The sequence below is a fragment of the Panthera pardus genome, unplaced genomic scaffold (genome assembly GCF_024362965.1).
Source record: "Panthera pardus isolate Hobbes unplaced genomic scaffold, ASM2436296v1 HiC_scaffold_2, whole genome shotgun sequence".
Lineage (NCBI taxonomy): Eukaryota > Metazoa > Chordata > Mammalia > Carnivora > Felidae > Panthera > Panthera pardus.
Genome location: NW_026526765.1, coordinates 42,047,102 through 42,249,970, shown reverse-complemented (window position 1 = coordinate 42,249,970; position 202,869 = coordinate 42,047,102). Strand labels below are relative to the sequence as shown.

General features: G+C 45.4%; 2 protein-coding genes across 10 annotated transcripts; one reads left to right on the top strand and one right to left on the bottom strand.

The window, feature by feature from the left end:
* Positions 1-1,526: 1,526 nt before the first annotated feature.
* On the bottom strand, positions 1,527-105,491 carry ARHGEF37 (Rho guanine nucleotide exchange factor 37). Of its 4 annotated transcripts, none has more exons than XM_053907027.1 (13): positions 105,200-105,491; positions 88,438-88,634; positions 86,798-86,921; positions 78,117-78,264; positions 68,322-68,521; positions 66,878-67,008; positions 66,071-66,175; positions 63,996-64,106; positions 62,873-63,202; positions 60,633-60,761; positions 58,122-58,317; positions 56,449-56,606; positions 1,527-2,417 (listed from the first exon to the last, which is right to left on the bottom strand). In XM_053907027.1, exons 2-13 carry the CDS (start codon positions 88,621-88,623, stop codon positions 2,139-2,141), a joined length of 2,097 nt encoding a protein of 698 aa, XP_053763002.1. In that variant the 5' UTR covers positions 88,624-88,634; positions 105,200-105,491; the 3' UTR covers positions 1,527-2,138. The 4 variants fall into 4 exon arrangements, with proteins under 4 accessions (XP_053763002.1, XP_053763003.1, XP_019319937.2 ...); XM_053907028.1 differs by lacking the exon at positions 105,200-105,491 and adding an exon at positions 104,999-105,019; XM_019464392.2 differs by lacking the exon at positions 1,527-2,417 and adding an exon at positions 39,766-40,632 and having other exon boundaries at positions 105,200-105,484.
* A 21,797-nt stretch (positions 105,492-127,288) lies between these two features.
* CSNK1A1 (casein kinase 1 alpha 1) lies at positions 127,289-175,620 on the top strand. Of its 6 annotated transcripts, XR_002084449.2 has the most exons (12): positions 127,289-127,958; positions 128,575-128,681; positions 147,239-147,365; positions 151,832-151,930; positions 154,333-154,416; positions 158,693-158,832; positions 160,168-160,246; positions 161,242-161,316; positions 164,642-164,748; positions 165,730-165,842; positions 167,626-169,891; positions 170,672-171,131. XR_002084449.2 is itself a non-coding variant. In XM_019464386.2 (11 exons), the coding sequence occupies exons 1-11, from the start codon at positions 127,836-127,838 to the stop codon at positions 173,087-173,089; spliced, it is 1,062 nt and encodes a 353-aa protein (XP_019319931.1). In that variant the 5' UTR covers positions 127,293-127,835; the 3' UTR covers positions 173,090-175,620. The 6 variants fall into 6 exon arrangements, 4 of the variants coding, with proteins under 4 accessions (XP_019319929.1, XP_019319931.1, XP_019319927.1 ...); XM_019464386.2 differs by lacking the exons at positions 167,626-169,891; positions 170,672-171,131 and adding an exon at positions 173,082-175,620 and having other exon boundaries at positions 127,293-127,958; XM_019464382.2 differs by lacking the exons at positions 167,626-169,891; positions 170,672-171,131 and adding an exon at positions 173,082-175,620 and having other exon boundaries at positions 127,294-127,958; positions 165,730-165,878.
* The last annotated feature ends 27,249 nt before the right edge of the window (positions 175,621-202,869 follow it).

Below are 202,869 nucleotides of genomic sequence, written 5' to 3'. Positions count from 1 at the left end.
GAAACTCAAAAGTGGCCAAGCAAATCAAAGGTCTTTTATGACCAGGAGGACAAAAGTCCACTCCAGCCATTAGCCATTGATTATTCCTCACCACGCCTTGGGCAAGATCCTTGCCCCTGTCTCACAAAGAGTACAACTGAGAGTTACTCTACCAGGTCCCTGCATGATGCCGAGATGTCTTATCAGACTTGGAGGCAGGCTTGGGGCTTGTTCAGAGAGAGAAGGCTTCTTGTTTGTTTGTTTTTTAATGTTTTATTTTTGAGAGAGCGCAAACAGGGGGAGGAGTAGAGAGGGGTGGGGCAGAGGATCTGAAACCAGCTCTATGATGACAGCAGGAAGCCCCATGTGGGTCTTGAACTCATGAAGCATGAGATCATGACCTAAGCCCAAGTCCGACACTCAACTGACTGAGCCACCCAGGTGCCCCAGAGAGAGAAGGCTTCTAAAATCACACCCAGGGGCGCCTGGGTGGCGCAGTCAGTTAAGCGTCCGACTTCAGCCAGGTCACGATCTCGCGGTCCGTGAGTTCGAGCCCCGCGTCAGGCTTTGGGCTGATGGCTCGGAGCCTGGAGCCTGTTTCCGATTCTGTGTCTCCCTCTCTCTCTGCCCCTCCCCCGTTCATGCTCTGTCTCTCTCTGTCCCAAAAATAAATAAAAAACATTGAAAAAAAAATTAAAAAAAATAAAATAAAATAAATAAAATCACACCCACTAAAGTTGGGGGTGCTGGGGTAGGGGAAGGGAGCCCCGTGTCCTGTCCTGCAGAGGACAGATTCATATCTAAAACCAGGATTCTTCACAACGACAAAACGGTAATTATGTGAGGTAAAGGATGTGCTAACTAACCTTACTGTGGAAAATATTCTGTAATCTATACGTTATCAAATCATGACATTGTACACCTTAAGCTTACACAATGTTATATGTCAACTGTATTTCAAGAAAGCTGGAAATAAATACATAAGTAAACAAACAAGTAAATAAATGGTAAATCAAGTCAGGATTTTTTTCGTTCCTGGTAGGAGTGGCAGTAACGATCTGTATCAGGAACTTTAGAAAAGTCTTAACCCTTTGGTCCAGCAATTCCATTTCCAGGAATCGCTCCTAGGGAATAAATCCTCAATATGGACAAGACTCCACACAGACAGGTGTTCATCGTAGTATTATTCATGACAGCAGAAAAATGAAATCAACCATGCTTAGCAATGGATGAATGGCTAACATTTAATTGCATTTCACTGTTGGCGAAGCATTTTCCCTGCATTGTCTCACTGAATCCTTGCAGGAACCCTGGAAGGTAAATACTGGTATTATCCCCATTTTGCAGGTAAGGAAACTGGGGCACAGAGAGATTAAAGAAGATGCCCAAGATAAAATCATTAATAACACAGCAGAGCCAGGATTTCCAGCAACAACAACAAAAATGCTTCTGTTGAAATGGTTTTTATTAAAAAGGATCAAAATTCATATATGGAATGATCACAATTATATAAAGCAATGATAATAATAATAATGATGACTCAGAGATTTATTTATTTATTTTGAAGTTTATTTATTTATTTTGAGAGGGAGAGAGCAAACAGGGAGGGGCAGAGAGAAAGAGAATCCCAAGCAGGCTCCACACTGTCAGTAGGGAGCCTGATGTAGGGCTGGAACTCACGAACTGTGAGATTGTGATTTGAGCTAAAAGCAAGAGTCAGACACTTGGCCGACTGAGCCACCCAGGTGCTCCTCAGAGATTTATTTTTAAAGACCTCAAAAAAATATTATAGTATTTCTATACTATAATATCTATAGTATCCTCTTTAGGTACTCACTCGGTGTGTGAATATTTTGTGACTTTTGGTGGGGAAGAGTCCACCTTTCCCTATTTTACACAATTACATATTTTTGTAATTCAGGGGAGACATGAACTTTTGTTTGTTCTTAAATAGGAATTTAGAATTAATACTGCAAAAGGATGGTTCTCAAATGGAAGTATTTTAAGCAACAGAGGAATTATCCGGGGTAAAAGGACCTTGCCAGAGTAGCCACTAGAGAACCCGGGAAGTTTCTGACTGGCCCTCTTTGGTCTGACCTAGCATTACCTCAAGAGTATGCAAAGGACAGCAGAGCAGAGAAGCCAAGTAGGGGTGAGGCTCAGAAAACACATCCCGGGAGAAAACTTCCAAATGTTGGTCCCAGACCATGGGGGAGAGCCCAGGAAGGTTTTTCAATGACACGCCTGGGCACAAGGAAGCTGGAGGCATCTAGGCTTACCTCTGTCTTCTGCACAGCAGGCAGACAGCAAGCTCTCCCCGCTGTGGCCACACCAAGGGGGCCAGGGAAGATGGCCCCAGGGCAGGCCCATTTCTCTCCATCAGTTTTCTCCCAACACATGCACACCCACTTTTTAAGAATGGATAATTCTTGCTCAACCTAATGTAAAAGAGGAATAAAAATTTATTTTGAAAACTTTGTCTATAACATACCATCAAGGTGGAAATACTGCGTTTGTTGGACAAATACCTTTCGAAACAGCCCCCACGCCGCTCCTAGAGAGGAATCCAGAAGCCCCTGCCCTCTGCCAAGCACCGGTTCCACCAGGGAGTCGTGAGGGCTAAGGAGGCTTCCGATGGGGACAGAATGAACGCCTTGGCAGGCAGGGCAGGCCATCTGAGGGCAGCTGGAGAGACAGGGCCCAGGGTTTGGGCCAAGGAGGCTACAGTGCACAGGGCCGAAGGGAACGGTCAGGGGCTGCTCAGAGGTCAAGGTCAGACCAGCACATGCTTTACCAGCCGCCTAAAGCCAGTGCCTTTATGTTTAAGAACTTGGTTAATTACAGACTTTTTCCAAAATAAAATAATAGATATCATTATAGAAAATGCAGAAAAAAAGAGAAGTAAAAAAAAAATGACCATTTTTCTGATACATTTCTTTTATTTTCAAATGCATTTTATTATTAAATATACTTTCCCTTTGAAAGTAAGTGAGGAGTGTTCTGTGTTTCCTTTAAACTTTCCTGTGTTGTTTCAATGTTTGAGGAACACCTACTTTATTGATGTTAAGTAATGTCTACTGTTACTTTGGTAAACACAAAATAGGGCAGAAACAGTATATTTTTTTACCTGAATATCTTTCATCTAATGTTTGGGAAACTTTGTTTTTTAGGATGCAAAGCAAATACTCAAGAAAAAAGTATATGTCTTTGAAAATGATATAACTCAAAAGGTCCAGAGTGAAAATCAGCTCCCTTCCTTCCCTCTCCCGCCTCCTAGCCACCCAGTTCCCCTCTTTGGGGAAAACGGGTTTTTACTGTTTTTTATTCATGTTGGCAGAGAGTATCTTTGCATTTGCAATTGTATGTGTTTACATTTTTTAGTGATGTGTGTGTGTGTGTGTGTGTGTGTGTGTGTTTACAGTAATCGAAGTACTGTGTTCTACACCTTGCCTTTTACACAGTACAGTTTGAGGATCTTTCTACAGCACATGTAAAGAGTCGGTTGGCTGTGACCTCGCCCCTATTGACCTAAAGGGTCCTTCTTGGTGTCTAACCAGAAACCCTGACAACTCTCAGCCCCTCTACTCAGGCCTGCAGCCCCAAGCAGATGAGAGAGACAGGGAGTGGGGTGGTTCAGAGCTCCCTTGACTCCCTCCCTCCCTGCCTTCCTTCCCTCCTTCCCTCTCCTGCTTCCCTCCCCTCTCTCCCTCCCTCCCTTCCTTCCTTCCTTCTTTCCTTCCTCCCCCTCCACTGCCCCCCCTTCTTTCTTTCCTTTTCTTCCTGCTTTCTAAAATGAAAACAGCTCATCGTGGCTTTTATCTACTCTGATTATTAATGTAAAACATGCTTAATTGTAAAATGATCAGAAAGTACCAAAAAAGAAAAAAAAAAAGTCAATCCTACCACTATCCAGAAATAATCACCGTGAACATTTTAGTGTCTCTCTTTCCAGTTATTTTTTTAGGAATGTATGTATTTTTTTCACCATTTTCACCATTTTCGAGTGTACAATTCAGTGACACTACATTCACAGTGTTGTTCAACCACGACCACTACCTAGTTCCAGAACATTTTCATTGCTCCAAAAGGACACCCTGTACCCATCAAGGGGTCATCCCTTTTCCCCTCTCCCAGCCCCGAGGAACCCTTCATCTGCTTTCTGTCTCTACGGATTTGCCTACTCTAGATATTTCCTATGAAACGGAATCATGTAATATGTGGTCTTTTGTGTGTCGCTTCTTTCACTGAGCATAATGTCCTCAAGGTCCATCCGTGTTGTGACCTTGATCAGCAACTTCATTCCCTTTTATAGCCAAATAATATTCCATTGAAGGGTATATCATACTTTGTTTATCTATTCATCAGTGGAGGGACCTTTGGGTTATTTCTTCCTTTTGGCTGCTGTGAACACACACACATAAGATTTTGTTTGAACACTTGTTTTCAATTCTTTGGGGTGTATCCTTTTTTTTTTTTTTTAAGTAGGCTTCACATCCAGTGCTGAGCCCAACACGGGGCTTGAGCTCACGACCCTGAGATCAAAACCTGAGCTGAGATCAAGAGTCGGACACTTAACTGAATGGGCCACCCAGGCGCCCCAGTTTGGGTATATACTTAAAAGCAGACTTGCTGGGTCGAATGGTCAGTCTATGTTTAACTTAGAAAATACCAGACTATTTTCTGCAGTAGCTGCATCATTTTACATTCCTACCAGCAATGTAGGAAAATTCCAATTTCTCCACATCTTTCCCAACACTTGTTATTTTCCACTTGTTTGTTTGTGTTACAGCCATCCTCATGGATGTGAAGTGGCATCTCGTTGCCATTTTGATTTACATTTCCTTAATGACTAATGACATTGAGTGTCTCTTCATGTATTTGTTGGTCATTTGCATGTATTCTTTGGAGAAATATCCAAGTCCTGCGCCCAGGTAAAAAGTTGGGCTGTTGGGGGGCGCCTGGGTGGCTTAATCGGTTGAGCATCTGACTTCGGCTCAGGTCACGATCTCGCGGTCCGTGAGTTCGAGCCCCGCGTCGGGCTCTGTGCTGACAGCTCAGAGCCTGGAGCCTGTTTCGGATTCTGTGTCTCCCTCTCTCTGACCCTCCCCCGTTCATGCTCTGTCTCTCCCTGTCTGGAAAATAAATAAAACGTTTAAAAAAAAAAAATTAAAAAAAAAAAAAGTTGGGCTGTTGGGTCTTTTCGTGGTTTACTTATACAACTTCTTTATATATTCTGAATACAGACCCTCAACAGATATATGATTTGCAACTGTTTTCTTCCATTCTGTGGGTTTCCTTTCACTTTCTTGGTTGTATCCCTTGATGCATAAAGGATTTTTATTTTTATGAATTCCAGTTTATCTGGTTTTTTTTTTTCTTTCCTCACTTGTGCTCCAGGTCATAAAGACTCGCTCCTATGTTTTCTTCTTATACTTTTAGATCCTCATATCCCGGACTTTTATACATTTGAGTTTATTTTTCATAGGGTATGAGCTAAAGGTCCGACTTTATTCTTTGCATGTCAGATACCCAGTTGTCCCAGCACCCTTTGTTAACGAGATGATTCTTTTCCTCTTGAATGGGTTTAGCATCCTTGTTGAAAACCAGTTGTCAAAGATGTGTAGAATTATTTCTGGACTCTCGATTCTATTCCACTGACCTATATGTAAGACTGTTCTCATGCAATACCACGCTATTTTGATTACTGTAGCTGCAGAGCATGCTTTGAACTCAGGAAGTGTGAGTGTTCACACTTAGTTTCCTTTTTCAAGATTGTTTTGGCTCTTTGGGATTTCTTGCAATTCCCGATGAATTGCAAAATTGGCTTAAAATTTACCGCCTTAACCATTTTTTAACTATGATAACCATTTTTAAGTGTACATTTCGGTGGCATTAAAAACTCCAGAACTGGGGCGCCTGGGTGGCGCAGTCGGTTAAGCGTCCGACATCAGCCAGGTCACGATCTCACGGTCCGTGAGTTCGAGCCCCGCGTCGGGCTCTGGGCTGATGGCTCAGAGCCTGGAGCCTGTTTCCGATTCTGTGTCTCCCTCTCTCTCTGCCCCTCCCCCGTTCATGCTCTGTCTCTCTCTGTCCCAAAAATAAAATAAACGTTGAAAAAAAATAAAAATAAAATAAAAAAAAAAAAAAAAAAAAAAAAACTCCAGAACTCTTTTCACCTTGTTAAACCGAAGCTCTAGGCCTATTAGACGGTAACTCCCCATTGTCCCCTTCCCACAGCCCCTGGCGACGGCCATGCTACTCTCTATCTGTATGACTGGACTACACTGAGTGACTTATGTAAGTGGAATCACACAGTATTTTTCTTTTAGTGACTGGCTTATTTCATTTAGTGTAATGTCCTCAAGGTTTATCCATGTTGTACCGCACGTCAGAATTTTCTTCCTTTTTGAGGTCAGATAATGTTCCATTGGAGAGACGCACACCACATTTGCTTCTCCACTTACCTGCCAACGGACACGTGTTGTTTCCGTGTTTCGTCTGCTATCAACTCGGATATACAATGGTCTCTTCAGGAACTTGTCGACAATTCTTTGGGGGTATATACGTAGAAGTGAGATTGCTAGATCCCCTGATAATTCTATTTTTAATTCTTTAGGGATCTGCCACACTGTCTTCCACAGGGGCTATACCATTTTATATTCCCACCAACGGTGCACAGGGGTCTAATTTCTCTGCCTACAACTTTTTTTTTTTTAACGTTTTATTTATTTTTGAGACAGAGAGAGACAGAGCATGAACGGGGGAGGGGCAGAGAGAGAGGGAGACACAGAATTGGAAGCAGGCTCCAGGCTCTGAGCCATCAGCCCAGAGCCTGACGAGGGGCTCAAAATCACGGACCGCGAGATCGTGACCTGAGCTGAAGTCGGCCACTTAACCGACTGAGCCACCCAGGCGCCCCAACCTACAACTTTTTTTTAACTTCACATATGGCCATCTTTCCGTTTCTGTGGTATCGAGGACCGCCTAATCATTTTACCACATTTTACAGCTATACTGCAATTTGTTGCAATGATCTCTCAATGTCGTCTCTCATAGTTATTTCGAATTTTTAACTATCATAAATAAGAATGCCGTGAGCTTCATTATAATGTACATCTTTGTGCACTTATCCAATTATTTCCTTTGGATAAGTTCCCAGAAGTGGACTTCTTAGGTCGGAGGAGAGGCATACTTCTAAAGCTTTGATGACTGTTGCCAAATTGTCCTCCAAAAGTATCAGACCAACACCCACTCTGAAGAGCAGTGGAAAGGGTTTCTGCCTCAAACATGGTCCACATGATTTTCCGCCAGCGTAACTTCCAGAGGGAGAGTGTAAGGGCCCCTGGCATGCTCCTTCACTGGGCAGAAACCTTGAAGAAAATAGGAACAGTCTCATTCGTTCAATAGAGAGATCCTCCTCTTAGATGCAGAAGGGGCCCACTGAAGCGGCCGCCGAACTGTCATTATAAAGATACTTTGTTTGGGTTTCATTGATGCTGGCTTGTCTGTTGTCTGTTTCTTCCTCTAGGCTAGAAGCTACATGCAGCCAGGGACAGTGTCTGTCTTGTTCACGTGAATGCCAATGTCTTGTAAAGCACCCGGGACAGGGAAGATCTCAGAAAATGTTAGTTCTCAGTAGGATGGGGGACAAGACAATTGACCACAAGCTGGAACTCTGTGAGAGTAGGGATGGCTTCTGTCACCACCTCTGTGTCGCCAATGCTCGCACACTCTCTGGCACATAGTGACTGGTCTGTATTTGTTGACTGAATAAATGAAAGTGCCCGGCTCTAGAGTGTCTTTGGCAGTTAGCAGATCTGAAGACTCCTAGTTCGGTGCTCTTTCTTCTGCCTGCTGTACTCTCTTACTTAAATTATTCAAATGTCTGCACTGAGTTACCGTCTTTATGGTCCCTTGGTCTCTGTGCCCAAGATCTCTGTGCCCATAACAGCCACACTGCTGCAGCCAAATAGACAAGCATGGGACATCACCTGTCGGCAGCTCTGAAGTTCCATCCGACACTCTCAAACAATTTTCCAGTGGTGAGGACCAGGAAGGGAATTTCCCCGTGCGTGCCCAGCTCTGGTCCATCTGTGTCCCCTTCGCTTGGATGCTGTTCTGTAGGCTGGAGTCAGCATGAGAGCTATTTTTGACTAAGTGGCTACCTAATCTTACATAACCCTCAGCGATTCAGGCCAAGGTCATTCGGCTTAGTGCATGAAAGGCACTTCAGAGACAACGACCCCCCTTCCCCAGAGCCCCTCTGGGAGACCCAAAGCTTGGAGAGTAGTGCCATGATGGTGACTCCAGGCCCCTAATACAATGCCCAGCGAGGACCTTCTGAACACAGCTCAACCTCTGTAACATTTCCTGGGAGAATTCCCCTAATACCGCGTTCTGATATCCCTGGCACTTGGATGGGATTACAAAGCCAGGAAGCAGGGTACTGGGAAGCCCTCACCACCACCCCATACACACACCCGGGCCCGCCCTTAATGTGCAGTTGCAGAAGCTGAAGATACTTAAGAGGACCCACGGATAGATAGGCGAGATCTTTGTCCCTCCTGGTGGGGAAGTGATAAGCCCACATTTTAATTTCAGCTTTGTTTTATTGGAAAAGAGATAGAATGGCATTCAGGATCCTCTGGAATTGAATCCCAAATGCTTTTCTTATCTCATCGGCAAGCCCATAGCCAAAAGCCCGACACGTGATAGATACGCACTCAGTGCTTAGTGAATGGAGTTCACTGCCTGCCCCCTCAGACTTCCTGCCACACCCAGCTGCCTGCCAGTTGCTGGTGAACCCTGTACCTTTGCATATGCCCCAAGACCTCAAGTGCCTCAAACCACCTCTCAAGATCCCCATAAACAGGAGGTGCTGTTCTTAGGTCTATATTTTCCTGGCACGCTGCTTACACTTCTGTGCTGAGCTTCCTAAGGCATAACTGATATGCACTCTTTTGTTTCTGCTGGAGCTCCTGGAGGACAGGCCAGGCCCTTCCTCGGCACTGCATTTCCAGCACGTGTTGTGGCCTGGCACTTACTGGACCCCTATTGATGCCGATGAGTTGGATGGATGGGTGACTGGAGACACAAATGAGGTCGGCAGTTCACAGAATCATTTGTGTTTCAAATCCAGCGCGGGCTAGCTGAAGGGGAGAGGCAGGGAGAGGCAGGGAAGGTTGAGTTGATGAGTCAACATGCTGAACACTCGGGGAGTCCGTTTAACTCTTCTCTCTTAAAATTATTTTAATCTCACAAAGAATTGGTGTTCATTGTAGAAAACACAGCCCGGCTGCAAGAAAAGCACTTTTTTAATTTAAAAAAAATTTTTTTAATGTTTACTTATTTTTGAGAGAGAGAGAGAAAATCAGAGCGCGAGCAGGGGACGGGCAGAGAGAGAGGGAGACACAGAATCCGAAGCGGGCTCCAGGCTCTGAGCTGTCAGCACAGAGCCCGAAGCGGGGCTCGAACCCACAAGCCGCGAGATCATGACCTGAGGCAAAGTCGGACGCGTAACCAACGGAGCCACCTAGGTGCTGTGAGAAAATCACTTTTAACACTTCAGAATACCTTGCTGGACTTCTTTCTCCTGTTGACCAACCCCCTGCCCCATCATTTTTACAGAAATGGAACATCACTCGGCTTCCTGTTTTGTTATCTATTTCCTTTAATGCTAAGTAGAGGATAACTGAGATTATCGGCCGGTTCCCTTCTTCCCTGTTTAATTCTGGAACTCTCATGTTAGGTTAAGGACACCCCTCCCTTGGTCTTAGTTGACTGGTTCAGTGGCAGGTCTTGACCCCAACTGGGTCAACCACAGTGCCAACCTGCCCTGCCCACAACTGACTGGTTCTGGTTTGGGTCCTTGACCACAGGTGGCCAATATATTCCTTGCTTAAAAGTTTTTGGATTTGGGTGCAGTCTTTCCTGTGCCTAAACCTTGTTTCCTCACTATCTGGTCTGCAGTGAGAAAGGGAGTCTGGACACGGGGAGAGGCAAAGATAGCAGATAGAGAGGAAATCTTGGAGCTGTCTGAATCCCACATTCCAGTCGTCTTTAAGGTCTGGCCACACCATGGCCCTTCCTGAACCTTGGTTGTCCAAGTCTCCTTTAGATTCCATAAGCCAATAAGTCCTCCCTTTGCTTTTTCCATTTTGAAATGGATCTCTGTCTCTTGCCACCCATTGGCCCTTAACACACACACACGTCATGGACATAATTCCTCGTAAGTAACGTCCACATACAACATCATTTGTAATGGTGGCAGACAGCTGTCGGAATTGTTACTTTTAACCAATCTCCTGTTGTTGGCCATCTAGATTATTCCCATGTTTTTCACCGTGATGAGCAACACTGTAGTGGACATCCTCATGATTTCGTCTCTGTTCCATGCACTATTTCATTACAAAGCACTCCTAGAGGTGAGATCGCTACAGTAAAGGGAATTCGAATTCTTAAGGCTTTGTGACCCAGCTTTTTACTGCCTTCATGCTCGGTGACCATTGCCTCTTCCAGCGTCACCATCTACACTGCTGTTGGACGCCTTCATGGTTTTCATGGTTTCAGACTGCGTTGGCCCCAGTGAATTTGACCTTCAACGGTTTTGGCAAGGGGACGGGTCCAGGTTTGGGCTCCAATCCGCTTATAAACTGTGTCCAAGATTTCTATTGAAAACAGTAGATGTGGGGTCAGTCATGGTCACGAGCACTTTCAGAGGATTTTATAAACACAAAGACAACACGGGGGACACTGGGCCTCATTGGGCCTAGGGGTATAAATGAAGGATGCCCAGCTTCATGGTCACTGGCTGGGTCTTGAGGTTTATCCCAGAAGGCAAGGGAAGAACATAGCTGTGAGAACGTGTCTGACATCTCCTGCCAGGGAGCAGGTCACGCGGTCTTTGATCTGGGAGGTTGGGGGACAAATCAGCCAACCGCCCCCATGCTGAGCACTGAGCCTAGTTCCCAGGTACAGGGGACAAGGCACAGTCCCCACCACCCTGGAGCTCACAGTCCGGTGGCAACAGCAGGACACTGAATGAGACCTACCATGAAGGGCAGTGCGGGTCACATCCGGCCGTACTGGATGCCTTGGGTGAACAGGTCGGGGGTTCATCCTGTTCAGACAATGGAGAAGCCTTCCTGACAAAAATGGATGAAGCTGAGACTCGAAGGCTATGCAGTGCTAAGCCCAATGAAGGGTGAACGAGAGTGACCAAGTTCCCAGGCAGAGGAAACAGATGGCACCAAGGCCTGGAACAGGAAAGAACGGAGAGCATTCAGCAGAAGGGAAGAAAGTCCCTTGTGTCTGGAACATGGGAGAATCCGGTAAAAAGAGTGAAAGTTGAGGCTGCAGGAATGAGAGGCCTCTTGCTGGCTAGCCCTAGTGGCCCACGCCAAGAGCTCCATCCCGAGGGCAACGGGAAGCTTTGGAAGTTCCGGGAAGGGAAGGGTGTGACCCCTGTTCTTCAGGGAGGCAGGGAGAGACTGAATCAAAAGGGTAACAAGGCCCATGTTTCTGCACCTGTGGCAGGGGGCCCGGGGCTCTCTGTCCCAGCGGCCCGGGGCTCTCTGAAAGTTCCTCTCTCCATGACACTTGGGTCTTAGACCTCTGAACTCAGTCCCCCTGGAGGTCAGCCCAGGTTCCTATCCCAGGGCTTGCCCTTATAACAGATAAATATGGCGCGTTCATGTAACAAAACACACATGAATATAACTCTACTTTCTACATAAAGAAACATCCCCCCCACCCAACCCCACCTCGCCTCCCATACAGATAAGACTTTGAGGGGAATAAAAGGCACAGAATTGGGAACATAGTGATATTGTAACAGCGTTGCACGGTGACAGATGGTAGCTGTGCTTGTGGTGAGCGTGGGGAGCGTAGCATAACATATAGAGAAGTTAAATTACTACGTTGTACATCGGAAACTAATGTAACGTTACGTGTCAACTCTACTCAAATAAAAAAAAAAAATGAAAGGATTTTTGTCAGGAAGCGGAATGAGAGAAGGAAACTGAACGTGCTTTGTACAAGGGCCTTCTCCAAAGCAGCAGAAGTCTTTTCTTTTTCCAAATGAAATCTCAACCGCACATCCGTATATCCATCTGTTCCTGTGATGTCGCCTTTGGGAAGCATCTCAAATCTCACATGTCCAGAACCAAGCCCCGGAGCCTGCCGTTCTCTTCACACCTGCTCCTTCCCCACCTTCTCCACCTTTAGTCTGATGCCTCCTGCCACCCAGGTGCTCGTGCTAGAAGCTGGAGGGTCAGCCTTGCTGCCCCCGCACACGTGCTCCCAGGTCACCACTCCCCCACTATCACCGGGCCCGTGGCCTCTTCTCCAGGGTGGGTGTCCGCCCGGATCTCAGGCCTCCAGCGCCCCTGCCGCCCCTCCAGACCAACCATCACTCACCTGGATCCTGCTGCGATAGCCCTACCTCATCTCCCGCAGACCATACCTGCCCCTTTCCAAGTTCAATGCTCACATACTGGCCAGGGTGGAACATACTTGCAGGGTCACGCGCAAATCCTAAGTGTTAGGCTTGATGAACCGAACCCACCTGTGTAACCAGCACCTGGCTCAAAAAGCAGGGCATCACTGGCGTCCTAGAAGCCCCTGGATGCCCCCTCCCTATCACCCACATTGCTCCTCTGGGATAACCACTCTACTGACTTCTAGCACCCTGGATTAGCTTTGCCTGCTTTGGAAGTTGATATACATGGGTTAATACCATAGGTACCATTTTATATCTGCCTTAATTCACCCGTCACTGCTTTTGTCAGACGCATCCATATCATTACCTATCATTCTAATGTGTTCATTTTCATTGCTGTATAGTATTCCGTTGTCTGGCTATATCAATATTTATTCAGCCAAGTACTGAGAGGCATTTCAGTGGTTTACAATTTGCAGCTATTCCAAAGAATGTGCCTGTCAATATTTTTGTCTTTGGCATCTTTTTGTCTCAGCATGCATTTCTGTGGGTACCTACCTAGGAGTAGAATTACTTCGTCACAGAGTATGCATAGGTCTACAGGGCGATATTCTCAAAGCACGGTCATATGTAGCCTTTCCTTGCTTCGACCTTCCATGGCTTCTTAATGCCTTTCGAGTTATATCCAAACTTTTCATCTCAACCCATGTAGGCCTTGCATGTTCTGGCATCCCCTGACCTCTCCCCCTCTACCTCAAACCCTGCACAAACCTTCCATTCCATTCTTGGAGCCCGCCAAAGAGCCAACCCAGTTGATATGGTGCAGTTTCCTACTGGCCAGCTGTTACTCGCTCTTTATGTCTCGGGGCAAGTAGAATTTTCTCAGGAAGTCCTCTCCTGATCCTTCAGTTAAAAAGAGCAATTACCATATTGTCTCTCCCTGCAAAACTCATAATTTCAGGGACCCATAATTTGAAGTCGTCTAGTTCATGACCACCTCACCCAGTAGACTGTCAGCAAGAGACTGACACTGTCATGTTCACTGCTGGATTCCCCAGTGCCTACCACTAGGCAGGAACAGAGTAGATGCTCAATTCAATATCGATGTGGTATAGAGAGGGGATAAGAGGAGAAGCAGGACCTTGAAGTCGCAGAGAAACCAGGGAGCAAATCTTGGCTCCATTACTCACTATCCTTGTGCCTTTAGGCAAGTTACCTAAGTTCTCAGGGCCTCAGTTTCCTCCTCTGCGAGACAGGGATAATCCTGCGGGCCTCTCAGACAGCTTCGAAGGACAGGGTAACAATACACATACACACATTGCCTAATGCATTGTCAGGTACATGGCAATTGCTCATTAAGCAGTGGCTTTCCACGGATCAGCTCACTGAGTCTCAGCATAACCCCAGAGGCAGGCACTGTTCTAAATCCTCAGGATATTAAACTCAGGCCTAGGGAGGTTGAATATTTTGCCCAATAATTCTGGCTCCAGATCCTAGGCCCTCTGCCACAGCAGTATCAGGGTAGCGTGTGAAAAATCAGTGACAAGAGAGGAAGGAGCAGGGGCGCGAGCCCCCAGCAGCGCAAGCCGGCTCGGTCCCACCCCTGACGTCCATTCATCCCCTCGAAATCCGAAGGTCAGGAGTGCAGTACAAAAACCACTGGGTTATGGAAACATCTGTGGTTATTAATAACTATGAAGGAAAAAAAAATAGAAAGATCTGATTACAGGAAAAATGTTAACTTCTGTAGAACAAAAGACATCACAAATGAGGTCAAAATGTGGGAGAAAATATTTAAACTTCGTAAAGCAAAGGCTTACCATCCCCGGCGTGAACATGTTTCTGCAGATGAACTGGAAAAATACAAACGACCCAGTGGGAATATGGGCAAAGACTGTAAATACTGTACAGAAGAAGAAATTAAAATGGGCAGCATACATATGTATAAGCAGGGAAGTGAAAATTAGATAATGAACCCCCACATATCTCCTCATATTGGCAAACATGAAAAATATTGATAACATTCACGCTTCTGAAGGCATCAGAGAACCAACACTGCTACACCCGGCTGTAAAAAATTACAGTCTTTTAGGAAAAACTCTCAAAAATGGTATCACAAAAAAAAAAAAAAAAATGCGTGGGATGCCTGGCTGGCCCCGTGGGTGGGGCATGCAACTCTTGATCTCAAGGTCATGAGTTCAAGCCCAACGTTGGGCGTGGAGCCTACTTAAAAAAAAAAAAAAAAAAGTGGGACCATCTTCAGAAATGAAAACAATAACACAGAGTATAGACACAAGAATATGCATCACAACATTTTTGTAACAACAAGAATTTAGAAACGCCCTGATTGTATCAATACAGTTGCATAGTATGTGGCTCTTAAAACAAATGAGGTAGATTTCTGTGTGCCAACTTAAAATTCTCTCTAAAATGTATGAAGCAGGTGATGGTAAAGAATAATGTCTAATTTCATGGAAAGCAGAAGAAACATATCCAAATCACCCCGAACACAGGGTTAAGCAAAGAAAAAGTAGGAAAATCAAATTTCTAATTACAGTGTGTCAAAGGAGCGGGACCGGAGGGCGTTAGCTTTGCTTCAGATACGTCTTTAAGTTTGCATTGTTGCAATGAACATGCATTTTATTAAAAATTAATTAATAAGCCCTGCTCATTAATAATGACTCAATACATGTTGCCTGCCTGCCTACTCTCATAAAACCTTTTCTGCATTAACACTTACCTTGCTTCAGTTCCTACAAATAAGCTGCTGGTTGGAGAAAGGTGTTAATTGCCTTTGGAGCAGCTTCCTCTGATTAACCTCTTGACTAGCTCTGCTCCTCAGCCTTTCCCAGGAAGAAATCTGATGTGATTCTAAAATGAAATATATGTTCTGAATACGCAATACATGCACATGATAAAAAAAAAATCAAAACGAACGAAAGAGTGTATTAGTGAAAGGTGACCCTCATTCTGTCTCCAGTATCCTGATTACCCAGCTTTACACCAGTTTCCTGTGTATCCTTCCAGAGATATTCTAGGCATATACTAGCATATGCACGTATAAATTCTATTTGTTAAAGCAAATGCTCCATATCGTGTCTATATACACAAACAAGTATGTTCATAAGGAAGATGCCTTTCGATTTCTTCTAGTCGGAACCTGATTAGTTCCAAGGGTGCATTTCTCTCCTTCTTGAAAAACCAAATTTTCCCAACTGAGGCAGTCCATCCATCCACCCCACTTACATTGTCTAACAAGTATTTTGTCTGCACTCACTCTGTGCCAGGTGCTAGGCTAGAAGCTGGAGAGAAAGCAGAGGAAAGGCAAGGTCCTTGCTCTCACCCAGCTGACCCTCTGGTGGGGAAGAAACAAATTAGGTAGAAGAAAACAAATAATTAAAGAAAACTAACAAAGTTCAGATAATGGAACGTGCCTTGAAGACACTCATTCTCAGGAGAGGGGACGAGGGAGGAGAGGTGGAAAGAAGCGGGGACATGGGGAGGGAGCCTATGTTAGATGGAGTGGCCAACGAAGCTGTCCCTCAGGAGGTGACATTTAAGCTAAGAACCGAATGACAAGTAGGAGCAAATGTTACTGGTTTCCTTGCTCTGATGATGTTCCAACGAGAGATTCCACAGGCAGAGTTTTAACCTGATCCAAGTGGTGAAAAGGGCGGGCTCTGAAGTCCTGGAGACATACGTTTGAATCCCAGCTCTGCTGAGCGAACCTTGGGCAAATCGTTTAAGCTCTATGCTGCCTCAGTTTGTTCCCCCTGTAATAGGTAGGAGGAATTTTATGAGGTTGTATAAAAATAGTGCCAGCCTCTTTCCCCTTGCCCCTCTTCCCTGCTCGTGCTCTGTCTCTCTCTCTTTCAGGAGAAGGAGGAGGAGGAGGAGGAGGAGGAGGAGGAGGAGGAGGAGAAGAAGAAGAAGAAAAGAAAGAAAGAGGAACATACACTCTATACAGGAAAATACTGATAAAAATTTTCCTCAAAATTAGAAAGGAAATTAAGAGGTACAAACTTCTAGTTATAAAATAAATAACCCACAAGGGTGAAAAGTACAGCATAGGGAATATAGTCAGTAATATTGTAATATTGTTGTATGTTGACAGGTGGTGAATATCGAATTGTCAAATTGTCAAATCACTCTGTTGCACACCTAAAACTAATATAGCACTGTATCTCAACTCTCCTTCAATCACAATTTTTTATTTTATTTTTTCAATGTCTATTTATTTATTTTGAGAGAGAGAGAGAGAGAGAGAGAGAGAGAATCCCAAGCAGGCCCTACACTGCCAGTGCAGAGCCTGACACAGGGCTCGATCTCACATAACTCGAGAGCGTGACCCAAGCCTAAATCAAGAGTCGTCGCTCAAACAACAGAGCCACACAGTTGCCCCCACCCCATATTTTTGTTGGCGTTTTTTTCGTTAGAGAGAGGTTTGCTCTGTGAAAGACACTGTTAAGAGAATGAACAGCCATTCTGGGGGCAATATTTGCAAATCACGTATCCGACAACAGCCCTATATTCAGGATGGACAGAGAACTTCCAAAACTCAGCAGCAAGAAAACAACCCGATTAAGAAATGGACCAAAGACTTGACCAGATACTTCGCCAAAGAGAATGCATGGTGGCAGACAAGCACATGAAAAGATATGCAACAACATTAGCTATTAGAGAAATATGAAATAAAAGCACGCTGAGACACGCTCATTAGGATGGTTCCCAAAACCGTGGCAATCCCAAGTGCTACCAAGATGGGAGAAAGCAGTCCTCACACACTGCTGGCCAGAGTGCAGTGTGGTGCGGGCCCTCTGGAACACAGTGTGGCATCTTCTTACAGAGTTAAGCCTACACTTCATATCTGACTTCACCCCATTCCTAGGTGGTTTCCCTAGAGGAATGAAAGCTGATGGTCGTACGAAACCTGTACGCAAATGTGCGTAGCAGCTCTGTTCACGATCGCTAAAAACCAGGAGCTACCAAACGTCCTTCAAGGGGTGAAGAGATAAACAAACTGTGGCAGGTCCATTCAATTAGAAAGCTGCATAGGGGCGCCTGGGTGGCTCGGTCGATTAAGCATCTGGCTTCGGCTCAGGTCACGATCTCAAGGTCCGTGAGTTCGAGCCCCGCGTCAGGCTCTGGGCTGACAGCTCAGAGCCTGGAGCCTGCTTCCGATTCTGTGTCTCCCTCTCTCTCTGCCCCTCCCCTACCCTCTCTCTCTCTCTCTCTCTCTGTCAAAAATAAACAAATACTAAAAAAAAAAAAAAAAGAGGAGGCACCTTCCACCCCCTAAATATTTGAAGGCATCCTTAGTAACCTTGGTTTGTTGCTCTGCACACAAAGATAACACATTTCTGTTGGAAAGTAGGGAAGGGAGGGAGGAAGAATTCAATCATTAAAGAAATGTGTGTAGACGTGAAAGTCCTCAGGAATCCCACCTTCCAGAATTAAACACGGAGAGAAGCTTCCACCAGAACCATTTCAGAGCAATTTTGTACAGTTGTTTCCTCACAAGGTTCAGAACCCATATGGTGGGATTTACTCTGATTGATTGTTCAAGGAAACGAGGAGGGCCCTGGGGAAAATGACCTTGAAAGGTTAACATCCGGGATGCCAGCCCAGCCTCCCACCACGTCAAAGCATTTCACAGCCTTAGACCAAACCTTAGAGTGGCCTGGTTCGTCAAAGGTCATCCAGGCCCTTCCTGTCCCTCTCTGACACCCGGCCCGCCCGGCAAGGCTTTGGGTCCCCCGGAAGCCGCTTCCCACTCGGCTGGTTCCATTAGCAACCCCTGTTTGGACCACCTTAGTCGACACTCAGCAAATCATTCACGCGTCTGTTCCCTGCTTCCTCACTCGTATGTGCCAGGCACTGCGCTAAGTCGCAGAAATACCTTGGTGAGCGAGATCCGCAGAGTTCCTGCCCTCCCGGCCCTTCCATTCGATCTAGAGATAGCCACGAACCGCAAAATGATTCTACCGCGCATTTAATTCACAGCATCTGTGCTGAAGCCTGGACAACATAAGCCCCGGGGGTGGTGGGAACAAAGCTGGCCAGGCCAGCTTCCCCGAGGAAAGGGATGAAGCTGAGATCCGCAACGTGAGCAGGAGCCGGCAGGGTTCAGAGGAGAGGGAAGCCCATTCCAGGCAGAGGGAACGGCATCCGCGAGGGCCTGGGGGGCTCACACGCATGGTGGGGACTGGCGGGTCCTGGGGTCACAGCGGTGCACAGGACACGATGAGAGCTCTCCGAGGAAATGTCTTGGGGACTTTCACCACGTTGTGGCTCCTTTCCCCTCTCCCTTCGAGCCCTGTATATCCTCCCTTCGAGTCCGAACACTCCCTGGAAGGCTCAGGGTATCGGATCTGAAGTCAGACTGATGCAAACGCACCAGACCTGGGCTCCTATGAGCTCCCTATGGGTGCGAAAATGGGCAACAGCCTAATCTCTCTGGGCCATTTTTCCCGCCTATTGGATGGATATGAAACGATAACGCATTCGCTTTAATGAGATCATCCTCACGGTGCATGGGACTTCAGCAGCACTTGGTTCCTGGTAGCTTGGGTTGTTATTAGTATTATTAGAGGCACCAGGGTGCCTGGTCCCGGAAGCGCAGCCTCTCTACAGTTAAATACGGAGCTCACACGGAGCCAGGGAGGCTCTTCCCAGCCTCTGGATTCTTGTCCACAAAAATCCGGGCAATGACACCGTTGGAATGACATTCCTTGAATGCATCCTTCAACACATCAAGTATGTTTTGGGAGTAGACTTGCATTTGTCCCACAGGCTGGAGGGTAGAGGACAGCTAAGACCCATGAAGGTTCCTTAGATGACAGATTGGTGCTGCTGGTTGACATCAGCCCACTCCCACCCCTGCCTCCCAGCCCAAAGCTGGACTCCCGTCCAAAGGATTCCGACTATGCTGTCAGTAATGAGAACCCCACGAAGTCCTCTCCGGGCTGAGGAGTCACGGGTTTTGCCTTCCCAGAAAAGCACCTTTGCTTCAGTGGGAGTGTGCCTTTGGACTGATAAAGACTCACCCTGTCCAGTTATGGGTAGGAATATTGCAAGGGGGTGAAGCTATTTTTTGCCACATGTTCTATCTCTCCGGCAGGCACAGTGACATTGCTTGGGATCAAATAGCCCCAGCCATAGAAGGTCACGGAGCTGAAGGCTAGAAGGCCTGGCTCTCAAGGGGCCAAGCTGGGGGGGCCCAGGGGATTACTTGCATCACCAGATGGGGGGCTCAGGACCTTCAGCTGCCCTCCCTTCCACCCTCTGGCCCAGCCCCAACCCGCTGTCCACAGGATCCCCGTTGAACCTATTCCCTGGGCCCAGAGTCTGGTGGCAGCTGTTTATTTTTAGCCCATGATTCCCCAAGAATGCGGGTGGGCCCCTCGGAACAAGGGAAGGGAGGAGGGAGGAGGAAGAGGAACCTCGGGGCCTGGAAGGCCAGGGAGGACACAGCCCGGCACAGGTCCTGAGCTCAGCCCTGTGACAACCTCCTGTAGGGACAAGGCCAAGTCCCTCTCCCTTCTTGGGCCAGGCCATCTCAGGACCATCCTGGCCCCATGTCCCCGTGTTCCCCTTTTCTTCTGTTCTGAAGACCCTAGGGACCCATGGCCTTTCTGCTTTTCTGGCCACTCCTGCACTCTGCGAACTCAACCACAGCAAGTGCAGAACAGGACCCCTCAACACCACCGCTTCTTCCTGCCTCTGAAGAGATGTCCCAGGCCCATCCCCTGGGCCTGCCTGGCACCAGAGTAGGCGCTTACTAAACACGCACGGACCGAGGATGGATTTCACTGCTCTTCCCCATGGGCAAAAACCCTGAAAAATATAAGAACTAGTAAGAGGAAGTCATCGTGGTTTAGAAACTTACAAAACCCTTAGGTCATTGTCCCTGGTTGCTAGTTCCCGTCTCTTTTCTGAGAAGTTGCCTGGAGCCCCTCGGCCTCAACTTTGCCTCTGTGATCCAGGAGGAAATGCACGTACCCGTTCTTTGTCGATTCTACCTTCGCACTTCCCTTGACCCTTCGTTCCTGGATGCCCAGGCGCTGCCCCACAGAGAGTCTGGCAAGAGGGAAACCATCTGGCTGAGCTGGCTCCACCTCCTACTAGGCTGTGACCCAGGGCAAGATGCCCTGTCTGCCCCTGCAAGAGAGTGTATGGCTCTCAGTGGGGTCATTGGGATGACGAGCCAGCCTTCGAGCAAAACGGCTGCCACATAGTAGGTGCTTAATACTTGGTAGTTGTTCTATTATCACGAAAGAAGTGGGGCCGAAAACCACGCCTTCTTTTCTCACATCTTCTCTCATGCCATACCTGATCAGTCTTATATTTATAGGATGCTTTAATATTTTATAAAGCACTTTCACATCCATTAGCTCATCTGATTCCCCACACAGTCTCCTTGGAAAGGGCCAAGTCATGATTACATGATCATTATTCCCATTATACAGATGAAGATCCTCAAGTCCCAGAAAAGCACAATGGGTCTTGCTCACCATTGTGCTGCCGCCCATGGAGCAGGGGCTCAAGACAAAACAAAGCAAAACCCTTTTAAAGGAATGGCCTATACAGTGCAATCCTCTACGGGAGGCCACTTAACCCTTTCCTCACCAGCAGAGTGGGGATTGATGTTGTACGACACACGCAGGACATCCAAATTCTAGAATTCATTTTGCACAGTAAGGCTTGTTCTTGCGAACGGGCAGAAAGGGAGGGAGGTATGTGTACCAAGTTCTCTCCCCCTCCTCCGAGAGGGGAGCCCAGCTGGTCGTTGCAGGAGAAAAACTAGGAAGTGCCTCTGCCGGGGAGAGAGTTAAAGCTCATTCCTAGAAGATCCCCAGACCAGAGCCTCAATGTCCGCACATCCTGGGACCTTGGTTTCTCCTGGTTTCTGCAGCTGGAAGCTGAATTTTAGAGAGGAGACGGGCCCATGTGGGGGTAGCCGTGGGAAACAAATCCCAAAGGGAGTGGAACGTCTTCTAGTGTAGAAGTTGAAATTTCCTCTGATACTGACGCCGCGGGGAAAGCATTCTGCCGCGTTTGGAAGAGATGGGGTGGGATGGATGAAAATGAAAGGGGGACAGCAAAACACCTACCACCCCTTTTTAGGTCAAAAGTCATTTCGTTAATTTAGGGACATAAAAAAATATGTCATGTATAAACTGATTTCACCGCAAGCAATCACAATCAGCATATTACATGTCAAGGAATAATCCCTGTTGTCAGGCAGTAATTCTAAATCTGTGATTTACTTTTAATTCATTGAATTTTTATTTATTTATTTATTTTTTTTTTTAAATTTTTTTTTTTCAACGTTTTTTATTTATTTTTGGGACAGAGAGAGACAGAGCATGAACGGGGGAGGGGCAGAGAGAGAGGGAGACACAGAATCGGAAACAGGCTCCAGGCTCCGAGCCATCAGCCCAGAGCCTGACGCGGGGCTCGAACTCACGGACCGCAAGATCGTGACCTGGCTGAAGTCGGACGCTTAACCGACTGCGCCACCCAGGCGCCCCTCATTGAATTTTTAAAAAACGGAGGTGTCGCTGCTAAATTTCCGGAATCTCTTCAGCTTGCCTGTTGAGGAGACGCAGAGAACTCGCACCGGACTCCAACAAAGCCTCTAATGTGTGGGAGCTCAGGGTTTCTAAAGAGACACTGCACATCTTTTAAGAAATTTGCCAAGACTGTGTAGGAGGAAAAACTCCAACTCACCGATGACAACATTTGACCTCGGAAACTTATCTCATCACTGTAAGTGTATGTTTTATTTTCTAGCGAATGTAAATCATGAGGGTTTTTTTCCCCCTCAGAGTAATTTACAGTGCTTTTAGGTGCTTGGAATTGGGCTCCCTAGATCACAGAAAGGGAAAACTGGAGAAATGATTATTAAAGCTGACATTCATTGGAGCGCCCGGGTGGCTCAGTCGGTTAAGCCTCCGACTCTTGGTTTCAGCTCAGGTCATGATTTCATAGCTCGTGAGTTTGAGCCCCGAGTTGGGGAATTCTCTCCCTCTGCCCCTCGCCACTCGCTCTCTCTGTCTCTTTTTCTCTCAAAATAGTAATAATAATAATACACTTTAGGGGGAAAAAAAAGGCTGACATTTATTGAGCACCTACTATGTGGTAGCTAGTCACTTCTCTAATGGCTTCACACTCATTTATTCATTTAATCCCAATAACAGCCCCATAACATAGGCACTATTATTATCCCCATTTTACAGATGAGAAAACCTAAGTTTAAGGAAGCATAATGACTCGCCTAAGATCCCCTGGCCACTAAAGTGGCAGAATCAGGATTTGAACGCAGGTTGAGAGCAAAACAGTGGGTGGTTTGGTATGAAAATTAGGCTCCGGTCAGCCTGCCCTTAGTTACGTTCCCTCCTCTAAGTAAAACAGAGCAAACTCCCCTTCTCGAGCCCCATCGTCCCATCGCGCCACACAGCACCCTCTTCTTCCCAGATCCCACCACAACGGGGACACTTTTGTGACTTGGGTTGATAAAAGCTCACCAACGCTCCTAAAATACAGCTTTAGATTTTGAGCTCAGAGCACTTGTACACTCCTCAGATTTTCAGTTTACTTTATTTTGTTAAGTCTGTTTATGTTGTTTCTATTTTTTCTAATCTCTACACCCACTGTGGGGCTCGAACTCACAACCCGAAACCAAGAGTCGCGTGCTCTTCCAACTGAAGCAGCCAGGCGCTCCTGAAATTTCATTTTAAAGGAATTCTTTCTTTAATCCCTTTTATAGATGACGGGGTCCCTGGGACAAGAAAAGGCCAGGTCCTAATCCCCTCCCAGCCCTGTATTTCTCAGGATGCTCCAACTGGTCTGCGTGGGACCTTGTCAGGGAGCAGATCATGTTTCCGGCCCTTCCCATTTGCCGTGACACTTACTAATGCAGTGCTAGACCCTGAAAGTCGCTGGGAACTCAGGCAAGAGAGAGAGAGAGAGAGAGAGAGAGAGAGAGAGAGAGAGAGCAAGGCTCCGTCCTCCTTGGGCTTACCCCCCAGGGGGTGATGACAGTAAACCGGGAAACAGAGAGAAGAATTAAATCATGGGGACTGTACCAGTGTTCAGAAGGAAATCCCATTTTGCAGCCTGGCAATGCCAGTGCCCAGTACAGCTCCTGGCCATCAGGGCTTGGGGGGTGGGCAGGGACACACCCACCTCCCTGAAACTGAAAGTTTAGAAGAGGAAGGCCCCAAGCCAGGGGGCACAGAGTGTTCAGTCTTGCAACAAAGGCAATTCCCCAGCCACAGAGGAACCGCTTCCCCTGCTGACCCACGCACAGGTCACCCTGCCCTCGGTGCCTGGGAACTGTACTGAGTTGACACCAGCAAGAGCTTTACGTTCAAAACCTCCGTGTGGCTTGATTTTTGACATGACTTCGGGAGAGCAAAGTCTACCTGGTAGTGTTTGGACAACTTATCTTAAATATTTTATCTCCAGGGAGATTTGGTTTTCAGGGGCAAAACGTCTTCAAGGAGCCAAAGAAGTCCCCGGAATAAAAATGACACTAGTCTCCACCTCCCAGGCCTCTAATCCCACCTGCACCTGCCCGACCACCACCTGGCAGGAGGAACGGGGCCAAGGACGGCAGCCTCTTTCTGTGAGCCTGACTCAGGGACTGTCCCACGAGCCGTCCGTCACTGGCTGCACCTCAGAGTCCCGAAGCTGGTTTCCCGTCCACAATACCAACCAGGCCTCATGACGGCCGGGAAGAGGCCAGAGATCGTCACCCCTGTTTTGAGAAGCAGGGCTGGGCGTTTACTGTGCAGCTGCTTGACTCCAAACCCAGTGCTCCCATTGCTGTCACAGGGTCTCCCAACCTCCCATCCTTCAAGTCCTCCACCTGACTTTCGCCGGGTCCCTATGCCACCCGTCACCGTTCATTAGAAGTATTCTTTTAAAGGTGGCCCATCTTGTTTCCTTAGCTTAGAGGCCTTTGCTTCAAAACGAAACTTGATTTCACTGCCCTACTTGGAAATCTGGTGTCACTTACCATAAATGGAAGGCAGCCGTAAAAATAAAGGCAAGGAAATGTTATCACATCCCAGTTAGACACTGTTGCCCGCTCATGGCTCTGAGCCTGAGGCCTGATCTGTCTTTGTAAAAAGGGAGGGTAGCGAGTGTCAGAGGTGTTAAAGACCTCCCAGTGGAGGCTTGCTCCTTGAGGGACTGAGGCAGGATTGAGAACTTGAACTTCCTCCCTGTGACAGCGCCATGCCCCTCCTCTCTCATAGGCAGCAGCCCCCCAGTAGGGTGTATCTGGCTCTCGGGAAGACCTGGGCGCAGACCAGAGGCCTCACCCTTGCTGACCCCCAGGCTTGTTCCCCCGAGCACCACCCCTACAGTCACCCCCGGCTGTCTCAGAGGCTATCCTTTGCAGGTCCTCTGGTCTCTGCCTCCTCACGTGAGGTCGCAGGCTCCATCACTGCCCGCTCACACCCCAGCACGAGACCCCTCTTCTAACCCACCCGCTGCCTTAGCCAGGCACCCCCCAGAGCTCCGCCATATTGCCACAGCCCCTCCTAAGTGCTCCCTCTGCTTCCGATTCGGCCCCCCTCAATCTATCCTCCACACCCAGGTGCCTTCTAAAGCCACGTCACTGCCGAAAACCTCTCCATGTCCCCCACAGCCCTCGGGATCCTGTCCCTCCTCCCTCGAGGTCCCACGAGGCCCTGCCTGCCCACACATCTCCCAGCCTCATTCCTCACCGCTTCCAGCTCCAGCCGTAGGAGCTCGCCATCTTGGGCTTCTTCATTTCCTTACCAGGCCCCCCCCTTGACTTTGCGATTTCATTACCAGCGTTCCCTCTGCTTACCCACACATTCGACCTGTCTCCGTGCAAATGTCACTCTCTCTGGGCGGCCTCCCCTAGTCTCCCTTGAGGCAGTCCCCCCACCCTGACCCCGGGCCTCGGTGGCCCTGTGTTTCTCCCGTCCCTCACGCTCCGTAGGAACTGCCTACGTCTGCCTGCCGCTGTGGTGCAATGCCTGGCACAGGATCAGAACTGTGCGCGGAGTCACGGAACCACTCGTGGATCGAATGGAGGGTTCCTGATCCCCTGCACATATCAATCTCCGCTTCCACTTTCCCCCCGTTCTCCCCTCTGTCTTCATCTGACTAAATCCTGCCTCTCCCAGCCTTGATATTCTAGGTCAGTTCCTGCCTCTTCCATGAAGTCATCCCTGATCACTCTAGCCCAGACAGAATTCTCTTCCGTTGAACCCCCACAACATCTGTGTAGTTGTTGCACGAATGAATGGACGGATGAATGAGACATCTTATAAATGGAACGGCGCGAGAAAACAACGTCACTTAAAATTCAAGCTCGCTGCCATGACTTCTGTTTTCTAAGAGGGAGAGTATAATTCCTATCGGTGGAAAAAGAAATCCTGAAACTATTTACTTCTTTGGAGAGGCTGGTGGAGAGGGGAGACAACAGGCTGAAATCACACGGCATTTTTGGTTTCGGTTGGTGGTGCTGTATTTTCTCTGCAAGAAAGGTGAAGGCCTGAGAAGAAGGCCTCTTTCGGAAAGGTACTTGGTTTGGGGGAATAAATCACGGCTACACATGGTATGAGATCCAAAAGCGGATGGTTTCTCCTTAGCACACCACATTAATGAGTCTTTGAGTGTGCAAGGAGGTAGGGATCCGTGAGTGTGGACAATCCTTGGCTCCACATGATACAGTAAGGAAAACTGCATGCCTGGGGGAGCCCCCGGGGGTAGAAAAGTAGACGCTGAGAGCAAAGGAGCCAAGCCCTCGAATGGAGTTCCAAGGTCCATAAAGGCGGTGTCCAGAGAGGAGGTCTTAGGGCCGGGTGGCCTGAGGGCCTCCGGGCCCAGAGCTGGCCAGGATCGACATTACTATTATCGGCCTTACTGGCTACACCAAGGTTTCAGTAGAGTTGGCTGCACTCAAAGCCCTGGAGGGAGAGATTTGGGGTCAAACGAGGAAAGATAGCTTGAATTGCCTGGAATCCAAACAGCCTCAGAAAGAACAGGAACCCAGGGCCTGGGGACATGGGGGTGACGGAGGCCCCTGGGAATTTGTGGAAACGTTGAGAGGGCATCACACTCTTCACAGAGGAGGGGTAGGACTCCAGCTAATTTTATTTCATTTCAGAGGACATATGACCTCAGCTAACATTAGAATGATGAGGAAACTTGCTTTATAGTATCTTTTTTGTTTGCTAACACTCTGCATTCCTGACTAGACTGTAGACACTGGGTCTCACATTTTCTGTTTCACACCCCACTTCCCCGCCAATAACAGTGAGCTGAGCACTGAATCCATTTTGGGGGCAGCTCATGACATCATCACTGAGGGACGATGGTGACTGAGTAATTCATATCTACCCCCCTCCCACCACACCCCCCACTTGGAAACAGCCCCGGGGAGGGCGCAAGCCATATCTGGGCCCTGGGCCTTAGCCTGGCCCCCACTACCAATGTGTTTGGAACAACCTTGGGGAAAAGCCCTTGACTAACTAAGTCAGCTTTTAACTAACACACCCTTCAATCAACAACTCGAAGAACCGAGAAGCAATCTTTATGGCTGTCATTCTAGCTGGACTGCAGAAAGTATAAATAAGGCCGTTTCTAAAGAATTCCCAAATTGCTGAGATATGAAGGTTGTAATGGGCAGCGACTGGCATCGGTGGGGCAGGCGGGCAAAGCAAGGTTGCCAGCAGACTCTGTGACTGTGTTTCTGCGGCTATAGGTCTGGAACCAGCTCCAAGTCAAATATATGTACAAAGAGGAGGCTCGAACCCCACCTCACTGGGCAGGGCTGGCCGTCTCTCTGCCTCCACTGGAGAGATAAGGAAGCAAAGACGGAGAGGTTAATATAGTCATGTGAACATCAGTGGGTTAGTCAAGAATTAACCCCATTAGGCCAATAGCGAATCCCTGACTTCTTCAGCTCTCCAAGTTACTGAATTTCTGCCAAACTGAGGTTTTCACCACCTTCCGGAGGGCTTGCAATCAGACCAGGTAGTCATCAGCTCGGTATTCTGGATTCTTGACAGTGTTCAGTTTAAATTTTTGGTTTTAATTACTGCGTGAACCAGAACGCTCATGGCAAGTACGGATTTTGCTCGAGCCCAAATTTCTGTCGCAGCCCTGGGAAGCTGGTGTACCGGAAATATTAACAGCCAGTAAGTAAGCCCAGCCTGCGGCCCAGTGGCTACATTTCAGCATTGCTTTGTTGTTGTCACTTGTCACATCTCCTGAAATTCCCAGGAGGTAGCGTTAAAACAACAACAACAACAACAACAACAACAACAACAACAAGAAAAACAACAACCCAAAACAAAAAAGCAACCAAAAAAGAGATCTTTGACTTTCTATAAAATACGGTTCCTTGAAAAATAAGCCAACCTGTGTTGGTGATAGAACGGAAGAATAAGAGAAGTGTAAGTTCATGTTGGTCCCTACGCCAGAAAAGAGAAGTTCTGGATAAATTGCAGAGTGGAAAGTTGGACCCAGTGGGGGCTCAGATCCTAAAAGTGACCAAATTCACCTTCTCTAAGTGGTAACTTTGTGGGGTTTTTTCTTTGTTTATTTTGAGAGAGCACAAGCGGAGGAGGGGCAGAGAGAAGGAGAGACAGAATCAGAGAAGGAGAGACAGAATCCCAAGCAGGTTTCACACCATCAGCAGAGGCTGAGGTGGGTGAGATCATGACCTGAGCTGAGATCAAGAGTCAGACACTTAACCAGCTGAGCCACCCAGGCGCCCCTCTACATGGTAGCTTTAAAAAACAATTTACAAAACTATTTCAAGAAATCACCAGCCACAACAATGACAACACTAACAAAACAACTCTTTGGTAAGCAAGAGGAGACACTGCAGAGAATTGGAAAAAGCATTTGACCTGTAGATGGAAACCCTGATGGAAATGGGGAGTCATGCAAATACCTGAGCAAAGACCGCCACACATACAAATGCAGGGCTTGCAAAAGTCTCCAGCTGTTAGTCTGCAGGAGACTGGATGCCCCCTGGGAAGTCTGGCCTCCCCCCATCAACTTGCTCATCCTTCAATTTCACCCCCACTCCCTTCCCAGCGCAATTGAGATGTCATGGTGGCATGCCATCTAGTGGTCAAAATGATTACTGCAAGTAATTGCGGTGAGCTTTCTGGTTTGGGGTGTTTTTTTTTTTTTCAATTTTTCTTTTTTTTTTTTTTTTTTTTTTTTTGCTTAAGTTTATTGATTTATTTTGAGAGCGCACGAGAGAGGGAGGGGCAGAGAGTGAGGGAGAGAGACAACCAGTGCAGAGCCCGAAGTGGGGGATCCATCCCATGGAACCGTGAGATCATGCATGACCTGAGCCGAAATCAAGTCTGACACTTAACCGACTGAGCCACCCAGGCGCCCTTGAGCTTTCTGTTTTGATTTCATTACGTCTTCATTCATTTACTTATTCATTTAATGCATTGTTACCGTGTGCCGGATGGTGAGAATATAATAGGGAACAGTATGGATACAGTGTTTCCTTCAGGAACCCGCGCATAGTCTAGTGAGAGGACACATAAAATCCGAGGGTAAGATCATGACCTCCTATAGGGAGCTAACAGAGCACTGTCAAGGGGGGGCACCTGAGCTAGATTTGGTGGTCAGAGAAGACCTCCCAGAGGAAATGCAACCAAATTTGGGACCTGTAGGATGAGTAGAGACTTGGTAAGCAGAGAGGAAGGGAAGCGATAGCCTTCCAGATAGAAGGGGCAGCGAGCCTGAAAGCCGGATGTCAAGAGAGTGCAACCAGCTCGCGCTGGGCTTTAAGCTTTGTTTGAATTTTGAATCGCACCGCTAAGAGCAGGGAGGGCCATTTCTTTTCAGGGGGAAAAATTAAGAAACCCCCTCGAATTTTAATTTCCCCCAGGCCCTGGCTTACACCTTTCCCTCTTAAAGTCCATAGCCTGGCACCAACCTCCTGTGCCGCACACGCCCTGTGCTTTAATTTTTTGTTTTCCTCCCAGGCACGAGTTGTTCATCCCGCATGCCCTCGGTCTCTTGTTTCCTTCCGTCAGCAGAGAAGTTTGTCTTGCCCCGTAATCATTCCTAAGCTAGGGCAGAGCTTTAGCCCTGGCAAGAATAGGCCTGGAAATGCCAAATTGCTTTCTAGGGCCAAAGCCCTGGAGGGGAAGACAGTGGCTACTCTCAGGGTGAGGTCCTGGGTACCTTTGGCATCGGTATCCCCTGGCGCGTTTGTTAAAGAGGTAGATCCCCAGATCCCATGTCAGGCCTGCGCTCTCCTCATTCAGAGCAGGGTGGCCCTGGAATGGGCACCAGGGTCCCAGGGGACCCCGCTGCTCACTCAGGTTAGAAGTACAGGTGCAGTGGGGGCGCCTGGGTGGCTCAGTGGGTGAAGCGTCCGAGTTCGGCCCAGGTCACGATCTCACAGTTCGTGACTTTGAGCCCCACATTGGGTGTAGAGATTACAAAAATAGACTTTAAATAAGTAGACTTTATTTATAGGTAAATAGACTTTAAGAAAGGAGGATAAATGATCATAAAGCCTGCCTGTTAGGGTTGGTGAGAGAAGTAGTCACGATTACGCAGGCAAGGTACTTGGCACAGAGTCTGGCATACGGGGAATGCTCAGTAAAGTTTAAAGAACAAAAACAGTCACGTCCTGGACCCCATTTGACTCATAAATGGGCATAGGGGCTAACGGCAACAGGCCTGGATAATCAAGGGCTGGGGTCTAGCATTGAACACACCCAGAGATCGGGGCGCCTGGGTGGCTCAGTCGGTTAAGCAAACGACCTCGGCTCAGGTCATGATCTCATGATTCGAGCCCCACATCAGGCTCTGGGCTAATAGCTGGGACCCCGGAGCCCAATTCAGATTCTGTGTCTCTCCCCCGCCCCCCCCCTCCCCCGCCCCTGCCCTGCTCACACTCTGTCTCTCTCAAAAAATAAATAAATTGTTGACATTTAAAAAATCAATCCAGGGGCGCCTGGGTGGCTCAGTCAGTTAAGCGGCCGACTTCGGCTCAGGTCATGATCTTGCGGTCCTTGGTTCGAGCCCCGCGTCGGGCTCTGTGCTGACAGCTCAGAGCCTGGAGCCTGTTTCAGATTCTGTGTCTCCCTCTCTCTGACCCTCCCCCGTTCATGCTCTGTCTCTCTCTGTCTCAAAAATAAGTAAACGTTAAAAAAAAATTAAAAAAAAAAAGTCAATCCAAAAGAGTACACAGTGAAGAGTACACGTTAAAACACACACACATACACACACACACACACACACACACACACACCCAGAGGAGGGGGCTGGTGCTGAGGGAAAGATCTCAGCCCAAAGGGGTGGAAATGAAATGTCCATCAAATGTTTGGAGAATGTGATGGGGATCTTGGCTCCGCCAACTTCGGGTAGCAGTCATGATTCTTGCCATTCCAAACTGGCGTCAACACAAAAAAGGATTTGTTTTTAACTTTGTTTATTTGAGAGAGAGACAGCACCAGGGAAGGGCAGAGAGGAAGAGAGAGGATCCCAAGTAGGCTCCCTCGCTGCCCGCACGGAACCTGACGCAAGACTTGGACTCACAAACCGGGAGATCGTGACCTGAGCCGAAACCAAGAGGAGGTCGCCCAACCCACTGAGCCACCCAGGTGCCCCGCCCCCGCCAGAAAGGGAATTTTTGATTCACGGAACTGAAAAGGGTGGAAGGTAGATGGATCCAGTTTACATAATGTCATCAACCAGTCTCCAGTTCCCGGCTTGACTTCCTTCTGTCTTGGCTTTGTTCTCAGACAGGCTTGCTCTTGTTGTGGAGAAAAGGCAACCAGCCGCTGCAAGCATAGCTGTGCATGGGGCAACCCCAGCAGAGAGGCGGCATCTCTTCTGTGGCAGCTCCCGCCCTGGCAAAAATCCTGAGGCTTGGCTTGGATCACACGCCCATCAGTGAACCAATCAGTGTGGCCAGGAAAATGGAACGTTCCGATTGGCCAGACCTGTGTCATGTGTGCAGTCTGGTATCCAAACTCCCTGGGCTGAACATAAGGAGTCCCTTGGATAAAATAGGGGCCTTGTTTCTGGAAGAAGGGACGGGACCCAGTACGAGAGATGTCCTCAGTTTGTCCGTGTGAGACATCCCTGTGGCCCAGTTGTCCCTGGGGCCAAGTTCCTGGGCACCTGACCATCCATGTAGGTGTGCCACAGCCGTCACAGGCTTGGTCCCTGGGCAAGGGGATTCTGGCGGCTCTGGGCGGCAGGTGGGAGGAGTCTCTCCCCTCCGGGTGGTTACACAACAGATGGTGCTCGCTGAAAGGGCATCTCTAGGAGGCAGCAGGCACAGCTGGTCTGCCCAAGCCCCCCAGCTGTATTTTCCTAGTGTCCTTCAAGAGAGGTTGGAAACGACAAAGATTGGGGGATGTTATCGGAGGAGGGGAGGGGAGAGATGCTAGAATGCCCCCAGCTGTCTCCGGAAGGCCAGGACCCCTCAACCAGGTTGCCCAAAGACCGTGGGAAGCTGCAGCCTCGGGCTGGAGTGGCATCGGGGATGATGTCCCTGCTCAGCCATCCTTACCTGTCCCCTCCTTTCTTCTCAGACCACCCTCCACCCCCACCCCAGCACCCTCTGAACTATGCGTTCCTCCTTTGAATGTATTCCTCCGCCCCAGATACACATTTCTTGGGCGCTTGTATTCATTCATTCAATAGCGAGATTAGCATCTACAATGGTCCCCACCCTGTGCCAGGAGCCACAGTGAATCCCCAGGCAGGCATCGCCCACAAGCTCACAGAATGTGCAGATCTAGAAAGTGTGCCTTCTTTGTTTTTAATTGCACAAGTTAGGCACGAACTGGTTCTCTTTGGAAGGTAGTCCAACAATATATTTACTACCGTGGCCACTTGATTTTCCCCAGCCAGGTCCTCCCTCAAAGCTACCTCCATTATTCATTTGATGTACAGCTGGCGAAATATTTTCTGCATATGTGCATCCCAATATGTTCACGTGCAGACACGTACAGCTTTTGCTTTGTTGACATTTAAAAAATAAATCCAAAAGAGGACGCAATGAAGACGCCCTCTGACTCCGTCCCCCAGCTTCTCGGTGCCTTCCCAGAACAGCCTCTGGGGTTCACCAACTTCCAGTGCTTTCTTCCAGATAAGCTGGGACAGAAGTCAACAAACCTTGTCTATAAAGGGCCAGATCACAAATACTTTAGGCTCTGTGGGCTTGTGGTCTCTGTCACAACTCGTCAACCCTGCTATTGTACTGAGAATGCAGCCATAGACCACACATAAATGAATGAGCGTGGCTGTGTGCCAATAAAACTTTATTTAAGGACGTGGCATTGTGAACTTTACATCATTTTCACATGCAATGAAATATTATTTTCTTTGGATTGCTTTTCAACTAATTTAAAAATCTAGACACCAATCTCAGCTTGCTGGCTACACCAAGACAGGCAGCTGGCTGGATTTGGCCCTTGGGCCGTAGTTTGCCAACCCTGGCCTACACACGTAAAGAACGAATATGGCTTCCCCTTTTTCTTGCATGAGGAGAGCATACTATATACATTGTTCTATACCTTACTTTTCTCATTTTGCAATATGTCTTAGAGATATTTCATACGGAATGTCTTCATTTTTGCCTTTGTCATAATATTATATTTTATTCCATGATCATACATTCTTTTTTTAAAAAAAAAAGCTTATTTATCGGGACGCCTGGGTGACTTGGTCAGTTGAGCGTCAGACTTCAGCTCAGGTCACGATCTCGCGGTCCGTGAGTTCGAGCCCCGCGTCGGGCTCTGGGCTGAGAGCTCAGAGCCTGGAGTCTGCTTCGGATTCCGTGTCTCCCTCTCTCTCTGCCCCTCCCCCACTCACACTCTGTCTGTCTCTCTCTCTCGTGTCAAAAATAAATAAAACCTTTTTTAAAAATCTTATTTATTTATTTTTGAGACAGAGAGAGAGAGCACGAGCAGGGGAGGGACAGAGAGAGGGAGAGAGAGAATCCAAAGGAGGCTCCGACAGAGCCCAGTGCAGGGCTCTTCCTCACGAACCGTGAGATCATGACCTGAGCTGAAACCACGAGTCGGATACTTAACCAACTGAGCCACCCAGATGCCCCAGCCCGTGAACATACATTTATCACAATTTCCTTAGCCAATCACTTATTTGTGTGTATGTGTTGTGAGCTTTCTTGGGATATAATGCACATGTCATACAATTTATCCATTCTAGGTGTCCCATTAAAGGGCTTTTCGTATATCCACAGAGCTGTGACACAGCAGCATAATTTTAGAGCATTGTCGTTGCCTCAAAATAAACCCCTCACACTTAGCTATCATCCCCATCCCTCATCACTCCCCTGGGCCGTGGGCAACTACTCACCTATTTTCTGTCTCCCTTGCCTATTTTGGATATGTATATAGAATCATAAGATATTTCGTCTTTGTGGCCGGCTTTTTTTCACTTAGCGTGAGGTTTTCAGGGTTAATCCAGGCCACAGTGTGGGTCAGCCCTTCACTCCTTTTTACTGCAGAGTGATGTTCTCCTGTACGGCGATACCACATTTTATGTATCCATTCAGCAGCTCAGGGGACATTTGGATTGTTTCCACTTTGGGGCTAGCAGGAATGCTGCTGTGAACATTCATACACAAGTTGTTGTGTGAACATATGGTTCCTTTCCTCTTGTTTATGTATCTAGGAGTGGAAGCACTGGGTCACGTGGTAACTCTACGTTTAACCATTTGAGGAACTGTCCGTATGTTTTCCAAAGTGGCCGCACCATTTCATTTTCCCAGCAGCGATGCATGAGGGTTCTATTTTCTCCACAGCCTCGCCAACCTTTGCCATTATCTGGTGGGGTTTTTGTTTGTTTGTTTGTTTGTTTGTTTGTTTTCATTATAGCCATCCCGGTGGGTAGAAGTGGGGCATGTGTGTTTTTAACCAAATGTACTGTTCTGAGGTTTTAAGAATTCATTTCTAGGGGCGCCTGGGTGTCTCAGTCAGTTGAGCGACTGACTTCAGCTCAGGTCATGATCTCAGGGTTTGTGGGTTCAAGCCCCACATCACGCTCTGTGCTGACGGCTCAGAGCCTGGAGCCTGCTTCGGATTCTGTGTGTCCCTCTTTGTCTGCCCCTCCCCCACTCGTACTCTGTCTCTCTCAGAAATAAACATTAAAAAATTTTAAAACCAAGAAAAATAAATAAACAAATCAACAAACAAAAATGTGGAATCTGAGATTCCTCTCAAAACCCTGCCCCAAGCTCCTATTCTCCTAACTGGATACCACGGCTTTCCCCAGAAGGCAGCATAGAGAGCAGGGGTTAGAGCCCTGGCTTTCAAACCAGACTGTTCTGGATTCCAATCCCAGCTCAGCCCTCTGAGGCCTACTTACTTTACCCTTTGACCCTAAGGGTCTTTTTCTCTGACAGTTAATCTTCCCTACCTCATAGGGTGATGGTCCCATTTAGTCTGACGTACCCACCTCACAGGCTTATATCAGATTGAAATGAGCCAAACACATTGCCTGGCATGTAGTGAGCACCCAGTAAGTAAACTGTGCCTATTATTTCTTCCCCTCCAGTTAGTTCTCCCCATCTTGGGTGACTCGGTGGTGGGTGGGTGGGTGGTAAAGATTCATTTATCACGGGCAGGGGATTCCTGGTTCAGAATCCACGCACTTGGTTGGGTCACGTGTCGCCTCCATGTTGTCATTCCACGTGGCTCGGCTTGACTTGCCCCCTGCTGAGTCCCACTTCAATAAACTGTCGAGGGACAGGCCACACACCCTCGTTGATCACCACTGCGTAAGGTAGAAGGAGCTGAGAACAAGAGTTCCATTGAGCTCAAAGTTTTCCCAGCCTTGGCTGCCACGAGAATGACTTGGGGGAACATTTCAAAAAATGCCAAGGGCTGGACCCCATGCCCTCCCTGACCCTGATCACATTGGTTGGGAGTGGGGTCAGCAGCTTAAAAACTCCCCAGGGGATTCTAACTGAAGTCAGACGTGAGATCCACTGGTGTATGTGAGTGGTGTTCAAACTTCACTGTGTGTCCATATCTCCCGGAGGGTCAGGCCCCGCCCAGCCCATAGGCCTGGGAACTTGTGTTTCTAACAAGTTTCCATGTGACGTCCATGCTGCCCATCTGGAGGATACACTCTGATACCAGCTGATCTAGATGAACCCGAGTGGGCTTTTCCCACCCGAGTGGGGAGGGCCTTTCCTTCCCGGCATCCTTTCCCCTCTAGTAATAGCTCCTGACTTGTCTTTCGTCAACCACCCTACCCCTCTTCACCTCTTAGGCCACAGGTGTGAGTGGTCCTTACCTTGCTTGTCAATCTTAGGAGCAGGAACATGACCAAATCTAGCCAATCCACAGAATCTATACCCTGGCTCCGTGAGTGGTTCAGCGACGGGCATGTCACCTAATAGAGCCCAGTGACAGTCAGCCCTATGACTTTTGCCAGAATGCTTGGGAAGAGGCTCTAGGCTGGGAAGGTGTAAGCCTGGGGCTGCTACATCGTGCCTTTGCAGGGGCAGAGCCTGTCTGATGGCGAAGCAGGCAACAGACAGCAGAAGAGACCAATAGAGACCAGGTCCCGTGACGCCTTCTTACACCCTAGATCTAGCCACACCTGACTCCCGACCTAAATGTTTCAGCTAGATAAGCCAACCAATTCTTTTTCGCTTGAGTTAATGGAGGTGGGTGTTTGCCGTGTGGAACTCAAAGGGTCTGAAACACAGCACACCTCAAGAGCCTTTCTGCCCAGAGTAGGATTCCAGCTTCTCTCCCGGCTGCTGCTTCCATCTGGCAATGCCCTTCCAAAAGGCCCCGGAACTGAACAGCAGAACGGGTCATTTAGTCCCATCCTCTCCTTGTTCATGTGGGGTGACCTGGGGACCAAGAAGGGCGAGGACTGGTCCTGAGTCATGCGTACAACAAAGCCAATGGGATGTCAGCCCTTGACTCTGTTAATAAATTCACCCATAGCAGTGGGATGATAACAGTCGCCAGTGCTGAGCCCCCGCTCAAGGACACCCATGCAGGGACGGGGCTCACTCCTTCAGCACGAAAAAGGGCTTCATTGCCCTTTGCTCAGTGTCTTGGTTGCAATCCAACAAGCATACGCGTGTGCATCATTGTTATGATAAAGATCATAAATAGAGTGTATGGACATAGGGAACGATTTTTCAGGAGACAAAGATGTACTAGAAGGGGAAAATGAAGCCCTCCGGGTATCTCACCACCCTGCACGAATAGTGACAACATTCGGGAAGCATATTCTTTTGCATTTTTTGCTTTTTCTGCGAGGATTCATATGAAGCAAGGTGGGGATCTGTCCTGGGGAATGTAAACTATCCTCTGAGGAAGGAATCGGGCGAGTCCTGGAAGTAAGAGAGGGAAAAAGATACTCCACCCTTGGGGGGTGTATCACACAGGGTGATTGGTACAAGCTCCAGAATATAGAGAACAGGGGTTTGGGGGGGAAGGCCAATGGAAGCTTCCACAACTGATGAAAGACTAGAAGAGGAGGCTTGGGTCAGCAGGAATTAAGGAAATTCTGAGGGCCAAGAAGCAGGAAGCAGGAAAAGCAACCATTGCCTTTAACTAGATGCTGTCAATGACCCTACCACTGCCACTGCCCTTGCCAGAGCCAAAGTCCAGAGAAAGAACATTTTAGAAAGCATGTTCCCCCGCTGATTTACCCAGGTGAATGACCTCTTTGACTTTAATTGGAGGAGGCCAGCATAGGAGGATGGAACCAAAAATGACCCCATCCCTGCCCAAGACGGTCAGGGGGAGGCAACTTCCTTAATGAAACCGGGGAGGGAAATGGTTTCCCAGTTTCCAGGTTCAGCTATAAACCCAGAGCTACCCTCTAGTGAGCCTAGAGAGGGCAAGAGCTTGGGGCTTCTTCTTTTTCTTTTTTTTTTTTTCTCTTTACTGTTTATTCATTTTTGAGAGACAGACACAGAGCATGAGCGGGAGAAGGCTAGAGAGAGGGAGACACAGAATCTGACGCAGGCTCCAGGCTCCAAGCTGTCAGCACGGAGCCCGATGTGTGGGCTCGAACCCACGAACCGTGAGATCATGACCTGAGCCAAAGTCGGACGCCTAACCGACTGAACCACCCAGGCGCCCCTGGGGCTGCTGCTGCTTCTAGGGACAGTTTGTAGCGGAGCCTGAAAACCGGTTCCAACCCAGCCACCCCCTAGCACACTGTCAGTATACCTGGGGAAATAAATCGATTGTGTTTGAGTATCCATGTATCGATAAAAGAGCTCTAACACCCATGTCCAGGCCTACCTGTCATGGAGCGGCCACAGCTGTGTGAGAGCTGTCTTTTTCCTTCCCCGAATCCTCCCGAAAAACACCTGAAGGACCAGCCGAATGGAATATGCCTTGATCAAGAAAGTGGTTTCTTTAGGGAGTAGGCACTGCCTCAGGGGCTGGGCCATGGTGTTTCCAGGCTCTTGCAGATGGTAGTAGAGACCTCCCACCTCACCAGGAGGGCCAGATTTTTGATTCGCGGAGTCTTGAAAAGGAGTTGAGGGTAGAGGCAGTTCTCCTCAGTGGGGAGACAGTTTGGAGGACTTGGGGCCACTGGGGGGGGGGGGGATATAACATAGTAGCAGCAGCTGATGTCCATTTAAATGCAAAGCCTAATGTGCTGTCCCCAAAGTGTGTGCCATCTCCGGCTGCATTAATAGAAGCAGGTCTGTGGAAGGAGGGAGGAGATGTCCTTGCCCCTACTCTGGCCCGCCCACTGTCCCATTCCAGGCGACTTAACAGGGATGTGGACACAATTGGTGGCATCCCCAGACCTTCTCATCAGCTGCACTGGGTTTCTCCTCACCATCACCATCCCTGCCCCCCCGCCCCCCACTGCCCCCACCTCCCGGAGCAGTTGATCATGGTCACAGCTCCTTTCTTCCAAGCATTGTCAACTTTGCAGGACTCTCCCAACTGTCCCCTGGAGAAAGCATGCCTGGAGGTTGAGTCCTGTTGCAGGTCAAGAATCCTACCTTATCAGCAGCTGCAAAAACATTTAGCCGGATCCCGAGGGCAAAGCTTAGCCTGCCTGGCAACTCCTGGGACCTCCCCACCTGGCCTCCGGAGATCCTGCACGACCCCCCCCCCCACCCCAGGGGGCTCAGAGACAGAGGGGTGGGGCTGGGGGTGGGGGGCGCTGTCTCAAAGTCCTCAAGGCCCTGTGCCACGTGTCTCCAGCCAAGTTTCCCAATGTGATCTCCCGTTGTTCCCCTTTACACACATACGACTCAGCCAAAGGCGAGCACAGTTCAGCTTTTCCAAAACACATGCTATATTAGTTGTTTTTTGATTACAAGGGGCAGAGTGCCCAGTGAGACTAGGTTGACCAAGAAAGGAAAGTGAGATGTGCCGCCGTGTCTAGCGCCAGGCCCGATTGGGTCCCGCAGCCGAGGGTCTCTGGGTCTCGGTCTCTTGGCTTCGTGTTAGCTTCGCCCTCAGACCGGCTTTCCCCGGGAAGTTGCAAAAACGGTCGCTGAAAGCCTGTAGCGCAACAAGCCTGGTGGAAATAAAATTTGTCTCCTCCCAGGAGTTTGAGCCCAAGGCCCAGGAACTGACTTTCACGGAGCAGACTGGGGTTATCGTCCATCCTAAACCACGTCCTGTGGCAAGAGGCACCGAAGGCAGTGATTGGATCGGCCTAAGTCTCATGCCCCAGGATGCAGGGGAAGAGGCCTCGTAGGGGTTGGGCTTGGCACGAGGGTCATTGTCGCTTATGACACATGGCTTGAGAGTGGGAGGGGGTGGGTCCCTAAGGAACAACGTGCATTCTGCAGTTAGAAGCAGGGGAAACGGGATACACCGCATGCCCGCCGCCCCACGTGCCGATCAGTCCTCCCAGCAACCCAGCCCACTGGTATGAGTCCAACAGACAGTGAGGGAACTAAAGCCAGGTAGAGCAGCTCTGGATATTGGAGGGAAAGTCCTGTGTTTCTTTGGAACGTCTTAGTGGCTATGGGAGAGGACTGGAGAAATGGTTGAGGAAGCCACGTGAAGGATTTTGAACTTTGAAAATGGACCGTCCCGCAAGGATCGTGCCTAATGAAAAGAGAGACGCTTCTGGAGCATTCTAGAGTATTCTGGGCCAGGAGAGGAACTGCGTTGGCAGACACGATCCAACACCCTTTGTCCCCTTCCTTCTTTCCTTCTTGAAGAGCCCTGCGCTGCTCACGTGTCCACTCAGCCCAGCCTCAGGGTGAATCGTGAGTGGTCCACACCCATCGTGAGGTTCCGACCCGTCTTGCCAACCACTGGACTAGGAATACACACGTGATGCAATTCTGACCAGTGACGCGAGGCTCTTTGGGGAACCATGTTTTCACCGATGAGAGGACACACGCCGGAAGAAACAGACCGCCTCCCCTTCGCTGGACGTCGTCATGTCTCGAAATCCAGCAGTTACCTCGTGACCAAGAAGAAAGCCAGCGTGAAGGACAGTTGACACCCAAAGAGGACGGAGCCGAAAAATGCAAGGAACCTGAGCTCTTGATTGTGACAACCGAGCCTCCGAGTTAACCAACGCTGGAGGCCTCCTACTTTGGGGCATCTTAGAAGGTAATATAATACATGTCCCTTTTTGTTTCCGTCAGCTGCATTGGAGCCCTCCCTTCCGGTAGCCGCAGCACACGAAGCGACTCAGACAGGCTTGGCTTGTTGAGAGTCTCTGAAGACAGAGGACATTTTCCACACCAGCTGTTGAGGCTGTAGGCAAGCCGAGGGACTATTCTGGGAAGTGCAGAATCCTGGAAAGTGGATGAGCTTCATTCAGAGACTCACACTCCCAGATCCCTTACTTACTCGCTGTGTGCCCTTGAACACTCGCACGCACCTCTCTCGGCCTCAGCGTTTTCCTCTGTCAAATGGGAAGAACAACGCGTTCTTCACTGAGGCGTGGTGAGGAGTGAGATCCCGAATAGCGTGCCGACAGACGATTATGCTGGCTATTTATGGAAGGATCACTTTTATCTGTGCATCGCTGGACCGGGATCTCGGTGATGTCCACACAAGGACTTTACGAGGTGCTGACACTTGAGCAGAATGTCTTCAGAAGCTTTTTGAAAACTCTAGATTCCTGGACTCCATCCACAGACACCACGATTCAGGAGATCTGAGACAGGGGTCTATGTAGTAGTCAGGACTCTCGCGTCCAAGTAGCAGAAACCCCAAATCAAACTGGCCAAAGCCAAAAAAAAAAAAAAAAAAGGCAATTTATCGGCTCGTGTATCTGAACAGTCCAGGGGGATAAACCTCAGACATGGCTGGGTCCAGGTGCTCTTGACATGTCGCGAGGAATGTCCGTTTGCCTCTCTCTCTCTCTGATCCCTTGTCGTGGTCGGCCTCTGTGTCGGCTTCATTCTTAGCTAGCAGTTCCAAGCTGACAGCTACAGCCTAGGGCCTCCGAGAAAAGAGAACATCTCTTCCCCTAAAGCTCTGCCAAAATCCTGGGGCTGCCACTGCAGTGAGCTTTGACCCTGGGCTGACCATGCCTGTGATTGGCCGGGCCTGGGGAACATGTTCACTCCTAGAGACCCGGGGGCAGGTCTCCACCCGAACCACACTGGGTCGTATGTGGGGAGGGGCATAGCTTTGTAACCTAACATAGGGGCTCTCCTGGAGGGGGGCGGGGAGAGAAAATGGGGGCTGAGTGGGCAAACACACTACAAGGCTCAGAATCTGTATTTCTGACCAAGTCACCCATTGATTCGGATTCACAGGCAGGTTTGGGAATGACTGCTGGTTTTAGGACTTATTACAGCCATGGAATCCCTTTCTTCCTAGGAACTCTCTTAAACAGGAGCCAGTAAACAAGACTGATGCAAAAATGGTCCTGTCCTAGTGGAAGGAGGGGCGCAGAAGCCTCCAGCTATCCCCCGAGCAGCCCTAAAGGCACCCCAGGGGTTCCCCTGAGCTCCCCAATTTCATTGCTCTCTGAGGTCCCTTTGGCTCTGATTCTCCAGCCCTGCATTTGGTGCAACGGTGGCGGGGGGAGGGTCGGGGGAGAGTCTCAAAGAGCTCCCCTAACGCGGTGCCCCCCCCTCCAGCCCCCGCACCTGCGTTAGAAGCCAGTGCCAGAGGAGCAAATCAGGACAGGAGAGGCCAGGGGCTGGCTTAGGAGGTGCGTCAGACGCGCCACATCGGATGCTTCTGGCTTTGAAAGCCCATCCTGGCCCAAGGCCAAATGGCCTCATGGGCTCTGCAGAGCCCTGTGCCATGGGCTGCGTGGGCGTCATGACCCGCCTGTCTGCCGGGGACAGAGAGGCTGGAGACAGTGCTGCATCCGTGGTAGCAGAGGGAGACGCTACAGGGACACGCTGGCTGGGGAGATGTGGTGGAGGATGAAGCCAATTTCACACCTTATTAGTCTGTTTGGGGCCAATTAAGGCCATCCGGAAACTGGGCTGAGGCCCTTTCCCTCCCCCCTCCCTTTGCCAAGAAGAAAGGCCTCTATGGCCTGAAACTCTTCTTGTGGAAGGAGCACTATTTTTTTTTTTTCCTACTCAAAACCCCACAGTATCCAAACCGGGAGTCGAGATGCCTTTTCTTTTGCAAGAGACTGCAAAGCGCAGAGGTGAACGCATCCAGCGTGTGTCTGGCGGGGGAGGGGTTGAGCCATGTTGTTTATTCATTTATTCATCCACCGTCCATTCAACAGATGTGTCCTGGGAGCCTACTGTGTGCCAGGAAACTGAACCTTGGTGCTTAGTTTAGTAAAACATAATGTCCTCAGAGAATCCTCATTCCTTCCCCAGCTTTTCCACTGAACATCAACCATGTCGGACACCCTGCCAGGCTCGGGGGTGCAGTGCAAACAGACACAGCCCCCGCCCTCGTGGAGCTAACTCCATGGAGAGACCCTCGAGTAAAAAGGCAATTTCAAAGAGGGAGAAGGACCCCAAGTAGAGGTATACATAGGAAAAGGACCTGAGTAGAGGTATACATAGGAAAAGGACCTGAACTAAGCAAGGAAGGCTTCCTGGAGGAAGTGATGTATCACTGAGACTTGAAGGATGATTTAGCAGGGGGAGGAGGTTGCGGGAGGGTGTACCTACCACCCAGATGAAAGAGAGAGTGCAAAGGAGGCCAGAGAGAGCATTGCAGTGTGCAGAGGTCAAGGAAGGGAAGGAATAAACAGGGTCCACACCACAAAGCCACGGTCAGGAACCCCGGAAGGTCCTGCCAAAGCCTGGATTCAGATTTGTGTCTCTGAAAGCTCTCCCTGGCAGTGACCTTGTGAAAAACAGAGGAAAGGCGGGAGGAACACAGTTGGAGACACAGCTGGAGGCTGTTGTAAGATGACAGGTGATGGGGCACCCGGGTGGCTCAGTTGGTTAAGTGTCTAACTTAAGCTCATGATCTCACGGTTCATGAGTTCAAGCCCCAAGTTGGGCTCTGTGCTGACAGCTGGGAGCCCAGAGCTTGCTTCGGATTCTGTGTCTCCCTCTCTCTCTGCCCCTCCCCCGCTCACACTCTGTCTCTGTCTCTCAAAAGTGAATAAGGTTAAAGAAAAAAAAAATTAAAAAAAAAAGATGGCAGGTGAGCGCTTGGGGAACCCCAAGCTGCAAGTTCACTGGCAGTGGGGATGAAGAGGAGTGGGTGACTTTGGAGGACCTGAGAGATGTCCTGCTCTGTGGGAATTCTCTGTAGGTCAGCGGGTGAGTACAGGGGACAAGAGACTGGACCGGGCATCAGACGAAGCTAGGTGTAGAACCTGTTCTATCTAATCTGCTTAACATCTATGTGGCCCTCGGCAAATCCCTATACATTTCCTCTCTTCCCTTCCTGTGCCAGCTTCATTCTCACGGGACCAGGTTCCCAAGATGTGGACCCATGGAGCTTAAGTAGGGTTACCAGCGAAAATACAGGGCACCTAGTTAAATCTGATTTGAGTATAAACCATAAATAATTTTTTACTATAAGGATATCTCATTTGGGGACATACTAACACATATTTTAATTTAGGACTGAATAAGATGGATAAAATCTCTACCTTTGAGGATCCTACTGTCTTCTTTTTTTAAGATTTTTTTAAATAAAAAAAATTTTTTTTTAATGTTTATTATTGAGAGACAGAGAGAGAGACAGAGCATGAGCATGGGAGGGGCAGACACAGAATCCGAAGCAGGCTCCAGGCTCTGAGTTGTTAGTACAGAGCCTGACGTGAGGCTCAAACTCACAAACTACGAGATCATGAGCCAAAGTTGGACGCTTAACCGACTGAGCCACCCAGGCGCTCCAAGATTTTTAAAAATTTTTAAGTAATCTCTACACCCAATGTGGGGCTCGAACTTATAACCCCAAGATCAAGAGTTGTATGCTCTACAGACTAAGCCAGCGAGGCGCCCCAAGGAACTTACTTTCTAAAGGGAGAATCAGACAACAAACTAACTAATAAGAAAATAAGAGGAAATGATATAGTCTGCAATGACAGTAAGGGTGATGTAATAGTGAGTGACTGGGGTCGGGGTGGGGAGGGTTGGAGGCTACCCAGGTGGAGTGGTCAGCAAAGGTATCACTGAGGAGCTGACCTTCCTGGCAAGAAGCTAAGCCATGGGCAGATCTGGGGGTAGAGCGGCCAGAGAAGGGAAGGGCCAGTGCAGAGACCCGAAGTCAGGAACAAGCTTCGAGTCACGAGGAATAGAAAGAGAGAAAGCCAGTGTGGCCTCATATGGTGATCAAAGGTCAGGAAGGTCTGTGATGTGGTGGGAAGGAGGCACGGTCTTTTAGGTTAGAGTGAGGAGTTGGGGTTTTGTTCAGTGTCGAGCAGGGGCAGGACATTCTCTGCGTGTTTGGAGAGTCACTCTGACCGCTTTGTGGCCAGTGGGCTGCGGGTGACGGACGAGGGTGGGAACAGAGTGACCGTCAGGAGGCAGTGGAGGCAGGGAGTGGGGTGACAGCAGGAAGGTTGACTGGCCTCGCTGAGGGGTTGAATGTGAGGGGCTGAGAGGGAGAGAGGAAGCAGGCCGAATGCCAGGTTGGGGGCTTGAATGACTGAAGGGACGGTTGGCGCCATTTACGGAGAGGAGAAGGCTGGGGGCTTTGGGGTGGCGGTTGCCGAGTAGGTATTGGTTGCTGCCGTACCTTGTGAGGAGGCACAGAAGTGTGACCGTCCCTTGGGGAGCAAGTGACACAATTCTAATTCCATATTCAATTTTGTTAAACATAACGTGGTACCTGCATATTGTAATACATGAACAAAAACACAGTATCACTCCAGTAGGACTACAGAAAGGAACGCTGCGCCCAGAGTTTCCAGCTGGTGGCTGTGATTCTCCAGGTGGGGGTGGGGACACATGACTCCTAAGGGACGTGCCATAGCTTAGAGTCTCTGGCCTGGGAGGTGGCCAGGGGTGTGATATAAAGGAGAAGAAAATGGATGTTGAGATTTTTTCAATTGGGTATGTGTGTGGGGGGGGTTGGGGGGGTGGGGGTGTGCACTGGGGATGCGTGTTTGTGCGGCTACGGGTGTGTGTGGGTAGGTGCGGGGGTTACGTGAGGGGTATGTGTGGGTGTGGGTGGCGAGGTGGCGGTGGGGGGGAGCGATCCTTGTGCTTGTGTTTTTATTTTATGCATGCTCTTCCGTCCCATGGATTTTGGGGGTGTGGGGGGGGTATGAAAAATAATTTGAGGTAGAAACATTTGGGAATTTGAAAAAGTCAGGGGAAGGCACACTCGAACGCTGGCCGTATCAGCCAGGCCATCTGCCACCGGGCCCACGGCTGCTGGGGAGGCCTCTCCGGAGAGTGAAGTAATTCAAGATGGCCAACTCCAATCTCCAGAGAGTCTTCGAGGACGTGGTCGCAGTTACATTCCCAGGGGAACAACCTTTGGCCTCTGAAGATATCTACTTGTCTTCAGTTTCGAAAAGAGGCCCTGTAGTGAGGGGGTATTTTTTCAGAGTCTGAGGTGGTCGAGGGTCAGGAACACAGACGTTGGAGGAACGGTGAAGACGCAGGCAGTGTTAGCCCAGAGGCAAGAAAACTCGGGTGCAGGGTCACTGCCTGCAACGTTTGGAAGGGATCCCGTGGAGGGGGTGGCTTACGTGCTCAAGGATCAATCATTTATTAAGCACTCGATACAGTGCATCACCAGATACAGCAGGCGCTTCCCTACCTTATCCCCTTTCGACATCCCGACAGCCCTTTGAGGCAGGACCATTTCCTGATTTGCCCACAGAGAGGAAAGTGAGGTTTTAGAGAGATGGACCAACTTGCTCGCTGAGGTCACACAGTGGGTAAGTGTTGAGCCGGGGTTTGAACTCGAGCATTTTGCAACACGAAGCCTGGGCTCCTGACTACCACCACCTCTGTATCTTTGATCCGGTCCACGGTACCCACCAGGTTCAACTCTGCCCTCGTACGGGGTGGGAGTGGGTGGGTTCCAAGCAGCTCTAGGTCCCAGGGCTCATGGGTCCCTTGTGCTGGATGAAGTCCCTTGTGCTGGAACCTCCTAACCTGGTGCCCAGCTCTCAATTCTGCCTCCTGCCAGGATCTCTGTGTCCTTATTGAGCCTGATCCCCGGGTCCTCAGGGCCTGGGACTTGAACTTCAACCCAAAGACTGGGCCCCTACTGCTCACTCTGTGACCTGGCCTCGATCTCTTCCTTCCTGGACACTAGGAGAGAGCTGTCCTCAAGTGCCCCACGGGGGCTCTGACCCCCTGCTGGACACCTGCCACCTCCCCCACGTCCCTAGGGAGTGTGCCCTCCCAAGCTCACAACTCTTTCACCTGACCCAACCCCCTTCCTTGCCCTGGCCGCTGGATCTGTGCTCCCAGCCTTGGCTGTGTCCCAGGGGAGAGGCCTGGGGCTCAATCCTAACTAGGACATCGGCATGGCTCGTGAAATGCTTGCAGAATGAGTTCCACGGTGCTGGGCTGCTGGTGAGATTTGTGTTTGTGTTTGTATTTGTTTGTTTGTTTGTTTGTTTTTTAGCCTGCAGCTCTTGAGAGCTTGCTATGTGCCAGGTACTGAATTAATCATGTCAAGTGGATTCCCTCATGTCACCCTCAAGCAGCCCCGTGAGCTGTGACAAGACGCTGTGGTGATCACTGTTAATGCACTGGTCCTTCCCCAGGTCAGAGGCTCTGCTGATACACCCAGAAACCCTGAGACCCCAGAATCAAGACAAGCAGGCTCCGCCTTGGCCAAAAGCCCCACCTCCACTCCCTATCTCCCTGACCTGGGGCTCACTGCCCCTCCTGAGCTAGGACCAGACTCCAGGCACTATGGCTGGAAGGAGGTGACCCTGTCTCCTGCCCACAGCCTGGCTTTGTTCTCATACAGCTGCCTTTGGGCCTCTGCCTGCTTAGAGCCCTGCAGGCACAGCCTCAGCTGGCCAAGACTAGGGACCGCTCAGATTCTCACAGCCACTGACCCTGGGGTGTGACCCACTCAGCTGCTATCTGCTGCTGAAGACACTTCCAAGAGCTCCAGATGGGAGGGCTGGACAGTCCCCTGCCCCAGGGAAGGTGCAGCAGACCTGGCGATGGTCCCAATCTTCCCTGAGGGTTGGGCAGCCTCACGCAGGGGCACCTGGGAGCCCCATATTTCCACTGCCCGGTCCCTCCCTGCACCCCTAGCTACTGAGCAACCTATCAGTCACTGTCTGGTCGGAAAGAGAACCACCCGATGCATTTTGAACAGAAAAACTTAATATAGGGAGGAGGTTACGCAGAGGATAGAAGATCCAAGGAGCACCCCAGAGGTTAACAACAGCAAAAAAGACACTCCAGTCCTTTGGCTGGAGGGACGCAGGGAAGAGGCAGTGTTATTAGTGTCCGGTGTTGGAAGCTACTGACAGAAACAGGGAAGCATAGCCAGGTCTGTTCAACGAGACTTGAGGCCACGGGGAGAGAGGGGCTGTCCCGTAGGGGCTGGAACCATGGAGAAGACCAGCCACAAGGAGCGATGGAGAGAGAGAGAGGGAGAAATACCTTGGGTTCTCCCCACCTCGCCCCTGCCAGGAAAGCAGAGGGCGGGAGGCCTGGGAAATGTAGTTCCCCGCAGCACAGAGCAGAGCAGGGCCGAGGATGAAGGCGAGGGCGAGCAAGCCAACAGCCAACCTCTGGAGGTGCGAGCTGCCCAGAGGGGATGGCTGCGGCCCCATCACTCGCTCCGGCTTAAACTTCCCGCGGCCCAGGGCTGTTCCGAATCTGGGGCTACTGTTTAGAGCCCCCTTTCCACTCACAGGCTCCAAGGATGCCCCGTCCCCTGAGGACAGGCGGATGGGCCCAAGACGGGGAACCCAGAACCACCTGAGATGTGCTAGAAGCACAGGGGCCGCCTGGGGCCTCGGTAGGGACCAGACAGCAGCAGCCGGTGCTCCTGAGCCCAGCCGGAAGTCAGAGCCCGGGAGGACAAAACTTTGCTCCCTAATCTGCTACGGGAGCCCCAGCAAGCTCTGGTTTCAGGGAATAGGCCGAGAAGACGCCCCTGGGTGCAGAAGGCCCCAAGCCTGTGACCGGAGTTGCTGCTCCGGCAGAATCAGGATGCTGATTGCTGCCTGGGTGCCTGTCCCACTTGTCCGGGCGCAGGACAGCAGAAAGGATACCGTTGGAGAGAAGCAGCAGAATCCGGGCCACTGGTGCCCTCGAGCGTGGCCCTGGACGGGAAACCTGCCCACCCTGGCCACACCACAGAGGGCAGAAGAGGGAAGATTCCAGGGATGCCTTTGGGGCGTGACGGCAGCCTCTGAGGGAGGGGCTGTGTCCAACTACAGCCACGCTCTCAGGAGCCAGGATCAGCGACTTCCTCCCCGTAGGGAAGTAGCAGGCCTCATCACTCTCCCACGTACAAGGGAGAAAGACAGGCCCTACGGACCTGTCCCCCCATGTCATGCCGTCTCTGCTGAGGTCCCCATAATGATGATAACTGTGTTTGTTGAGCACTAATGTGCTGGGTGCCGGGCTAAGTGGTGTTATAGCAGTATCTCATTTAATCCTTAAAAGAATTTTGCAGGAGGGGTGCCTGGCCAGCTCAGTCGGTTAAGCATCTGACTCTCGGTTTTCACTCAGGTCATGATCTCACGGTTTCGTGATTCCAAGCCCCGAGCTGGGCTCTGTGCTGGCAGCGTGGGGCCTGCTGGGGGTTCTCGGTCTCCCTCTCTCTCTCTCTCTCTGCCCCTCTCCCAGTGGCACTGTCTTTCTCTCTCTTCCTCAAATAAATAAACTTAAAAGAAATCTGTGGGATAGGTACCGTGGAGATCCTCATGGGTGGGTCAGAAAATATGGGACACCATCCAGTAAGTTTGAAGATGGCAATAGTAACAGGAGTATGAAAGGAATCCGCGCTCCCAGAGATCCAAGGAAGGGGGATTAATGTCTGGGTAAAGTGGGGACACATGAAGGCACTTCAGAGGAACTATAAAGAAATGACACTCATTCTCCAGAAGAGACTCTCCACCCACACTCAGGCAGAAGATGCAAAGCGGGGCTTGTTGTGGCCCATACAATCTCCACACGGATTTCACAAACAAAAAATAAAAACAGACACAACCCTGGTTTCTGGCTTCTCTTGAAGAATCAGAACGTCTGGCATTGCTGGGCCCTCATTCTGTGGAACACTGGTTGCAGCCGAGAAGCTGCCAGCAAATCTGGACCGTGGGGGAGTGCTCTGGTCCAACACAGTCCCCACCACTCCCTAAGCTCTCACCGGGTCCTTCCTCTCAACTGCGCCATCTACCCAGCCCGAGGGCATTTCGGGAGGACCCGCAGCGGACGGGTAGAGCCCTGCTGCCACCTGGTGGCCAGAGCTCACCATTTCCTTCAGGGCACAGCAGTGAGGCTCCTGGATGTGTGACCCATGAGCTGTCACACTGACTGTTCCATTTACTACTCCCACCCACCACCCTGTGAGACCAGGAGTTGGGCCCATTTTACAGATGAGAAGGCAGAAAAGACAAGTTCAGAAATTACGATAAGAACACATGAGGGGCGCCTGGCCGGCTTAGTCGGTTGAGCGTCCAACTTCCGCTCAGGTCATGATCTCACGGTTTGTGGGTTCAAGTCCCATGTCAGGCTTTGCGTTGACAGCATGGAGCCCGCTTCGGATTCTGTCTCCTCTGCGCCTCCCCCACTCTCTCTGTCTCTCTCTCTCTCAAAAATAAATGTTTAAAAATTAAAAAACAAACAAAAACAGACAAGCAAGGTGAGATGAATGGACTGTTCGGGTTACCTGCTCTTCCTGATTGATGTTGCCAAAGTGGAATCCAATTTTTTCCATAACCCCCGTCCAGGGTACTTTAGGCTCTGCCCTGTCATGACAGGCCCTACAGTGACCTCCATGCTGGAAGCTAGGTCCCGGTGGAGGGAGCCAGGGACTCCTTGGGATAAACCAGGACTCAACAATGAGTACTTTTGGGGCTGAGTGGAGAGGACAGGGCAGGCTGGGGGGCCTCACCAAATTTCTTCACATGCAGAAACCATGATTAAGTGCACTTGCTACTTGCCTGTGGTCAAGGAGACCTTGAACTCAGGAGTCCTGAGGCCGAGCAAAAGGGAAAGAGAGGCCTTCTCAGGCCCAGGAGCTTTTCACACCACCACGCTAGTTCCCCAGGCCTGAGAGGGCCTCTCTTTCCCTTTCGCGTCCCCCAATCCCACTTATCCCACAGAGCCCGGCCCCTGCCCTGCATCCTCCAGGAAGCCTCCCTGGGCACCTCAGCCCCCCACTCCCCCAGATCTCCCTCCTATCTGAGCACCTGCAAGCCTGGTCCATAGGACCCCTCTGACGGCATCCTGCCCTGTGGTACCAGGTAACAGCCTGATGCCTGTACGTCCTGCTTCTCCAGCTGGCCGGGAGATCGAGTCCCTGGAGGCAGGGCCTCCCAGCCCCTCTGGGATGTTTATGTAAGCAGTACGCATGGAAAATCTATTACTTGAGCAGTGTGACAGGACCTTGGGGAAATTCCAGAATGCACTAGAGCTTGTATCCTTAAATACAACCCTGGGTATGTCACTCCTCTACTTCAATCCCTTCGGTGGCTCCCCATTGCCTTCAGAACACAGCCCAGAGCTCCTTCTCACGCTGCCCTCTCTCAGCCGTCTCCCACGACACCTACCACGCCTCCACACACGCTGTGTCCTAGCTCTACAGCCTTTCAGGTCCCCGATGAAACGTGCTCATGCTTGCCCCTGGGCCTTGGCATGTGCCCTCCCTCCCACCATCACCCAAGTTACCCATCAAGCCTCAGCTCGGACAGCGCCTCTTTCAGGAAGCCTTCCTGAGCTGCCAAGTCTCGGGGGTGACCCCTCCGCTGGCACTTGCTACTGCCCCACCTGAACACTTACACTGCACGGTAACTGACTACTGATTTGTCTGTCTCCCTCCCCAGACCGTGGGCTTCGGGAGGACAGGGCCCCCATCCGTCTGACTTCTCGCCGGATCCCAGCAGCTGAGGCCAACTCCTGGAGGCACCAAGGGGTGGGTGTTAGACACTCATTAAACGAACCCAGGAGCAGATGAGGCGCCATTTTTATGAACAGCAGGTATCCAGTGAGCACAGGTCACACTGTGGCATCCGACTATCCAATGGGTAGAGTCCCACAAACCCCAGAGACATTTTCATCGGTGAAGTCCTTTATTCTCAGCAGGTCACATCACTGATTCACCAAGCCAGACCTCCATATCGTACGCGAGAATTCATTCATCTTCCCTTGACATTGTAATCTTATCCTCATGTTCAAAACTGGGTTTGGGCCCAAAAGGTTAAGGAGGATCCACTCTGTCGCAGGGAGCAAGGGCTACCCTCGTGAATCAGTCTTGTTTGGTTCACAGGCAAGTAACCTTAGCAAGTTTAATAGGTGAGAGCCCACCATGAAATAAATAAGACACAGTGTAATGGATCTAGGCATTTGGGGGGGGAAAGGCACATTACCCAGAGTCCCCTGGAGAAAGCTCAGGCCGTTCTCTCTCTCTCTCGACATGCAATTTCTTACCTGTCAGTGACTTTTAATCTCATCCTCTTATCTACAAGACACCACAACCCATGTGCTACTGAACACATTTTCATTTTCCCCTCGCGAGATAGATTTGGTTCCAAGTGTATTTCAGGTTTCTCCCTTACGCCTCCAAGAACATCCACTTTTGTTCAGGTCCCTGTTAATGGCACTTAATAAATATACATTCTGGGACCCGACAGAACAGGCTGTCCTATTTCAAGCCACCTCTACAGCCGCCCATTCCAAACATCTGAGCTAGGACAAAGCTCCGATGGGGTACATCCTAGCTTATAGCCTGTGGCCACTTCTGACAGCACACCCCTCTCGTCCACCCCTGAGTGTCTCGTCCAGCCCCGATGGCACACCAGAAGCACCTCGGGAGCTTTCTGAGTTCCTGAGGCCCTGGCCACACCCCAGATGAATTCCATTAGAATCTCTGGGTGGGATCCTGGCATCAGTCACAGCTGAAAGTTGCCCAGGGACCACAGCAAGTAGCCAAGTTGAGAAGCCCTGAGCTAGGATTCCAGCCCATGGCAGATTCTCGGTAGTGAGGAACACACAAATGCATTTTCTATTTTATTATCTGCTCCCCTAGGCTTCCTGTTGGTACTAGAAACCTGAGCAGGAAAGAGAAAGGAAAATGAGCCGAGAGCATCTTACAGAGTGGATTTCGTGCTGGGAAAGGGCCAGCGGGGACTGAGTTTCTCTTGCATTATGCATCTTCTGCTTTCACAAGCTGAGGGGTGAGGTGCAGACTCTCACACAGGCATGCATATTTCTCAAATGCCCTCCCCAAACCAGAGCTAACGGCGTTAGGCCCTACAGTTATAATAACATGGAGATGTTCTTGGAAATAAGCCAAAACTGCCACCAGTTTTTACACACATTCTAACTTGGGTTCGTTCCAAAATTGATCATTTGCATTAAAGATCACGCTGGACCATCTCCTTCTTTGGACCTTGAGATTTATCTTAGCCAAAGTGACAACCCAGAGATGATGATTCAACAGTGGCTGCACCCCAAATTGCCCCAGTGGGCCAGTCTTCCTTGAACAGGAACTGTTTTTCAATTTCCAGGTTCAAGAAAGGGTTGACAATGGGTTTGATCTCACCAAGTTCAAGAGACTGACTGGCTGCCTAGAATGCAGTGTTGAGAAGGATCCTGAAGTAGACCCTGGGTTTATGGAAAAGGCCGCCACACTGATTGACAATGTCTGGCCCGGGCCCAGGGAATGGGGAGCGGAACGCTCCTAGCTGCAGCTGGGTCAGGTGATGCTGGGCACATCCTGCTACCAAAGGCAATTTACATTTATACCACACTTCGCAATTTACAAGCAGCTTCCCAACCTTAGCCTCAGCTCATTCTCACCACAACCCTGTGAGTTGGATCTTCGTGGCGGGGAGGGAAAAACAGGTTGTGTCCTGTGTCTAAGGCTCCACGGCCAACTGACTTCACATTCACTGCTGCCTCCAGGCCCTGAAACCACCAGGGATTCCCCCTGGCTCCCAACTTCCAGAAACTGGAAACCAAGCCATGCCTAAGCTCCCCCACCCACCAGGCTTTTGACCACTTGCTACATAGAGTTGCCTCTGCCATTTGCATAGCCTTTTGCTCCCTAATCCAGCGAACACAAGGCAGTGTGCAACAGTCTCACAGGCCCCACCTAACACGCTTTCAAAGTCCCTCCCTTCCCCGGAACAGCCTCTCAATTTGCCTAAACACATTCCAGAACTGTGACGTGGCCACGCCCATTCCCAGGCCAGGCCAACGGTCTCCTGAGAACCTTCCCACGGGCCCCACACGGCCTGGCTTCCCTGCTCGAGAGGGCTCCCAGGGGTTCGATGCCCAGGATAGCTCAGCTCCCAGCGTGGAGAAATAAAAGACGACCGGTCAGCTGTGGTGTCTCCTGATGCCACATGAAGGAAGCGAACCGTCAGGGCAGGTCATCCTGGACCTCTCCAGTGTGTCCCCGTAACCCCATCGCACGCAGATACCCTTCACCTGGGTGACCCACTCCCATGGGCAGGGCTGGATGAAAGCACAGGTAAGATTGGCCATAAGCTACAGCAAGTCCTTATCAATCTGACCTGCCATCCAGGCTGTTGTGACTTCAGATGGGAACCACCTTCTTTGCAGGCATAACAGTGGTTCTGCCTGGAGCCTTCCAAGCTCACCCAAGCCAAGCCGGGTACTCTGCAAGGTCCACCCACCTCTCTGGCTGCCCTTCACCCAACCTTGGCCTGATCCCCCCCTTCCAGCCCCGCCTTCTCTTGGCTTCTGTTCCTTCGCAGGATCACGGCATCTAAGCCTCCCCATCCCTTGGCAACACGGGCTCCAAGGAGGGCACCCTAAGAGGGCAGACTCCAGCCCCACAGAGCTGGGCTTGGGGCCCTGGCCAGGAAGCTGGAAGGCACATATCCTCTCTGCCCGTTCACTTCCACGAGGCTCCATTCTGGGTTCCCCTTCTTATCCTGGGCCTCCAGAACAGTCACCAGCTGGCCTGCCTGCAGACTCACTTCATGGCTGCTTCTGGCCACGAAGGGGTACGCTGCCACCACCTGAAACACATGGAAAGTGACACAGAAATGGTCGGGGGGTGGGGGGAGGGGAGGAGACAGACAGACTCCACCCAGAGAGGCTGTTCGTCCTGCTCCCTCCCACCCGACTCAGTCCCCACTGCTGGGCTGTCACCACCTCCCAAGGACATCCTGTGTGCTACAGATGAAGGCTACCTCTGCTACTTCCGCCACCAATACCCACTATGTGGCAGGTTCCGTCCCAGCACTTTACCTCGTGTTGATGCTCACAATTATATAATCCCAGTTGGCCCATTTTTCAGATACGGAAGTTGAGACTCCGAGGGGTCAAACAACTTATTCAGAAATCACATGGCAATGAAGCCAGGCCTGTCTGGCCTCAGCCCACTGCTGCCATCTCACGGACTAGAGGGCATGGCCTTCTCTGCCTCATCACCTCCCCCCCACCCCACCCTGTCTAAAGGTGTCATCTGCTCAGGCCCATTTCCCAGCTTGGAGTACAGAAAAGAGGTTGGGTGACTTGGTCATGTTTTCGGGAAAAGCACTGAGCTGGAGGAAAAACTGGAGGGAAGGGCATTTATCAGGCAAATATTTCACCTCCCTGGCCTCAGTTTCATCATCTGCAAAATGGACGTGATATTATCCTCCCCGCCTGGTGGCTGTGGGAATTTAATGAATGATGAAGGCCCGTGCCTGGTACACAGTAAGGGCTCAGTAAATGCAGGCTGCTCTGATTATTTTTACCGTTCCTACTGTTACTGTGGCCAAGCCTCAGAACAATCAGGAGCAAGGGAAGACTGGGAGGACCCCACATGTGTGGACCCATGAACAGGGAGGCAGCTGATGTGTCTGGGAAGATGGACCCAGAGACACTGCCCACCCTGGGTGGAGCAGGGACTCAACTGGGGGGCCAGGCCCTCTCGTGAGATCCTCGTGGGTCCTTTGCTGATAGGTGGGAACGTCCTGCAGGAGGCAGGCTTGATGCACTAATTCTGGCTGGTGCTCCAGGCACTGGCCCTTGGAGCCTTCCCAGGGACGCGCCACAAGCCGCAAACGTCAGATTCCACAGGCTTCCGTGCAGCCCCCACACGGCCCACTTCAGGCTCGTCTCTGGTCCGAGACACCCCCTGGCTATTCACTGCAAGCCTCTGGGTCCCCACCCCTTGTCCCCCCAGGCCCTTTCTGCTGCTCAGCTGTCACCTGTGAAGCTCCTCCTTTCTAACTGGGAGCATGGCCTCCCTTTACTGAGGTTCACATATGCCCTCCCGGCTTTCCTATCCCATCCAGCCCTCACGGCGACCCCACTGAGCTGCTCTCCCTCCAGAACTCTGTCCCAGCAAAGTCAAACCCTTCCATGGCTTCCCATCACTGTCTTGTGTTTTGAGATATAAGTCAAATACCGTGACAGTCATCTTTCTAAAGCGTACAATGCAATCGTTCTTAATATGTTCAGAGGCTGAGCAACCCTCACTACTGATTCCAGAACATTTTCATCACCTCAAAAAGAAACCCCGTACCAGACAGCAGCACGTCCCATCCCCCAACCGCAGCCCCTGCCAGCCGCTGATCCACTTAGTGTCTCTGCATTTGCCGGTTCTGGACTTTTCATATAAGCGGAATCACACAGCATGTGGCCTCTCGTATCACACTGAATGTGGTGGCAGGTATTGGCACCTCCTTTTTTATGGCTGAGTAATAATTAACTGGACGGATATGCCATATTGTGTTTACCCATTCATCTACTGGTGGACATTTCACTTGTTTCTAATTTTTGGCAGTTATGGATAGTGCTGCAGTGAACGTGCATGTACGTTTCCCATTGCTTTTAAGTAAAGGCTGACACCCTCACCGAGACCACCAGGCCCTGCTGGCCTGGCCCTGCCCACCTCGCTAGCAGCGCCTCACCCCTGCCCTCCTCTTTCCGGACCACACCTGCTTTAGTCAGTTCCTCACGAGCCCCTGTCTGGGCCTCTGCATTCCCGGAGCACGCTTTCTGGGGAGCTCTTCCCCTCCACATCCCAGCACACCCCCTTCAGCCAATCAGTCCCCGCTCACCCTTCAAGTCTGAAAAAAAGCATCATTTTTCTGAGAAAAGCCTTTCCTGAACCTCTCCCACACCTGGGGCCCTGGCATGTATCACTGCTCTAACTTTACAATTATCCACATGATTATTTTATTAACTTGCTCAGATTATAAATCTGAGGAAGGCAAGGACCAGGATTTACTTGTGCTCATTATTAGGTCTCTCCTCTAGCACACTGCCTGGCAAATACTGAATGAATGAATGAACGAACGCATGAATGAATCCCACTTGTCCTGCTGATAGGGAGCAAGGGGTTGCTGATGTGGCAGGGATGGGGGTTTCCTTCTTCCAGGTCCACTCCTGACCAGGACACCGGTGTGGCCACTGACCAAGGCCCTGGCCTCATGGGACGGTAGCCTCTTGGAACAGGAGGAAAATGAAAGCCCCATTCCAGGTGGCCATGCAGAGACAGATCCCACCCCTCTCCCAGACTCACCTGGGTCACTGTTGGGACGGAGGGGACTGGGGCTGGGCTGGGCTCTGGTGTAAGATGATGGGAGTCCTTGGGAGGCTGCACCTGCTCTTTGACCTCCTCCTGACCGGGGATGACACGGTACAGCTCCAGCTTCCCAGCTGGCACGTACCCTCGATGCCCTACAGGACATGCAGAACGTTATCAGGCTGCGGACCGCCCTCCCCACCCTTCAGGGGTAGAGGAAGTTACCACAATTTCACGGAAGTGAATACCTCCGACACAGCTCTCCAGCCCTAAAGAGGACCTGAAAAGGTCATGGCAGGAACCTCACAAAGCCATCCCCAACCCACTCCCACTCACTGTTTCCAGCCTCTACTTGCACACCCTCACTGACAGGGAGCTCATTCCCTACTGAGGCAGCCTACTCTGTTTTGAACAGCTTTGACAGAGATTAAAAAGTTCTTCCTGGGGCTGGTATGAAAACTGCTTTTCCGGCGCTGGGCCCACGGGTCCCCTCCACCTCTAGCAGAGGCCCAGAGCAGGGCTGCTTCCTCACCCCAGGACGGCCTTTTCCAGGAGGCAGAAACTGCCTTTCCCTTCTCCAAGTGCCCCCAGTTCCTGCTCAGGAACAACTACTCCAGTGCCATTCCGGCTGCTATGGCTGTGCATGGTCAGCACTTCCCAAGGGCCCACGGGGTGCCAGAACTGGCATTCGATTGTCTAGCTTTCACATCCACCCTCCGGGTCAGTACTCTTGTCTCCATCTGATGGCTGAGCCAACACAGCTTAAGAGGCTCCGTAACTTCTCTGGGGTCACGCAGTTAGTAGAGTGGCAGGCTTGGGATCCCGGCTCCGTCCTCTTGACCCCAGGGGCCAGCTTGAACACCCAGGCGGCTGGGTCATGAAGAGTGCCCTTTCACGATTTCCGCTCGATTGTATCGTTTTCTTAAGTTTTTGATAGGCTCACTTTTTAAACCTTAGACCTGTTCTATCAATAATTTGAAGAAAATATCGGCTTCTGTACTGGTTCTAGTTTTTCTCAAACGCAGAAAAACATTTCAGTAACAATTACAATAAACAGTCTGAAGGGGAAAAACTGTCTGTGGATCCCCACCGGGTCCTGTGTAACCCTCACCTTGTGGGTCACATGCCCCTTTTTGGAAGACATTGCAGGCCATCCTGTCCTGGGTTCAAAGTGCCCCTCGCCTCCTGCCCAGTTACACTGGGGCGCCCAGACCTGAGCAGCACATCCGAGGGCGGGACCAGTGTGCAGGAGACAGGACAACATCTCCCTCATTCTGGATGTCAGATGTCTCCCATGTGGCTGGGATCCAAGCGTCCCCTCTCTGCGAATCTACATCTTTCAGAGCGAGGTTGGAGTTCTCTCCATACATCTCTGTCTACCCCGGTGTCTGTGAAGCCTCCAGGCAGGGTCCTTATCTTCTCTGCACAGTGCTCAGCACACAGTAGGTGCTTGATAACGGACACAGAAACATGAGACTGCCTTCCTCTTGTTGGCATGTCACCTACCATACCAGCTGGCTGTGCCCCAAGCCCTGCATTTTCCCATGCCAATCCCCATCCTAGGTTTGCACAACCAGGCTCTGGCCCACACTAGTGCCCGGATCTCCCCGCTGGTTCCTGTTGGGTGGTTTTCCCAGAGGAAGGGGAAGAGCCCACGAAGTCCCACGTACCCCCAGTGTCCACCAGCCAGCGGCTGCTGTTGCCTTTGGTGTCCTTGTTTTGAAGGAGAGCCACAATCTGGCCCCGCAGCAGCGTCAGGTCCAGAGTCCCAGCCCCACTGATGTTGCTTGTCACCTGGTACAGCTTCTCCGGGCCATATCTGCTTAGCAGCGCCTGCACCTGGCGTTCAGCCCCTGGAAGGAGCGGCTGGGGGGAGGGAGGGAGGGACAGACAGAGACACGGGGGCCTGAGTTGGCGTGTCAAAGCTGGTGCGGTGTTTGCCCACGTGCCAACGGCCAGGGGACCTGGGCTGATCCAACCTCTGCTGCCAACAGGCATCCCAGCCGGGCAACAGTCTCCTCGCCAACAGATGGCTGGACCACAGGAAGAACACACACTCTTAGCAGCCGAAGGGATCTCAGAAAAAAACAAAACAAAACAAAACAAAAAAACCCCTCTAATTTAACCCCTAAAACCCCTCTAGGTCTACACTTCTGGGATTTTCTAAAATCCTAATTCGGGTTCTGAAATTTCTCAGTTACAGCACTCTAGGACTGGGCCCTACACTCTGGCCCCAGCCTCAAGCTGAATCATCCCACAGGAAAAAAGCCCGGCAGGGCTCTTAGCAGGGCTGTGAGCTTCCCACGGCCACCTGGCCTTCCTCGTGTGGCTGCTGTGACAGCCAGCACAGGGTGACATGCACAGACCCTCCCTCACGTGCGAAGGAAGGGAGTGCTATCTTTTATTCCACAAGTGTTCATTGAGCACCTACTGTTTCCAAGGCCCAGGAAGCCTTGTGAATGGGGTAGTGGGAACACAGAAGACAGCTCTGCCCTGATGCGAACTGCCACCCAGCTGGGAAGAATGACTCAGTGGCACTGTCCGCCCATCCAACGGCCTCCTGGCATTGCCTTTGTTTTCTTGCTCATGGTTTCCAGAAGTATCAGCAAGAAGGGACTCGGGGACGACTGTCCCCTTTTTGAAAAACAAAGGAGAAGTTTAAGGTGTTCAATATAGGTCTACCATATACTCTCTATGTATTATATTCTATATGGTTATTTCTGGGAGAGGAGGTGTTGGTGTAGGGAAAACACGCAGAGGTGCCCTTCAGGGGCATTTGGGCACAGACTCTGCCATTAGCCCTACTCCAGAGGGTTCGCTAGTCAGGATCGAGAACCAGGAGGACCTGGTGTTTCTAAATAGGCCCTTAAATGGAAGTGGAGACAGGGTGGCTTTCCCCGCCGCGCCCCCCCCCCCACCCCCGCCCCAGAATGCTGGTGTTAACCCGACTATAAAAGCCAGTGGTGTAGAAACATTTGCCTCCTTTCTCAAGTCTGAGAGAGGCCCTAGGAAGAGAACAGCAGTATTCCCTGGAGGAGCCGAGGGGAGCCAGGGAAAAATATCACCAGGAGTGATGGGACAGAAGCACTCCTGGGTGACCACCTTGCTTCTGTGGGTTCTGCACCCTCAGGCAGAGAAGTCTGGAATGCATTGGGGCAGTGTGGGCGGTGGGGCAGAAACAAAGGTGGAAAAGAAGGGGCTTCCCTTCTCTTCTACTGACTTGCAACACATACTGGGGTTATGATGTTCCCATTCGTTTTCTCTTTTTTGTTTCTCTGTGTCTTCTTTCTACAATCAGCTTGGGATGCTTTTCCGATAACAACGTTATTGTGTCTTAAGTAGAAAGAGAGAGGAGGCTCCCACGCCCCGGGACCCATACGAGTGCCTGCTCTGTGATTTTCTGCACCTTCCTCTCCCCGAATAGCAGGGCCCTTGCCACACCCCCCTTGAGACCTCTGCTGGGGCAGTGTCAGCGTAGGGGAGGAAGTGGGGACGGCTGTGGCCCAATCAGGAGTCAGCACCCCTCGGAACGGCCATGCATCTCTGATGGTCTTTAACCTTCTCTGCACTCCAGCCACGTGCCCAGGCCACCTGTATGGGTGTGCTCTGCTGGGCTCCTTTACTTGTCCCTCTGTGTCCCCTTCTCCCTTCTGGGGAATCCTGGTACTGTCTCCTGACCCTTAATTTCGCAATTCCACGTACGACTGAGCACTCAGTTTCAATTTCCTCAAATCCAGGCCCGTCCTCCTCTGGGGACTCTTTCTCCTTTAGCTACTTCAGCTCTGTTTACAAAACAGACTACCTAGGGGCACCTGGATGGCTTAGTCGGTTAAGCATCTGACTTCGGCTCAGGTCATGATCTCATGGTTTGTGAGTCCGAGCCCCTCGTCGGGCTCTGTGCTGATAGCTCAGAGCAAGGAGCCTGCTTCCGATTCTGTCTCTGTCTCTCTGCCCCTCCCCTACTCGTTCTCTGTCTCTCTCTCTCTCTCTCAAGTATAAAACATAAAAAAAAATTTTTTTTTAAACAAAATAGATTATCTGTGTATCTCCTTCAAGTGGACTGGAAGGTACCCTTTCCTTATATTTTAGAGAAAAATATTTTACAAAAAAAAAAAAAAAAAGCTGCACCCCACTGGCAGGTGAAGGACCGAATGGTCTACGGGACAAGGAGGGACACTTACCTGTATGGTGGGAGGTGGCAGCACTTTCTCAAAGTTCTCTTGAAAGGAGCGAAGCTGGTGACCAGTCTGGCCCAGCACATCCTCCACCAGCTTCCTGAAGGCTGGCTCGGAGAGGTGGTGGTGAGGCAGCTGGGTGGGGCAGACACTGTCATCAGAGCACGCTCTGGAGAAAGGGGACAGAAGGACTCTGGCAGCCTACACTCCAGCCCCGATGTGTTACGATGGGTCTTTCTATCTTTGTCGGCTGCCATTTTTGCCTGCCTTCAAGAAAGCATCCCTCTGGGAGGGTCTCGAGGGATTGCCCACCGTGGTACTGCAGCCACACGGCTGGCAGGCACGGCCACCCTTCTCCCATCCACCGTGATCAGCCCACGGACTGGACAAGCAGCCCGCGCAAGGCTCAGAGGAGTCCTCCCGCAGATTTAGTATGTGAAGGCTGAGAACGACAGAATAACGTTTCCCCTAGCTTCTGAGATGTGAAGCTGTCTCTCCCACCGTGCAGAAAAAGGGTCTGCCTGAGAATGAAGCCAACCCGGAGAGGGACACAGAGCCAGGAGGGGGAGCGAGAGTCAGAGCCCCGACAACACTATCTGTACTGAATGCAGCCTGCCCGGGGCTCATCCCCTCCGGCACCTCCCAGTTATGCAAGTCACGACGCTGTTCTTTAGGCCTAAACTGGGTTGGAGCCCAAGGAGTTCTGAGTAATGCTCCACGCTGAGCCCCTGGCCCTGCTAGCCATCTCCAGCATTCTCACCACACGACCTAGGAATGAGTTAGACCCCACAGCTAACAGAGACATGTCCTCTCTCTGCTTGTCACCAAACTCACTGCTCTTGGCTCTGACTTAGAGCCCTTCCCCTGCCCCCCAGGATGCGGACAGACTGAGGCTCCACCGTGCAGGCCTTTCTTGGGCTCCACAGGACCGGTCCAGGGGGAGGGGCCATGGGCCACAGACAGGAAGCAGGCACCAATCACTGACAGGCCCAACCAGGAAATGTCCCCTTTCAGCTTTTATAAAGCTGACCTTCCCGCTCTTGGCACCCTGTAATACTCCCCAGCCCCACACATCCCGGTCTGAACACCAGGGGCCTGGCAGCCTTGGAGGGAAAACTAGAGGGCGGGAAGAGAGTGACAAGATCATCTAATCAGATTTACCCTCTGCCTTCAGGAAAGAGAAATGCTTCTTTTTGCAGATGGTTCAGGCTTAATTAAATTCAAAAAGAGTGTCTGATAGAACTCTGTATTAAATGCTTGGAAGGCCAAAAAGAATAAAGCCTACAGTCCCAGCCCTCCTCAATAAGGGGAAATAGCTTCATCCAGCAGCCCAGCAGAAGGCAGGCTCTGCTAAGTGCTTCACAGGGCACATCCGAAGGGCTGGTGGAGGGCAGAGGACGGTGAGATGGGCTCTCCCAGCCGGGAGAGGGGATTCGGAGGGCTTCATGGAGAGACTTGTTCATCCTTCACATGTTTGGGGAGTTCCCGCCATACGCCAGGCACTGTGGAAGGCATGGGGGACGATGGGGTAGGGGTGTTCCAGGCCAAGGAAGGAGTCGGTGCAAAGGGCCGTGGTCACACTCAGAAGAGGTGTGCTGGAAGGGGCTGCGAGGGTGCAGTGAGGCACAGAGCCTCCACAGAGGTGGAGCATGTGTGATTTAGAGGAAATTTCATGCAACAAAATGCATGGGGGTTTGCATCCTGCTATCAGCGGGGTGGCCTTGGGCAAGCCATTTAACCCCTCCGTGCCCGGGGCTTCCTTTTGGAATGAGGACAATAACACCACCTACTCTACAGGGCCACTGTGAGGATTAGGTGAGACAATACACGGAAGGTACTCACTAAGTGCTCACAAGGAGGCGGCTGCTAGAAGAATAGTAGCAGCAGAACGAGGCTTGGGACATTCACTCTTGATTGTGTAGAAGGGTCCTGGCCTCTTTCACCAAAGTCTAATACACCCCAAGGCCTGGCCCCAAGGTCTGCTATTTTCCCAGCAGAGCCTCTTCCGCTTCTGAATCCCAGAGCCCAGGAATGGCCTGAAGTCCCAGTTCTACCCTTGTTTACATGATCTGATTCCATTAATGGAAGGAGAACCGGCATCAGAGAGATCCAGAAGGTCCCCGTGGGCTCCTCCCAAGCACCTGATGGCCTGTTTGGAAGGCCCCATCTCATTCCATCCCAGCCCCCGCAAACAGCTGACTGAAGGGGCCAAGAGGCCTTGCCTGGCTATCCTACAGAGGCCTTACCTGGGCCAAGCTGCCCTCTGCCCTCTGCAGCACTTGCTTTGCAAGGTCCCTCTGGAGGTCCACGAACGTGTGCAAGATCTGGCCCAGCCACCGCATGGCCAGCTGGTTAAGCTGGGGGAGTTCAGCCACCAACAGGGAGTTGAGGGCCTGGTACGTGTGCCGGGCCTCCTGCTCCTCGTACGTCACGCTGCCCACCTCCAACAGCTTCTCTTCCACCCTCTCGAAGTCCAGTAGTTTGTCCAGACGCTTCTTGACCAGGTTCTGAGGGCCACTCAAGGCTTTAGCGAGGCTGCACAATGGCTGCCATACCAGGCCTTCCAGCCGCTGCTTCTGTGGGGAGAGGTGAGCTGGGGGCTGGGCAAGGAAGTGGCAGAGGACAGGCACCTGGGAGAAGGGGTTTTGGAGGCAGGTAGGACTGGGCTCTAGTCCCGCCCCCACAGACTAGCCATGACCTCTTGCGTGTTATGTAACTTTCCTGGGCCTCCACGTGCCCATCTGAAAAACGGGGACGGTGCACATACGAGCTTAGCAGAGTGCCGGGCGCTTCCCAGCATCTGTGCACAGGTCTGAAAAGATCTTGTATAGAGTGGTGATCCCAAACACAATCTTTGGGGGCTCATATCCCAACTTGCCATTGACCATCTGAGTCACTTCGGGAAGTCACTTTCTCTGAGCCTCCAGCTCTCATCTGCAGAATGGGGCTCTTAATAGCATCGACCCCGTGAGCCACGTTGTGAAGATTAAATGCGATGAAGACTGTAAAGGGCTCAGCAGCTTATGTGCCTGGCAGACAGCAAGGCACAACAAACATTAGCGGGGGCTATTTTTATCAGTAAAATGCATTAATAATAATCCCTGCCCTGCTGACAACTCTGGGCGGTTGCGGATGTGACAATCGTGTAAAGGTCCTGACTTCTAAATATTCTTCTTTTTCTTCTTCTTCTTCTTTTTTTTTTTTTTTTTTAAGTAATCTCTACACCCAACGTGGAGCTCGAACTCCCAACCGCGAGATCAAGAGCTGCATGTTCTACCGATGGAGCCTGCGAGGCGCCCCCTAAATATCGTTCCTAATAGGCTCTGCCGCCTGCCTGAAAAGCAAGGGGAAAGGAGAGGCTGCACTCACAAAGTCTGGGAAGGCCTGGAGCTGGAGGTCTCCCATCAGGCTGCAGTACTGCACCACCGGCCCCCCAGGGATGTCCAGCTCGGATTCCTGCGGCCTGAAGCGGAGGAAAGCCTGGACCCCGAGCAAAGGAGAGACAGTCAGTCATGGCCCATCACAGCCATCTCACGCCTGTATCCCCACCCCCCAACTCTACCCTCAAAGAGACTGTCCAGGCTCTCTGCACACCCACCGTGACAGGGAAGCACACAGCCTAGTCAATCCTTGCACAACTTGGGTGATTAGAAAGTTCTTCCTTGGACTGAACCAACATCTCTCTCCCTATTCCAGCGCTTTCCAAACTTCATGCCTTTGCCGATCACCTTTGTGGTTTTACTGCCATGTGCATGTTCCACGCATTCTATTAACACTTGAAATCAACTAACCATGCCTATTTGTATCAAAGTATTTAAAAAAAAAACAACCCACTGATGACACTACCATAAGAGGAAAACCAGCCATCACTGCCATAAATAGGCATGTAAGAGTAATTGCAATAAAAACAACGTCGTTAAGTTCTGTCTGGACATCGTTGCCTACAGAAGGCTCCCAGCCTGAGATTTGCCCTGCCCATCTTTGTTTGTTTTTTTTAATGTTTATTTCTGAGAGAGACAGAGACAGAGCTTGAGCCGGGAAGGGGCAGAGAGAGAGGGAGACACAGAATCGGAAGCAGGCTCCAGGCTCCGAGCTTTCAGCACAGAGCCCGACGCAGGGCTCGAACTCACAGACTGTAAGATCATGACCTGAGCCGAAGTCGGACGCCCAACCGACTGAGCCACCCAGGCGCCCCTCGCTCTGCCTGTGTTAAAGACACACAGGCAAAAGAAGGTTCTCCTGGACTGGGGATTACAAGAGGGAGTTGCGTGCTTGTTATGGGATTGCATGTCAACGCTGTGTCTGTCACATAAGCCTGAGTCTGGGGAAATGCAGCCGAATGCTTCCAAGTATCTGTCCTACCTGCAGAGCCACATGTGTCTCTCATATGCCTCTCGTTTCTCTCTCATGGCCTCTCCATCCTTTTTCTTGAGAGCCTTCCGCGCCCAGCTCATTGTACTGTGACAGGATCCTGCTGCCGGATCCTTCCGCCGGGGGGCCCGGGATGGAGCAGGAATGAGCAGGGGGATCTGCCCCACGCAGAGGGAACTGTGGCCTCCCTCATTTTACACACTTCCCGTAAGGCCACCCCAAACCCCACTGTACGAAGAGCCTGTGATCATCTGACCAGACTGCTTTGCACCAGTGGACATGACTGAGAGCGAAACCACAGGAAAGGGACCGAGTGGATGGAATGAGTCAGCATCGATAACAAAAGTGAAGGATGCTTTGGGCACGAGGCAAATGACGTGTCGGAAGGCATGCAAACTGGGGTTCCTGCAGGCTGAATTCAGCCTCTAGAAATATTTTTTCTTGGGCCTGTACAGCATTTAAATTTTCATTTGTTGTTCACATGGACACATCAGGAGATTTCGTCTAAAAGTCTGAATTTTCAGTTGTTGTCTTTTTTTCCCCCTTAAAATCAGAACTGGCTACTCTGGGTCCACACTCCCAAACAGCAACAGCTTCCCCGAGCCAAGTAACAGCTACCCCTTTAGCTTGGAACCATCCGCCCATCCAGTCAGTCAGTCAAATTCTAAATATTATTATGTATTTAACGCTCCTGAAAAGTCTCATAAATAGCCTGTTAGATATTAAGCCTTGAACACCTGCACATTTCACTCGGTAATATTACCTGCCTGACTCCTTCAGGCACCTGAGTCTGTCACCTGCTCTAGGTGCCAGAATGGCAGGGTCCCTCTAGAGGGCTCGGACGCCAGTGAATTTTAACCAAGCTCATTCCCTAGCCGCTCAATGGGCTTGGAAGCTAAGGGTTGGGGAGTGCTTGCCCAGGGCCTTCTTCTGACCTACAGCCAGTGACTAGGTGACCTCTTCCGTTTGGTTCCCGCAGCTGCCGCCTCTGCCAGCTTGTCAGATTAGCCCTGCGTGCCTCCTGCCTGGGGGGCCCAGCCCAGCCCACCCGTCATTAACTGCAAGATCCTCACCTCCAGATTAGCCAGGTAAACAGCCACGTTGTTCTTCGTCTCGGTCACACACAGCGACACCCAGTGCAACCTCTCTTCTAAGTAATCGAATTCCTTGTCTTCTGTCTGAGAGGAGAGTTTGTGAGAGCTGAGAACATCCCTGGGGGAGGCAGTGAGGCAGTGTAGACCCACACCCGCATCCCAAATCCTCACGGGGGACCACCTCGCCCAGCCCTGCCCCTCAGAGCCACTTCCTACAGCCCCAAAGTGGAGTGGGACAGTTAGAGGCAGTGAGTGCAGCCTAATGGATTTGTACTCAGACCATGAACTCCAATACACGAGCGAGCGTATGAGTCCTGGTTCACTTGCTTCCTAGCTGTGGGACCTTGGGCAAGTGTTTTACCCTCTCTGAGCCTGTTCTGTCATCTGCAAATGGGGTAATCAAAACACCTACTTCACTGGGTGGATCAAACCATGCCTGGTTCAGAGGAGGTATTCGATCAGCCTGAGCTGCTGATAGTTATTCACAGCTGGTTCCTTGCCCAAACCCAGAGATCAGCTCTCCTGTCTGCATACAAAAAAATACTCAGAGAAAGAGTAGCACAGGAGGCAGAGGAGAAAGCCCTACCCTGGCTCTTCAGAATCACGTGAGGGGACCACCTTTGCCTCCTCCTGGCTATGCCGTGTTGGGCACTCCCTTCACCCGCTTAGCCTCAGCTTCCTCATCTCCGAAAGGGGTCTAAGCCTGCCCCACCCACTGCATAGTCCTGCTCCTTGGGATGGCTGGGATGCAACCCTTCCTCCGTCGCCCCCGCCCTGGGAGCTCACCCTGGGCACAAGCCCAGCTTCCTGCTTCAGCAGCTGGCTCAGCCGGGTGGTCTTCTTGGATAGGGTGTGCGTGTTGATCCGGGCCAGCCTCTCCCGGAGCGTCAGCTGCCCCACTTTGGTATACTTGGAGGCTGCACCAACAGAGGACAGAGAAGGCATGGGAACCAAAGCGGACCCAGGAAAGCAGGCATCCCTGACACACCTGGTCAGGCATCCCTGACGCACCCACCCAGAGCCCTCTTCTCAGACATCAGCGTCACGTCCATTAGGATGGCAGGTTGCCGAGGAAGAGCACAGGGCTCGGCGCCCCTCGCTCCAAGGTGTGAGCCCCGGCTCAGGAGCTGTGGGACTTTGGCAAGTCGCCACTTCTTGGGCCCATTTCTTCATTTGCACACGAGACCAGCCCCCTCGTGTGATTGCTGGGAGGGTCACATAGAATAGTGGGTCTGAAGGCACTTTCTAAAGAAGAGGGAGGTGATTTGCCTGGGGCCCCGTGGCCAGTGCTAGCCTGGCCAGGCTGGGGCGCACACATCCCCAGTCCTGGTGTAGCACCGGTCTGCCACCCAGCCCCGGGGCCTGAGTTTGACACCCAGCTCTGCCTCTTCCCAGCTCTGTCCGCTCTCATTTTACCTGGAGTGTAGATTGTAAGGCTCAGCCCAGATAATGAATGAAAGACGTGTCGCGGTCAGCCCTGGGAAACGTGAGCTGGCTAAACTAGCACCTCTGTACCATCTAGGTCGTGCGGTTGCGTTTTCTCCCTGCTTGGGACACTGCTTCCTTTTCCAAGTCTTTCCGTTCCAACGACCTGAGAGATAGAGTTCCCCACCCACTAGCTGCTCTTCCCAAGGTATATATACACGGCTCCTGGCCTCCCCCTATTCATGTCTCCTCCACAGTAGAGCAGCCTCCTGGTTCGGATGGGACTGATCTCACTTTAGTTCAAGGGGTGGGGGCTCACGGGCATAAGCCAGTTCATGTAATCCCAAACCCCTGGCCACAGTGATTGGTCTCAAGAATGAAACATAAACCAGGCCCAAGCCAATCAGCTCATGGCATTCTCCTAAGCGTGGTGATTGGTTCAGGGGGAGCACATGACCCAAGTGGATCCTATCAGCATGAAGCTCCAATTTAATTTTATGACTAAGGGGAGAAAGGCCCCGTCTTCTCCTAGAGGCTTTGCTGTGCAGATGTGAGTCTTGGAACTACTATCATGAGGGAGGCCAGCCTGAAGATGACGCTGACACACAGTAAAGACCGGAGATAAGAGAATTATGGGAAATGGAGCCAGCCCCCTGATTAAACCCTACCAAAAGCCCATATTATCTCTGGACTTGTGGTTACGTGAGCTGCTACATTCCCTTTATTAATGAAGACAGTCTGAGATGAGGTTTGGATCTGGAAGCATTCTCATTGATAACAGCCCCTAAATCTCCCCAGTCCTTACCCACTTCCTTGCGCCTCTTGTACTCATTGATGTTGGTGTTCACGTCTTGGAGGGCAGAGGCAGCCCTCTGAAGTACAGGGTAGGCACTGGCATCAGGATCTGTGTTCTCCAGGATTTTCTGCAGCAGCAATGGGTACTTGGTAATCCTCTGCAGAGGGATTACCAGTAAGAAACTGAGGCCTGAGGGCCCAGCTTGTGGCCTGGGGGAGAAGGCTGGCGTTAGGTAGGTAAAGCCCACCCTTTCGGGCACCAGGAGGACTGGGCTCTGGTCCCAGAGCTGCCGTTTAACTCGCCGTGGGCTCTCAGGTAAGTCACCCTCCTTCCATGGCCCTCGGTTTCCTCATCTGTAACGCGTGAGGTCTAGATGTTAGATAGGCAGTGCTACTTCTCTCTGTACCTCTTTCTGGGCCCTGAGTCCCCATCTGTATTAAATGCAACGGTTAGTTCTTTGTCCTCAGCTTCCTTGGCCTCTCAGCAGCAGACACAGCTCACTGCTCCCTGCTCTTAATTTTTTAAATGTTTATTAATTTTTGAAGGAGAGAGAGACAGAGCGTGAGCGGGGGAGGGGCAGAGAGAGAGAGGGAGACACAGAATCAGAAATGGGCTCCAGGCTCCGAGCTGTCAGCACAGAGCCCAACGAGGGGCTCTAACTCACGAACCGTGAGATCATGACCTGAGCCGAAGTCGGTCGCTTAACCGACTGAGCCACCCAGGCACCCCTGCTCCTTGCTCTTAAAACAGTTTCTTCTTTTGGCCCCATAGATGCCCATTGTCCTGCTTCTCCTTCTCCATGGGCCATTTTCTTGGCCTGTGGCTTTAAGCACATCCCAAACCCAGATCTCCATTTCCAGCTTCTGTCCAGAGCTCCAGACTCACACAGTCAACTGCCTGCTTGACACGTCCACTTGGCAATGTCTCAAGCACAACTCCGTATGCGGGACATCCATTTTATATTTCATTCATTAAAATGGTTCTGTTGCTTTAAAAATCAAAAGTTTTCTGTGTCTCCCTCTCTCTCTGCCCCTCCCCCACCAGTACTCTGTCTCTCTCTCTCTCTCTCTCAAAAATAAATAAAACATTTAAAACAATTTTTAAATCAAAAGTTGTAGGGGCGCCTGGGGGGCTCATTCGGTTAGGCATCTGACTCTTGATTTCGGCTCAACTCATGATCTCACAGTTTGTGAACCTGAGCCCTTGTCGAGCTCCACGCTGACAGTGGGGAGACTGCTTGGGACTCTCTCTCTTTCTGCCCCAACCCTGCTTGTGCACATGCACACACTCTCTCTCAAAATGAATAAATGAAAATTCAAAAAAAATAAAACTTGGGGAAAATGGGTGATGGGCATTGAGGAGGGCAGTTCTTGGGATGAGCACCGGGTGTTGTATGTAAGCTATGAATCACGGGAATCGATCTCTGAAGTCAAGAGCACACTGTATACACTGTATGTTAGCTAACTTGGCAATAAACTATATTTAAAAAAATCAAATCAAATCAATCAATCAAGAAATAAATACTTTTTAAAAATGAACTGCTAAAAAGACTCGCTTGCCCAAACTCTAGACCTCAGCCTCAAGATTTCTTCCAAGGACAAATACAAATCTCAAAAACCTTCTTCACAAATACTAATAACAACAAAATCTCCGGATCTGTCTGTATATTTATATACGTTGCATCTATTTTGAATATATGGCACTTTCTACCTCTAAGGTTTGCTAAAATTACTTGGTAAAACAATTCTCTTTAACCAGCTTAAAGAAAATTAAGTACTTACATAATCCTAGTATTCATAAAAATTCTCAAAAATGGGGGTGCCTGGCTGGCTCAGTTGGTAAGCAAGCAACTGTTGATCTTGGGGTTATGAGTTCCAGCTCCATGTTAGGTGTAGAGATTACTTAAGTAAAACTTCTTTAAAATTTCTCAAAAATAGAATAAAAACAACCAAAGGGAATTTCAGGTTTATGTGATCTGGGACAAGATTTGGTAATAAAGCTAGTTTATCAGTTTAGTTAAAACAGGCTTGTCTTGGGGCACCTGGGTGGCTCATTCAGTTAAGCATCTGACTTCAGCTCAGGTCATGATCTCACAGTTTGTGAGTTCAAGCCCCACGTCGGGCTCTGTGCAGACACTTCAGAGCCTGGAGCCTGCTTTAGATTCTGTGTCTCCCTCTCTGTCTGCCCCTCCCTCCCTCTCTCTCTCAAAAATAAATAAACATTTTTTAAAAAGACCTATCTCTACAGTCATCAACATTAAATATGAAATATTTATTCTACCCAGGTTTACTAAAATAAGCTCATGTTATCGCTGTTACAAAATTTGTCAATAAAAACTTGGTAAATAAAACTTAAAAAAATAAAAAATCAAAGTCAAAAGATTTAAAAAAAATCACAGGCACTTTATGTTTAGGATGCATTTAAAGTATTTAAGGGTAAAAAGTCATAATGTCTACATTTGTCTTTAAATAGTTTAGTATAAAGATAGATGAAACAAAATGTTAACACTGGTTAATTTTAGGAAGTGGCATACGTTTATTACATTCTTCCATTTTTCTACAGGTGTGAAAATTTTCACTAAAAAGCTAAAAAATAAAACAAAACACATGAACAACTGGCGTCAAGACCCCTTCCAGATGCACTATTTGATGAATGGATGACCATTTCTAGTCCCTTCCTTGATGATGTCTGGCATTTGCAGAAAGAATGCTCAAGTCAGTGGCATCTGGGAAGAGGTTCCAACAGTCTTCCCTTGATCGTGACCAGCAGCCTTTAGACCTGCCTTTCAAGAAGCTCGCGAGGATTTCAAGCCTCAGTGTCTACGCATGCCTCCTCCAAGAAGACTCACAGACGCTGCTCACAGCCATTCTTTGCCCCCCTCTCCATGGTACCTGTGCCTCTTGCTCTTCCTCCAAAGGAAATATTTCCAGACCAAATGTCCAGCAAAGATCAGTCATGAGGCTAAGAATAGGCAGAGCAGGTGGGTGCCCCTTCATTAGCTGCAGGGGGTTGGGGGGGGGTGGGTAGGGGTAGAATTACCTGTCAGGACATGCCTACGCTAACCATCTGCTCTCGCCACGGGTTTCCTAGCACTTGGCTGACCACGAGCAGGGGAGATGGAGAAAGTCACCAGATATTTGCAATACTCTATCCTCTGAGCTTACTTTCCATGGGAAAGGGCCAACTGCCTCCTGGGGACAGCTGTCACTCCACAAATAAGGGGATGGGGGGGTCTTCAAAGAAATGATCACAGCTCTTCTCCAGAATTATCAAGCAGTCATGACAGAATCACAGCAGCCTTTTATGTTTATGGCTTTTCTAAGGTAATCTGGAGAAAATGTTTAAGTAGCCTTTCAGACAGGCAACAAAAACTGGAAGATAATCCAAAGGGAGGGAGGGAGGGAGGGAGGGAGGGAGGGAGGAAGGAAGGAAGGGAGGAAGGAAGGAAGGAAGGAAGGAAGGAAGGAAAAGAAAATGGGTGTGGGAAGGGGAGACAGGCCCGCTTACATTCTCTTGGTGGTAGCAGCATTTGTAAGATTATTTTGAAGAACAGTTTGGCAATTTGTGAAATGTACAAATATTTGTTCCATCGATCCTACTCCAGATACCTGCCCACAGAAATGTCAACTCAAGCGAGCAAAGATAAAGGTGGGAGCTACCAACAACTCTATTTATCGCAGTAAAAAATTGGAAACAAGCCAGATATCCATCAGTAGGGGCTTGGTTAAATAAACCACAGTCTGAGCTGCCCTGGAAAGGAACTCTGTGGGGCCATTAACAAGAACATGCTAGAAGTATTCCTAGTGTTGTGAAAAGATATTCATGACCGTGGTTAAGTGAAAAAGTAAGTTCTAGAAAAGCAGGTAAGTCAGAGCCCCTTTAAATTTCTCCTTCCTTCATTACTTTTCTTTCCATCCATCCATCCATCCATCCATCCATCCATCCAACACTTAGACTTCTGCGTGTAAAGTCTGTCTGCCTGTCTTTAAATGAACAGAAGAAAACCTGGATAGAAAAGGTTAACTACGAGGTGGAGAGATGGGGAAATGTGAGACCAACGGAGAATGGACTTTTACCTTTTACTTTATATATCTGTGTATTGTTTAAATATTCCTTTTTTTTTTTAGTAAGCATACATTGCTTTTATATTTATTTATTTGTTAAAGTTTATTTATTTACAGGGAGAAAGAGAGAGCATGAGTGCATGCACCTGTGCCCACAAGCAAGGGAGGGGCAGAGAGAGAGAGAGAGAGACAGAGACAGAGAGACAGAGAGAGAGAGAGAATGAGTAGGGGAGGGGCAGAGAGAGAGAGAGAGAGAGAAAATGAGTAGGGGAGGGGCAGAGAGAGAAGGGGACAGAAAATCTGAAGTGGGCTCCCTGCTGTCAGCAGAGAGCCCGGGGCTTGAACTCACAAACTGTGGGATCATGACCTGAGTCGAAGTTGGGCACTTCACTGACTGAGCCATCTGTCAGCTCAGGTCATGATTTCACAGTCATGGGATTGAGCCCTGCATCAGGCTCTGCTCTGAGTGTGGAGCCTGCTTAAGATTCTCTCTTTCCCTCTGCCCCTCCCCAGCTCACATGCTCTCTCTCTGTCTAAAATAAAAATAAAAATAAAAATAGACAAATAAATAAAAATAAAACAAACCAAGATTGCCAATAAAGGAAAACAAAGAAGGTTTATCTGCCTTCTGCAAACTGCCTCCGCCATCATTCTGAGTGCTTCGTGCCTCTGCAAGGCAGCCTCCCCCGGCTGACAGCTGTACAGTCAGAGGCAGAACTTCCTGCATACTGCAAGGGCGAGCCTTTGATCCCCTTGGCCCTCAAGGTGGGAGCTGCATTAAGAGACAGGATAAACTGAACACCTCACCCACTCACCCACCCAAATAAAGGGCGGGAGACAGCATGCATTTTGGAATCACAAAGAATCTGATCAGATGGTCCATCCTATCCGGACGAGAAAGAACCACTTATGGTCGGTGTGGGGATTCTGGTTGGCTAAGCTCTGGAAAGAGTCTCATGATCATAAGCACAAGAAAGCCAAGAGCAGGTATAGCTCATTGGTAGAGCATTTGACTGCAGAAGCACAAGATAGCCAGGATTATTGTTTCAAGAGAGAGGAGACAGCAATGCTGACAGGAAGAACGGCATCCCTGGTGCAATACTGGACCAGAGGCTCTCCCCGAGGGGCACTGTGGAAACCTTCGAGCACCAGACAGCTACAGGCACTTAGTGGGCAGGGACCAGGGAAGCGGGACATCTGCCAACGACAGTCCCACACTGTGCAGAATAGTGCTATGTCTCCTACGTCCCTCTGAACATTCAGAGACTGAATGAATGCCTCAAAATGTGCTGTGATTTCAAGAACTGAGATCTGAACTCCATCTAGTCACTTACCAGAACACTGGAAATTATTACGATGCTACCCTTCATAAACAAGACCCAGATCATCTGCAAGAACATCATTACTTCCTCACTTCCACTGCCCCCCCCACCCCCTCCCAGATCTGATGTTATCCCTACATCACCTATGTCGTTTCCTTCTTTTTCATATCATACACAGGGAAGTTAAATTTGCTATCGTTGCTACTTGTCATTCTAGGGGACGCACATTCTCTGCTCTCTCCTTTTCCCATACTTCTTTCTTATACAGAATGGCTTCTGACTTTCCTTTCCTTGAATCCAAACTTATTTTAAGTAGGTGCCAGCATCTGATTGCTTCATTAGATTTTCTAGGGTAGTGGTGCCCAAGTATTTGCACACTGAAATACATTTAACTTTATTAGACATTATTTTCCTTTTACTTCTCCTTTTTATTTTGAGCCATTATATTGATTTTTTTTAAGTTCTGTATATAGGTAGCATATATATGTAGATTTCAAGAATATATTTCAGGATATTAATGGGGGGGAGGGGCAAAGGGAGAGGGAGAATCTTAAGCAGGCTCCACGCTCAGTGTGGAACCCAACATGGGGCTCGATCCCACGACCCTGGGATCATGACCTGAGCTGACATCAAGAGTCGGATGCTCAACGTACTGAGCCACCCGGGCACCCCTCAGGATAATAATTTAATGTCTGTTATAAAAAAGGAGCATTGGAACCATTAGATCTGAGAGCCATGATGTGGTTTCAAGGGACAAGGATAGCCAAGACAAGGATGAGAGCTGGGGTTCATAGAGCGTCACTTGGGTACAATGAGTCCGAGTCCCCATGAGGTGTAGTTATTACTCCCCCATTAAGTAAGGAAACTAGGTTCTGATTCATGAAATGGCTTCACCAAGGTGAGTTAGGAGCAGAGCCAGGTCCGCTACTGGGCAGTGTGGCACTGGAGCCCATGAGAAAAGTCTGGACTGGCCTGGCTGGGAAAGACCAGAGTGTGGAAGGCACGACAAACAGCAGCCTCTGTACCAACCACGGCCCCCCAACAGTGCTTCTAACATGTCAGAGCTAGATGCCAGCATTTGGTGCCTGGGAGACGTTATATCAAAGTTTCTGACTTCTCTGGAAAAATCAAAGGATCTCATTCCTACATGGCATTTGAGGCTGACGGTTTGTAAAATAGGGCTGTAATCATTCTACTCTCTGTGTTTCCACCCTTTGTTGTGGTGGTGGTGGTTGTATCCACACCCTCTGAATATGACCTTGAAGCTCCTCTATTCTATTTTTCCACCCCTTGGGTCTGTCGCAGCATGCCAACGCCCAGCCAAGACCTCTAAAGGCCTTAGCCTGCCCTGCCCTCTCACCGTCCTTCTCCCTCCCTCCTGCTCTCTCCCTCTCTCTATCCTGTGACCACCGTGTGAACGAGCCTGGGCCACCTGCCAGATGATGAGAGGCTGTACCGCCAGAGCTGAGTCAGCTCACGTGTCTCAGATGCACGACAGAGCCCCGCCAAGATCAGCAAAGCTGAGCTTCAGTCGATCACAGGCACGTGAAGGTGCTCGGCCAGGGCTGGCAGAACAGTTTACTGAGCCCGGCTACATTGCTAACAGGCAGCAACGTGAGCCAAACAAATGTTTGTCTTAAGCCATTCCATTCTGGGATGGTCTGCTACATAGCAAAAACTACTTGATAGAGCAACAATCAGTGGAAGGTGGGCTGCAACCACTCTCTCCACAGGGTCTGTTGGCTCTGGTTGGCCTCAGTCTCCGCTGCTCCCTTTTGCCTCGCACCAGGCACCTTGCTTCCCTCATTTCTGTTATCTGCCTCTCTCCTACTGAAATGTATTTAGTGACCGTTGCAAAAGCCTAAATTTGTTAAGACCCGTGGAAGGATGGATCAAAGGAGGGAGTGAATGTAGGTTTTGAGGGGCAGGGAGGGGCTAGGACATGGGTACTTGAAAAGAAGGCTTCAGGGGGGTTGAGGGCATAAGGTAAGAGAGAGGAGGAGGGGAGGTAGCAGGAGGTTCCATATGAGATACCATCATCTTCAAAGACCTAAATCGAGGCGCCTGGGTGGCTCAGTCGGATAAGCGTCCGACTCCAGACTCTGGCTCAGATCATGATCTCATGGTCCGTGAGTTCGAGGGCTGCGTTGGGCTCTGCGCTGACCATGTGGAGACTGCTTGGGATTCTCTCTCTCCCTCTCTCTCTACCCATCCCTATTGCTTGCTCTCTATCTCTCAAAAAAAAAAAAAAAGAGAGAGAGAGAGATCTAAATCTATATACTGTGTTTCTCTTGGGTGTAAAGGGAATATCTAAGCAAGATGAAATGGTAATAACCTTTGTTCCTCCTGCACTATTCTGATTTCCAGAAAATAACCTTCATCTCTCTCCATTTGGTGAGCTTGTCCTGGGGAAGACATAAGCCTTTGTAAAACCGAAAAGAAGCAGGACAATCCCAGGCAAGGAAATATACAAAGGGATGACCAACTTTAATCACAAGAAGCAGATGCAACATGAAACTACACTGAGACACCATTTGTCACCTGTCTCAGAGGCAAATATTCTAAAGTTTAATAACATAGTCTGGTGAGGCTATGAGGAAACAGACACCCCTACCTTGGTCACGGGAATGCAACTTGGTGTAGCCTCTACAGAAGGAAATTTTGCAATAGTATCAAAATTATCCATACATAATTTCTTTGACCTAGCAACCCATGTCTGGAATTTACCTCACAGAAATACCTGTACCTGAGTAAAATGACATATGCTCATAAATAATTACTCAACACTACCTGTAACATCAAAAGAAAAGAAGTGAACCAATGTCCGTTAATAAGAGACCAGTTAGGGGCGCCTGGGTGGCTCAGTCAGTTAAATGTCTGAATCTTTATTTCAGCTCAGGTCATGATCTCACAGTTTGTGAGATCAAGCCCAGTGTCGGGCTCTGTGCTGACAGAGCAAAGCCTGCCTGGGATTCATTCTCTCTCTTTCTCTCTCTCTCTCTGTCTTTCCCCCTCTCAGAGCTCTCTCACTCCATCTCTCTCTCTCACTCAACATAAATAAACATAAAAAAAAACAAAACAAAACAGAGACCAGTTAAATAAACTGGGAAACAGCCATGTGGTGAAGGATATGCCATTCACAGGATCACACGTGTATGTATTGAAATGGAAAGATATTGGGGCACCTGGGTGGCCCGCTTGGTTAAGCATCCGACTTTGGCTCAGGTCATGATCTCACAGTTCGTGAGTTCGAGCCCCGCGTCTGGCTCTGTGCTGACAGCTCAGAGCCTGGAGCCTGCTTCGGATTCTGTGTCTCCCTCTCGCTCTCTGCTGCTCTCCCACTTGCACTCTGTCTCTCTCTGTCTTTCAAAAATAAATAAACATTAAAAAAAAATTAAACAAATAAATGGAAAGCTATCCAAGATACAGTGTAAGTGAAAAAAAATACAAACGTTCTTTAAAAAGGCAGTAAAATGATAGTATATATTTGTATTTGCTTGTGTTCGCACATAGGAACTTTGCAAAGATCCATAAGCAATTTCAAAGTGGCTACCTTAACGCTGGGGCTGGGAGTAGGACTTGGGTAGAGGAAGGGACAGGGTTGGGAAGAATTTTTGGCTGCCTAAATGTGGATGCTTTTAAGTTTCTGAACCATAACTGCTATCCATCCAAAATTTTAATTAAAAAAAAAAATACTTGTTCTCTACATATTTCCTTCTAGAGCTTCCACCCGCTGGGGCCAGCTCTGGGCAGTGAAGCCACCCAGGGCAGTTCTGATCCTGTTTCGTGGGACAGTCTTCAGCTATCTGGAGAGAGGCCCTCCCGGGTGATACAAACCAGCTTCATGCCACTGCCATCCTGTCCCACAGCCCGTAATTCCGACCGTCTCACTGCCCTTCCTACGGTAGACACAAGTGCTGTTCGCCACGTTTCTGTTCTTCCACCTCTGGACACATGGCAGGGTAGAAGCCCTGGCCTCCTGGTGGTCGGATGAAGCCACGTGATTAGTTCTGGCCCACGGATCACGAGAGCTGATAGAGACCATTTCTGGTCGGGAGCATTTAATTACCAGCATTAGACCCTTCAGAGCTCTTTTCCCTTTGTCACAGTTACTGGCAATAATCCAGAGAGTGGCTCCCATCAAGCTTGGGCCCCAGTGTGAGGATGACACAAACAAGGGCCTCAAGTCAACCGCAGTGGCGCATAAGGAAGGCAGAAACCTTTGCTGTTTGAAGCCGCCAAGAGCGGGGGTGGGGGGTGGGGGGTGGGGGGGTGGGAGTGTTTGTCTCTGCAGCCTCGCCTGACTGAGACACTCCTGAAGCAGCGTGAGCGGCACCAAGGAGGGGTGAGACCTTAACGGCTCCTGACCTTGGAGTCAATGGCAGCGGAAGCGAGTGCTCACTGGTCATGCTACTTACACCACTGCCTCAATGATGCCCTGGATCTCTCGCTGCAGCTCTGGCTCCTTCCGGTAGGTCTCCACCAGCAGCAAGGCCTGGTCGTAGCTGGCGCAGTAGACCTTATAGACTCGCTCCAGCTCCTCTTGGAATTCCAGGAATAAGTTGCCTGGTGATGAAAGAGCGACAAGAAACCCTCAGAGGCATGTCTGTCTGCACCCTTGCTTGGGACACGGAGGTGTTGAGAGAGACAGCTAAGCCCTCGGCTCGGGAGTGAGGCTGCCAGGCCTAACCAGCTTTGTCACTTTGGGCACGTTCACGCTTCTTCCTGAGCTTCCGTTTTTTCATCTCACGTTCAAAAGGCTGCTAGAAGGATTAAGTGACAGGGTGATACAGGGCTCAGGCTGGTGCACTGTGAGTCTTAATAAATGGTAGGTATAATTATGGCAACGATATTAATAATTCCCCTATCTGTACAGTGCTTTACAGTTCATAAAACACACTCGTGTTACAGCTTTACAATTGTATCTTGACAATTACTGTGTGTGGCAAGTACAACTTCAAACCCCCAGTTTACAAAGACACACTATAGCAAGCAGAGCATACACATGGACTCTGGAGTCAGAGAGAACGAGGGCCAGATCTCCGGTCAACCCTTCCCCAAGGGCATACCCTAGGGCAAGTACTTGACCTCCTGGACCCTCCATTTTTTCACCGATAGATTGGAATAAAAATAGCATTCACTTCCAATTGTCTTTTTATGAGGATTAAATCAAATAACACATGTAAAAACACCTGACACAAACTTTACTCACCAAATATTTACCGACTGCTTATTTATGGACTATATGCCAGGCACTCTTCTAAGCTCTGTGAACAAAACAAAGCCCCTGCCTCATGGAGCTTATATTCTAGTGGGGAAGAGAGACAGTAAATAAATATATTATATTCGTCACATTGAATATATGACGTTATACTGATTCTTGTTACCAAGAATCAAAACAAAACATTAGAAAGTAGTAGGAGAGCTATTTAAGGAAGGCCTCCATGAAGATGTGCATGCTTATCAGAGACCAGAAGCACATGGCCCTGGGAGTGTGTGGTGGGAACAGCAATCCAGGTTTAGGGGGAAAAAATCCAAAGGGCTTCAGGCAGGAGAGCACTTGGCATAAGGGCAAGAGCAAGAGGGGGAAGAATAGCCAGAGCAGAGTGAACGAGAGCAGAAAGCAGAGAAAATAAACAGAAAACACAAGTCAGATCCCAGAGGGCCTCAAAGTAAGTAGGTAAGGTGGGATAAGGGGTTTGGATTTTATTCTAATTCTAATGGTGGTAAGAAGCAACCAGAGGGGTCTGAACAGGGGCGATCTGCTTTCTGTTTTAAATAGATTACTATAGTGCTCAATTTCAGCAGGACATATACCAAAGTTGGAATAATATGGAGAAGGTTAATGCACAAGAATAAAAGGCAAGTCTGTGAAGCATTCCAAATTTTTAAATCAGAAATTTATGAGGTTGGTTACTGCAGCAGGTGGATGGAATGGGGTGGAAAGAATGAGGGAACAGGATAGGATAGTAGGGATGAGAGGGAACATGGACTGGATGGACTGGAATTGTAGGTATCGGTACGAACTCATGGTCTTAAATATATAAAGATAGATAGATAGATAGAAAGAAAGAAAAGATAGAGATAGAAAGAAATGTAGATAAGTGCATATGCACACATTAGTATACACACTTATATTTCCCAGCTCTATCAGTTGAGAGGGTAATGACACCCCAGGGGCAATGAGCATACCTAGAGCCTAGAACTTGGTGTCTAAATACCATTCCGCCAAAATGGGAACCAGGGCTCCTAGGAGAAATGGCTGATTCCAAGGATGGGACAGGGAAGTACAAGATGAACCTGGAACGTCTTATGGTGTCCGAAAGTAAGGGTGTACTCAAAAATTGTTGGAGGCATACAGAAAGGACACAGGAGCCAATGTGAAGGAGCTCTCAATGGCCAGCACTGGTATAATCTGAGCAAGAAAATCATGATGGTGCTGGATTCTGACTCGTGGAATAAAGTAAATGTCCCAGAGCCCATACTGATATAAATAACTGAATAAATGAGTGGGCAAGAAAGGACAGTTTGTACTTATAGAAAAATTGCCATTAATAAATGTAGAAGGAATAAGGGAAATAGAAAATTACCACAAGAACACCAGTAGTAATTACTGCAGGGCAGAACCACTGATGGATGCTAAAATTAATGCTTACTTAAAATTAAGTTTGAAATGAAATAGAACATTTGTATAATATAAAAGTTTTTCTCCATATTTACTAATTGTAAGGGAAAACTAGTAACTTTGTAGAGGAAAAACACAGAAGACACTATCTTCTATCAATCATGTGATCAAAATTAACAATATTTTAAGTAATAACATATAGAAACATCATGTGCCCCTGTTCTGAGCCACTAAGAAGGACAGGACGTTAACCATGATCTTATTGCCAAAAATGTCCAACCTCAATTTAAGAATGAAATATAAAGTGTTTATAAAATATTTATAATTTATAAAATATAAATGATACATATATAAAATTTTACAAAATCTATAAAATCTTTTCAATTTTAACAACTGAAAACCTCAAATTGAGGGATATACTATAAATCTGGCTTGGACTTTCCAAAGTGTTATGGTCCCAAAAGACAGACAGACTAAAGAAGTCTAAGGCAACATCACAATAAAATGAAATGTGGTACCCTAGGTTAGATCCCGGGCCAGAAAAAGGACGTTTATAGGTATGCTGTCAAAATGTGAGTGAGGTTAGGAGAGTCAATAGTGTTACAATGCTGTTAATTTCCTGGTTTCAACATCTGTACTGTAACTGTCTGAGATGTTAAAATTAGGGGACGCTGTATCGAGGGTTATTTAGGACCTCTGCATTATTTTTGCCACTTTTCTGTAAGTCTAAGCTGATTTTAAGATTCATTTTTTAAGATTTAAAAAGTTTAAAAAGAATTTTGAAGACATTATGCTGAAGGCCAAACACGATAGGACAAATTATTGTAGGATCCCCCTTTTGTGAGTTACCTAGAGTAGTCAAATTCACAGAGACAGAAAGTAAACTAGAAGTGACCAGGGGCTGGTTATTATTTGATGGGTACAGAGTTTCAGTTCAGGGTGAGGAAGTAGTTCCAGAGAAGGGCAGTACTTATGGTGGCACAACAATGTGAAGGTACTTAACGCCATTGGACTCAAATATGCGTAAAATGGTACATTTCATGCTGTGTGTATTTTACCACTATAGAAAAAAGTTTAAAAGTGAGTTTTAAAATGGGGCACCTGGGTGGCTCAGTTGGTTGAGTGTCCAACTTCGGCTCAGGTCATGATCTCCCGGTCCGTGAGTTCAAGCCCCGCGTCGGGCTCTGTGCTGACAGCTCGGAGCCTGGAGCCTGTTTCAGATTCTGTGTCTCCCTCTCTCTCTGCCCCTTCCCTGTTCATGCTCTGTCTCTCTCTCTGTCTCTCAAAAATGAATAAACGTTAAAAAAAATTTTTTTTAATAAAAAATAAAAAAGTGATTTTTAAAAAACCCTGCACAGAAAGGTTTATAACGGTTTTATTTATAACTGCCTAGACTTGGAAGTTACTAAAAATGTACTTCAGGAAGTAAATGCATAAACTGTGCTATGTCCATACAATGGAATATCATTCAGTGATTAAAAAAAGAAAAAGGAAAGAAATGAGCTATCTAAACAGGAAAAGGAGAAAGCTTAAATGCACATTGCTAAGTGAAAGGAGCCACTCTGTGAAGGCTGTGTACTGCACGACTCCAGCCATAGGACACTCTGGAAAAGGCAAAACTATGGAGACAGTAAAAAGATCAGTGTTTTTCCCAGGGGGGAGGGGAGGGAGAGGGATGAATAGGAAGATTTTTAGAGCAGGGAAACTACAAAATTCTGGGGCTGGGGGAATGGGACTATATGAGAATTCTCTGTACGTTCCACTTAATTTTTCTGCAAACCTGAAAGTACTCTAAAAAGTAAAGTCTATTCATTAAAAAAAAGATCTATACTAGCTGTAGTATGTTGAGACTAAACTAGGAGTTAAAAGCGGTGATAGGAATGGCTGTGAGAACGCTAGCTACCTCAAGTACCCACAAGAGCCTTTGGTTGTCCATCTAGGGGGAAGTGGCGAGGACGAAGACAAATGTATTAGCCACGAAAGTGGGTGGGGAGCCGTGGACCACAGGAAGCCCAGCTGACCCTACTGTCTGCTGAAGGTACAGGTTGGGCCCCTGACCTCGACCAAGCCCGCCACGGGGTCACATGGGGACACACGGGCTGGTGCCTAGCCCAGCGTGGTCCAGCCCTCGGCAAAGACGCCCACAGTGAGACTGCCACCCAGGACCGGTCCTCCTCTCCAATGCTGGTCCAGCCAATCTCCAGAGAGAACTCCCTCAGGAGAACCCCCAGAAGGAGGGGGAACAGGGGAAAGAGTACACAAAGCTGCAGCCAGGGAGAATCTGCATGCCGGGAGATCAGCCAACTGCAGAGATCATCCCTGCAAAGAGACAGCCTGGGCGTAGCCTTAAAATCTAGGGCGGTTCCCACATTCTCCTGAACCTGGGTGCGTCGGCAGGCATGTGACTGAGAGCAAAGAAACCGTATCAGAGCCAGTGTGACCAGGACAGGGGCATTCCAGTAACTGAATGGCAGAGGAAGGCAAACTCCCAGAAAGCAGAGCTAGCCAAAGGAGCAGCAATGCCAGGAATAGGAAAGTAAAGACTTAACTTCTTTCCCTCTTGTCCTGTGGTCACAGATTGCAAAGAAGTCACAGTAGTGAAAAAGTTCCTCCCAGTATCAAAAGAATACTCTGCCGAGACCTAGGATCAGTCAGAAAGGAAAAAAAAAAAAAGGGAGGCAGGATGGTCAAGAGTTAGGACTCTTGTTCTGCCTTGACAAGCCCTGTCACTTGGGTCTCAGGTTCTTCTTTAGTAAGATGGGGACAGTAAAAATAGTCATCAGCAAGTAACAACAATGTGAAATGAAAGAGCTCGTACGTGTTAGGTAATCAGAGTCTCGGCTGGCACATTTCAAAGAGGCAAAAACTGAGGCTCAGAGACATGAAGGGACTTGTGGGTGACACAGCTTTGCCAGTCAAGACTCCAAACCGTTAGACCTGCACTGCCCAGATACAGCAGTCACCATCCACATGTGGCTTTTGGGCACTTGAAATTTCAGGATCCCAAGTGAGATGTGCTGTCAACATAAAAGACACCGATTTCAAAGGCTTAGGACCAAAAAAAAAAAAAAGTAAAATATGTCATGAATAATTTTTATATTGATTGTATGTTGAAATGTTAGTCTGCGGACATACTGGGATAAAATCAAATATATCGTTAAAAGTAACTGCACCTGCTTCTTCAAGTTTTTTCAAATGTAGCTTCTCAAAAGTTTTGAAATAAATGTGTGTCTGGAATGACATTTCTATTGGACTGCACTGAGCTACAGCATGGTGTCCTGTCGTGAGACCACCCTGGGAGGGCCCCCTGGGAACGTCAGAGTTGCGTTGGAATCGTTCGTAATGACAGGGGACCTAAGTCATCTGCGAGGAAAAAAGCCTGTTAAAGACAGTCAAGCTTGAGGCCCAAACTCTCTTAAAATGCTGTGGCTACAGGATTGTGAGAAAGGCGATCCTAGCATAGCAAGGCGTGGGGGCTGGACTGGGAATAAAGAGTTGGCAGGAGCCAGGGCAGTCTTGACCCTGCACATAATGCACCAAAGAGAAGAAAAGCCACATGGATTCTTTGTGCCTCTTTTTTTGCTAACCACAACGGGCAGCGGACGAGGAGGCTATTCTGTGTAGACTCTACAGTCAGGAAATAGGACTGCCAAATTAGAGGGGGAAAAATATAGGACTACATTTCAGTGGAATTTAAATTTCGGGTAAACAATGAATAAATTTTTGGTATAAGTATATCCCGAAGGTTGCATGGGACATCCTGATACTAAAAAAAATTACTCACTGGTTATCTGAAGTTCAAATGTAATTGGGTACCTGTAGGGGTGCCGGGTGAGTGCCCAACTCTTGATTTCGGCTCAGGTGGTCGTCTCACGGTTCATGGGTTCGAGCCCTGCGTCAGGCTCTGTGCTGGCAGCATGGAGCCTGCATGGGATTCTCTCTCTCCCTCCCTCTCTGCCCCTCCCCTTGCTTGAGTGTGCTCTCTTTCTCTCTCTCCCTCTTTCTCAAATATATAAATATGTAAGTATAAAAAAAAGATATGTTAATTGGGCACATGTATTTTATCTGGCGACTCTACTAGGAAGGCAGGGAATGGAGTTGTCACCAGGTGTGGTCGGGAAACAAAGTGACATCCTGACTCTGACTCTTTGCTGCCAGTCAAGCAGGAAGGCAGAGACTGGCAGGCAAGGACCCTTAAACAAGGCACCACATCAAACCTCAAGCCCATAGCAACAGAAGAACCTAACCTCAGAGTCTGCAGCCCCTTAAGAGTGTCTTTGGCCTGAGGCTATACTGATTCCCACTCAAGCAGGTGGTGATTAGTAACAGAAACAAGGACAAAATGATAAAAGTTGAGAATAGCTTCCCAGGTACTTTAAAAAAAAAAAAATCTTGTTCTTTAATTTTGTATTCATCCTTCTTTTTTAGGAAATAGTAACTCATTCACTTTGCTGTTTTAATAAGGAACTCTATTTTCTTTTTTTTTACTTTCTTTTTTTTTTTAATTTTTTTTTTAATGTTTATTTATTTTTGAGACAGAGAGAGACAGAGCATGAACGGGGAGGGTCAGAGAGAGAGAGACACAGAATCCAAAGCAGGCTCCAGGCTCCGAGCTGTCAGCACAGAGCCCGACGCAGGGCTCGAACTCACGGGCTCGAACTCACAGACCGTGAGATCATGACCCGAGCCGAAGTTGGACGCTTCACCGACTGAGCCACCCAGGCGCCCCAGGAACTCTATTTTCAAGGGAAGAATAAACACGCGACACACAGGCTTTAATCCCATATCTGCTACATTGAAGCTATTAGGGGCAGTAGTTGGGAGCGCTGGCTCTGGAGACCAACTGCCCGAATTCAAATCGCGGCTCCGTCATTAGCCAAATGACCTTGAGCAGGTTAGTTCCTCTCTCTGTGCCTCTGTTTCCTCAACTGCACAATGAGATGACAGCAGCTACCTTTTGGGGTGGTTGTGAAGATTAAATGAGTTAATACATGTACATCAGGACAATGCTAAGCATTTAGTAAACACTCAGAAAGTAGGATTTCTACAAAATTTGTATATTTGTGGGGCGCCTGGGTGGCTCAGTCAGCTAAGCATCTGACTCTTGGTTTCGGCTCAGGTCATGATCTCGCGGTTTGTGAGTTCGGGCCCCGTACTGGGCTCTCCGTGCTTCGGATCCTCAGTCCCCACCACCCTCTCTCTGCCCCTCCCCCCTCACACTCTCTCTCTAAAATAAACATTTACAAAAATAATTATAAACACATTTTTAAAAAATTGGATGTTTGTTATTTTTAAGCCCCATCATGTCTAGGAAAGGGTAGAAGATTGGGGATGTAAAAGGCCACTAGGGTGGTCACGGTGCTGGGTGTCCCCCCCCTCCTCCTCTCCTCTGCCTTCCCCCAACTCCACTCAAAAACCCCTGACCTACAAGTTTTGTCAAGTGACCCCAGGGCAGCAGATGAGAAGAGAATGAGGGACACGGGTGTGAGGTTTATACCCCCTTGTCCCTCCTTCTTCATGCCCTACAGTCATCCTAACCGTTCCAGAATGAGTACACTCCCACCATCTCTCAGCTGGGCGACAGGAAGGCTCCCGCTGGTCTCATGGTTCCACTGTCGCCACCCCCTCACAACCCACTGTCCACAAGGGCCAAAGAGGTCTTTGAAAAGCATGAATCGGACCATATCACCTTCTCGCTCAAAACTGGCCAATGGTTTCTCATCACACTCGGAGTAAAATCCAAACTCCTTACCATGGCCTAGAAGGCCCTACGTGATTTGGTCCTTCTCTGCCTCTTCCACCTTATCCCCTAACACACACTCCTCACTAATTTCCCTGGAGCCACGCCGGCCTTCTTTCCGTCCGTCCTCCAAACATTCTAGGCTCGTCCCTGTCTCAGGGCCTTTGCACAGCCACTCTCTCTGCTCTCCCTCCAGATCTCAGAGCTGTCTCCTTCCCAATAGTCAGGTCTCAGCTCAAATGTCCCCTTCTCAGGAGGACTGCTCTCATGCCCCAAAGTTACTACAACTGTTTCTTTTCTTCAAATTACAAATTGTTACCTAAAATTCTCTTATTTATCTGTTTATCTTCTGTCACTTTAACTTGCCAGACCTTTCAGAGTGGGAACGTGGACTCGCTTGTTGATACTGTGATGCCAGCACACAGCACAGGAATCGGCAGGTGCTCAGTAAATAACTGCGTCTAGTAAATAATGAAAAGCTCAGCCAGGCCACTGACCCATTAGTTCCTCCCTGTCTCTGGGCCCCGGTCTTCTCTTCTGTAAAGTGATGGGACTGGGCTGGATATTATCTGAGAGTCCTACCAGCTCTGACACGCTGTGTTTCAGGAATCCCCAAAAGAAGCTCCCATTGATCTGCATTTCCCTGGAATTCTGGAGGCAGTTCAGCAATGCCCACATGCTGAGGACAATTCCGTGGGAATCTGAGGCTGACAGCTGCCTTGTCTTTTGCTTACCAATTGAGTGCACTTGTTCGTCTTCCCTGGATGCTGTCTCTTGGAGATCGTGAAGAAATCTGCTGTTCACTTCAATGACATCATCGATGTTTGAGAACAGGACATCCAGGTCTCCCTGGGGCAGCTAGAAGAAACAAAGGAGCCATAGGAGTCTCTGGGATTTGGGTTGAGTGGCTCTATTCACGGGCTTTGGAGAGCAGTCCAGAACATTCACACCATTAGGGGCCTATGACTCTTGGGGAGACCGCCCCAGTGGAATGTCTGCAAGGCTTAGAAAAATTTTATAAATTAGGTATAAATTAGGTCCTCTTATCACTCTGGGAAAACAGGAAGGGATGGAGTGCTCAGCATGGAATGAAAGCTGAACTGGGTTTTTTCCCCCTAGATTTGCTGGCGGTTATCATTTTTCTGCTCTCAGTTTCCCCATCTGTCATATAAGGGTGGGAAGCTGGACTTCCTTCCAGCTCTGATATACTTGGCCCCCACCACCGTTACCTTGAGATGTATTCTGAACTCCAGCCACTATTAACTGGTGGTACCACCGTGAGACAGAATGCAGAACATCTATATATGTGCACTGGCACATACAGGACATTGTGTGTGTGTGTGTGTGTGTGTGTGTGTGTGTGTGTGTGTGTGTCTATCCTGAATGCAAAATCAAGTAGGAAAAGCTAACTGTAGAAAAATATCTAGAGTAGGCTCTTATTTTTGTTAGAGTAAGTAACAATCTATATTTTTTGTTTAATGCCTACAGAGAAAAACCCTCATTTCTGGAGGGTAAAATATGAGAGGCCTTTCACCTTCCACATTTCCTACTTGAGTATTTCATTCATTCAAGAAAAAATGAACTGAAGCCTAATATTTATGTGTCCAGAACTGGGGGATATATTGAACTAAACAGGCATTGCCCTAACTCAGCTTACATGCTAAGGGATTCTTAAAATCTTATAAAGAGAGCCTGTATTATTTCTGAAATCAGGAGAAAAAAAGATGTAAAAACCCATCATAGTGAAAACTTCTCCAGGTTACCATCTCCTAAATGAGACAATTAGAATATAGGTCAGTTTTGGGAGCGCCTGGTGGGGCTCGGTCAGATAACCATCCAACTCTTGATTTCAGCTCAGGTCATGATCTCACAGTTCATGAGTTCGAGCCCGTTGTCAGGCTCTGCACTGACAGCAAGGAGCCTGTTTGGGATTCTCTCTGCCACTCCACCTTCCCCCCCACCCCCACCCCACCCCCTCTCTCTGCCCTCTCCCCTCTGCTCACATGCACACACACTCTCTCTCAAAAATAAACACATAAACAGTTTTTTAAAAATAGTATAGGTCACTTTAAGCAATCTGTTCTAAATCTGATAAAGGGCTATTTTATCCATTAGCTCACTTAATTCTCTGAGGTGATTACTCCTCTCCATTCAGCAGATGAATACACGGAGGCTTCAATGTGTTAAAGGCTTTGCTGGAGGTAGCATGGCCTCCAGCATAAAGGGAAGTACCGGGGCTCACATCCAGGTGACTTCACGCCCGCCACGCCTTCCCCTCCATCAAGCCTGCCCCAGGAAGAGACGTGCGGTCTCAGAAGCCAGGACCCACGTTTGCCCCTGTAAAGGGAGGCTGTGTGCAGCCCCACCCAGGTACCTGCTGCAGGCGGCTCCTGATGTCTGAGGCACAGAGCTGGAGCATGTGCAGGTAGGAGGCCTCGGTGTCAATGAGCTCTCTGACAGCCAGCCTCTGATGCAGCAACAATCTGTCCCCAGAGTCCCGACCTTCTCCGTCGGGACTCCCTGTACTGGAGGACGGCTCATCAGTCCCATGTTCAGCCATGTCAGCAGGTTCTAGGAAAGGCAAACATATCCCAACTCACTTCCGGGAGCTCTGCTGGAACATGCTGTCTCTAATCCAAAGACAACTATTCATCAAGTGGCCTAAAAACATCTCTAGCTTACATACTGCAAGATGAACTATGTGTTAGCATTTGTGGGCAGTATCTGAATAATCTTAAAAGGCAGAACGCAGCTCAGATCATTGTTGACATTTTCCAGGATCCAGATAATGTGCTTGCCTAGCTTTTCTTCTATTCCACCCCCCTCCACCCCCAGCTCTTGACCCAGATTTATTTATCTGGTTCAGCCAAGTCTATCGCACCCTCTATCCCAGGGATTGCCTCCTTTCTACCCCCACTACCTCATTCAGGCCTCACAACCCATCCCCTGGGCTATCTCCACAGCCTCTAGGAGTACCTTTCCAAGTCCAAACCCCTCTCCCTCCTGCTGCTCCCCACACCCATTCATCCTGGATGTGCTTCCAGTTTAAACTTCCTGAATCGAAGCTTGTGATCACGGCGTTCCATGCTGTGAGGCTTTAGCAGCTCCCTGCTGCTCTGGGGTCCGGCTCCAACCTCATTTTTCCCTTTCACAGACATTCTCAGCAAAAGAGAGCTACGTGCTTTCCTCCATGTGTGCACACTCACTTCCTGCCTCTGTGCTTTTGCACCTGCTGTGCCCCCCTCCCAGGACACTATCCTTGGACATTCATCCTCCCTAAGGTCTTTCCTGATCCTCCCAGCCAGATGGAATTTCCCTCATTGAAACTCCCATGACCCCTTTATCTCTAGGTTTAAAAGTACAAATGGCAATAGTGTGGACAACACGGCCTGAAAACCCCCTACTACAAAACACGCAGAAATGCTGGATCAGGTATAACCAACTTCCTTTTCATGGCCTGGTGGGGCTTGCAAGAGAATAAAGGGAATAGCAGGACCCCCAAATAGAGGGAACTAGAAACCAGAGCAGGAGCAGCTGGGGCCCAAAGTGGAGAGGTGGGCAGGGAAGAGGGCATAGCCAAACTCGGTGAACCAGGGACTTAGGTGCTGGTGTTCAGGCCGGAGCAGGAGACAAGCTTCTTCACAGAACTGGGACACCAAAAGACTCCAATGAAATGGTGCATCAAAAAAAAAAAAAAAAAAAAAAAAAAAAAAAAAAAAGTCTCCCACTCACACAGAAGATGAGGTCATCTTGGTCTGGGTCCAACAGAAGACCAAAAAAAATCCCCTCTGAAAATTCGTAAAAGTAGCCCTGCCTTCACTGGGCTTTAGGTTCAAAGTGATATTACACATGTGGTCCAAGTAACCCAAAGCTGTGAAATTAACAGAAACAGTTGTAGACCAATGCTATTCTGAGTGCCCATGGAAAGTTAATGTCTCCATGGGAATGCAAACTGGTGCAGCCACTCTGGAAAACAGTATGGAGGTTCCTCAAAAAATTAAAAATAGAACTACCCTACGACCCAGCAATTGCACTACTAGGCATTTATCCACGGGACACAGGTGTGCTGTTTCGAAGGGACACGTGCACCCCCATGTTTATAGCAGTACTATCAACAATAGCCAAAGTATGGAAAGAGCCCAAATGTCCATCGATGGATGAATGGATAAAGAAGATATTCTGGTGATCAAATGTGAGAGCAGCCAAGGAAATCCGCAGACAGGTGAAGGAAAATCTTAGGATTGACTGTTGGCTACAGGCAGATGGCAAACAGTTCAAATTAGACTATTTTAGAAAGTAATAGAATATCTTTAGAATAGATGTATTGAATTGGTAGAGAGTATGGTGTTTCTTTAGGGGATAATCACATAGATCATACATACAAAACTAAGAGGCAAACCGAAGAACAAATACAACACAGTTGTTAAAAAAAAAAACTGTGCAGAAAAAATGAAAGTAATTGTATGTTACCGCCTGATTCACTTATAAATACAATTTACACACATTATGATACAAGTGATGTAATTAATATTATGTATAACTATACTGGGAGAATACGATAATGGGAGGGGTATACATGTGTAATGGCAGGGGAGTAAAAACAAAAACCAAAAACCTAAATCCTCATCTTCCATAGCAGAAAGTCAAAGAACAATACCTAAATCAAAAGCTCAAGAATTAACAGTACATACATGCTATTTAAAAACAAGGAAGTAAAAAGACAAAACAAAACAAAACAAAAAAACAAGGAAATAAAGTTTTAAATAATCAGTGAAAAATGATAGAAGGAATTGCCTGGTCATGCCTGGGTCAGGAAGGAAATAGAATAAGCTGTTTTTCATAATAAACATTGGAGAATCATCTGTTTCTGTTTCTCATAACAAATATACAACCACCCATCTCTTTAGATTATATGCTTTCATCGCTTTAATATGAACTAAAAACTAAATGTAAGAAAAAGTGAGAGTTCCTCAATTTTGCTGGATATTAATATTCAAAAATAAAGCATATTACTGTATATACCAACAATATATTTTAAATGCAATTTAAAGATAAAAAGGTTTGATAATATAATAAAGACAAATATTATTTATTCCTTCTGAAATATCTTAATTTAACAAAAGACATATAAGATCTTCATGAAAAAAATTATAAAACTTTATTGAACTTACTGAATTGAAGAAACAATTGTAAGTAGGGATACACTATGTTCATAGATAGGAAGACTCAATATCATAAAGAAAAGAAAAAAATTTTCCCCAACCAGATTCAATTCCAGTTCCAATGAAACTCCCAACAGAGTTTCACTTTTTGCTTTTTTGCTAAAACACAAGAAGATAATTCTAAAACATATATGGAAGAGTAAAAGGCTAAGACTGGCTAAGGCAATCCTGAAGAACAAGGTGGGGGACCTGTCCTATGAGCTATCTAGAACTACTTGAAAGCCAATAGTAATTAAAAACGATGGTGTTGATACAGGGCAAACACATTAGTAGGACAGATTAGACAGCCCAGAAATAGACCACAATAAAAATGGAAACGTTTTATATGACGTAAGTATAAGTCACTGAGAAAAGGATGGTCATAGGATAAGCGGCCTCCCATATAGAAAAATAAACAAATGTAATCCCATATCACACTCAAATAAACTCCAGATGGTTAAAGACCTAAAGGTCAAATATGAAACTCTAAAATTCTTAGAAGAAAACATAGAAAAAATATTTTTATATTTTTGTTTATTTATTTTGAGAGAGGGAGAGAGTACATGTGTGCCCCGCGGGGAGGGACACAGAGAAAGGGAGAGAGAGAATCCCAAGCAGGCTCCACCTCAGCTTAGAGCCCAGTGCGGGGCTGGATCCCACAACTCTGGGACCATGACCTGAGTTGAAATCAAGAGTCAGACACTTAACAGACTGAGCCACCTAGGCGCGCCCATAGGAAAATATTTTTATGCTCTCTGAGGATTTCTTTGACAAGACATAAAAGAAACCCCAAAAGAAAAGATTGGACAAGACTGATAAATCTGATGACAGTAATATTGAAATATTCTGTTCATCAAACAATTCTACAATCAAAAGGAAAAGAGATGCCTCCAACCAGAAGATATTTGTGATGAATGTAACCTGCAAAAAGTTGAATTATCTACACTACATAAAGAACCTTCTATGAATCACTAAAGCCAGGCAATTTAAAAGAAAAGCAAAGCATACTGTTGCACATACAATATATTGGTTCATTCAATGTCAATGTTAACCTCCTCCTATTAAGTCATCCTGTAATACTGAAATTGGACAGCTAAACCCCAGCTTCCTTGCAGCTAACATTCCAACACGCGTTTTCAGCCCCACCAATCAGATGGTCTCACGTGAGCACTGAGTTTAGAACTGAGCTAAGTAGGAAGAGAGGTGATGCTTGAGATATCCATTTAATGGGGCAGGTACTGCACGGTTTAAAGTCATCAATTCTGGCAAAAGATTGTGGCTAAAGTCATGGAATTCTGAAGCCAGCAGTAGGGCCAGCAGCATCCCAATTCTCTAATTTCCTGATTGTTGCAGAGGGTAGCAATGCCTCTGGAGGGGCGTTCCTGTAGCATGGCCTTGGGATTCATTCCTAGTGGCCTATTTCTGTGGTCTGCTTGTCCAGCCGCTCTGCTGCTATGGTAAGCACCTAATACACTCTTTTAAATACCCGACTGGTTAAAACAGAATGACTTGTGTTCTCTCCAACTAAACTGCGGGTGACAGAGGTGTGAATAGGTATTGACATTGACAAAAGAAGAAATTAAAATGCCTAATACACGGGGCAACTGGGTCACTCAGTCGTTTAGCATCCGACTGTGGCTCAGGTCATGATCTCACAGTTCATGAGTTTGAGCCCCACATCAGGCTCTGTATTGACAGCTCAGAGCCCGAAGCCTGCTTCGGATTCTGTGTCTCCCTCTCTCTCTGCCCCTCCCAACTCAGGCTCTGTCTGTCTCTCTCCCTTTCTCTCTCTCTCTCTCAAGAAAAAACATTAAAAAAACATTTTTTTAATGCCTAACACACGAATGAAAAGACTCACTTGTGGGGCGCCTGAGTGGCTCAGTCAGTTAAGCATCCAACTCTTGATTTCAGCTCAGGTCAGGGTCTCACAGTCCTGAGATCAATCCCCGAGTCGGGCTCTGTGCTGAGAGTGGAGCCTGCTTGGGAATCTCTTTCTCTCTCTCAAAATAAATAAATAAACATTTTAAAAAGAAGAAAAGATTCCCTAGTAACTAGGCAAATATGAATAATTAAAACTGCCATGAGATACCATTTCATGCTCATCAGATTGGCAAAATATAAAAATGGTGAGACTGTAGGTGAATGGGGAAGTCTCACGTACTGATACGGTAATGTAAATTATTACAACCACTGCAAAGAGCAATTTGGCAACGACTAGAAAAGTTAAAAATGCTCACAGTGTCAGGCCAATCAGTTCTACTCCTAGATATATCCTGTCTTCAAGAAACTTCTTCACATATACACAAGAAATGGACACAAGAATGTTCACTCTAGCACTGCTGATAATGACTGGAAATTAGAAACTATCTCAATGTCCATCAACAGGAGAGTGGGTAAATAACTTGTAATATATACATATCATGGAATTCTGAACAACAGTGAAAATGAACAAACTATAAATTCATGTATCAACATGGATAGCCTCACAAACACTGTAAAGAAACGGAAAAAAAAGAAAGTTCTAGAAGGGGGGTGGGGTTGAAAGAAAGTTCCAGAAGGGCACATAGATTATACTATTTTCTAAAATTTAAAATACGTAAAACAATGCTAGATAGTGTTTAGAGATATATACATATGGAACACCACTATTAAAAATTTTGTGGAAGTGGGGCACCGGCATGTCTCAGTCGGTTAAGCATCCGACTTCCGATCAGGTCATGATCTCACAGTTCGTGGGTTCACAGTGGGCTCTCTGTGAACAGAGCCCACTTCAGCTCCTCTGTCTCCCTCTCTCACTGCCCCTCCTCGGCTCACATTCTCTCTCATTTCTCAAAAATAAATAAACATTTAAAAAATTTTTTAAATTTTTGTGGAAGTGATTAGCAATAAATTCAAATGGTAGTAACCTCTGGAAAGGGAAGCAGAGAAACAGAATTTAAGACAGTATCCAAAATGACTTAATGGTATCTGAGGATTTGGGGTTTTTTAAGTTAAGCTTTTAATTTTGAGATAGAGATTCACATGCAGTTATAATAAGTAATACATTGGTTCCATGTACCCTTTACCCAGTTTCCTCCATGGTAACATTTTGCAACACAATCTCATAGCCAGGATACTGGCATTGATACAAGGGTCCCTTTTCACCCAACCCCATCCCATCCTTAACCCCTGGCCCCCAAGAAATCAGTTCTCTTGGGGCGCCTGGGTGGCTCAGTCGGTTAAGCGTCCAACTTTGGCTCAGGTCATGATCTTACGGTTCTTGAGTTCGAGCCCCACGTCGGGCACTGTGCTGACAGCTCAGAGCCTGGAGCCTGCTTTGGATTCTGTGTCTCCCTCTCTCTCTGCCCCTCCGCCGCTCATGCTCTGCCTCTCTCTCTCTCTGTCAAAAATAAACATCAAAAAAAAAAAAAAAATTAAAAGAAATCAGTTCTCCATTTCTATAATCCTGTCATTTTAAGAATGTATGTAAACAAAATCATTATAGCGTGTAAGCTTTTTAGGACTGACTATTCAATCAGCACAATTCCCTGGAGATTCCTGTAAACCGTTGAATGTATCAACAGTTCCTTCCTTTTTATTGCTGAGGACCTGAGAGGTTCTAGTTGCTTAAAAATAATGAAGCACATATGGCAAAAATGTTAAAATTAAACATAGATAGATGGTAAGAACATGGTATTTGTTGCACTGTTCTTTGTTTTTTTTTTCTGGATGGTTAAAATATTTCCTAATATTTAAAATGGCACACATCCCATTTAAACTTGCACTTGGTTATTTAGGGTCATTTAGGACCAGGCCTCATCTTCCTGGCTAGACACTAAGCACTTAGAGACAAGATAAACACCCATTCACCTCGTGTCCCCCCCGTGCCTCACAATACTGAAGACACTTGCGGATGTCAGTGGTCCTTTGGGAGGCATGAGTAGCAGCAGAAATTTCTGTCCTGGGCCATCAGATATTATGTAAACTGACTGCAGAGAGCAATGGGCCTAGAAAGTTCTCGGAATGCATCTGTCTGGTGCACAGTTCTGTTCCAGCTTCTGAACACTGCCTGTGGCCTGCTGACCTGTCCCTGGCCTGATCCGCTGACACTCACTACCCAGAGCATAGGTTCTCTAGAAAGATCCCAATAGGATTTCAGGAGAACTACTCAGGTTCCACTACTCAGAACTCTTGCTAAATAAACAAAAAGCACAAATAATACTTTATAGAGAACTGCTAACTATTTAAAATGGCATTAATTTGCACTTAGGTTAATTGAAATCTAGACCTCCAAGCAGGCCTGGCAAAACCTCTCTGGAACAGCATTTTGTTATCTCTTATAGTCTGTGTAATGGAAAGGAACACACTTTTATTTCTTTAAAAATATATTACTTGGCAATGAAAAGGAAGGAAGTACTCCTGATACGTGCTCCAACATGGATGAATCTTGAAAACATTATGCTAGAAGTCAGTCAAAGAAATCAGTCATAAAGGACCACCTATTTTATGATTTGGTTTATGTGAAATGTCCAGAACAGGCGAATCTGTAGAAACAGAAAGCAGATGATTGATTTCCTAGGCTGAAGGGATAGGGATGTTGGTGGCTATGGGGTACAGGGTTTCTTTTAGGGATGATGAAAATGTTCTAAATTTATCGTGGTGATGGTTGCACAACTCAGTGAATATACTAAAAACCATTGATTTGTGCATCCTCGATGGGCGAATTATATGATACATATTATATCTCAATAAAGCTGTCACCAAAATAACATTAACTATTGGCAAGGATGTGGGCAAACTGGGTCTCTCATATATTACTGGCAGGAATATAAAGGGGTACAGCCACTCTGGAAAATAGTTTGTCAGTTTCTTTAAACACGAAACATACACAGGGGCACCTGGGTGGCTCAGCTGAGCGTCCAACTTCGGCTCAGGTCATGATCTCACGGTTCACGGGTTCAAGCCCCGCATCAGGCTCTATGCTGACAGCTCAGAGCCTGGAGCCTGCTTCGGATTCTGTGTCTCCTTCTCTCTCTTCCCCTCCCCCACTTGTGCTCTGTCTCTCTCTGTCTCTCAAAAATAAATAAATGTTAAAAAAAAAAAAAAAAAGAAAAGAAAAGAAAAAGAAACACTTAGCAGCAATCATACCTCAGGGCATCTATTCCAGAGAAAGAAAACTTAAGTCCATACAAAAACCTGTCCACAAATGCTCGTAGAAGTTTGATTTGTAATAGCCAAACTGGAAACAATCAAAATGTTGTTTTAATAGGTGAATGCTTTAAAACAACAACAACTGTGGCAGATCCAATATCACTGATCACCCAGAAGGAACCGGGAATAAAATACTGATACATTGCAATAACTTGGATGGCTCTTGAAGGTATTATACTGTGTCTCAAAATGTCACACACTGTGTGATTCCACTTATGAAACAAACGAAATTATAAAGACAGAGGCCAGATAGGGGTCACCTGGTTAGGGACAAGGGGGAAGGGCATGGGGGTGTTACTGTAAAGAAAGAACACGAGGAAGAACTGTGTGTCTTAATCGAAGTGATAGTTACACAAATTTGCCATGTGATATAAGAACATAAAACAAGCATTCACAAATAGTGTGCCGATGCCAATTTCCTGGTTTTGATAGTGTGCTATATTTCAATAAGAGAGAACCACTGGAGGAACTTGGCCAAGGACATACAGAAACCCTGGTACTGTCCTTGCAACTTGCCGTTAAACAAGCCTGTACGCCTTATTCCTGCCTGGATGTATTTCAAAATAAAAAGTTAAAAACAAACAAAATATTATATAGCTTACGTTTTCCACTATCATTGCAACTCTCTCTGGACAAGTGGAACTCAAAAGCCTGGGAGAGCAGGCTGGGTGTCCCTGTTCCATTTCCTGGTCTGGCCTGATAAGAACTCTGGTCTCAGAGAACATGCTCAGAAAACATGGCTTTTCTTACAGTCCAGTCATGCTCACTCCTGAGATCTCTTTCATGCCCTGTAAAAGCCAATTAAGAACTAACATCAGTTTAGCATACAGGCGGTGCTAAAAAAAAAAAAAAAAAAAAAAAAAAAAAAAAGTCTGTTCATGGGGCACTTGGGTGGCTCAGTTGGTTAAGCGTCCAACTCTTGATTTTGGCTCAGGTCATGATCTCACAGTCTGTGAGATCGAGCCCCACATTGGGCTCTGTGCTGACAGCGTGGAGCCCGCTTGGGATTCTCTCTCTCCCTCTCTCTGTGCCCCTCCCCCACTCAGGCTCGCTTTCTCTCTCTCTCAAAATAAATAAATAAACTAAAAAAACAAACTTTTTTTTAAATGCCTGTTGAATGTTCTGCAGCCACAGCTTCAGACTCCAGGATGGTGTAAAACAGCTCTTTCTGCAGCACACGTTCATTCAATAAATATTTGGAGCAGCTACCTTATGCCAAGCACTTTCCTAGATTCTGAGGATATAAAGATCAAGAAAAGAAACAGCTCTACAATAAGGACAAGGTATTTAAAACATCTGGTTATTGGGGCGCCTGGGTGGCTCAGGCAGTTGAGCTTCCGACTTCAGCTCAGGTCATGATCTCACGGTCTGTGAGTTCGAGCCCCGCATCGGGCTCTGTGCTGACGGCTCAGAGCCTGGAGCCTGTTTCAGATTCTGTGTCTCCCTCTCTCTGACCCTCCCCCACTCATGCTCTGTCTCTCTCTGTCTCAAAAATAAATAAACATTAAAAAAAAATTTAAATGTTCAGACTCAAAAAAATTGATTAAAAAAAATAATTAAAAAAATAAAACATCTGGTCATTTGCCCCAAGTTTCTTTCCACTAAAAGCAGAAGGACTAACTAGGTAAATGTTATGGACATCCTGATTATTTCATCCCTTTCAAGACAGAAGAAGTGACAAGGGGAAATGATGCATCAAATCTAATTCTAACCAGGGACCCCTGGCTGGCTCGGTCGGTGGAGCATATGACTCTTGATACCAGGGCTGTGAGTTCGAGCCCCACGTTTAGAGATCATTTAAAAAATAATTTAAAGAATATGTAAGTCAGACCAGTCCAAAGAACTGAACAGAAGAAGTAGATCCCTGGGGAAAGGGAAACTGTCACCTTAAAGTTCTTTCAGAAGGTAAAATGTCACAGAAGAGAAAGTCCAACATCCATGCGCCTCCCACCCCAGGTTTTAGACAGAGATCAATTTCAATACTTAAGATTAAAAAAAAAAAGTAAGACGTGTGCATCTGGTCTGAGACTGTAAAGATAAGGGTTCATGGAAGATTGTCAAAGATGCAGTTCGAGCATCATGATAGCAAAAGACTTTGTTGAAAAACAAAGGAAGGAAACACCTATAGAACCAAGAGTAGCCATGCTAGGATCCTGCCTAACCTGGTGCCTGGTTTATAAAAACATACACACACACACACACACACACACACACACACACACACTAAAAATTTAAAAAGGGGGGGGGCACCTGGGTGGCTCAGTCAGTTAAGCGCCCGACTTCGGCTCAGGTCATGATCTCACAGTTCATGAGTTCGAGCCCTGCGTCAGGCTCTGTGCTGATAATCCTGGAGCCTGCTTCAGATTCTATGTCTCCCTCTCTCTCTGTCCCCCCACTCACGTGCTCTCTCTCTCTCTCTCTCTCTCTAAAATAAATAAACATTAAAAAAAAAAACTTAAAAAAAATTACAAAGACATACACGACAGTCAGAGAGGAAGGTCCTCTACAAAGAGCTTCCAAAACTCTAAACACCCAGAAGGAGCTGGGATTGATAAAATTATAAGAATAACTTCCAAAGCTCTGCCCCTACTATGACTGCCACGTATATTTTAAGATGCATGTTCAGAAAAAGTAAGAAATAGGGGCGCCTGGATGGCTCAGTCAGTTAAGCATCCGACTTCAGCTCAGGTCACAATCTCACGTTCCCTGAGTTCGAGCCCCGCGTTGGGCTCTGGGCTGATGGCTCAGAGCCTGGAGCCTGCTTCCGGTTCTGTGTCTCCCTCTCTCTCTGCCCCTCCCCCGTGCATGCCCTGTCTCTCTCTGTCTCAAAATAAATAAACATTAAAAAAAAAAAATTAAAAAAAAAAAAAAAGAAAAAGAAAGAAATAGGCACACTATTTGATGGCTTTGCTTTCCTCTTCTTAGCCCTAAAGAGGGACTTAGGAGGCAGTCAGTGTGAAAGCTTGGTGCCCAGACCCTGGAGCGGGGAAACCTGATTTCAAATTCTGATTCTGCAATCAACTGGCTGGCTTTTCTGGGATAATGATATAACCTTCTTTGTAGGGTGATTATAAGGTTTCATAAGATCATCCATGTAAAGCGTCTCAACAGAGTGCCTGGTATAAGGTAAGTTATCAGTAATTGTAGCAGTTGCTTTTGTTACTCTTAATGTCAAACTGTAAAGGATAGCATCACCATGGATCCAGTGGATCAAGAAATGTCTAAGGACACTCGGCTGCTCACATTCAAGCAGACGGCAAGAACAGCTGATTATGATGACAATACTAAGTAATAGGAACGATACACCAGAGCCTGACTCAGGATGCAGCTAACACCAAAGAAATGGAGCTGAGAATGGAGGGATCGTGAGACTGAGCCTTGATGACATTACTCAGTCCAGCCGTGATGGACACTGATTGACTTTGGATTTTTTTTTGAGCTAGTACATTTTCTTTCCCCATGCCTCTTCAGACTTGGCCACTCTGAGCTGGGCTTCTGCCACTTGAGTAAAACAGATGGCCTGCCAGCCATTAGAAAGGGAAACCGAGATCACTGGGAGCCAGCATAGGTTAAGAAAAAACAAAAACAGAATAACAGGTCATACCAGACTATCCTCATTCTCTTACTGAAAGGCAACTAGGCCAGTGGATCAAAGGAATGCTGTAAGCTAGGGTAACTGGCCCCACAAGGTGATGACGTCTTTCTAGAGAGTGTCTGTCTGTCTATCTCTCTCTCTCTCTTTTTTAAAGATTTATATATTTTTTAAGTTTATTTATTTATTTTGAGAGAGACAGAGAGAGAGAGAGAGAGAGAACACGAGCAGGGGAGAGGCAGTGAGAGAATCCCAAGCAGGCTCCGCACTGTCAGCAACTCAGGGCTTGAACTCACGAACTGTGCAGTCATGACCTGAGCTGAAACCAAGAGTCAGATGCTTCCCTAACTGAGCTGCCCAGGTGCCCCTTTTAAGGAGTCTCTCTAGGGAGTAAGACAAGGGTAATGGAGGCTGGGACTGAGGGTGGGGGGAATCATAGGACAATAATATGAACTAAAAACTGATAAAACTACACAATTCAAAAATGTTGATCAGTGTCAACCTCTGGGATCTGCTCAGTTTGCTTAAGGCCAGCTGTCAGTCCTTCCAGTGCTTTCCATCTCCAAGACCACCTGAGTCTAAACCTCTACCACCTTTCTCCTGGACGACTGCTAAGTCTCCTGACTGGATGCACAGCACCAGAGTGGAGCGTCTTTCAAAAACATGCAACTGACTGCCTGGAACCCAGACAAGCTTTCCCTTGATTCCCATCCTCCTTCCAAAAAACTACTCCTTTCCCCCCCAGTAATTATTTTTCTTATTCTATTTGTTTTACAGGTTCATTCAATAAAGTGTAAGCCCCGCCAGGGGGAGGATCACATCTGTTTTCCAACACATCACCTAGTGCCGACTCCAGATCTAGCATATGGTAAGTGCTCAATTAACTGAATGAATGAATGATGCGGATGAACCAGCAGAATAATGATCAAATTGCCAATGGCACTGTAACAAGTGGAGTCAGACTAGCATAATCATATACAACTCTCAGGGGCCACCAAAAAGCTCAAGGTCAGGTGAGAGATAGCAACTCCCCTCGAATTTTATATCAGTGGAATTATAGACTATGTGCTCTGTTTGGTCTGGCCTTTTTCTTCTCTTTTCAGCAAAATTCTTTTGAGATCTATCCATGTTGTGGCATGTATCAAGAGTTCATTACTTTTTAAATGCTGAGTGGTATTCGACTGCATGGATACAGCACAATGGTTGTTTTCTATTTATCACACTGGATAAACAATTGGTTGTTTTCCATTTATTACAACAGAGCTAGATGGAGAGATGTACTGTCTGGCTTACATGACTTACCTTTCAATGTTTTAATGTTTATTATTTATTTTTGAGAGAGAGAGAGAGAGAGAGAGTGTGTGCACATGAGTGCGGGGGGCAGGAGGGGGGGGGGGGAGCAGAGAGAGAGGGAGACACAGAATTGAGGCAGGCTCCAGGCTCTGAGCTGTCAGCACAGAGTCTGATGCGGGGCTCGAACTCGTGAACTGTGAGATCAGGACCTGAGCGAAGCTGGATGCTTCACTGACTGAGCCACCCAGGCGCCCCTTTAACTTTTTAAGAAAATGTCAAACTTTTCAAAAGTGGTGGTACCGCTTTACATTTCCACCGACAGTGTATGTGACTTCTAGTTCCTCCACATCCTCATCAGTTATCCTCTAGTCAGTCTTTTTTAGCCATCCCAATAGGTAGCAAGTGATATCTCATTATGGTTTTGACATGCATTTCCCTAATGATGAATTATCTGCGGCATCTTTTCAAGTGCTTACTTGCCACCCATATGTCCTCCTTGGACATTACGCTTTGTTCAAATTACAAAAGAGCCTCTCACTCCTTACATAATTTAGACAAACGATGTGGAATGTTATAAAGAATATGTAGTCCCCCATTACCAATCCCCACCTCCAACACACACACTGATAACCAAAGGTGCACAAGAACCAACAGGAGCACTGGTCAGGCAGGCAAATTCTTGCCCCCATTCTTGAAGATTTTTTTTTTTAAGTTTATTATGTATGTACGTATTTAATGTTCATTCGAGAAAGAGCAGGAGCAGGGGCGGGGGTGGGGGTGAGGCAGAGAGAGAGGAGAGAGACAAAGAATGCCAAGCAGGCTCTGTGCCATGAGATCATGACCTGCGCCGAAACCAAGGGCCCAACTGACTGAGCCACCCTGGTGCCCTGTCCCCACTCTTGAAGATTCTGATTCAGGAGGTCAGGGATGGCTCATTTCAGCAAGTCCCTAAGTGATTCTGATGCAAGTAGTCTGTAGATCCTTTCTTGAGAAATTCTGCTTTTCCTACTAAAGAACTGTTTAAAGAATGAAGACAGCCAGTCTGGAAAGGCCTGCGTGGGCTGTGTTCAAATAAGGAAGAACCTTGGCCTGAGGGAGTGAGCACATTTGCCTGATGTCGTCCTATGCGGCACCAAATGTTTGGAACCTAAAGGTCAAATTAGAAAAAACTCTAGGGGCACCTGGGTGGTTCAGTCGGTTGAGCATCCGACTTCGGCTCAGGTCATGATCTCGCGGTCCGTGAGTTCCAGCCCCGCATCGGGCTCTGTGCTGACAGCTCAGAGCCTGGAGCCTGCTTCAGATTCTGTGTCTCCCTCTCTCTGCCCTGCCCCTGCTCACTGTCTCTCTCTCTCGAAAAATAAACAAACATTAAAAAAATTTTTTTTAGAGAAAAAACTTTGTAGGAGCGCCTGGCTAGTTCAGTTGGTAGAACAGGTGACTCTTGATCTTGGGGTTGTGAGTTCAAGCCTCGCCATGGGTGTACCACTTACTTTAAGAGAAAAAACAACTTTGTAACAGAGTTACTGTGAAACAAAATCAGGCCATGGAGCCGGGAAGGGAAGGAACTTGCCAAAGTCCCCGAGCTTGCAAAAAAAAAAAAGGTTGAGAAATGACTGGCTGAAGGTGAGACAGAGAGGAGGCAAGAGGCATCCCAGACGCACACATACACATTCTCTGTTTCCGAGGAAAAACTCTCCTTTATAAATACCCAGAGAGGAATGTAAGCCACCAGACAGGTAGTGTGTGTCTTAATCCAAATTAAATAGCAGCTATTTGCCCTAAGCCATATTTCCCTGACTCTATTTGCAAGGTCTAAAATGGTAGAGAAAGGAGACCACACAGCCTTTTGTAAGAGCAGTTCTTTTTATAGGTAAGTAGGCCTGCCCAGGCCCTGTCCTCACAATTTTGGATCCACAGACTTTAAAACTCCTAATGAACAACCAATAGGCTTTGGACAATCAAGCTCAACAAACGCCATTTTGCTTCGGTTACAGCGCTCAAACACCCGCCTCGGGAGTTAAATAAAAAGCCATTTATTTGATCTAGAATAGACTCAACGGAAGCACTGTTTACCATGGCAAGCTGCTGATCGAAGAGGGATGAGAGCCAGCTGCCAGCAACTCCTGTCCCCTGGCAGGGACTCAGCTGAGCCCCCATCACCTAGTAAGACTGTGTGTTGCCCAGGCCCTCATGTATGCCCTCCTCTATCCTCTCATGGAAAACCAAGCTATACAGGTGTTGGCTCCATCCGAAAAAGGCAAGCGAGGCCCAATAAACCGTCCTTGTTAGAATGTCTGGTAGCTTCAGGGGACCCCAGGGGCTCAGTGGGTTGAGAGTCCAACTCTTGATTTAGCCTCAGGTCATCATCCCTGAGGGTTGATGGGATCAAGCCCTGAGTTGGGCTCCACACTGTGTGTGGAGCCTGCTTGGGGCTCTCTCTCTCTCTCTCTCTCTCTCAGAGGCACCTGGGTGGCTCAGTTGGTTGAGCATCGGACTTCAGCTCAGGTCACGATCTCACGGTCCGTGAGTTTGAGCCCCGCGTCCGGCTCTGGGCTGATGGCTCAGAGCCTGGAGCCTGCTTCGGATTCTGTGTCTCCCTCTCTCTCTGCCCCTCCCCTGCTCATGCTGTCTCTCTCTCTCTCTCAAAAATAAATAAACACTAAAAAATTAAAAATTAAAAAAAAAAAAGAATGTCTGGTAGCTTCTACTCTCAGCATTTCACCTTGGGCCAAATACTGATGCCAGGCATTGCTGTGGTTTTATTTAGGCTATCGTCATTACAACATGTGCGGCTGCTTCTAAGTCATAACAGGGTTCACTTTAGAGTTTCATGTTTATAGTTTTTTTTAATTATTTCAGACACAGCCCAATTTCTCCCAGAGCATCACCTTTCCTAACTGGCACAGCAGCGGGCCACTGGATTCTGTGCACCAGCACAGAAGGGCTCAGCCTTCATTCTTAAGTCTGAATACAACTTGAAGGATGAAGCAGACAATCTTATCCCTATTTCACAGGTAAAACTGGGCCCTGGAGAGGTTAAACTACTGGTCCAAGATCACACAGCTAGCAGGGTCAGGACACTGGACTGACTGTCCAATTGGACTCACTTCTTTCCCAGCTGCCTCCCTTTAAAGGAGCAAAAGAATGCTCTGAACAGCACAGCCTGAATGTCAGCCTTCAGTCACTTCTTACAGCAGAATGCTTCATTCAGACCTGAAACCGTGTGCAAGGTTATGTGTGAACCTTGGGGCGGGGAGAGACTCAGATTTCTAAGGGGTCGGGGATCCCCAGAAGGTTAAGCATGTGGGCAGGCTGCTGTCAAGTTTCTCTACTCCCCTCCAAGTTTTGAGCGCTCACTGTGCACGGAGCACTGTAGGGGGAGCGGGACAGCCCCGGGGCTCTCTCGGTCCCAGCTTTGGCACAACCTTCTGGGGCTCCTTGGCCAAGGCGGCTCACCGCAGGGAGGCAAATTTCCTTTCCCTTTTCCCCTGGCCTGGACTGACTAGTCACAATTATATTTTCCTTCTCAAAGATTCTTTAATATTGTTTGCATTTTCCATTGTTTTAACCTATGGGTTCTTATTAAAAGTCACCCCAAATCCTACACTGAAGCAGGCAGGGGTTAAGTTTGTTTGTTTTTTTTTTTTAGGCCACCTTACCTCTCTGGGCCTTAGTTTTCCACCTGTAAAAGGTCACATGGATCAGGTTGCCAGCATGCCCGTAAGACCCGTGACGCAAACAAAGCTCACCGCGCCACCTGGGACCGGGCGTCGCGGCTTCCGCGCTCCCCACCTCCCCACTTGAATCCGAGCGCCCCCCCTCTCCGCGCCCACCCCGCCCCAATAGCCGGCAGCCCTCACCTCGCGGATCTCTGCCTCCGGCGACGCAGCGGCGGGGGCGCCAGGGGCGCCCGGCTCCCCTGCCCCGCGCCGCGTCTGGGCCTCGGCGCCGCGGGTCCCACGGAGGGCGCGGGCGGGCGCGGCTCTGCCCACGCTGCGCGCGTGCGTGCGCCGCGGAAGGGCGGCCCGCTCTCGCGCCTTTGTCAATTGTCTGCGGCCAGGTTGTTTTCCACTCGCTGCGCCCGGGACCCGGCCGGGCCGGACCGGGGTGGCCCTGGCCTTGGCCCGCCGCCAGCGCGGAGAGCTGCTGAGCGCCTAGCGCGCCCGGGGGCCCGCCCACCCTGCCTTCTAGTTCAGCCGTCTTCTCGCCAGGGGCACGGCACCCCCAACACCCGGGCCAGCGCTTAGGCCACCCGGTGGGAATGTTGACCCCTGGATCACTGAATATCTGTATTATCTGTGCCCCGGCCCGAAGCACTGGACATTAGGGCTGGACCTCGATTTCATTCCGAGAGTTCGCTGCCTAGGACCTCTGGGTTCTTACCCAGGCCTCCCGTGAAGTCAGTGTTAGACAAATCTGCCAGTCTCCCTGCCCCCCGAGTCTCCTTTTCTGTGATCTGAAGGTGTTCTCCATTCTCTCCCTGCTGTGAAATGGGACGCTGTTCTAGGCACTAAGTATTCAGCAGTCCACGGAGCAGAAAAGGTCCCCGTCCTCTTAGGGGGGTGGTGGGTGAAGGTGGTCAGTGAACATTGAAATGATAATTGCAAGAAAAAAAAAATGTAATAATTGCTTTGAAAAAGGTTCCCGTCAGGACAACCAAACCTTGTTTGTGGGGTTAGGAATCGACTAGATTAACTTTCTTAAATCTTCTCGGTCCTAATCCTTATTCTTATTCTCGTTATTAGGGCTTATTATTTTTTATTATTATTAATGACAGCAGTAGTAGTATTGCTTACTAAGTGCCAAGCACTATACTAAACATTTTACTTGTATTTTTTTCATTAACCTCATTCACAACTTCTCTATGCAATAGGCATACTTCTCATTGTTGTTAATATTATCCTCCTTTGAGAGAAACTGAGGCCAGAAATGAAAAGTAACTTGTCCACTATGGCATAGCTACAAAGCAACAGAACCAGTATTCAAATTCAGACTCTCTGAGGCCTCAGGGTGCTTCCTCTCTACTCTACACCCATAAAAATATGAAGACCAAAATGAGGTTGTCTTCAGTGTGATGGATGAGAAAAACGGAAGGGGAGAGGGTGGTTTATTCTGTAGACAAGAAAAGCAAAGGAAGGTGAGAGCTTTCTGAAAGCGCTGTCCATGGATTAGACTTGGTGCGTATGACCTGAGAGGTCACTAGCATGGGGAAATCTATGAAGGACAGACACATTGCAACACATAAGGCAGAATTTCTCCAACAGAACATTTCACAAGTGGTATCAGTGCCTGGAGAAAGTGCCTTATATATATAAATAAGGGTCAGCCTTCAAAATATAACATTGTAGGGCACCTGGCTGGCTCAGTTGGAAGAACATGTGACTCTTGATCTCAGGGTTGTGAGTTTGAGCCCCACGTTGGGTGTAGAGATTATTAAAAATAAATACATGAACTTTAAAACAACAACAAAAAAATATAAAATTGCATGTCAACTATATTTCAGTAATAAAAAGAATGTTTTAAAATAGTCAACATTCAAGCAGAGAGGCTTATCAGGAATGCTTCAAAGAAGAGTCCTGTAAAAGTTAAAGACTGGGTTAGGAATCTCTAAGTTTTCTTCCCATTCTGAAGGAATTCTGGAGGGAAATGGAATCCTAGAGTGCTTAAGTGACATACCCAAAGCCCCCCAGGAGTGAAGACCTGACCCCAAAGCAAGGCTGACTTCTAAATCAGACTTTCTGGGGCGCCTGGGTGGCTCAGTCGGTTGAGCGTCCGACTTCAGCTCAGGTCATGCTCTTGCAGTCTGTGAGTTCGAGTCCCATGTCGGGCTCTGTGCTGACACCTCGGAGCCTGGAGCCTGCTTCCGATTCTGTGTCTCCCTCTCTCTCTGCCCCTTCCCCACTCATGCTCTGTCTCTCTCTGTCTCAAAAATAAATTTAAAAAAAAAATTTTTAAAAATAAAAAATAAATCAGACTTTCTGTTTGTGGGGAAAGTCTTGCATGTTCAACACCTCAGTTCTGCTCCTGTAAAGTGTGTGTGTGTGTGTGTGTGTGTGTGTGTGTGTGACCAGTCTTTTCTTGGGAGTATGGAATCAGCTGCTCTCTCTGTTCCGCTTTATATTATTAATGTGCACCTTTCCTCCTTGCTTGTGTTGAATATTCTGTGATTTCACACACAAGTGTCAACACTCCCCAAGCAACTGCTGTATCACTGGGGTCTCAGGTGTAGCGGGGTCCCAATTCCACAAGAAGGACTTATTTGGTAATTTAAGGAAAAAGGAGACAAGCTGGATAGTATTTTCATTTGAAACTGATGTTTCTTAGATTCTGTTTGAGGACTCTGGATTTATCTTGAGTTAAATTCCTAAGGTACTAACACTAATATCCCATTTCTTATCCTAGGTCACAAATACTTTGATGCGCAGCAATCTAGAACTGCCAACTTCGGAGGAGGCATTCTTTTCTCGGTGCTCTAGACAGCTACTTGTTTGTTTTCAAACTGGAAACCTCGAATGGAGGATTGGGACTGGTTTCTAGAAAATACACAAATGAATGGACATCACCTTGCCCCCAGTGACACTACTTCAAAGATTAAAAGTTCCTCTTCTCTTCTATCCTCAGCAGTGATCAATTTTCAAATTTCTTTTTTGAAAAGAAAATGTATTTACCTAGCTCAAAATTCAAAAGTATACCGTTAGGGCTACAGCTTATTGATCTTTGGGTGCCTCTCAGTGCCCGCCGTGTTGCCTTGCATACAGTAGGTGCTGAATAAGTGTTGATCGACTGGGTGGATGAGTGTGATGAAGAAGTTGTGGGAGACAGAGGAAGAAGTGGTTTAGTTAGGATGGGGCAGCAAACATTTTGCCTGAGATGCGTGGGCTTCAAAGGAGCCAGTTGCAACAACTCCCAGACCAGTTGCAAATTTGACCACGACTTTATCTAGAGATCTGTATTAAAAGCGGTGGCCTCAGGGGCGCCTGGCTGGCTTAGTTCGATGAGCATGTGACTCTTGGTCTTGGGGTGATGAATTGAACCCCCACGTTGAGTGCAGAGATTACTTAAATAATCTTTAAAAAATCTTTAAATAATCTTGAAAAAATATTATTTACTACTAAAATGAATAATCTTTAAAAAAAAAAAAAAAAGCAGCGGCATTAGACCCTTTTGGATGGTGCACGATCTAAAGATTACGTACCAGCCAGAGTCTTTTTGCTGCAATCGATACTCAACTGCTTCTGGTTAACTGAAGCATCAAAGGAATTTATTGAATAGTACTGAGCTCAAAGAATCAAAGGACAGGCTGGAGAACCAGATGGGCGTGAAGGGAGGCTGGGGGGCCAGACCCGCAGAGGAAACCACACGACAGGAAAAACGCTGCTTCTGGACATCGGCAATGTACTGAGGATGGGTGCTACAACTGACCCAGCTGTCACTGCTGCCACCAGATATCGCGTGCCACCACTACCGGAATAAGTTTTGTACATTGCCTGCTTCTCTTGGCTCCTACCTCTAGAATCGTGATCCAGGTGGGATTGGCTGATCGGTCATTCCTGAGTCCCAAACAGTCAGCGATCAGGGAACGCTTTTGGCTTCCTTGAGTGAGATGCAGGGCCCTGCTCTCCAAACTTACAAAGGCAGTTTGGAGGCTGGGCAATCAGGAAAATGATAAATGTCCACCATGTAGTTATGTTCTGGTAATTCGTAGGCCCCAAAGGGAAAGACTTAAAGAGTATAATCTGTATAAAGGGCTGCATAATACAGCATCTGAGCTGAACTCGCAAAACCAGACAAGGTGGCTATTACAGTCATTACCGAACCTTCTATCTTTTTTAAATTTTATAAAAGTAAGCTCTATGCCCAATGTGTAGTTTGAACTCATGACCCCGTGATCGAGTCACATGCTCTACCGACCGAGCCAGCCAGGTGCCCATTTCCCAACCTTTTAAAATTTCATCCATCTAAGAACTTCTTTATAGCACTAGTATTTTCTTCCCAAGCCTTTCCTTCTCTTTCTCTGTGGAATCACTCATAATTGCACGGCTGAGCAAAGAAAGGTTGAGAAGAGGTAAATTATGCCAAATGTGTACTTAGCAGCACAACACAGGCAGTGCCATGAGCCTAATGAATCGGATTTGTTTTTCTGACCAGTTTGTGTTTTCGTTCAAACTGCTTCCCTCTTTTTAGAGTCTCGGTCTTGAGACCATAGCGATTTTTTCGTTCACCTTCGTTAAATCCACCACTCTAATTTCTACACCGATACTACAAATAGGTGCAGGACACCTCGGTGGCTCAGTCAGTTAAGCATCCACTTCCGGCCCAGGTCGTGATCTCGTGGTTCGCGGGTTTGAGCCCCGAGTCAGGCTCTGTGCTGACAGCTCAGAGGCTGGAGCCTGCTTTGGATTCTGTGTGTGTGTGTCTCTCTCTCTCTGCCCCTCCCCCGCTAGCACTCTGTCTCTCTCTCTCAAAGATAAACATTAAAAAAAATAATTTAGAAAATAGGTGCAAAAAAATAGGTGCTATTTACTGAATGCCTGATACATGTCAGAAATTTCTCATGGATGATCTTTAATCCTGACCACCACCCTATATGATTTGCATTTTATAATTGTGGAAATGGAGGCTCAGGAAGATTAACCCATCCAAGGTTACATGGCTCATAGGTGACATCTGTAGCCAGGTCTATCCAGTACACAATTCTGTGTCTCAGATGGCTGCTTTCTCCAAAGATTCTCATCGCCATTTAAAAAAAAAAAAAAAAAAAATCATACTAAAGGAGCACCTGGGTGGCTCAGTCGGTTAAGCATCTGACTTCGCCTCAGGTCATGATCTTACAGTTCATAGGTTCGAGCCCTGCGTCAGGCTCTGCGCTGACAGTTCAGAGCCCGGATCCTGCTTCAGATTCTGTGTCTCCCTCTCTCTCTGCCCCTCCTTCATTCATGTTCTCTCTCTCAAAAATAAATAAATGTTAAAAAAATTTTTTTTTTAAATTCTACTAAGTCTGAATGTAATGATTTCCTCTGTCTTCGGAGATCTTAAATCGTCAGAAAGACAAGTCAAGAAATTATCGGTTGCGTGCCCTTAGCAGAATTAAGCTTTTATCACATTAACAGGCTAGTTTAATAACCTCATTACTAATGTATAAAAATTTTTATAACAAGAGTGTCTGCTTTATTCAGCCCAAATTACAAGCCAGTTACTATGCTAGTTAGCCCTAAAAGATGAGTTTAACCATGTTCTTTTTTATTAATGAGAAACCTGAGATTTTCAGCGACAGAAACTCGCCAGGGGCCTCGCTGCTCCAAAGGGGCAAACCTAGGACCGCAGCCGCAGCAGCCGGGACTCTGAAGCCTCCTTTGGTCCGCGATGTCACACTCTTTCTGGGCCACTTCTATAATTTGTGCTGAGAAACACCACCTAGCATCTCTTCTGTTTCTTTCTCCTCCTGGTTTCCAGTGGCTTCCATCTGTGTTCCCAACTTGTCGTGGGTATAATCACCATATAAAGACAGAGCTCTTCCCTGTTCCCTTCCAAGTTTCCCAGCTCCCTCTTCCCATAGTCAAGGGCACAACCTTCTCCTTCTCCTTCTCCTTCTTAATGTTTATTTCTTTATTTTTGAGAGAGAGAGAGAGAGTGAGAGCATGTGGGGGAGGGGCGGGGGGGTTGGGGGAGAGGGAGAGAGAATCCCAAGCAGGATCCATGCTCAGCACAGGAGCCCAGTGGGATGGGGGTGGGGTGGCGCTTCATCCTATAACCGTGAAATCATGACCTGAGCAGAGATCAAGAGTCCAACGCTTTACCCACTGAGCCACCCAGGCGCCCCAAGGGCACAACCTTCTCACACAGACTCAGCCCTGAGCTCTGTCATAGTCCTGTTCTTAATGTGCAGAAAGATGTGAAAACTTAGTTTTGAAGTTTAGGAGATACCCTCTAAATCTACTTTGCTGGAATCCCATCCCTGAATAAGTGCCTCAGTTCTAGAAATTGACTTTAACACATTACAATCATGATTTTTTAGCCCAGGTTTGGGAAACTTGCGTTTACCCTACCTTACTCCTCGTATTAGTCAGTACTCCTTTGGTCCCAGTGCCAGAAATCCAACTCATCTAGAAATCATAATGTCCATTAGAGACATCTCTAGAGAAAAGACCATCTCTGCCTATGTGTCTCTTCAAGAGAACAAGCCCTCCTGGGGCACCTGGGTGGCTCAGTCAGGTAAGTGCCCGACTCGTGATTTTGGCTCAGGTCATGATCTCACAGTTGCTGAGATCGAAAGCCCCATGTTGGGTTCCTTACTGGCACTGGGCTCTGTGCTGACAGGGCGGAGACTGCTTGGGATTCTCTACCCCACTCACTCCATCTCTCTCTCTCTCTCTCTCTCTCTCTCTCTCTCTCTATCAAAATAAATAATTAAACGTTGAAAAGAGAGAGAGAAAGAGAACAAGCCCCCCTAAAAGTTCTACAGCAGACTTTTCCTCCCATCTCATTGAGTACAATAACATGTCCATACCAAACCATACCTAAACCAATTGTTGACTGGCTTAGATGGGTGAAGACCCAACACCGGGCCAGCCGCCTCTAAACCATTAGTTATGTAGACTTAACACAATTGGAGTCTTTTGGGGAGGAGGAAGGACAAGGGGGAATGCCCTTGGGTAGGCATCCAACAGTGTCTGCTGCAGGAGGGAGTGGGCAATTCTACAAGGAAGATGAGAGCCAAAGATAAGGTGACCCTTCCTGCTGAGTCCTTAAAGAGAGAGTTCTTGCCAACTAGATAGGCATGGAAAGTTATGCCAGGTAGAAAAGCTGCATACATATCACTATGCAACTTCCTAGGGGTGCCTGGGTGGCTCAGTCGGTTAAGGGTCCGACTTCAGCTCAGGTCATGATCTCGCAGTTGTGGGTTTGAGCCCCATGCCCGCATAGGGCTCTGTGCTGACAACTCAGAGCCTAGAGCCTGCTTTGGATTCTGTGTCTCCCTCTCTCTCTGCCCTTCCCCCACTCACGCTCTGTCTCTCTCCCTCTCACAAAAATAAATGAACATTAAAAAAATATGCAACTAGCTTGTGTTTTCAGGAAATGCAATCACTTCATTATAGCTAGATTGAATGTTATACATCGGAGTGTGCAGTGACAGCTGTAGGCAGGCACCGTGTTCTGGAAAGCACATATGTCCTGCTAAGGAATTTAAACTATGTCTGTAGGCAATGGGGGAGTCGTCGGAGAATGGAGACAGCATCATATTATTTGAATTTTAAAAACATCACCTAGTGAAAAATGGATCCCGGAAAAATATAAAGCTGAAGGCTGGGAGACTAGTTTGAAAGTTGTGGTGTTCAGCCTGGGGTGAGATAATAAGGCCTCAGGTTAAGGCTGCAGTAATAGTGAAGTAGAGAATGAAAGGATAAGAGGAAAATGTTGAGGGAATATCTGATGACCTACAGGATGTGAGGGGATGGAGGGCCTAGGCCTACTCTGAGATTTTTGTCTTGGGCAGCTAGGTGCATGGTGGGAAACTTCGCTGAAGAAAGGGCATCCTAGAGAAGGAACAGGTTTGGGGCAAAGGTTGGGGGTGGGAGAAGTAGTGAGATCACTTTTAAACCAGCTGACACCCTGAGCATGTCCAAGTGAAGACGTCCAGTGGGAAGATGGAGGTAAGGTTCTGGAAGAGGGAAATTGATAATCCAGCTTTGGAAGTCACTGGCAAACTGTTGTACATGAACCTATAAGAGTGAACGAGATTAGCCTGGGAAAACGGGAAGGACATGAAGAAAATAAGACCAAGGACAAAGACCTGTGAGCACAAGCAAGGGACAGACGGAGAAGCTGGCTAAAAAGCTAGGCTAGGGGAAGTCAGACAGAGTGGGGAGGTGAGCCAGCCTTTTATAAAACTTCCTTAGGGACAATTTCTTTCAACTGTTGTGCTTCAGTCTGGTCCCACACCACCAAGACAAACTACGGTTAAAATTCTTGGCCAGTATTGTTTGAATTATTTTAGTATCTGATTTTTATTTATTGGTTTCTAGTTGAAAGTCCGCTTGATCAATGCAATGCTTTGCTGGAAACTGCAGGAGAAAAAAAAGGTCTGGTGAGGAAGGGAAACTTCCTCAATGCAATATGCATTCCCTGTCCTGGAATACAGCCGGCAAGGTCTTGTTGCTACACATTTAAGGATCTGCAATAATGTGGCCAAGGGTGTAAATAATTTGTAAGACTGGAAGTTGATACAACCTTTGTGACTCAGCAATTTCACATCTGTTTCCTATAGAAATCCACACAGTGCACAAAGACACATGGGGAAGGTTGTTTATTGTGACTTAAGAAAAAAAATCAAAGTAGGGGCACCTGGGTGGCTTAGTCAGTTGAGCATCCACCTCTTGGTTTCTGCTCAGGTCATGATCCTGGGGTTGTGGGATCAAGCTCCTTAGGGCTCCATGCTGAATGTGGAGGCTGCTTAAGATATTCTCTCTCTCTCTCTCTCTCTCTCTCTCTCTCTCTTTGCCCTTCCCCTGCTTGCACTCTTTCTCCCTCTAAAAAATTTAAAAAAAAATTTTTTTAAGTAAAAAAAAATCAAAATAAAGAGCTAGAAATAGCCCAAATAACTGTCAGCAGGAGATAGTTAAATAAATTCCAGAGTGTCTACACCAGGTACTGCTATGCAGCCAATACAAAAAGAATAAAGTTTTATTTATAGGCATGGACCTGTAAAGATGTCCGTGTTATAAATATTGTTATAGATGTTGTTATATTAACTGAGAAAAAAACAGGTTTCAGAGCCATATGCTTAACATGTCCATAGGTAAATCTATATAATGCATATATATAATCCATTAGTCATTCAATAAATGCTATTGAGTGAGGCACTGTTCTGGGGATACATTAGTGAACAAGACAGAAAAAAATCCTGACTCAATGAGCAAACGTTCTAGGGAAGGAGGTTAAGTCAAAAAGAGTAAAAGCATAAATATATAAATTTAGATACTAATAAGTGCCATGAAAGAAAATAAAGTAGAATAAAAACCTGATGAGTAGCTAGGTATGGTGAGGGGATGTGGGTAAATGGTTATTTTAAATAATTTGGTCAGGAAACGTGTTGCTCGGGAGAGAACCTCTCAGCCGTGATCTGAACGAAGTATGTGTGTAGATAAAGAGATTTATTTTAAGGAATTGATTTATGTGATTGTGGAAGCTCAGTAAATCCAAATTCTGCAGTGGAGGTGGCAGGCTGGGGACCCAGGGACGAGTTGCAGTTTGAGACCAAAGGCTGTCTGCTGGCAGAATTCCTTCTTGCTTGGGGGAGGTCGGTCTTTGTTCTATGAAGGCCTTCAGTTCATTGGATGAAGCCCACCCGCATTGTGGAAGATATTCTGTGTTAGGCAAAGTTCACCTATTTAAATGCTAATCTTATGCCAAAAACATCTTCACAGAAACGTTCAGAATGATGTTTGAGCAAATATCTGGGCACCAAGGCCCAGCCAGCTGAGTTGACACACACAACGAACCATCTCTGGGGCGCCCGGGTGGCTCAGTCAATTAAGTGTTGGGCTATTGACTTAGGCTCAGGTCATGATCTCACAGTTTGGGAGTTCCAGCCCCGAAGTCAGGCTCTGTGCGGCTCGTGCAGAGCCTGCTTGGGATTCTCTCTCCCTCTCTCTCTCTGTCCCTCCCCCTGCCCCAAAATAAATAAATGAACTTTAAAAAATTAAGCATCACAAGTCCATCCCTTGTCAACTTGGCACCCAAATACATCTCCTTAAGCCACACTTAGTCTCTGAATAGACAGTCACAAGGTCACACTTCCATCTCACATGATACAACTATCTCGTGTACAACTGAAAACGAAAACACACTCTTTTCTCCAGAAGACAATACAGAGTCCTTGGGTAATGTTGACACGTCTCCTTAATTACTGCTGTCTGCCATGTGACAATACAAGAAGACTGCAACCCAGAAGAAGGTTCTCACCAGAACTTGACCATGTTGACATCCTCATCTCAGACTCTCAGCTCCCAGAACTGTGAGAAAATCAATTTCTGTTTTTTAAGCCACCCAGTCTATAGTCTTTTTCTATTTATTATTTGGTATTTGTTACTATGGTATATTTGTTTCCTTCCCTTTCTTATCCCCTTATCATGTAACATAAGATCCATTGACTTAGGGGCGCCTGGGTGGCCCAGTTGGTTCAGCGGCTGCCTTCAGCTCAGGTCATGATCTCACAGTTCGTGGGTTCAAGCCCCAGATTGGGCTCTGCGCTCGCAGCTCAGCTCAGAGCTTGGAGCCTGCTTCGGATTCTGTGTCTGCCTCTCCCCGGCTCTGTCTCTCTCTCAAAAATAAATAAAAACATTAAAGAAAAGATACATTGACTTTATATTGTCATATTCAAGTTTTGTTAATCAAAATGCAGTGTTCGATCTTGTTTAGAAAGCACCATAGGTTTGCTCAAACTCCTGGCAATACTTAGATCCTCAAGTGTTCTTCTAAGTTCCCTGACTCCAGCTCTTTTCTGGGCATTTAACATTTGACTGTTCAGATCCTGCCAGGTAATTCTGGTCAGGCATTATGCTAGGCTACAGAAGTCGGCTAAAGTAACAGAAAATAGCTAAATCCACAAGGTGGCAGTATTGTATAACTATTGAAAACCATGATGCAGCGTGGGCTCTTGAACATACCCTTCTGTGGCATATTATGTGATCTATTAAATGAATGTCTGTTTTTGTAACTTCACTTATTCTTGAAATAAATGAGCAGGGTGTTTTAAACCTTCCTAGGGTGTTTTATAGTTCTTAGATGTTTAGACTGGAGAAAAAAAAAAAGCAGGATTCTTGGAATCAGAAAAGTCTGAGTTCAAGTACAAGATACACCCCTGGCTTACTTCGTGAACTTAGGCAAGTTAACTGAGATTTCTGTGCTTCAGCTGCTCTATCTAAAAATTTTAAATGGGGTGTGTGGGTGGTTCCGTTGGTTAACCTTCCAATTCTCGATTTCAGCTTAGGTCATGATCTCATGGGTTTGTGAGTTCAAGCCCCATGGCAGGCTACACACCATGCAGAGACTGCTTAGGATCCTCTCTCTCTCCCCTTCTGTCTGCCCCTCAGCTGCTCGTGCTCTTTCTCTCTCAAAATAAACAAATAAACTTAAGAAAGTACATAAAAATAAAAATTTAAAACATGGGGGCACCTGGCTGGTTCAGTTGGTAAAGCATGTGACTCTTGATCTCAGGGTCCTTAGTTCAGGCCCCATGTTGGGCATAGAGCTTATTTTTAAAAAATTAAAATTTAGGGGCACCTGCTCAGTCGGTTGAGCATCTGACTCTTGGTTTCAGCTCAGGGCATGATCTCATGGTTTGTGAGTTTGAGCCCCTTGTCAGGCTCTGTGCTGCCAGTGGGGAGCCTGCTTGGGATTCTCTCTCTCTCTCTCTCTCTCTCTCTCTCTCCCCCTCCCCCTTTCTCACATGTGCACACAAGCACTCTCTGTCTCTCAAAAGAAATAAACCTTTATTTTATTTATTTATTTTTTAATGTTTATTTTTGAGACAGAGTGGGAGAGAGACAGAGACAGAGCGTGAGTGGGGGAGGGGCAGAGAGCAAGGGAGACAGAATCTGAAGCAAGTTCCAGCTCTGAGCACAATGCGGGGCTCAAACCCACGAACCGTGAGATCATGACCTGGGCTAAAGTCGGACGCTTAACCGACTGAGCCACCCAGGCGCCCCTAAATAAACCTTTAAAAAAAAAAAAACCCTCATGCAAAATGTTTAAAATTAAAAAATAAAAATTTAAAACAATGAAATTACTTTCCCCGTGAAATCTTTTTTACGACGTGAGATAATACAGGTAAGAATACTACTGTATAACATTTCTTATAAATGTTAAAAATAATTATTATCTTAGCATTGGAAAATCAATCAGGGTAGATGTCATCTGAAAGCTCAGTATCTTCAAGTTGATTAGAAGAAAGGTTCTGAGGCTTTCAGAATAGCCTAGAGTATCTGATTTCTGTTTCCTGTGACACATCTTAGCTTATGGTGACCTTGTCAGAAGGAATCATCTACATAAAGAGATCAGTTGTGGTACTGTCACAGTTATTACACTTTTCTTATTTTTGGCTTTGGACTATAACTGTGAAGTCCCTATTTCAGCTGACAGCCTATCTCCTTCCACCAGGAAGGTTAGAAAAAGTCACCTCTGGCTTGAATTACCTAATAATAACAGCAGCAGGGTATATTTGTATGAGGTTTATGGCTTAAACAAAGTGCTTTTACGTATCCTATTTCAACTAGGGCAGAAGCTATGGCAATCAATGATACAGTGTGAGACAAGAAAATATAAGCTAGGAAGGTCAATAGGATTTGAAATTCTTTTTTTTTTTAAGTTTATTTAATTATTTTGAGAGTGGGTGGGGGAGGGGCAGAAAGAGAGGGAAAGAGAGAGAGAGAGAGAGAGAGAGAGAGAGAGAGGGAGAGAATCCCAAGTAGGCTCCACGCTCAGCAAGGAGATAGTCTCAAGACTGTGAGATCATGACCGGAGCTGAAATAGAGAGTCAGACGCTTAACCAACTGACCCACCCAGGTGCCCCAGGATTTGAAATTCTAAGCAGTGAAAGAAAATATAAAATATTTGAGTCTGAGTTGGAAGAGCGTACGGCGATTGATCTCGGGGGTGTGAGTTGGAGCCCCACGTCAGGTGTAGAAATTATTTAAACAAATCTATATATATATATGTATATACGTATGTGTGTGTATATACATATACACACACATATGTATATACACACACGTATATATACATATATATATGTGTGTATATATATGTGTATATGTGTATGTGTATATGTATAAATGTGTACGCATACATGTATATACATATATTGTATGTATGTCGTACATATATACACATGTATTATGTGTGCACATATACATATATACATATGCATGCATATATACATACATGTATGTGTACATGCATATATATACATATATACACATACGTATACATATATACATATACATATATATGCATATATACATATATATAAGTCTCATGTGGGTTAGAAGGAGGCAGAAGGTGAGTAGAAAGGGTCTTATATCTATCACTATCCCAGCATAGAGAACACTGAAAAGAAACAGTCATAGGAGTTCAGATCAGGTTCAGGGTCCAACAGGAAGTAAGGAGGGGCTGGAAAGTCTGGTAGATAGCTAAGATTTAAATAGGTTTGTTGGCTTGAGAATCTGAAAGGGAAAGAGGCAGAAGAAATTAACACTGGCTAGGCAGGAATAAACAGTGTTGTCTAAGAGGAATCGCTGGTGGGGACAGGAGGATAGAGGTAAATAACTGAGGTCAGGTAGCTAGGACCAAGGAATCAGCTAGAGAGCCAGGGACTACTAAGCATGGAGGAGATGAGTGTAGTCCTCAAAAGTGTGGGAGTTCGGGCTCAGCTGGAAGTCAGAACCCAGACCCAAGCTACAGAACTTCAGCGCGAGATCAGTTGAGCTGCAGATGGCCCGGGGCCGGCCAGCTGCAGGGGGATGATTTAAGTCAAACTTAGATCTACTGAGGTAGTGACTGCTAACTGCTCCCCATTTAGATGTAGAGCAGGCTCCAAGGTCTGGACAGGACATGCTAACTGTGAGAGTGAACAGTTACATCCCAGAACGGTGGTTTTGATTGTGAGGAGTTCTCAAAGGCTGGTGGTGTTGGATAAGTCGCCATACCTCTCCAGATGAATATAACAATAGATGCCCTAATACAGGTTATGAAAAGCACGAGTTAATGCATCACCAAATACTTGATGAACTGTAAAGGGCTATATAAAGATATTTTGACTTGTTTTGCTTTGTGGATTAGGGCCCTACAATCCGGAGTTCTTTTTTTCACCCATCAGGCCCCTGACTCCGCTCACTGCAAGAAGACTTTTCCTGGCAGCATTGAGCTTGGCCAGGATCAAATGGCACAGCTACCCATTTTGTGTGATCGGTATCAGTACATCCTGGCATCAGCGTGGGGAGTTGAGAGTTAACAGGATGTGTTTCAGGACCCGCTCTCCTCAGGAATGGCAACTCAAGCATCTTCCAAATTTAGTCTCACAAAGAAGAGTAGATTACTATAGTGAGTAATAATGAGTCACTGGGAGCACAGTTTTCATGCCCTTGCCGATGAACAACGCAGAGGAAGAGAAGAGGGGCTGAGAAAGGGAACGGACCTACAAACGGCAGAAACTCCAAAACACAAAATTCTTTCAAATAAAAATGGCTAACACAAATATCCCCAAATGTGATGTATAACAGCACATTTCCAGGAATTAATGGTGCGTGTGATTAAAAAAGAAAATGTAAAATGTAATTTGATTATCAAAATATCGACAGGTCAGACCAACTGACCCAAACAATATAACCCGTGTACAAGGAGGAACCCAGGAGAAATTCAGACATTTCATCTTTTCAAGTTCTGCTGCTAGTATGGTTTTCAAGGAGTATCAGGGAACATCACTGATTTGAATTTCCTCCCTGTCAGGACATATCTCTAACATTTAAATATGACACTGCAAAATGTTCATTGCAGACAAATGAGTTAAAGCCTCAGGCATTATTTCAAAGCAACTCTGAGAGGAAGGGGAGGGGCTAGTGGAAACAGTATTTTAAGAAGACAGGAAGCAAGCTTTGCTTGATTTTCACTGGTGAATCTCATTCCTTGCCAAGAATAAGACTATGTTGAAGAGTCAAATCATTTCATGATTTCCTTCTATGAGAATCTAAGCAAGGATTTTTTCAGACGAGAAAAAGAAAAACTGCCAGAGGTCATTTCACTGAGGCCCCGCCCCCACTTCTAGGAAGAGCCATACCTAAACCCAAGATTCAATTATTGCCTTTCTTAAAATACTTTAAAAAGAAGATATTTCCCAGTCCGTGATTTGGGAGTCTCCTCTAATTTCCAACTACTGTATATATTGATTGCTGTGTTTCACTGTTAAAGAGTCTGCTTTTCCTGACAAGTGTTAAGGGGCACGGGTAAGGACCTTCCCGTGAGAATTTGATCTATTATCTGAATTTTAAGAAGCTGTAAAAGAGAAACAGCATGTTTATTTCCTTTTTCTACTTCAAAATATAGAAGGCATTTTCGGTATATAGCACAATGCTTAAAGCTAGAAAAAACCTTAGAATCTGACTTCTCTTTTAAAAGATTACAACCTTGAAGCCTAGAAAATATTTAAGGTAGAGTTACAACAAAAATTCAGATTTTAATGACTACTGAGGTCCGGATACATTTCCCCGCATCATTTAACCTAGTCCTCAAATACCCAAGTAAAAGGGCACTTTGTTTCTCCTCTCCCACCCCAAGGTTTTTGACAACATATTTTGTTTGTTATCTATTTCTTAAAATTCTTTAAAACTTTTGTTTTTGTTTTTTTTTTTATTTAGAGAGAAAGAGAGAGAGCGAGCAAGCCAGCAATTGTGAATGGGGGAAAGGGAGGGACAGGATCTCTGTGCTGAGCTCAGAGCCCGACGAGGGGCTCAATCCCACGACACGGGTATCACGGCCTGAAGGGAAATCCGGAGTGGGATGTTCAACCAACTGAGCCACCCAGGAGCCTCAACTACTTCTTAAGAATAAAATTAATTTCCATTACTCTATTATTGTTTCCATGGGTTTTTGCTTAAAGTTAGGAAAACTTCCAGGTCCTCGGCTACTCTAAATGTAGGTGGCAACAATTTACCCACATAGGTGAAAAAGGACATGTTCTCATTTAACAAAATACCCTGAGATGCCTAATTCAAGCATTCAAAAATGTCTGTAGTAAACTCTGGGTCAATCTAAGTTTTAGAACACTGGTAAGTCGAATTCTCCCCCATCCCTAAGACTCTGCACACTTAGTTTTGTGGGAAAACTTGAGCTCGTGCAAAATATGAGAGATTTGAACACATATGAGATTATCCTGTTTTTCCTCTTTCGTTTACTGCAGGCAGTCTTGGTTTTGAGAGGCCTTTGACCTCATTCTTTCTTACCGGAAATTAATTGTCCCCTCCTCTCCTTCCACTAAATCTAAATATCTGTAGAATGCAATTGCTTCACTAATGGCCAACAGAAGTGTCTTGCTAGCTGCGTCCATAATAGGGTCATTTTCAATTGCATGAGTACATCCTTGTAAACCACAGACTTGCAACATTCTTGAGATTTTGAAAGGGGTGGGGAAGCGAATGGGACAGCTGCAAAGAAATCTTCTAATTAAGTTTATTAGGCTTTACAACAACAGGTCATCAGGAAAAATAAAACCCTAACAAACTTTCTTAAGGCAGACAGAAAAAAATTAAGATTTAATTGTAGATAAATTTAAGAAATGTGAGGATAGCCCGTGAATATGGGTTTAATCATCACAGACTGTACTAAAACAATTAGAAGTGGTTATTCATGACACAGTTTTTTTTAAAGTTTATTTATTTATTTTGAGAGAGAGAGAGAGAGCAGGAGACGGGCAGAGAGAGAGGGAGAGAGACAAAGAATTCCCAAGCAGGCTCCACCCTAACAGCACAAGGCCCGACACAGGACTTGATCCCACGAATCACGAGATCATGACCTGAGCTGAAATCAAGAGTCAGACACTCAACCGACTGAGCCACCCAGGTGCCCTCATTCAAGAGGTTTTAAAACTCATAGCATTTCTGGAAATATACCCTAACCAATTAATTTTGGATGTGAGCAAAGATATAGCTGTACAAATGCTCATTAAAACATTGTTTATACTAGCAAAAATTTGGAAATAACCAAAATACTCAGTTCGGTCTGGTCAAGTGCTGTTCCATCAACACAACACATACTTATAGGTAGACAATAAAAATGATTCTTTGGGGGCACCTGGGTGGCTCAGTTGGTTAAGCGTCCAACTTCAGCTCGGGTCATGATCTTGCGGTCTGTGAGTTCGAGCCCCGCGCCGGGCTCTGTACTGACGGCTCAGAGCCTGGAGCCTGCTTCTGATTCTGTGTCTCCCTCTCTCTCTGCCCCTCCCCTGCTCATGCTCTGTCTCTCTGTGTCTCAAAAATAAATAAAAACATTTAAAAAAAAGTTTTTAATGATTCTTTGGAAGATTACTTAGTTATGTGTTAAAAAAAAAAAATTCCACCCAGTAAATTTGAAGATCTAATTGGCTTTATTAAATGATTCATAAATTGGGCAGCATCTCATGTAGCAAGTAGAGGGCAGCTCTGAGGAGTTGTACAAAACGGAAGTTTTTTATAGGAAGGAGGGTGGGGCAAGAAAATTACAAGCAAGAGCAAAGAAAGGACTGTCTCCGCGAACATCACCTTCCCCGAGGGAGAAGGGCAAGGGGTCTTATTATACAGATTACCTCATCTTCCTTTGGGAGGTAGAGGAGGTCCAAGAGACAGATGATCTCATTGGTGCTTATCAGAAAATTCCTGACTGACGGGTTAAGACTTACCTTTCTGAGGGAGGTTGAAACTACAGTTAGATTAGGTATTAAGCCCTGGTCTACTGACTTGGGGCCTTAACTCAAGTGAGGCTACTTTGGGCCTGTGGTTTTCTTTTTAACCTAAGGACACGTCTCCAATAAATTATGAAGTGAAAAAAAATAGGTGTCAAAACTGAATGTGCCCTATGGTTACTTGTAAATATTAAGAGATAAAATTTACAAAAAAATAAAATTAAATATACGTATACATGCACATATTTGATAGCTATACATACACCTAAAACACACACACACGCAAACACACAATATGCATAGAAAAAGACTGGACATTTATATACAGCAACATGTTAACATTTGGTGATTGTCTCTTAAGAGATTTTTGTTTTCTTTTTTTTGTGATTTATCTAAATTTTCTAAAATTTTCAAATAAATATTGACATAAGAAAAAGAACAGTGAACATTTATAGGTGTATATGATTAGGGGCGCCTGGGTGACTCAGTTGGCTGAGTGTCCGACTTCGGCTCAGGGCATGATCTCTAAGTTCGTGAGTTCGAGTCAGTCCCGAGTCAGGCTCTGTGCTGACAGCTCAGAGCCTGGAACCTGCTTCGGATTCCGTGTCTCCCCCTCTCTCTGCCCCTCCCCTGCTCATGCTCTGTCTCTCCCTCTCTCTCAAAAATAAACAAACAAAAATACTTATATAGGTGTATATGATTATTAAAAAGTCATTGGGTTGCGTACATAGGAACTTATCAATCTTCAGAATCTTGAAGCCATATGGGTCAAAAGCATAAATGAACTCAAAGAATGAAATTAATTGAAATTATGGCTAATGACTCCATAGAAAGTAAGAAATGTTCACGATAAGAATGTGTTTGAAGTAGCTACCATAGAAGCAGCAATCCATTTTTACAAAGCCTCCTGAACAATGCAGAGGGGGAAAACGGGACCTGAGATACGAAAGGGACACAGAAATTGCTGTCACTGTCAAAGAGTGGAAAAGAGACTAAATGGATTATCACTCTGACCCAACAGGACGTTTCTGATGGTCTCTTTTTCAATCACTCCACTAACTCATCTGATACTGATTGTGCACAAGGCAGTTTAACAGTTAAACAACACCTGAGACAGTGTTTGACGTCTTCTAAGACATTTCATTTTTTTTTTTTTTCTGTGTATTTGTACCAAACACCCCGGAGATAGGCAGACCACTCTTGTTTTTAATTTCCTCCCTACGGCATCCATCTATAATTGTTGTGCTTGTCTTTAACATTTTACTCAAAATGCACTCTGGTTACCAGTGCCCTTTCCTTGGGTAAACACTGGGGCTTTACAAAAAAAGGTTTTCAATTCATCTTGACCCATGAACATAAAAGTAATCACTGGGGCACAACTGTTCCAATTTTCGTTCTACCCCTCCTTTTTCTCTTTCCTTTGGTTAGACGTTCGGGTTCTAGTGCTTTCTTTGCCATTGAGAGCTGTGTGATCTTGGACAAGCCACTTTAGTCCTAGTGCGACACAAGTGATACGTGTGAAGCTACAGTCCATGGCAAAGCATTTAACAATATGATTACTGAACTAGATGATCTCTAAATTTCTCTGAAGCTCTCAAATTTTTTGTTAGTCTATATTTTTCGTTATATTTTTAGTGGATTCATGTGATCCAGGAATTGCATTTTGGCACGTTTTGGAAGTCTCCCTCCATTATACCAAAGCTGCTGCTGATTCAGTAAGTACAGAATGATTTGTAACTCTAATAGTAGCACTAAAAACAGGTAATTCTTCAATTGCTGAGGTTGAAAATTACCACAAATGATGCATGATTTTAAGGAAAAGGCTGAGTCATAGCCAACACCTAAAAGCTTTTATTTTCTACATTAAACTCCCCCCCCCCCCCAGCTTTTGCCTTCTTAAATCTGACACATTTAAATCTTTAGATGGAATCAACTGAAATCACATTTGAAGAGGCTACAGCTACGCATACGGCATTTTAGAGCATTTTGCTGGAAATTGTCAGTGCTGGAATAGTGACTATGACAGGCAGGAGACAAATCAGGAGGCTCACCAAATATATACATAAAATCATCATCACATCTCAGAGTTGGAAGGTCGTCTAAAAGTCATTTAGACTAGTGAGTACTAGAGTGTTTGATTTTGAAAGCCTATAAAAATTCAAAATAAATAGCAACAACAGAAAAGGAGGGCAAGCATAAACAGGTTGACTTTTAACTTTGATAAGGGTATGAACAAAAGAACAAAACAACCATCCCCTATTAGGGCCATTTTATAAAAGGTCACTTTATTTTTTAAAAACTGTTAGCTTTTTTTTTCTTAATGTTTTATTCATTTTATCTATTTATCTATTTTATTTATTGAGCCCCACCCCATGTGGGGCTCAAACTCACCAGCTCAAGATCAAGAGTTGCATGCTCTTATGACTGAGCCAGCCACGTGCTCCTATAAAAGGGCACTTCACTTTTTTAAAATTTATTTTTAATGTTTATTTGTCTTTGAGAAAGAGAGAGACAGAGTGCAAGCTGAGGAGGGGCAGAGAGGGAGACACAGAATCTGAAGCAGGCTCCAGGCTCTGAGCTGTCAGCACAGAGCCTGATGTGGGGCTCAAACCCATGAATGGTGAGATCACGTGAGCCGAAGCCGGATGCTTAACCAACTGAGCCATCCAGGCACCTAACAGGGCACTTTAATGACATGTGTAGGAAGACAAATATCTAAGAATAAAGTACAACTTGAAATTAAATAAAATCCAAGAAAAATGCATTATACTGCTCTTATTTTCCTAATACCTTTATGGAAAACTGTCAGACTTGCCCTTGTCCCTACACCGACCTTTGGAAATCCCTAATCTAGTCCATTCCATGCACACCTCTGCCTCCATCCCATCCCATCTCCCATTCCACAATGGAGTTGTATCCTCACCAGACCCCTTCCCCCCTCCAAAAAAAAAAAAAAAATCCCTCTAAATGTATGCCCCATCTGCCCTGTGGGGATCTCCTCAAGGTGTGGAATCCATTAAATTTTGGATGTCTGTGGTAGAAAATCAGCAGAATAGTAGCTATCTCTGGAAATTTCAAGATGCTTACACCTGGCTTTTCTTTTTTTTTAAAGACCAGAATCTAATAGCAAGGAATTTTAAGTAGGCCAACCGCGCTTTAGAGTCACTAAAGGAAAATGTCTAATAGTGCTGATTTGGGAGACAGGCAGCGTGAGTTTAGGTAGTGCATCAAAACTTCATTCTAAACCTTAGGGGATCTGTTTCCACACTTAACATATTTGGACTAGAGCTTTATGAATACAAGTATTTAAGTAGGAATCAGAATCACATGGAGAAATTTTAGTTACCTTTCAGGATGAACCCCATTACTAATTACTTAATCAGCTTTCAAGGTTGCAGTCGGGTCTACATTTTTTTTCCATTTCCATTTTAATGAAACTATTTTGAGAGATTTCGCTTAAACTTTTACAAGTGGGGTTGGATTCATTCATCAGGGTTTGATTCATATTACAGTTGATAGCATCAGCTTACGGAGCTTTCTTTTGTGATCATTACAACTAAGCCGTTTTCTCGGGTCAAATTTTATAAACCAAAATGTGGTCAACATTTTTTAAAATCAACTTATAGTAAAAAGTTTTCCTCTATAAACGTTAACAGTAACATTACAGTTTGCTGTTTTACACGTTATCAATTTTATTTTTGTGATAGTTATTTCCACCCTATATTTTTTGGATCAGTACTGCAGTTTTGAATATGACCAGTCACTACGGAGTTGTTTTGGGGGGGGGGGGGGGGGGGGGGACGGTGGAATAATAACTTCTACATGCAGTTTTCCCACAGTTGTAAATTTTATTCTGTTGACTGATCTGCCACTAAAATTGAGTCGGGTATTGGTTTTTTCCCTGGGAACCAACTGTATCAGTGGAGAAACAACACAAAGACATAGGGCGGCAGGGTAACTCCTGCTTCCTTCTTTTCCCTTCCTGTAATGTGAACTTCTCCAACACTCCATAAAGCGCAGAACTCTAATTCTTAAGACTAAAGAGCTAGACAGACTCAGCCAAAACCGGGAACCCTGAACAAACGCAGCCCAGCTACGTCTGCTTTGCTCTTCTTCTCCACCAGAGGTGACAGCCTCTCGCAAAACAGAACTGGGCTGGAATAAGCCGGTCTCAGGGAGTGGTCGGAGGAAAGATCGAAGGTTAAAAAAGGGCCTCAGATAAGGAGCAAAGGTCAGCATCCAACTCCCAAGGAGGCCAGAAGTTCCCATCTTCCACGAAAAACGAAGGTGACTCCTCCCTAACAAGCTCTCGAGGCCGCGGGCCACGGGACCTTTCAGAGACCAGGCGGGTCCGACGTGACTGTTTAACAGGTAGCAAGGTTGGAAGAGCCAACAACCGGAAGTGGAAGTGAGCCCCGGGCGGGGGGTGAGGAGAGCCCGTTGCACGCCTGCGCAAGCAGCAGGAGTGCATTACGCATGCGCAGTTGGGCGGTGACGGGGTGACGCTCGAAGCGTGGGCCGCGACTCTCACGGATCCGGTTCCGCCCTCCCTCTGGTTGCCGACCCTCCGGGGCTAGCGCCTGAGATCCCTTTCCCAGAGTGCTCTGCGCTGTGAAGAAGCGGCTCCCGGGGACTGGGGGCATTTTGTGTTGGCTGGAGCCGGAGTAACAAGATGGCGGCGTCGGCGGAGTGACAGGAGTCCCTCCGGGCGGGAGCCGGCGGCAGTGGTGGCAGCGGTATCGCCGCCCTAAACCACCGCGCCCCTTTTCCAGCCCGCGACGTCGCCGTGAAAGCGAGGCAGCGGCGGCCGCCCAGGAACAAGTGGCCCAGCCCGGTAACCGCGAGAACCCCCTCATAAACTGCGGCCTGGCAAAAAGAAGCCGGATTGAGCGGCGGTGATCAGGGTCCCCTTGACCGAGTCTGGGCCCTGTAACGCCTGGAAAGAGCCAGCGCTTGCCGTTTCCTGCCGCCCTCCTCCGCAGCCTGCTCAGTGGACGAGCCCCAGAGGCCTCTGTTCTCCCCTCAGAGGTGTCGGGGCTTGGCCCCAGCCTCCATCTTCGTCTCTCAGGATGGCGAGCAGCAGCGGCTCCAAGGCCGAATTCATTGTCGGAGGGAAATATAAACTGGTACGGAAGATCGGGTCTGGCTCCTTCGGGGACATTTATCTGGCGATCAACATTACCAACGGCGAGGTAATCACCTGGGGTGGGGTTCACGACCACGCTGCGCCAGCCCTCACTCCCCACCCCAACCCCCAAAGTGCTCGGGCCTTTCCCCACCGCACGCACGTACTGGGGAGGGGAGTCCAGAGGGAGCCAGTTTTCCCGGCTTAGGAACCTCCCCCGCTCTCTTTCCCTAAAAGGCAAAGAACCCGATAGAAAGGTTGGGAGAACTATGAAGTTTCCCAGCTTGTTGAAAATGCACCTTAATCGAACTTTTTTAAGCCGTCGTTTAAGGTGAGAACGGCAAAACCCTATTTCTGTGATCCCCGTGTTTTTCTCTCTATATGGATTTATTTTGTTGGGGTTCTTGCTTGCGATCGTCAGTTTCCTTCTAAACCTTTCATTACGTTTTCTGGATGAATCATTTTCCTGCACCTTCGAGGACGTGCCGATTTCGTCACTATCCCCTGAAGAGGCCTTTGAGGCCGGTTGCCTCGTTTTATAATTTGAAAGAGAGCTTTCTCTCTGGGCCCCGTACTTCCCCTTGTAGTCTCGAGTCGGAGCTTTCCCAATGTGTCCCCTCCTTTCCCCAGTGACATTGAATCCTTAGGGATGTTGATGCCATCGTCCCCTCTCTCCCCTGCAGGAAGTGGCAGTGAAGCTAGAATCTCAGAAGGCCAGGCATCCCCAGTTGCTGTACGAGAGCAAACTCTATAAGATCCTTCAAGGTGGGGTGGGCATCCCCCACATACGGTAAGAACCCATAAGCAAACAGGCGGCGCACGGAGGGAAGTACGGAAATGGGGGAAATGGGTAGAGGCAGGTAGGAGCACCGGCTGGATCCGGGCCTTGGTCTTTGAGTTTCCTGGGTTTACTATAGCCGGTGGTTTCCTGTGAACCGTGAGACGCCACAATCACTGAGTAAATTTTTAGTTTGCCAACTTCGCGTAGAATTTCACTTTGTTACACTGTGCTCCATTTAGCTTCCGTCATTCTTCCCGAGGCTTTCATTTGCAGTTAAGTGTGCGGGTCGTCTTTGATCCCTACGCGGAAGGGTTGTCTGCCGCTTTCTTTGCGCCGGCACCTCTGATGTTCTTAGGTTTATCCAGGGAAGTGGATTTGAAGCTGCCAAGTGACCGGGTTCGGCCAGTTCGGGTTGCTATTGGAGCTGGCTTGGGAAATGGCTGCTCTTTTGTTGTGTTTTTGTTCCAACATGTCTTCCTCCTCCGCTTAGAAAATGGCGGAACGACGTGACTCAACCACATATTCCTGCCCTTTTCTATGCTGGGGTTCACAAGTGACCCTTCCTTGATTCCCCCTTTAGCAGCCCTGAGTGGATTAAACCTTTGAAAAGCCAAGAATAAAGCTGCAGGCGGCGGTGGGGTCCAAGGAAGGGGATGGCATAATGACAGTCTGTTTGTGATCTCTGCAGCAGATGCGACGTGAAATTGTTCAATTATACTATGCGGAATCCCTCATAGTCCCTTTAAAAGTGTTAATTATTCTTTCACGAAGGATAATGTTAGCCGCGTTTCAGTTTGTGCACTAGATTTTTATGAGTAATGGCAAAGGCAGTTTGAGCACTACTGTATTGAAATTGACTCAGATCAGTTGTATTAAAAGGAACATTAATCACATAACCACAGTGCGGTAAGTAGCTTTAACCTGTTGAGTTACTTGGTCGGTAACTCCTCACATCGAGGAAATTGTAGTCTTTTGGGGGATAGGATACTGGCGAAGGCAAATAGTAATAGTGATCAGGATACATGATGACCAGGCATTGGGGTTTTTTAAAATGGTTAACTTTAAAGGTTGTTAATTTGACTTTGAGATTAAAGAGTATCTACCTAGAACAGAGGCCAGATTGTTTAAAGCCAAGCCATTTTTCAGCAATTACTCAAAAATAACATTTGCAAAAAGAACCAGAGAGAGCTAAAAGCTGAGTGGTATCAGAGTCACTGTAACCTTTTTTTCTATCCCAGTTTATATATATTTTTTTTTTTTAACGTTTATTTATTTTTGGGACAGAGAGAGACAGAGCATGAACGGGGGAGGGACAGAGAGAGAGGGAGACACAGAATCGGAAACAGGCTCCAGGCTCTGAGCCATCAGCCCAGAGCCTGACGCGGGGCTCGAACTCACGGAACCTCACGGAACGTGAGATCGTGACCTGGCTGAAGTCGGTCGCTTAACCGACTGCGCCACCCAGGCGCCCCTCCCAGTTTATATTTTTTATGAATTAAGGACTGGATTGCATACATTAATTCAGATGTGGAAACAATCAGAGTAATACTATCCTTAAAAATCTCCAATGCTGGTAGATATTTTTGGTTGTAAGTGATAAATCATTTATTTTATAAGGTAGATAATGTGAAATCCAACATGATGGAAGATTTTAAGTGATTCCTATTCCCCACCCTCCCTCCCTTTTTTTAAAGAATTTTATTACATCGTCTAGTTTTTTTCTCCCTCAAAATAAAAAGTCAATTGCATTAGCCCCAAAGTTTTAAACTCCTTTCCTTTTGCCTTTAAACACACCTCTCCACTCATGGCCCCCACTGATTTGCTTTCCATCCCTGTAGTTTAACCTAGAATTTCACATACACGTAGTCATACAGTAGTATGAGGTCATTTGTGTCTGACATCTCTCATTTAGCATAATGCTCTTCAGATTCATCCATGCTGGGAGGTTTTATAAATTTCACAAATCAGGTTGGATTTAACATATTCAAAATAATTTTCAAAAAGCATTAAGCATCTGGCATTTTCAGTGCTAAACCCTTTTATCTGGTAGCCTTTATTTAAGAACAGTGCTGGGGCACCTGGGTGGTTCAGTCGGCTGAGCGTCCGACTTCGGCTCAGGTCATGATCTCAGGGTTCATGGGTTCGAGCCCTGCTTTGGGCTCTGTGCTGACAGCTGAGCCTGGAGCCTGCTTTGGATTCTGTGTCTCCCTCTCTCTGCCCCTCCCCAACGTGTGCTCTGTCTCTCTTTCTCTCTCTCTCAAAAATAAATAAAATGTAAAAAAATTTTTTTTTTAAGAACAGTACTGACATAGACCGACAAGAGCAATGCTTAATATACTGAATAAGCACGTGAATAAATGAAACTGTGAGCAAAATAATAGGCATCTATTATAAGATGTTGAGTGCAGAGAGAGTTGTAGTTATAAACTGGGTGGAGCTAAAGAGAGATTAACCTGGCTTTCAAATTAACGCTTCCTGGGAGAGGTGATGGTATTTCAGGATCTGGCTTTAAGGAAGAAAGCTTGGTTGAACTGGTTGGGGAGGGCATCCAAGAATACCGGGTGGCTTCTGGGAGTAGTCTCTAATGCAAAAGTAGTAATTGGATGAGGGTGGGGAAAGAGTAAATTTGTTTTAGGAGTGGTAGACTCTGGTACATAGGAACAGTAGTGGTTCATTAGCTATAAAGTGTAAGAGAATTTTTTTCTGCTGAAGTGAAAAGGGTAAGAAAGACTTACATAAATTCTTTTTCTGGGTGGTTATAACTTCCCACCCCTTCATTTTGTTCCCCACTGTTTCCATGTTACCTATATATAGCATATATACAATAAATATTTACTTGGTAAATATTAAAGTAAATTGACATTACTTTATTGAGATGAAATAAAGTAGTCTGTGTGTTATCCTATGTTTTAGATGGATATAAATATAAAACATTTAGATTTTGGGTGCCTGGCTGGCTCAGTCAGTAGAGCATGTGACTCTTGATCTCGAGGTCATGAGTTCAAGTCCCATGTTGCACATAGAGCTTACTTTTAAAAAATTTGGAATTTGCTGCAATTACATTTAACTCATTTTCTTCCCAGCCTCCGCACCAATTTATTTTAAGATACTTCGGGATATCCTAAAACAAGGGCTCAAAATTACCTGGCCCACATAGCAGACCTAATTAAAAAATAGTAAGGGAACTGTTGTTCTACCGAAGCATAGCATCCAGTGCTGGTGTAAAGACCAGGAATGAGGGTGGTGTTCACTCTCCATATTTTTTTTTATTTTTTTTATTTATTTTTGGGACAGAGAGAGACAGAGCATGAACGGGGGAGGGGCAGAGAGAGAGGGAGACACAGAATCGGAAACAGGCTCCAGGCTCCGAGCCATCAGCCCAGAGCCTGACGCGGGGCTCGAACTCACGGACCGCGAGATCGTGACCTGGCTGAAGTCGGACGCTTAACCGACTGCACCACCCAGGCGCCCCTCACTCTCCATATTTTTAAGAAACTAGGGTCATTCTTTAGTTGAGAAACTAAAATCGTTAATTGACTTCTGGAAGCTCGTTAAAAATTACTGTATTTTTCTCTCCCTCCGTCTCTGCCCCTCCCTCTCTCAAAATAAACATCTAAAACATTATTTAACAATTACTGCATTTCTTTTACAACCTTCTGTTTGTGCCCCTCAATTTGAATTGAATTAACATGATCTTTAAAGAAGGATTTATGCTATCAAGCTCTAGATTTGTCATGGGATATTGACAGAGTGGTCTGGGGTCAGTCAATCCTTTAACCTCTTTGGGCCTACCAGTTAGTTTCCTCATCTAGGACATGCAAAGAGGATTTTACCAAGTTAGTAATTTTCTAATTCTGTTGGAATAGGAAAGGAAAATAGTGGACAGAAAGGTTTAGGGTTTCCTACTCTTCTAGAAAAACAATTTTGCAAATTGAGCTTTTGGGTAGGATTTTATTTGAACAAGGTACCCAACCTAAGTAGAAGTTGTTGACCTAGTTGATCTCAGAACTTCCAGCTCTGAAATTTTACGATGACTTTTCAGTCATGTAGGTTTTACCTTTGAATCTTAATTTAGTATAGAAACCCCACTCAAGACTATTAAAAATGCCATCTGCATCAGATAAACTATCAGTACCGTTTAGAAGGAAGTAAATTAATGGAATATATTTTTTTTTTTTCTTGGAAAATAAAGAAGATGGGAAGGGGCATGGGAGAATTGTTGCCTTATTTTTTTAACCATTTTTTTTGCTCTCTCTGAATCTTAAGAATTATAGAAGATATTTATAAAGTACTAGTTAATCCTTACTCTTCAGTGTTAAAAGCAGCTTAAATTTTAATCTTAGCTTTTTTGGCACTGAGCATATATCTTGCAAATAAGTTCTAATGCTGTTGTCCGAGAACAAAGATGCCATCTGTACTGGATAGGTCTTTATTTGTTACAGATCACTGGATGCATGAAAAATGTGATTTTTAACTCAAGGTAACTGAATCCACAATATACTAAACATGCTTTATGGTGGCTTATAATGGGTTTCTAGTTATGGAATAATGTAATGATGCTTAAGTAGCATTAAGTAGCAGCATTTGTGAGCTGCATGAAACCTGAGAGATATAGCCTGATATCTCAATGCAAATTAGACTACTGATTCTCAGAAAGGTGACTAGAGTCTCCTAACTCCTAATTTTTCTGAGCCATTTTTACCTTTATGTCAAGGTCAAATCATGCCTGTTCACATACTTGATTCACACCTTTTCATGTGATGCTACAGAGCCATACTCTGCCTCCTTCAGTTTATGGCATTTGGTCTCAGAGAAACTGAAAATCTTTTCTGTAAATACAGGTTACTTATTGTTTGTATTATTTAACTAGATGCTAATAATTTTTATTGCCCTCTTTGGCTTCATGGATTGCAGGATGAGAACTTTTGTTGGACAGTATTGATTTGTAGCTTAAATAGAAGTAAATACTTGTGAGCCCATGTATAGAATATGTACTTTACCTTGGCTTTAATCATTTTTAGAGCTAGATCATTTTGTTTCAGAGTACCTAAAGTATCAGTTAATGAGGTTTTTCTCCTGAGTTGTCAGTGTATAGTAAGGAACTTTAAATTTTTTTTTTTTATGTTTATTCATTTTTTGAGAGAGAGAGAGAGAGCGAGCAAGCAGGAGAGGGGCAGAGAGAGGGAGTCACAGAATCGGAAGCAGGCTCCAGGCTCTGAGTTGTCAGCACAGAGCCCAATGCAGGGCTTGAACTCATGAACCTCAAGATCATGACCTGAGCTGAAGTTGGACGCATAGCCGACTGAGCCACTCAGGTGCCCCGCCCCATAAGAAGATTTAATGTCCAGAAGTCTATAAATGTTATAAATTGAATTTGAAACAAATGTTACGAATGGAATCATTTAAGCTTATTTTGGTATGTTATTATCCATCCTTAACTTTAACAGTTTTTCTGAGGTTAGGTGAGTAGCTTTCAAACTAAAAATGACTACTTAGTTAAAATGATGGGTTTTGTCACTGTTTTTGTTTCCAAAACAATGTCAGGTGGCTTGAAATTTAAATGATCAGTAATCACATAACATGGACTAATGCATGTTTTAATGATTTTTTAAAAAACTGAGATGTAACTTAAGAAAATGAAATGTAATTTATATACAGTAAAATGCGTAGCTTTTAATGTGCCATCAAATGAGTTTTGACAAATGTATACGCTGGTATAACCCACACTCCCTATTGAGATAAAACATATTTGATTTTTTTAAAACATTTGTTTAATGTTTATTTATTTTGAGAGAGGGAGAGTGGGGGGAAGGGCAGAGAGAGGAGAGAGAGAGAATCCCAAGCAGGCTCCGTGCTGTCAGCATGGAGCCTGAGCCGGGGCTTGATCCCACAAACCATGAGATCATGACTTGAGCCAACAAAACCAAGAGTTGGACATGTAACCCACTGAGTCACCCAGACACCCCTGATTTTTTTTTTTAATACTGCTAATCCTTGGTAAACTACATTTTGTGACAGGGTAGGTTTTTTTTTTTTTTTTAAGTTGGTCTTTTGGATTATTTTTACATAGTTTTTTTCTGAATATGATGTTGATTTGTCCACATGCAAGACTACAGGTTAGTAATCTTTTTAGCACCACGAAGTGTGCTGTACAACTTGTCTAATGAGATAATCAGGTGGGAGTGATGAACACTGAGTGGCAATTGAGATCTTAGCCTTATTCTCCTTAGAGGAACCAGAATACTGCCTCTTCCTTTTCTGAAAGTCCTCGGTGGGATATGTTTTAATGGGGACCTTGGAAGTATTGCACAAAAAGATTTAGCTGTAGAGTACATTCTGATCCTCAAGGTAAAGGGAAATGGAAAGAGCACTATATGAGAGTCAAGAGTTAGAGATCTGTCTGTGATGTCATCTAGGTTTAAACCTAGAATGAATTCTAAAATTTGTAATGTCAGCTTTCATTTATAAAAGGGATTTTGTAGGATTAACTAGGTCTTAAGAAGTTTTCTAATGCATTGTATAAATTGATGGGATCAGTAGGCTAAAATACGGCTCTTCTATTCTCTGATGCAATAATTTTCTCTAACTTTAATATGTAGTTGTCTTAATTTATGATGTTGATACATACTACTGAAACAACTGGGTAGTTTGTTGAATTCAGTTTGGCTAAACATTCCTTTTCCATCTGTGTGCAAGAAAGAAAAGTAGAATCGACTGTTTGGACGTTGTACATGGTCTGTGTCATTACAACAGTCCTGTAATGGGGGTTTTGTACAAAGTGTGAGAGTGAGGGGTTAATTTGCCTAAAGTCACACAGCTAATGTGTTGTTTAAATAGATCTTACTGCCTCTTCAGACTGTGCCATTGGTTCCCAAACTTTGCTGCACATTGGAGTTACATGGAGAGCTTTAAAAAAAAAAAATTGACATTTGGCTCCTAACCTTACATATTTTGTTTTATTTCTTTATTTTTAAATTTTTTTTAAGTTTATTTATTTTGAGAGAGAGAGAATCCCAAGCGGGCTCTATACTACCAGTGCAGAGCCTAATGCAGGGCTCACACTCTTGAACTGTGAAATCATGACCTGAGCTGAAATCTTAAAAGTCCGATGCTTAGTGGACTGAGCCACCCAGGCACCACTTACATGTTTTGATTTATTGGGTTTGGGGGTATGCCTTAAGCATCAAGAGTTATAAAAGCTCCCCAGGTAATTCTGATGTGCAACAGAGTTTTTGGAACCATTTTACTGCACCATATTTCAAGGTTATAGTGCTTCCCTGCTCACAACCCACCAAGTCCCATCTTTCTAGAACTACAATTTGATAAGACTTATTTACCTCCTCCTGTGAATTGGGTTAATTTGGGAAATCCTATACTAAGAAACATGGCACTGGAAAATACACTGTAATCCTGTACAATCAAATGCTTTGATTTCTGAAAAGTATCTAACACCAGTATTTGAAATCACTTTTGTGCTCACATGTCTCAGATACATTCCACAAGAAAGCATTCTAGAAATTTCTGGAGGGAAAGAACCATGTCTCGCTGACTGAGGTATCTTTTACGTTTCTTAGAATAGTGTTGGGTAAAAAAGGCACTAATGATTCATAATAATGAAATTCTGCTTTTATTTTATTTATGTGCATTTCCTTTTTTAATGGAACCCTGTAGAAAGTTTGCTTCTACACATTTATAAAACTTCAGGAATACCTGATGCATGCATAGCTCCTAGTGGGAGTATTTATCATCTCTGTAGTACTTAGTATTTCTTAAGTATTCAGCTGAACTCTGTAGCTGGCTGCCAATTTACAAATGGAAATGTGATTGTACTAGTTCCTTCAGCTTTGAATGGTGTGTAAAACTACTACCATGTTATTAAATGCTAATGTCCGTGAATTTCACAGTGAAGTCTTGCTGTTGTGGACATTTATCAAGTTAAGTATCTATTAACATCTCTTAGTATTTCTTAGTGGTGTTGGCCTTTTGCAACTTCTTTTGGTTCTAGATCAACATAAGGACTTTGCAACTTTTGTACTGGAGGATTTTTAAGGGGGACAAGATGGTGACAGTGGCTAAGCACACATCATATAGGTCATCCATACGTTTCATTTGTTCATTTGTGCCTTCATTAAGTGTATAGTGGAAAGATGTGCAAATTAACCTGAAATTGAGGTTTACTATATTTCACCTCACCTGGAAGCTACTCTAAGTATTTAATCTGTTGTATTTGCCTAGACTGCCAGACTATTCTGTCCTTAATGTGACTTTCACGGAAAGGAGAGTGTAAGATCTGATTATAAGCTGCTTGTTGGAAGGTAATAGCATGAAATTACTGTAAGTTTTAAGTGTCAATTTCCAGGTCTTTTAGTTGTATTAGAAGTGTCTAATACATTGTTCTTGGTAACAACTAAATTAATGAAATTCTCCTAAGCAGACTGGAGTTTATACCTTTACATAAATACCCTTCTTTTCCTTTCCTTTACTCTGCTGTTCGTTATGTATTGAGGTCAGATTGTTTCCTTTTTGGCTGTTTGCACTTGATTACAATTATTCTTTTTCGTTGTTTGTTTAAGAGCATGTGGGGGGGGGCAGAGGGAGAGAGAGAGAATCTTTTTAGTTTATTTATTTTGAGAGAGTGAGAGTGAGTGGGGGAGTGGGGGTGGGTGGGGGGGAGGGGGGAGAGAATCCCAAGCAAGCTCCGCATCGGTAAGTGCAGAGCCCGATGGTGGGGCTCGAACCCACGAACCATGAGATCCAAGACCTGAGCCTGAATCGGGAGTCCAGCTCTTAACTGACTCAGTCACCCAGGCACCCAGTTATAATTATTCTTATCAGAGAGTTCCACTTACTGAAATTCTGGTGTTCCCATTTCGAACCTCCATGATATTAATACTTTGTATCCCTCTTAAAGAACAGAGTAACATTGTATCCCTCTTAAAGAAGAGAGTAAGGTTAGCTTCTACTCTTCTAATGAAAGCTCAAATGTTCAAAAGTGTCTTGGTGAACTTAATAAATTTCACAACACCTCCTACAGTATTTTCTAGAGGATAAGCAAGAATTTCTTTCAGTCAGGAAACATATGAGTACCTACTATGTGCCAGGCATAGTTTAAAATACTGGGCACATTTCAGTTAGAGACAAATTTTGTGAGACTTCCATTCTTCTGAGCATATGCCATGCATTTGGCATATAGTTGTGAATTTGTCTCTCTTGCTGAAAATTAAGAGGAAATGTATAAGTCTCAGTGTGGATATGTTTCCTTAACATCAAAGGTATGGTATCTTGAGTATTAGCCCACAACAGTACCCTGAACCATACATAATTATTACTTACAGAGCTTGTTAAAGATGCCTGTAGCACTTCAGTTTCAGATACATAGTAGGTGCTTAATAAGTATTGAATCAGACATTGGAGGAACAGGTTTGGGGGAAAAACTTTTTTTTTTTAAAGATTTTAAGTAATTTCTATGCCCATTGTGGGGACCTGAACCCACAGCCTGGAGATAAGAGTCTCATGCTCTACTGACTGAGCCAGCCAGATACCCCTGGAGAAAGAACCTTTAAGGAGGTAATTTACATACATAAATCACCTATTTCAAGTGTACAGTTGATTGGTTTTTAGTGTATGTACAGAGTTGTGCAACCATCACCATAACCTGATTTTAGAATATTTTCATCATCCCCAAAAGAAACTTGAACCCATTAACTAACAATCACTGGCCATATCCTGTCAGCCCTAGACAACCACTGATCCACTTTGTTTCTACTTAGAATGCTCTTTTAAAAATTTGATAAAGCCTTTATAATTGGTATTATGAAAGCTGTAGGTATATTGTCCACTTCTCCACATGCTGTCTTCCAGTAATACTACTACCGATATTAGAGCAGTGACAGTGAGGACTGACAGAAATCAGATCATTAGTGATCTTATTTTTTCTTTAAGTTCATTTATTTATTTAGAGTGAGAGAGAGAGAGTGAGCAAGTATGAGTAGGGGAGGGGCAGAGAGAGAGGGAGAGAAAGAATCCCATGCAGGCTCCAGGAATCCCAAGCAGGCTCTGCCAGCCTAGAACCCAGCGTGGGGCTTCAACCCATGAACCCATGAGATGATGACCTGAGCCAAAACCAAGAGTCAGATATTCAACCAACTGAGCCACCCAGGCCACCCCCATTTGTGATCTTTGAAATATAATTCTGGGTAGTATGGTGAGAATGATAACTATTTTGCTGGGAATCGAGAAAAAAAATGAGAGTGAGATGGCAGATGGAAACTAGGTTTTCAACAAGTTAACTGGTAAGCAAGAAAAAAGGTGACCTTGTTTCACTGTGTCCCGACCATGCTGGCTACTTCCAGTTTGTTGTGAATACCAAACTTCAGGCACCCTCCTAACTCCCATCCATCTCTTTACCTGGCCATCAGCCATTTTACACTTCAGGGATCAACCATGCTTGTCGGAAAATGCTTGTCAGAAAAGATAGATTGGGTTGCCATAATTGGGGCCCTCTCAGCACTGGGCTGTCCATCAAATGTGTTACTTATTTATTTGCATACACACACTGCTGTAAGCTATGAAAGCAGGAATTACTTGGTTTTGTCTTGTTAGATACCATAAATACTGCTTGTATCAGTAAATGGTACCTTTAGTACTGGGTAATGATATGTACCAAAGCACATTTTTTGGTTTTGTGTTTTTATAATTTTTTGGGTTAAGGAACATTTATGCATCTTTGAAGGCAAAGGGCAGGGAACAAGGAGACTGAGAAATATGAAAATTTTATAGCATTAATTCAAGGATCTTGGGGACGATATTGTCTGCAAGGGATTAGTAGTAGCAGTTAGGAGGGTTAGGATGGAGAACAAAAGCGTCTTAGTTGACAGTAGTATTGCTGAGCACAACATACATTTGATGCCCAACTTTTCAGATCTTACTCTGCGGTGTCTTTACCTTAAAAATTGGGTTTTGAGGAAGAGGGGAATAAGTGAAACAAGGGATGGGAATTAAAGAGTACACTTACGATGAGCATTGACAGTGTATAGAATTGTTGAATCACTGTATTGTACACCTGAACCAACTAAAACACTGCATGTTAACTATACGAGAATTAAAATAAAAAACCTAATAAAATTTAAAAGAACCCAAAATGAACGAAACAGGGATTCTTAATCTGGTACAGATATTCCTCATTCTACCCTCTCAAGTGGTAGCTAGGGGAAACAATGACATCTTTATTCTCATGAACTTCTAACCGAATCTAGTAAGATGGTCCCAGACTTCAGACCGTTTGACTGACTTACGATTTTTAGACTTTACGGTAGTGTGAGAGTGATACGCATCCAATAGAAACCATACTTTGAATTTTTGAGTTTTGATCTTTCCCCAGGCTCGCAGTATGTGGTATGACTCTCTCGGGAGGTTGCTGGGCAGCAGCAATGAGGTAGCTCCAAGTCAGCTAGGTGCTCGTGAGGATAAACACCTGGTACATTTACAACTGTTTATACTCATGCAACCGTTCTGTTTCCCCTTTCCATACATTACTTAACAAATTACATGAGCTGTTGAATACTTTATTGTAAAATAGGTTTTGTGTTAGAGGATTTTGCCCAGCTCTAGGCTAAACTTAAGCATTCTAAGTACGTTTAAGGTAGGCTAGGCTAAGTTATGGTATTCGGTATATTATGTGTATTAGGTGTATTTTTGACGTAGGATATTTTCAACTTGTGATGGGTTTATCAGGACATAACCCCATGGTAAATTGGGGAAGATCTGTTTCTATTATAAATGTAGGCAAGAAATCTCCACTATCTTTAGCAGTGCCTTACGGCTTTATCACCATATTTCCATAACACATTATTGTTGCAGATATCTCAGAATATTGTTTACAGTCATTGCTGCTTCAGAATTATAGTATTAATTAGATTTTCCCGTATATCATTATTTAATGCATTAATAAAGATACATTACTGTGTCAAATTTAAGTACTTTCATTGTAGTGAAATTTCTCCGTAATTTTCCTTTTTAGTGCTGTGTATTTTCTGCATTTAAAATATTCTGAGGAGTCCATAGACTATCAGACTAGCAAAGGTGGGAGCTCCGCAGCACCAAAAAGTTTTAAAAATTTTGGTATAGAACGAGTTGTTCCACCTCCATTCTCCAACTTGTTTGGACTAGTTCTTTGTCATTGTGGCTAAATAACATTTAATGCAAGTTTGGTCATTCATTTGGTAGATTTCCAGTATTTCCTTTTTTCCCCCCCAATATTTATTTTCTTTTCCCTTTTTAGCCTTGTTTAATTCCCAGTTAGTTCCATGTTTATTAATGCCCTCCCCAGGCTTGTGAGACTGTAAAGGTGGGAAAATCAGCCAGTTAAAAAAGGTTGAACAGTTCTAAGAAAGAATTGAAAGATTGAATTAATATCTAAAATTTCTTGAGATCATGATATTATCAGTTACTACTTTGATTGCCATCCCTACAACTAAAACTTTAGTTACTTCACGTCTAAGTAAGTTGCCAGTATGGAGAAATCCATCTAATCTGTGTGTGTTTGTAGTTCTGTGTATTCCGAGTGTTTTCTTTATTAAACCTGATTTTTCAGTTTTCTACAGTAGCCAAATGGTATTGAGTGTCTTTTCTCTAGTGAAAATGCCCTGGATCTCAAACCATTTTAGAGGTATTTCTGCAAGTTATAAATCCAAAGGATTATGGATAAAAATTACGTGTTGCTAGCCTTTTAAAATCTGGATTGCATTTTAAATGGGAAATTGCAAGAGAAGGAATAGATGGATGCTCTTACATTTTTGGTGGCAGGTCATTAAATTCTAGGTGTCTTGTATTAAAAATAAAGGCTACAAATCTACAGAGCATTTATGGCCAGGGAAGCTTAAGGAGAATGAGAATTATACAGCAATCTTGTTTATTGAGAATTAATAGAAAACCAAGAGGTAACCCATATTTAGTTCTGTGTCTAGTTCTGTTTCAGAAAGGGCTGAAGAGTTACCATGAATGAGAATGTAGTCGAACCTGTCTTGCATTATTGGTTCTGTTTTCGTGATGAATGCCATTAATAAGATGGAGCTTAATAAGTACTGACAGTTTTAGGTTAGAAGTTACAGCATCTGACTCGAGTTCACAGATGCCTGCAGCTTCCAGAAGTAATCAAATGAACACACTACCAGAAGGATTTGAGACTCTTGTATTTAAATGGAGAATAGCGGGGTTGTATTGTGGTTGAGAGTGCCCCTCTGTTAGAGTCTGGTAATTTAGGGTTGTGGGGAGGGAAATCAGAAAGATTGTACTAGACCAGATCCATCCATCCATCCATCCTTCCTTCCTTCCTTCCTTCCTTCCTTCCTTCCTTCCTTCCTTCCTTCCTTCCTTTTCTTTCTTTCTCTTTCTTTCTTTCTTTCTTTCTTTCTCTTTCCCTTTCTTTCTTTCTTTCTTTCTTTCTTTCTTTCTTTCTTTCTTTCTTTCTTTCTTAACTTTTTTAATGTTTGTTTATTTTCGAGAGAGAGAGTATGAGCAGGGAAGGGGCAGAGAGAGAGGGAAACACAGAATCTGATGCAGGCACCAGGCTATGAGCTGACGGCACAGAACCCGATGCGGGGCTGGAACCCATGAACCGTGAAGTATGACCTGAGCCAAAGTTGGATGCTTAACCAACTGAGCAAGCACCCAGGTATACCATCCGTAGATTAGATCTTACTTTCTACCCTCACAAAAAGGAACATAAAGATTGGGTGATGGTAAGTTGGCAAGAAAATAAGTTTGATAAACCATGTCTTGAGACTGGAGATGCTATCTTACAGCACTGATTCGACACTCATACTTTTTAGTGTTCAGTAAAGACTTTGAGACCTTGGGATTGTTGACCTGAAGATGGGAAGGTAAAAGGCACAGGAAGAGACCTGTACCAGTTAAGAATATCACCTTTAAATATCTATTTATATATATATATATATATATATATATATATATATATATATAAATATGTATGTATTTTTTTTTTTTTTAAAGTTTATTTATTTTGAGAGAGAGAGGGAGAGAGAGCGAGAGCTGGAGAGAGGGGGAGAGAGATGCAGGTTTCAACATTCTTAGTGTGGAGCCGGACGTGGGGCTTGAACTCCTGAACCGTGAGATCATGACCTGGGTCGAAACCAAGAGTCGGAAGCTTAACTGAGCCACACCAGGGCCCCTATTTATTTGGGGGGTGGGGGGTGGGGAGAGAGAACGTGTGCGCAAGAGACCCACCTCCAAGTGGGGGAAGAAGAGGGGCGAAGAAAGCCTGAGAGCGAGAATTCCAAGCAGGCTCCACGCTCAGCTAGAACTCCCAAACTGAGTTCATGACCTGAGCTGGAATCAAGAGTTGGACGCTTAACTGACTGAGCCACCCAGGCGCCCTGAATGTAACTTTTAAACTTTTGTAATTACTTGGTTAATTTGAATCAAAGATGAGTAGAGTCTTCCTGATGATTTTATACTTGCAGTACAGAGTGTTTTTGTATTCCTTGTTTTGTTTTCCTCATCTGCCACATCAAGCACTCCTTAGCCTGTTAGAGCCTGTAATATGGCTTTTCATTCTTTAGTTCAGCAAATGTTACTGAGCATTCCCTGCGGGCAAGGCATTGTGCTGGATACTGGGAATGTAGAGTTCTGAACAGGACAAATACAGTGGCTGCCCATGTATTAGTCTGGATTCTCCAGAAAAGAGAACCACTGGATTATATATAGATACACAGAAATATTTATTATGAGGCATTGGCTCACACCTGTGGAAGCAAAGAAGTACCATAGTTTGCGGTGTGCAAGCTGGGAGGCCCAGGAAAACCAGCGGTGTAGTTTGGTCCCAAGCCTAAAGGCCCAAGAACCAGAGGCATGGACATCCAAGGGTAGAAGAAGTCCCAGCTCTGACAGTGAATTTTCCCTTCCTCTGCCTTAGTTTTATTCCCTTTTTTATTCAAGCCTTCCACTTTAGGAAAGGTGATCTCTACTTATTCTATTATTCAAATGCTAATCTTGATTCAGATGCTAATCTCTGGAGACACCCTCACAGACACCCCAAAATAATGTTTTACCAGCTATCCCAGCATCCCTTAGTCCAGTCAGTTTGATGCATAAGATTAACCATCACACCAATCAAACTAATAGTCTAAAGGGGAAGACCTACATGAAACAAGTTTTCTGTTATTAACTGTCCTAGGCGTAGAGATAGAACGTATTTGGTTGCTTTAAGCTGAACTGAATACTTATGATGGTTATACTGATTTATAGTTCTTGGAAGTCCTTAGGTATTGTAGCAATACCTATTTCATGGGGCGCCTGGGTGGCTCAGTTGGTTAAAGCGTCAGACTCTTGACTTTGGCTCAGGTAATGATCTCATGGTTTGAGTGGGTTTGAGCCCCATGTCAGGTTCCATGCTGACAGTGCAGAGCCTGCTTAGGATTGTCTTTCTCTCTCCCTCTCTCCCTCTCCCCCCCCCCCCAAATAAACTTAAAAAAAAAAATGTTCGTCATTTTATTTTCTAAGGGTTTTTTTATTTTCATAAAGAGATTTCTCAGAGAAAAGAAAACCCTAGCTTCAACCCTCCAACTATAACACTTCTAACTGGTTGCCATGTCCTTGTCTCTCTTCTTGCCCATGCCTAGGATGCCCTTTTTCTACCTTCCCTATCAAAATATTATCCCTTTGTCAGGATCTAACTGGTAACAGACTGTTTCACAAGGTTTCTTTGGAAGGATTTAATTCTTATTGATCTTTTGGTTTTCTGAATTATTTAGGCTTTTTTTTTTTTTTTTTTTTTTTTTGTCAGCCTCAGTGACTTGTGCATGTATTTTCTTACATTTCTGCTTTTTATTGTCTTAATTTTTTAACTAGGTTTAGTTTAGATATTGGTTTTGGAGGAAGGGACATGAGAGCAAAGAGGTGGACTTTGCCTTCTCTAAGCATCTTCTTCAGACCTTAAGGTAGATTTTTTTTTGTGCTCTAAATGGTTATATAAATTTCAAACTCCTTCAGTCTACTTCATTGATTGTTCAGGCAACACTGAGTCTGAAGGCATTGATTTGAAACAAATGGAAAATGAGACTCCTGCACTTTTTTTTTTTTAACTTTTCATCTATTGCTTGTTTTTTTTTTTCTTCATGTTTTGAAACTTAGTAAGAATAAGGTCCAAATCAAATCAGTTCTTTTTTTTAATCTAATAGGTATTTGAGTACCTACGTTGTTTTGTGTACATCACTTTATCATAGTGTACTTACTAGCAACATATATTATATTCACATAAAAAAGGCACCAGGATATTGTATTGTCGAAGGGTTTGATTGTGGATATAAGTAGTATCCCAGTGGCTATGGGAATTCTGTGAAATAGGAGACCAGTGTGGAACAGACTACTTAAGGAAGACTTCTTTGGTATCTGGGTATTAAGATTTTGAAATTGAAAGTAGAGAGTTAGAAGCTAGTTTAGAATAGAAGTGGAGGGGCGCCTGGGTGGCTCAGTCGGTTAAGTGTCCCGACTTCCATTCAGGTCATGATCTCATGGTTTGGTTCGGTTCGTGAGTTTGAGCTCAGCATCAAGCTTTGTGCTGACAGCGTGGAGCCTGCTTGGATTCTTTGTCTCCCTCTCTCTGCCCCTCCTCCCCCCCAACCTCTCTTTCTTTCAAAAATAAACATTAAAAAAAGATAGAAGTGGGAAACATGGAGGTGACGGTAGAAACTGAGTAAGTAGCCTTTAGATAAGTAGTAGACTGTTCCTGGCTCCTAATCTGTGTGGTATCAGTTTTTATTGGAGTTAACAAATTATTCCAGTGTAGTTGTAAAATAACTTGTTCTTAAAAAATTTTCTTTTATACTGGCCAATTTTCTTTTCAAGCAGAATTAATAATCTAGAGAAGTTTAAAATTTAAATGGTAGTGCTTATTTTTAGGAAGGTACCCTTACCAGAAATACAGGCATATAGGAACTTGAAATCATTTATTATAGTGATTCCTAGCCCTTGGAATCTCTAAAATTAAAAGTAGATATTCCTGGAGTTTTTGGAGACATGTTGTATATTTATCCACAGTAATAAAGCATTGGATAATTAAAACGGCTCCAATTAAAAGCAAATGTCATCTTTGTTGTAATACTGGTTATTTTCTGTAATTAAGCAAAAATGTGACTACTTTTTTATAAAAAAGAGCAAGTAATTATTGATTAAATACAACATGGTAGTAAATGGGACAGGAGTTCTAAAATAAAAGAGATCTTTGCTTTGTAAGACCAGTATAGTTTCCTTCATTTCTTCAAATAGGAAGTAGTATCAGATGAGGTTAAGGAATTTGCCAAAGGTCATAGGAATCAGTGGCAGATAGGTATAGAATTCACATGGTTAAGGTTACCTGCAAATTCTTTTTTTCCCCAAAGTTTTTATTAAATCTCAGTTAACATATAGTATAATACTGGTTTCAGGAGTAGAATTTAATGATTCATCACTTACATGTAATACCCAGTGCTCATTACAAGTGACCTCCGTTAATACCCATCATCCGTTTATCCCATCCAACCTCAGTTATCTGTAGTTAAGGGTTTCTTTTTTAAAAAAAAAAAATTTTTTTTTAACGTTTATTTTATTTTTGAGACAGAGAGAGACAGAGCATGAACGGGGGAGGGTCAGAGAGAGAGGGAGACACAGAATCGGAAGCAGGCTCCAGGCTCTGAGCTGTCAGCACAGAGCCCGACGCGGGGCTCGAACTCTTGGACCGCGAGATCATGACCTGAGCTGAAGTCAGCCGCTCAACCGACTGAGCCACCCAGGCGCCCCATGTAGTTAAGGGTTTCTTATGGCTTGTCTTCCCCTCTCCCCTCTTTGCCCCCTTCCCCCATGTTCATCTGTTTTATTTCTTAAATTCTGCATATGAATGAAATCATACTTGTCTTTCTCTGACTCATTTGCTTATTAGCACAGTACACTCTTAACTCCGTCCACATCATTGCAAATGGCAAGCTTTCATTATTTTTGATGGCTGAGTAATATTCCATTGTGTGTGAGAGACAGTGCGCATGTGTGTATATGTATACACACATACATCTTCTTTATCAGTCAGTGGACATTTGGGCTCTTTCCATAATTTGGCTATTGTTGATAATGGTGCTGTAAACATTGGGGTGCAGGTGTTTCCCCCATGAATCAGTATTTTTGTGTCCTTTGGGTAAATACCTAGTTGTGCAATTGTTGGGTCATAGGGCAGTTCTATTTTTAACTTTTTGAGGAACCTAACTAGAAAAGTAAAGCCATCTTTTTTTTTTTTTTTAATGTTAATTTTGAGAGAGAGATAGCATGCACATGAAGGGGAGGGGCAGAGAGAGAGAGAGAGAGAGAAGGAGAGAGAGAAACCCAAGCAGGCTCTGCACTGCAGCCCCAATGTGGGGCTCTAACCATGAACTGCAAGATCGTGACCTGAGCCATAATCAGTCACCCGGGCATCCGGAGAAGTAAAAACTATCCTATTATTAGGGCTTAAGAATTTTGAAAATTTAGTGATATTAAATGCTAATCAGCTTTTCATAAAGCCCTCTCTTTTCCCCTTTTGTTAGGTGGTATGGTCAGGAAAAAGACTACAATGTGCTAGTCATGGATCTTCTCGGACCCAGCCTCGAAGACCTCTTCAATTTCTGTTCAAGAAGGTTCACAATGAAAACTGTACTTATGTTAGCTGACCAGGTATGTGAAATTTAGATGAAAATAAAAATTGAGAATACTACTATTTAACTGTAATGTAAATTTTCATAAACCAGAGTGTGTATAATCCTGTGTGTCAATCTTATGTTATATGTATATGTATATGTATGTATATGTATGTATATGTGTATGTATATATGTATGTATATATGTATGTATATATATATGTATATATATATAAAACCGTAGGTTGTGCTCACTCAAGTATACTTTTCTCTAACACAACTTAAAGATGTTTTCCTGTGGTCATAGGATAGAAATGGATTATATTCGTTTGTTATTCACCTGTAGAAAAGTACTTTTCAAGCTGTTACATCAGATGCAGTCTGTTTCAGTGTAGATTATAGCAGGTTTCTTTATAAGATTTTTGAAAGGGCTCAGTATATATGGAGAGAAATATAAATATGTAGAAGTTTTGGATAAGTGAATTGGATGTTGTACATTGTGTGTGGGGCCCTTAGGAAAGCTACATATATATTTTTTTAATTTTTAATACTTTTTTTAATGTTTATTTTTGAGAGTGAGTATGAGCGGGGGAGGGACACAGAGAAGGGGGAACAGGATCCGAAACAGGCTCTGCTGACAAGGGCAGAGCCTGTTCACAAACCTGTGAGATCATGACCTAAGCCGAAGTTGGACACTTAACCGACTGAGCCACCCAGGCGCCCCCTGAAAGCTATAGTTTTGAGGAAAACAGTACTGAAATAATTTAAGGAAGAATTTTTTTTTTTTTAATTTTTTTTTTTTTAACATTTATTTATTTTTGAGACAGAGAGAGACAGAGCATGAACGGGGGAGGGGCAGAGAGAGAGGGAGACACAGAATCCAAAGCAGGCTCCAGGCTCTGAGCTGTCAGCCCAGGGCCCGACGCGGGGCTCGAACTCACAGACCGTAAGATCGTGACCTGAGCTGAAGTCGGACGCTCAACCAACTGAGCCACCCAGGCGCCCCTAAGGAAGAATTTTTGACCAAGTAAATGTTTCTTGAGATAATGAATTCTCACCCATTGCTAGTATTTAAGCAAAACCAGGGAAATTTTGAAAATGTCATGAATTAAATTCATGCACTGGCTGAAGATTAAATTGTTTTAAAGCCAGGGTGCCTGGGTAGCTCAGTAGGTTAAGCGTCCGACTTCAGCTCAGGTCATGAATGATCTCATGGTCTGGGAGTTTGAGCCACCAAACGGGCTCTCTGCTGTCAGCACAGAGCCCGCTTTGGATCCTTTGTCTCCCTCTCTGTTTGCCCCTCCACTCTGGTTCTTTCTTCTCTCAAAATACATAAACTTTGTTAGAAATATATATATATATAATATATATATACACATACACATATATATTATATATATTACATATTGTATATATACATTATATGTGTGTAATATATATATAATATATATAAAGCCAGAACTTCTATTTTTTTGTCTTAACAAAATAAGAAAAATGATTTTAAAGAGTTTTAAGATTGGGGAATGATATCAGGAACAAGCCTTCAGGTAGTGGATAATATGGTTAAAGATGATAGGTAAATGTCAAGGAATTTGTAATTTTAAGTATTTTTTTTAAGTTTATCTTTTTGAGAGAGAGAGCGCATGTACACATGTAAGTAGAGGAGGGGTGGGGGTGGGGCGGGGAGAGGGAGAGAATCCGAAAGCAGGCTTCAGGCTGTCAGGGGAAAGCCCGACATGGGGCTCAATCTCAACAGAACCGTAAGATCATGGTCTGAGCTGAAATCAAGAGTTGGACGCTCAACCGACTGAGCCACCCAAGCGCCCCAAGGAATTTATGATTCTAAATTTTGGTCAAGAAACAAGGGCAGGAAAATGATGGAAATGTTTCAAGTTAAACTCAGTGCTGTGGAAGAGAATATTTTTAAAATTTAGATTGGATGTCAAAGTAAAATGAGATGGTAAGAGTATAAAACCAAAGGATTAGAAAATAGTGTTCAGTCTCTGTAATCAGCATCGACATTTCCAGTAAGGTTAACATAAAACTGAGGGGCTCAACCAATATTAGCAAATTACATTGTTTTATTTGTGGTACGATAAGAATTCAAACATTGAAAGGTAAAAATCCTTCTATGTTTTAAGTAACATGAGTGAATCCTAGTAAAAGAATTTATATGCTGTAGGTTCAGTAACACAGAGGTATTCATACAGAGAACATTTATTCGGGGCTGCTGCTTTACTTAGCACTGGAGGGTGCAAAGAAGAATAAGAACTCTAGTCCTTTTCTTCTAGGAGTGTAGAAGTTAGAGAAACAAAAAATACGATGTTCAAGATTTCTGTGATAGAAGTCTATATTGGGTACACTGTTAACATAGAAAAAAAGTAATTCAAGGAAGGGTGTTGCAAGAAAGCAATGGTTTAAGGAGGTAACTGCTAAGTCTTGCTGTGTATATGATCCATTAATAACACTTGAAGGTAAGTAGTTGGTGCCATTTATTATCTTTGCCGAACCTTTTCCCAACAAGTTAATAATCCTGATTTAATGATGGGTATCACTTAGTTAGGACAAATAAGTACATTAAGTGGGCTGAATGTTTTGTTTTAGTTCCGTTAATAAAGTACAAGTTGCTGCTATAACTAAAAGTACTGTTGGGACATTGTATACAGCTCCTTCCTTGAGTATAAATAGTTTAAGCTAGAGATTACAAATTTGGCTTCAAGAGACACTTGTCAAGGTTCACAATCTGTATGGTAATAAAAGCTCTAGGGAAAATGGGGACAAATAAAAAATAGAATCCTGACACATACTACTGAGAAGAGCAAGAACATATGGGTAGAAAGGTAATAGTCTTTGGATATTGAAAACATTTTCAGATGCTTCTAAGTATCTTATAGGCACTTAGACATATTTGATAATTTGAAAATTAAAACACAGAAGGGATTAAAAGTGATGCCATAAAGTTACAAGACAGTTTTTTAAAATTAAAATTTATTTACATAACAAACGTAAATAAAAAGATTGTTATGTGCAAAGAATTCTTAAAATCGACAGGACTAGGACAAGCCAGAAAAATAATGGACAGAGTATAGATTGATAGTTCATAAAATAGTAAATGAGAAGACTTTTAAACCAAGTGTTAGGGAAGTAGAAGTGAGGTCAATACCTGCCATTGACAGAATTTAGAAAGAATTAAAGTTTGCCAGTGGGAAGAAGAATATTCTTAAGTACTGCTGGGAAATGAATTGTTAGAGCCTGTGTTGAAAGACATTCTGATGCCACCTATCAAAATGATAGCTGCTTCAACCGACTCTCCCTACAATTAATTGTATGGGGTTTATAGTCCATAGGAATAAAAGCACCAGTAGATAAGAATTGATTGATTGGTTTAAATTCAATTGGTTTAATCAATTGGTTTGAGAGAGAGAATGAGCAGAGGAGGGGCAGGGAGAGACGGGGACAGAGGATCCAAAGCAGGCTCTGCATGCTGATAGCAGTGACCCCGATACAGGGCTCCTACTCAAAAACCATGAGATCATGACCTGAGCCGAAGTCGGGTGCTTAACTGACGGAGGCACCCAGATGCCCAGATAAGGATATATTTGAATGTATTAATAGCATTATTGTTTACAGTGGGAAGATACTGGGAACAATGGAAATAATTTAAGTTGGGATGATCGGGGAGAACCTAATACCAAACACCTATACCATTCAACTTGGCAGAATGTCCAAGCAATTAAGAAGAGGTTGTTGGAATGACAGGCTTCCTATTCAGTTTTTGAATGTGATTTGAATGTCATTACTGAAGTGTGGAGAAAAAACATGGGAGAGTTCAAAAAGCATCTAAGAAGTAAAACCCAGCATGTATATGTCCCTATGTGTTATGTTTATGTCGTATATGCTACTGACTTCCGAGAATGTTTGGGTTGTTCAGTTAAAAACAAGCCAACAAGAATAAAATGAATAGGATGCTTCCATTCCAATTTAAAACAGTAGCAACTTCTATCTTTCAGTTGGTCAACACCTTCTGTTCCCAAATATATGTGTGTCTTGAGTTCGTGAATGTATGTATGTAAGAGCACGGAAATGGATAATGCCAGGCTATTCGAACACAGGTTACCTCAGGTGGCATAGAATTGGGGTAGAAAGTTGATGATTTAGCTTTTCCTAACTGAAACAATCCTAAACTTACTATTTTGTAATTTAAAAATTGCAAACATCAGTTCTTTCTGTTAGGTTAGATGATTGTCATATTTATAATCATTAATACTAGAACATGCCAAAGAATGGGGCGGGTTTATGCTTAGATATTCATCAGTCTAGAGATAAATGGGGAGCCTGGTTGCCCTTTACATTTAATTTTGTCTAGCACTGTTTTTGTGAATTTAATACTTGGGATCTTGAAAAATAATTGAGATACTGAAATAATTGAGAAATGTGTTGCTTTCTTTTTTCACAATTCAAATCACATGATTATCTCTCCCTCCCCCCCCTCCTTTTTTCCAGATGATCAGTAGAATTGAATATGTGCATACAAAGAATTTTATACACAGAGACATTAAACCAGATAACTTCCTAATGGGTATTGGGCGTCACTGTAATAAGGTTAGTCAAATGTTCTCTGCATGAAAGAGCAAAGAGTAAAAACTCCAAAAATTGCTTTGGTAAACTTTGAATCTTTAAAAAGTCATAGGAAATTGTATTTGCTGTTGATGATTGCTTTAAAAGATTGTGCTAAAGGGTAATCAGCTAACTCTTATTAACTTAGCAACTTGAAATAAATTTTCTTCCAACTTACCCAACCCAGGTTAATTATCTGTATGGAAATACAAAATTCCCAAGGGCTTTCTAATGAAATGTAATCATCTGTTATTTAACTATTCAAAAGTTGTATCTATTTTTCATTCGTTGAAATAGTAAAAAACCCCATATACATTTTTTCCTGAATGCTAAAATCAGATTTTAACCTTTGTCACTGAAGCGTGGGTTTTTGCAATATATGTGCTTGTGCCAGCGTGGGAACCACTGACCCCATCTGTCACCATGGCGTTAACATTTGCTGACTGAGCATGATCATAATGAGAATTCTTCAGTCCTTGGATTTGTGTATTCAAAAGGTTAACTTTTGGGCCTGCTTCAAAAGTAGTTGACAGTTTCTTACTTGGGTGCCAAGCTGGGTGGATTCTCTACCCCTTCTCCCCTTTTTAAAGGAAAATATAGTCAAGTGAAATGAATGTTCATACAACAAAATTAGTATTCATTGGGGTCTCAGAATGGTTGAACGTATGGGGTGATTGGGTTTGAGCTAGTGACGCATGATTGCAGTTAGAAACTAATTGTGTTGAAATTTTTCTGCAATGATTAGTTTTATTGAGTGAATTGCTTTATTTATCGATTCAATGTTGAGCTCGGGCAGACAGGCAGCATTGGCAATGCACTAAGCATGTTATGATCTGATGATCTGATAGAAATTCTCAACTTCAGGACAACATGGGGCTTTTTGGTTTTTGTGGGGTTTTTTGTTTTGTTTTTGGAAGGAAGATTCCCATTTGTTTTATTAAGTCATTAGGAAGTGTTTGGTGTTTTTTTAGGTCTGGCTATAAATGTTTACCTTTGTTTGCCTGTATGAATGCCAACTTGTAGCCATTACCATTAGAACTGGTGTTATTTGCTAATGCGTGAGACATTGATGTTGGTCTGACCAAGTTTTAGGAATTTAAATTTTTTTGTAAGCTAACCTTTAAATAATGAAAGGTGTGTATATCTACATATAACTTACCTTGCCATTCCCAAATTGCATCTTTGTTTATTTTTAAATATTCTGTAGCTTCTCTCTCTGAAGCATCCAGGTTCTTAATTGTTATTGTAAAACCTGGTGGTTTAATTGAAAAAAATTTTACTGGTCTTAATTTTTGGGGCAATTCTGTTAGTTTGACCCTGATCTTTGGCCATTTCCCAGGCCCCCCCCCCTTCCCTATTTTCTTCCTGATAAAGACCCACTATCCTCATGTGATCTGTGTTCTGCATGTTGACATTGCAGTACATGGTTTTTGTCTTAAAATTAAATGATGACCTAGATAATAACTCTTTGCTCCCTGCCCCCCTTTTAAAAATAGCTTTGTTAATTACATAGTTGTGTTAGGATGTCCAGTTTGCCCCATGATGAAAACCTTTTTAGGCTCTTGTGTCCTCTTTAGAGATACTAAAAAATATTGTGGAGCTGCTTGCTGTTAATAGATTCAGAGAGTCCCTAGGGTAGAAGTGCAGTGTTTCACTTAACTAAGATTCAAATTCTAAATGTTGTTCTTGAACATTTTAGATTAGTGTTTTGTTTCTGTAGTTGGTTTTTAGTGTTTTCTTTCTGTATTGTAGTTTGAAAAACATGCCAGTTTTATGAGACTGGAGTCTTTGGTTAGTTTGTTCTAGTAGTTTTCTATTCATGGGAACAAATGGGGGGCTTTTGAGGTTGATTTTTTTTTTTTAAGTCAAATTTCTTACTTGGAAAATTGTTCTGAATTTGATATTTAGGAGTGACCACTCCGATCTTAGTGAATTTATTCATCTCTTCCAGTAATCAGCCCTGCATGCTTATGAAAACCAATTTTGAGGTGACTAAATGCCTTCTACCTCTTCCTTACTGAAGATTTTTTTCCCCTGTACAATCTTTTTTGGGGGAAGGGCAGATTGTGGTACCAAATATTGCAGAGCCAAATTCCCCATTTTTGATGAAAATATTAAAGAGCCAAATGTCACCATTGCTATCCCTGATTCAGGCAGTGACACAATATAGTGGCATTAAAAACTTGAGTATTTTCCAGAATTCAAATGTTCTCGAGCATGTGATTCTTATTTGGAAAACTGAGAAGCTACAGTGCTTGGTGGAAGAAGGATGGCATTTGGCTACCCTGTTCTTTCTCTAATGCCTCGGTGTTGCCTGTCTGCGCCGGCCATTGTTGCAATGTAAGCAATACTGTTTGATGCACTGCCACCCTCTATTGTCTGTTTAGTGTTTAGAATCTCCAGTGGGGAAGAGGAAAAGAAGCATGACTGTTAGTACTTCTCAGGACCCATCTTTCTCAGGATTAAACCAGGTCTGAAACTGTCTCCTATTCCAACCTCAATCCCAAATTCATGTGCTTTTCTTTTTTATTGTTTTCTTTTGATTATTTTTGTTTTGTTTTAATTCTGGAGAATGTAGATCTTGCTCAAGCATCTCTTACGTTGGCATTATTCAGACATACTTGGCAAACATATAACATTACTAAGATGTTTTTTTGTGGCTTTTGCTTAAAGCTTGTAAAGTGTAGAGAAAACCTAAATGAAAACAGGATTATGTTTAGATCTATAACGTCCACATGAGGAAATGATATGTTGGTCTAGTATTGAAATTCTTTATCTAATGGTAAACTTGAGCTAGACTTTAGTTTTTAAGACTGTATTTGGAGTTGCAGAACTTTTAATGCATGAAATATATCTAAATTCAGTTGCATCAGTGCTGTATGATGAATATATTCTGCCTCAATTCTCTTCCCCTTCCCTAGTGAACTTCAGGTAAGTGTAGACCAGATTTCAGATCTAGTGTGTCTAGAATTGATTGTACCTCAATATGTGAATTCTCCGACTTCAGCCAAACGGCATAAAATGCTCCAAGAGCATCATGTGCTCTGGAACTAGGAGACATTGCAGTCTAACAATGTAACAGTAACATAATTGAAGCACTTAGCAAACAATTACCATTAATGACATGTAAGGTAAATTAATGCATAACCTGATGATTTAGTGTTTGGCAGGCTAAGTAATAAACACCCCAGTACTTTTCTTAAAAAAATTTTTTTATGTAAGTGGAAGTCTCCACTTCTTTTTTTCATAGAAGTTGGCCAACTTTGTTAAGCTCTTGAGCAAAGAAGTGAATGTTAATCATTCAATTTAGTATACACTGAGAAGGAAGTATTGGCATGAGTAATCAAAAAAGATAAGTTGAATTTGGTATAGTTTCAAAGTATGTTCCATACTTTGTACCACATGCATCATCTGAGTAATCATTTAATCCTTTTCTGTACTGCCCAGCATTATTCCAGGGATCATCTTCTGCTGTTACTGGTTTCTGAAACTCAAACTTATTTTTATTCACGGAGAAATAGTAATTGTTGTGACTAGATCTGAGGTGGGGAGAGAGAGAGGATGGTGGGTAATTAGGCACTTTGTAAAGCATCTAGTTCCCCATTTTTGCTTATCCATTCATTCACACAACTTCTATTTTGTAACATAATCATTTAGCAACTTCCATAAAATGACATTGGATCGATTATATTTTCTACATACAGATTAGCTGGGTTGTGAGGAAAAGTGATCCTGTGAATGTTTTGAAAGGGCAAGGAACTGTGACCCTCGTTAGGTGAAAAATTGCCAGATTAAGCTAAAAACTAAAATTACCGATAGTGTTTCTAAAAACACCTCTGCTAAAATAAAATGCACCTCTGCTGAATGAAGTTATCCCACTATGCCCAACATTAATTCACTCCCACATGCCTTTGAAGAATAGACTGCATTCTGTAAAACAGGCACAAATTTTACCTAGCACACAAAACAAAAATTCACAGAAAAGCAGCTTGACCCACCAGAGAAATTAGACTTCTTTTGCATATGCAAATGTATAAAAATATATTATCTTATGACTTACTGAACACTGACTTTTCCTTGTTTGGTTCTCCCTTTACATATTTGCGGCTGTTTGGTTGTATCCTTGGAAACATGGTGTCATGTAAACACTTCCATTTTGTGTATATTCATTTTTAAATTCAAAGCAGAGAACTACTAAAGAAGCTTGATAGGTACCAGAAGATCATGAACTACCAAGAGATTAAAAAAATTTTTTTATGTTAAGTAGCTTTCTTTTTCAGTTATTTGTTCTTATTTTCACCTTTGCTTAGCAGTGAAATTATTTTTCCTGACTTTCAGTTTTTATAAGAGGAGAAAATTTAAGTTGTTTTATTTGCTTTGTAGTTTTTTGTTTTGATATTAAAGATTGAAATATTTGAGAAGACAGTGTTTGTATTTATTTTTTGTTTTCTAAAACTACATTTCATCCTTTAGCATTGTGGAAAGAAAGAACACTAGAGAACATTGAGCTTTCATGGAACAATCTTTTAAAAAGTTGTGAGAAAATGTCTGGTCATTGAGTTGCAAATGGAGCAACTGAATGTACACTTGGACATGAAGGACACTATCAGATCTAATTTGTCAGAGTTACTCTTATTTTCTCCTCCATTTTGAAGTACTAAAAGAAGCAATCCTAGGAAATGTCCTTTAGAGGAGAGTCTTTGTCTTAATTGCCTTTTGTTTAAAACTCACGTAATTCTTACGGGCATTTAAAAAAATACTGTGGAGCTGGATGTCTTTTTGTGTTTGTTTTTGCCTTGTTTTCTTTTCAGTGTGAATCTGCAGAACTTAAGTCATGCTTTTTGGTTTGCTTAACAGAAATGTATTTTGCTTATTTTAATATTTGTGTACTGAACCCATTTTCATATCAAGAGAAAAGTAGGAGTGTGAGCTTTGTTTCTCTTTGTGTGTTCTAAGACTTTCTCTTGATCGTATAATAATGCGATTGCCGAGGAAGTGAATTTAATCTTACTAGATAGGTCTCATTATCCAGTTAAATTTTACTAAAAATTTGCTCTTCATTCTTTCATAGTAGACCAGGGGAAAATAGGTATGTCCTTGTTACCTTGGTGACAATAAGCTCAAACCTCAATGTCTTTTCCCATCCAATGTATAAAAAAGGCCTGCCTTTTTTTTTTTTTTTTTTTTTTTTTTTTTAAGATTTTTCTTAAAGTAATGTCTACCCCCAACGTGGGGCTCGAACTCAAAACCCCAAGATTACGAGTTGCATGCTCCACCGACTGAGCCAGCCAGGTGCCCTTCCATAGAAGTGTTTTTTACCCTCCTAAGAGAGGCACTTGATCAGATTTTTTTTTCACCCAAATCAATCACTTTATTTTTTGTTTGTTTTTAATTTTTTTTAATGTTTATTTATTTTTGAGAGAGAGACAGAACATGAGTGGGAGAGGGGCAAAGAGAGAGGGAGACAGAATCTAATCTGAAGCAGGCTCCAGGTTCTGAGCTGTCAACCCAGAGCCCAATGTGGGGCTCCAACTCACAAACCATGAGATCATGACCTGAGCTGAAGTGAGATGTTTAACCAACTGAGCCATGCAGGCCCCCCTCAATTACTTTATTCTTACACACACCCTAAGAGGCTAGGTGGTGGGTTTCTTAGGATATTGTAAACTGGACAGAAGGGACCCAAAGTCTGCCTAATGGAAAGAAAAACTAGAAAACGTAGGCACAACTAGGGAACAAAAGGTCTAGGGCTAGGTACTAAAAGGGCACCTAGACCTGCCTGTTGGATAATCTTTGTAGACATAACTTTAGTAAGAGAATTTATGATAAAGACTAAAATTTGAAATAAAGATTATTTATTTTGCTTTAGAAGGTACGTAAATAAATACTGGATTTTTTTTTCTTTTTTGTCAAAAATAGGGGGTTTTTTTCCTTCAAAAATTAGCTACATTATAAACATATCTTACTCCCATGTGTCCCATATAAACATGATAGCACTAAACATTATTTTGTTCTAAAATACTAGTCTTGTTTTTAGTTAGCTCCTTTAAACTGCTAATTGTAAGTTATCTTGGTGTAAATAGATACTAAGTGCTTTTTTTTAAGATTTTAGATCCATATTTATATTTCCCAGAAGTTTAACCTGATGAATGGATAAATATCAGTGGGAAGTAGTAGAATGTAATGCATGCTTGTTTTAAAAATGCTTATTTTTTTGTTAATACAAATCTTGGTTTTGTTGTCAATATCAAACTTTTCCAAGTTGTCTTATTTTAGATAATGAACATTCTGTTGCTATACTGAAGGAAGAATAGCCTTTGCAAAATGGAAGAATTCCAGATAGCTTACGTTCAGTTTTTGAAACCTCATGCTTGTTTACCAACAGTAACAGGATGTCAGGTTTCATTATGGCACACAGCACGCTTTTCAACTCTGCTATGAAGCATGTATATATATATTTCTTCACTACTTTTCTAAAGACAGGCTCCCGAGTGTGTAATAAACTGGGCCTGTGAAGTTGGTTCAGCTGACAAGGATCAACCATTTAACTGTATTTGCTTTAACTTGATTTATTGACGAGAACTAGTAAAAACTTACTGGAATGTTAAGTTTGTTCATTATCTGTTTCGCTTACGATACTTTATTTTGATATAGTTGAACAAGATAGAATAGATGCTGTTGAATGAGTAAGCAGCAGTTCAACTGAGCAAGGTTGGAAACCTAACATCCCTTTATTTTCTTTTAAAGTTATTCCTTATTGATTTTGGTTTGGCCAAAAAGTACAGAGACAACAGGACAAGGCAACACATACCATACAGAGAAGATAAAAATCTCACTGGCACCGCCCGATATGCTAGCATCAATGCACATCTCGGTATTGAACAGAGGTAAGTTTGAGAAATGAATGTGTTTCTCAGATCCATAGGAAAAGCCACTAATGGGTTTTGGAAATATTTTAACTAGTTTCTTATGATGCCTAAAGATGTCTCTTGGCTGAAGATTTGAAGGACGCTTATTAATTCTTTTACCTGTTGAGCTTTAGTCAGTGCTGTGATGCCAGTTAAATGAGAGACCTTTTGTTTCTTTGTTGAAGGTTGTCTCTTGGGGAGAAAATACTCCGTGATGGAAAATTAGAAGCATAAATGTAATTTTATCTTGATGTTTGTTTGTTTACATGCAACTCAAGACAGTAGTACTTATTTTCTTCATGCTGATCTTGAATTTTTATATTTTAGTGATGCAAGTTGAGTTTGGAAAATAATGTTTTAGTTATTTAGTTTTACAAGGAAAATGTTACCTGAGTCCTAATGAACTAAGAGGGGATTGGTGGGCCATCTCATGTTCTGCTCTTCACTCCTACATAAATTAATAGGATCTGATTTGAAGTAAACATTGTCATGATCTCGGTGCTTTTTCGATTTTTTCTATCTTCTATTTTTTTCTGGTCTTTCATCTTCCCTTCCTCTTTTATCGATCAATTTTTATTCCTTAAAACCAGCATAGAAATGATAAATGATATGCTTCTAGGTTCAGGAACCTCAAGAGAAGGATCTTAAGCTTAGGAAATGTTCAGTGTGTATGTGTATATGTATTCACATGCATCATTAATTGGCTTTAAAATGTTAATTGGGGAGCTTGGGTGGCTCAGTCGGTTAAGCATCTGACTCTTGATTTTGGCCCCGGTCATGATCTCATGGTTCATAAGTTTGAGCCCCATCACCACGCTGTTGGTGCGCAAGGAACCTGTTTGGGATTCCCTCTCTCTTTGCCCCTACTCTGCTGTGTTCTCTCTCTCTCTCTCTCTGTGTGTGTGTGTCTCTCTCAAAAATAAACTTAAAAAAAAAATGAAATGCTAATTTATTTCAGCATCCCTCAAGTTAGTTTTTAGGAGCTTCTGCAAAACTTAAAAGTGTCCTGCTACTTTGTACTTTGTTCTGTCTTCTTCATTAACCTCATTTAGAAAGTTGTCTCGCTAAATCCTTTTTGCTCTTTAGAAATTAAATTGCAGGACTGTGTTGGATTTTATAATTTTGTATTCTGTGAGAAAATTTTGTTTAGAAGTAACTCGTTACGAACTTTCTTATTACTTTAAGTGTCTTCTTTCACAAGCCACCAAATTGCTCTTTCTCTTCGCTTGGGAAAACTTCTTGTGTACCTGGCTTTTTTTTTCCAGATGCTTTCCATAATAATTCCAGCTCGTAAATTTACATTTTCTTTTCTAGTCGCCGAGATGACATGGAATCATTAGGATATGTTTTGATGTATTTTAATAGAACCAGCCTGCCCTGGCAAGGACTAAAGGTAAACCAGACTTCCATTACCAGTCTTTTTGTTTTGTTTTAAGAATAAAAATACACATTGGAGATGAACTTTAAGGTCCCTTTGAAACCTAAAGCTTTCTGAGAGTGAATTAACTTTATTTTAACCTTTTATTGGGAAAATAAAATCTGATCGCTTCAGCAAGAATTAATAGAATCCCATTGTCAGGCCTGAAGAACAATTTCCTTTGGGACAGTAAGCAGATACCCACTGGTAACCAGTAGCTTTATCTGAATGGAAATTGACGTGGGCTAATTAAAGGTGGAGGCTTTCTGATTTTGATGCGTTGCCAGTGTGTTGAAAAGGAAGACTTTTATGTGTAGTAAAACTGGTTCATCTAGTAGTACTACTAGCTATATTATTTAATTATCCTAACATTTGCTCCTATTAATTAGGAGTTTCACCTTGATTTTTGTGTTTGTTAATGATAAAATCACTGTGTCCTAGAATGTAATGGCTATTCTGATACTTTATTGTTCCTTTAAAGGAAAATGGTCCCTGTGTTTATTTAGCATCTGTGAATTAGATAAATTGCTCAGTGCTTGTGTGACTAGCTCTATCAAAAATGAGTAATTTTTACACTGGAGAAATATTTTGACATAACGTAACTTACTAATGTTACTAAATGATGAGCACTTTTGTTGGTATTGAGCTGCCTTTACTTTTGCCCTTGTGTTGAGTATTGATTATGAAAACACATTTCAGATTTGACTTCACCCATTTTTACTTAAATCATGTTCCTATTAGACTTACCCTTTCCAAATAGCTAAAAATATTCTTGAGGTAGAAACACTGGTAAAGAGCTATCAGTTTGGGTGGGGGTTGGGTGTGTTTTATTTACTTTGATTTGGTTTTAATTCTAAGGTATGATTTCTCTTGAATCTCATGTTTACATTTATGTCTAGTGGGTTAAACTAACACGGTTCTTCTCGATAGTATTGACTATGTCTATGTGGTTTGATTCTTATTTTCCACAGGCTGCGACAAAAAAGCAAAAATATGAAAAAATAAGTGAAAAGAAGATGTCCACTCCTGTTGAAGTTTTATGTAAGGCAAGTGTGCTTGAGGCCTTTTTTGTTTTTTTTTTTTTAAATAATAAATAATCCAAGAAGAGGGAGCATTTTATTTGCCTGTCCTGGAACTTAAACATCCTATGAGGTAGCTAGCTACTACCATTTTTAATTTACTTTTTGATGATTCTAAGTATCTTTAAGAGTAGCTTGAATATATGAGCCATTTTATTTTTTTAAAATGTCTACTTATTTTGAGAGATTGGAAGAGGGAGAATCCCACGCAAGCTCCACGCTAAGTACAGAGCCCTATGCGGGACTCCATCCCACAACCTCAAGATCACGACCCAAGCTGATACCCAAGCTTAACTAGCTAAGCCATCCAGGCATCCCTTTAGGAATCATTTCAAATAAGTATTTTATGTTTCTCGTTTGTTTGGGTTCTGTAATCTGTTAAAAACTAGAGGGGAAAAAAGGGCATGTAAAGTTGTCTAGTGGAACCTCACTAGTTCATGAGAAAATAAATATTCTCATCCCTAAACTGGTGCCAGAAAATAATGGATATCGGCAGTTGGCAGGCATATCAAGGAGTAGGGAGACAAAGGCATATCACAGTATTCCAAAAATAGCCAATGGTGGACAATATAGGCGACAGTTGGAATCAGGCTCATTTCTCTTAAATCTCAAGCTTTGTAGAGAAGCCTAGGAGTTGAGAATGGAGAGCTGTCGGTTTCATGTTGGATAACCGTGGTCTCTTACATAGAAAGAAAACCACCTGGTCATCTTTGAGACAACAGTGGTGTAACCGACATAATTAGAAGACTGTATATAATTATATAGTTGGGTGTTGGGAAGTCAGCATGGAGTTGAAATAGTACTTTGTGGAAGGGGGAAAGTGGTGTTTTTATGTCTCCCTATCCGCAAATTCCTTTTTCCTTCTCCAGATCTACAGTTAAAAGAGGGATTGGGGTGGGTAAGAGACTATGTTCTTTTCTGAGATTCGGGATTTGTTTTAAATTAATAAATACATTGTAGGTCCATGAATAAAATGTTCTTGTCTTCTGGTGCCCCCAGATAACTTTTTTTTGTTTTAAGTTTGTTTTTGAGAGGGAGACAAAGAATCCCAAGCAGGCTCCGTGCTGTCAGGGCAGAGCCTGATGCAGGGCTCGATCTCACGAACCATGAGATCATGACCTAAGCCAAGATCAAGAGTCAGATGGATGCTTAACCTACTGAGTCACCCAGGTGCACTCTCCCCCCCCCCCCCAACTTTAAAATCTGTATACTTCAGGAAGCAAAACATATTTTCTGTACACTACTATTTCTATGCAACAGAATGATTCATTTGGCTTACCGGGAAAGTCAGCCATTTTTCAGGAAGAGAAAGGGAGTGTTAGCACATCGTCTGCTTCTGGGTTACGTATTAATTTTGATCTAGAAATTGTGAACTAGGTCTCACTTTCTGGATTAGCCACATATAATTGTCAGGGTGCAGTGAACACAGAGTATTAGTATTATTAAAAAGTAGTGAGATTGTTTTCAGTCTCGTTACGGTGGTAACTACTTCATATCTGTATTAGTTACGGCATTGGTAGTTTTCTTTTGTGAAGGTTTTGCCTGCTGTCATAAGATAGCAATGCATGAAGTATACTATTTGACTTTTACTTCTGGTTGTTTAGCTCTATTTGGAATACATAAATGCAGGTTCATCTGGTATGTGCTGTTTAATGTCTTGTTAAGAATTTAAATAAAATGTGTAATATACTGATTAGTTTCAGCTGTCCGTTCTCGAACAGTGAAATAATGTAAGAATGAAAGCTGTTGGGGCGCCTGGGTGGCGCAGTCGGTTAAGCCTCCGACTTCAGCCAGGTCACGATCTCGCGGTCCGTGAGTTCGAGCCCTGCGTCAGGCTCTGGGCTGATGGCTCAGAGCCTGGAGCCTGTTTCCGATTCTGTGTCTCCCTCTCTCTCTGCCCCTCCCCCGTTCATGCTCTGTCTCTCTCTGTCCCAAAAATAAAATTAAAAAAAAAAAAAAAAAAAAAAGTTGAAAAAAAAAAGAATGAAAGCTGTTTACATAAATGTAGTCAATAAAGATGAATGTTACAAGTATATCCATTTTATCCTACCTTAGTTTTCTGGATACGAGAAATTTCTCAAAATTGGAAGGTTGTGGGAAGAGACTGTCTCTTTTAACGTAAAGCTCTTCACTTATATTTGAGGGGAAGGCTGCAGGGATTTTTGTTTTAGTATTTTGCATTTCCACATTGGTGATGGCAAAATCTCTTTGGTGATTAATATCTATAGGCTCAGGGACGCCTGGGTGGCTCAGTCGGTTAAGCATCAGACTACAGCCCAGGTCACAATCTCATGGTTCGTGGCTTCAAGACCCACATTGGGCTCTGTGCAGATAGCTCACAGCCTGGAGCTGTTTCTGATTGCATCTCCCTCCCTCTCTCTCTCTCTCTGCCCCTCCCTCCCTCCCTCTCAAAAATCAGTAAACAACAACAACAACAACAAAAAATACAGGCTTAGAGATATTGATATACATTTTTGAGAATCTTTCCTAAGAAACTGAAAATGGAAAAAGTTTATGCCCACAGGTGTTCTTACTAGTATTGTTTAGAAAAGAGAAAGATTTTAATTGCCTGAATGGCCAGTTACAGGGAACTAGTTAAGTATGATGTATTCACTCGTTTGGATATTGTACAGCCATTCAGAAGCTTATGAAGAGGTTGGAAAATTACACAGAAAGATACTTGGAATATAATGTTGGTGGCAGAACAGTAATATGTAAATTATGTAAATAAAATAACAGTTGCGGAAAAAAGAAAAGGCAATCCCAGTCTTCGTAGGACAAAGCATTGGATTGATCCGTATCACAATAGTAGTTGCTTTGTATGATTGCACTCTCGATGATTTTACTTTTCTGTTTATGTAAGTATATTCTACTACAAAAAAGAAAGTAATTTCAGAGTCTGAGAGGAAGTGCCTGTTCACTGTGCCTTTGTGGCAAATACCATTACCGGCCTCGATTTTGTCATTTGTTAATTGTTTTCCATTGAGTTGTTAGACGTTGATAAAGTAATAAATTAACAAGTGGGTTCTCCAAGTTATTTAAGGACATAATACTGTAGGGAAAGGAACCATATTTTCTCTGTACATGATGAAGTGGTCAGAACAATGATACTTTATTACATTTATGAGGATACCAAGTCATATTAGTTGCGTTCTCACATCTTATGGCAAAGTAATAATAAAGCACTGTCCTCAAAAACAAGTTTTACTTGCATTTTTAAATGCATTTATTTTTCTGTCTTAAATAAGTTGTTTTGTTTTTTTACTTTGTGTTTTAACTCTTGAACTTGTAGGGGTTTCCTGCAGAATTTGCCATGTACTTAAACTATTGTCGTGGGCTGCGCTTTGAGGAAGCCCCGGATTACATGTATCTGAGGCAGCTATTCCGCATTCTTTTCAGGTCAGTTTTTAAGGTGTTTTTAAGACTAGAGACTCCAGGGAAGGAAATTAGTCAAATCCACCCAAGACATCTGTTCTGACAAGTAGCGAAATAAAGTGACTCTAACCAATATGAATAAAATATTAAGAAATTTGAGTTCGTTTGGCATGTTTCCATTGTGATGCAAACGTGCTTGAAATTATTTTAGCTTGGGATGGAGAAACAGTTGACTCAAACTCAAAGAATCTAACCTTTCCATGATAATGGCAACTGATATTGCAATTCAAGTGACTGTTCGTGGTCCTTGGAACACTAACTTTGCTATGGAACCCTATTTAATATCAAAATTAACAGCAATTTACATACTAGATAGTTATGGGGTGTATGATGGTGTGGGAGCAGGCCTCATACTTTAGGGTTCCCTGGTGCAACCCAGAAATGGTCTTGAGCGGATGGGGGAGGGAGATAGAGTGCATGTTGCTGGAAATCTTAGTTGGAAGAGAAGAAGAATTGGGGTAATTCTCTAAGTCCAGGAAAGTCTACTTTCCAAGCCACCAGCATACACATCTGCACACACACACACACACACACACACACCAAGCTTACATTCTCACACCTACTCTGATTTGTGCTTAGAAGGTGCTTCCTATTTGGATGTTTCCCTAGATAATTGACAGCTTGAGTGCTGTTCATTACCACTCCCCTGCCTCTTTCAAGAAAGTTCAAAAGTCAGCTTCTTTTTGAAAAAGGAGAAGATTTATTCTTATTGAATACATCAGACTGAAGTGTGGTGACATCATTTTCCTTCAGTTGTGACTTGTAAAAAGTGGAACTGAAGAGTTAAAAAGTCATGTGTATGGAAAGAATTCTTTTAGGAGCTACCATAATTAGAGAAAATACTACCATTTTTCTAAAAAGTGCCCTCCCTGTTTTGCAGGTTCAGTAGAGTGTTTAGCCAGACTCTATTATTAAAGGATTAACACATCATTTTCTGTTTTCCAGGACTCTGAACCACCAGTATGACTACACATTTGATTGGACAATGTTAAAGCAGAAAGCAGCACAGCAGGCAGCCTCTTCAAGTGGGCAGGGTCAGCAGGCCCAAACCCCCACAGGCAAGCAAACTGACAAAACCAAGAGTAACATGAAAGGTTAGTAGCCAAGAACCAAGTGACGTGACAGGGAACAAATTGAACACAAAATTGGGTAATTCCTTCATTTCTAACAGTGTTAGATCGAGGAAGTGGTTTTGAAAGAAGTAAAAATTTGGCTCTGTGTTTTTACAAAGAGACGTCCTTGGAAAATTTGACTACTAACTTTAAACCCAAATGTCCTTGTTCATATATATATGTATATGTATTTGTATATACATATATGTGTGTATATATTATATCATTTCTCTTGGGATTTTGGGTCATTTTTAACAACTGCATCTTTTTTACTCATTCATTAACCCTTTCCAAAATAAACATTTGGTGTTGGGAATATGGTATACTCAATCAATCCAAAATCCTAGACCTAACACTTGTTGATTTTTAATAATGAATCTGGTTAGCCGTGGTATTTTGACTTTCAGACTAACAGTGTTAAGAATTTTTCTGCATGTTAATGCTGTAGCATTTAAAATGAAAAATGGTGCACATGGTCCGATTTCCAGAGGTGGTGCGTCTGGCATTGCCCCCAAAGTGTCTATCTTCTCGGTTGCGGAGCATCTCATTTACGTTCTTAAATGCTCAAATAACTGAAAAGCTCGACACATCTTTCCTACTCGAGAACCAGATCTCTCTTTTGGTTGCTATTTAACTACCTAGGTTCTTAATTTTAAAACGCTTGTTTTGTTTTGGGCTTTCTTTTATGGAACCTTGCAAATACTCAGGGTCTGGGAATTCGTTGTGGAATTGAACTCTGCGGTTAGGCCTTGCAAATTGGAAAAAACTGGGGCAAATGCCACTGAACTGCTAGTCTCTTTCCTTTCTGTCTCTGGCACTCTTGGTGCTACTAAGGAGTAGAACTGTTGGGGCACATTCTTGTCACTGTTGCCATACAGTTCGACTCCCGAGTTTCGTGGTTTTTGTTTGCTTTTCTTTACCCCCGTTGTTCCCTTTCTGGGGCTTACCTCCTGATACCTGCCTACTTTCTGGAAGGGGTGGGCAGGTAAGGTTTGGTTTTTGTGGTTTCTAATTATTTCATTTCTGAATGACTGCTCTAGTCTGAACCTAGCCTTCTTTGGGCTATATTTTTAGTATTGTATCTGAACAATTTGGTAATTTAAAAACAGATTCCGATCTGAGGTTACTTTTCAAGAAGGAGAATTCACTGGTGTCATCCTCATCCCAGCAGCTCATCTGTTAGGAATGAAGTTGAGATTCTTTTCTTCAACATTTCTGTATTGGGGGAGGATTCACAGCTGAAAGCTTAGTGTAACGGGGGTTCTTAGATGATGAAATTTCCGCTCAGGATAACAAACACCGATGCTTGCCTCTGCATCTCACTTGGGACCTAACTGTCCCTTTTGAGTGTTTTAATCATGATATAGCTAATCAGAGTGCGAAACTCTTAATGCGCTAGGTAGCTAGCTGGTATCACTGAGAAACGGTCCTACCAGTGTAACGTCTCTAAACTTAGGACTTGTTATGCCTGACATCTATTAAGGTATTTGCTTTTTTTCATAAAATGAAACCAATTTTTGCCTAAAGCTAGCTGGGATAATAGGATCATCACGAGTTGCAGTTTCTAGAACTAAAATTAGATTGAAATCTCATCTGACCTAGAACATTTCACTTCAGGCATTCAGCAGCCTTCAGAAAGAATTCCCTTATTTTGAGTTAGTTCCATTGTTAGTTTACTGTGTGTCTCTTTCTCAATAAACAAGCAGAATTTTTGTCCTGCCTCATCTAGGTCTTAAAGATGAGAAGTTGGATCCAGTGAGTTAGTATGTTTCCTTGGAAAAAAAATTGTAATTAAACTTAAGTTTAATCCTTAATTTTGTATTGTAACTATTTTTCATAAAAGCAACTTTAAATATCTTACACAGTTTGCGGGGCACTTGGCTGGCTCAGTAGAGCCTATGGCTCTTGATCTCAGGGCCTGAGTTTTAGCCCCACTTTGGGGGTAGAGTTTACCTAAAAAAAATAAAAAATCTTACAAAATTTTCACGGCAATCATAGACACAGGGTTTATATAAATTACTACATAAACATCAACTTGTAAAATATTGAAAAATTGGATTTTTCATAAAATGCATCATTTACCATTGACTGCTTTCAGAGAGACATTTTCAGGTGGTATATTTTGATTCCAAGCAAAATACTGCTTGCTACTAAAATATGCCAGGCCCCGGAATACAAACAACAAAATTGTGTTTGATCTTTGGCTTCTCGAAACGTTTGTTTTGTCTTGGATCTAGAACTTAGTGCCCCAGGCAGATCTCATGTGAAATCCCCTCAGTATAAAGCCATGAATGTGTACAGCAGGTTTGAAGGTGGCATGAAATAAGTTTGGGGAGCCTACTTCCCTAACCCCAGCCGTATTTATCCAGACCATCTATTGAGAAATCTATGAAGTCTGGAGTTTGAAGACAGTCCCTTTTAGGTGACTTACTCCTTATTTCAATCTCTATGTAATAAGGGTGTTTAAAAGCATGTTATTCTCTTAGGGTCCACTACAGTCATTTTTTTTATTCAAGGAAGAGCTCTCCTGCAGCTCAACTCTTCACTAATTCCAAGAAATCCTTTCAGTGACGATAACATCGTATAATACATTTTTCTGGTTAAAACTTTAGAAGGCACTTACCTAATACATCCTATCAGTTTTTGTTCACGGAATTATACGCTGAGGTTTTCCAAAGCAGAGAATTTGGTTTCTTAAATGTATCTTCAGCACATGAAACTGTATACTGCAGGGATATCTATTCCTGGAAAAATCCCCCGAACTGGTTGACATATTAATATATTTTACGTTATTAGTTTTAGTTTTTGAAAATTGTATATGGGATGTTTCTTCCATGGAAAGGTGTGTGTGTAATAAGTTGTTTCAGCAGTTCACTGTGAATGTCCAAAAAGTCTTTTAAAGTCTGACTTACTCAGCTAAGATGGGTTTATTATGTGTAATAGACTTCTATCCTAATTACTTTTCTAAAGAAAAGATCTTTTGAAGTACTCCTTTCCAAGGCCCATCAAAAGACTAAGAAATAAGGCGTTTCTCGTTTCTTGTAAAGCCCACTATGATGTGTACTAATTTTCGGTGCTCTTATGCTACAAGATTATAATTAGTTTTTATACATGTTAAAGAGAAAAATAAAAGATTCACATCTGAGACACTTCCAAATTCATTTCGCTTCCTTTTATTCAACTGAATGTGATTATCAGGAAAGTAGTTTTTAAGACATTTAAGAAGTACTAAAGGGAAAAGGAAATCTTTTTAGGACATTCAGAATCCAGTTAAGTTCACCATTTCTTTAGTTGAGGTCAGAGATGGGGAGAATTTCAGAAGGTAGTGAAGCCAAAGTTGGATCCTTACGTAATTCTATTATCATCTTAGTCCCTCTGTTCACTACTCCAAGCCGTTGATATTAAGCATAGTTTTATCATAATCACATACGTGGATGTCAGATTGTTGACAGTCAAAAAATAGAAAATTTTTCTATCACATTCTCCTACCATGTCCATGGTCTTCCTTGAATTAGCTTCCAGTGTTTACTGGAATTCACCTACCATTTATGTCTAGCTTAACTTTTTCTGACTTCACCAATTGCTGCTAGGAACGTGGCTGGTCACTCAGCAACGTAACCCAAATCACAGGGGAAGACCTTGAAATAATCTGGAGACTGATCTTCTCTGAATACACTCAATCTAAAGAAGTGCCAGGGAGCTGCATCTACTTGCTGAAATTTTTGTCAGCTTTTTTCATTATGGACACTACCACTGGAGAGAAAAGAGCTCAGTAACCCAACAGGAAACGAAGACGAGTGTGCAAGAATTGATTTGTGGTCATCTGAATGAATCTCACATCTCCAAGGCTGGCTGGACTTACCAAACATGAACTTGTCCGAAAATCTGGACGATACCACAACAGTCAGAAGATCTAGAGGAGTACAGTGTTGCTGTGACTCAGTGGTGTATAATGCAGACCATCTACCAGTTGGGGAAGGAATCAATTGTAACAGGTATTTCAAGTTCAACAACCTCAGAATTCTGTAATAGGGAAGACCAAAAAAAAAAAAAAGAGAGATACCAGTCTGGTTTTTTTTTTTTTTTAAAGGCAGTTGAAGGGGTAATGTGTGTACTTTATATACTTAAGTCGTCATTTATCTTATTTGTAGTGATAAAAAATCTATTTATCTTTCCCAACTTTTATTTTTTTTTAGTTTAGCATAGGAAAAGTTATTGTAGCTGTTTGTGTTTTTATTCTTGAGCTTTTATAGTGCCAATCTGATTCAAAATTCTCCAAGTTTGATTATGATTTCTGTGCAGCCAAAAAAAACCAAAAAAGAAAAAACACAGACATGTTAACTAATAATAAATGGCTTTACATCATGAACGTGAATACTGCATTCAAACTACTTTTAAAAAGTTATGTCTTCCACTAGGAAAGGATACTGAAATGTAAAAAGCCCATCACAAACTTCAAGCCTTACTATTATATAAATATCCCTTTGAACTAATTTGTGGTTCTATTTAAAAAAAAAAAAAAATCAGGGACATCAGAAATGCATTCATAAATAAGAGCCAATGTATACTTTTCAGATTTTGGATTAAGGGGTAGAATCTCACTAGTTACATAGACATTTTTTTCCTTTTGCAGATTTGAAAAGAAACTTAAATGTAGCTATTAACTCAGTAGTTACAGTGATGGTCCAACTCAATTTTGACTTTGCTTTTTGCTCCCTTTTTTTTGTTTTGTTTTTTTGTTTTTTTGTTTTTGTTTTTTTTTTTTTGTTTTTTAGGAGCAAAGGGATCCCTTCCTTATTTTAACTGTTGTTGCAGTGAAGATGGGTGTTTGGACTTTTAGAAGCCAGGAGACACCACCTAAATTACAAGATAAAAACCAAGGAATCAATGCACACTGGAAAAAGGAATGCACTTGAAGATTGAATGTTGAATACTTGCTGAATGCTCCCATTGAGATTTTTCCTACATAAACTTGAGTAACATCTTAGGACAATTCTCTGGAGAAACATTGATCCCTGGGTGGAGTATCCTACCATTGGCCCATCTGAAGAGTTACATCTGGATCTGACTGCTCTATTCCTCCAGGAATATTTTTAGGCTAGCCTCTGTCTGATTCCTAAGCAATTGTAATCATTAACTGACCCAGTAATTTCTCAAATATCAGATGAACAGATACAATTCTTACCTAGATCTAATTTTTATCCCTATTAAAGACACAAGAGTGTTCTAATATTTTGACATTGTAACTTACGTTTTCTTTTTAGTTAGTGATAGCGGTTTCTATTTTAAAGCTGTTGGGATATTCAACGTAGTAATTAGATTATTCAGTATAACGTAATCACATAGCAAGGTGTGGTAAACAGTTTTCGTAGCTGTGTAAACATTTTTCTTTATCATATTTAAGAATAATTGCAGGACTTGAAATCAAATGCTCATCAGGGTAAGGGTCATCTCTAATTAGCTAATTCATAGTTTTAATTTGCTTCACAGTATTCTGTATTTTAACATTGGAATTACGTTACAGAATATGGTCTTAATTTTAAGGTTTTTAATTCAGGTTTGATCTGACAGCCTTTTCTTTTTGTGCTTACTTTGCTAATTCTCTTTAGTCATACATACCAAATAGAATATTCCTTGTGATGAAGTTCATTTTCAGAAAGCTTCATAAAATTTTTCATTTTGGCATTTACTTTATGAATTTAGTACTTGGGCAGGCAACAGGGGTTTATTTTATTTATTTTTTTTAACAGAGGTTTATTTTGTGTCTACTCTGTTAGTCAGCATAGAGAGCGAAAGAATGTGTACAGCACTGTCCTCACAGTGTTAGCACAATATGTTTTTAAACGAATTAAGATGACTTTCAGTCCTCAAATGAACAAATTCCTAGTTAACGAGTGAGCCCATATTTCCCCAAAAATGATATATAAATGTTTGGTGTTATCTTTGCGGGGGGGTGGGGGGGAGGGGTGTGTGGGGAGGCATAGATTTTAGAAGCGTATTATTTGTCCCACAGAGCCCATTGGAAATGGTCCAGCGAATGTTTGAGAAGCACAAAGAAGGGAGAAGTTTATGATGAATAAAAACATGGTTTCCATGCTGAATTTAGAAGTGAGAGATCAGAGTGGGCTAGAAAGAGCTATAATGAGGCCAGCTATAGGGGTTTGGAAGGGGATGAACCAAGGGGCATGGTCACCTCAAGGGAAGGCTTTTGCTGAGAAAAGGTGGTACTGATGGGGTTTTCGTGTTTTGGCTGAGGAATGGGCATACTTCCTTTCTGCCTTGAGCCATAGATAAAGCCTTGTAGGTAATAGTTACATAAACATTTTTTTATGTTTTATGTTTTTTATGTTTATGTTAGAGCAAAAAACATTTGCTCTAGTGGTCTTTTGCCACAGATGGAACATGCAGCTATTACTACCTGAGGCTGGTTTCTATTCAAACCTGCCTATGTGTGGAAGTCTTAAGAGTCTAATTGTGGCAGAGGGAGGTAGTGTTTACAGGGTGGGAAGGCTTGCAAAGTAAATAAAGCCAAAACAAAAAAGCGTCACTTGTTTGGGTTTTCAAATCCAGGGCAAAACTTTTTTAATGTATTATTGGTGGAAGTACAACGTTTTTAAAGGTTTAAGGTTTCTGTGATAAAAATCATACTGACCAGGTTTGTGTTCTATGGAATAACTCAATTATGTCTTGAATACATTTATTATTAAAGCTTATTGCTCCTTATTTGGATCAGAAATAATGTGCAGAAAAGTTCCTGCATATAGTATGATTAAGACTATAGTTTGTAATTTTTAAGGCAAACCCGTCTTATTTTTCATTCGTTTGATAAATATTTGAACACATTCTATGCTCTAGGTACTAGAAGTCTAGAAATAAATAAAACAGGCTCATTGGAATTCCCAGTAATTCTCGGGCCTGAAAAGTGTATGCTGACTGGGAAGGCTTTGATTCACTGTGTACCGCTCCTACGTAAAGGCACCTAGAACAGAAAAGTTTTTGTATGTAGTTTTAAGATGAGCCGTGATTTTCAAATAGATGAAAATATTCTGAGTCACCATTCTAATAAAGTAATTATTGGCCCAGTTCCACCCAATTTCCCAGTTTTGGGTGTGGTTTTTAAAAATCTTTTGTAACTTGGAATTGTAACATTCTTTTTTTGTTTCGATTTTTTTTTTTTTTAAACAGGTTTCTAAGCATGAATCAAGGAACAGAAGAAGCAGAGCAGATGATCGGAGCAGCATTTGTTTCTCCCCAAATCTAGGAATTTTAGTTCATATGTACACTAGACAGTGGTTGTGAACAACCATTTACTTGGTGTAAAGAACTTAATTTCAGTATAAACTGGCTCTGGGCAGCATTGGTGATGCCGTGTCCTGAGTTGTAGCCGCTGTAATTGTGAATATTAACTGAGATAGTGAAACATGGTGTCCAGTTTTCTATTGCATTTTTTCAAGTGGAAAAGTTAACTCTAAATGGTTGACACACACAAATTGGTGGAGAAATTGTGCATATGCCAATTTTTGTTAAAATCTTTTATTTTGAACTATACTGCTTTGAGATCTCATTTCAGAAGAACGGCATGAACAGTCTTCAGCCACAGTTGTGATGGTTGTAAATGCTCACAATTGTGTGTTCTTAGGGTTTATCCACCCCTGGGGTTTGCAAGTTGTTCACTTAAAACATTCTTAAAATGGTTGGCTTCTTGTTTGCAAGCCAGCTTGATACGGTAGCAACCAAAGATTCCAGTGTTTGAGCATTCGGAAGACTGCCTGCTTACCTGTGCTAGAAATAACAGCATCTAAAGTGAAGACTTAAGAAAAACTTAGTGACTACTAGATTATCCTTAGGACTCTGCATTAACTCTATAATGTTCTTGGTATTAAAAAAAAAAAAAAAAGCATATTTGTCACAGAAATTTAGTTAACATCTTACAACTGAACATGTATGTATGTTGCTTAGATAAATGTAATCACTGTAAACATCTATATGATCTGGGATTTTGTTTTTATTTTGAAATGGGAGCTTTTTTGTTTACAAGTTCATTAAAAACTAAAAACTGTTTCTGTAAGGAAATGAGATTTTTTTTAAACAACAAAAATGCCTTGCTGACTCACTATGAAATCAAAATCTCCCCAATTTTTTAATAGACTACTTCAAGCCATTTGTTACATACAGTTCCTTTGCGAATCATTTTAGATTTAGTGTTACAACTTTTCCTCAGATTTTTTTTATTTAAAAAAAAAAAATTTTTTTTTTTTTTTTTTGGTCTGAAGGGGAAAGGCATTCTTTATTTTTCCTTTTATAATGACTTACAGGCACAGTACCTAGTGCCGCAGCAGCCGGGACTCCGTGTTCTAACTCCTGCGGCCTCGCACTAACCGCTGGACTGATTGTGCATAAGAATGAAAGCGTTAAAGGGTTTAACTACCATTTTGTAGCTTTTCTTTAAATTCCTGGTTAATTTGGCTTTGAGCAGATTGATTCTTAACTTTGGAGAGCATCCCGCCAGGTGGCCAGGTGAGGTTCCTATGATTCCTGACCCTCCCTAAGCCCCCATTCTTTCCCCTAAGTTCTCTGTGCGCTTCCTCTTAATCTTAAATGCGCTCTTCTCTTTCCTCTTTCTGACCCAATAGAAAGAAAAATTTATTGACAGTAATTCTTTAAATAGCGTAATTTATTCATTTATAGCATGTCAGGATTAATTAAAAGAACCTTTGTCTGAAAATGCTGCCAGGAGCCTGTTGTAAATGTAGGTATTTTGTAAAATAACCTTGAAACTGTAAATTGACAGGTTTGTTCGGATTGTGTCAGGTTTAATTTGTTTTATTTCTTTTCTCTTTCTTTTTTAAATCTACTTTAGCAATAATTAATTCCATGATCACCACATTCTGCTATTACAGAATATATTAGCACCCTCCCACTGCAGAAATCTTAATGAGTGCGAACTTTTGGGGTAGGCAGCTTACTTGTTTCTTTTCTATCCACCCATGTGAGTTAAGGTATTTGTTTCTTGACTAATAAACCCTTTGATACTTTTAGCCAGAAATCAGTCTCATAAAGCTATTTTTGAGTATAGTTTGTGTAAAATAAAAATGTTTAGCTTTGGTAATAACTTTTCCGAGCTGAACTCCCTCTAGCAAGATATTTTTCAGTGCTTTTATTTACTATGCACTTAGACTATGCACTTTTTCTGAAATATTTTTGTAACACTTAACTTTTTTGTATTTTTGCCATTTGAAAAGGTTGTGGTGTAGTTGGTCTGTAATTAAGTTGCAGATTTAAAACTGCTGTTAGCTTTGTAAATCAAAATATAGGTGTTTCTGTCCTGGTATATCTTCATTCCATCTGCAGCTGGAGCTGGAATCCCATTGATCTTCTAGCTACCATTCATTTTCTTCACAGTTCACAAAAGAAGAATGTGAAATTCAGTGAATGCTGTTCCTAATCCTGTCGGGAGATGAATCTCATTTCACCAAAATTAAATTATGTTTTTCCACTAAAATGATGATACAAGTTGAAGACACATCACTCTGAAATTGGAAGACCTCACCACTTAAGGCTCCGCAGTGGCTTACTCAGCTGAACTCTAGGTTACTACTCTACTTTGTTCACCCATTGGGGGGTGCAGTTTTTTTTAAATGTCGGGAGATGGCCATTCTAACTACTGTTGAATGTCTCTGTTTTGGGAAGGTATAACAAGAAAATAAAAAAGAATATATATGAAGGGAGAGACTGGTTATCTCCTCCCATACGGTTGTGCTCATGCTCCTATGGCCTACAAATGGAATTTGGGAGGTTTGCGTTTTCTATTATTTTCCATCAACAAATAGCAAGAGATTTTCCTATTTCTATTAGTGCTCGCAGTGCTATTAAAATGTTTCAAGCGGAGAATACTGTAATGGCTATAAACTGAATTCCATTATAATAAACATAGCAATCAAGATTTTAGAAACCAAGCCAGTAAGCTAGTTCTCCCTACCATTTGCTGAAATACAGAGAATGGGTTCTTCTGACTTGAGTAGAATGAACTGTAGGACTTCTAAGAAGGGTGCCCCTGGACTTTCTTCATCTCAGCTTCCGAAAATTCAGTGGTCTGACCAGGGCTCTTCCTGAGCCAGATGGATATGTAGCCATGTTTTACGTTTTCTTGTTAGTTTTTCAACGGATAAGCATGTGATCAAAATGTGAGTGGGTCTCTACGAGGTATATAGCAAAGCGTCATGAACAAAAATTTATCTCAGATCTGCCGTCCCCTTTAAAGTGAGACCTTGTGAGACTGTACCTTGACAGGGTTGTTTACGTGCTCTTCTCATCTTTTAAAATGGCCAAAGATGGTGATGAATCAAGAGTAAGTTGATCTCATCGGTCTTTGAATCATCAAACAGTACCTTGTTGAAGTAAAATGGCTTGATTTCTGAAATGACTGTTAGACCCGTTATGAGGACATGATGCAAAAGTAGTGAAAATGTTGAACAGTAGGAGAGCTGTTAGACTAGCTGTCCACGGCCGCGGTCACGTTGTTGGTCAGATGGCATTGTGTCCGTTGCTTGAGGCTGTGGACCCACGGTGACTAGAAGTCCACAATGAGAAGGAAGATTCTCCTCCTCCTTGTGAGTTGGGAGAGCCCTCCTGGGACTTCACACTTCATTCTGTTGTTTGGTCTCTGCTATTTGTCAGCCTGGCACGGTGACTTGGTTCCTTCTACCTCTGCCTGTACCAGATCAGATCCCTTAAAGAAGTGTTTTGGGGAACTGCTACCATTGGCTACTGTGTACACCCGTCGGGATCAAAATCGCGAAGAAATGTTTGTAATGGCGATTTGAAGTGCTGGGGCAGTGTTGAGTTCATTGGTGTCCGTACCACCGTAGACCTGAGCCACAGCACCTGACTCCCTAAAGAACTTCTGACTCCCTAAATAACTCCCTAAATGGGAAGAACAGTAAAGTGGAGGTGGAGAGAGTGTTGAAGTGGCCAGTAGATTAGATCAGTGTCCTTCATAGTGAGGAGGCCAAGCAGGACATGTAGGGGTTGTAGTGACTCATCTTGTGTTTAAATTCAGGATTTCTTACTCTACTTGGCCATTTATCACTCCAGTCATGTATGTTTTTATAGGTGAATATTTGGATACAGAAGGGTTTGAAAAAAATGGACTGTTTTGGCATTGTAGCGCACATTCCAAGTCGATTTTAGACTGTCCGGGACTATGCCAGCTACAGGGAATTCAGAAGTGACCAAGACCATCCCCCCCCCCCCCCCAAGCCTTTTTTTAAATGTTTGTTTATTTTAGGGAGAGAGAGACCGGGCAAGCAGGGGAGGGGCAGAGAGAGGGAGACACAGAATCTGAAACACGCTCCAGGCTCCAAGTTGTCCGTGTGGAGCCTGATGTGGGGCTCAAACTCTTAACAGTGAGAGCATGACCTGAGCCGAAGTCGGACGCTTAACCGACTGAGCTACGACTGAGCTACCCCGGTGCCCCAAGACCATCCCTTTTTAACAGCTCAGTATAAGAGAAGAAATAGCAATTTTGTATCACTGTAACCATTGCTAAAGAGGAAGCATTTGGGTGTTATGAGAGCACCTAATAGAGACATCGAACTGTCTTAGGGTTTTAAGGCGTTTAGCAAAGAAATGTAGACAAATGGAGCAGCACATGAAAAATCTGAAATAAAGATGGGACTAATTATGGAAGGTAGTAAGTAGCTGCAGGACCATTAAAGGTACGGATAAAATTCAGGTGCCCTTTGGAAGGATCACAAAGTATGGGCGGCCCATTGAAGCTGTTGTAGGGAGACCAGGGCCATTCCAAGAAAGCAAAAAAGTGTGGAAAACTTGTGACTGAGGCTCCCAACTGAAGAGACCTTTACAGTTCTACATTTTAGCATAGACCCAAAAGCTGTGGAAAGGATTAGATCATCCAGTGGCAGTGGGAAAAGGACTGTGGAATCTGCAGAGTATGCCCTATTTGTCAAAATCCTGAAAAATACTGAAGCATCTTATTTACTGAAGGAGACACTTTAGAGGAATTTATGGTTCAGGTCCAAATCTCAGTCTTCCAGCATGGTATCTTATTTGGAAGAAGTGGGGAGAGATTCCATATTAGGATGAAATTTAACAGCTGTATGAAACTACTTTCGTTTATTAACCCTCAAAAATCCCTTGGCCTATAGCAAAATTTAGGTGTTTATATATATGTTTCTTTGATGCCATTAAAGATACAGGGCCACCTGGGCGGGTCAGGTCAGTTGGTAGAACATGAAGCTCTTGATCTTGGGGTTGTGAAGTTAAGTCCCATGCTGGACGTAAAACTTGTTTTTGTTTTTTGATGTTTATTTTTGAGAAAGCACCAGCGGGGCAAGTGCAGAGAGGGGGACAGGATCTGAAGCGGCCTGTCTGCTGACAACAGAGGGCCCGAAGCAGGCTCGAACTCACAAACTGAGTTAATTGACCTGAAGTCAGATGCTCAACCTACTGAGCCACCCACGTGCCCCCCCCACCCCCCCCCCCGCATAGTTTACTTCTTTAAAAAATCTGTTACATAGACTGTTTTAGCTTTATTCTTAAGATAAAAAAATTTATCCCCCTTTTCATCGATGACACAGTGACTTGTGCACGTTTATCTACTAAATCTCCTAGTTCAAACTTTAACAAGGCCAGAGCTAGGTCATCTCTGAACTGAGCCGATACCTGTGGAAATAACGTCCTTCAGTCTGCGAGGTGCTTCTTACGCTTTGTTCTTTTGATATTTAAGGAGTGTCTGGCGGGCTGAGTCAGTGGAACATGTCAGTCTTGATCTCAGGGTCATGAGTTGGGGTCCCACATCAGGCATAGAGTTAGTTCACCTTAAATTACAAGAATGGTGCAATGATTCTTCCTTATGCTCAGGAGATTCAACAGTTGTTTACATTTTGCCCATTCAATCTGCACATCTATTTTTCTTTTCATCTTTATTTTTGAGAGAGAGAGCGAGCATGAGCGGGGGAGGGGCAGAGAACCCAATGCGGGACTCAAATCCACAAACTGCAAGATCATGACCTGAGTTGAAGTCGGACGCTCAACTGACTGAGCCACCCAGGTGCCCCTGCACATCGCTCTTTAAACATACACTTTTTAACCATTTGAGAGTAGGTTACGGAAGTATTTTAATTTTGCTGAGAACAAAGATAAACTATTAATCATGGTACAATTAATCAGAATCAGAACATTTTAAGATCGACCCAGTTTTCTAGTCCAATTCCGTCTGTAGTCCCAGTGTCTTTCATAACCCTTCTTTCAAATTGTCCAGGACAATTTGTGTTGTCCAACAAAAGAGCCATTTACCTTACTTACGTTTTTAAGTTTGGAACAGTTCCTCACCCTTCCTCTTTCATGACCTTAATGTTGTGTGTGTGTGTGTGCACATGTGCATGTGTATGGTTTCATTTTCCAGCTGTGTTCACTGAGGGTCTGGAACTCATGCTACTAAAGTAGCAGTGAGCACACCGGGCGCCCAGGTCTTGATTTCTAAATACTAAGGAACCACGGCTTCTTGGAGAAGCGTCTGACTTCAGGGCTGGGGTAGAGAAAATAAATACAAGGTGAACCTGGAATATTCTTGTGCCAGAAAGAAAGGAAATCACGAAAAAATGATGAGTACGTGTCAGGACACTGGAGCCACTTGAAAGGTTCTTACTGGCCAAAAGTGTATCAGTTATATGAAAATGCTGATGACAATGTAACTTAAATACCCATGGTTTCCATATTTGTATAAAAGGAGGAGAAAGGAAAGCTCTTAAAAGAATGCTGATAAGAGTAATGTTGCATTTGAAAAGTCAATATTTTACTAAAGGGAGCAAGTGCAAGTTTGATAAGCACGAACATTTACATTGTCAAAAGTATTACTTACCAAGTAGAAATACGCATTACTTACCAAGGAGCATTCTAAAAAATACCTGGCCCGGATCCTCCATTGGAAGGGTGGTGCGATCATCTCCATTTTAAAGACAAATTCTAGGTTTCATAGCGTATCTTGCAGAATTAGAATTTGAATCCATCTAGAACTTAACAGCTGTCCAACAGACATCATGTCAGTCCTTAATCATGACAGTTACTGTTGTTCCCGATAGAAAAGAATTTAGAAAGGTGGGACTACCCAAGATGTGACAGCTGTTAGGTTTTATAAAGCCAAGACCTAAACCTGGTTTCCTTTAGTTTTTATATGGTTAGACCTGGTGCCCTTTTAAAATTTTATCACCATTTGAAACCCAGAGGTTAGTAATATTAACCATTTATTGAATGCTGTATGCCAGGCACTTTTCTGATACTAATTTGCCTGATTGTCACAGCTTCCCATGAGGTAAGTCCTGTCTCCTGTTTACTTTTGGAGATCCTGAGGCACAGGGCTGCAGGAGGTACTTTATGTTCTCCTAGTTTCTCAGGAACTTCGCTTTCCTCCTTTAATTTACATAGTCAATGTATCTTTTTTTTTTAACGTTTATTTATTTTTGAGAGAAAAAGACCGTGCAAGTGGGGTAGGGGCAGAGAGAGAGGGGGGGAGACACAGAATCCGAAAGCGGGCTCCAGGCTCCGAGCCGTCAGCACAGAGCGCGACGCAGAGCACGAACTCATGAGCCACAAGATCATGACCTGAGCCGAAGTTGGACACTTAACCAACTGAGCCACCCAGGTGCCCCTAGTCTATGTATCTTTAAATGCATATCGAATAGGATGGCAGTCTAAGAGTTTCCAAGTGCAAAACAATGCCATAAAATGTTCCTCATAAACATAGCTCAATTTTGGCTGTTCGTATACTTGAGTCCCGCATTTAGGACCAAATTCTACATCTTGGTGTTTTTGTTTTTGTTTTTAGTCTCTTGGAAGATGATTGAAATGAAGCCCCAAAAGGGCCTCCTGGGTGGCTCAACATGGGTGGCTCAGTCGGTTGAGCGTCCGACTCGGCTCAGGTCATGATCTCATGGTTTGTGAGTTTGAGCCCCGTGTCGGTCTCTGTGCTGACAGCTCGGAGCCTGGAGCCCGCTTCAGATTCGGTGTCTCCCTCTCCCTCTGCCCCTCCCCACTCATGCTCTGTCTCTCTGCCAAAAATAAATAAAACATTGAAAAAATTAAAAAATAATAAATTAAAAAAGAAAATGAAGCCCCAAAAGACGTACAGATGTATTGAAATTACCACAACCAAGACTAGAACTCACACCAAGACATTCTTTTCCTAGTGGTACTTGCTGTTAAGCCAGAGGAATTCTTCTATATAATGCATTTTATCAGCCAACTTTTACCTAGTTACCACCAAGTACCCATCTGTGTGCTAATAAAAGAAAATGTCAGCCAATTTTGCTATTAACCAGTCTTACTAGACATTGACATCAGTTTCTTGATCAGTTATTCATACCTAATCCAAGAGTGAGATGCATTAATAAAATCGCATTCTGTTCGATGGTTGTCAAGGTATTTTTCCTTGGGGGGAATGTTTCATTTACGGTTTTGGAGCATATTCATGTGGCCAGGTTTGTGTAGGTTATTCTGATATGCTAGTACATTCACTGAAGGGGTTTTCTTCCCCCCGCCCTGTACTGTAGTATCAAGCCCGAGAGTGACATTTATATAAGGAGTATAATGTGTTAGGTAGAAAAAAATGTAGTCCATTCTCAACATGACCATATTAAGGCTGCAACGTTACTGATTCAGGGAAGTAAATAGTTTGAATAACCATTGGAAACAATTTCTGGGGGCTGTCGGGCAAACACTTTGGTTTTCTGCCAGTGGACAGTTAACACAAATCGTGGTGATAAAGTGTTGCATTAGATATTTAGGTTTGGGAAAGGGGAGGTGGGTATTTTTAGAAGCTGCTCTCAACAGTTGCTAAGTAAATATTTTTTATTAATTGCAAAGCTGGTTTGCACTGTGGTAACATTGCAACTCCATTAAGAGTATAACGTTTTAGTCTAGATTTAGAAACACAGTAAAACTAGCCTCTAGATTGTGTGTGTGTGAGAGAAAAAGGGCGAATAAAGACACCAAAATTATGAAAATGTTCTTGACCGCCCTAACCCCTGCAAAATGAAGAATGTGTAAGTTACTGCTTCTCTGTCTTCAATTTCATATGACAAGCATGCATGATTTTTTTAAGCCTGTGTACGAAAAGTGCAAGTTCAGTAGTTAGAATAGATTATAGTTAAGTAGATTAGTAGCTAAAGAGCATTTACTGAGTCTCTTAAGTGCTAGGCCCTGTGCTACTCCCTGGGAATTCAGGAGTGACGGTATGAGACTATGCAATGTGGGATGTTACCAGAATGGGTGCAATACTGGTGAAGCAGACCGAGGTCAGAGGAGATAATCTCTGAATTGCCTATTGAAGGAAGAGTAAGATTTCACCGAGCAGAGGAGACTCCTCACCTTGATGCTAATCCCGGAGGAATGGTAGCAGATCACACCCATGTGAAGAATTTAATCGGGCAGAATACCCACTCCTTCAGCTTAGAGCCAGATGAGTGCTTCAGGCAGTGAATGCTGGAGGTTCACACCTCTTATAATGAGATTATGTGAATAATATGTAAGCCATACGGACGTTTTTACAAAAAGCTGAAGTAATTTGGAAGTAAAGACAGTTTAGTTGGAATACAAGCCCTAGGATTTCAGTGTAGGAAGAGATCTGAGAACGGTCATGAGATAAAATGACAAGTGGCGGGGGCGGGGCGGGGGGGAGGGAATGGTAAGGTGTGACAAAATCCAAGCAGCAAGCCTAAACTAATGAAACGGATTGGACCTTTGGTGGGGCTGGGTGGTGGCAGAGCGGTGCTTATCAGAGCAGACAGCAGAATATCCTCATCTCGCACCAATTCCAACCCTTTCTAGCATGTCCACAGATTGGTAACAATTGCATCCATAACCTCATAAATTAGGGACGGTAGTTAGGAGTCCTTGGATTCTATTACATATATCAAGGCAAGTCTTTTGTTGGGTTTTAAGGCTGATGATGTGCCCCTATGGGATAAATGTGTTCAATGTCTTTTTAAATGGCTCTTGTCAATCTTCAATTTCTATCTTTAGGTAAAAATATCCTAATAATTGACATCAGGAAGGACAATATCATACATTAATTTTACTCCGGGTGTGTATTGTCACCCAGGAGAATATTAAGCCTCATTGGGGGTTTTTGCTGCTTGCAGAATCTGGAGATGCCCAATGCTCTGCTTTTTTGTCTTTGAATTCTATATATGGCACGTTAGCAGGCTAAGATGGATAAGCACGAGAACAGCATTACGTGAAAGTAAACAATAAGATCATTGAAACTTGAAGCTGTGGTCTCCCTTTGGAATAATAGCCTGCTCAAGGTCACAGAGCTGATGAGCGGCAGATCTAGGAAAGAATCCAGCTGGAGCCCTTTGCCACTAAACTGCTACTCTAGGCACAGGGCAGTGATTCTAAGTACAGTTCCAGCACCAATAGCCTGGGAACTTGTTAGAGATACAAGCTCACGCCCTGCTCCAGACCTACTGAATTGAACTCAGGATGGAGCCCAGCAATCTGTGTGTTAGCACCCCTCAAATACTGCTCCTGCTCGCTAAAGTTTGAGCAACACTGGCAAAAGAGAATGAGGCCAAAAGTAGTTGGTAAGTAGAAATTAGCTATAGTGGGAAATGGGGAAAACCTTGCATCTGGGGCTTTCCTCCCACACCCACACCATTCCCATCACCACCACCCCCATTGGTTTTTTAGCATATAGTGGTTCCAGATTGCAAAACTCCTGTTTCTTTGTCCTAGTTTGTAATCCTCGGAACTTGAGTTAAAATTAAATGATTGACATACAGTTCCTTTAAGTTGCAAAGTTTTGTTTTTTATTTTATTTTTTTAAAGCTTATTTATTTAGTTTGACAGAGACAGAGGGTGAGTAGGGGAGGGGCATAGAGAATCCCAAGGACACTGTCAGCACAGACGCCCATGCGGGGCTCAAACTCACGAAATAGATCGTGACCTGAGCCGAAACCAAGAGTCTGACGCTTAACCGACTGAAGCCACCCAGGCACCCCTAAGTTGCTAGCTCTAAAAAAAATGTAAATTTAGGGGGGGAAACCCGATTTGTACATCTTAACAGGACTCCGTTTTCAATCAAAACCACTTTTCTAGGAGCCCTGTGAAACCCCACATTTTGAATAACTAATGCTTAGGGTCAGACGTGCCCCCAAGCCAGAGATGTAGATTTGGAAGCTGTCACCATAGGAGTGATAGTTGAAATCCCAGGACGAGGGGAGTTTTTCCAGACTGCATTTCCAGCTGGATGTGAAGAAGGTTGAACACAGAACCCCGGGACATACAAGGGCAAAGCAAAATGAACCAGCAAAGAAGATCGGGAATTGTCACAAAGGACGTCCGGGAACTCAGCAGTGCCATATGGAGAGGTCGAGAAGGAAGCTGAGTGGTTGATGAGTCAAGACGCTTCATGCCAGTTGCTGCAATGGCCAAACTTGAGACTAATGGCTTTGTGCAACATGTATTTCTCCCTAGTGTGAGGGATTAGCCTTCCACCTCGGCCTTCCAGGCTGATGCTGCAGGGAAATGTGTCAGCAATGAACTGCCTGAGCGGGACAAACATGTATCACTTTTTTTTTTTTTTTTTTTTAAATAAACCGTTGGCCAGAACCAGTCAGGCCCATTCTATCTGCAAAGGAGGCTCACTGACGTAGGGGAGAGGATAGCTATTTAGGTACCTAGTTTTCTTGGTGACGGCTTGTTGGCAAGTGCTGTTGTACAGGAAGCTGGATGTCAGAAAACTGCCCCTGGCTGTTTGTACCCTCACGTATCCAGGCTAGGTTTTCCAGGAAGGCAAAGCCTGGAGCCAGTAAACTCCCATGGCCCTCTGGCACAGTCTCCTGGTCTCTCTTCCAGGGCTTGTCACATAGGAAAACAAGCCACGCAGTCGCTGTTGCTAGGAAACCCGTAAACACGGCAAGAAATAATCTGCCTATCTGCCGAGGCCTTAGCGTTGCCACTCGCCCGTCGATGCCCCACAGCTGCTTGACCTTCTCGGGGGGCTGTATCTGTGTGTTGGCATAGGAATAAGGAAGAGAAGAGTGTGTGTCTCTCCTGCTGGGAGCAGAGTTTCTTTACAAGCAGAAGGCATAATTATTTTTGTCCTTTGTATACGGGAGCCTAACACAGGAAGGTGACCGGTTAAACTGCCATTAGAATCCGAATCCAGGATAGCGTTCGCTTTCTTTCAGCAGTGGTTCACGTGCTGTTGATTCATCGGACGTCTGTTGCCAGGGCCACGTCTATCTTGAACCTATGCAAATAAATAAATAAAATAATAAATACGTTTTGGGGTCTGTGTGCTGATTTTATACGTATTTTTTAAGTAAGCTTTACGCCCAGCCTGGGGCTTGAACCCCACACCTAGAGATCAAGAGTCACATGCTCCACCAAAGGAGCCAGCTGGGTGCCCTGTCTACCTGCTGATTTTGGATTCAAAATGTGGGTTTGTTTGTTTACAGGGGGTGGGGGGCAGAGGGAGAGAGAAAGCGAGTCTTAAGCAGGCTGCACGCCCAGTGCGGACTCGATCCCATGACTGAGAGAACATGAGTCAGACACTCAACGGACTGAGCCACCCAGGCGCCCCTAGATTCAGAGCTTTTAAATGGCTCCTCCATCCAATGTTACTGCCCCCTAAAGAGATCAGCAAAAGCTCTGTTTTCAGCTTTTTGAAAACAGAATTGTAATTCTCTCCTTACCGCTTCAGATCCTCTATTCCCCCCCCTCCCCGCCCCTCTCCTGCTCACACTCTTCTCTCAAACATAAAAATAAACTTTAAAAAACAACAACGTGCTTTCAAAAGGTCAGTGTTGCAGGTCTATCTAAATCTGACCATTTTAATTTTTCTTCTTCCTCCGTGCTGACCCTTCAAGAAGACTTACACTTCCCTAGTGCCTAAGAACCTGCCATCCCTTCTGCTTCCTAAAAACCCATGGAAGCTGACTTGAACACGTATTTGAATCTGCTTACTAGCTGGCTCTAGAGCCCATGCTTGAGGTGGCTAGTTACGCTGGTTATGCTGTGTACCCCGGGATTTGAGATCCATGCGTTAACAACGGCCACCCAAGTATCAGAGTTGACTCACCATGTCTCCCAATGAATCTACTATTTTGCTTCCCCAAACCTGCTTTTCCTCCTACAGTTGATTCTCTCTTGGGGAATGGAAGGCAACTGTAAGCAGAACACCTGAGAGCCTCCTTGGCTCTCTTATCAAGCCCAATTACTCACTGTCCTCACTGGTTTTGCCTACTCTGGGCCTTTGTCACCTCTTATCCGAACTCCTGCCTTACACTCTGCTCTAGTCTCCTTGCCTTGGGTCTAAGCTCTCCAATCCATTCTCCACATCATTCTTCCTGAATGTGCCACACCCTTTTCCCCCTCCTTTCAAGACGCTGACCGAGCTCCAGGATCTGTCTCCTGCTTACCAACCTAACCCAGCTAATCTCTTGACTTCGATCCGGGCCCCAATCTCCTTCCCAACCCTCTACCCTCCAGATATGCACGCATTTCCCAGGACACATTGTCCCATCGTGTTTCCATGTACTTTCCCTGTGCTTACAGATGACTTCCACTTTCCCCTCCAGTCTGCCCGCTAATTCAATTCGAGTATTTCTAGAAAGTTTCACCAATTCCAGCAGAAAGGTTGACCATTCCCTCCTCGGTGCCCTCACTGCAGCACTTTCCTAACTGTGTTTGCTGTTGTATTTCTGCAATTATTCAGACACACATTTCCCCTTTCTTTTTCTTTCTTTCTTTCTTTCTTTCTTTCTTTCTTTCTCTTTCTTTCTTTCTTTCTTTCTTTCTTTCTTTTTCTTTCTTCTTTCTTTCCTTTTCTTCCTTCCTTCCTTCCTTCCTTCCTTCCTCCCTTCCTTCTTTCCTTCCTCTTTCTGCCTATGTGTATTTATTTTGTGGAGAGAGGCAGAGAGAGAAGGAGATACAGAATCCCAAGCAGACTTCCTGCTGTCAGCACAGAGCCCAATGTGGAGCTCAAACTCACAAACAGATCATGACCTGAGCTGAAACCAAAAGTCTGAGCCACCCAGGTGCCCCACTTTCTTTCTTTTTCTTTCTTTTCTTTTCTTTTCTTTTCTTTTCTTTTCCTCTCTTCTCTTCTCTTCTCTTCTCTTTCCTTTTCTTTTCTTTTTCTCTTCTCTTCTCTTCTCTTCTCTTCTTTTCTTTCTTTCTTTTTCTTTTTTTTTAGGTAATCTGTATGCCCAGCCTGGGGCTTAAACTCACAGCCCCCTGTAGGTAAGTTTCTTGTGAAAAGTGGAGTGTGGATGGTCACCTTGGCTGTCACTGCTGATTTAGACTTTTATCTTCATACTCTTTTGCTCCCATGTCTGCTAAAAGACGTTTGAAAAGTGGTGCACCACCTTCAGGTATATATTAATGTATACTTTTAAGCGGACATCAATTTTTTTTCCCCCTTTTTTTCCCCTATAACCTTAAGTAGTTGCAAAGGGTATGCTTGGAAGGTGTTGGCAGGGTGCAGCACATTGGCTCCTCTTTTCTGAACACCATTACAATCCAGTTTTGAAATTTTGATCTTCAACTATATCCCCAAAGGGGGTCAATAAAAGGCATCTACAGCCTGGCCTCTTTCCAAGCAGCTACGTTGGGTTGGGGCACTTGTTGAGGAACTAGAGACACACCTTTTGGGGGCAGCCCTGCCCACCTTCATCCTCTGAAAAAAGTTCACGGACACATTCCGGCCAGAAAGTTTACATCATTCTTTTCTCTCCCTCCAACTCCTCTTTTTCCATTTCACCTTCATCACAGAACTTTATCATACACGCTCTTCATTTTTATGCCCTACTGTCTTTTCATGGCTGCCCTATTGCGCTTTTTTTGAAACAAAAATATGCACTTAAATTCCAATTTTGATGTCTTTTAAGTAAGCTCTAAGCCCCACATGGGGCTCAAACTCACGACCCCGAGATCAAGAGCTGTTGTAAGTTGCACTGACGGAGGCCCACCAGGCGCCTCCTCCAATTTTTTTTTTATTTTATTAAAAAAATTTTTTTTTTTTAACATTTATTTATTTTTGAGACAGAGAGAGAGCATGAACAGGGGAGGGTCAGAGGAAGAGGAAACATAGAATCTGAAACAGGCTCCAGGCTCTGAGCTGTCAGCACAGAGCCCGATGCGGGGCTCGAACCCACGGACCGCGAGATCATGACCTGAGCCGAAGTCGGACGCTTAACTGATTGAGCCACCCAGGCGCCCCTCCAATTTTAATTTGTAATTTCTTGTGACTATAAACCTTGACGTGTCATTTCCTCTGGCTAGAGATGCCATTGCGGTTATGATACTTCCTTGATCAGAGCCACCCACGTGCATTAGAAATTTGGGTAGCGATTTGAATATGGAACATTGAATTTTGTTTAATGAGATGGATTTTTTACAATGCGTACTCGCATATATATACATTGATCAACGCCATTTATTCCCGGGCTGAGATAGGCGTCGCCACCAGCCCTGCCCCCTGCTTTTCATTTTCATCCACGTCTGAGTTTTGAAGCCTTTTGCTCACACAATTATATGGGACTGGAAGGGGTTTGGTTATTACAGTACCACTCGCTTCTCTGAATTCTTTCCAAGATACATGCCAAGAATTACTCGGGGAGCTTTTGTAAAAAATTAACGAACAATTACATTAGGCCTTCCTTCAGTGCTGTGCCATGGAAGCCTCTCTTTGCTAAGGCTGTTTCCCTGAAGGAACTTCCAGAACGAGGTAGAGCGGTTTACAATATGACCCCTGGTTGGAGGCCCGTGAGAACAGAAGCCGACTTCTGCGGGCTCCGAGGTCCACAGGAAGCCTCCATTCTCTGCCAGCTTGGGCCTATCCCTTTCCCTCTCGGGGTTGGAATCTCTGATCTGGTGCCGGCCGGAGAGTCTCTTGAGCTGAAAATCGGGATTGTTCTCTGCCTCCCACTCCGTCAACTCCTCTCCTTGAGCTGTCTGTCTCCGCAGGACAAAGACTCACCCTGTGTCATCAGCCAATCAATCCAGTGATCTAAAATGATGTTTTTGGGCCATTTACAATCAGCTCTTATACAACGTAGGGAATGAGCAGGCTCTGCCCAGTTCACTAAACCACTCTAGAAAATTGTGTGGCACTGGCCCCAACTCGCCTCCGTTAGCATTTTAGTTCAGGGCATCAACTTTGCTTTCGGATCTGGGCCTGCTTGGATCCTTGCCTCTTTCTGACCACATTAATTATCTCAGGTTTCACCAGGACCCTCTTCCTTGGCTTGCTCCCGTTTCTAACGAGGATGGACTCGCCACCTCAGAGCCGTGTAGATCGGTGACTTCTTGCATCGTTAGCCTTTCCTCTGAAATGGAAACAGAATCCTCTCTGCTCCTGGAAGGCAGCTTGATGGCTTGGAAATAACACGGAAGCTGGTGGCGACAGACGCCAAGTTCACTAGGCTTCGCTCTGTCACCGACAGCGAGCCAGGTTAGCTCTGTTCTCTACCAGGGACACGCAGTTCTGCACCTCAACGACTGGATACGAATGTTTTCTCGGTCGTGTCCTCCTACCCAGGATCACGGGGAATTCAATAGAAGCTTTCTGTCTAGATAGTGCCAAGCATACAGTCAGCTGTTGACGAACCCGTTAGTGGCCATTGTGAATATCCGAGAGGAAGCTATTCCCCAGAATCCGAGGCCTGTCTCAGGAGGAAATCTTTCTCGTGATCTCAGGGCACATGGTGAATCCAGTAGATTCCGACGGAGGAAGACAGAACGCTAGGTGCTGAGCAGATCTGGAGGTCTGAAGCGTTGTCTCCTTAAGCGCCCCCCACCCCTGTCCAGGCAGGAAGAGCCAGGGCCTTCCTGGGGCCGGGGCGGGCAGCGGAGGGGGCGGAAGGGCCGTTCTGCCAGCTCGCAGCCACCCAGCTGGTTTCCACAGCTCTTCTCAAGGCGAGTGGGGCACCGCCCAGGCTGTGGGTGAGTCATGGTAGCTGCCTGTCTGGGCAGGAGTTGGCCCTACCTGCCTCGCGGACGGAGTGCTGGGGCACCTGGGAGGGCCAGCCCTGGCCTGTGGCAGCCGCTGGGAGGAGCCGGCTCCCCCAGCCCCGAGCTGGACAAGAGGAAAGGCTCCCGGGGGAGCAAGGAAAGAGCCTGCACCAGGCAGCCGTGGCCCACAGCCGGGAGGAGGCCCAGGCCCTGCCGGCAGATAGCCATGGTCCTCGGGGAGGCCGAGCGGGGGACAGGAGTCTCAGAGGATCCGGGTGTGGCTTCCGGGCCACTCACCAGCTCTATGACTCCGGGCCAATGACTCCCCTCAACTCCAGAGGAGGCGAGGGTGCTTGTCCCACGGGGCTTTCGGGAAACCTCAATGTCTCCTAAAACAAAGGTCCATATGAAGGACTCAGCAGAGGCCTAGCTGATGGAGGTGAGGGCACCTTAGGAGGTGAGGGCACTCTAGCCAGAGCCAAAAGGAGGGTCTGGGGCTAGAAAGTGAGGTCCTTCTGAGGTCTGAAGAGGCTGCTGAGTAGTCAGTGCGGGCAGGAGAGGGGAGCGGCGAGGCGGGAGTTTCCTCGACTGTGAGGGTCACGAAGACCAGATTATGGAGGCAGGCTTTGGCTCCATAAGTCATGGGGGGCCTGTGACTGTGTCTGCGGGAGGAGGGGTGACTTCAGGTCTCTGGAACGCAGAGCTATACCGTGTCTTCCAGCGTAAGGCCTGGCACGTTTCCTCGGTGAGGTGACATAGGCAATGAGGACAAGGCAAAACGTCAGCCTGCCTGGGACACGCTTGTGCTTCACCCTGAGAGAATTCAGGAGCCAGGGAGTGACCCGAGGCAGAGCTCTAGGAGCCCCTTGATCTGAGCTCCTCGAGGCCCCAGCCCCCGTGTAGAGAGAGGTCAGGGTGCAGCACTCGCTCTGGCTCCCGTTGTAGAATGAAAGAAAAATCAGGAGGTCAGTCGTTGGAACATGTGACTCTTGATCTTCAGGGTGTGGGTTGGAGCCCCAGCTTGAGTGTAGAGATTACTTAAATATAAAATTTTAAACGAAAACCAGGAGCCCCTGGGCCAGCCCCTTATTTCACAGGGAGGAGAAGAGCCCAGAGCTGGAGTTCCACGTGCACAAGCCACACAGCAGGTGGTGAGAGAGCTGGCCTACGGATGTGGGGCTCCTCCTTTCACTCCGTCCCTCCCCCTGAAGAAAGGGCCTTGTGGCAGGGAGGGACACCTCGGTCGTGCCCCAACAGGGCCCTGTTCACCTCCCCCAGGCCCAAGATGTGGGCTCTCACGTCAGGGAGAGGAGATGAGGTCAGCAGTTCTGGGAGCGGCGAGAGGAGGCACCGCCCTGCCTGGGATGATCCCGTCTCTGCCTCACCTCTCCCTCCCTGGCTCCGGGCAGGAGTTTCTAATGAACCGGGCTGGGCAGGCTTCGCCTCCTTGGAAAGCCTCCAGAGGCATTGCAAGGAAGCAGTCCCTGTCTGCAGCTGCATTCTCCAAAGGCCCTGCGTGCCCTGTCCAGAGAGGCTCGGGGCTGCGCCTCCCCCTCTCCCAGGGCACTGGGCCCCTTCCCCTTCTCTCCAGCGCAGAGGTGCTCAGGTGGGAGAGCAGAGGCGCAGTGCCCTGAGTGAGCTACGGGACTTGCTGAGTCATCCTTCACAAATATGCAGCCAGGTCCCAAACTCCTCCTCTTGTCCAGTAACGCCCAGGTCTGAACAAGTTCTGACTCTCATTACCGCCCCCCCTCCCATCACCTCCCAGACTGCAGTTCTGTGGCTCTCCCTTAATCGCCCCTTCTGGCCAACCTGACCCCTCACTGCTTCCCTCTTGCCAAATGTGACCACCCACCGGTCTCAGGACATTTGCACTTGGGGCCGTCCCCCAGAGTCTTCCTGATCTGTGCTGAAATGTCCCCCTCTCAGGGAGGGCTTCCTGGATCCCCCTGTTTGAAGATGCCACCTGCCCTTCAGTCCTCACCTCTTTCCCTGTTTTATTTTTCTCCAACTAACATACTATATACTTCACCTGTTACTTTATTTTTTTTTTATTTTTTATTTTTTATTTTTTTAAAAATTTTTTTTTAACGTTTATTTATTTTTGAGACAGAGAGAGACAGAGCATGAACGGGGGAGGGTCAGAGAGAGAGGGAGACACAGAATCGGAAGCAGGCTCCAGGCTCTGAGCCATCAGCCCAGAGCCCGACGCGGGGCTCGAACTCACGGACCATGAGATCGTGACCTGAGCTGAAGTCGGAGGCTTAACCGACTGAGCCACCCAGGCGCCCCTTCACCTGTTACTTTAAAGTAACCGTCATCTCCACCCCACCAGGAAGGCAGCAACATGAGAGCAGATGTTTTTGTCGCTCTGTTCATTCACTGCTGGGTGCTTGGGATGTCACGTAGCGCCTGGCACATAGCAGGCCCCCCACGAACCCCTGGTGAACACTGAGTGGATAAATGAGGGAACGACTAAATAGATTAAGAGAGCAACAGAAGCTTCTTTGCTCTCCTGGGCAGAGGGCGTCCCCCCTCCCCGCTCGGGAACTCCTGAAAATTGTGGGACTCTACAGACTTTGTAAGAGGGAATTGACCAAACGGTGGGGGGGGAGGGGGGGCGCCACCAGGCAATCACCACCCCCACCCCCCTCCTCCAATCCCATCTTTTATTTTTCAGAGAACTGAGTCCACTCCTCTTGCCCCAGTCAAAAACCCTCTGGTTTCTTCACGTCTGTCTGATCCACTGGAGGTATAAATGAGATACAATAAAAGGCACAAGTCCGAAGCATGCAGCTTGATGACTTTTTACATAGTGGTAACCACCACCCAATCCAAGATGTGAGCCATTTCTACCCCCCCGGGGGGCTTCCCAAAGGCAGCTACGCTCCCGACTTTATCGTCACAGAATTGGCTGTCTCTGTTTCAGAACCTCACCTAAGTGACTGGCACAGTATGTGTGCTTTTGTGGCTAGTTTTTGTTTTTATTTCAGAGAGACAAAAGCAGGGGAGAGGGGCGGAGGGAGAGGGAGGGAGAATCCTAACCAGGCTCCAAGCTCAGGTCCCATGCCCCCGGGGATCATGACGGGAGCCGAAATCAAGAATTAGAGGCTCAACCGACTGAACCACCCAGGTGCCCCTGTGCCTGGCTTTTTTGGCCCAGAATTGTGTTCATGAAGTTTCTCCACGTAGCACAGGAGTTTGCTCTTTTTTTTTTTTTTTTTTTTTTTTTTACTGCCGTACAGATTCCTCCTCACATCTTCTCGAGTCAGGATTACATGATGCGGGCCAGTTCTTTCGTCGGGCCTAACGGAGAACCTGAGGGAGCCCCCACACTAGCTCAACCCTCCGGTCTCTGGCGTTTTGTGGACGCACAGGCTGGAGAGGAGCTCATTTGCTCCGCTCCGGACTTGGGGACCTCATCATAGTGCTTGGAAGGCCGACCAGCATCATGGGCGAGGGCTGGGCCCTAGAATCCGGCTTGGGCTCAAATTGCTCATCTGCTACTTCTTGGGAAGGTGACCGGGCAAGTCACTAAGCCTTTACTTCTTGTCTTCATCTATAGAATGCAGATATAATTATACTACTGACTATATGGCATTGCTCTGAATATCACAGAAAATGATCTATGAGTCTGGAACTCAGGGCTGGCCGAGGTTGGACAAACGCTGGTTATTTTTGTGACGGCTTAGACCATCAGACACGCCTCCACAATTGTCTTTATTGGGATCTTTGCCCAATAGGCCAACCCATAGCTCTTTCCTGGTCATCTCCCCTCACCCCCACAGTGCTGCCTGCTTAAGCCTCAATTTCCTCAACTTGCCTAACATTTTATGAATGAGCACGGAAGAAATACACGGAACACAGGGACCATTTACAAGCACCATAACGAAAGCCTTGTATCCTCATTGCAGAGGATTCCTTAAGAGACCTTCGTTCGGGACTTTGAACTTGAGCTTTACAAAGTGCTGAGTGAAGAAGTAGCTTAGGCACAGAAGGCAAGTGCCAATTTGAGATTCAATCTGCTCTCCCAGATGGAGAAGCCTGAGCCACTCACACCCACTCCTCATGGTCTGTTGCCTCCCAGCGAGAAAGCTGCCATCCCCACGATGAGGCCACGCACAAGACACAGCCCCACTGCGGGGGCCTGGGCACGTTATGGGAACACCAATGTCACCCCATGACTCAGCCCCTCAGGACTACCAGCCAGGCCCCAGTGACGTGTCAGGTGTGGTGACTGTGTCAAGGGGCACCTGGGGAGCACTTAGCGACCCCGGTGACAAGCATCACCTCCCCTCAAACCGTCACGGAGGATTGATAACAGCAGCGGGAGTTTCGGATATGGGCGGGAGATGGACAGTTTGTGGGTCCCATGCTAAGTGAGACTCCGTGCCTCTGGGGAGCCACTGCCGCCTTTGTTGATGGGTGAGGTGAGGTGTCAGGCCCAGCAGTGAGTGCCAGCGTCCCTCCACCCGGCCCCACTGCAGGGATGCCCTGTCCCCGCGGCAGTCACCCCACAGGACGCACTGCCACCACCTTGCTGTGAGATAACACTTTGCCCGTGAGGACATCTGTCGAGGGATTACTCTGCGGCCCGCACTTGATGCATTAGCTTGTTTAATCTGTTCAGCAGGTCCGCGGGGTGGTTTCGGGGGTTGAACTGCGTGACTCCCCGAGAGAAGTTGAAGTCCCAACCCCGGGACCTGTGAGTGTGACCTTCTTGGAACCCGTCTGGTCTCCGCAGACGATCAAGTTCAGATGAGGTCGTGAGGGTGGGCCCTTATCCTGCAGGACTGGTGTCCTTACAGAAAGGGGAGATTTGGACACTGAGACACGCACCCGGGCCGCTGGGATGAGGGAGTAGCTGAGGTGGGCCTAGGAGAGTCCCCGAGAAGGCTGCTTGCTCCCTGACAGGTGGGCGGGTGCCCTCCACCGCTGGGGATGTCCACATCCACTCCCACTCGCTGCAGCCTGGTGGCCTCCCCCGCTCCCTCCTTTCCTTAAAGGCCTAGAGAACTAAGTGCTGAGTCAGTGGCCCCTCCGGAAAGCAGGTGCAGCTACAGGTCCCAGGCTGCAGAGGGGAGGGCAGGGGGCTGCGCCCGAATGTGCACATACACACACATACATACACACACACACACACACACACACACGCACGTACGTGCACACACACGCAGGGCTGGGGAGTGGGAGTGGCAGGGTGCTAGATTGATGATGGAAGAGCCTGGAAGTGGTGCCCCCCCTTCCCTCATGGGCCCTGCAGTACCCCTGGCAGAGGTGCAGACCCAGCCAAGGCCATAGGGTGGGTCAGCAGGGGCCAGCAGGAAAGGAAGGGGTAGCCAGGGCAGAGGGTGTGGAGTGGAGGAGAGAGCTGGGGCACTGACATCAGGTGCGCCTGGGTTCCCGCTGCGTTTTCTTCACTCGCTGGCTGCTGAATTTGGTCTGTCCTCCCTCGGCCTCAGTCTCCCCATCTGTAAATCAGAAATAAACAATCGCGGGGCGCCCGGGTGGCTCAGTCGGTTAAGCGTCCAACTTTGGCTCAGGTCATGATCTCACAGTTCCTGGGTTCGAGGCCCACGTCGGGCTCTGTGCTGACAGCTCAGAGCCTGGAGCCTGCTTTGAAATCTGTGTGTCCCTCCCTCTTTCTCTCTCTGCCCTCCCCCCCACTAGCGCTCTGTCTCTCTCTCAAAAATAAACATTAAAGAAAAAAAAAGAAAACAATCATAGGGCCTTCTCTTAGAAAGCAGCGGCAATTTCTAAAAGCCCTCGCTTAGCACAGTCCCTGATGTGGAGTGAGGACGCGATACGTGTCACTGGTTGTCATTGTAGTTATGGGAATGCCCCTGGGCCATCCTGAGAAGAAACACAGTATGGAGGGAGCAAGGTCTTGTGTGCCCTGTACAGAGAGGCATCCGGGTCCCTGCCTGGCTCTGCACAACTTCCTTGGGTGAACTTGAGGGAGTTCACGGGAGCCAGTGTGTGCCTTTTGCAGCTTCTGCAGCAGGAGGCTGGGAGAAGAAGGGGGCCTGGACTGGGGACGTGGTTTTAGCCAAGTGGGGGGACCCAATTAGTGACTCTCTTTTTTCTTTTTAGCTTTACTTTTGACTTTTTCTTTTCCTTTAGTTATTTTTTTTTACAGCAGCAGAACTCTTTGTCCAAAAACAATCTTGGGCAGAAACCCAGTAGATGACAGAGATACAGGCAGCATGCCAGGGGAACATGGCCTAGGGCTCCAGAATCCTCCCCTCCCGGGCATTCCCCCCCTCCCCCATGCCTGCCACTCAACAGCCCCCCAGGACTTCTCGGGGCAACCCATGGACTGAGTGACCCCCTGATCCTAATGCCCCGTCTTCAGTCTAGAAATGCATTAGCCTTCTGTCTGGTCCCTTCCAACATGAAAGAAGTTTCAATGTTCTGCCTCTTTCCTTGTGTGCATACTGTGTGCATAGCCTGCTGTGTCCAGGAGTCAGGGCGCCCCCGGGGTGGATGTGACGGAGAGGGGGGCCATCTTCCTCTCTTTCACGCGAAAATGAATTGGGGGTACGCCGCTGTGAAGGAGTCAACGGCTCGAATTCACAAACCATGAGAGATCATGACCTGAGCTGAAGCTGGACACTCAACTGACTGAGCCATCCAGGCGCCCCTTCCCTTCCCTCATTTCTGTCCCCTTCCATGGGTGGATAAAGTTTTTTGGGTTTTGTTTTTGGGTTTTTTTTTTTTTTTGGTCTTACATTCTTTTATTATATATATGCAAATCTATCTTATGTACAATAATTGATTCTATTGGATGAAGTTTTTTTACGCCTATATAGTCCATCGGTCAAAATAAGTCCTATAATTTGAGAAAGCCTGCACACTTGTTCCGTTCTTATTTTTTTTAATAAAGTAGTTTTTTTTTTTAAGTTTATTTATTTTAGGAGAGAGAGAGAGAGCACGCGCACACAAGTGGGGGAGGGGCAGAGAGAGAGAGAGAGAGAGAGAGAGAAAGAGAGAATCCCAAGTAGGTTCCATGCTGTCAGCACAGAGCCCAACGTGGGGCTCAAACTCACAAACCGTGAGATCATGACCTGAGCCGAATTCAAGAGTTGGATGTTCAACCAGCTGAACCAGTTGGCATTCAACCAATGCCACCCAGGCGTCCCTGTCCTGCTCTTCATGACTCACAGACCACATGAACCACATGAAGACCATATGAAGGCTCTGAGAAGTCCAGTGATTTCCGGAGGCAAAATGGTCCCCATGTGATATAGCGGGTGCCTCCCCAGGCTGTTCCTGTGCCTTTGGTGCGGTTCCTGGGCTGATGCTTTGGGATCATCTCAAAGCACGGGGCAGGCCTCAGGGAACTGGTTGAGGAACACCTCTGTGATGTGGGGGAAGCTGCCTGTTTGACTCACAGAAGGGAAGACGATCAGGTGCTGAACTTCAAACCAGGGCCCATGAATCAGTGTCCGGCCCCTAGCCTTGCCCTCCGCCTGGGTGTCCCCTCACGAGCCCGGCTGCGGCTCCTGTCCTCAGGTTGAAGTAATTAGAACCTCTGTCTGGGGACCACTGATCACGGGTCCCAGCCCCTCCCAGGCTATGTGTCCTGCTGGGGCGGGAGTGCTGACTCAGATGGCCACACCAACACCCGGAACAGCTCCAGAGATCAACCAGACCTGTCGAGTTCTTTCATGTCAGCTGGAATTGCTTGGCAATGGCTCCCTGGAGCACACTGCTGATTCTGAGTCTGATTCTGTGCTCAGCGAACGAAAGGGTGGCGTGGTACATGAGCGAGGCAATGGCTGCCATGGTGGGAAAGGAAGGAATAGTGGGTTTGTCCCCAAATGACATCCTGGCTTTAGTCGGTGGGTCAGTTCAGAGGCCCTTCCTGGGGTTGAGGGGAGCCCATGAGAAGGAGCAGTTTGTAGAGGGAGTTGAGGCATGAAGGAAATAGTAGACGTCTTGGTTGGGCTCCATCCAAGCCTACCTCAGCATGCCTCCCACTGTCATGGTTTCCTCAGCAGCAGCCATGTTGGTACCATGTGACCCCCACCTCTCTGGTTGCATGGACCATAGGTGGGGACCCAATTCGGAGGCTGATTCACCAGCCTTCGAGGTGACCTGGTGGGAATATTAACTGAGATCCTCTTGGGGAAGGAGAATGGAAGGCAAATAGTAGAACCGTTGTTCATAAAAACAGAGTCGATAAGATCAATAAACAAGAGGAGAGAGAGATAGAGAGAGAGAGAGGACAGGAGCTGAGTGGGGTTAATGATGCGAAAACTGCCAATTCCTGCCCCCAACACAGCACCTCCCAGGAGTCGCCTTGGCCCAGGATGTGGGAGTGCAAAAGCCTGCTTGCTGATTTAACCAGTAATCGGTGCCCATGACCCTCTGATTCAGTTTCTGGTCAAAGGGATTTTTCTTTCGCTGAGGGCCTGGGCCCTCTAGGCCCTGCAGGGGTCTCAGCCACCAGCTGGGGATGTCAGGGTGGGCTCCTGGGGGCCTGCTGGCCAGATCGTGGCATGAGCCAGATTAAAGCGAGAGCCATCTTCAACTAGAACTCGCACTGTGCCCACTCCTGGGCCCCTTCGGATAGAACATGGCGTCCTCCCTGGGGACTGGGCCTTCAGAGAACGAGCGTGCATCCATCAGGGGCTGCAGCCGCCTTTAGCTTTTTGTTACTTCAATAAATATCGATGGTGAGGAGATAAAAGCCTGGGCTTGCCAGCCACACCACCTGAGTTTGAGGCCTGGCTCTGCCATTTACCAATAGGGTGACTTTGGGCAAGTCATGTAAGCTCTGTGTGCCTCAGTTGCCTTGGCTGTGAGATGGGGGCAATGCCGGCACCTCAGAGGGTTGTTGTGAGGGATGAATAGAAGCACTTAGAACGGGGCGCGTCATATAGTGAGTGCTACCGTCAGGCCCGGTGCCAGGTGCTGAAGGGACAAAGGGGATCTGGCCCTTGCCCTTGCAGAGTCTAGAATTCAGAGACCACTGAGGGCCATTGCCCACCTCTGTCTTCCACGCTGTGGGGAAACTGGTCTTTTCTGGACCCAATCTCAGCCGACCTCGGTCAGACCGACATCGGCCGCCACACGTCTAGACCTGCCTGAAGCCTTCTGCCCAGCTAAGGTTGACACGTGCCGGCCAGGTGTGGCCGTGACAGAGCTTGTGCCCAAGGCGGGGGAGACAGTCAGGGCTGTGAGTCAGGAAGACCGCTGTGCTCAGGGGGGCACAGGGATGGAGGAGGCAGGCCAGGCACGAAACCAGTGGCCGCCTGGGGGAAGACATTTCTCGGGTCCGCGGCAGCAAATCCCCACAAACTGAGTGGCTAAAAACAACAGAAATGTATTCTCTCGCCACTCCTGAGACCAGAGTCCAAAATCAAGGCCAGCTGGACTGCTGCCTCCAAAGCCAGTGAAGGAGAATCATTCCTGGCTTCTTCCAGCTTCTGGCGGCTTCCGGCATACCTTCGCTTGTGGCAGCATTACTCCGGTCTCTGCTTCTGTCTTCACATGGCTTCTCTCTGTGGGGGTCTCTATTTGGTCTCTGTGACCAAATTTCCCATGAGGATACCAGGCATGTTGGATTTAGGGTCCCCCCCATGACCCATCTTAACTTGATTACACCCGCCAAGACCCTATTTTCCAAAGAGGGTCACATTTACAAGTTCCGGGTGGATATGAGTTTTGGGGCAGGGGGACACCATTCAACCCAGCAAAATGTCTTAGCCATCACCTATCAGAATGAATTCAGTGCTCTTTCTCCCATTTGACAGATGAGAAACTTCAAACGGCCTCTCTGACCTACTGAGGGCCTCGGAGTTCTGACGCATGCCCAGACAACGTGGCGCTGGAGGAGGGCCGGGAGGCGCACTCCTGAGGGAGAAGGAGCAGAAACAGGAAATTCCCTCTCGGGGCAATGTCCAAGGCTGCTTATCGGGCCAGGACGGACTTCAGCCTCCCAGCCCTCCTCCTCTTCCTCCAGCCCGATTCTCCCTCGGCCCCTCCCAGCGGCAGGCAGGAAGCAGCTTAGCTGAATGTTCTGCAGAGGCCTGTGCTGTGCTGACCTGGCCAGAACAAGCCAGCAGCAGCTCGGGAAGAAAAGCAGTGGCTGGAACGTGCTGGAAAGAATGTTCATCTGGGGCCAACACGGGGTGGGGGGGGGGTGGGGAGAACTGGAGCCCACAGCCAGAGGCCCACTTGCCTGGGAAGGGCCCTTATCTCCCCTGAGGTGCTGGGCTCTTGCCTGTGTGTGGTGACCAGAGGCCTGCAGTGCTTGGGGGTGTGGGGGGGAGCACGGGGGGCCCTGTTGCCCGTCCTGGGGCCCTGCTGATTCAGGTCACAGGTCTATGTTTATCAGGGCAGGGAGGGCCCCCAGAGACAGCCAGTCCCGGGGTACCAAATAAGTGGTGGGTCTACGACCAGACACCCTCCCTCTGAATCCTCCTTAACACAGCACCCCACACAGGTGCACATCAGCCGGAGCTGGCCCAAGAGTTAACAACTGCCCTGTGCTTCTAGCTTCTAGCACCAGGACTCTGTGCCTGGATGATATCTCCCCGAGGGGTGGAAGGGCTCCCTCCAGGTCCCACGGCCTGGAGAGAGGCAGGTCAGGACCAGCTCTCCCAGGCCAGATCCTAGGCACTTTTCATGACACACAGACTTTTTACACAGGGGGTGACACCCACGCCGTCCTGCCTGCTGCCGAGAGCTAAGTTACGCAGCTGCTGTGATTGTAGGAGGGGCTGGCACTGGCCTCCCGGGACAGCTGACGCTGCAGCTGCTGCTGGGGTGGTGGCGGCGGGACCCACCCTCCCCCCAGGCTGTCTGGTCTGTTCGGTGGCAAAGCTCAGAATGGTTTTGAAGTACAGGTAGGAGTTTGCCTGGTCAAGAAAGTTCAAGGAGGGAATCCTGGGCAGAAGAATGAGCATGTGCAGAGGCCCAGAAAGGGCTGAAGGGAGAAGGGGTGGGGGTGGGGGGGGTGGCGGTGAGAGCTGAAGGGGATGGGAGGTGGCAGGGACACACGAAGCCAATGGTCCACAAGATCCGGGTTCTGGTCTTTGCTTCGTCACTATCTTGCTGTGCAGCTGGGGCAAGTCCCTGCCCTCTGGGCCTCGTTTTCCTTATCTGTCTGGTAGGAAGCTATGGCCAGGTGCTCGCTATAGGCCGTTCCTGCCGTGTCAAGGGGTCCCCAGTGCCCTCCTCCTCACAGTCCTTGCCAGTGGAGGAGACGAGATGCTGATCCTCAGAGAGGCCCAGCCTGGCTGGGAGCTAGCCCAACTGTCCCGGGCCTCTGAGCAGCCCAATCTGGGACTGGGGAGGGGAGACACGATGTCCTTTCTCACTTCTGTGCTCTGGGGCAGGAGGCGGCCCAGCAAAGCGTATTAGCCGCTCTGACTCTGAGCGAGTCATGTTCGCTCTCTGGGCCCTCCCTTCCGAAAGGCGACAGGCCACTAGCCAGGGACCTGAGGCCCTGGCAGCTGGTGGGGTGGTGGGAGCCGGGGAATGCCTGCACAGCCTAGGAATGTGTTTATTTCCCCCTGTGCTGGGAGGAAACCAAGCAAGGCCCCCTGTTGGAATCCTTCCCAGCCAGGCCAGCAGGCCTCTCCACCTCCTTCCTGGGCTGGCCACATTGTTTTCGGCAGCCCTTCCTCCCAGCCACATTCAGGGGCATCCCACCTTCCTTCATCCCTTCACAGATACAAACCTGACCCAGGAAGGGCCACCCACTGGTGTCAGGCCTTCGGCTTGGAGCCTGGACCCTGATCTCCGCACCCCCTCCCCTGCCCAGCTCTGTGTCTAGCCACTGAGGGGCCCTGACAAGTCCCTTGTCTTCTCTGGCTTCCATTTCTCCTTTCTATGATGCAGGGATGGGGTGAAGTGAGCTCTGAGGGACCCTGTGGTCCTGGGAGTCAGAACCTCCACGAGGCCTCCTGGAAAGGCAGGGTGATGGCCATAAGCACAGGCTGTGGTTCATTCAACAAGGTTTCAGCACCGGAATGTGCCAACTCGGTTCTAGATGCTGCCGACCCAGCAGCAAACAAGACAGATGGGATCCCTGACCTCACTGGAGGGGGAGATAGGTGTCACACACGTAATTATAAACCGTGCTGTGTGCCAAGGAGAGTTTTGATGAATGAACTACCTGAGAGGAAGAGATCAGGGCTCAGGAGAGGACTCATCCGGGACGTGAGATGTGGAGGAGAAGGTGCCCGTATCACCCAGAAAGGGGCAGGGAGGAGTGTTCCGGGCTGTGGTGCCAGTCCGCCTGAAGGGATGAGGGAAGACTGGGTAGGGAGCATGGAGATCGAGGCGCTGACTCCTCTTTTGGCACCCACGGAAGGGCCCTTAATCTCTCCGAGATTTATCGACACCTGCAAATTAGCAGTAATATTTAACTTGCAAGATACTTGTGAGAATTTAATCCCATAGCGCCCCCTGTTTATTTCAGGACCTTGGGAAGAAAAAGCACTCAATAAATGGCAGTAAAGTATCAGGCTGTGCTCTGTGCATATACGATTGATATCTATCGGTCTGATTATATTTTATGGCAGTCCTCTTTCTTTATTCTTCTGCTTTTAATTTTTTTTTTTAGATTTTATTTATTTATTTATTTATGTTAACGTTTATTTATTTTTGAGACAGAGAGACAGAGCATGAACGGGGGAGGGTCAGAGAGAGAGGGAGGCACAGAATCCGAAGCAGGCTCCAGGCTCTGAGCGGTCAGCACAGAGCCCGACGCAGGGCTCGAACTCACGGACCGTGAGATCGTGACCTGAGCCGAAGTCGGACGCCCAACCGACTGAGCCACCCAGGCGCCCCAAGATTTTATGTTTAAGTAATCTCTACACTCAATGTGGGCTTGAACTCACAACCCTGAGACTGAGGGTGACACACTCCCACATTGTATGTATTGTTTTAAATTTCTGTAAAGGGGATGTTAGTATTTCTATTTATTTTATGATTTAAAGAAAGTATTTATTTATTTGTTTGTTTGTTTGAGAGAGAG

What these genes read in the sequence shown, in the direction of transcription:
- ARHGEF37 (XM_053907027.1), bottom strand. Translation starts at nt 88,623, where the DNA reads ATGGCTGAACATGGGACTGATGAGCCGTCCTCCAGTACAGGGAGTCCC. An exon ending in AAGCTGGGCTTGTGCCCAGG is followed by an intron (nt 66,176 to 66,877) that starts GTGAGCTCCCAG and finishes CTCTCCTCTCAG; the next exon opens with ACAGAAGACAAGGAATTCGA. An exon ending in CTGGCTGGTGGACACTGGGG is followed by an intron (nt 56,607 to 58,121) that starts GTACGTGGGACT and finishes CATGTCCTGTAG; the next exon opens with GGCATCGAGGGTACGTGCCA.
- CSNK1A1 (XM_019464382.2), top strand. Translation starts at nt 127,836, where the DNA reads ATGGCGAGCAGCAGCGGCTCCAAGGCCGAATTCATTGTCGGAGGGAAA. An exon ending in CTTTCTCAGGATTAAACCAG is followed by an intron (nt 154,417 to 158,692) that starts GTCTGAAACTGT and finishes TTTCTTTTAAAG; the next exon opens with TTATTCCTTATTGATTTTGG. An exon ending in CTGTTGAAGTTTTATGTAAG is followed by an intron (nt 161,317 to 164,641) that starts GCAAGTGTGCTT and finishes TTGAACTTGTAG; the next exon opens with GGGTTTCCTGCAGAATTTGC.